The sequence below is a fragment of the Notolepis coatsorum genome, assembly GCF_963971535.1.
Source record: "Notolepis coatsorum genome assembly, chromosome: 1".
NCBI classification, from domain to species: Eukaryota; Metazoa; Chordata; class Actinopteri; order Aulopiformes; family Paralepididae; genus Notolepis; species Notolepis coatsorum.
In genome coordinates, this window is record NC_140165.1 from 142,267,593 (window position 1) to 142,518,188 (window position 250,596).

Consider the following 250,596-nt stretch of genomic DNA (forward strand, 5'->3'; position numbering starts at 1 on the left):
AAAGAGCTCTTGCCCGGCCCAACACTCGGCCCCTCTCTACTAGGCGTGTTACTACGTTTCCGCCAAGACAAGGTGGCCATCAGCGGCGACATCAAAGGGATGTTCCTGCAGGTGAGACTAGTGGAGGAGGACAAGCCCCTGCTGCGGTTCCTATGGAGAGAGAGGATCGGGGATGAGCAACCAGCCATCTATCAATGGGAAGTCCTCCCTTTCGGAACCACATGCAGCCCATGCTGTGCTACGTTTGCACTGCAAAAGCACGTCGCAGAGGACCCAGCAGCTGATGAAGAGGTCCGACAAAGTGTAGGAAATAGTTTCTACGTGGACAACTGTCTGCAAAGCGTCTCGACGCCAGAAGAAGCCGAGGCCCTTCTACTCAAGCTCCGCGCCTCCCTGATCAAAGGCGGCTTTGATCTCAGGCAGTGGGCCAGCAGCGACCCGCAAGTATTGCGCAGCCTCTCCCCCGAGGACAAGGCAGCAAGCAGCGAGACCTGGATGGCGACCATCCCAGGAGAAGCCCAAGAAATGACATTAGGACTAGTCTGGCGCTTCAAAACAGACTCGCTCCATTATAAACACACACCCCTGACCAAGGAGCAGGGAAGGTCGACTGCACTACCGACCACCAGACAGAGTGTATACAGAACACTCGCCAGACAATATGACCCGTTGGGATGTATTCTACCTTACACCACCAGGGCAAAGATGATTGTAAGAGCGTTATGGGACAAGGACCAGGGCTGGGACGACCCCATACCCGAACACCTTGCATCCACATGGAGAGAGTGGGAGACGGAACTCAGCTCACTCCCAGGTGTCAACATACGCCGCAGCTACTTCCCACCCACAGTGAGGCCGGAGACGTGCCAGATGGACCTGCACGTCTTCAGCGACGCCTCCGAAGTAGCCTACGGTTCGGTGGCCTACTTGCGTGCCCGAGAGGAGGGAGGAGAAATACATACTGCTTTCATCCTGGCTCGCTCAGGAATAGCCCCACGAAAGCAACAATCTATCCCGCGTCTAGAGCTCTGCGCAGCCCTAGCAGGAGCGCAACTCGCCACGTTAATCCAACGTGAACTCACCATTCCGGTGCAAAGAACAATCTTGTGGTCAGACTCCACGACAGTACTCACATGGATCCGGTCTGATTCGTGCAGATACAAGGTCTTCGTGGGAGTCAGAGTCACAGAGATTCAAGATTTAACAGAAGTAGCAAGCTGGAGGTACGTGGACACAAAACACAACCCAGCTGACGTCATCACCCGGGGAATGTCCCTGGATGACCTCACCCGTCACAACCTATACAGTGACGGGCCAGAGTTCCTCAAGCTCCCGGAAGAAGAGTGGCCTACACCCACCCCACGGGAAGCGAGTAAAGAGGAGGCCGAAAACAAGAAATCTATGTTCTGTGGATTGAACACACTCGTCTCCACAGACCCCGACATAGACGATTGCCTCACCCTAGAGAGTGCGCAGCTAAAGACATTCCTGTGGCACCACCCAGAGGTTCAGCTCACTACTGACATTACAGCAGCTGACTACGAAGAAGCAGAACTTCTTCTACTACAACGAGCCCAGAGAGACTCGTTCCCCGATGAGCTAGACTGTCTACAGGGAGCAAAGCTCGTCCCATCAGACAGCAGACTGCTCCACCTAGCCCCCGAGAGCGACGCCCATGGTCTCATCAGAGTGGGTGGTCGTCTGCGGAGAGCTCCAGACTTACCGGATGACGTCAAGTACCCGATAGTCTTAAACAGCCGACACAAGGTCACAGAGCTGATCATAAAGAAATACGATGAGGATGTGCATCACGCCGGGGCAGAGAGAGTCTTCGCGGAGATCAGACGTCGTTATTGGATACTGCAAGGGAGAGAAGCAGTGCGGCGCTTCCAGCGAACCTGTCTAGACTGTCGTAAGTGGCGAGCGCAGCCCAGTATACCCCGGATGGCTGACCTACCTCCCTGTCGCCTCCGACTCGGCGACAAGCCTTTTCACTCCACCGGTATGGACTGTTTCGGCCCGCTGTATATAAAGAAAGGAAGAGGAACCGAGAAGCGGTGGGGTATTGTATTCAAATGCATGACCACCCGAGCGATGCATATAGAACTCCTTCCAACCATGAGCACAGACTCATTCCTTATGGCCTTCCGAAGATTCACATCGCGGAAAGGCAAACCGTCTATATTATTGTCTGATCACGGGACAAACTTCAAAGGCGGAGAAAGAGAGCTGAGAGAGAGCTTCCAAGCTATGGGCCCAGAACTTAAGACCCACCTCGCTCCATCCCAGATTGACTTCCAGTTTAATCCCCCGAACGCACCTCACTTCGGTGGAACTTGGGAACGAGAAGTACGTTCAATAAAGACAGCCCTGTACGCCGTGCTTGGGGCCCAGACCGTGGCGGAAGAAGTCCTAATGACAGTCCTCACGAAGATCGAGGGAGTATTGAACTCAAAGCCCCTCGGTTACGTCTCAAGTGATGTAGCAGATGTCGACCCAGTCACCCCCAACACACTCTTGATGGGGCGGCTGGACCCCGCGCTACCACAGACAATGTACAGGCCTGAAGAAGCGAACAGCCGAAGAATGTGGAGGTACAGTCAAGTATTGGCTGACAAGTTTTGGAACAGCTTCCTACTCCACTATCTACCGTCTCTACAGACCCGCCAGAAATGGGTGAAAGAGAGAGACAATTTGACAGAAGGGACAGTCGTCATGATTATCGACCAGTCACTACCCCGAGCTATGTGGCCGGCTGGCCGCGTAAGCAAAGTGATCACCGGTGCCGACGGAAAGGTCCGAGCAGCCGAAGTGCTCGTCCAAGGACGGATCTACACCCGACCCGTGGCGAGGCTAATAGAACTGCCAAGGCTCCCCGATACTATCGATGACGACCAAGACCCCATGACTTTGTGAACTGCCCGACCCCTCACAACAGACATTGAGTAGTGGACAGTGCGGTTAATCTGTCTCTGCTTAGCTAATTAGGTGGGACTAATTAGGAGGCGGCTGTTACAAAGGATCAGATTAAACCGAATATATATATTTATTGATTGATATATATTGCATAGTATTTGTATATCGTTTGATATCCCTTGTATATTCCTTGTACATATACACGGAATATCCCTTTAGCCTAGTACAGACCATAATATTTCATTCTCCTATTGGACAGCGGTCCACAGGCGCCAGGGCCATGCCTCCAGAGTCAGGTTCAAGGCCACCGTCAAGACATGTCTGTACATGCCCGGCCTTGCCCAGGGATACGAGACAGAAATGAGGTTGGCACTAGATTGTTCGCCGTGCATATAAATATGGCGCAGGTGAATACAGAAGTAGAGTTACCCAATAAGTTGAAGCCTCACCCACGATACACGGTGAAGTATGGCCTGTTTGGCCCCAAATAGAGCATTGAGACCGCATGCGAATTAATAACTGAATTGTCAGAGTTTGGCGCTATACCGTCGAGTGCGACATATTTCTATTAAGTCAGTAATAGTCTATTTGTGTATAGTGTATCGTGCGGCTAAAGTTCTACAGTGACCAGCATCACCAACGCTTCCTCGTACCAGCTAGAGTGCTTATCCAGGCTGGGCTGCTTTCATGGCGCTTTCACCCGAGGAGACCTAGACGAGAACCGTGTGGACATGTACACTGGATTAATCTACCCGACGACTACATAGCCCTTTGCGGCTGGATTATATTTGTTTTGGTCCTGTGATTTATGGAGCGGAGAATCGCCGACGCCTACACGTGTGGGATTTACCCTGTGAGGAGCCACGTCGAGTCTGCGCCTCAGAGAGCCTGAGGCCGGCTAGCTTTCTTCACTGTGGAGCTACAGTCTACGGAGAACAGCTGTATTCGTCTGTGGATCAAGAGACTATTGCACCGTCTCCTGTACTTGGAGTCTCCTTAGTCATCGTTGACCAGACTCTCTACTACCGACAGATCCTCTACCCCTGCTGGCTTACAACCGGGGGGACCCTTCCAGTATCTCCCGCTATATATTACTAGTGTACCATAGATATAATTCCCTAAGATTCAGGTTGTATAATTACCTCCTGCGTAACCAGAGAAGTTTCAAGTTTCAAGTTCAAGTTTCTTTAATAGTTGTCATACAGAAGTACAGAATACTTTTGTACAAAATGCTTCTTACTGTTGCGCTCCAGAGACTGTGCATGACAAGATAAGTATGAAATAAAAACATAGTAAAAATAGTAAAAATTAGAAGTAAAAAAAGAGGTCACAGTGTTCAGTTTAGACATATGTACAATGTTCGTAGACGTAGTTACCATACAATATACAATACTGTGCAGTGTACTAATATACAATACTATATAGTGCAAGGCATAAATGGACGAGGTGCAGTTTAGGTACAATTCACAGTAGGTGTACGAGTTGTAGTGCAAATCCTTTATCAATAAATATAAAGTGTAAGTGTGTTTGTGTGATCTAAAGTGTGGAGAGTGGGTGCTGCAGTGTGTTGTTTGTTTGAGTGAGTGTGTGGGTGTGTGTGCTGTGTGCATTTGATGGTTGTTGCATAGTGATTATTGTTCGTTTAGCGATTATCGTTCGTTTAGCAGCCTGATGGCCTGGGGATAGAAGCTCCTTCTGAGTCTTTCTGTGCTCGCCATAAGACTCCGGTATCGCTTGCCTGACGGCAGCAGTTCAAAGAGGCAGTTGTTCGGGTGGCTCGAGTCCTTAATAATTCTCTTAGCCTTCCCCTTGCACCGCTTGTTGTAAATGTTCTGGAGGGTGGGAAGCCCCCCTCTAATTGTGCGTTCGGCTGAACGTGTCACTCTTTGTAGTCTGCTACGGTCTTGTGCAGTGCTATTCCCAAACCAGGAGGTGATGTTGCCGGTCAGGATGCTCTCTATTGTACATGAGTAGAAGTTCCTAAGGATCTTCTGACTGACTTGGAACTTCCTTAGGCGCCTGAGGAAGTAGAGGCGTTGTCGTGCCTTCTTCACAACACTGTCAATGTGTGTGGTCCATGTCAAGTCCTCGGATATGTGGGCTCCGAGGTACTTGAAACTGTTCACTCTCTCAACTGGTGCCCCGTCGATGCTGAGGGGGCTGTAGTCCTTGACCCCCGACCTCCTGAAGTCCACAATCATCTCTTTTGTTTTGCTGACGTTCAGGGAGAGGCAGTTCTCCTGACACCACTGTGACAGGTTCTCTACCTCTTCCAGGTAGGCCCTTTCGTCGTTGGCAGAGATCAGGCCCACCACTACTGTGTCATCAGCAAATTTGATGATGGTGTTGTTGTTCCGCTGTGCTACGCAGTCATGTGTGTACAGGGAGTAGAGGAGGGGGCTCAGAACACAGCCCTGGGGGGCCCCTATGTTGAGCGTGATGGATGAGGAGGTGCAGTTGCCGGCTCTTACCACCTGGGGTCTGCCCGTCAGGAAGTCCAGGACCCACTGGCACAGGTCATAGTTCAAGCCCAGGTCCCTGAGCTTGGCTATGAGTTTGGAGGGGACTATGGTATTGAATGCTGAGCTGTAGTCGATGAACAGCATTCTCACATAGTTCCCCTTCCTCTTGTCCAGATGTGATGCTGCTGTGTGCAGCACATGGGCTATGGCGTCCTCCGTGGACCTGTTGGGGCGATATGCAAATTGCAGAGGGTCCAGGTTGATGGGGAGGGAGGAACAGATGTAGCCCTTCACTAGCTTCTCAAAGCACTTCATGGCTATGGAGGTGAGGGCTACAGGGCGGTAGTCGTTGAGGCAAGCGGGCGTAGATTTTTTGGGTACAGGGATGATGGTGGACTTCTTCAGACAGGTGGGGATGATGGCCTGTTCCAAGGACAGGTTGAAGATGTCAGTGAATACCGGGGCCAGTTGGTCGGCACAGGCTTTTAGGACGCGGCCGGGGATGCCGTCCGGACCTGCTGCCTTCCTGATATCCACTTTTTTAAAGATCCGTCTCACCTCATGCTCTGTTACCCTGAACACTGAGTCTCCATCAGCAGACCCCCCCCCCCCCATTGCCGTGGTTTGTAGGCTGGTGTTGTTATTCACAGCCTCAAACCTCGCATAGAAGGAGTTGAGATCATTTGCTAAGGAGATGTCACTGTTCAGTTTGAGGGGGGTTCCTTTGTAGTCTGTCATTGTTCTGAGGCCCTGCCACATGCCTCTAGAGTCAGCCTGTTCAAACTGAAGTTCAACTTTATCCCTGTAACGCCGTTTTGCCTCTATTACTGCTCTCCTGACGTTGTATCTTGCCATCTTGTGTTCTTCCATGTTGCCTGTCACCAGCCCGGTGTTGTATGCTGATGTGCGCACTTTCAGAGCCTCACGGACGGATTTGTCTACCCAGGGCTTTTGATTTGGGTAGATATTAATTTTGGTGGTGGGGATTATTACTTCTACCTGAGTACAGACATAGTCAATCACCGTTTCGGTGTATTCGTTAATATTGGCTGTGTTATCACGGAATACACTCCATTCTGTGCTTCCCAGCACTGCTTGGAGTGACTCCACTGACGTCACGGCCCAACGCTTAACCTCTCGCGAGACCACCGGCGTTCGCTTGAGACTCTGTTTGTACTTAGGCAAGAGAAAAATTGCGGCGTGATCGCTTTTACCGAATGGACTAAGAGCCTGTGACTTGTACCCATTCTTAAATTGCGAGTATACATGGTCTAATATGTTCTCGCCTCTGGTGGGACAGGTCACATGCTGATAGAAATTCGGCAGCACCTTTTTAAGACGCGCGCTGTTGAAATCCCCCAAGACCAAAATGGCCGCGTCAACGTTAGCTGCCTGGAGTTTGTTTACCTCGTCGTGAAGTTTTGAAAGTGCGACCTCAGTGTTCGCGTGTGGTGGAATGTACACTCCGATGAGGATGATGGACGTTAGCTCTCTTGGGAGGAAGAAGGGTCGACATTTTATCGTGATAAACTCCAGGTCTGGGGAGCAGTGGTTAGACATTTCCTTTGTGTTGCCTACATCGCACCACTCCCTGTTTATCATGAAGGCAATGCCGCCTCCTTTCTTCTTTAATGACTCTTCTGCCGTCCGGTCTTTGCGGAGAACGAAGAAATGGTCTGCCGGTTCTATTGCGTGGTTCGGGACATCTGGACTCAGCCAAGTTTCTGTGAAACAGAGGACGTTACAATCCCGAATGTCCCTCTGGAATTGGATCCTTGCTCTGATGTCGTCCAATTTGTTTCCTATCGATTGCACATTGGCCAACAATATGCTGGGCAATGTGGTTCTGTGTCGTTTGGACCTCAGTCTGTTCCGGACCCCGGCTCTCTTTCCTCGTCTTCGCGGCGGCTTCTTGGCGTCTTGGCCATGGCCGGCATAACAAAGGATCTCGGCGGGCCATTTCTGCTGTTCAGCGATCCGATCCAGAGAGCAATCCAAACGGTAAGTTTTTCTTAATCCAATGTCAATGATTGACTGACGGTCATACACATATAATGCACCAACAGTTGGTGCAAATAAAACTCCTAATACTATAAAAATTAACAAAATAAAGCACAGTCTCGTCGGAGCGATCAGAAAGGCAGCCATCAGAGCGGCGCCAGTGTTAGTGAAAAACATTCATGGATGTTTCCATGACATCCATTAATGAATGGACATTCATTATTGATTTGCCTACGCACATTCCTTTGCCTTATAAGCGCATCCAAAGTAAAATAGAGAAGTATATTATGTACCTTTTGCTGCAATAAATACTTAATTACCACTTTGTGTGGAACCGATTCATTGTGGGAAGTGTTCATCATATTTATATATCACGTACTGTATGGCCAGTAATTAAAGTACATAAAGCGGTAGTGGTTTAATGATACCATACTTATCAATACAGTCAGGGAATTGTACCCCTCAGTTACACTAGGGCTTAACTCATTCACGGCCAACCATGACTATAGTCGGGTTATCTCGCCAACCGCTGAGCGCCAGACCCGAGTATAGTCGGGTTTTCGATTGTTTTCATAGTTTTTTCTTTTATTCGATTTTTTTTATTCTATACAGTCTCACGGACCTCGTGTATCATTGGGACTCATTCTGAAACGCCGAGATTGCAATGCCGGCCGAATCCTGCTAGGTGGCAGTATCGCCCACCATTTGAAACCTTATTTCACACTGTGTGTTACATTATATATAGTCCGGGCGGAGAAATGGTAGCCGGGCTTCATTCGAGCCCTTTGGAACGCGTCCAGCACACTTCATGCATAGTTTGTCCCATTTCATGTCAGGGACCCGATGGACATCAATACTGGAAATCGCGATTAGACAATTGGAATATTCTTTTTGCAATACCTCCTATCAAAGGTAAGGACTATATGAAATCAATCCTAATTTCACATCGATCGCAACGATCAACGTATCTAGTATTCAAAACGTATGCCGTTGCTGACGATCAGAGCATCACAAAATGACCCCCCCCCCTTTGATGCCTTCATGATGAAACATAATACCTATTATATACCTTTGATTTGGAAATAATACCATGTCCAGCAGAGCAGCACAAACGACTTTCGCAAAATGCACATAGCGCTCCATAACTCAGCGTCCAGGAATTAGCCAGGATCACTCTGAAACTATACAATATTCACCACGGGATAACACGCGAACGTATACATGAAAAAATTTACTATTTTTTACATGTTGGACGAGAGATAGTGACTGTCAAATGAGCCATAGTATTGTCTCCATAGCTATAATATAGAATATAGATATAGCTCTGCAAACATTGTGACGCACAGTGAAAATGCCTATCTTTTAAAGTGTGGCCCATTGACTACAAGGATGGAGATAATGTCTGTGTAATAATAATAATGTGTCTTTAACAAAAACATTTGTTTTATTAACCTCTTAACACTTTCAGCGCGAAAGTGTTAAGAGGTTAATAAAACAAATGTTTTTGTTAAAGACACATTGTTGCTTTAAACTTTCCCACAATTCTGCCATTTTCTCTCCTCCTAAATATGGACCAAAGTTATCCATGCACCCCGCAGCCCTTTTATTTTACAAATATCACTGTGGTACATTTAACGGCATTTAATTGGGATCTAATCATTTTCAATTCAATCAATTCAAAAATCTAAATATTTTAAACAGAAATCACCATGTAATTGCTGAAGATGGAACATTCACTCTCATTTTATTGTCAAGACGCCAGATAATCCGTTTTCATGTCAAAGGTTTTGCAGTATTTGAATTTAAAAGAAAATCGACATATCTTACATATCCCAACCCTGACATTTAAACTCATGATGTTTGAGCGTTCATCGTGCACGTAGCGATTAAGGCTGTCAAAGTTAACGCGGTATTAGCGCGTTAACGCGGTATTAGCGCGTTAACGCCCAATTATATTAACGCCACTATTTTTTTTAACTCACAATTAACTTTTAAGATTTTTATTTATTTGTTTACTAGACTTCACTCAGGTGTATTATTGATGCTCTCATTGATACTATGTTTGTTTCTGAAGTGTGTGTGTGTGTGTGTGTGTGTGTGTGTGTGTGTGTGTGTGTGTGTGCGTGTGTGTGCGTGCGAGAGAGAGAGAGAGAGAGGGGGGGGTGAGAGAGATGAGGAAGGGGCAAGAGAGAAAGTCGAGTCAAGAGTCAAGAGTTTTATTTGTCACGGCATACAATTATACAATGAAATGCGGGGGGTCTTGCCCGCAACGAAAGAGAGCTGGGAGAGTGTGTGTGAGAGAGAGAGGGGGGGGGGGGGGGGTGATTACTCAGCCATTGTGTGGGTGAATGTAACAAGTTCCTAACGTTTTCTTTCCCCTATTATTTCATACACACTTTATTCATGTTTAAAATTATTATTTTCTTTTAAGTTATTTTGTGCATCACTCTGTTTTGAATTTGATGCAAATTTGCAATGCATGAGGGTCATCCTTTTGTGTTAAATGGCTGCATAAAGCAAGCATTTGTTGACTCTCATGTTGATAAGAGTATTAAAAGTTGGAAGTTGAAAAATATCCGTTTAAGGTAGATACAATTTACAATACAATACAAAAGAATGCGATTAATTGGCGATTAATCGTGAGTTAACTATGGACAATCATGCGATTAATCAGATTAAATATTTTAATCGATTGACAGCACTAGTAGCGATACATATGATGCAGAATTTCTACTCATGAACCTAAAAGTGTTTGATTGCGTCGTGTGTTTGTGCTTGTGCTCCTTTCCTCAGCCGTTCATGTCACCTCGTTACCCTGGAGGGCCCAGACCACCCCTCAGATTACCCAATCAGGTAAGAGAAATGCTGACACCTTGTGGCAGCACAGGGAACAGCACCTGTTGAATAATTCAGAACCACTGCAGTTAATTCATGACAGATGCTGGTAATGAAATGATGTAGTGTTGAGAAAATGATGCAAATCAATGGAAGGGGGTCTTGGCAATAGAGTAGGGGGTGTGTATAGCGGCGTGTGCGTATTTTAATAAGAAAGATGATGATGGTGATGATAATGATGATGATGATGATGATGATGATGATGATGATGATGATGATGATGATGGTGGTGGTGGTGGTGATGGTGATAGTGATGGTGATGATGATCTGGTGCATCTTTCACTATTAACAGGGACTTGGTGGTGTCCCTGGCAGTCAGCCAATGTTACCCAGTGGGATGGACCCCACAAGACAGCAAGGTAGACACACACACACACACACACACACACACACACACACACACACACACACACACACACACACACACACACACACACACACACACACACACACACACACACACACACACACACACACACAGTATACTGTCATGAAGGCAAATGGTGATTGATTGATTATAGTTTGATGGGTTTTAAATTTTTATAGGACATCCAAATATGGGCGGGCCCATGCAACGGATGACTCCACCCAGGGGGATGGTTCCTCTTGGCTCCCAGGTATCTGATTGGTTGTTTTTTCATCAGGCGTCTTATGCCGTTTCAGGGCCCTGTTCCTCGTACCTGGCTAACTGAGTTAGCCGGATAATTTTCAGCATAGTTTGACTTAAGCCAGAACTTTCCGTTCCCCGACGTCGGATTGTCTTCTCTAAATCACCATGGTAACAGATCAGAAAGTTTAAACCTGCTCCAGAGCAGGGTTTAGTTCAGTTAGCTGGATAAACCATGGCCACACCCTCGCAAAGAAATCCCAGCTCGCTTCCTGAAATAATTCTCACAGTCTAGATCCCATTTATACCATTCTGAATTATGTTTTTGTGTTTCGTTCTTCTAGAGGGGGCTTTTGAAATGTAAGATAATATACCTAAAATGCTGATAATAAATCATATTCAGCCTATAGATTTACTTTGTCCTAAATAATGCACGTCATATTTATACGGATACGGCGCTCAGAGTCACGATACACACTGCATGTGGTTATTTTAATAACGGCGCATTGCAAATGTGAATCCTGTGGGGATATTTTTAATGAATGAAACCTATCGGGCGTTTGGCTCTGATTAGTTTCATATTCTCGGCTGTGGATGTATTTGCTTAACGGAGCGCCCGGATTGTGTTTAATTTAAGCATAAATTGAAGCGTCTATGCGTGGACTGTGGATTATGAATTACGAGGAATCTGAATCTGTGGATTGTTGAATTGTATCACTGTCACTCACACTTTATTGTGATATTGTAACTGGGATTAAAATGTCTGATGAGATGCACTGTTTGACGGATTTGAGAAATGTAATGAGCCGTTGACATTAATGCATTTGAGAAAATGCTTTTATCTGTTCAAGCACTGTTATCTGATGAACATGTGTCACTGGTATAAACCAAAGGTCAATAAATTCAATGCATGTATGGATGATGTCCGAAACAGATTAAAACCTGATTAATAGTGAAACTGTATAGCCTCCAAGCCTCTCTGACACGTTATTTCGGGTCACGCCTTGAAACTTTGGGAACCATGTATTTATATATAAAGTACATGATACCTAAGCCGAGCGCATACAGTACAGATATCCTCATAAGTATCTATTAATTCGTATCAATTAGATACTCTTTGGGCTTGTTTGTATCTACTTATTCTGAAAGAGTTGAACTAATTATTTTCGCTAGCAATAGATCTCATTCGATTATTCATTCCATTAAGCCTACTGCCAGCAGGCACATTTAAAGAAATATAATCTGATTGATTGGGGTAATGAGGGACTTAACATTAGCCTATAGATTATGCATTTAACTTGTCGGCGAGGCTATTGAGCCGTACTGTATTGTACCCATTCTGCAATCTGTTAATAAAGTTTTAAATCAATCAATCAATCAATGCCGTTAGAAAATCAGGATTTCTGCGATCGACACCTGCTGTCTTTTCAGGTGAGTCGGCCGCGCGCAATTATCCTGAGTATCAAGTCTGGTTCGAATTAACGAGACTGAATCAGCGTTCGAGGAACAGGGAAAGCGCGGATTCAAACATCGGGTTAATTGAATCTGGATAATGGGACTTTTGATCGATTAGTTGAACCAGGTACGGGGAATAGGGCCCAGCTTTGATAATGCAAAAGGCTGTTATTATTCTTTTGTTTTGCATAATTTCTTGTCTGACTGAACGTTAAGTAAGTTCAAGGGAGTCTTTCCATTTAGTTGTTTTTTTGTCACAGGAGAGAGAGTCTTGATTGGAGAAGTTGTTGTTGTTGTTGTTGTTGTTGTTGTTATCATGGTGTTTTGTTTTCTTCTTCTGTTTGTTTTTGTCTTGTTTTTCTTTCGTCCTTCATGTTCATTATACTTCCTGATCCTTCCTTGTATGTGTCATGTCAGAATTATGGTGGTGGAATGAGACCCCCTCTCAGTGCTCTGGTCGGCCCTGGAATGCCTGGCATGAACATGTGAGTGACACACACACACACACACACACACACACACACACACACACACACACACACACACACACACACACACACACACACACACCACACACACAACCCCAAGTCCTAATTTGCATCACCCCAAAATATGATGAAAATATCTACATAAGAACAAGATGGATTGTTTTGTTCCAAAGTGAGACGTCTACTATATGAAAAAGCCAGTAGTTATTCATTGGATTGAATTAATTCTCATAAGACATCCTTCTCATAAGCCATCAAAGAAGGCAAGGACTGTCTGTATTTTGTAATGTTAAGTCATGACTTTTAGATAACAGTTCATTCATGAAATGATGTACAATAGCATTTTAGAATCAAACTCTTATGTCCTTGCTACAGTAGATGCAATCACTAGCCTATGGTCTTAATCCTGTGCGAACCTGCCATGTCCATCATTTGTAAAGTAGAAATTCCAGCACAAATGACCTACCATATTTTGGCAAACACAGAGGTCATCTGATAATATTGGTAATTTGGCATCAAAGTAATTTGTCGTCATAATTCGGTTTTGGTAGTAGACAAATCAATACAGGAAGCTTTCAAATGCATTCAGTGCAAACGTCAAATCAATCTGCTTGGAGATCGATAAGCCTACAGTTCCTTATTGAAAAATATCTTTCCATTTAAAGTAAGTGCACCTCTTCGTTTTTGCGACGTCCCACATATGGGACTTTTTTGGACTTTTTGCAACCGGCACTTTGGCGACCCCTAGGGGCTCAGGTGTGCATATTTTGTAATACAATACATATATCGAATTGAAGGCTTATTTGTTGCCTGTCGATAGCGTCAAAATCCGACAAAATCCGTTCAGCGGTTCTCGAGTTACATGCTGGTATTTGAGGCTTGTGCAAAGTACGCGGTATTGCGCAAAATACCAATCCCGACTCAGGCTGCAGTAGTTCCGTCAATCTAGATCCGATCTCGAAAATGATTGTGGATCATTGTAGACAATGAGTGTGGCTTCCAATGATACCCCATGTGGGGATGTGTAAATCAGGGATCTAGGTGAACAACTAAATTATTTAACAGGAAGCCAAATGAATTGAAGTCTATGAGAAAACTGAGTTTTTATTTGTACACAGTTTACCAAAATCACTCCTAATCACTCATTTCTGAATGGATCTTTATGAAATTTGGATATGTACTACATAAGGCTTCAGGCTCGAGGCTTCCGTCCTGATTTGTAAGCCATACCACCTTCTGGGGAAATACTACCTCTGGACTACTAACTACTACAGAAAAACTTGAGTAACAAGTTTTTCTACAACTCAAGTTCAGACCTATGTTACTCTATTACGTTAGCACTAAAAGTGAATTTTCTTTCTGGAATCAGAGACTTCAGAATGTCATCTTTCAAAAGAGACCAGGCTCATGCATGTGCTATAAGTATAATGTATGTTGTTTTGGTTTGCAAAAAAAGTATGCAGTCCTCAAAAACGAAAACTAAAATGGCCAATTTTGGGGGCGCTTGCTAAGAGTGCACTTACTGTAACTGTTATCCAGTTCATTATTTCCCCCCTGCTGAATTGTCATAGATTTGATTGAACAATATTGAAGTACTAACTGCATGATGAAATCTTTTGCATCAAGCAGTGAATTTGGCATTGTTATAAATTAGCTTGAGGTCTCATTTGAAACGATAGTATTCTATCACACACCCCAACGGTCAAAACTACAGTATGAGCATGTCAATCTTGGGACATCTCTGTAAAAAAGTGTATCCCATGCAAATGCGCATCTTGGAATCACAGATGTCGGGAAGTATTACCATGGGTCCAGGGGTGTAAAGTACTTGAGTAATTGTACTTTATTACTCAAGTATTATTAGGTTTGTATACTTGTACTTTTACTCAATTGAGGTCAGAGATCAATTGTACTATTTTAATGTTTTAAAATAGTACACTCATTTGAGTAGTGGAAAAGGGGTAGGATTAAATAAGTGTATACTTCTTCCTACTCCTTTTCGAACATGTAAATTGAGTTATGTTTTGCTTTTGTTTAGTTATTATTTTGTTTGAGTTATGTTTTGATTTTGTTTAGTTATTTATTTAGTTTGTATTCATTTACATGTTCGAAATAAAGATTTCAAATCAAATCAAAAAAGAGAAAAGAAACATACTTTTTACTCCTTATATTTAAAATGCAGACCTACAAAGTACAAATTTTGCAGGTCCAACCATTTTAATTAGTATTTGTTTCTCTGGCCGAACTAATGTTAACGTTATTAATCCTGCCGCCGCACTTTATTTAAAAACAGCCAATCAAATCCCCATCAATGGAAAATGTACCCGCCCATACCCATGCTGATTGGTCCTTGTGCAAGACTAGAAAGCAGGAATCTTTGATTAAACATCTGCTATCAGAAGAAGAATAGACAGTCAGAAAAAAAGTTTTTACTTTAACTTTTTAGTAAAAGTACATTTAAAAGTAGAAACTTTTTGACATTTACTCGAGTGTGTTTTTAGCCAGATACTCTGACTTTTACTTGAGTATGATTTTGAGACGGTACCCATCATTTCTGGGTACTTTTTCCACCCCTGCATGGGTCCCCCACGTAACACTAGTACCATGTGAATAGGGCTCCGGAGGCCCCTCCGTATGTTGTTGGCTCCCAGGGGAGAAGCTCTGGGAACTGATCTGGGAGCTGCTGTCCTTCCCCTGCTTTGTCTTCTCTTTGTCTTTTGCACGTCTTTTCTCTCGCCTCTCACTGGCAACCAAATGGCTTGTTGATGCCAAGTCTGATGAAATGCAGTGGCGAAAGAAAGAAGTCGGCCCAAAAGCAGAACACTAAAGTGTGTGTGTGTGTGTGTGTGTGTGTGTGTGTGTGTGTGTGTGTGTGTGTGTGTGTGTGTGTGTGTGTGTGCGCGCGTGCGTGCGTGTGTTTCAGGGGTCCTGGAGGGGGCAGACCCTGGCCAAATCCACCCAATGCCAACTCTGTGAGTATCCACACTGAAACACGCAGAAACTGCCAGTTTCACAGTTTTAGGTTAAAAAGCTAACGCTAGCTAATCATCCTTCCATCTCCCTCTCTGCCATTCTCTCTATCTCTTTTCTCTCTCTCTCTCTCTCTCTCTCTCTCTCTCTCTCTCTCTCTCTCTCTCTCTCTCTCTCTCTCTCTCTCTCCCTCCCTGTCCCTCTAGATCCCCTACTCCTCTGCGTCTCCAGGGAGCTATGTGGTATGTGGGCTCGAACGGAAATATTTGTTGCATGTTCTTGATTTATGTTGAACCTTTTGACCACTAGTTGCTGAAAGTGGCGCTATAGAGCAAAAGGGTCCACCGAAAATTTTGCATCACGTGTTCTTCATGCACACTGAAGGCGTGTACCTGCAAACCTGCTGTTTACTGCCCGTCAATCAAAGGAGGTCGGATTCATTGCAACTTCGCCAAAACTGACAGTGAAACGTAACACAGATGGGATATAAACGTTGCGAGAGCAAAGAGAATGGCGAAAATGGACTTTGCAAAGATTATATGTGGTAGGAAATGTAACTATAAATTATAGAATTATAGAACTCTGTCTATTCGGGTGGAAGTTTTAATATAAACAAAAGCAAACATACAAGAACCTTTAACCAGGTTAGTGCTACTGAGATCAAGCATCACTGTGTCTGTAATCACGCTCTGACATCACTCTTGTAATACCAGGGACCTCCAGGAGGTGGCGGTCCACCTGGCACCCCGATAATGCCCAGCCCAGCAGGTAGGCTGTGTATGTTAGGAGTGTACATCAGTTTAATCATGATACAATTTCGATTTGATTAAATTCAGGGGCCTGCTATCGATATGACAATATCATTATGCCCATTTAACACTGTATCATTCTGTAGATGATGAAAACAACAATAAACACACACACCACACACACACACGCACACGCACACAATAGCAAATGAAAAGCATTTGAGAAGAGAGTGTGAATGCATGTCTTGGAGCATTGTAAATTAAATGTAATAAAAAATCACTCGTATTTTATTTAATGTTAGACTCGACCAACTCTGGTGACAACATGTACACTATGATCAACACAGTCCCTCCTGGAGCCAACAGACCCAATGTAAGCACACTGTCTCTCTGTTATTCTGTGTGGGAATTAATAAATGTATGGGACTGAGCAGATATATCTACAGTATATATAGAGAGAGAAAGTGGGGTGGGTGGAGGGCGGTCCTGTATCTGCATCTGTATGTGTGCATCAATGTGATATATTTGTAATGCAGTGGAATTGTGAATAATATTGTATTTGAATTTGACTATTGTCACTGTGTGCGTGTGCGTGTGTGTGTGTGCGTGCGTGCGTGCGTGCATGGCTGTGTTTATGTGTCTGTGTGTGTTTATGTGTACTTAACTGTGTGTTTCTACACAGTACATTTTACTCACACTGAGTACATTTTACTCAAACTGAGTACAATCTTACTCAGTTTGAGTTAAATGTACTCAGTTTGAGTAAAATTTACTCTGCGAAATGTACTGTATATGTGGGTATATAACTGTGTTTATGTGTGTATAAATATGTATGTATAACAGTTTTTGTGTGTATAACTGTGTTTTTGTATGTATAACTGTTGTGTTTTTGTGTGTATAACTGTTTTTGTGTGTATAAATGTTGTGTTTTTGTGTGTATAACTGTTTGTGTGTATAACTTGTGTTTTTGTGTGTATAACTATGGGTTTTGTGTGTATAACTGTGTGTTTATGTGTGTATAACTGTGTGTTTATGTGTGTAACTGTTGTGTTTTTGTGTGTATAACTGTGTGTGTTTGTGTGTATAACTGTGTGTTTTTGTGTGTATAATTGTGTGTTTATGTCTGTATAATTGTGTGTTTATGTGTGTATAACTGTTGTGTTTTTGTGTGTATAACTGCGTGTTTGTGTGTATAACTGTGTGTTTATGTGTGTATAACTGTTGTGTTTTTGTGTGTATAACTGTGTGTTTTGTGTGTATAATTGTGTGTTTATGTCTGTATAATTGTGTGTATAATGTGTGTTTTTGTGTGTGTCTATGTGTGTATAATAGGCTGTATGGTGAAAGCTGAGAAGTGGCTAGAAAACTATTCTCGTTCCCACCTCGGCGAATTACACAATTTTCACTCTGGGTGAAAGTTCGATTAGTGTAGATTTAGGAACAAAAAGTTCTCCATTGACAAAATAGCACAGTTTGCGAAATAATTTTCGTAAAGTCGGGACTAGATCTTTCCTCGCGAACGGATATTTGGTCACCGCAGAGTTTTATCTGACGCAATTGGTGCGAGTTTGGTCACGTATCTTGCGCTAGACCAATAGCAGCTCTCCTTGTTGCCAAGTTACAGACAACAAGAGATTTGTGTAAACAGTAGTAATGGAAGCAACTGAAAGGCAGTACTCATCGACGAGTACAGAAGACGACGAAAATGGAGAAAAAACACCTAAAGTTCGCAAAAAGGTTTCGAAACAATGGTATATGCATCTCACGTCTGTTCAGAAAGAAAGTGTACAAGATTTTACACAGACACGGTGGGATAGATATAGAAACTCCGTCGAGCGGTGGCTTAAGTTGCCAGGAGAGAATCGTATCATTGCAGATGCATACAAACATTGTTTAGAGATCGAGTTTGCCAATGTTCCCGGGGATGCTGGTTTTCACGCTACTTGCTATAGGCGTTTTATCGACAAAAAACGCTTGGATGCATCTGCGAAACGGGCTATGTGTTCTGCAGCTCAAGATGTGGAAGCAGAGCCAGAACTTATGGCTCTACAAGTGAAAGTCCTCTGAAGATCCAGGACAGGCTTACCAGCTTTTGTCGGACCTGTACTTCCAGTCTTGTGCATCATTTGCAAGAAAAGGAACAAATATGTGACTGTGAAGGGCAAACGCAAGAGGGACCATCTATCTATGGCTGAAACATTGACTGCAGGTATGAAAAAAAAGCCTAGCTACACTAATGTGAAAAATACACAATTTGATGCTGTGCTGAGATACAGTTTAGCTGTGTTTTTATAGTTGACATAACTAGCATTCTAGTTTTCTTCAGATACTGTAGATCTGTGACATAGTGGCTCCGCTCGGCGTCACTCATGCACTATCCTCGCATATGTGCACGCGCACTGAATAAAATTCCACAATGTACCTTTATCCCAGTATTCGTCTGACCACACCCCTCGTTAGCTTACCTTCATAAGCAGGTGTGTGGTCACCTGCTCTCCTCCTTCTCGCTTTCACCACAAGGAAGTGCCTTCGGTAGATCCCACTTGACGTGATGTGATGGTAGGAGAAGAGTTGGAAAACAAGAGATACGTTGACATCATATCTTTATTTTCTCTCTCACTATTTTCGAGAAAATACGGCGATATTGTCTTCGTCACTGGAGTGTCTGGAAGATGGTGATCATTCTAAAAACCTCCACCGGTTTTCGTATTGGGAGCACGCCGCTGCATGCCTCCCAACTGCAGTTTCCTTGCTGTGGCTGGTTGCGGTAAAACCTTTCAGCGACACAGCTGGACTGTAGGACGCGCCGCTGTTGTGAGAAGCGGTGGGTTCCAGGTTGGTGAGCAATGTTTTGCTTGCGAGCTCCACTTGTCTGTTAGTGCTATGGGGGCTAGCTGAAAATGTTTACGAACACCGGCCCCAGATTAGGGTCCTTTGTTCAGCCTCTTAGGCGATGGCAGAGGACCTTGGTTTGAAGCCCATTATAGCAACTAGTGGGCCACGGCCAGTAGAACTGGTGATCCCAGGATCTCTGGACGCGTGGGTACTTCTCTGTCACCGTATAGGCCCCGTCTCTCATATGCAAATGAGAGTTTACCCTAAACGAGGAAATGTGAGCATGGTTGTTCGTTATCGGAAAATCCATGTTCAAGTCAGCTACAGCCCAGATGGGAATTGTACTGGCTCCGCCGGATGTTGGTAAAATCACCGTTGTAAAACTGTGTTAACATCTCGTTTCTCTTTTCTCTTAAAAGGTGAGGAGGGTTTCAGAACGGCGGCCTGTCTGAGTGTGACTTGTTGTATCGTTGTGTACGAGTTGAGGTGGTGGCTGCTTAGCTTGCGTGCTAGTTGTGGCCTACTGTGTTAGCCAGTCAGCTGTTAGCTGTGTTTACCAGGAGCCTGTTGTGTCACTAGGCTAGGTAAACGTTAGCTTGCTGCTATCGGCCGAGAGCGGCCGTTAGCTTAATGCTACACTGTTGAACGTGCTGTGACTATAACATGTTTTTAACACTCTTGACTACGACGTCATCTTTGACAGAGGATGTTCTTCGAACCTACCCTGGGGCCAGCCGGCGAGGATTGCGTCAACAAGGAGCACCGTAGCGGCGGGTTGGAGCAGCGAGCTGCCCGTGTCGTCAAACACAGGAGGCTGTGTTTACTTCGGTGCCATGTTAGAGACTGCAATTCGCTTGATCTGCGCTCCCGGTAGGCAAGGTCCTGACCAGACCTTGAACACTTCTTTTTGCTTTCCCTTCTAAATGTTTTGTAAATAACGATGTTTCCAAAACGAGTGTTGCTGCACAACATTTAGGATACGACGCGAGTTATGTGTGAATTGTCTTGTCACTGGTCTCCATGCAAATCGGGTTATTGTTACAGATGTGAAATTATCTGGTTTGTTGTGTTGAGACCAGGCCACGTGAGCGGATCGGCGCGGCCGAGAAATCCGCTCTTCGCTCTTTAAAGCTTGGTCCGCTCCGCTAATCGCTCATGTTGACCCCGCCCCCAAGTCGCTCTCCGCTCGCTCCCCGCTCACCTTGAATCGAGCGATCCCCGCTCCCCGCGCCAGATCGCTCAGCAGATTTTTTTTAATTTTTGGAGCATGGTGTAAATTAGCTCAAACTACAACAGTCTACACCCCCTGGGCCCCTTAACAATTGTTTGTATTGAGCCGCATTGTAATTGTACCCATTCTGCAATGTTAAATAACGTTGTTTATCCATTCACTAGCTCTATTAAGCGATGATAGGCTAGCCGAGCCACAATGCTATGGTCGCTGCCATTAACGTTAGCATGTTAGCTAACGACAACAACAATGGCGTCGATACTTTTTCAAAGAGGAGTGAGTGACAAAGCCTGAACAGGATATCACAGGTTCACCCTTCTCATTGGTTGAAAATGGCCTTCATGTTTGTACATCGCCATCTGTTGCTTTGGCATTGTACTGCATGTATATATTACATCAACAGTGTTAAACCACTGTGAGCGGCCTGGAGTGGATTGGAGCGGAGGAGAACTCTCGCTCCGGACGTCGCGCCGACTCATTTTAAAACCCACTCCTCGCTCACGTCAAAACCGCCCGCTCCGCGCCCCGCGCCGCTCACGCGCCGCGCCGCTCACATGGCCTGGTTGAGACACATTGTGTGTTCATGTATCGTGTACTCACAACTAAGGGGGTTAAACTAACCTATAAAGCTATGCTTAGTGACATATGAGTAAAGAATGATTCTTTTCTCAGCCTGTAATGACAATGAACAGTGTGTTCACATATTAACAGGTTTAACCTGTTTAACTGGCCGTATTAAGGGTAAAGTAGGAGGGTTGTGTTTCCCCCCGGTTCCCTGGGGACTTCTTCATCCTCCTCTCAGACATGTTGTTACACTATATTGTGTCACTGTGTGGTAGGGATACGATGTAACCCTTGGCTTAGTTGTTGGGGTTGTGCTAACCGCTTGAGAAACTTTATTTTCCTAAAGAAAAGATTGTTTGGTCACTTTTTCGTGTGTGCTTAGCAAGGCCTGTGGCCGATACTAATCGAGAATTGTGTATTCTCTCATTATGAAAAACGGCGTTCCTCTGTAGAGTGTTTTTGCCATTTTTTGTAGGTGATAATGGGTTGTGTGTGTCGTGTGACCTACAACTGGGTTGGGCTGGCCACAGAAGCACATGTGTAAGTCTGGTACCGGGGCTCTTGCGAGGGCCCTCTCTGTTCTGTGTTTTTTCCTTAGTAAAAATCAGATAGCAGGTTGGCACATGCGCTGTGTGAAGCTGTTAGACGCTTCATGGGGCTGACTATGACTGCGTCATACTCTTTTTTTGTCATTACATCGTATCATGGGTGTGGGGTCGTAAAGGGGTGAACTGGTAACCTTTTCTCCCCCTTTTTTCTGTTGGTCAGGGGTAAACCCACCTGTCCTTCAAGGTTCCTGTCACGTTGCGGTTCGGCACGTTACAGGGTGAGGGGGGGGGGGGGGGAGTTTCCTAGTCCCACGCCCTGGAATATTGGGCGTGTGCACCGCAGAAATTCCCCCGCCATAGAGTACGTCACTGTGCGCGTCTCTGTTGGTAGGACTTCCGTGTGCTGTTCAGGTCCATATGATGGATCTGTTTCGGGGGGTGGTCAGGGCTCCTCCTCACGAAGCTCCTATTCGGGCCTTCTGTGAGTTGGGACTCTCCTTCCATGTGAGGGAGCCTCCTCAGAGTACAGAGCCTCCTCATCAGATTGTCAAGGTGAGTGGAACCTCAAGGAGGAGTCCTACTCTATTGTGTGTGTATTCGATTCAATTCGATTATTGAGTGTGTATGGGTTCAGTGCCTCCTCCCCGGAGAGCCCTAAAACCAAACTTTTACATGGCTCAAGGTGCAATATATTCTTTTCAATCTGTACAGCTTGCGTGGGAAGTCTCTCTGGGGATTTCCGTCTCCTCCCTATGGGAGGGTGGTGGGATGTAAAAATGTGAAAAAAATTTACCCCCGGCTGTGTGGACTGGGATACATACTGTTGGTGCTTCCTTCTTTTCTATTAAAAAGAGTTGGAGTTAGGAAGCATCACACCCCTCTTGTCGTTCCCCTGGGCGCCTTGGGGATTCAATGACAGGTCTAAATAGCCTGTTCATTGATGTGGTTGTGTCCCGACACACGTATAGTGCTAGCTCGGGGTGTTCTGTAATCAGGCGACTGACTGGCACGCCTTGGTTGCTTGAGGTTAAAACGGCGTTTTAAAAGCAACTGGGATGGAGGTTTTTCCTCTTCCGACGACCTGTTTTGGTTGTCAACGGATTCTCGTTCATATCTGGGGGATGATGACGGAATGGATCTGAACATATGTAGAGGGGTCTCACGCCCTGGGGGTGGGCCACCGGGCGTGGTTCGCACCGAACGGCTGGGTGGCGCCTTCTTTTCATGTTTAAGATCAACACGCATATCTGCCCCTTCTCCTGGAGTAGGCATGTCGGCGTGGTTAGGGCACGGGACTGGTTCTGGTCACGCCGGTCCGGATCAGTTAAACCCGTTGTCCGCCGGGGATGCAGATCTGCTGTTCTGGTACCCTGAGGGACTTGGGCTTTTTCAGGGGGAAAATGCCAGGTCGGTCCGGGTGTCACAGCACTATGGAGACCCTGGTTGGGTACATTTTGTACTTTGCACTGTCGTAATGGCTTACGGCCATGCCAACCTGTACACGCTCGATCTCGTCAGATCTCGGCCGCTACGCAGGTTGGTCCTGGTTAGTACTTGGTTGGGAGACCGCCTGGGAATACCAAGTACGGTGTGCTTGGGGCTGGTTCCCCATTCTTTTCGCTCCTCTCTCACGCATGGCGAAGAGGGGCCTGTTGGGGTGGTCTTTGACCTCCTCTGGTGACCCTGTGCTTCCCGTATCGCCGGGCCCGGTCCGAAGTAATGTTTCATCGACCCGTAGGCCTGGGTTAACCCTTTTTTGAAAACTGAAACACTTGTACTGCGGTATAGCCGGTGTATACCCGCAGGTGTGTTTTGGAGTTTTTTCTTGAGGGGTTATAGGAACAACCACCGAATTGGAGCAGTGTCAACTCCCGGGTTACCCGGTTGAGGGTGCCCCTGCACGTTCATGACGTCTGCCAATCGTGTCAGCCTTCTCTGCCTCAACCCCTCTGGGTGGGTTTTTTTTTAAATGGAGGCTTGGTCATGCAACAACGCCAGCATACGCCCCTTCCGCCGGGGCGGCTGTTTTCAGCTGACTCCTTTGGCGCCTGTCTCGTCCGCAGTGCTCCAGGCTCAGGTTACAGCCTGTTGCCTGGTTTTTCCCCGGTGCGCTGCCTGCTTCCGTTGGTTAACCTTTTTTGTGTGCTTACGGCCATGCTGACTGCCTGTTCTGCAGGGTCAATGTGCCAGGCGGTGTACTATTGGGGGGACAGGGCCCGCTCGGCTGAGGGGCCTTTGTCCGAATACGCTGGCGATGTGGGGGGCGGGGTCACTAAGTGCCCACCTGGTGTGGTCTTGATGCTGGCATCATGGACTACTCCGGGCCCCCGTTCCAGGGGGTCCAGTCCCTTTGGTGGGTCTGGGCCTTTCTTCGCGCTCCGCTGCTACGGCCTTGCCACGGGGTTGGGTTTGCCCTTGACCCCGTGATTCTGGGGGCAGTAACGAGGTTGTTCCCTCCGTTCGTTCCCGGGTGGCATGCGGGTTGTGCATGTGTGTAGTCGTGGGGTCAGGCCACGGTCTGCTCACCCTGTGCGTTGAGTTGCTTGAGTGCCTCTTCGCACGGTCAGTCCGTCGCCCTCCCGGGAAACCTCCAATAGGGGGGGTGCCCTCCATTAGGGGGGGTTGGGGGGGCTCGGCCCTCCCTGTTCTGATGGTTGTGGGGGGCCTTCAGCGGGGTGTATTTGTCGGCCGGTGGCTCCCGCTCGGCCTCCCTTGTGCATGAGTGACGCCGAGCGGAGCCACTATGTCACAGAACGTTGGGTTATAACTATAACCAAGTTCTGTTAATAGTGGTGACGCTCGGCGTCCGACGCCGCTGCAGCCCTTGATCTCACCTTGTGGTGAAAGCTTGGGAAGGAGGAGAGCAGGTGACCACACACCTGCCTATGAAGGTAAGCTAACGAGGGGTGTGGTCAGACGAATACTGGGATAAAGGTACATTGTGGAATTTTATTCAGTGCGCGTGCACATATGCGAGGATAGTGCATGAGTGACGCCGAGCGTCACCACTATTAACAGAACTTGGTTATAGTTATAACCCAACGTTATCTATGTCAATCTGTGTTAAATCTCTGCAGACTTTGTGGAGACTGTGGCTTCACCCCCTCACAAAAGAGACACAGGCATGCACCCCCCCCCCCCCCCCCCCCCACACACACACACATACTGGGGGAGGGGTGTATGCCTGTGTCTCTTTTGTGAAGGGTTGAAGCCACAGTCTCCACAAAGTCTGCAGAGATTTAACTAGGGATGCAGTCGTAATATCAGAACTGCCTGGACGCCACGTGCACGCGCATGCGCATACATGTTCCCTCACGGTCGCACAGAACAGATGATTATTATGCATAAATAGTAGGAAACATGTTTGTATAGGAAATTACTCGTTTTAGTTTAGTTTTTGTAAATATTGCCTTGAAATAGAGAAGCTGAAAAAGGTAGCAGGATGTAGCCTTCAATATATAAAGAAATTATATTGTCAACAGATATGGTTGAAAAACAAACAATGTTTTAAATGTAATTGTAGATACAATATTGTAGTTACAATTTCTTTAATTGAATTAACTTAAACTAGAAAAGTAAATACAAACTAAATTAACAATGTAACTTACAGTTTATAGAAGGACAGTTTCCTTCTGAAGCACAACTTAAGAAATGTCTCATCCTTCCAGTCGGGACCATTTGTCACATAGTGAGAGCTCCACAGATCAACCCCCACAGGGCTTGTATTTTGGTTTGGCTCTTCTCGTTCTTTGTTATGTTAGTATGGTATCCTATTATTATGCCAAGTCTAGGTGATAGATAAGTGCCGGGTAGTGTAGTTGAAGACACCTGACGACCTGCGCTATTGTTATAAGACGGTGGGTACTTTTTGTGTGTGCGCACGTGCACATCCGTGCGCGACTGCGCCTACACATCCGTGCGCGATTGCGCGCACTTCTGCTCAGCGAACTGCTAGGACGGCGTGGTACTGAGTGGTACCACCACTGCATCACTGGATTTAACACAGATTGACATAGATAACATTTTCCTCACATTATCAAAATACAATCATAGAAATTCTCAGTCCCAACACACAGTTCCAATTTTATTTAAAGGCCTGTTAATAATAATAATGCAGGACCTGTTGCAGAGGTCTTTATTCGGCATGCAACGACACTCAATGTTTTTAGTGGTACACACAGCGGTTAGTTTAGCACACACACCGGAACACACACGCATGCATTGTCTTTTTAGGATCGCAGATGCGATTTGTCTCTGCGATTAACCCATCCCGTCGTCCTTCCCCCCCCCAAGGGCAGCCGGGAGCAGACAGGCGTCAACGTGAGCCGCGCCAGGGGACCAATCCAAGTGCTCCTGTCCGTCTTCGTCAAGGACGCCACAGCGTTAGCGATCTGTTGTTGTGCATGTTTTTCCATTGGGTTTATCTTATCGGGGGGGAAACCCTTGCGAGCACGGGGAGAACATGCAAACTCCACACAGAAAGGCCTGGGAGATCCCCCACCTGGGTACCTGGCATCATGGAAACCTGGTCCCCAAGCGGGAATCGAACCCTGGACCTTCTTGCTGTGAGGCGACAGTGTTAACCACTACACCACCGTGTCGCCGATGTTGCTGAGAGCTGCCCAGGTGAAGCAAGACACCAGCCTGCTTTTGCATATCCAAGACAAAGACTGTGTGGCAATTGAGGTGCGATATCACACAACCTGTTACAGGGAGTACACCAGATCAGAGTATAGATCCTTGAGACCTCAATCAACTGCAACAGCTACTGGGACTTTGGAAGAAACGGAAGCAGAGTGAGTTATTATACCATGAGCTATTCTTAATTCCTGCGTATTTTGCACATTTTAAAAGTAAAGCTTGACCACCTATTATGTTTGTCTGTAGCAATCATGACTGCCCAACCCTTGGCACATGCATTCATTAAGTGTGTGTGTTTGTGTGTATCAGTATCAGAAACGAGCCAAATTTTGATGTCAGCTACAAAATCTTATGTGAGAAGATCATCCGACAAAGGATAATTGTCAACCAAGAAGTGCTGAAAATGAACCACCTGAGAAAGCTGTTTTGTAATACAGTGAAGAAACATGAAGATATTGATGCTTCAAGCTACAGGTAATTGAAATGGCTTGTTTATTTAGCAACTTTGGGGGGGAAAAGTTTATGCTCAAAAACTTTGTTTTACATTATTTCTTTCACAAAGATGTGATGGTGGTATAACAAAATTGAGTGAATGTCTTTATTTATACCCATCTTTTATTTTATTTGTACATTGCAGACAGGACAAATTGAAGAGGAGGTTGAGCCATGATTTCCCCCAGCTGGTGTTTCACTCCCCCAGCAAGCGCAACATTTGTGAACTGGTTTTCGTTGAGACACTGTCAGCTGATAAGCTGATCGATAAGCTACCTCAGTCAGAAACATCTGAGTCAACTGAGGTAAGCCAGTCTGAAAGCCAAGTTGACAGTGACCACGCAAAGATCTGCTCCACAAACCACACATCACGGAAGGACACTTTACAATGCAGCATTGATTTTAAGGATGCTTATCAGAGACTCCCCTGGCATGAAATGCCCATGGCCACCCACTTCAGATGATCTAAATCTTACTGAAGCTACGTCTGTAGTACCTCTTGAACTGTATAATCTTATTGCCTGGATTATATGTGCAACAGATGAGCCAGCAATGGGCCATTATGTTGACATCCAACATGACTTAAACCTTAAGTGCTTTCAATTTGTCAGGACCTAGTGTATCTTGCATCTAGGGGGCGGAGACAAACTCCCAAGTCATTGTGTCTTGGTTTAACTGTACGCCATTTGACTGGGTCGTCACAAGTTGTGTCTCTTCTGAGTAGATTAGGACACTGTGCCTCATGGGATACAGTTGTCAGTCTAGACACAAGCCTTGCTGAGTTGCAACTCATTGAGGGCAGAGATAAAATACCCAAGGGTTTTGCAAAGAAGGTTCCTACAACGTTGGTGTGGGATAACATTGATGTTGGGGAGGAGACCTTGTCAGGTCGTGGAACCACACACCACACCAATGGCATAATGGTTCAAAGTTCTATTGCTGCATCCGTGTCCACAACAGCCAGACAGCCACTACAGAAAGGAGTTTCTTCCTTCAAAGCCCCCCCTAGCATCCCCGTAGAACAGTACCAACAGTCTAAAAGACAAGGGCCACAGCACTTAATTCATCATGACTACTGTACCTATTTTACTATTTACTATATTTTATTGTGATAAAAAAAAAACGTGTGTATGTGACGAATAAACCTCTTGAATCTATTTTTGTACCTGCATTCTATTTTGTCTTTAAATGGAAAATAAAAAGGTTAATGAGTAACTTATTGATTTGTAAATTGTTTGACATTATTCCATTATTCCAAATTAATTATTAATACATTTGTCATTACTATCCACTGAACTGTTTTGTGTACGACCTCAATCTTTAGAAAATTGTACCAGCATCTTTAATATTGCAGGTTGGGAATCACAAAGTAAAGTGTTTTTGATACAAATGTGCTGCATGCATCACGGATTGTGTGTTTATGGAGGTTTATTGAATAGTTCCCCCGACAGGACGTCATGCATCGGTGTGAAATGCTGTGTTGTTGGTGTAGATAGAAGGCGATATGATTTAAATGTACAGTATGGTTAATAACACGGACGTTATCGCCTGTTTCACAGCTGTATTCAATCGATTGCCTATATCAAGTAGCGTATATGCATATAACATTGTTTTGAAACCTATTTTGCGAGCGTTAGAATGTGTTTGTTGTCCATTTGCGTCGAGATGTACTCCGTGAATGACACGATAACATCACGCAGCTGTTTACACAATCTCTTGTTGTCTGTAACTTGGCAACAAGGAGAGCTGCTATTGGTCTAGCGCAAGATACGTGACCGAACTCGCACCAATTGCATCAGATAAAACTCTGCAGTGACCAAATATCCGTTCGCGAGGAAAGATCTAGTCCCGGCTTTACGAAAATGCTATTTTGTCAATGGAGAACTTTTTGTTCCTAAATCTACACCAATCGAACTTTCACCCAGAGTGAAAATTGTGTAATTTGCAGAGGTGGGAACGGGATGAAACGATACAGCCTTCACCTTACGGCCTATAACTGTGTTTATGTGTGTATAACGAAAGGTTATCCTATAACCTAGTTATATGAATACTGGCTGAGCGGCTCGCTCTTCGCCATTATGAGATATCTCTTATCTCCTAGCACATAATGTGCTCACGAAACAACAAATGCACTCACATGCACGTGACCAGGCCACGCCCCTGCGTCCCACTATATGACGCCGGACATGGTCACACTCTACCTTCCTCAGAAAGATTTCCAACACTGAAAACCCATCCAAGGGACCTCAGGGCGCTAAGAGCGAGACGCTCAGCCAGTATTCATATAACTAGGTTATAGGATAACCTTTCGCTATATTATCATACTGGCCAATCGCGTCTCGCTCTTCGCCATTATGAGATATGGGGCAGAGCAGACGCGTGGCCCGACAAGTGTACCCCCTGAGGGCCCGTAAGCCCCAACCAGGGAGGAGGGGAGTCCCGTCCACCCGCCCGTCCTAACGAAGGGGGGGAGGCAGTCAACTCCACCAAAGTGTGAAAAAAGACACCCCTGAAAACGCACAGCACAGGCGGGACCACGTGTGACACAGCACCCTGTGGCACACACCCACACACCCCTTCTAGCCCACCAAATGGTGGGACGCAGGAGAGGTCCCAGACCTCAGAACCGCCTGGGAGACAGAACCCCCAGTCACGTCCACGAGGTAAAACCTAACGAAGGGACCCGGGGAGGACCAGAAGGCCGCAGCACAGATGTCCTCCACCGAGGCCCCCCCTAACAGAGCAGCAGCCCGAGGGGCGACCTGTCCAGCCAACGTGCAGGAAAAGGCAACGCTCCCGCACAACCAATGTGACAGGTGCTGCTTGGACAGCGCCTCACCCGCGCAAGGGCGACCGTAACAAACAAACAGTTGAACGGAAGCCCTGAGAGCTGAGGTAAACCCCCAGTGCACGGACAGGACACGACAGGTGAAGGCCCGCCTCCAACTCACTAGCGTGAGGAGGCGGACGAACGCCTAAACCACAATATCCCTCGAGCGAAAAGAGCTCCGGATATTCTTTGGCACGAAGACTGGATTAGGCCTCAGAGTCGCACCGCTATCGGCCGAATAGACAGGCACTCAGGCCGCACCGAGAGAGCACACAGCTCACCCACGCGCTTAGCGGAGGTGATGGCCAAAAAGAACGCGGTCTTAAAGACAGCTGATCCAATGGCGCCTGCTCAAGAGGCTCAAACGGGGCCTCCGACAACCGGCCCAGGACCAGTTGGAGGTCCCACTCGGAGACAGAGAACATTCCACAGGCTTGAGACGCCGAGCGCCAAGCAGGAATGTTTCACGAGAGGGTGGCTGAACAATGTTCTGCCCCCACACTCGACCATACGCCACTCCCAAGCGTAAGCCACGGTAGAGGACGGAGCACGCCTACCGGATAGCGTTAACCACAGAATAGTCAAGACGCATCCCCACCAGATTCACACTGTCAGCAGACAAGCCTAGAGGCTGCCCCAGAACAGGAGGCAGAACAGAGTTCTGCATGCCTGAGAGAGGGCCCGCGGTGACCACGGAACAGGCCACGGCGGGGCCACCAAGAGCTGAATCAGGGCCGGGGACCACACAGCTGAGCCCCGGCCTGGCGCGACCAGGATCAAGTCCCGCACTCCCGACGTACCCGCCCCAACAGCTGAGCTATCAGGTGTAAGGGGGGGAATGCGTACAGAATCCCGGACGGCCACGGAATCTGTCCCAGACCTGTCCGGTCTGGGATACCCGGCCTCACGCTGCGACCTCCTGGGCCTCGAGTTCCCCCGCTGACAACCTTTGTCGTTGACAGACACAACACCAGGCTCACCAAACACAGACGCAGAACGTGTGGTGTGGGAGCCGCTTGACAGCACAGCATTATCACGGACAGACCCAGGCCTAGCCAGCAACTGGGTGTCAGCCCCTGTCCCCATGAGAAGCGAAACGTGGGGCCGCTTGTGCTTCACTGAAGGCACGTGGCCCGCAGCCTGTATCCCGCTGGTGTTGGGGGGGGGGGGGAGTGACCGGAGAGTGTGCTAGACACAGCTAGACGGCGACGGTTTTTTAGGGCTTGCTCATCTAATGTAGCCGATCCCTCGGCCGCCAAGGCTGTCGGCCTTGTGATCACCTGTTGTCTTTGTGCCCAGGGTACCTCAGGCGGGGGAAACATGGCCGCTGGTCGGGGGCCTCGCCACAGCCGCAGGCGAGGCCGCGCCCTCACCTCTGGCTGCGCGGTGTGAGGTGGTGTGGGGCCTAGGTCAAATACCGCCCGCGCCCCTGCAGAAAGACCAAAAGTCCCTCTGCGGAGAGGGGAGCCCTGAGGAGGGAAAACCTTCTCTCCTCCTCAATCAATCAATCAATCAATCAATCAAATTTATTTGTATAGCACGTTTAAACATGACGCTTGTCAACCAAAGTGCTTCACATAGCTAAGCTAAGTACAAAGAAAAATATAAAATAAACAGAAAAATAAAATAAAATCAACGGATAGACAAAGGAAAAACAGAACAACACGTCAACAAGTACGGCAAGAGTCAAAGTGAGTCAGGGAAGGCCAGGCGATATAAGTGGGCTTTGAGTTTTGATTTAAAAGACTCGATGGAGGGGGCAGATTTAATGGACATGGGGATGCTGTTCCAGAGGTCAGGAGCTGCGACCGCAAAAGCACGTCCCCCCCTAGACTTGAAGTTAGACCTACGGGTGGTTAGGAGACCCTTATTAGCCGATCTGAGGGCCCTGGCGTTGGTATAGGGGGTGAGGAGGTCTGCAGGGGCCTTACCATTTAGGGCTTTATAAACCAATAAAAGGACCTTGAAGTCTATTCTAAAGCTCACCGGGAGCCAGTGGAGGGAGGCAAGTACAGGGGTGATGTGAGCTCTCTTCCGGGTACCTGTGAGCAGTCTAGCGGCAGCGTTTTGGGGGAGTTGTAGATTGGCTATGGTGGATTTATTTAGCCCCAGGTACAGGGAGTTACAGTAGTCTAAGCGTGAGGATATGAAGGCGTGAATTACTCTTTCCAAGTCTGAGGGGGAGAGAATGGCCTTGATCTTGGCTATGGACCGGAGCTGGAAAAAGCACCCCTTCACCACCGAGTTTACCTGCCTATTGAAGGAAAACTCTGGGTCAAAGAGCACGCCCAGGTTTTTAACAAAGGGCTTGACTAGGGGAGACTGTTCCAACCAAAGATGTCTGTGAACAAGCGTTGACAGCATCCTAGCCTTCCCTGCGGTTATAGCTTGCGGCTAGGTCAAAAGCTGAATAACCTCAAAACCTTGCGTGATGTTTTGACGTCGGCTGGCCCTAAGGCCCCACCACCCGACACCATTTTTGACAGAAAAAACAGTCATTTGAACAATGTTGCCAGTCGCTGCTAATTCTATACCGCGGCGGTATAGGCTTTAACAGCCCACCAGCCACCTGCCGGGCCGACTCGCCTCATGGCGTCGGCCGGGCGGGACACCGTTCCACCATGTCAGAGGCAAAGGACTGATGCCACCTGCTTCACTAAGCATGGAACACCAGTGGTGGCTGCAGACCAAAGTCTACTACTAGTGAAGCACTGCCTCACTAGTAGGCATGCAGCAACCTCCACTGCGGTGTGCACCCATGAAGGGGTAAATGAATAAATGAATGAAAACTCTTTAACATATTGCAGAATGGGCTAGCCCATACACACAATTGTTAAGGGGATGCAGACCAGAGAACAACACCAGTCCTGTCCACACAATTCATAGATTCACAAAAAGCACACCAGCCCTGAGCCTCAGCCCATCCACCCATGTAAATGGTAAACAAGCCCCCGTTAAACCCCCAACATTAGACACCAATTGACCGTCAGCATGAATGGTTAAGAGGAGGGAAGACCTTTTAGTAAAGACAGCCCTCGGCGGGGAACAAAGGAACGGCGTCCCAGCATTGTAGCATTAGCCGCGCACTCTAGGATAGCCGAGAAAACACCCAAAACAGTCATGACGACCATGTTTTCCCAAATATCCTGCCCCTCCCGCCAATACATCACTTGGCTGTCTCACGGGACAACGAGCAGTATTACTCATGCTAGTATCAATGCCTGACAACGCAGGCCTTACCCGCGCACGACTTACCCGTGCACGACTTAGCTCGACTGCTAACCGTCGCGCGACGTCCCTCAGTCCGCTGTCACGAGACGAGGAAGACCCAGGACAGGCCCGTTGCGCTGTTTAGGATGTGCCGAGAAGATTCCAGGGGCCGGTGAACTTCTGGCGAATACCCAACATTATGTAAATTCTCCCTGCGTTTCATAACAGCTAGTTCACGGAGTGCACTGCTACTCCCGTGTCGGAAACAAAAAGAGGAAGGTAGAGTGTGACCATGTCCGCCGTCATATAGTGGGACGCAGGGGCGTGGCCTGGTCACGTGCATGTGAGTGCATTTGTTGTTTCGTGAGCACATTATGTGCTAGGAGATAAGAGATATCTCATAATGGCGAAGAGCGAGACGCGATTGGCCAGTATGATAATATAACTGTGTGTTTGTGTGTATAACTGTGTGTTTATGTGTGTATAACTGTTGTGTTTTTGTGTGTATAACTGTGTGTTTTTGTGGTCATTTTCAGTTTCCTATGGGTCCAGGTGGTGATGGTCCACTAGGAGGAATGGTTGGAATGGAGCCTCATCATATGAATGGATCATTAGGTACAGATGACCCCTCCTGGGGTGCATGGCTGTTATCATGTAGAACACCATGAGCAATGTGTCTGCCTTGCTTTACTAACACCGCTGAGTTTGACCGCTGGACTTAAACGAGCGATTGTAGAACAAGGGTAGCTGATGTGTATAAAGATGTGTGTTAATCAAACTTGGCGTAGGCATTACAGCTTTTCAAAGTTGTCCAGTTTGACCTTTAACTTGAGTGCCACCATCTGGCCAATGTGTTATGATGCATTTGCGCGGCAGTATCTATCATTGTGTCAAACTGCAATGGTCTCTATCATGTACCATCTCATGGTAAACGTTTAATCTTTTTTAAATAAAAATACATTTTGGGACAGACTGACCCCCAACAGAGAAACATGAATCGTGATTTCATAAATGTGTTCATCTTGGTTTTCCTTCTCTCTCTCTCTCTCTCTCTCTCTCTCTCTCTCTCTCTCTCTCTCTCTCTCTCTCTCTCTCTCTCTCTCTCTCTCTCTCTCTTCTCTTCCTCTCAGGATCGGGTGACATTGACAGTCTCCCCAAGGTAACCCTTGTCACCCGTCACCCCCGTCCCCACACACATACACACACACACACGCACACACAAACAAACATACACACACACAGTTTGTGTTAATAACATACACTGAATATAAATATTACAGTTTTTACAGTTTTTCTAATTGACATGTTTACACAGAATGTGTATATTATATACATGTGTATGACTGTGCCATCACCCTCTCAGAACTCCCCTGGTAACCTGAGTATGAGCAACCAACCAGGGACCCCCAGGGAGGATGGAGAGATGGGCGGAACCTTCCTCAATCCCTTTCAGAATGAGAGTGTGAGTAGTGGAGGGAGAAAAAAAACCTGGTTGACAAATAAAAATGGCTTCAGTGAGTTGAGGTCATTTTTGAAGAATACAAAAATTTCTTATGAAATCAACCTTTACTGAAAATATTCAATATCAACAATAATTTCTCAAAATAGCACAAAATAATAGAAGATAGCTAGCCTAGCTCTCCCGGAGTTTTAAGCTAGGCTAGTGGTCCGCATTTCCCATAATGTTGGCGTGTTCCTTTAAGAGGGTTTTAATTAACACACAATTCCGGGAAAAATAACGCACCCCAAACCCATAGAACTGGACATAGAAAATCGATTATTGAATTGTGTACATGGATGCAAAATCTGAAAAAGCTAGAATCACGATAAAACAAATCACAAATAAATGTATTTATCATCTGCACAGGTTAGCCAATGTTAATCTCCCATAGCAACCAATCACACTGGTCGCATTGATTTAATTACATTTGAAAGCTTCATGTATTATTTATTTATTTATGATACTAACTTGACATCTCCTGTCAATTAACAGAAGGACACGCCCCCTCATCATACTGAGTTGGTTGTGCTCGGAGAGGGTACCCTAAAACTAATCACGAATCAAATGATACGTCTGAAGCTGAAAAACTGACACTCCTTAATATTTTTTTTCTGACTTTAACTCATCCAGCGCCATCGCTTAATGAGCCAGGGGGCGCTAGAACGCCATCGCTTTAATCAATGGGGAGACTTTGAGATTTGCGAGTGCTTAAAATATATCTTATATTATAGCTATGGGTCTAATACACCCATCGATTGTCAGTGAGTTGCTTCCAGTCAACATGCACAAAACAGATTGTTTTTTCATCCGTAGACTTCCGTTTTATACCGTTTTGAATATGAGTATAGTTTGTGATTTTTAGTAATCCCAGGAAAAGACGCGATAATAGCGTTTTAGTGGAATACACTAAACACGTTGTAATTTTTCGCCTGATTATCGAATCTTCCTGAAATCAATGCTAGATTATCATTATTATCCTTCCTCATGCATACATGAAATGGCCCTCGTAGCGCGGTGCTCCCCCCCCCCCCACCTACCTGCACCCAACGGTAAACAGCCACACACACACACAGACAGCTTCGATCGCGGTAGAAAAAAATATCAGATCAACGCAAGATTTTATATATAGAATCCTTACCTGGTCTCTGATGTAATGCAAAAGAAATAATCCAATTATCTGAACCCCATTCCAAATACAGCTCATGGAGGTCCATCCCACATTGCCCGGCATTGCATATGAAGGGGGGGGGGGGGGCTGGATGGATGAAAATTAATGGATATAGCTAATAAAAGAAATAACGATTAAAACCCGACTTTTCTCGTGATTGGCGCTGAACGGTTGGCGAGTTAACCCAACTTTTTCCGTGATTGGTGCTGAATGAGTTAATGGTCGTCTTGATATCTAGGTTAATTTCAATCTATAAATTGGTCATTAATTCAATCTCCAGACAGCACCATGCCAATAAAGCCCTACTACTGCTTGTAAACTCCCATCCAATTCCGTCTCACACACACACACATGCACAACACACACACACACACACACACACACACACACACACACACACACACACACACACACACACACACACACACACACACACACACACATGCTTCTTCCCTTCTCTATCACGAGCGCTACGTTTCTTTCTCCCTGCAGTATTCTCCGAACATGACGATGAGTGTGTGAAAGATTTGGCGGCCGGGTGGTCTTTTTTTCCATCGGCGTGGATTGGTGGAAAAGAGACAGGATGTGATGTCATCTAGGCCAGTGACTTTTCCTCTACTCCAGCCCAATCAGGACAGTCGCCCCAAGACCCCTCCCATTCAGCTCGTCCTCCTCCTCCTCCTGCTGGTCTCCGTCTGTGTCTCTCCTCTCCTGTCTCCTCTCCTGCTACACGACTCTTCTACATGTGTCCACGACTCCCTCTGCGACTCTGAAACTGTACAAAATAACCAAATTCCAACAACCAGGAGGAAACCTCTCTGTATATTTATATATCTATGTAACTGTGCACATACACCCCACTGTGCTCCAGTCACAGTCAGATCACCCATCGATGTCCCCAAAGAACCCCCCGAGCAAAGACAAGGCCGGTACCCTATTTGCCCTAAATTGGAATTCTTGAGACTTGACAGATATAACAAGAGTTTTGAAAGTGGTTGGTGAATCTTATTATCAAAGGCAAACTCCACTCCACATTTCTCTCTTCTTTTTAAATTTGTTTTCTTCTTATCATAGACAGCAACTTACTCCGTCCCTGAATGGATGAAGATGGCGTCCAACAAAACCGTTGTTATGGTTGAAGAGAGATCACAGCTTCTCATAATGATCACATCTGTTCTGATCATCAGGGCTGGTATTTTGTCTAAATGCTGGTGTCTTAAACTATGGGTCAAGGACCCAAAATGGGCCGCGGGCCCTCTTCTGGTGGAAAGATATCACAAACATATTTGGTAATATGTTTGTGATATTTTTCAATGAGCCTGGATCCTACAATTAGAAAGAAATCAAATAAAACTTGGGTCCCTGACTTGAAAAGTCTATGAAACCATGATCTAGATATTTATTATATTTATCAGGTGAAATCAGTCTGGAATCAGCTCTGCAGCTGATTTTTTACAGCAACATGATTTTACCTTTGGCTCATAGCCAGCATCCGACCGCTCTAGTCTAAACTGTTGGTGACTTTTGCGTACATACCTGCTTTCTCTCTTCTTGTTGCGTTTTTGGAAGTCAGTATCTCCAGTAGATTCCAAACTCCCATCATAAACAACTTGCACAGACATACTCGTTGCTTCACAGACGTAACCCATCATTACAAAAACAAGGAATAGGATGAAAATAACCGCTGTTAACAGTAAGTTATAACACTGACATTTGTCTTTTTAAGTGGGTACCATGTATAGTGGTGATTGCAATGAGCCAAATGTGAAATGAATACTGGTGTTAGTGGTGTTACTGGTGTTACCCTTTAAATTGAGCAGACTGTCCATTCTCCTTGAGCTCCTTATACTAGTGGTTTATCAGAGGTGGAAAGTAACTAATTACATGTACTTTCGTATTAAGTTTTATTTGTGGTCATGAGAGTACTAAAGTACAATGAGATCTGTCATTTACACTAAAACACACCATCATTCTGGACATAACTGAGTTGTGTTGATATGGTATTAAAAATACTACCACTATAAGTCCCAGGTTTGATTATCGCCAAACCTGGGACTTATAGTGACTGGTTCAAATATATAAGACCATGTCAGAAGGAGTACTCGTTTAATTTTGTAGGGGACAATGTAAAATGTTACTGAAATAACAGTGCTTCTACTAGAGTAACTGAAGTTGATACTCTCCACCTTTGATGGTTTTGAGAATCTGCTGTCCGGCCATAATGTTTTTTTTTTTTTATAACGGCCCCTGTGTCATGCACTGAGATTCTTAAATATATAGATTCCATATTGAACTTATTCTTTCTAAATTGTGCATTATATTGACTTGTAAGTTCACCTAAAGGCTTGGTGGTGTTTGGGGTGGGGGCAGGGGGGGCGGGGGGTTGCACGGAGAGCGATAAAGAATTAATTGAAATGTTAATATATGAGAAAATCCATGTAAATCCAGACACATTTTTTTTTATTTTCTGCAGCAGGTGATGTTGACTTTGTTTTCATTGGATTTGTTGGTTTTGTTTACTCTCTAAATGGTTCCTTATTATCTCACCAGCTAAAAACCAGAAAAGCTAAACACAAGTTGGTTGCCTTTAATATTCACGCCACCAGGCAGTGCACCTGCAGAGATTGGTCGGGTGAATGTGTGTGTGTGTGCACGCTATATCTCATACACTAATGGGCCGATCAACCCAATATTGGTTGACAACAGGCCAAGAACCTGCATACTCGAATATTTTTCACATCGGTGAACGACAACGTCAAAGTTTCCATTGTTATACACTCAAACATATGCTCTCTCTCTCTCTCTCTCTCTCTCTCTCTCTCTCTCTCCCCCTCTGATTGATTGCTTGATTGATTGATTGATTGATTGATTGATTGATTGATTGATTGATTGATTGATTGATTGAACATTTTATTAACAGATTGCAGAATGGGTACAATACAGTACAGCTCAATACACACAATTGTTATGGGGATGCAGACCAGAGAAAGGCTTTCGTCTTGTTTACATCAGGGTCCCCCATTTTCAATTCATCATAACATATATGACATACATGACATACAGATAGACAGTACTGTTGCATCTAGACATTTATGACATACCAGATCTATAACTATACAGTACTGTTTATGTGTACAAAAGGAGTCTGAAAAGAGAGTATATACATTTGAGGAGGTTGGGTAGGTGGGGTTGGAAACTGTACATTGGAGGTGGCTGGGTGGAGTGGTGGGGGGGGGGGGGGGGGGTAGGCGGGGTGGGGGGGGGGAAACTGTACATTGGAGGGGGTTGGGTTTAGACATTTACAGGGGCCAGTTTCGAACTCTCACCATCTCTCTGCCTGAATGCGCTTGTGTGTGTGTGTGTGTGTGTGTGTGTGTGTGTGTGTGTGTGTGTGTGTGTGTGTGTGTGTGTGTGTGTGTGTGTGTGTGTGTGTGTGTGTGTGTGTGTTGGTGCCCGAGATAGCTGTCCACCTTCTGCAAGGCTGAAATTTGCGTACCACAGGCTCTCTCGTTCACTGTCACAAATCTCACGGTAACTCTGTAGCTACTAGTAGTTTTGTTGTTAGCAACATGCTAACTGCTACTATTCTTAAACATATGAGAGGCGCCATTAGGGGAAAAAACGTCCGCTGTTTAACTTACATCGCAAGATTCAGCGAAGGTACACTGTCGTTTGTAGATCTTACAAAAGAGCAAGTGGACTGTAGCGGCAGCTGTAGCCTAAGCAGGCCACAGATAAAGCCTTGGACTTTTCTGAGCCCTGCTATTATTATTAGGGCATGTCGCCTGGTGGAGATTTGTGCTCCACTGAGCTCAGCTTTCTAGTTGTGTTTTTGATTATTTGATTATTTGATGGTAGATGGGTTTTGTCCTGGCAAGATGAACGTGAGAGTCAAAGTGAACATCTAAATGAAATAGAAATAAAAAGATGTCTTACATCCCAGACACCCCACCTCAGACTTTGATTGATATTATTTTATTTATTCTAATATATTATTTATTCCAATTTATTGCAAATGATGAATGTCTGATAAGGTAATAAATCGTCAAAATGTAATAACACCTGCTACTAATTGATATTGCAATAACCTTTTCCCTGATAATTGACCTATCCCAAGTTTTGCCCTATTTTCTTGTCCCTCCAATCACAACTGTTGCTTCCTTCGGACAAACGGAGGCGAGCAACCGCTGTGATTGGAGGATGAAGAAAAGAGGGCGGGTTTGAGATGGGTCAATTGACACAGCCCTGAGACATGATCAGGTGGTACATTTAGAGAGATGTTTTTATTACATTTTGATGAATTATTATTACATTACCTGGCAATTATTACATTATCCTTGTGTAAAAAGAAAAAGCCCGGTGAGTCTCTCTCTTCCTCCATTTAACAAGTTGACAGTTTGACTGATGGATCTGCAAACCATTCAATCACAACGCTTCAGATTCCAGGAGCATTATCCATTAGGTCAAATATTAGCTAAAATCCATCATGCTTAATAGACCGACACGCTACATAGCTTATTTGTATGGAAAGGACGTCTAGCTTCCCAGGCAAATCTTGTCTTGGCATAAAAAGTCAAACTTGAGCCAACATTTTTTATAAAAACTGAAAGGGGCGGTAACCAATAAAGCGGTTTATCTAATAATGAATTTACTATACATCCATGCTGGCCGTTTGCTCTTAATTTAATATTGTCATCCGGATAAACTGTGATCTCGGTGGAGAGGTAGTTGATGTAGGAAAGGTCAAAACTGACTTGTTTTTAATCCACGTTTTAAGCATTTTCCACTGCCCAAGATGTGTCCTTACCAATGTATAGACGGACAAAACACTCACAAACCTTTTCCTCTCCTTTGCAGAAAAGTGTACAGTTCACAAATGTAGCTCCTCTGTCTCGTATGTGTATTTGTTATTATTATTTAAAAGAAGAACGGAGAGAGGAACAGCGAGATGTTGGTGGTGGGAGGGGAAGGGTGTGTGTGGGAGGGGGGGGGGGAGACTGGTGACAAACCATCCAAACTGAAACAGGTTTTCTCTCACTTTGTTTTCATGCTAGTTTGAAGCCATAATGTGGGAACACAAGAGGATGCATTTGTAAATGTTACGTGTTTTTGTTGCAGCCTGTTGAATTCCATTTGTGACGTGTTCATTTTCTCCCTTTTCTTGTTGCTTTCTTCTTTTTTTTTTATCTGGTTTTATGTTTTTGTAAATACACAGAGAAGTACGACATGTTTTTTTTTAATATGCTGGTATAAAGCTTCTCTTCCCTCAGTTTGAAAGTGTCAGCTCCATTCATTGGTGAGGTCTGTGTGCATGTCCGAGTGTGTGTGTGTGTGTGTGTGCGTGTGCGTGTGCGTGTGTGCGTGCGTGTGTGTGTGTGTAGAGATAGAGAGAGGAATCAAGAGCCAGTGAATTAGATGAGAGGTATCATATGAAACCAAGCCACTGAATCAGCCGTCAGTTACTTTATGCAACTGCGTCGCTGCTGGTGGAGTCGTGACAGAGCAGGGGTTACTATGACTCCACACAGAACGTCTTGAGGCAGAGCAGGGGTTACTATGACTCCACACAGAACGTCTTGAGGCAGAGCAGGGGTTACTATGACTCCACACAGGACGTCTTGAGGCAGAGCAGGGGTTACTATCATGGCCGCCTAGTTATAGTTGAAAGTGGGGGTGCAAGATTTTTTTGTATTTTTTCTTTTTCTTTTTTTTTACCTTTTTATTTTTATTTTTATTTTATTTTTGTGCAAGGGGTGGTTTGGAGGGGGTCCGGCACGACCCCCTCCACGGCAGATTTTTTAACATTTAATGAACACCTGTATGTGCAATTTCCTGCAATATAGAGCCTTCAATCTTGACCAAAATAAAGCTGCTCTTTTCACTATAAAACTCAGTTTATATTGCAGTATGATAGCTATAATAATAATAACTTCACTGCGAGGGCTCTTTTAGCTAACGCTAGCTAGGCACGTATGATAGCCAATTACTATTATAATAATAATAATAATAATAACTTTCCCATCCTCCCAAAGCCCCTCCGGCCCCGTTCACATCCGCAGCGCAGTACCAACAACAACAACAACAACAACTAATTGACGCTATCAATAGCCCCAGTGAGCGCGGCGGCTGAATGAATGAATGAAAACTTTATTTAACAGATTGCAGAATGGGTACAATACAGTACGGCTCAATACACACAATTGTTAAGGCGATGCAGACCAGAGAAAGACGTTTGTCTTGTTTACATCAGGGTCACCCCTTTCGTGACTGTGCTGCACCGAGTGAATCCACAGTCACTTGCTCCTCAATGGGAAACTAACCTAGATTTACCATGAAGGACTGGTTCTGGCCGAACCGTTCGTTATACAAGTATCACAGAGACATTACAAAGGTGCTCACAGTTGCACGAGGGGTTCGCACAGAGATACGGGATGGTTTGAAAGCTCGGCGTTGCTAATAAATATTTTTAATATTTTTTTATAAACTGCTCAAAGCGGCATTATTTCCGCCGTTGGGTGATCACAGCGCCTGCGCACCATCCCGTATCTCTGGATTCACTCGGTGCAGCGCAGCAGCGCCGAGGCTCACCATACGAGAAATATTCAGTTTCAATCTGTTTGCGCATTTAGTATCCAGTCACAGTGTTCGACTTACATGATGATTTGCTCCATTTTGATGTAAACGCCGAAGAATAATCCTCACAATGTTATCCAATATCCAGCCTGAATTTTTCAAGGGCTTTCAAAAAAGCCGCCTCCCCCAACATGTCGTATACGTCATGCCGACGAACCGTGGCCCGTGGGCACTGGATCAAACCATTAAAGTGGGGGGTCACACAATCTTTGGAAACTTAAAAACTTGCTATTAAGTGTCATTGCGTATTATTAATTTGATTGAAATTACTTAGTTATGGTTAGATTTATATATGGGGGGGGGGGGGGGGTATATCATATTTTTCATATGATCAAAAAGTGGGGGAGCAAAACCAGCGTTTGCCCCCCCATGTTCAATAGTCGTAGAGCAAATGCTCCTCGTGCTCTATTGCGCAGGCGTCTATGGTTACTATGACTCCACACAGGACGTCTTGAGGCAGAGCAGGGGTTACTATGACTCCACACAGGACGTCTTGAGGCAGAGCAGGGGTTACTATGACTCCACACAGGACGTCTTGAGGCAGAGCAGGGGTTACTCAGGGGTGGGGCTAGGGGGTGGCTACTTGGGCTCAAGCCCAGAATGTTTTCTGAAAAGCCCTGAATCTATTTAAAAAAAATATATATATACTTTTATTTTTTATTTTTATTTTTTTTGTCAATTAATCATTGTTACATGAAAATATGTTTGCACCAGATTTAGCAGAAGCTAATTTCCATCTGTAGTCTATCCAGCTGCTAACTGTATTTGAGTGAGTTAAGTCTTGGTGTTATGGTAGACTCAGACGTAAGCTTTAAAACACAATCAACAAGTTGACAAAAACATAATTCTTCCACCTTAGAAACATAGCTAAAGTACGGCCATTTATAAATCAAAAGGACGCTGAAAACCAGATCCATGCCTTTATCTCAAGCCGACTCGACTACTGTAATGCACTCCTTACCGGCCTCCCGAAAAAATACGATAACTATTTTATTGCAATGCACTATTTCATTATTTTATTCTATTTTACTAACTATTTTATTGCACTGCACTATTTTACTTTGTATCAGTGATAATCAAACCGTAAACAAAGACGCATATTAACACTTTCAGCGCCAGATGGCGCTGTTTACTGTTACTGTTGAAAGGCCAGCGCCTTTTAACATGGGGATACGTGGCTGTGTTTGCAGGCCTAAAGCTATATTATATATTATAGCTATGGATCTAATAATATAGTCGATTGTCATGGAGTTTCTTCCGGTCAAGATGCAAAAAACAGATCATTTTTCCATCCATACATTTCCGTTTTATACCGTCGTGAATATGAGTGTAGTTTCAGGGTGGTCTGGTGTCATTTCCAAAATGACAGACACCAAGCCACATCGTTTCAAATGGAGTGCAATAGCGGCCGCAAGGTGTTAGGCGGCGGTATTGGACTTTTGAGATCTCAGACCCATCCCCAGTGATAACACAGGCTGCCGGCATATCTTTATGAATGGAAATATCAAATAAAAGAAACAACAATGAAAACCCGACTATACTCTGGTTTTCGGGGGTCCTGACGCTCAACGTTCGGCGAGTTAACCCTAGATCTTAGATCCTAATAAAAAACGATGTGATTTAATGTTCTATGTCTTACCTTGACTTTGTCTATTTTACTGCTATCTATTTTATGCTTTATGTCTGCACTTTATGCATTGCTCTTGATCTTCCAATGTTGTGCTCATTTTATGCCTGTCTTTTTGTACTGCTGTGAAGCACTTTGAGCTGCAATTCTTGTATGAAAGGTGCTATACAAACAGTGTATTATTATTATTATTATTATTATTATTATTATTATTATTATTATTATTATTATTATTATTATTATAAATTATTATAGTTTGCTTCATTAATTAACACTTTGATCGCCATGGTTAAATTCATAATTTACCATCCCTAGCCAGCTCTATTTGTCTATGGAGAAGTTCCCCTTCTTTGCAGGGCTATAACTTTTTAAATTCTATTGCTAAATTGACATTATTATGGCCCATTCAATGTCCTATATCCATTGTTCAGGGTGTAGCAACGTTATCCTTTTTCATTCACATATTCATACTAAAATATGGTCTAAAGTATAAGTATGTTTTTATCGTTTTCTGCAGCTTTCTCCAGAACTTGATTTATAGCCCCAAATGCATTATATTGATGATCAAATACAGTTTGGTAGCGATTGGTGCCAGATGAAAAATTTCAACTGGAGGTACTTCTAGAAGTTACTACGTATCATCTGATATTGACCGGATGGGCGGGGGGTCGTTTATAATTCCGTGGGCAACGTTATATCATTCGTCTAGTGTGGGTCATATGGTCATCAGAGCAGTTTATATGGAACACGTTAGAAAATAACGTTGAAACTCACCGTATCTTCCTCGCGCCGTTGGACGATCAGCTTGGAGTAGACAGTTTTCGATTATGGGATGTTGATTTAGATTAACCATTTCCAGGTTGTATAATACTATATACGTCCAAATAACGTTGTTTATTGAGTTAGGGCGAGCGATTGATTATCCAGTGTGTTGAGATGGAGTCCGGCTAACGATCGCGAGTGCCCAGACGAAATATGGATGAGCACTTCCTGTTTGGCGCGTCACTTCCTGTTGGCCGATCTGCCGATCGGCCACCAGATGGCGCTCTTGAACCGTTAGACAGTTGAGTGGAGCTCACCAGTACATCTCATGTCTCCGGAGGAGAAATATGATTTCGATCACAGATTTTTGAAATATTGATATCAAAGACGAGTTACGGCGTCTTCGGCAGAATGAGCATGGCGAGCAAAGACGAGTTACGGCGTTCCCGGCGATTAAAGTGTTAAAGGGTGTGAATTTAAGTGTTCTCTAGTGCCATTTGTCCGCTTTAAGGTGGTGGTATAAGTTAAAGGTTGTGGTGTCGAAGTAAAAAAAATCCGTGCCCGCTCACGCGGGCACCTATCTGGGCTAAGCCCCGGATCTCCTACAATTCTAAATCCGCCCCTGGTTACTATGACTCCACACAGGACGTCTTGAGGCAGAGCAGGGGTTACTATGACTCCACACGTCTTGAGGCAGAGCATGTCACGGTTGGTGGTGAGGACAGGACTCAAATGCAGACAGGGAGGTGAGGCTTTCAGTCCAGGGGTATTTAATACACGAAACAAGGGATACACGTAACATAAACACAAACTCTAACTAACAAGGGGAACACTTACTGAATGAGGGAAGTGGAGACAAGGAACAGATAGCAAGCGTCACGATATCCAGAACGCGAGAACAAACGACATCCAGGAAACGAGCACTAACGACATCCAGGGAACAACGACAATGAACACACACAGAGACCAGGAAACACAGCACTTAAATACACATGGATAATTGATAAACGAGACACACTAGATCTGATGATTATAACAAGAGACACCTGGGAGGGGAAACAGACTGACAAGGAGTACAAGGAACTACAACTATGGAAGACAAGACACACATGGGACCGAACAGGCAGACTATAGACTAAGACTAAACAGATAATTTATGCAAATGACATGTCGTCAGCTTGTGACTGCAACTTGTTCTTGTTCGCGGACGACTCAGCCCTGCTGGTCTCTGACAAGAACAAGTTACAGGTTGAAAAAACCCTCAGCTCGGAACTCGGCAGAATCTGCACCTGGCTCGCTGATAACAAACTATCATTACACATGGGCAAAACAGAGTCCATTCTCTTCGGATCAAATAACAAATTCAGCAAGACGGACGCCTTCTCAGTTACAGTGGGTGACAATATTGTCACAGGGAAAGATGAAATTACATACCTAGGTTCCATCCTAGAGGCAAATCTTTCCTGTGACAAAATGGCATCCAAGGTTGTAACTGAGGGGTACAATTCCCTGACTGTATTGATAAGTATGGTATCATTAAACCACTACCGCTTTATGTACTTTAATTACTGGCCATACAGTACATGATATATAAATATGATGAACACTTCCCACAATGAATCGGTTCCACACAAAGTGGTAATTAAGTATTTATTGCAGCAAAAGGTACATAATATACTTCTCTATTATACTTTGGATGCGCTTATAAGGCAAAGGAATGTGCGTAGGCAAATCAATAATGAATGTCCATTCTCTGGTTACGCAGGAGGTAATTATACAACCTGAATCTTAGGGAATTATATCTATGGTACACTAGTAATATATAGCGGGAGATACTGGAAGGGTCCCCCCGGTTGTAAGCCAGCAGGGGTAGAGGATCTGTCGGTAGTAGAGAGTCTGGTCAACGATGACTAAGGAGACTCCAAGTACAGGAGACGGTGCAATAGTCTCTTGATCCACAGACGAATACAGCTGTTCTCCGTAGACACAGTGAAGAAAGCTAGCCGGCCTCAGGCTCTCTGAGGCGCAGACTCGACGTGGCTCCTCACAGGGTAAATCCCACACGTGTAGGCGTCGGCGATTCTCCGCTCCATAAATCACAGGACCAAAACAAATATAATCCAGCCGCAAAGGGCTATGTAGTCGCCGGGTAGATTAATCCAGTGTACATGTCCACACGGTTCTCGTCTAGGTCTCCTCGGGTGAAAGCGCCATGAAAGCAGCCCAGCCTGGATAAGCACTCTAGCTGGTACGAGGAAGCGTTGGTGATGCTGGTCACTGTAGAACTTTAGCCGCACGATACACTATACACAAATAGACTATTACTGACTTAATAGAAATATGTCGCACTCGACGGTATAGCGCCAAACTCTGACAATTCAGTTATTAATTCGCACGCGGTCTCAATGCTCTATTTGGGGCCAAACAGGCCATACTTCACCGCACGTTGTATCGTGGGTGAGGCTTCAACTTATTGGGTAACTCTACTTCTGTATTCACCTGCGCCATATTTATATGCACGGCGAACAATCTAGTGCCAACCTCATTTCTGTCTCGTATCCCTGGGCAAGGCCGGGCATGTACAGACATGTCTTGACGGTGGCCTTGAACCTGACTCTGGAGGCATGGCCCTGGCGCCTGTGGACCGCTGTCCAATAGGAGAATGAAATATTATGGTCTGTACTAGGCTAAAGGGATATTCCGTGTATATGTACAAGGAATATACAAGGGATATCAAACGATATACAAATACTATGCAATATATATCAATCAATAAATATATATATTCGGTTTAATCTGATCCTTTGTAACAGCCGCCTCCTAATTAGTCCCACCTAATTAGCTAAGCAGAGACAGATTAACCGCACTGTCCACTACTCAATGTCTGTTGTGAGGGGTCGGGCAGTTCACAAAGTCATGGGGTCATGGTCGTCATCGATAGTATCGGGGAGCCTTGGCAGTTCTATTAGCCTCGCCACGGGTCGGGTGTAGATCCGTCCTTGGACGAGCACTTCGGCTGCTCGGACCTTTCCGTCGGCACCGGTGATCACTTTGCTTACGCGGCCAGCCGGCCACATAGCTCGGGGTAGTGACTGGTCGATAATCATGACGACTGTTCCTTCTGTCAAATTGTCTCTCTCTTTCACCCATTTCTGGCGGGTCTGTAGAGACGGTAGATAGTGGAGTAGGAAGCTGTTCCAAAACTTGTCAGCCAATACTTGACTGTACCTCCACATTCTTCGGCCGTTCGCTTCTTCAGGCCTGTACATTGTCTGTGGTAGCGCGGGGTCCAGCCGCCCCATCAAGAGTGTGTTGGGGGTGACTGGGTCGACATCTGCTACATCACTTGAGACGTAACCGAGGGGCTTTGAGTTCAATACTCCCTCGATCTCCGTGAGGACTGTCATTAGGACTTTTTCCGCCACGGTCTGGGCCCCAAGCACGGCGTACAGGGCTGTCTTTATTGAACGTACTTCTCGTTCCCAAGTTCCACCGAAGTGAGGTGCGTTCGGGGGATTAAACTGGAAGTCAATCTGGGATGGAGCGAGGTGGGTCTTAAGTTCTGGGCCCATAGCTTGGAAGCTCTCTCTCAGCTCTCTTTCTCCGCCTTTGAAGTTTGTCCCGTGATCAGACAATAATATAGACGGTTTGCCTTTCCGCGATGTGAATCTTCGGAAGGCCATAAGGAATGAGTCTGTGCTCATGGTTGGAAGGAGTTCTATATGCATCGCTCTGGTGGTCATGCATTTGAATACAATACCCCACCGCTTCTCGGTTCCTCTTCCTTTCTTTATATACAGCGGGCCGAAACAGTCCATACCGGTGGAGTGAAAAGGCTTGTCGCCGAGTCGGAGGCGACAGGGAGGTAGGTCAGCCATCCGGGGTATACTGGGCTGCGCTCGCCACTTACGACAGTCTAGACAGGTTCGCTGGAAGCGCCGCACTGCTTTTCTCCCTTGCAGTATCCAATAACGACGTCTGATCTCCGCGAAGACTCTCTCTGCCCCGGCGTGATGCACATCCTCGTCGTATTTCTTTATGATCAGCTCTGTGACCTTGTGTCGGCTGTTTAAGACTATCGGGTACTTGACGTCATCCAGTAAGTCTGGAGCTCTCCGCAGACGACCACCCACTCTGGTGAGACCATGGGCGTCGCTCTCGGGGGCTAGGTGGAGCAGTCTGCTGTCTGATGGGACGGGCTTTGCTCCCTGTAGACAGTCTAGCTCATCGGGGAACGAGTCTCTCTGGGCTCGTTGTAGTAGAAGAAGTTCTGCTTCTTTGTAGTCAGCTGCTGTAACGTCAGTAGTGAGCTGAACCTCTGGGTGGTGCCACAGGAATGTCTTTAGCTGCGCACTCTCTAGGGTGAGGCAATCGTCTATGTCGGGGTCTGTGGAGACGAGTGTGTTCAATCCACAGAACATAGATTTCTTGTTTTCGGCCTCCTCTTTACTCGCTTCCCGTGGGGTGGGTGTAGGCCACTCTTCTTCCGGGAGCTTGAGGAACTCTGGCCCGTCACTGTATAGGTTGTGACGGGTGAGGTCATCCAGGGACATTCCCCGGGTGATGACGTCAGCTGGGTTGTGTTTTGTGTCCACGTACCTCCAGCTTGCTACTTCTGTTAAATCTTGAATCTCTGTGACTCTGACTCCCACGAAGACCTTGTATCTGCACGAATCAGACCGGATCCATGTGAGTACTGTCGTGGAGTCTGACCACAAGATTGTTCTTTGCACCGGAATGGTGAGTTCACGTTGGATTAACGTGGCGAGTTGCGCTCCTGCTAGGGCTGCGCAGAGCTCTAGACGCGGGATAGATTGTTGCTTTCGTGGGGCTATTCTTGAGCGAGCCAGGATGAAAGCAGTATGTATTTCTCCTCCCTCCTCTCGGGCACGCAAGTAGGCCACCGAACCGTAGGCTACTTCGGAGGCATCGCTGAAGACGTGCAGGTCCATCTGGCACGTCTCCGGCCTCACTGTGGGTGGGAAGTAGCTGCGGCGTATGTTGACACCTGGGAGTGAGCTGAGTTCCGTCTCCCACTCTCTCCATGTGGATGCAAGGTGTTCGGGTATGGGGTCGTCCCAGCCCTGGTCCTTGTCCCATAACGCTCTTACAATCATCTTTGCCCTGGTGGTGTAAGGTAGAATACATCCCAACGGGTCATATTGTCTGGCGAGTGTTCTGTATACACTCTGTCTGGTGGTCGGTAGTGCAGTCGACCTTCCCTGCTCCTTGGTCAGGGGTGTGTGTTTATAATGGAGCGAGTCTGTTTTGAAGCGCCAGACTAGTCCTAATGTCATTTCTTGGGCTTCTCCTGGGATGGTCGCCATCCAGGTCTCGCTGCTTGCTGCCTTGTCCTCGGGGGAGAGGCTGCGCAATACTTGCGGGTCGCTGCTGGCCCACTGCCTGAGATCAAAGCCGCCTTTGATCAGGGAGGCGCGGAGCTTGAGTAGAAGGGCCTCGGCTTCTTCTGGCGTCGAGACGCTTTGCAGACAGTTGTCCACGTAGAAACTATTTCCTACACTTTGTCGGACCTCTTCATCAGCTGCTGGGTCCTCTGCGACGTGTTTTTGCAGTGCAAACGTAGCACAGCATGGGCTGCATGTGGTTCCGAAAGGGAGGACTTCCCATTGATAGATGGCTGGTTGCTCATCCCCGATCCTCTCTCTCCATAGGAACCACAGCAGGGGCTTGTCCTCCTCCACTAGTCTCACCTGCAGGAACATCCCTTTGATGTCGCCGCTGATGGCCACCTTGTCTTGGCGGAAACGTAGTAACACGCCTAGTAGAGAGGGGCCGAGTGTTGGGCCGGGCAAGAGCTCTTTATTCAGATTTTGTGATCCGATCTGGTAGCTACAGTTGAACACAATACGATCCTTGCCGTTGTGGTGGACTTTGTGGTGCGGCACGTACCATGATTCGGTCGTCTGATCGGCCTCTTTAATGTAAATTTTCTTTATGTGTCCCGCTGTGATTAGCTTGTTAATCTCAGCGCGGTACACCGTCTCTTGAGCGGGGTCTCTGGCTAGGCGCCGCTCTGTGTTCAATAGATACCGCTCCGTCGCTTCTTTTGGGGCGTGGAAGGTAGGCATACCCTCTCGCCTCAGGAGTGGAGTTGCGTATCTCATCACTCCGTTGACTTTGACTCTCTTTGTCCCCTGCTCGAGGAGGGCTATAGCGTAAATGTCTTCCTTGGAACGAATGTCTTTCTTTTCGTTCTTAAAGGGCATTGTCTCTAGTGTCCATAGCCTCTCGACATGCTGTAGGAGGGTGGTGTCTTCTTCTGTCACTCTGGAGTGGAGGCAGTTAGTGGCTGCTGTTCGGTTAAGAGACTTAGCGAGGGGGCCTTGTAATGTCCATCCTAGGCGGGTCTCGACTGCTGCAGGACAGCCTCTGGGCCCTGTGTGGACCTGGTCAATCGGGACGATGAGGTCTGCATGGTCGGAGCCTATCAGCAGGGTCGGGGTGGCACCGTCTATGAGCGGTATAGGTAGTTGACGCAGGTGCACATATTTATCCATCAGCTTGGCGATGGGGTAGGTGTACTGCGACAGGCCTATTTCTTGGCTGGTGAAAGCGTTAGTAATCCTATACCGTCTCTCTGGCTGCCCGCTTGCTGCGATAGTGAAGGAGACATTCTCGCCCTTTATCGTCTTTAGATCTCTTCTTATTGTCCGAATCGTCATCTGGTTTTCGCTCCCCCGCAGCCCCAGCTGGGCCGCAGCGGACGCGAGGAGAAGGGTCTTCTCTGACCCGTCGTCAAGGACGGCGTAAGTGTCCATGACCTTATCTTGGTAACTCAGTGTTACGCGGACCACCTTTAAGAGCACCCGGGCGCCCCCGCTGCTGGCGGGGTCAATGTACATAACACTTGCCTTTGTGCTGCTTGAGGGTGCAGGCTTTCTTCTGTTACTGTCGTGTAGGACATCTAGGTGGGCTCCGTCACACCGACTACACCTCTTCTTTAAGCGGCAATCGGCTGCCATGTGACTGCGCGCACATCGGTAACAGCGTCGGTTGGACTTTATCCATTGACTCACCTCGTCGGCGGTCATCTTCTTGAATGTGTCACATTGTGACAACCAGTGTTCCTTTTCGCAGTACGGGCACACCATCTTCCACTTCTCTTTCATCGAGGGGGTACTGTGGTTCTTGCTGCTCGGTACTGATTCTGATTGGTGCATGACGGTCACCAATCTGCGGCCATCGTTTGCTCTCCTAGGTCCCTCTCTGGAGCTTGGGGTGCTCCGCATGAACGTATCCAACCGTAGGCTGTTGACTTCTCTCGCCAGGAAGTCGGCTAGGTCTAGGAGGGATGGCTCGGGACCGTTAGGATCACGGTGGTCTCTTTGCCGCCTGAAGCGCTCTTGTCGGGCGGGCGGAAGCTTCTCTAAAATCCTCTCGACATTAGAGTTTGCGTACAGTTCGTGCATACCCTTTTCTCTTTGCGCCCCCAGCATCCCTACCTGGGATTGTACCTTGATAGACAGGTCATCTAGTGAGCGATTGTCTGTGGCTGGGGGTAGGCGGTCAATATGCCTTATCTCTTGTATTACGTAGTCCCATATGCGTCCATATCTTTGGTCGAGTGCTGCTAGAGCCGCTGTGTATGGGGTAGTAGAGGTGGCATAGGCCAGCGCTATATTGTGCGCTCGGGGCACCTTGAGGTGCTTCAGTAGGATAGCATACTTGTACGGTTCATCAGCTACATCGGACATCATTGTCTCTAAGCACATTCGTAGCTCCGTGTACTGTGCTCTGTTCTCGTGGGTGAAGTCCGGAAACGTCGGTGTGCCAATGTATGATGCCATGGATGGCTGGCACATCGGTGAGCGTTGGAGGAGAGGCCTCCTAGGCGAGTCTCCTCTTACGCCTCTTGGTGGGCTGGTACCTGCTGGGTACCATGGCCCGCGTATCCAGGTGCTGTTCCTCGGGGCTGGTCATGCGTCAAGCTCACCCGTGAATTGAGTCGGGGGTCTGTAGCGCAGAGCCGCGGGGGTAGAGCCTGGGCTGTACTGGACCTCCTGGTCCTGTGGAGTACTGTGCTGCTGTCGGGCTTGACTCACCGTTTCTTCCTTGTAGCTGGGTCTCACTTGGACCGGTCGGGGAAGGGGTTCGGAGGGGGGTATAGGCTCTCTCTGGTGGTCGGGCTCAGGGTCGCTTGATCGGGTAGGGGAGGGTGCCCTTGACCCTTGTCTTGACGAGGCCCTGGAACCCCGTGCAGAGGGAGGGGGTGTTGCCCTGGTGATCAGCTGCTCCATTATCTGCGCTTGTAATCGGTTGCGCTCGGCTTCGCGCTTGGTGAGAGCGAGGTCGCGCTCTGCTTCTCTTTGGGCACCGGCAGCGGCGCGCTGGGCTTCGGCCCGGTCCCTTACCATATTCTCTTCCGTCTGAAGGCGTCTAATCTCTAGACGTATACGATCTTCGTCGCTCCGTTGCTGCGCCTGAAGGCGTTCTCTTTCCATGGAAGAATGTTCGCGCTCACTAAGCGTCTGTGCTTGGAGTCGATCGCGCTCTGTTGAGGCTGCTAGGCTAGCGAGGAATGCCTGTGCCAGCATCTTGTCCGCCTCGCTGGGGGAAGACGCTGGTTGAGGTGATCCGCTCCTGGCAGTACTCGTTGGAGATCTGTTCTCCTGTGGCGAGTCCTGGAGATCCATCTCCGGGGTGCTCTCCTCTTCTTGTAGCGGGTAGAGTTCCATCCCTGGAGAGCTGTCTTTATCCTGGAGCTCTCCGGGGACTACTTCTTCGGTCTTGGCGGGGGGTAAAGTCATGTCGGGTCCCTCCTGGTCCCTACCGTGAGCTTGGTCAGTTACGTTAGAACCCACTAGGGCCTCTATTGGCGGGGTAGCCTGGTCGATAGGGTCGGACATAATTTTACTATCTACTTTTTCCGCGTTTACCGTCTGTAGAAAGCTAGGTAGTATATTGGCAACGTAATCCTCTAAGTACTGAGGTGTCTGCCGTCTACGCTGCGGGCGATCTACTTTAGGAGAACCGTTTTGTGGAGTGTTCATCATAGGCCATGTCAATATTAATACCACTATATTAATATTACACTAGTTACCCTCCGGCTCGAAGGACCAATTGTAACTGAGGGGTACAATTCCCTGACTGTATTGATAAGTATGGTATCATTAAACCACTACCGCTTTATGTACTTTAATTACTGGCCATACAGTACATGATATATAAATATGATGAACACTTCCCACAATGAATCGGTTCCACACAAAGTGGTAATTAAGTATTTATTGCAGCAAAAGGTACATAATATACTTCTCTATTATACTTTGGATGCGCTTATAAGGCAAAGGAATGTGCGTAGGCAAATCAATAATGAATGTCCATTCTCTGGTTACGCAGGAGGTAATTATACAACCTGAATCTTAGGGAATTATATCTATGGTACACTAGTAATATATAGCGGGAGATACTGGAAGGGTCCCCCCGGTTGTAAGCCAGCAGGGGTAGAGGATCTGTCGGTAGTAGAGAGTCTGGTCAACGATGACTAAGGAGACTCCAAGTACAGGAGACGGTGCAATAGTCTCTTGATCCACAGACGAATACAGCTGTTCTCCGTAGACTGTAGCTCCACAGTGAAGAAAGCTAGCCGGCCTCAGGCTCTCTGAGGCGCAGACTCGACGTGGCTCCTCACAGGGTAAATCCCACACGTGTAGGCGTCGGCGATTCTCCGCTCCATAAATCACAGGACCAAAACAAATATAATCCAGCCGCAAAGGGCTATGTAGTCGTCGGGTAGATTAATCCAGTGTACATGTCCACACGGTTCTCGTCTAGGTCTCCTCGGGTGAAAGCGCCATGAAAGCAGCCCAGCCTGGATAAGCACTCTAGCTGGTACGAGGAAGCGTTGGTGATGCTGGTCACTGTAGAACTTTAGCCGCACGATACACTATACACAAATAGACTATTACTGACTTAATAGAAATATGTCGCACTCGACGGTATAGCGCCAAACTCTGACAATTCAGTTATTAATTCGCACGCGGTCTCAATGCTCTATTTGGGGCCAAACAGGCCATACTTCACCGCACGTTGTATCGTGGGTGAGGCTTCAACTTATTGGGTAACTCTACTTCTGTATTCACCTGCGCCATATTTATATGCACGGCGAACAATCTAGTGCCAACCTCATTTCTGTCTCGTATCCCTGGGCAAGGCCGGGCATGTACAGACATGTCTTGACGGTGGCCTTGAACCTGACTCTGGAGGCATGGCCCTGGCGCCTGTGGACCGCTGTCCAATAGGAGAATGAAATATTATGGTCTGTACTAGGCTAAAGGGATATTCCGTGTATATGTACAAGGAATATACAAGGGATATCAAACGATATACAAATACTATGCAATATATATCAATCAATAAATATATATATTCGGTTTAATCTGATCCTTTGTAACAAAGGTAATAAAAAAAGTCAGCCAACGAACTAGATTTGTGTACCGGATCTCCTCTCTGGTAAACAAGAATACCCTGAAGACTCTGGCAGGAGCACTCATTCAAGGGTACTACGACTATGCTTGCACCAAAGAAACTTGAACTTGAAACCTCATGGTACCAAAGCACCTCAAAGGCGCTAAAAACAAGATTACAAACATCACAAAACAAACTGGTCAGACTTCTACTTGACCTTACCCCTAGAACCCACCTCACCCCTGCCCACTTTGACAACCTAGGATGGCTTAGAGTAGACGACAGAGTACAGCAACTTGCAATGGGCCTGGTCTACAAGATACACTATACGACTAAGGTACCCATGTACATGTCAAAATACTTCCCAAAGGTCAGTGAATACCACAACCACAACACCAGAGAAAGCTCAACAAATCATATTAAACCCAGATTCTGCTCAAACAAGGGACTAAACACGTTTCGCAATTATGCCACATCAATGTGGAACGCCCTACCCAAAGCTGTAAAGGAATGTGAATCCCTACCCACATTCAAAACCGCTCTTAAAGAGCACCTACGGGAGGCTGCAATTCTAAACTGGCCACCGTAAATGTCCAAACCCCCGCACCCCCACCCCCTCCTAATAGACAGTCTCCTCCCCACGCATGTATATATTCTCTCCCCACCATATGTATATTTCTCTCCCACCATCAGTACAGTCCCCTCCCCATCATATGTATATACTCTGTCAGGATCTATGGGTAACAGTACTGTATATTTGCATATCGTATATGTCACAAATGTAACAGTACTAAATACCTGTATGTCATGTATGTCCCTATGCCATAAATGTCATGTATGTTGTGTATGTCATAAATGTCACAATGAATTGAAAATGGGGGACCCTGATGTAAACAAGACAAACGTCTTTCTCTGGTCTGCATCCCCTTAACAATTGTGTGTATTGAGCCGTACTGTATTGTACCCATTCTGCAATCTGTTAAATAAAGTTTTCATTGATTCATTCATTCATAACACAATACCAGACAAGAAGAGTACTAAACTAAACAGGGGAACATGAAGGGTAAGAGGGAGACAGAGAGAGAGCAAGAGAGGGAGAACACAAAGGAACAGAGATGTCTTGAGGCAGAGCAGGGGTTACTATGACTCTACAGGACGTCTTGAGGCAGAGGGTCAGTTAAATGTGCTCTTCAGATTCACCACATCCCACAGCATGGTGTTGTTTACCTCAAGGCCTAGAAGTCAAAGTGCTTGCCATGTAGTTTGTCTGAAATTAATACCCCCTCCACAAACTCTCTCTCTCTCTCTCTCTCTCTCTCTCTCTCTCTCTCTCTATCTCTCTCTCTCTCTCTCTCTCTCTCTCTCTCTCTCTCTCTCTGACCCTTAAAAGCCCTTTGAACCTGTCCCCCTGCATCTCCCCTGTCATTCTTCCTGCTCATGTAAATTGCCATCTTTGCCTGCCCCAGAATAAAAAAAGAATGTAACAGTTGTCATTTAACTTTTCTGAGCTAATCTTACAAACAGTACGACGAAATGATGCTATATGCAACACTCGCAGCCCCTTTGTACAATGATCTTCATGCAGTCCCAACCGCAAGATGAGGAGTATCTGCACACAATCCTTGTTCAGCACCGGAGCAGCCGTGCACAACACCATGCCCAGGCTCATCCTCTGATGTAACACCGAACACAAGAACACACTGGGGAATGTTAAAAAATACTCTGTGAAGGACACATTATCCATTTGAAGACGTGACATATGGATGGAAGGGGGAACAGTGGTTCTAGAGTGAATCGGCTACAGTTTGAGAAAGAACACTGAGTCTTCTGTTGCTGTAGACGTCTCTGTGCCGTCGGTTTCCCCTCTCGCGTCGCCTTGTGTCGGGGAGGTTGATGAATGAAGAGCGAATGCTGTGCACAGTAACCCAAAACCCCAGCAAGACAGCTCTTTCACAACTTGTTTACTTGGGAGGAAGATTTCATTGAAACGTGTGAGAATGTAGTAGTCGGGTCACTTTGTCATGTATAGGTGATCGTAGATTATATTGAGCAATGAATGCCATTTCACAAAAGTCTGAAAGTGTAAAATGTCCAATCCATTTATCCAAAAGTAAACAAAAGAGTTGTCCCACCAGCCAAAAAAAGGAGACATGTTTTTCTTTGCTAGTTGGTTGACTGAGGTCTAGATACAAGGACTAACACTAGGCAACTGGCAAATATAAAGTTTTATTTACTGTATTTGGGGAATGGGTTGTTTACATTGGTAATGTTTGTAAACACAGGAATAAAACAATCGGTTTAAAGAAGAATTCCACTAATCAAACAGTTATTTACAGTATGTGACTACACATACCCCACATCCCACATGTATGGTCAACAAAATAATGTATGGCTTTAAAATAATAAAGGTCTGGTTAAGCTATTCACTGTTTCCTTCACAAAAACAAAAGATTCAGCCCCTTATTGGGGCCCATCTAAACACACTACGGACCTCCTTCGTCAACCGTTGAAGTCTGGTTGGTCTAAAGATAGACAGGCAACCTTTTGAGGCTTGAGTCTAATGTATTACGTAAGTATGGCATCATTCAGACCCTTTCAGTGTCCACACTGTGTCACTCTCTCTACACACACACCCCTCCCCTTTATGTAAATTATGTATATAACCTCTTCTCTACTTATTTTGGCATCCTCTGCTATTGGAAGCAGTTAGAACTGTATCTTGTTCTTGCCTGGTAGGGTTTCCACTGTGTCTGCTCTCTCTCAGTCTCTCCATGGCTGCCCAGCGTGTGTTATCTCTGCTGGCTCTGGTCTCTCTGAGTGCAGCAGTTGAACCGGGCTGTAAGGACCTGATTGAACCTGTGGTACTGGACGACCGCCTGCCGGTGAGCTTATTCAATTCAGTAGAGAAATTCTTTGACGGGCCTGGTATAGGGCCGAGATTCATATCACGCCATAAATCTATCAATACAGAACGTATTAATTCATGTTGCGTTTTCTTTTTCAAATGTAGCCAAGATTAAGACCCTAACCACCTTAACAGCAGTCAAAGTGTATATTGTCAGCACTACATTTGTTTACCAATGATTTTTGTTAAAAAAAAAATCATGTCTGGTCAATTTTAGCATGGTGTTATTCACTGTCAAAGATGAAAAAGGAAAATAAAATAAAAAAAATAAAATGTATATTCTCCTTTGGTTCATTACAATTTACTCAAGCCTAGTAACAGACACAATATTTCTGACACTGGGAATACATTCCCTGAGATCCATAGATGTACCTAGATACCAAGAACATGCAAATGGTTGTCCTTATTGTACCTTTTAATTAGTATTTGTTTTGTTTTTGAATTATTGAATCTCTGAAACCCTTTTGAAAAAATGTATTAATTAATGTTTGGACAGTCCAACATTTGCAGTTGTAAAAGTCAACCCTAATCAGTCAGAATGTGAATGTGACAGTGAAAATTTACCTATCTCAAGCCCTACCCTCTGTTCCAATCACAACTGTTGCTTCCCACAGTTGATCGGAGGGCGGGGTTTGAGATAGGTCCATTGTTTGCCTAACTGTGCCACTAAATCCATTTAAGGTACCATTAAGAATGATCTTAAGGCGGCTGGTTGGCGCAGCAGACATTGCGCTCGTCACCAACGCAAGAGACACCGGGTTCGACTCCGGCTGTCGGCGTTGCCTCCGGCTTGGGCCGCCCATCATACTAACTCAATTGGCAGAGTTAGCGGGTGGAAGTCGATGGGTGGTAGTCTGGTCGTTGTGGACAGCGACTCCTACAGGTCGGTTGGGGGACGCCTGCACAGCAGAGACAGGAAAATGGCGGGGGTAGTGTGAGTCTCCCACACGTTACACCTCGCCAAAGGAGAGTCCGCGCTGGCAGGTGAAAAGATGTGACAGGCTGCCTCCACATGTATCGGAGGGGACATGTGATGCAAGGCTTCTATCCTCCCTACAACCGACCAGTGGGGGGCATATGCGAGCAACGTTCAAGACCGGGGAGGGGAGAATTGGCACGGCTAAATTGGGATGGGAGAAAAATAGAGAAAGTGGAGAAAAAGTGGATCAAAAGAAATAATGATCTTAAAAAGTGAGGCAAGTCAACAGTCCTCAGGAAAAGAATTTCCATTGTAATGTTGCTCCTCTTCACTTAGCTTTATGGGAAATGGATTTACCATGCTGGCACCTCGGATAATGAAGAGACCCTGACGATGCTGAAGACCATCATCAGCTCCTGGATCGACCTTTCACCCACATCTGACGGCGCTGTCGTCAAGCTGCGCTGGGGAGACAGAATGTAAGACCACAGCTGAGATCCAGAGAGATCTCCTGACAGAGTTTAGAATTGATACATTTACATTTACATTTAGTCATTTAGCTGACGCTTTTATCCAAAGCAACTTACAAGTTCTGTACGACTTGGTCATCAGGAAGGGCACAACTCTATCAGCTGAGTAACAATATTCATCAAAGTGTTGCGTGTTACAGTGTAGGTTAGTTTATTAGGACAAGTGCATGACAGTAAGGTTAGTTAGGGTTAGAATTTTTTGATACAATGGTGGTTTAAAGGTGCTATGTTTGCACATTCTTTTACTATTATTTGGAATTAAGACTAAGTAGACTCAACCAAATACAAATTATGCTCAATAAGAACCTTATTTAATTGGAACAAGGACTGTGTAGACTCAACCTTATACAAATGACATTCAGTATGAACTGATCTATATTTTTGTAGATGCATGCACTTTCAGAAAGCCAGAAATCTCGGCACCTGGCAAAGCTGGTTTGGCAATTGGTATAGATCAACAACCTTTTCCTATGATACAGAGAGCATGTAGTACTGATTTCACCTTTAAACACAACATGCACTACAATAGTGTATGTGTGTGTTTCAACCTGTCACCACCACAATACTGCATTATTCAAAATGTAGCAAAGCTGCTCTGCTCTGTAATGGAAATTATTGTATAGGCTATTATTCTTTCATCCTTGTTTTTCAGAAATGGAACATGTCATCTGGGGGAGGTTAATTGCACCTTCTCAAGAGACACTGTACAGGTGACCTGTAAGTAAAAACTCCAGAAGCTCTCAACTACAGCTACATTTGAATCAGGTAATACATAATAGTTTTCATGGCGTTTGATCATGTGTTTCTATCAGTCGTAATCAACGAAGTATCCTCAGACCATGTTGGGAAGTACTTGAAGACCTGCCCTGACTGCCTGCTGTATACAGACACTGCACACATGAACAGTGATGGGGCCGTGAAACAGACCAGATTCCTTTTGTTCTACAGTGAGTTCAGCAATTTTCTATAATCATCTGACTACAGTATGAATTCAAATCATGCATTTGTCCTGTCTCTATCCTACATTAGTATGGATAATCACACTGAATATGTAAAGAACACACCTCTTCAATCAATATCTGAAATAAAAATGAAAAGATTCAATTAAAAAGAGTGGAACACTCAAGTTTGACCAACAATTGCACATAGCACACACACCCACACGCACACACTCACTTAAACAAACAACACACTGCAGCACCCACTCTCCACACTTTAGATCACACAAACACACTTTATATTTATTGATAAAGGATTTGCACTACAACTCGTACACCTACTGTAAATTGTACCTAAATTGTACCTCATCCCATTTCTGCTTTGCACTATATAGTATTGTATATTAGTACACTGCATAGTATATTGTTATATGGTAACTCAGTTACGTCTATTATGCATCGAACATTGAACATATGTCTATACTGAACACTGTGACCTCATTTTTTACTTCTAATTTACATGCTATACTATGTTATTTTATTTCATACTTATCTTGTCTTGCACAGTCTCTGGAGCGTAACAGTAAGAAGCATTTTGTATAAAAGTATTCTGTACTTCTGTATGACAACTATTAAAGAAACTTGAACTTGAATGCCACTTACCGCTTGCTGCCAGATATTTGGATAAAAGCGTCAGCTAAATGATTGAATGTAAATGTAATGCTGTCAAACAGTGACCTTGATATTTTCTCCAGACTCCTATCCCTACTCAACCCACACATCAGGAGGTCATTGTCACCATCTAGAGGTCACTGTTTGACGACATTACAGAGTCTACATTTAAGCAACAACATACTGTACGAAGACAATTGCTACAGTACTTTGTGGTTATCACACCAGTGCCAATAACCATTATGTAGAACAATCTCCAGTAGCCTGTGTTATTGCGTTCATCTTCATACAATTAGTTAAAATGTTAAATAAAAACCGATAAAAAAAAACGTCATGTTTTGATAATTTTATTTTGGTCTAAATCAAATCAAATAAAATGTATTTGTAAGGCCCGACAACACACGTTAATGTCCCCATGGGCCGGACACGTCTTCTTTAAACAAGTGAAGAAGAAACATCACAATAAATCAAGAACAACACAAAAACACCATAAAGTCCAAAACAATTCAAATAAATAAAATAAATGCAACACTCCCAGACGAACACTCCCAACACTCCCACGCGAAGGTAAGGAAAAACTCACTAAAACCTAGCAATAGGAAGAAATGCACCACAGGCAATGTGGAGGAGAGAAACCTTAGAAGGGCCGTTCAAGGGGGGATCTCCCTTCTTAGATTTCGGTGATAGTAGTGTTGCAATAAAACAGGCTAAACAGTTGGTAAGCATGCACTCATATGCGTAATGAAACACAGATAAGTGCATGCAATAGCAACTGAACATTTTGAAAGATAAAGAATAAAGCTGATGGCGGATCTATTTGAGGCAAGGGGGCGGGGCAGAGAGGGTCACATCCTCCCGGTCATCATCACGGGACGTCCAACACTCCGGTCATCACTACGAGACAGCCGGCGACAGGGAGACAGGGAGACGGGACAGGCGTTGCGTGATTGTGATGGGCGGATATAGCAATAGATACAAGTGGTAAGCATATATGTGAATAGAATAGATATATGTAGTAAGCATATTATGTGAATAGAATAAAAGTACTTAACACAGCAATGAACTCCACGTCTAAACCACGTTGACAGACCACGGACAGAAGACGGTAAGAAACTGATCCATGGCCTCGGTGGTGCACGTAGAACAGTCACTGCAATCTTGGCCAAGACCCCGTGACGAGACATCCACCACCTTGGTCAACACTATGAGACAACCACTCAGAAATATGGGGGGGGGGTTGGGGACAGGGGTTAGAGAGTTCCCATGTTTGTAGTGGGCGGAGATGGAGCAATAAATACATGTAGCAAGCATATGCATACATGGTGACAGTATATAAGAAAATTGTGAAATTGAGTAATAGATAGAACTACTGCAAGCGTATGTATACAGGATGAGATACAAGACAATAGCTCAAGGCCGTATGCCCCGGGGGGCAGGAGAAACCACTCAGAATTGGTCAGGGCAGAGCAGGTAAGGTTCAGCACTGCAGGCCAGACAGAAGATGGTATGAAGCTGTTCCATGGGACCGGTTGAGACAGAGACAGAGGTTAAAAAGGTTCTCCCATGTCTGCAGAAAAGCAGACATGGGAGCAAATAGACATCCTAACTAAACTAGACAGATTAATCTAATCCGACCAGGTGAGATCAGGGTAGGTTGAAGGAGAGAGAGAAAAGATGGGTCTTAAAGGAAAACTCCAACATTTTGGGAAATTTGCTTTTTTAACGGGTTCTACTAATTACCCCAAAGTACCAGAAAATACCCTAAAGTACCCCAAAATACCCCAAAGTACCCCAAAATACCCCAAAGTACCAGACAATACCTCAAAGTACCCCAAAGTACCCCAAAATACCCCAAAGTACCAGAAAATACCCCAAATACCCTAAAATACCCCAAAATACCCTAAAATACCCCAAAATACCCCAAAGTACCCCAAAATACGCCAAAGTATACCCCAAAATACCCCAAAGTACCAGAAAATACCCCAAAGTACCCCAAAGTACCAGAGAATACCCCAAAGTAACCCTAACCCCCAAATACCCCAAAGTACCCTAAAATACCCCAAAATACCCTAAAATACCCCAAAATACCCCCAAAGTACCCCAAAATACGCCAAAGTATACCCCAAAATACCCCAAAGTACCAGAAAATACCCCAAAGTACCCCAAAATACCCCAGAATATCCCAAAGTACCCTAAAATACCCCAAAATACCCCAAATACCCTAAAATACCCCAAAATACCCCAAAATATACCCCAAAATACCCCAAAGTTCCAGAAAATACCCCAAAGTACCCCAAAGTACCAGAAAATACCCCAAAGTACCCCAAAATACCCCAAAGTACCCTAAAATACCCCAAAATACCCTAAAATACCCCAAAGTACGCCAAAATACCCCAAAATACCCCAAAGTACCAGAAAATACCCCAAAGTACCCCAAAGTACCCCAAAATACCCCAAAATACCCCAAATACCCTAAAATACCCCAAAATACCCTAAAATACCCCAGAATACCCCAAAGTACCCCAAAATACCCCAAAGTATACCCCAAAATACCCCAAAGTACCAGACAATACCTCAAAGTACCCCAAAGTACCCCAAAATACCCCAAAATACCCCAAAGTACCAGACAATACCTCAAAGTACCCCAAAGTACCCCAAAATATCCCAAAGTATACCCCAAAATACCCCAAAGTACCAGATAATACCTCAAAGTACCCCAAAGTACTCCAAAATACCCCAAAGTATACCCCGAAAGACCCCAAAGTACCAGAAAATACCCCAAAGTACCCCAAAATACCCCAAAATACCCCAAAGTATACCCCGAAATACCCCAAAGTACCAGAAAATACCCCAAAGTACCCCAAAATACCCCAAATACCCTAAAATACCCCAAAATACCCTAAAATACCCCAGAATACCCCAAAGTACCCCAAAATACCCCAAAGTATACCCCAAAATACCCCAAAGTACCAGACAATACCTCAAAGTACCCCAAAGTACCCCAAAGTACCCCAAAATACCCCAAAGTACCAGACAATACCTCAAAGTACCCCAAAGTACCCCAAAATACCCCAAAGTATACCCCAAAATACCCCAAAGTACCAGACAATACCTCAAAGTACCCCAAAATACCCCAAAGTATACCCCAAAATACCCCAAAGTACCAGAAAATACCCCAAAGTACCCCAGAATACCCCAAAGTACCCTAAAATACCCCAAAATACCCTAAAATACCCCAAAATACCCCAAAGTACCCTAAAATACCCCAAAATACCCTAAAATACCCCAAAATACCCCAAAGTACCCCAAAATACCCCAAAATACCCCAAAGTATACCCCAAAGTACCAGAAAATACCCCAAAGTACCCCAAAATACCCCAAAGTACCCTGAAATACCCCAAAATACCCCAAATACCCTAAAATACCCCAAAATACCCTAAAATACCCCCAAATACCCCAAAGTACCCCAAAATACCACAAAGTATAACCCAAAATACCCCAAAGTTCCAGAAAATACCCCAAAGTACCAGAAAATACCCCAAAGTACCCCAAAATACCCCCAAATACCCCAAAGTACACTAAAATACGGCAAACGACCCTCAACTTGGCTGGTCGTTCATACTAATACAATTGGCAGTATTAGGGGGTGGGAAGCTGATGGGTGGGGATCGGACGTTGTGGACAGCGACTCCTACAGGTCGGTTGGTGCGCCTGCGCAGCAGAATCAGGAAGCGACGGGGGCGGCGTGCCCTCCAAACGCAGACCCCCGACGCTGAGAGATCGCGCTGTGCAGGTGAAAAGATGCGACTGCTGCTTCCTCGAGTACCGGAGGGGACACGTGATGTAAGGCTTAGTCCACATTGCAGCCGGCTTGTGGGAGGCATGGCCTAACAGCATTCGAGACAGGGGAGGGTAGAATTGGACGATACAAAATTGGGATGGGAGAAAAATAGAAAATGGGAGAAAAAGTAGATAAAAAAAAATATATATATGAGGTCCCCAATGTCATATGGGACACTAAAACTAAAGATGAGCAGAATGAGCTATATTTAAAGTTCTTGAAAGTTAATATGGTACCTAAGGCTAAAACAATAGAATCAAATGATGGTCAGTTGAGCATTCCAGTGGTACCCCAGCTAGCCAAAAAGCCTGGCCAAAAAAGAACGGCAAAAAATGAGCGAACAACTTCAAAAAGAAGAAAAGTGAAGACATAAGTATGTTCACTTCATGCATGCTCATAAGAGATTTGATTTACTTCTTTAAATTTTTTTATATATGTTTTTTTTAATATGACAGAATTTTTTTTTATTTTGTATTTAACCAGGAAGTCCCATTGAGATACAAGATCTCTTTTGCAAGGGAGACCTGGCCAAGATGACAGCAATAACATTTGCAATATATCAGACAGCAATAATGTGCGGTACATCACACAAGAACATAATAAAAGTGCATATATACAATATACAATACATGTAAACACAAAAACACAAAACAGAATAGTCTACATAATAGTAAAAGTGTACTACTTTCAAAACCACTCTCAAGGAACACCTACGGGAGACTGCAATTCGAAACTGGCCCCTGTAAATGTCCTAACCCAACCCCCTCCAATGTACAGTAATTTACCTAGTATGGTTTTGTCAATATTCCAATGTACAGTTTTGCTTGTTTGTACAGTGTCCCCCCCCCCCCCCAACCCCCTCCAATGCAAATGACCTAGTATGGTTGTCAATATCCCAATGTACAGTTTCCCCCCCCAACCCCTCCCTACCCAACCCCCCCCCCCCCCCCCCCCCCCACACACAACCCCACCCAACCTCCTCCAATGTACAGTTTTTACGTCAAATGTATATACTCCCTTTTCTGGACTATTTTTGTATCACAAACAGTACTGTATTTGCAAATCTGGTATGTCATAAATGTATAGATGTAGCAGTACTGTCTATCTGTATGTCATGTATGTCATATATGTCCTGTTGAATTGAAAATGGGGGACCCTGATGTAAACAAGACGAAAGTCTTTCTCTGGTCTGCATCCCCTTAACAATTGTGTGTATTGAGCTGTACTGTATTGTACCCATTCTGCAATCTGTTAATAAAGTTTTCAATCAATCAATCAATCAATGACAGTAAAATACAGGGTAATACAGTAATTTAGCAGTTTTACAGAAAGCAGCGAAAAAAAATGTGTAGGAAGTTATGTAATACAGATGTAAATTTGTTGAGAGAGACCAGGGTATCTAAGTGGGTATGGTCCTGTAGCCCATTCCATGCCCAAGGTGTGAAGCTTGAAAAAGCTGTTCTTCCTAGTTCAGTGTGTATTCTCTCTCTTTTTTTTTTTTTTAAGTAGCCATCTTGTGGGCCTGAATGTAATGTAATGACACAGTTAGAATGTCCTGTTATGTTGTCATGTATAGCCTACTGTTGTCTCTTTTCTTCCGTCCTTACTGGAATTAGTTCAAAAATGTTATACTGTTGTGAGGGCTGTGTGTATGTGTGTGTGGGTCATGAGCAGATAACAGGGACACTTAAAGTTATCCGTAAAACGGACAACCACTAGACTGCTTATGCAGATATTTTAGGAGAGGGGAAAAATTAAACAACAGAAAACAACCTTTACATGTGGAAATCTCAAAGTGAGTAATTAAGAAAATAAATTAAGTCGCAAAAAACAGGACTACTCTCAATAAAGAGGTATAGTATAAAAGTAAATAAGCCAAAAGGACACCTCCTAATAAAAGGAGTTTATATTGGAAAAAGTTAAACAATAATTCTCATATTAGCAAAGTGACGAAAACATCGTTCTTCCATCTCAGAAATATAGCAAAAGTACGACCATTTATTAATCAGAACGATGCTGAGAAGCTAATTCATGCATTCATATCTAGCCGGTTAGACTACTGTAATGCACTTTTCACAGGTCTCCCTAAGAAAACCACAGAGAGGCTTCAGCTAATCCAAAACTCTGCAGCCCGACTGCTAACTAGAACCAAAAGGAGAGAGCACATTAGTCCAGTCCTAGCCGCTTTACACTGGCTTCCTGTAACATTTAGAATTGACTTTAAGGTCCTTCTCCTTACATACAAAGCTCTAAATGGACAGGGACCTAGCTACATCGCCAACACTCTAATAAATTACACACCAGCAAGAACACTGCGATCATCAGCTGCTGGACTACTAGAGGCTCCCAGAAGCAGTCAAAAGAGGATCGGTAATGCAGCCTTTATCAACTATGCCCCAAAACTATGGAACAAACTACCCCAAAACATCAGGGAAGCCAACTCGCTAGACATCTTTAAAAGACAGCTTAAAACCTATCTCTTTGCTCAGGCATTTCACTGATAGATATCTGCTACCACCTAGTGGCAAGAGGAAACATCAGGGATATCCTGACACAACTTGTATTTATTCTTACCCTGCCTACTCTTTTACACTGCCTATCAAATTCATGTGTCGGTTATTGCACTTTTTACTTCTTACTGATGACTATTTTTAAACTGAATCATTTTAAACTATTCTTATTATTTGCTAGATCCAAATGTGAAACACTGATTATTTATGACTATTTTTAAACTGAATCATTTTATTCTTATTATTTGCTAGATCCAAATGTGAAACACTGTGATTATTTGTTCATGAACTACAGGAGTATTACTGAATAGAGAGCCTATTAGGATGCTAGATCCTAATGTGAAACACTGTGATTTGCCATATCTTGCTATGCTCGCTCATGCCTGTATTTTTTATGTCCGTTCTATTTTATAATTTTTTGACTATTTTTAAACTGAATCATTTTAAACTATTTTTACTATTTGTGTTACTGAAAACTGTAAGCGGAGAGCCTATTGGGATGCTAGATCCTAATGTGAAACACTGTGATTCTACCCGTCTATCTTTTTATGCTTGCTTATGCCTGTATTTTTTACTGTTGTGAAGCACTTTGAACTGCAACCCCTGTATGAAAAGTGCTATACAAATAAAGTTATTATTATTATTATTAATAAACCTCCACTAAGGGAGTTTATGTGTAGAATCACGTGAGTAGCCTAAAATAAGAATGACTACCATAAAGCTCAATTCTGAATCAGAAATCAGACTACACTTCAATATAATGAACGTGATCAAAAGGACAGCCAACACTAGGAAATGAAAAAGCAGTTGACACTGCGATCTCCAAACTTAAATAGACTCCACATGGCCATAGGCACAGCTGCACTGCATCAGCTGTAATCAAGCCCACACACCTGCCGACCCATGAGGCAATTAACCACAGGGAACAGGGATTGACAGCTATTCCTCACAGAGAGGTGAAATAAAGCAAAAATAGACAGCTGTCCCTCACAGAAAGGTGAAATAAGGCAAAAACCATGACAACTGTTCTGTTATTATTGTTGTTGATGTTGTTTTGTTATTGTTGAACATTTAAAATAAAATTGATGAAAAAAATTATACTGTTTGTTCAGTGTTCAATACAGATGTTATTACATTTGGAGATTATAATATATTAAAATAAACATTTGTTTTGAAAATACTTTGGGGTATTTTAGGGTACTTTGGGGTATTTTGGGGTACTTTGGGGTATTTTTTGGTACTTTGGGGTATTTTGGGGTATACTTTGGGATATTTTGGGGTACTTTGGGGTATTTTAGGGTATTTTGGGGTATTTTGGGGTATTTTCTGGTACTTTGGGGGTATTTTAGGGTATTTTGGGGTATTTTCTGGTACTTTGGGGTATTTTGGGGTATTTTCTGGTACTTTGGGGTATTTTGGGGTACTTTGGGGTATTTCGGGGTACTTTGGGGTATTTTCTGGTACTTTGGGGTATACTTTGGGGTATACTTTGGGGTATTTTGGGGTATTTTAGGATACTTTGGGGTATTTTGGGGTACTTTGGGGTATTTTCTGGTACTTTGGGGTATTTTGGGGTATTTTGGGGTACTTTGGGGTATTTTGGGGTATTTTAGGGTATTTTGGGGTATTTACTGGTACTTTGGGGTATTTTAGGGTATTTTGGGGTATTTTCTGGTACTTTGGGGTATTTTGGGGTTTTCTGGGGGTATATCTTCTGGTACTTTGGGGTATTTTGGGGTACTTTGGGGTATTTTATGGTATTTTATGGTATTTTGGGGTATTTTGGGGTACTTTGGGGTATTTTAGGGGTATTTTAGGGTATTTTAGGGTACTTTGGGGTATACTTTGGGGTATTTTGGGGTACTTTGGGGTATTTCGGGGTACTTTTGGGTATTTTCTTGTACTTTGGGGTATTTTGGGGTATACTTTGGGGTATTTTGGGGTATTTTAGGGTACTTTGGGGTATTTTGGGGTACTTTGGGGTATTTCTTGGTACTTTGGGGTATTTTGGGGTATACTTTGGGATATTTTGGGGTACTTTGGGGTATTTTGGGATATTTTAGGGTATTTTGGGGTATTTTGGGGTATTATCTGGTACTTTGGGGTATTTTAGGGTATTTTGGGGTATTTTCTGGTACTTTGGGGTATTTTGGGGGTATTTTCTGGTACTTTGGGGTATTTCTTGGTATTTTGGGGTACTTTGGGGTATTTTCTGGTACTTTGGGGTATACTTTGGGGTATTTTGGGGTATTTTAGGGTACGTTGGGGTATTTTGGGGTACTTTGGGGTATTTTCTGGTACTTTGGGGTATTTTGGGGTACTTTGGGGTATTTTGGGGTATTTTAGGGTATTTTCTGGTACTTTGGGGTATTTTGGGGTATTCTGGGGTATATCTTCTGGTACTTTGGGGTATTTTGGGGTACTTTGGGGTATTTTATGGTATTTTGGGGTATTTTGGGGTATTTTGGGGTACTTTGGGGTATTTTGGGGTATTTTAGGGTATTTTAGGGTACTTTGGGGTATACTTTGGGGTATTTTGGGGTACTTTGGGGTACTTTAGGGTATTTTCTGGTACTTTGGGGTGATTAGTAGGACCCTATTTAACATCTTCCCTGGAGTTAGACAAGAAGATACATACGTTTTTTGTCTCTGTGCATGCATTAGGCTTAGGGAACAGTCGCTCCGTTAGCGTAGATTAGCTTCATCACTGGAAGTGGGTCGGAGTTAGAGCCTGATGTTCCCTACAGTGCCCTACAGTCACGAAATACACTCCAAATACAACTCCAAAACGTTCCTGTAAACATGTTGTGACCTGTGTATTTACCACGTGGAGAAATAAAAAATAATTGAATTCGACAATTTAGAAAACAGTATTCCAATGGCTGGTCTTGATATACTGCACGCTAACGGAGCTAACCGGACACTAAAGCTAACCGGACACTAAAGCAAATATAATGACTTCCTTTCTGGGGGGTTTCAAAATAAAAGAGCGACGTCTATAGCAGCGGAATACGTTTATTTTGTACATTATCTAACGTTAACACAAACCTAAACTAACGTTACAACTAACCTAAAGTTAGTTTAGGTTCGTGTTAACGTTAGATAATGTACAAAATAAACGTATTCCGCTGCTATAGACGTCGCTCTTTTATTTTGAAACCCCCCAGAAAGGAAGTCATTGCTCTCGTTATCTGCTTGAGTGTCCGGTTGCTGGTTAGCTCCGTTAGCGTGCAGTATATCAAGACCAGCCATTGGAATACTGTTTTCTAAATTGGGGAGGCTTTTAATCGTCAAGGTAAGAGGATTTTAAGTCATGGTATCCATAAACTTCAATCGGTTCGGATCCTTTGAATGAATGAGAATGTCAACAAACACGGCGACACGTTGAAATCACTGACTGCGCTCAGAGAGGAGTTGTTAGGCAAAAAAATGTTCAGAGTATATTTGCTTAGAAAACGTAATTGTCGAATTCAATTATTTTTTATTTCTCCACGTGGTAAATACACAGGTCACAACATGTTTACAGGAACGTTTTGGAGTGCATTTGGAGTGTATTTCATGACTGTAGGGCACTGTAGGGAACGTCAGGCTCTAACTCCGCCCCACTTCCAGTGATGAAGCTAAGCTACGCTAACGGAGCGACTGTTCCCTAAGCCTAATGCATGCACAGAGACAAAAAAGTATGTATCTTCTTGTCTAACTCCAGGGAAGATGTTAAATAAGCTAATTTCCCAAATTGTTGGAGTTTTCCTTTAAGCAGGGATTTAAAAGCTTCGACAGAGCAGGCGCCCCTGACGACGGCAGGTAGTTTGTTCCACAGGTAGGGAGCGTGGTAGACAAATGCTCTGTGGCCGGCGGATTTCTTTTTAACCCTAGGAATCGATAGAAGCCCCGCATTTTGTGAGCGCAGAGCACGAGCGGGTGAGTATTGAGAGATGAGATCGTATAGAGATAGATAGAGCGGTGCAAGCCCATTAAAAAATTTGTAGGTGAGGAGTAGCACTTTAAAGTCAGATCTGGCTTGAATAGGAAGCCAGTGTAAGGCGGACAAAACTGGTGTGATGTGATCAAATTTTCTACTTTTAGTTAGTATCCATGCAGCCGCATTTTGCACAAGTTGAAGATTTTTGATGCTTGAATTAGGTAGGCCTGAAAAAAGTGCATTACAGTAGTCTAGACGTGATGAGACAAAAGCATGAATTAGGGTTTCAGCATCAGCCAGAGTTAAAATGGGGCACATTTTTGCAATATTACGAAGATGGAAGAAGGCAATAGAAAGGTCTGCTGCTAATAGAAATAGTCCTTGTTACTTAATGTAGACAAAAAGGAGTGGTCAAGAGAATGCCTCTTGTCCAATCACTACGCACGCTCCTAAATACATGTTGTATAATGTCAGTGATGTCAGTTTTTATGAATGAACGTTGTATGGTCCGTTTTGTGTTTGTTTTATGTTAGGACTACGGGTGGAAATTAGCCCTGTGCTATTCCCGGCATATTTACGTCCTTATCATGCTGTGATGTTATGCATACACATGTAAATGATGTTCATTAATTTGCATTGTCCTTAATAAACAAATCTTAATCTTAATCTTACACAACCGTTGTCTTGTGCCTTCTGATGGCTGAAAAGAAAACAAAATGTGAATTTTCTGTCAGAGGTAATGTGGTAATAATTCTGCACTTGTAAGTCACTCTGAATAAGTGTGAATACCTTTTCTCTCTCTCTCTCTCTACCTCCCTCCCTCCCGCAGCGAGAACTGGGAACCTGGAGGCTTCCCAACTGGAGGACTTCAAAAAACAGGCTGCATGTCTCGACTTCCATCCAGAGATTGCATTTACAGAAAACACAAGTAGGCCTAATATACTGTTATCTCTCTTAACCCTTTCACTACTACACTACCAAATGGTTAACCCTTGCACTGCGACAATACAGAAGGTTATATTATCGTACTTGGCCATCGCGTCCCACTCTTAAAGCCTATCGAGATACCTCATCTCATGTACCTATTGTACTCCATCAACGAAAAAAACACGTACACCTACACCTGCCGGGTCCCGCCCCTATGGAGGCGTAGCCTATAAGACAGTGGGCCTGGTCACCAAACACTCTTCCTCTATTTTCGTTTCCATCATAACGGATGCAGTGCACCTTATGTTAACTAGTTGTTATGAAAAGATTCGAGAAATTACGTAATGTTGAAAGCTTACCGGAGATTTGCTTACCCCTGGCATCTTCGAGACATGTTTCAGCGACACGTCGGGCCTGTGTTGATGTTTCCTCGTCTGACGGCAGCAGACCAAGGGGCAGCGTACAAGGTTTGGCTATCGAGCCGGCTTGTACAAAGGTAGGCCCTGTGTCATCAGGCATCAATGTTGGTATTGGTAATGCTGTGGAGTATGTTTCGGCGCCAGGGCCGGGGTGGCTTTGTGAACGTTCCACTGCAGTGGACGTTTTCCTGGCGATCCTGGAGCACGCTGCTAACGCTAATGCTACTAATGCTACTACTGCTAATGCTAATGTTGACGCTGAAATGGGTCGTTGTTCTAATAATCCCCGCCACGGGACATTGCCGTTTTTCCCTCCTCTTGCCCGCTTCATTGATGAAGGTCAGTCGGTTGCTAATGTGGGGGGTTTCGCTGAGTCCTATTTACCTTTTTTACGGGTAAACGGGCTAACAACAGGGTGCAGGCCGAGTGTACCGTGGCTACGTAGCCAGGTAGCTTTGTTCCTGTGGCCCGGCGGGGATGAACGATGTCCCACCCGGCCGATGCTTGAGAGCGAATCAGCTCGGAGGGTGGCAGTATGGACGGATGAGTGGTATACTGCTGCAGGATGGTTTGTAGCGGCGGCCAGTGTTATGGCTCAGCTGGCTAGTTTCCTATCCACATTGGCGTCGGGTAGTAGGGCTATGGGTCCAGCCGACATTGTAAACATGTTGCATGTTTGTGGTGTTATAGAGATCTTGACTCAGTTGCAAGCTATAACTGCGGGGAGGATTAGGATGCTATCAACGTTTGTTGTTAGGCATGTTTGGTTGGAGCAGTCTCCTCTTGGGGAAGAGGATAGGTTTTCTCTCCTCACGACTCCTTTTTCCACGGAAAGTCTTTTTGGTCGTTCTGTGGAGGCGCAGGCGGTTGTTGATCTGGGTCCTACACGCCTCACGCTGTGCAGCCAGAGGTGGGAGCACGGTCTCGTCAACGACTGTGGCGAGATCCTCGACAGGCGGCCATGTTTCCCCCGCCAGTGGTGCCCTGGGCGGAGAGTCAACAGGGTTCCATAAGGCCGACAGCCTTGGCGCCCGAGGGATCGGCCATTTTGGGTGAATTCGGCTTGGATAAAACAAGCCGTCGTCACTTTGCCGCGAGCAGCCCGCTCCCCGTTCAATCCTCTCTCTGTTACCCACGGAAGCGGGGCTCTGATCGTTCTCCTTTGGCTGCGGGCCGCAAACCTTCTTTGAAGCGCATGCGGCCCCATTCTTCACTTCTCATGGGGACAGGGGCTGACACCCAGTTGATGGCTGAGCCTGGGTCTGTCCGTGAGAATGTTGTGCTGTCGCGTGGATCCTGCACCACACGTTGTGTGATGGATGAGCCTGGTGTTACAGCTGCCACTAGCTACGGTGGTCAGCAGGGGGACTCGAGACCTCTTCTGTTGAATGTACAGCAAGGGTTACCCCGGCCTCGCCTTCGCCAGGTGGGGTATCGCGCTGATGCCTCCCACTCCTGTGAGAGCGGCAGTGGTCCTCAAAGAAGAGGCGAGCGTGATTTGGGTGGTAGCAATATCACTGCAGGGCTTCGGCGTGTAGGAGCCCATGGGGTCCTCATGCCTTGCGTGTCTAGCTGCGGAACAACTCCTCAGCATGCGCTAGAGGGGTGTTCAGGGGGGGTGGGGTGTGTCAACCAGTTTGATGACAGCTTCTCCCGTATCAAACCGGCCCTTTCTGTCGGGGTCCCCCCTTGGGTGCGTCGCACAGCGGGAGGGACCGGGCCAACTATCTACTATTCCTTGCGGCCCAGCGTCAGTTGACAGCGGGTGCGCTGTGGGATTATTTTCACGTATGGCGACAAGAATGCCGTTTGGAGGGGTGGATAGAGAGAACGTTGAGGGAGGGGCTTGTTTTGCAGTTCGCACAACCCCACCCTCCGTTCTCAGGTTTGGTGCCGACCCTATTGTCAGGGTCAGAAGCAGTGACAGCCCTGGCCGACGAGATCCAATCTCTGTTGGCAAAGCAGGCCGTCGTCGTGGTTCCGAGAGAGGACGCGATGTCAGGCGTCTACTCCCGTTATTTTCTGGTACCCAAGAAAACAGGGGGGGTCAGACCTATACTGGATCTGTCCGCGTTCAATCGGTTGATTGTAGCGAGACCGTTCAGAATGTTGACCATCAAACTCCTTCTGCTTGCTGTCAGAAGGGGAGACTGGTTCACCTCCATAGACCTGAAGGATGCGTATTTTCACATCCCGATTTTCCCTCCTCACAGGAAGTTCCTACGGTTCCTGTTTCAGGGCGTAGCGTACGAGTACCAGAGGTTGCCGTTCAGCTATTCTCTGGCTCCCCGCACATTCACAAAGTGCGTGGCGACTGCGCTGGAGCCTTTACGTCGTCGGGGGATACGAGTTCTATTCTATCTCGACGACATTCTACTCCTCAGTCGTTCGGAGGAGGTTGCCAGGTCTCATACCACCACCAGCCTGGGTTTTGCTGTGAATTGGAAGAAGAGTACGCCTCTTCCCAGTCAACAGGTGGAGTACTTGGGCTTGACGTTGAAGTCGAGGCCCATGATTGTAACCCTCTCGGAGCAGCGCCGGGTGTCTATCCTTCGCGAGCTCGGTTTCCGTCTGGGAGGGTCGGTCACGGCGCTGCAAGTGATGCGTCTGCTCGGTATGATGGCATCTGCTCACACAGTGGTTCCTCTTGGCCTCCTCTTCATGAGGAGGATACAGAGGTGGTTTTTCTCTATGAGAATAGATCGGGTGAGGGACATTGGAAGAGGCTGGGTATCCTCACCATTGGGGTCCCCATGGGCAGCAGGCGCTCACACGTCACGGTCTTCACCGATGCCTCTCTCACGGGTTGGGGAGGGACGTGTCGGACCCACGCAGTGGGGGGCAGCTGGACGGAGGTTCATGCTGGCCCATCTACCCCACACATCAATGTGTTGGAATTGAAGGCGGTCCTCCTGGTCCTCAAACGGTTCGACCACCTGGTGGTAGGCGAGCACGTTTTGGTCAGGACAGACAGTATGACGGCTGCGTATATCAACAGGCAGGGTGGGACTCGTTCCATCCGCCTGCTCCGGGCGGCGGTCAAACTTTGGCTGTGGGCATCTCGCAGGCTGCGCAGTCTGAGGGCGCTCCACATTCCTGGTACAGAGAATATGGGCGCGGATATGATGTCTCGGGCGGTCCTCGTTACGACGAGTGGAAACTCCGCCCCGACATAGTCAGACAGATCTGGGATCGGTTCGGGGAGGCCTCGGTAGATCTGTTTGCGTGCCGACGCTCTCACAAGTGCCCCTTGTGGTTCTCGGTCAGTCGAGCAGATCATCCCCCCTTGGGGGTGGATGCCTTCTCGACCTTTCCATGGCCGCCCGGTCTTCTGTACGCCTTTCCTCCTGTACAGCTGTTGGGTCAGCTGTTGGAGCGAATACGGAGGGAGCGCAGGACGGTGATCCTGGTCGCGCCGGACCGGGGCACGGCAGTGTGGTTCCCGGTGCGTGCGTGCGTGCGTGCGTGCGTGCGTGCGTGCGTGCGTGCGTGCGTGCGTGCGTGCGTGTGTGTGTGTGTGTTCGCCTCTAGGTGAATTTTTGTGTGAACCTTCTTTCTATGTGTGGTTTCTATGCAGGGGTCCATTCATAATGTAGACAGATGCAGGGGTCTTGTTATTGTGGTTTGGCCAGCTGGCTGGCCTGGCTGTGTTATATAATAGGATGGAACAAGGGATCAACACACGCTGACTGCACATCAATACAGAACAGCTCATTCCGTGCGTGTATGCATACGTGCATGTGTATCTGTGTGTATTCATGTGTTTCTACTTTCTAGGCTGAGAAAGTGTGTGTGTGTGTGTGTGTGTGTGTGTGTGTGTGTGTGTGTGTGTGTGTGTGTGTGTGTGTGTGTGTGTGTGTGTGTGTGTGTGTGTGTGTGTGTGTGTGTGTGTGTGTGTGTGTGTGTGTGTGTGTGTGTGTGTGTGTGTGTGTGTGTGTGTGTGTGTGTGTGTGTGTGGCCACACCCACTGTTACATGACAGACTCTGGTTCCTTTGAGGAGGCTCTAGCTTTAGTGTGGCCCACTCTTCCCCACCATGGATGTACAGCGTGTGGTAACACTGCTGGCTCTCGCCTCCCTGACTGCCTCCTCTGAACCAGACTGTAAAGAGCTGGTCAAACCCCTACTACTGGACAGCCACAGCCCTGTAAGTATCTGGGATATATGAGAAATTCTTAGTTGGTCATACACGGTTGTAAAATACAGTGGTGACTGAAAGATTGAGGTGATTGTCATTTTATCTTTTGACTTGTTTAGTTTATTCTGTATGATTGCTACAATAAATTCTCTTTTGATGTCACTGCCCTGGTATGTCTTGCACTGCTGTGAAATGAGAGGAATCCAAGCTCTCTCAACAGCAGTTAGTTACTTGCACAGTGTGTTGCATGCAAAACATATGCTAATGCAGGAGGTGACTCAAAATAAATCCATAAGTAATTTACTTATTATAATAATGGGATAATAATTCCTTTTTGCTTGTTGATAATTTGCAGATCTATGCTCATCCAAAAAATGCATGCATTGAAAGTATGACTAGTGCAATCAAATAGCTCACTAGAACTGAGAGTAGACAGCTTGTGTGTGTGTGCGTGCGTGCGTGCGTGTGTGTAACAGATCTATGGGAAGTGGGTGCTCCATGTGGGGTCGTGGGATCAGCCTGGTCTGAAGAGTGACTTGGTGACGGTACAAAGCTCCTGGGTGGACCTGTCTGCCTCCTCAGAGACTGGAGTCATGACTATCTACTGGGCAGACCGCCTGTAAGAACACTGTTCATTTTTTATTTATTTTTTTATCCTCACAGAAATGAACCCTTTTAGTTTAAATTCTGTTTTGTAATTCTAGAATTCCATACACTTTCCATGTATGTTTCAACAACTAGTAGCCATTACTGTTACATGAGCATGAAAACCTTTTGATTCTACAAAATTCTATCTCACCAAATTTTGCACCTGAAAGGGTTAAGAAGTTGTAGGGGACCCTCAAAAATAACAATGTTTGTTTGCCTTTTTAAGGACTGAGGGGAAATGCCTGCAGGGTACTGCCAACGCCACCATCTCAGGAAAGACCAGTCATACGGCCTGTACGTATCCAGACTCAACACAGTCTGTGATGTTATCTGTTTCTCTCTTTCTAAATTAGAGATCCCCCATGGAAATCAAACTTATCCCATATTCTGGATATTGTCTGATTCAGACTTTCTCAACCTCAGGCTCTGTACCCCCTATTGGGATCCTTGGTGTACAAACGGGATCAATGGAAAAATTCTTAACCAAATTAAATTGACCATATTAACACGGCAGCCGTTTTGCTCTTTGTGCTCAGGTTGGGATTCCTTTCAACCCTGTTCCCACCCAACCTGAGCTTGACATAAGGGCAAAATGGCCACTGTGTGAATACGGTCAACGGTTGAGCAACTCAGATGAAGAATCGCATAACTCTGTTTTACGTTTTCAAAGGAGCAATGTTTTCAAACTTTATTATCTAAAGATGGCACGTGTTGTGTTCATTAAAGACAGTAGAGGTTGAGTACCTTCTTGTGATACATCACATTCAAGTGATTTGGATTGACTTTATAACTGCAAATAAATGGGCTGTCCAAAACATGCCAAAACATAGTTATATGGTTCTTCAGTGCAGGGGTTCAATTCAAATCACAATTGCTAGTTTGACAAAAATTTACATCTGCCAGCAGCTCATTACTATTAGCTCCTACACGGTTTTCACTGACCAGCTCATGAGAACAGCTGGATGTCTGTCTCTCTGAGGAGTTTAATCAATATTATGTATTTTCAGAGTCACAGGAATGTCATGTATATAAGAGGTTGGTAACCCCCTGGTCTACCTGCTGTCTTTGTGTCCGCTAGTTATTATCAATGGCCACACATCATACCATGATGGGAAATACTATGAGACCTGCTCTGACTGTCTCCTGTCTGAAGACACCACCCTCCTCCCAGACGGAGAAACGAAGGGCCGATACCTCTTCCTCTTCAGTGAGTCCAGTCATCACCTCCGTCAGTCAACTGTCTATTGGCCATATTCACATGTTGTTCCCACCCACCGGTTGCCACCTTGGAAACGAATCCCAACCTGAGTATGACATAAGAGCAAGATGGCCGTCATATGAATATGGTCAATTCTATTCTGTTCTAACATATTGCTGTATAATAACACTCATTAATAAACTTGAGATCATGCTATAGTGATATTTGTAGTGCTGTGCTGATCTATGACACACAGATGTGTGCCTGTGATTGCAGCACAGCAGTGCCAGAATCCCATGGTATTATTCTTTAAATCTATTATATTCCCTGCTATGAGCTATAGACCGTTTCAACTTGACAACCTAACTTGGTAACACGTTATAATAACACTCAGTTATAAGACCTTTATAAGGTATTTGTAGATAATGAACTAATCATGAACAAATCATTTATATACATTCATAAATTATTATTAAATCATTAATTATTAATTATACCATTTACAAATTAGTTCTACATTATTTCTAACTCATTATCAACATTGTTTGTACTTGATTTGTTCATCATTAAATAATGTTGTTTAATGTGTAGTAACACATTTGTAGATGCTTTGAAAAATGGATATGAAAACGATATACTGTACCTCCATTTATTTGTTCATGTTCAACAAATGATTTGTTAAGACATTCATAAAACACCTATAAATCATTTGCAGATGCTATTGCGTGCCCTAATCTGAAGTGAAGCCTATTCATCATTAACAAATGTCTAATACAGTTAATTATTTGTTTACTTTTTCATCGCCTGTTACAAATGTTGTAGACAGCTTTCGGATACACCCTTCTTTGTGACATCAAACAGTTACAGAATTAGGACTATAGATAAATGCAATTTTATTAACATATAAAATACATGTGCATAACATAGTGTAACGTGGGGGGCGGACTAGGAGGAAGTATCACGCGAGTGAGACTTGACTTCACGTGTGTTGCCGTCTGTTGAATGGAAGCATGATACATTAGCAGAGCCAAGTTATTCGTGTTTTAATTATTTGTATTTTCAGGCTGTATAGGCGCCGATACAGCCTGAAAATACAAATAATTATTACCCTCGTGTCATCATCACATACCGCAATATACTGAGCACACATTAGGAAGAAACACATCATTCAAATGTAACGTTAGCGCCCACCACATCAAGTACGTCTACACAACATATAAGAGTTGTAGGTCGGAAATTATGGAATAGATTTACCAACAAAAAAGGTGTTTAGCCTGCTCATACCTTAAAAGCGTGGGGCAGCACGAATAACTTGGCTCTGCTAATGTATCGTGCTTCCATTCAACAGACGGCAACACATGTGAAGTCAAGTCTCAGTCGCGTGATACTTAGTACCTAGTGCCCCCAAGTTACACTATATGTTATGCACATGTATTTTATATGTTAATAAAATTGCCTTTATCTATAGTCCTAATTCTGTCACTGTTTGATGTCTACAACATTTGTAACAGGTGATGAAAAAGTAAACAAATAATTAACTGTATTAGACATTTGTTAATAGGCTTCACTTTAGATTAGGGCACACAATAGCATCTGCAAATGATTTATAGATGTTTTATGAATATCTTAACAAATCATTTGTTGAACATGAACAAATAAATGGAGGTACAGTATAGTTGTCTTTTCATGTCCATTTTTCAAAGCATCTACAAATGTGTTACTACACATTAAACAACATTATTTAATTATGAACAAATCAAGTACAAACAATGTTGATAATGAGTTATAAATAATATAGAACTAATTTGTAAATGTTATACAAATATAGTTATAAATGATTTAATAATAATTTACGAATGTATATAAATGGTTTGTTAATGATTAGTTCATTATCTACAAATACCTTATAAAGGTCTTATAACTGAGTGTTATTATAAAGTGTTACCCATAACTTTGAGTGTAACATTACTAAATGGACCCTGAGTTTATTTCCGATGATAATATCACTAGCTGACTGTAAATTAACTTGGGTCCAAGCTGTTCCCTAGCAACACACTGGAACCATCTATATCTAAGCTTTTCTTTCAGAGAGTAAAATTAACATTCTCAGCTCCCACCCACGGTTTTACTATGGCCCTGGTCGTGGTCATGTTCCCGCCCATTTCTCATGCTCTCTCCTCATCCCCCCCACCCCCATCATCCTCTCCTCCTCCTCCTCCTCCTGCTCCTCCTCCTCCTCCTCCTCCTCCTCCTCCTCCTCCTCCTCCTCCTGCTCCTCCTCCTCCTCCTCCTCCTCCTCCTCCTCCTCCTCCTCCTCGCTCATCACAGCCAGGTCTGGACATCTGGAAGAGTCTGAGCTAGAGACCTTTAAGAAGCAGGCAGAGTGTCTCAACTTTCTCCCTGAATACCACTATGGAGGCACAGGTCAGACACAGTCGTAACACTGTATTTTGTCAAATCCCCAATTGATTAATTATGTTATTTGTGTCTTTACACGCTTTTTTTAATTATCTTTTTTTAGATGTGTGTGCAGATGACAGAGAGACCGAGGAAAAACCGACTGAGAATGTAGAGAATTCTGACACTACTGAAGCTACTGAAGCTACTGAGCCTCCTACACAGTAGACCAGAACCCAATGACATTCTGCTCCTTTGAATGACATCGACACATCAAAGCCAATCTTACTTAACATACATAGGCTATAGTTCTTAACTTTGCATTGTGATCTACTATGACCCATTGGTATAACAGTGTCCTGTGTGGTTCAGTTGGTGGCTGTTGTTGATGTCCTGTGGAGATGATGTTACGTTAGATTATGTGACTAGCTAATGAATGCAGTGTCGGTTGCTTTGGATAAAAATATGCAATGTTATTGTGAGTCGCTGAAAAAGACTGATCAACTGCACATAACTTTAGGGGTTGAATAATAACTCAATAGTATTCTAAATCAGTTTTACTTTTATTCTCTCACCCTGATTCGGAAAATGTGCCTCGATCTCCTTGTTTGTATTTCTCAATTTGAGCACCTCTTTGAGAGCATTCCTTTTACAAATAAAATCAAAATGGTCGCACTTCAGTCTCCATTTTCTCACTCACATCCCAAGATCGCATGTTACCAAAAGCCCTAGAATATACCATCTGGGGGCCCAGAAACGCAGACAAAGACGGTTGCTTGGTAGCGGGAAAAAGGGAGAAAGAAGACCTCAAAGTTAGAAAACTGTGCCCCCTCAACCGGTAGGGGGTCCAGTCACGCAGACTGACAGGCAGAACACCTCCAGTCCTCTGTAACAAAAGCTCCTACAGCTCCCTTCTAAAAGCCTCAAGACACACGATCCAGCTTGAGTTCATTTGGGGGCAGCAGCCTGGGACCCAAGAATCAAGAGCCAACCATTCACTGTGGAATAAAGGGAATCTGCACGGCTCTCTCCATGGTCATTAAAAGACCTCTGCAAGTGCATTTGAGCATGTAGACAAATCTCCTCCTCCTTATCAGCCCATTTACACAACAGCTTGTTTGTCTGGGAAAATGAATCAGCATTTGAGGTGTTCTGCTTTAGCAACGTCCTCTACTATGTAACTGCTCTCTCTCCTCCTGTCTCCGCATATTCTTTACCTCTCTCTACCTAAACATGGCTCTATATGCTGTTGCAGTCCTCCTCACGCTCTCCTCCCTTAGTGCTGCATTTGCACCAGACTGTAAGGATTTAGTCAAACCTTTTATACCGGAGGACCCGAATCTGGTGAGTAATGGTTATACTGTTTTAGCAGGGTAAAGACCGTAGTACCTAGGAGGAACTTGGTTAAGTACAGTATAGGAACAAATATTATTTAACTGATCATTTACTTTTCAAATGAGATGTAAGCGCAGGTAGAAAATGGGTGAGAGTGAAAAGGATAGTCCTTATAGAAGCCGTCCTATAAGGATTTCCCTGCGCTGAGACATCAGGTAAACTTGTGCCCCAAGCCCTTGTTATTTTTATACCTTGTAACACAGTATTAAAACAGATAAATAAGAGTAATTTATATCTAAATAGATTATGTGTATATGATGATGATGATGATGAATGATGAAGACTTTATTCCAGACTCAAGGTCCATATTACACTAGTCCCTTTCGTGACTGTGACGCACGCCAACAAGGTTTGGCCGAGTGAATCCACAGTGCCTTGCTCCCCAATAGGAAACCACCCTATTTTAACTCTGAAGAACTGGTCCGACGCGAAACGTACGTTATACAAGTATCGCAGAGAAATGTCAAAGGTACTCAGTTGCATGAGGGTCTTGGACAGAGAAACGCAATGGTTTGAAAGCTCGGCGTTGCCAATAAACATTTTAAATAATTTTTATAAACGTGCATCACAGTCACGAAAGGGGCTAATATTACACATACAAAACAATAAAAAAAAAAAGAAACAAGGACAACAACATAGATTAAAATAAAGGCATCGATTTCCAATGTTTCCACAAACCAGAGGAGTATACCTTGTATCGCTTTGTTTATAATAAATATAATTTAACCTATCATCTGTCATATCTTAAAAGACTAAAACAACACTATTTCCATTGATCCTCTAAAAGGGTACCAGATAGAAATGATTAACAGCTCTTGATGTTATTCTTCTGTTTGATGTGCAGGTGTTTGGCAGATGGGTGTATGTGATGGGGTGCGGTGACCCCAAGCGTCAGCACAAGGCACTGGAGTCACTGAAAAGCTCCTGGATTGACTTGTCTCCCACTCCCGACAGCCAGATAGTGACCATACGCTGGGGAGACCACTGCTTGTGAGTCATGTAGTCAAATATTAATGACCCGGTCAACTCTTTCAATTGGAACGTTTTCTCTGAATTCTATATTGAAATTATTAAACATCCATTGATATCGTAGATCATCATTAGAATGTCCAGTTCTCAGAAATTCTACCTCACGCACGAGATGATTCACCTGAAAAGGTTAATGATGTTGATTAAGCTGTACATTATGGAATATTCATGATGATTTATGAGGTTATTCTGTCTCTTAGTAATCGTTGCATCCTGGGGGAGGTAAACGCAACCGTCTCAGGTGTTGCCACCACATTTCACAGTAAGTCAACACTAACACACACACAGTACTGTATATTTGTATGTCTTGTACGTCATAAATGTCTTGATGAATTAAAAATGGAGGACCCTTATGTAAACAAGACAAATGTCTTTTTCTGGTCTGCATCCTCTTCTTAGCAGTTGTTTGTATTGAGCCGTACTGTATTGTACCCATTCTGCAATCTGTTAATAAAGTTTTCAATCAATCAATCAATCAATCAATCAATCAATCAATCATTTACAATTGTGTAAATTGTACCTAAATTGTACCTCATCCCATTTCTGCTTTGCACTATATAGTACTGTACATTAGTACACTGCATAGTATTGTATATTATATGGTAACTCAGAACATTGTACATATGTCTATACCGAACACTGTGACCTCATTTTCTTCTTCTAAATTACATGCTATACTATGTTATTTGATACTATCTTGTCTAGCACAGTCTCTGGAGCGTAACAGTAAGAAGCATTTTGTATGAAAGTATTCTGTACTTCTGTATGACAACTATTAAAGAAACTTGAAACAATCAAACTCTTGTTTTCTGCTTCCAAAGAAAACTTGTCCGACCACAAGGGGCATATTCTACAGACTTGCTCCGACTGCCTGCTCTGGACAGACACCTTTCGTAATGGAGATGTGACCGGCAGATACATCATGCAGTTCAGTAAGTCCTCCCACATCACGTCATAATTATTGTTGTGGGAAGTGTTTTAAAAGTACACACTCCTGTAAAATTACATTGTTTAAAAAAAAAGTTAATCTACCTATTTATCACCCGCAACTTTCTCCCTCCTCTCTCTCTCTCTCTCTCTAACTCTCTCTCTCAGCAAGGACAGGGAAAATGTATCCCAACGCTGTTGAAATATTCCAGCAACAGGCTGGGTGCCTGAACTTCCCAGAGACATATCACAGCTATGATGGCAAAACAGGTTAGTTAGGTAGTTTCTTGTTCTCTCAGACTGAAAATAATTTCTATTTAAATTGTATTTAAACAATACTCTCCTGATGAGTGTGATCTGTAGATGGACAATACGCGTTTTGAAACCTAAATATATAGGTCTGTTTTACTCAATACAGTAAATAAAATTAAACACTCATATTCACCTGCTGTCTAGTGTTAGTCCTTGTGTCAGGAGCCAAGTCAATGAACTATTCACCTGCTGTCTAGTGTTAGTCCTTGTGTCAGGAGCCAAGTCAATGAACTATTCACCTGCTGTCTAGTGTTAGTCCTTGTGTCAGGAGCCAAGTCAATGAACTATTCACCTGCTGTCTAGTGTTAGTCCTTGTGTCAGGAGCCAAGTCAATGAACTATTCACCTGCTGTCTAGTGTTAGTCCTTGTGTCAGGAGCCAAGTCAATGAACTATTCACCTGCTGTCTAGTGTTAGTCCTTGTGTCAGGAGCCAAGTCAATGAACTATTCACCTGCTGTCTAGTGTTAGTCCTTGTGTCAGGAGCCAAGTCAATGAATTAGAGCATAATACGTTTTGTCTTATTTATGGTATTGGGGCTATACATTTGATTATGTTTGGATCGCAGATTGTACCTTTCAAATTAAAGCTAAATTAATCCAAACCATCACATTCCTATGTATAAAATAAGATACAAACTAGGTATGTCTCAGAAACGCAAGTTGTAAAGTGAATTAACCACTAGGTGGCGATGTTGTATTCTAAAATGTAATATCCCAATTCCCATGACACATCTCAGGAGAACTGAGTAGCAGCTTGCAGACAGAGACCATACAGTACTATGCACATGGTCAGGAAATGGCAAAGGAAGAAACTATCCTCTGTGATATGAAGAGGACGTGACTGGCATGCAACACATACATATTGACATTTCCAGTTTTCTTCGCTGTCACTTTCTGCTCCTGTTTTTCCTCTGTGTTTCAGAGCTGTGCCCCGACGTCAAGGAAGACAGCGTGAACTGAGTGTGAGACAAGGACGGGATGAAGACAGATGAATGTTTAGTTTGAAGACAAATCGATTTTTGTAGGTTTACAATGTTTTAACTGTCTGTAGGTACCCTTGAGCACCGATATCTATTATATACTTGCATGGCAGGCTTTATGAGTCCCACTGAAGTATTTTTGGTACATTATTTACTTGAGTACTACTAATCGTACTTAACAGATGATGACATCTGTAAACTGCTGTCACAGCAATAAAAACATTTAAACCCATTTTGTCGCCTTGAAATAATATATTCCATGTAATTGTGTGTTACAATAAAAAACGTATATACTACACACAAGACTAACTGATAAACTGTTTAATTTTATTTTGTTTTACAAACACAGACCTATTAACTGTATATGCCACTCAGGCTAATTACAGAAGACGCTAAAATAACGGTAGATGTGTGCTGCCAAGCAGTAAAGTGAGCACAGTGTCATACTATTCAATTCAAAGTGTGAACATTGGTCACATGCATGACTACACAATAACAACAATAACACATATTTTACAAATGTTTACATAAGAAGCTGAAAAGAAAATTCAAGAAGAAAAGTGCAAATAATCCCAGCACAACCAGGCCCTGGATGCAGTAAACCTCCAGTTGTTGACTGTTCAAGATCCCCCACTGGGACTGGGTGGATACTGGATGAACTGGGTTACATTTGAAGTATAACTGATTTGTTTTGAATCCACACAACCCCTTTTGATCCAAATGATTAAACCCCAGTGTGGCTGAGATGCCTGAGCTGTGGCAATTGACCTGTCTCAAACCCTGCCCTCTTTTCTTGATCCTCCAATCACAACTGTCGCTTACCTCGGACAAACCAAGTTTGTCCGAGGTAAGCGACAGTTGTGATTGGAGGATCAAGAAAAGAGGGCAGGGTTTGAGACAGGTCCATTGGAAGAAAGGCCCTAGAGTACATCAGGTCCTCCCACCCTCACTCCCCAGCACATGTCCTTAACCATTCAGCTCCCACCCTCACTCCCCAGCACATGTCCTTAACCATTCAGCTCCCACCCTCACTCCCCAGCACATGTCCTTAACCATTCAGCTCCCACCCTCACTCCCCAGCACATGTCCTTAACCATTCAGCTCCCACCCTCACTCCCCAGCACATGTCCTTAACCAATCAGCTCCCACCCTCACTCCCCAGCACATGTCCTTTAACCAATCAGCTCCCACCCTCACTCCCCAGCACATGTCCTTAACCAATCAGCTCCCACCCTCACTCCCCAGCACATGTCCTTAACCAATCAGCTCCCACCCTCACTCCCCAGCACATGTCCTTTAACCAATCAGCTCCCACCCTCACTCCCCAGCACATGTCCTTAACCAATCAGCTCCCACCCTCACTCCCCAGCACATGTCCTTAACCAATCAGCTCCCACCCTCACTCCCCAGCACATGTCCTTAACCATTCAGCTCCCACCCTCACTCCCCAGCACATGTCCTTTAACCAATCAGCTCCCACCCTCACTCCCCAGCACATGTCCTTAACCAATCAGCTCCCACCCTCACTCCCCAGCACATGTCCTTTAACCAATCAGCTCCCACCCTCACTCCCCAGCACATGTCCTTAACCATTCAGCTCCCACCCTCACTCCCCAGCACATGTCCTTAACCATTCAGCTCCCACCCTCACTCCCCAGCACATGTCCTTAACCATTCAGCTCCCACCCTCACTCCCCAGCACATGTCCTTTAACCAATCAGCTTCCACCTTCACTCCCCAGCACATGTCCTTTAACCAATCAGCTTCCACCTTCACTCCCCAGCACATGTCCTTAACCAATCAGCTTCCACCTTCACTCCCCAGCACATGTCCTTAACCAATCAGTTCCCACCTTCACTCCCTGGTGCGTGTCCTTAACCAATCAGCTTCTTGTAATGGCTCCCCAGGGCAGTCTGAAAGCTCTCCAACTTGCTGGACCTGGTGCTATCCGTACGCCCGCTGATCCTGGTGCTGCCCGTCTGTGAACTGGTTTCGGACCCTGCTGGTGGAGACTTGCATCCCAACAGCACTGCCACCTGCCTCTGGCATTGGGACGAGCCGAAGTAGTAGATGACGGGGTCCAAGCAGCAGCTGAGGCTGCCCACGCACATGGAGAGCAGGTAGGCCTGGTAGGAGCTCTCGCCGGCCCCGTGGGCCAACTGCACATAATGCACCAACAGGATGACGTTAGTGGGCGTGAAGCAGGCCACGAACACCACCAGCACGGTGACTGCCATCACCACCGCCCGCGTCTTCCTGGAGCGATTATCCACGTTGGCCGCAGCCAGGGCCTGGACAATGCGCCCATAGCAGACGGCGGTGAAGACCAGGGGGATGAAGAAGAAGACGGAGGAGTAGATGGGGAAGAAGTAAAGGTAGTAAGAGGTGAGTTTGTTCCCGTCCTGCACATCGTGACAGGTGGTGATTCCCAGGTCCGGCAGGTGGATGGTCTGACCCGAGAGCAGCAGGGGTGTGACCCCTCCCAGCGACAGCAGCCACATGGTGACACACACCGCAGTGGCCGTCTGCGGGCTGCGCCACATCAGCGAGTCCATGGGGTAAACGACAGCCAGGAAACGGTCTACGCTGATGCACATCATGAGCAGGACAGAGCAGTACATGTTGCCGTAGAAGGCCGCGGTGACAATGCGGCACATGAACGCCCCGTAGATCCAGTTGTTGCCGTGGAAGTGGTAGGCGATCTTGAAGGGAAGCAGCAGGGTGAACAGCAGGTCAGCGCAGGCCAGGTTCAGCATGTAGATTATCGCCGGCCTCCTTGGACGGATCCGACGCACAAACATCACCACGGCCACCAGGTTGAGGGGCACACTGATGATGAAGACTACGGTGTAAACGGTAGGGACAAAGGCAGTCGCCAGGCCACCCTGGAGAAAGGTTTTGGCCTCGTCCGAGATGTAATAGCGCTTCTTGGGTGGGTGGTGTGGGTGTGGGCCGTGGTGTTTCTGTTTACTGCCTGGCTCCTGCTCCATCCCTGAACCACTCTCCCCGTCCTCCCCCGTGTTGTCCACCACAGACAGACCCAGGTAGTCTATTGGCTCATCAGTCACCATTACAAAATGACCATAGAACGTTCTCAGGAGATGCCCGGTGTCTGGAGAGACAAGAAGAGATAGTCAGGTCCATAAATATTTGGAGATCATCATCATTTGGGATTTTGAAGTGAAACAAGATGTGCTTTAAGAAGTGCAGACTTTCAGCTTTCATTTGAAATCAGGTGAACAGTGTAGTGTAGTGTTATAGCATGGGCATGTATTGCTGCCAATGGAACTGCCATTTATTGATGATGTGACTGCTGATAAAAGCAGCAGGATTAATTCTGATGTGTTTCGGGCAATATTATCTGCTCATATTTAGCCGAAAGCTTCATAACTCATTGGACGGCTCTTCACAGTGCAGATGGACAAAGATAAGATAAGATATTCCTTTATTGATCCCCTTGGGGAAATTCAGGCATCATAGCAGCATGGGAGAGGGGAGGTACAGGTAGTAAAAAGCAGTGTAAACAATATAACAAATCAATATGCTTAACATAATATAATTAACTCTGGACATGTCCATAATGGTCAACAAGGTGTGAGATGAGGGTATGTATGCCCTCTCAATTATAATTGCCCTACAATAATAGTTACAATATATAATCTAATCCAATAATCTAAATCGAATCTAATATATAGTCTGAAAAAAATTTAAACGAAATGCTAAATATATGCAATGTATAAACTAATAATCCATTATATTGACCCGAAGCATACTGCGAAAGCAACCAAAGATGTTATGCAATGGCCAAGTCAATCACTGAACCTGAATCCAATTGAGCATGCATTTTAATTGCTAAAGACAAAACTGAAGGGAAAATGTCCCAAGAACAAGCAGGAACTGAAGACAGTTGCAGTAGAGGCCTGGCAGGGAATCACCAGGAACAAAACCCATATGTGTCTGGTGATGTCTATGGGTTGCAGACTTCAGGCAACTGCAAAGGATTTGCAACCAAGTATTAAAAGTGACTATTATGGATTGTTAGTTTGCCCAATTACTTTAATTTTGGTCCCTGGCTTAACTAAAAGGGGGTGGGTGGGTGCACATGTAGAAACTGTTGTAATCCCTACACTGTTCACCTGATTTGGATGTAAATACACTCAGATTAAAGCTGAAAGTCTTGATTTGTTTCATTGTGTCAATGTCCAAATATTTATGAACCTGACTGTATACTAAGTTGTGCTCTTCACATTGGAAGAAGGTACATTGTTCGTCCAAAACACATAAAGTACAGTAACCATCAGCTGTAGGCTACTCTAAAGTTATACAAAATCACAAAATTACTATTTTACAGTCAATTTGAATGGATATCAAATTCGTATTTAAAAAACGTAATAGTTATGATGCATACCATTGCTCTTAATTGTTTGTAAAGCAAATGACTTTTTCGTCAACTCCAGTGCACGTGTAGCCCCTTCCGTGACTGCGATGTGCAAGCCAGGGGCTAGTGCACGTGCTCCCCATTCGCGCGTAGAAGCGCAGTAGTATAATATACGTCCTCCACATGTGCACTAAAACACAGTATGCAACAATCCTTCTATAGAGACCTTTCAAAATCGTTTGCTAAACAGTAAACTAAACATGTTGAATATGAGTACTCAACAAACTCCATAGCCTACTCAAACAAAAACGCGTGCGTAAAACTATATGCCGCCTAGGGTACAGTAAACCCAAATGAACAAACGGGAAACTATTGTACTGATTAATGCTGATCCCCAGGCCATACCAGCACATTCAAATGTATGCTAATCTAACATCAGCTTTATCATAGGTTAATCAGGGCACACAAATAATACAATTATGAAATAATCTTCTTACCATTTTCCGGGATCAATGCTGAACTTTGTAGGGAAAATAAGACCATCAACGCTAGATATTGGTAAACCATGTCTGAAATCTATCCCGAATTATTTGTCCGATAATAAATCATACACATTGAGGTTGGACTTGTGACAACAAGAGACACTGAACTGTCCCCAAGCAGCAATAGACATGCCACTGTATTAACTGTGTGAGGTAGACTGGTCTAGAATAGGACTCCCCGCCTCCTCCATAGAGCCTGCCTCCTTGCTAATTTAGCAAAAGTGATTGAATAAGGCTTTCCTATGACCGCTGTGAGAAAGTAAGTAAAAAAAACATTGCGGTCGAGATAGTTGTTTTTACTCCATTCAATTAAATAGTGGTAGACACGAGGACAGTTCTCTGAGACATATAATGATATATAGCATGTTATCCGACAAGGCCATTATAAATGAACAAATCTGTAAAGATAAACGCTTAGAATAGATATATTTAAATAAGAGCAGACAAGTTAGTTATGGACATTTGTGATTTATTAGGCTCCACATCAAAAGCACAATTAATTTATACTTTGATAGTCAATGTATTTTATTTAAAATTAAATTAAATACAGGTTCATGTATTATTTTTTAATTTTTAATTTTTGTTAACTTAATTGTCTGAATTAAAAGGCACAGGTAAACCACATTACTTCCAAGGTCCATGGAAGCGAGGTGGACTGGAATGTTGATCCAAATCTTAACAGACACCCGTCGAGACCAATATACTGTAGTAGTGCATTGTTCAATAGTCTATCAGCACTTCATACTTGTGTCTTTATACAAGGTGACAATAACAATGTTATGTTACTAGTATCTTATATATATATAAAAATGTAAATGTCATTATAATATAATTCTTAAAAATATATTCCATTTACAATCACCCAGTGGGAAAACAAACAAACAAACAAATAAACAAACACACAAACAAACAAAAAAAAAGAACAGACAAACAGTATTAAACTAGACGACACAAAGAAACTAGCTAAACATTTAATTTTGGTCCAAAGTAATCAACTGAAATCGGCATCAAATGAAACAAAGCAACACTGTATCTGTATTCACCAGTCTGATTGTCATGCTATAAAGCAACACTATCTCTGTGGGGTTCACCAGTCTGACTGTCGTGCTAACAGACCATTCTGTCAAGCAACATTCGTCACCATTCAACATTTCCTCCCACGAGAATTCCTTTGCATTGTCAGAAGGCACAATCCTTTCAAATAATAATTTCTTTCTTTTTCTTCCTCCGTCTTCTCTTTTTATCTCTCACTTTCCGTAGAACTTCTTGTTGAGGAGGAAGATGAGCAGGTTGACGTTGACTTTGGCCTTGTCGAACATCTTCATCACAGCCACTCCTTCATACTGCAGCTGCAAGAGGTCCTGGACAACAAAACCAAACCATGTGATGTGGACTGTGCTTCAGATGCAGAACCATACAAGTCCATTTTAAGTTTTCAGATGAGCAAGGGTTTCAAACCTAATTATCATTAACCCAATATGAGCTGCGTACATACATTCATAGTTAAAGATGGTAGAGGTTGACTATATACATCAATAGTTAAAGGTGGTAGAGGTTGACTATATATATTCATAGTTAAAGATGGTAGAGGTTGACTACTGTACATACATTCATAGTTATAGATGGTAGAGGTTGACTACATAATGGATTTGGGGCTGGCCAACTATTTGCTGCATGCAATTACATCATACAGGGTACATTTTCCATTTCAAAATTGCATGTTAATTTCTTGATTGTTCAGTAGTTGAAGAATGTGTTGGTTCAATACTATTCATGCTGACGCTGGCCGATATAACTGTAAACTAGGCCACTACATTCTATTGCTGAAGACTATTCTTTATGACAAATATCCCAATATGCAACATGACAGTACACAAGTATCATATGTATGTGTGTTTATATGTACCGTATATTGGAACCGAACAGCAATAACTTCATACTTTCCCAAACATTCTAGTGCAATTATACCACAACTGACTTTTCATGCAAATGTAAATGATTATTTTTTTATATTTTTTTATACTTATTTTCCAGACGTTCCAAACCTGGGAACCATGATCATTAATTTTCTTTCATTTATTCTCAATGGAAAGTCCATTATAAACACATTCATTGGCTGCATGGTAAAAACTCTGATTATGCTGCCTACAACTGGCTCGATGCGAATAGGAAAGTTGCCTTCCCGTCAAGGAGGTGGATACAGTGAGAAGAGAGATTGTCTCTCTGGGGACAAGTTTACCTGGAAATGAAGCTGAACCTTTTCCATTTCCACTCCCATAAACTTGGCCTTCACCTCGAAGTCGCCCACTTCCTCACCGGGCGAGATGTCAAACAAGATATTTTTTAACCTGAGGAGAGAGAAAAAAATACAATAACATACAGTACGAGATGAAGTGATGAACAGAGAGAGAGAGAGACAGGATGCAGGGAAAAGAAAATAACATACAGTACGAGATGAAGTGATGAACAGAGAGAGACAGGATGCAGGGAAAAGACAATAACATACAGTACGAGATGAAGTGATGAACAGAGAGAGAGACAGGATGCAGGGAAAAGACAATAACATACAGTACGAGATGAAGTGATGAACAGAGAGAGAGACAGGATGCAGGGAAAAGACAATAACATACAGTACGAGATGAAGTGATGAACAGAGAGAGAGACAGGATGCAGGGAAAAGACTAATCACAGAGGCTAGTTCTGTTATTCTAGGGGCAACAACAAGTTGATTTTGGCATAAAACGTTTTATTCAAAGCGTAAGAGAGGAATTGGCATTCTGTTCACATCTTAAATGTGCCCTCCTTTACTGGTGACTGACTAGGCAGATTTTCACAGCCTTCAATTTAAGACAGAATTAGTCTAAGGATAGTAGAATATATATTTTTTATTATGTATGCTTGTGTCTTGCATCAAAATACATGCAAGCTACCAGTAGGTACATACTCCTGCCATTGCCCTTGAGCAAGGCAGAGGCATTACCACTGGAGTTTGTCCCTGGATGCCTGTGTGTGGCTGCCCACCCACAAGCTAAGTGGTTAGGATGGGTCAAATGAAGAGGAATCATTTCCCCGTGGGGGATTCATAAAGTATAAATTAACCATTATTGGACTTAATTCACCATTTGGTGTGGCATTAAACTCCACGCGAGCACTGGAGCTTATATTAGACACTGGACAAAACAGGAAGGACAAGATCATACACATGTAGAGAGAAGGAGGAGAGGGGGGGAGGGAAGGAGAATGACAGAGGAGGTAGGAGTCAAGTACTTAAACTCAATGGACATTGTCCCGCTCCGGGTAACGCAGGTGTCCTAATGCGAGCTCAGGGAGGACAGAAACCTCCCGTAGAGAAGAAGGGCAAAAGCTCGCTTGATCCTTCCCCACACATGCAGACACACACACACACACACACACACACACCCACACACCCACACACCCACACACACACACACACACACACACACACACACACACACACACACACACACACACACACACACACACACACACACACCTCAGTCCCAATGCTTCCTCCCTTTCCATGGTCCTCTACAATCAATCACTGATCATTCTGATGCAAGTGAACATGTAAAAACTATGACTGCTTGTTGGAATTGATGCATTGTAGGTAATGCAATCCCCATCATCAGAAATGAAAGGGTTCTCAGTTCTACATGTCATTTGGGTGAAAACCTTTAGAAAAAGCGTTCAGTACTGTGCATTGATACGTGGGCACGTTTGACCCCAATGCGAATGGAATGTCCTACACACAGCAACACTGGCTCAACAGGTAATCCACATGTAATGCACTGGTGGTGTATCGACATGGGGTCTTGTTTGCGTTGTTGTATGTCAAGGTAACATGTGCCCTGCCTTGCGATGTGCCCTGTCATACTGTATGTCTATCTGTTCAAGCTGACCACTGGTCCTGTCCAGCTCACTAAAATAAGCAGAGTGTTCAATTAACATAGTCCCAAGTTAGGACCTCCAATTCCCACGCAAACATGTCCACACTCTCATGGTCCTGTGAGGATGTGACTCACTGGTTGGTCTGTAGTCCCTCAATCTCCAGAATGACCCCCTTCTCGTGCAGCCTGGCGGCGGTGTACTTCAGAGGCTGCTGCTTGACCTTCTTACTGGCCCTGTCCTCTCCCTTACTGTCCAGCTTGATGGACCTGCGAGAGTTCCTGTGGACACGCGGTGGAAAACGAACAATGTTTGTGTCGAAAATGAAATGCTACATGTGTAACAGTTGTGATATCGTCACCTTTAACTTCAAACCCGGGTCTCCCACGCCGCAGGCAACAGCACAGACCGCTATAACAAGAAGTGAACTCACTGCTTTGTAACGTGTCTATGTGTCTTTTTGAGGATGAGAGTGAGTTTAACCCATAGCACCGCTACCCGCCACAGTCACTTCACAACATCTGAAGTCCATCGTGACTGCGCTTCGCAGTACCATCCGTTACACATGCACACATAGAACATGGGTTTAACCTTTCACTACCACACTACAGACGGTTAATCGTTTGCAGTGTGGTAGTGAAAGGTTAACCGCCTGTAGTGTGGTAGTGAAAGGTTAAAGGAAAACTCCAACATTTTGGGAAATTAGCTTATTTAACATCTTCCCTGGAGTTAGACAAGAAGATACATACCTTTTTTGTCTCTTTGGGAACAGTCGCTCCGTTAGCGTAGCTTAGCTTCATCCCTGGAAGTGGGGGAGATCCGGAGCTTCATCACTGGAAGTGGGGGAGATCCGGAGCCTGACGTTCCCTTACACTGTATACAGTCACGAAATACACTCCAAATACAACTCCAAAACGTTCATGTAAACATGTTGTGACCTGTGTATTCACCACGTGGAGAAATAAAAAATAATTGAATTAGACAATTACGTTTTATAAGAAAATATACTCTGAACTATTTTTTGCCTAACCACTCCTCTCTGAGCGCAGTCAGTGATTTCAACATGTCGTCGTGATTGTTGACATTCTCATTCATTCAAAGGATCCGAACCGATTGAAGTTTATGGATACCATGACTTAAAATCGTCTTACCTTGACGATTAAAAGCCTCCCCAATTTAGAAAACAGTAATCCAATGGCTGGTATTGATAATATACTACTAACTACTGGACGCTCTGAGCTAACACAGAACAGGATGGTAAAGCATATATAATGACTTCCTTTCTGGGGTTTTCAAAATAAAAGTGCGACGTTTATAGCAGCGGAAAACGTTTATTTTGTACATTATCGAACGTTAACACAAACCTAAACTAACGTTACAACTAACCTAAAGTTAGTTTAGGTTCGTGTTAACGTTAGATAATGTACAAAATAAACGTTTTCCGCTGCTATAAACGTCGCACTTTTATTTTGAAAACCCCAGAAAGGAAGTCATTATATATGCTTTACCATCCTTGTTCTGTGTTAGCTCCGGTTAGCTCAGAGCGTCCAGTAGTTAGTAGTATATTATCAATACCAGCCATTGGATTACTGTTTTCTAAATTGGGGAGGCTTTTAATCGTCAAGGTAAGAGGATTTTAAGTCATGGTATCCATAAACTTCAATCGGTTCGGATCCTTTGAATGAATGAGAATGTCAACAATCACGTCGACACGTTGAAATCACTGACTGCGCTCAGAGAGGAGTGGTTAGGCAAAAAAAAATTCGAGTATATTTGCTTATAAAACGTAATTGTCTAATTCAATTATTTTTTATTTCTCCATGTGGTGAATACACAGGTCACAACCTGTTTACATGAACGTTTTGTAGTTGTATTTGGAGTGTATTTCCTGACTGTATACAGTGTAAGGGAACATCAGGCTCCGGATCTCCCCCACTTCCAGTGATGAAGCTCCGGATCTCCCCCACTTCCAGTGATGAAGCTAAGCTACGCTAACGGAGCGACTGTTCCCAAAGCTAAATGCACGCACAGAGACAAAAAAGGTATGTATCTTCTTGTCTAACTCCAGGGAAGATGTTAAATAAGCTAATTTCCCAAAATGTTGGAGTTTTCCTTTAACCGTCTGTAGTGTGGTAGTGAAAGGTTAACCGTCTGTAGTGTGGTAGTGAAAGGTTAACCGTCTGTAGTGTGGTAGTGAAAGGTTAACCGTCTGTAGTGTGGTAGTGAAAGGTTAACCGTCTGTAGTGTGGTAGTGAAAGGTTAACCGTCTGTAGTGTGGTAGTGAAAGGTTAACCGTCTGTAGTGTGGTAGTGACAGGTTAACCGTCTGTAGTGTGGTAGTGACAGGTTAACCGTCTGTAGTGTGGTAGTGAAAGGGTTAACCGTCTGTAGTGTGGTAGTGACAGGTTAACCGTTTGTAGTGTGGTAGTGACAGGTTAACCATCTGTAGTGTGTTAGTGACAGGTTAACCGTCTGTAGTGTGGTACAGTAGTGACAGGTTAACCATCTGTAGTGTGGTAGTGACAGGTTAACGTAAGGTTATGTATATAACCAAGTTCTGTGAGTTATGGTGCGCTCAGCACCAGTTGCACTGTACCTCACTTCGTGCATGAGCACTGAATAAAAAATTCCACCATGTACCTTTACATCCCAATATTCATCTAGCCACACCCCCATCCGCTTACCTTCATAAGCAGGAGTGTGGTCACCTACTCGCCTCCTTCCCAAACTTTCACCATAAGGCGAGATCAAGGGCAGCAGCGGCGTCCTGGTGCTTAGCGCACCATAACTCACAGAACTTGGTTATATATATAACCTTACGTTCTGTTTCGTTAAGGCTTCGCTCAGCACCAGTTGCACAACAGGGGCTGAGCGGGAGCCATAGCCCGACAAATACACCCCGCTGAGGCCCCCCACAACCATCAGACCGGGGAGGACCGAGCCCCCCCGACCCTCCCTAATGGAGGATACCCCCCTATTGGAGGCTTACGGGGGGAGACGGATCCGACCAGGCGAAGAGGAACTCAAGCAACTCAACGCACAGGGTGAGCAGACCGTGGCTTGACCCCACGACTACACACACGCACAACCCGCATGCCACCAGGGAACGAACGGAAGGAACAAACCTCGTTACTGCCCCCAAAATCACGGGGTCAAGAGCAACCCCAACCCCGTGGCAAGGCCGTAGCAGCGGAGCGTGAAGGAAGACCCAGTCCCACCGAAGGGACTGGATCCCCTGGAAAAAGGGGGCCTGGAGAGGTCAATGACGCCAGGCATCAAGACCCCACCAGGTGGTCACTTAGTGACACCGCCCCCCACATCGCCAGCGTATTCGGATAGGGCCCCTCCAAGAGCGGGCCCTTTCCCCCCAATAGCACACCGCCTGGCACACTGACCCTGCAGAACAGGCAGTCAGCATGGCCGTAAGCACTCAAAAGGTTAACCAACGGAAGCAGGCAGCGCACCGGGGAAACCAGGCAGCAGGCTGTAACCTGAGCCTGGAGCACTGCGGACGAGACAGGCGCCAAAGGAGTCAGCTGAAAACAGCCCCCCCGGCGGAAGGGGCGTATGCTGGCGTTGTTGATCACCATGACAAAGCCTCCATTAAAAAAAAACCACCCAGAGGGGTCGAGGCAGAGAAGGCTGACATGATTGGCAGACGTCATGAACATGCAGGGGCACACTCAACCGGGTAACCCGGGAGTTGACTCTGCTCCAACACACCAGGGAATCAACCACCCACGTGGGACAGACGGTGGTTGTTCCTATAACCCCTCAAGAAAAAAGGGTTATCCCAGGCCTACGGTATCAACAAAACTTTACTTCGGACCGGGCCCGGCGGCACGGGAAGCACAGGGTTACCAGAGGAGGTCCAAGACCACCCCAACAGCCCCCTCTTCGCCACGCGTGAGAGAGGAGCGAAAAGAATGGAGAACCAGCCCTAAGCACACCGCACTTGGTATTCCCAGGCGGTCTCCCAACCAAGTACTAACCAGGACCGAACCTGCTTAGCTACCGAGATCGGACGAGATCGGGCGTGTACAGGTTGGTATGGCCGTAAGCCATTACGATAGTGCAGAGTACAACATGTACCCAACAAAGGGTCTCCATAACGCCTAACCCTGTGACACCCGGACTGACCCGGCATTTTTCCCCCCGAAAAAAGCACAAGTCCCTTAGGGTACCAGAACAGCAGATCTGCATCCCCGGCGGACAACGGGTTAACTGACCTGGACCAGCGTGACCAGACCAGTCCTGTGTCCTAACCACGCCGACATGCCCACTCCAGAAGAGGGGGTAGGTTCTGATTTTATTACGGATCCGAGGTATGCTTGTCGATCTAAAACATGAAAAGAGGGCGCCACCCAGACGGTCCCCATTTGGACCGTGCTCAGTGGCCCACCCCAAGGGCGTGAGACCCCTTTACCTATGTTCTGATCTATTCCGTTAACATCCCCCAGATATGAATGAGAATTCATCGAGACAACCTAGTAAACTGGCGCTCGGAAGAGACAAAACTCCATCCCAGTTGCCCTATAAAAACGCTGTTTTAACAAGCAACCAAGGCGCACTTAGCCCCTGCGTGATTCTTTAACAGAAACACACCGAGCCAGCACTATGAATGCGTCGAGACCCAAACACATCAATGGATAGTCTAGCAAGACACCAAACATTGTTCTTCCAAGTCGCCTGGGAGAACGACACGGAGCCGTCGTGCTTCATGTACCTTCCTCTTTTTATCCAAAAAAGAAAGAAACACAGACTGACATGAATCCCACGTGACGCAGCTGAGGGTAAAAATCTTTTACATTTTTACATCCCACCACCCTCGCCATAGGGAGGAGACGGAAATCCCCAGAGAGACTTCCCACGCGAGCTGTATAGATTGAAAAGAATATATTGCAACATTGAGCTATGTAATATTTGGGTTAGGGCTCTCCGAGGAGGAGGCACTGAACCAATACACACTCAATAATCGAATTGAATCGAATGCACACACAATAGAGCAGAACTCCTTTTTTGAAGTTCTACTCACCTTGACAATCTGAGGAGGAGGCTCTGAACTCTGAGGAGGCTCCCTCACAGGGAAGGAGAGTCCGAACTCACAGAAGGCCCGAGGAGGAGCTTCGTGAGGAGGAGCTCTGACAACTCCCTGAAACAGATCCATAACATGGACCTGAACAACTCACGGAAGTCTTACCAACAGAGACGCGCACAGTGACGTACTCTATGGCGGGGGAATTTCTGTGGTGCACACGCCCAATCTTCCAAGGCGTGGGACCAGGAAACTCCCCCCCCCCCTCTTACCCTGTAACGTGCCGAACAGCAACGTGACAGGAACCTTGAAGGACAGGAGGTTTTAACCCCTGACCAATCAGAAAAGGGGAGGAAAGGATTACCAGTTCACCCCTTTACGACCCCACACCCATGATACGATGTAATGACAAAAAAGAGCATGACACAGTCATAGTCAGCTACATGAAGTGTCTAACAGCTTCACATAGCTCATGTGCTAACCTGCTATCTGATTTTTACTAAGGAAAAAACACAGAATAGAGAGGGCCCCCTTTAAGAGCCCCGGTACCAGACTTACACATGTGCTTCTGTGGCCAAACCTAACCCAGATGTAGATCACAAGACACACACAACCCTTCATCAAAAAAAAATGGCAAAAGTACACTCTTGCTATAGAGGCACGCCATTTTTCATAACGAGAGAATACAGAATCCTCGATTATGTATTGGCCACAGGCCTTGCTAAGCACACACGATAAGTGACCAAACAATTTTTTCTTTAGGAAAATATAGTTTCTCAAGCGGTTAGCACAACCCCAGCAATTAACCTGAGGGTTACATCGTATCCCCACAAACACAGTGACACAATATATTGTAAACAACATGTCTGAGAGGAGGGTGGGGAAGCCCCAGGGAACCGGGGGGATCACCCCTCCTTCCTTACCCTTGATACGACCAAGTTGAACAGGTAACCCTGTTAATATGTGAACACACTGTTCATTGTCATTACAGGCTGAGAAAAGAATTCATTCCTTAATCACATGTCACTAAGCATAGCTTTATAGGTTAAATAACCCCCTTAGTTGTGAGTTCACGTTTACATGAACACACATGTTCTCATCACAACTAACCAGATCATTTTTACACATGTAACAACAACCCGATTTCTATGGAGAGAGAAGCTATACCAGTGACAAGACAATTCACACACAACACGCGCCGTATCCTCAATGTATTGCAGCAACACACGTTTTGGAAAACATCGTTATTACAAAACATTTAGAAGGGAAGGAAAGAAGAAGTGTTTAAGGTCCGGCCGGGACCTTCCTACCCTGAACGCAGGCCAAGCGAACTGCAATCTGGCTAACGGGGCACCGAAGTTGAACATAGCATCCCTGTGTTGACGGCGAGGGTAACGTCGTCGAGCCGCTACGTTTCTCCATGTTTGACGCAGTCCTCGCTGGCAGGGCTCCGGTGTAGGTTCGACTAACATCCTCTGTCAAAGATGACGTCATAGTCAGAGTGTTTAAGGCATGTTATAGTCATAGAAAACGTTCAACAGTGTAGCATAAAGCTAACAGCCGATCGACTGATAGCAACAAGCTAACGTTTACTAGCCTGGTAAACACAGCGAGCTAACGCCGCAGCTAACAGCTGACTGGCTAACACAGTAGGCCACAACTAGCACGCAAGCTAAGCAGCTATCACCTGAACTGTACACACATAACAAGCCACACTTCAGACAGGCCGCTGTCCAAGTCCCTCCCCTAAGAGGGAAAAGAAAAAGAATGTCAGAACACAGTTGTCAACGGTGATCCAGACATACAGCGGGGCCAGCACAGTTCCCATTTCGGGCTGCAGCCGACTTTGAGCATGGAACTCCCGATAAAGAAGATCCTATGCCCACATTTCCTCGTTAGGGTATACTTTCATTTGTATGAATGAATATTTATATGAATATGTATAGGAATCCTGGGATCACCAGGTCCTGGTCGCGTGTAGCTTATTCCCAGCGGAAGAGTACGTCGCGTGCTTCCGCGTTTTCTCTGATTGGCCATGACGCCCATGTGACCACGGCAGCGCGAGAGAGCTGCAGCGCGGAAATAGGCTGTCTATTGCCTCGCGCTGCAGTGCGGAAATAGGCTGTCTATTGCCATTCTCTAAGACAAACTCTAACCTTAACCAGCTCCTTAACAGCGCCTAAACTTAACCCTTCTAACCATAACCAACTCCGAAACAATGCCTAACCTTAACCTTAACCATGCCTAACCTTAACCTTAAGTTACCATAACCAACTCCGAAAGAATATTGCCATTCTCTAAGACAAACTCTAACCTTAACCAGCTCCTTAACAGCACCTAAACTTAACCCTTCTAACCTTAACCAACTCTGAAACAATGCCTAACCTTAACCTTAACCTTAATGCCTAAACTTAACCGGCGAAAGAATGCACGGTAAAAAAAAATTGAAGGGATTCGAACTTATCACCAACGGACCGCAGGACCGCAGCGCTGCCAGTTGAGCTAAGCTTCGAATGAAAATCATCAGGGATTACGGCTACATAATGCCGCAAGCTCTGCCGCTCCGCTCTGCCGCTCCGCTCTGCCGCTTCTCACAACAGTCGGTGCTTCCCACAGTCCAGCTGTGTGGCCGGAGGGCAACCCCATCCAGCCGCAGCAAGGAGGACTGTAGCTGGGGAGCATGTCAGCGGCGTGAGCTCCTAATATGAAAAAGCCGCTGAAGGTCGGAATGACCATCATCTTCCAGACACTCCAGTAACGAAGACAATATCGCCGTATTTTCTCGAATAGTGAGAGAGAAAATAAAGACATGATGTCAACGTATCTTCCCGTTCTTTTGTTTTCCAACTTTCTTCTACTAACAACCTCGTCAAGTGGGGATCTACCGAAGGCACTTCCTTGTGGTGAAAGTGAAGAAGGAGGCGAGTAGGTGACCACACTCCTGCTTATGAAGGTAAGCGGATGGGGGTGTGGCCAGACGAATATTGGGATGTAAAGGTACATGGTGGAATTTTTTATTCAGTGCTCGTGCACGAAGTGAGGTACAGTGCAACTGGTGCTGAGCGAAGCCTTAAACAGAACCATCTGTAGTGTGTTAGTGAAAGGTTAACCTTTGAATTGTTCCCAGCCCTGGTTTAGGAGGACACAGGACCTTGGTGGTACTCACTTCCGGTTGAGGTTGTCCAGGCAGGTCCTGACGTAGGTGTCGTAGTAGTTCATCTGGTCTTGGTGAAAAGCCATCTTGGAGTTGAGCGCTGTCAGTGCTTGCTGGAGCTTCACGAGTTCCGCCTTCCTCCTCTGCCTGTAGCGTCTCTGGTACCGAATATCCTGTCAATCAGGACAGAGAATGAAAGTGATTGGTTGAAAGGATGCTGTAAACCCTTAAAACTGGACTGACCTACAGTAAGATGGTGTTGATTAGTTATAGGCAATGTGTTTGCACGTCTGTGAGATTATGATTGTACATTCGATCATTTCCAGTCTCAGGGTCACAATTTATGTGTGATGTTTTCCCTCAAAATGTTTCATTGTGGCTATTTCATTTTTTGCCATTATACAAAACAATGCTTTCATTATCCATTCACTTCACAATGGCCTTATGCCATTAACTTTGAAGCCAATTTTCTCAAAAACAGACATGGCAACACTTTATATTCATTTGGAACACAACTCCAAGCAGTCATTCTCCTATTTCCGACTATGTATAAAAAGCACACAGTAACACTATAGGTGGGTTGCCGGGCTGCATCTAGCATCTACTATCTACCTTAGATATGTCATTGACGAGGTCCTGGTACTTGTTGTTAGCGGTGACGAGGCCAGCCTGCTCCAGGGTGCGCAGGTTCCTGAGGATCTTCCTCTTCTTCTGCTCCAGGGGAAGCTGCCGGTCCTCCAGCACCGCCTGGCTGCTTTTCAGACCCTCAGGAGTCTGGGCGTCCTGCGCCGCGCACCGCTCCACGATCTTGGCATGCTCCGACTCCTGCAGAGACCGCCGCAGGGACATTTAGGGTCTAGTTTCAAAATGTTTGTTCATTTGAGGTGAAAAAAGTTAGCTGGAGTTTGAGCACCTCAGACAAAGAACCATATGAGTCTGTTTTAGGTTTTCCAACATATTATTTTTCCTTCTTTTTTTCTACTTATGTAAATCTTAAAAATCTTTTTCAAAAATATATGTTTTCGAACTTTATTATCTAAAGGTGGTAAGTTAACCAAAGACAGTAGAGTAATTTCTTGTGACACATCACAATGATCACATCACATTCACACTCAGTGATTTAGATTAACTTCTGAAACTGCACATTCTTCAGTGCATGGGTTAATTGAATATATATATATAAAAAAAAATATATATATATATATCTGGGTATATGGGGTTGTGAGAAGTGAATAGAGCCCAGGATATGATAACCTGTGGGGTGGTGGCCGCAGTCTCCAGGGTCTCAGGTAGACTATCTCCAGGCTGGATCCGAACCACATCCACTATAAGCTTCTTTGTCCTGAGACACAGACACACGCATACACACACACCACAGGCACACATCATTAATACTTGAAGATGAATGATAGATATAACTCTTTCATGATCCACTATGAACATGATATGGATGATACAAAATCATGTTATTCTCATAATAGGCCTAATTCCATTTGTCCAATTGCCTTAACTATGACTAATACCACACATTAACATGCAGCCCAGCAACCTGTTGATTCAGTATAAAATTAGCTGACCTTGCAAAAGCCCTCAATTGGAGTAATAGCAGCCAACACAACTGAAACTTCAAAGAGTTTGTCACTGTATAACCAATTATTCCAATGCAGCAGTCCCAACCACAGTTCAGTGGTTAACAGTTTGTAATGATAACAGTCACTCTTAAAGCCATCCTGAAAATGGCACTCTCAACTTGTCTTGAGTAACAATGTGTTATATAAACATTAAACCTAGCACTAGAAGCTCACGTCAGATTGATTCAGTTATGATACACGTACTGTAAGTGTTGGCTATAGTTGTTACAGCATTGGAAACACTTGAGAGCAGCGTTAGGATACGTATTGGCAATAATCTATAAATGCACCTACTGTATGGCCATTAAATTCATCATAATATGGTGATGTCAACTTTGGCTTTGACATATTATTGTATCATTAAGATATAAATACATGCCACCAGCAGAGGATGAGACCATGTGTCCTACAGTATACTGTAAGGAACTGGTACAAACGTGCAACATCTTTATAGCCCAGATAACCCTGACCACCAAACGTCTTCCTGCAGGGACAGGAAATAGATAGAGAGGCAGGAAACACAACAAAGATGTGCTACTGAGCGATAGCCACTATTCATAGGATTCTAATGATGTGCAGACGGCCGTGCAATTCCTACCAAGATGGCCCAATGCCATAAACATAGATCATTGCCTATGCAGTGCTTCCCACAGAATCTGCATGTACTGGTGGTGGTAGCGGAGTGGGGGTGAGGGTGGGGGGTTTACTCAAGCAAAGACAATTATTTTATTAAATAAATGATACATCTGCAGCGGGGTTGGGGTGTTGGTCCTGGGGTGGGAGTGGGGGAGGAAATGTCGAATGTCTTTTGTGGTGTTTGTTATAATATAATTTGTTTAAATCTTTAGTTTCTGTATTTATTATTTGTATTACTTTTGTTATTCTACTGTTATTCTATTGTCATTATTGTTATTGTTATTATTATTGTCTGGTGTTGTTCTGTTTATTATTATTATTATTATTATTATTATTATTATTATTATTATTATTATTATTATTATTATTATTATTATTATTATTATTATTATTATTATTATTATTATTATTATTATTATTATTATTATTATTCCTGTATTATGTGCGGTCATGTTTTGTTTTATATTCTATGTAAAAAAACATTTATAAAAAATGTTGATACAAAAAGTAATAAATTATACATCTGACAAAGTGCTCTGCTGCAAATACTTAAATGATCTTCAAATACTTAAATGAATAAATGAATGAATGAATGAATGAATGAATGAATGAATGAATGAATGAATGAATGAATGAATGAATGAATGAATGAATGAATGAATGAATGAATGAATGAATGATTCAGCAGTGTGTGTGTGACTCTGACTGCTCTTCACAGACATGTCCACTGTGTGAGAGAGAAGAGCAGGGGCTGTGAATAAATGTGTGAGAGAGAAGAGTAGGGGCTGTGAATAAATGTGTGAGAGAGAAGAGTAGGGGCTGTGAATAAATGTGTGAGAGAGAAGAGTAGGGGCTGTGAATAAATGTGTGAGAGAGAAGAGCAGGGGCTGTGAATAAATGTGTGAGAGAGAAGAGTAGGGGCTGTGAATAAATGTGTGAGAGAGAAGAGTAGGGGCTGTGAATAAATGTGTGAGAGAGAAGAGTAGGGGCTGTGAATAAATGTGTGAGAGAGAAGAGCAGGGGCTGTGAATAAATGTGTGAGAGAGAAGAGTAGGGGCTGTGAATAAATGTGTGAGAGAGAAGAGTAGGGGCTGTGAATAAATGTGTGAGAGAGAAGAGTAGGGGCTGTGAATAAATGTGTGAGAGAGAAGAGTAGGGGCTGTGAATAAATGTGTGAGAGAGAAGAGCAGGGGCTGTGAATAAATGTGTGAGAGAGAAGAGCAGGGGCTGTGAATAAATGTGTGAGAGAGAAGAGTAGGGGCTGTGAATAAATGTGTGAGAGAGAAGAGTAGGGGCTGTGAATAAATGTGTGAGAGAGAAGAGTAGGGGCTGTGAATAAATGTGTGAGAGAGAAGAGTAGGGGCTGTGAATAAATGTGTGAGAGAGAAGAGCAGGGGCTGTGAATAAATGTGTGAGAGAGAAGAGCAGGGGCTGTGAATAAATGTGTGAGAGAGAAGAGCAGGGGCTGTGAATAAATGTGAGAGAGAGAAGAGTAGGGGCTGTGAATAAATGCGCTGCGTGCAACCCATTTCAAATAGTAAAACAACAATCTATGGATGGAAAACACTGGCTATGGTTGTCATTTAATTGTAATCATCTGTTTTCTCTGCCTACCAGGATGTCTGAATCAGAATCAGAATCATCTATATTGTCACACCTATCTATTCTGTTACGGCATAATACTGTATGAAGGAGTGAAATGATTTGTTCTTGGCTCCTCAGTCTAGCAGCAGCGTCAACATGAATTAGTGCAAAACAATACAATAATAACAATGTAGTAGCAGTCACAGTGTGGGTGTGTGGTGGGTGCAAAGTGGCAGTAGCATGTCCAAACAAAACAGGTTGGAGTAGATGATGTCACGCCAGAGCGTTTGCACATAATTATCGCCGCCTTCTAAATGCACGCTCTGCCTCTTAAAAAAGGCAGTTGGTCAAAGTTTCCACTTCTGAGTAAGTACGATTCAACTTACAGAGATACCAAGCATTTATATGGAATCCTGTGTCACCCCGTCGTCATCGGGTTTTTCATATAGCATTACAGCATCCTAACTTTAAATAGAAGCGTTCAGTGTTTGTTACAGGGTTTGTGTCATGATGGCATCATCCATCTGGAATCGTACTTCGTCATGAGAGCCTTCATGTCCTTGTCGTCCCCTTCCAGCAGTTCAAACTTGCTGGTGAGCGTGAGGGAGATCTCCGTCTTGGCCAGCTGGCTCAGGGTGTTGTCTTTGTTGGGGTCGTTGGGGTCCAGGGCTCCCTCGCCTGGACATAAACACCAATAGAACAAGACGATGACAACGCAGCTAACAGTTGGTTGGTTTGTATGTTGAACAGCGGAATAAGGCTGATTGAAGATGAGCTGAACAAGAGGAAGAGAACAGTCTTTGTTATAACTTGGAAGGCGGCATTTATTGTGTCTAATTACAGAAAGAAAGACCATACTGTGGATGTGTGTATTGTACCTAACAGTGCCTCTGCATCAGGGGCGTCTCCCAGGTCCTGCAGTAGCTCATGTAGCAGGTCATTGTGGTCAGGAGAGATGGCTTCTAGGTGCTCCAACAGCAGCTACACAACAAGAGAATGACTGTTTTCAAACAGCAGCTACACAACAAGAGAATCACCGTCTTCAAACATCAGCTACACAACACTGACTGTTTTCAAACAGCAGCTACACAACAAGAGAATGACTGTTTTCAAACAGCAGCTACACAACAAGAAAATGACTGTTTTCAAACAGCAGCTACACAACACTGACTGTTTTCAAACAGCAGCTACACAACAAGAGAATGACTGTTTTCAAACAGCAGCTACACAACAAGAAAATGACTGTTTTCAAACATTAGCTACACAACAAGAAAATGACTGTTTTACAAAATTAGCTACACAACAATGTTTTCAAACATTAGCTACACAACAAGATAATGATTGTTTTCAAACATCAGCTACACAAGACATTGACTGTTTTCCAACAAGTTAAAAACAACCTCGTGTGGTCAGGCCTGTGCTGAAGTAAACTACTAGATACATTCTTATACCATACCATACCATTATGACTTTTGGATAAGCTTTTGGAAAATGCTGAGTGGTCAAGGGATCTCTATAGTGTTATCCATGGTGGAATAAAACAATAGAATCCAGACTTGTGGATCAATGGCACCAAATGTTCCCTGCTTAAAGATATAGTCTGTAGTGCCGTCAAACAGTGACCTCTAGGCCAAAGAGCCCTGCTTGGTATTGCACGTTGTGTACTTTATTTGTTTTTGTCTGGCATGTAGATTGGAGTTTAGTAACTTATTATACTGTGCATTTTTCCAGACCCCCCTTGGTAGAGCCTGAGGTGTGGCAAGCAGTAGTATATCCCTCCTTTTAACAAAACGCAATACCAAAAGGGGCTCTTTTACCTAGAGGTCACTGTTTGACGACATTAAGATTCTACCTTTAAAGTTATCTTGCTTTTTAAAAAAACATGCATCAAGGCTGTGAGTGTTAGTAGAAATGTTCATATACATTGATCTATCAGCTGGCTGAAAATAGAGAGACAGAACATAACCACAACAGCAGAGAGGAAACACTGCCTTAATGTCAGGATATCACAGAGAAGTGATCACTGCAGAAAAAGGACACCACATATCCTACTCCATATATACTTAATGTATATGAATACTGTACACTGTCCAGGCTGGGACATCCTTCTCTTTGATGTCAAACTACATATGCCTCTATCCCTCCATGCAGAGACAGACAGACAAACAAAGAGAGGACATCCACAAGTTTCTATTTGGATGTGTTACGACAAACGACACACAGCTGTGATTGGTGGCAATCTCACCTCATCCAGTCCAGGAGGAGTTAGATAACTCAATGATACAGTTTACAGACATAATGAAAGTTTTGCCTTTCTACGCGTCGTTGTTTTGGTTTCTCCACATATCGCATTGTGCAGAGAGGAAATGATAAAATGATCTATAGCAGAAGTGCCATGTGAAGGGTGAAAGAACATCCATCTACAGAAAAGGCTAACAATGTCACCTCCATTGTTTTTCTTAGTCCTATGGGTGTGTGGGGTGTAGAGTGAGACGGCTTCAAAGAACACACAGCTTCATAACCAATAGTTATATAATATATTACAGTACGTCCTCAGCTTTCCCTGAAAAGCCCATCATTCCCACTACTTCCATTCCCAGGTTGGGGTTAGAAATGGTAGAGAAACCGATCAGTAGATGGTAAAAAGGGAAAATCCCAATCACACACGTGAGTAAAAATCTTTTTGCGAGTTTTACCATGGTAACCAAACTTGGACAGATTGCCCAACAGCAACATTTGTTAGTGGGATAAGAAGATCATTACACAAGCCAACAGATGGAACACACCGTCCTCTTAGTGCCGTGTATGGAGCCAGTGACCTGGGCCACCATTAGGCCACACTGATACCCCCCCCATGCTGCTGAATGTCCCCAAGGGGATTCATAAAGGAACACTTGACTTAGGGGGCTTTCACACTCAGCCTTTTGTATCGAATCACCGTCCCGGAGCACGGGGGCAGTGTTCTCACTCACCCCTTTTGGGGTGCGAAACGGTGCTGAATCGTTTCACCCCCCGCTGAACGGGATCAGCTGGCAGAGGTGGTCTCGGGGTCGGTCCCAGGAGAACGGGGGGTGTGGCTTTGCGAGCTTGTACCTTTTCACGGGCGTGGCGCCCGGTGCTGACATAACGTCATACATTTTGTTTGCCATTGCTATGTCTATACATTGTTCGAATGCATTTATTTCTATTAGACCATAAAGGTCCCCTATTTTTCCAGTGGTTTGCATTGTTTTCTAGCAATGTGGGGTTGTACCAACACTGACTAGGTGTGAAATTCTCATTCAGGCGCATTCCTCCAGTTCAGGTGAGACAAGATCCTCCCCCACTAAACCAAGCCATTCTGAATTTACGTCAATCTGTGACGTGTAAGAATAGTGATCTGCGTAAACCTCAGCTGCTTCTGTGGTTGTAGCCACCGGCCACAATCAACAATTCGAGGAAGTTAGTGTAACATTGAAGTTATGACCAAAACGGAGGGAGTGGAAATAATGTCAGACACTTGCACTTCCCCAAAAGAGAGAAAAAGAGAGAGAGGGAGAGACAGAGAGAGAGAGAGAGAGGCTCATACGCTGCGAGTCTCGGGAGCGATCTCTCTTCAGCTATCTCCCCCTGCTTACACACTCGCGACTCGAGCACACATACACACACGTGCGTCGCACTCTGTGCTCTCGTCTCTGTCTGTCTCTCTCTCTCTCTCTCTATCTCACTCTCCCTCTCTCTATCTGTCTCTACCTCTCTCTCTCTCTAACCCTCTATCTCTCTCCCTCTCTATCTCTCTCGCTCTCTATCTCTCTCTCTCTCTCCCAAATGTATCTGCCAGTGCAGGTGGGTGACTGTCACTCAAAGCGCATTGCGAGTATGGGCGAAGCCCAGCCAAAAACAGCTTGGATTTTGTAAGGGGAGAAAGTGGTGCATCAAAGTACTTGATTCAAAATACAAAACAATGAATTTTATTGAAAAAAAAACGTACAGATGTGTTCCATAGACTCACAGCAATTGTGTAAAATTGCCCAAATAGTGAAAGAAATAGCTAAATAGTTCCCCTTTAATATTACCCACTATCACCTGTAAATCAAACGGATCTAATCTAATTCCTTCAACACTGAAGGAGGGTCTAGGGTTTGGGAATAGCACCGCACAAGACCGTAGCAGACTACAGAGAGTGGCCCGTTCATCCGAACACACAATTGGAGGGGGGCTTCCCACTCTCCAGAACATTTACAACAAGCGGTGCATGGGTAAGGCTAAGAGAATTATCAAAGACTCCAGCCACCAAAACAACTGCCTCTTTGAACTGCTGCGGTCAGGCAAGCGATACCGGAGTCTCATGGCAAGCACAGAAAGACTCAGAAGAAGCTTCTATCCCCAGGCCATCAGGATGCTCAACGAACAATAACACTATGTAACAACCATCAAATGCACTCACAGCACACACAGCCACACGCACACACTCACTTTAAACAAACAACTCACTGCAGCACCCACTTTACACACTTTAGAACACCTAAACACACTTTATATTTATTGGTAAAGAATTTGCACTACAACCCATACCTCATTACACCTTACTGTAAATTGTACCTAAATTGTACCTCATCCCATTTCGCCTTTGCACTATATAGTATATTGTATATTAGTATATTGTATAGTATATTGTATGGTAACTCAGTTACTTCTACTCTGCATTGAACATTGTACATATGTACATACTGAACACTTGTGTCTACGTACGTGACTTCTATTTTATACTGCTATACTTTTTTTTATTTTATACTTATCTATTTTGTCTAGCACAGCGTAACAGAAAGAAGCATTTTGTATAAAAGTATTCTGTACTTCTGTATGGCAACTAATAAAGAAACTTGAAACTTGAACTTGAAACTTGAACTTGAACTAGAGTGTGTGGGTTTACCGAGTGTGTGTGTGATGAAGGAGGGGCTAGGGTGTGTGGGTTTACAGAGTGTGTGTGTGATGAAGGAGGGGCTAGGGTGTGTGGGTTTACAGAGTGTGTGTGTGATGAAGGAGGGGCTAGGGTGTGTGGGTTTACAGAGTGTGTGTGATGAAGGAGGGGCTAGGGTGTGTGGGTTTACCGAGTGTGTGTGTGATGAAGGAGGGGCTAGGGTGTGTGGGTTTACAGAGTGTGTGTGTGATGAAGGAGGGGCTAGGGTGTGTGGGTTTACAGAGTGTGTGTGTGATGAAGGAGGGGCTAGGGTGTGTGGGTTTACAGAGTGTGTGTGTGATGAAGGAGGGGCTAGGGTGTGTGGGTTTACAGAGTGTGTGTGTGATGAAGGAGGGGCTAGGGTGTGTGGGTTTACCGAGTGTGTGTGTGATGAAGGAGGGGCTAGGGTGTGTGGGTTTACAGAGTGTGTGTGTGATGAAGGAGGGGCTAGGGTGTGTGGGTTTACAGAGTGTGTGTGTGATGAAGGAGGGGCTAGGGTGTGTGGGTTTACCGAGTGTGTGTTGATGAAGGAGGGGCTAGGGTGTGTGGGTTTACAGAGTGTGTGTTGATGAAGGAGGGGCTAGGGTGTGTGGGTTTACCGAGTGTGTGTTGATGATCTCCTCGATAGAGATGTAGATGATGGGTTTGCTCAGAGTCACCATGTCCGAGTATTCATCCACATTGAACTTCTCCTCAGGCTCAGGGACGTCACACGCCGCCTGGAAGAACAACCTGGAGAGAAAGCACCATGTCAGCTGTTGTAGGGCGACAGGACGCACACATCAGCTGTTGTAGGGCTACAGGACACACACATCAGCTGTTGTAGGGCTACAGGACACACACATCAGCTGTTGTAGGGCTACAGGATGCACACATCAGCTGTTGTAGGGCTACAGGACACACACATCAGCTGTTGTAGGGCTACAGGACACACACATCAGCTGTTGTAGGGCGACAGGACGCACACATCAGCTGTTGTAGGGCTACAGGACACACACATCAGCTGTTGTAGGGCTACAGGACACACACATCAGCTGTTGTAGGGCGACAGGACACACATATTAGCTGTTGTAGGGCTACAGGACACACATATTAGCTGTTGTAGGGCGACAGGACGCACATATTAGCTGTTGTAGGGCTACAGGACACACATATTAGCTGTTGTAGGGCGACAGGACACACACATCAGCTGTTGTACGGCGACAGGACACACATATTAGCTGTTGTAGGGCGACAGGACACACACATCAGCTGTTGTAGGGCTACAGGACACACACATCAGCTGTTGTAGGGCTACAGGACACACACATCAGCTGTTGTAGGGCTACAGGACACACACATCAGCTGTTGTAGGGCTACAGGACACACACATCAGCTGTTGTAGGGCTACAGGATGCACACATCAGCTGTTGTAGGGCTACAGGACACACACATCAGCTGTTGTAGGGCTACAGGACACACACATCAGCTGTTGTAGGGCTACAGGACGCACATATCGAGAAGGAGACCACAGGAGACAAAGAGAATAACAGGTCTTCAGATTCAACTCGAAGGCCGAATCCGTCATCCAAATGTGTAAACGAACGGGAAGCCGTGGTTGTAATTCCAAGAAATAAGGCTGGATTTGAAACTACAGGAGTCTGCCTCCTGTCTGGTTATGAAGATTTATTATCAACTCATAGGAGAGAGAAAAGACAAAACACTGTTCAGTGTGGGGGAGGCAGTCCGTCTCACTGGAGTAGAGGCAAAACACAGGATTCCAACCAGAGACAGAGTGACATTGAGACGTGGGGGTAAAGACACAGCATTGGAGAGAGTGAATAACAGCACACGTGTGCCAGGGGCTATCAGTAATACTAGCCAATATCAAAACGCTCACACCATGAGCTTGTTGAAATCAATCAAAGGAGGCTACAAGTAACATGAGCTTGTTGGAATCAATCAAAGAGGGCTACAAGTAACATGAGCTTGTTGGAATCAATCAAAGAGGGCTACAAGTAACATGAGCTTGTTGGAATCAATCAAAGGAGGCTACAAGTAACATGAGCTTGTTGGAATCAATAAAAGGAGGCTACAAGTAACATGAGATTGTTGGAATCAATCAAAGAGGGCTACAAGTAACATGAGCTTGTTGGAATCAATAAAAGAGGGCTACCAGAGGTTCATGGTCACAAGATGGTTGACTGAAGATGCATCACAGCCCTACCAACTAAAATAAAACATAGGAATGGAGACATCTTTTCATTCTCTAGTATGGATACAAGGACTAGCAGTAGATGATTACGTTTAGTATTTGCTGTATTTTGGGGGCTGTCATAGGTTTGTTTAGGCTGGTAGTGACTGTTAACATTGGGAGTAAAACAGATCTATATTTTGATTTATGATGGGGTGAGAACGTCTACAAGTCAACCTATTACAGTATCCGAATGAATGCAAATATAACCCTCATTTATACAGTAAATTGGATACATTCCTGTGAATGTATTAGTCTTTCACCTCCATCCAATGTCCCAACACTGTTGTCAGCAAAGTTTCAGTGGATTTCCAGTAATGATGAGTCAACTCTGACTACACACACACACCCCGACCTCTACGCCCACACACACACACCGACCTCTACGCCCACACACACACACCCCGAACTCTACGCCCACACACACACCCCGACCTCTACGCCCACACACACACACCCCGAACTCTACGCCCACACACACACCCCGACCTCTACACACACATGCGCACACGCACACACACACACACACACACACACACACACACACACACACACACACACACCCTCCACACTCTCTCATTGGTTGACTCTGCTAGGAGTTCACATCTGAGTGAAGACGCACACAACCTCATCCTAGTTGCTGACACTGTGCTTGACACACAAAAGCTCTTCCTCTCCCAGGCTTACCTCTACTTCCATGGAGCCAGACTAACCCTGTCCTGACCTCCCCTCAGGCTTATCAGCAGGGCTCGCTTCCTCATCTTATCCTCTTGCCTTTTCATTCATTTCATCCTCTTTGCCCAGCTCATTGTGTGCTCAGCGTGCACATGGTACAACATGCTTGTCTTGCCTTGAACACCTACTTTATGATGGAAGTTACTATTTAATAGTATCCTCATGCCTTTCCTACAAAGTATGGCACAATGCTATAACACTGCTCATTGGCTACAGAGTATCATATAATCACCTGAAATTGTATTACAATCGCGTGTTGTTTGCCTACCATGATGTCTATGATGATGATGATGATGATGATTATGATAATGATGTTGTAATGGAATACTGTGGACACGTCTATTATGATGATGATGATGATGATGTAATGGAATACTGTGGACACGTCTATTATGATGATGATGATGATGATGTAATGGAATACTGTGCACACGTCTATTATGATGATGATGATGATGATGATGATGATGTAATGGAATACTGTGCACACGTCTATGTGTGTTTCTTTTGCCTCTCTCACCTGAACTTCTCGTAGGTCTGTGAGATGTAGTTGTTCATGGGGGTCATGTGTGCGTTCTCTCCCTCAAACAGCTTGTTTGCGGCGGCGTGTTGGAGCATCTTGGCCACGGAGCCCAGGTTGCGGCGCTGGTCCGGGTGCAGCTGACCTCCGGCTGACACGTCGATGATGTCGAAGCCGTCAGGAGCCACGATGGCAGGGTTCATATAGCGATAGTACAGCAGGTTTCCTACAATCTGACACGAGAGCAGTGATACAAATCCTTTGTTAAAAACCCATGATCCCACATTAACTCGCCCGTCTTTGGATAACCATAAAACATGCAGAGGCAATGGACCTGTCTCAAACCCTGCCCTCTTTTCTTGATCCTCCAATCACAACTGTTGCTTCACCCTCAGACAAACAAAGTTTGAGGCAGGTCAATTTTGTGTGTGCAGGACATATACAAATGCGAGGAGCACGGTATTGTGTGCACTATAGTTCTATTTATCTGTTGGGGGTGGCCTGGGGGTTACTATTCTGCAAGTGACATTTGAACCCTCTGAAGAAACATATAAGTGCGTTTTTTGAAATTCTTTGGACAGCCCATGTCTTTGCAGCTGTAAAATCAATCCAAATCACTTGGAGTGTGAATGTGATACATCAGGGGTTCCCAAAGTCGGGGGGGGGGGGTCGCCAGATGATTTCCATTTTTATTTTTTATTTTTTTATGCAGTCAGGCCACTGAACTTAGAAGTAGGCCAGGACAGTGTTTCTAGTTGCAGCAGCGCAATAGTTAGATAACCTAGGTGGGGAACAACCAGGATCACTGCAACTCACACAAGTTGGAGAACTATCTCTCTCTCTCTCTCTTGCTCTCACACACACACACAAAAGGAGCCGCATGTGATTGGTGGAGGCGGGACCCTTACAAAAAACTGTTGTTGCTAATCATTGACACATGCTAGCCTGTAATAATCCCCCCCAGTAAAATCTACTTTGCATTTGATATATTGCAAATATATGCCATCACACACACTGGCATTTAAAGGGTTAGAATTATAAAATTAATATGTGGTGTTATGATCAGGGCTGAAGTTCAATAAAAGATTGTATTATTTTCAATCTGACATTACAAAAAAACTGAAAATCCATCAAAATCAGTGTTGTTGCTAATCATACATATGCTAGCCTGTTTTTTAACAATAATTTGTGATGCCATCACAAACACTGGCATTTAAAGGGTACAAATAAAAAAATGCCTGCACCAGAATGCAGGAAATGAAGTCTTTGTAACAAGAAATGTCCTGGTGGGGAACCCCCAGACCCCCTGCTTAAAAAGTGGCCTGACTGGCGCTATATTTTGCACTATATTTCCTGGCCTGAATGATTTCCCCAGTCCGGCCCTGGTTAAAAGCCTCCAATGCTTATTAGTGTGTGTGCGTTTGAACGTGTGCATGTTTCAACCATACATTTCCATTTATTAAAAAAAAAAAAAAAAAAAAAAAATATATATATATATATTAATTTCTTTTTTTGCCTCCTATAATAGTGGGGGTCGCGGCTCTCTGACACCGTTATTTTTGGGTCGCGGCCTGAAACGTTTGGGAACCCCTGTGATACATCACCAGAAAGTACTCAGCCTCTATTATCTTGAACTATGAGTGAACACAACACTCTAACTTACCATCTCTAGATAATAAAGTTTGAAAACATTGTTCCACTGAAAATGTCAAACGGACTCATATGGGTCCCCGTCCACAAGGTACTCAATTGACTATATCGTATTGTGATGAAACTATACAGAATGTGCTTAACGCGCGTCACAATCAATACATAATAGGTCCATCCGACCGTTCAATAGACCCACAGTGTATTAGGAAGAGGAGGTCACTGAGGTAAATGAGTGAGAGTCAAAGAAAAAGACACATGAAAGCCCTCTACCTTCAGCAGCTCATCCTCCGTGGCGTCGGGGAACTTGTCATGAAGGCTGTTCTTCAGGACTTTTGCAATGTATCTCATGCCATAACTACATGCAGAACAAAGCACCATGGTGGGACAAGAACACGCCACACACAACATGCACAACATTAAAAGGGTCACTTTATCAAAAAACAATGCTGATTTATTTTGCACGTAATCTCACACGCACATCCAAAAAATCGAAACAGTTTCACACGCATTCATTTAGTTTGACAGTTATCGAGAGTAAATGAGTTTGAATATGGCCACCGGTGATCAGGGGACACTCTAAATCCTCGTGTTGTGTTCATTACAGCTCCATGAAATGATGTAGATGAAATAAAATGGCAATATAATTTCACTGAGCTATAATTAACAAAACAAAATGATCCAATGTCCCCGATGACATCACTGGTGGCCATAATTAAACTCATTTACTCTCAATAACTGTCAAACTAAATGTAAATGTTTTTGGATGTGTGTGAGATTATGTGCAAAATAAATCAGCATTGTTTTTTGGTAAAGTGCCGCTTTAACATTGAACAAATATGATGCAACCATGACGGGAATGAACAAGAAAACATTCACAATGACAATGAAGATGTTCAGGGTTGTATGATGCAAGTCAACTGGGGGCATTTAAAAAGAAGGCAAATATTGAGGGAACCAAAGTCTCGTCAAGCAGAACACAGCGAGAGGAATACACTTAATATGCTTATTCCTTATGAGCACAAGCAAACAACATTGCCATCTAGTGGAATGTAGGCTATCCTGCAACACAAGAGCCATGGATACTGTAGAAACACTTCTTTCTTTTTTTAATCTATGGCTCTATTATTTCAGAGAGAGATCCATTAGTTAGATAACTTCTAGTCTCATGCTACTCAGCCTCTTGTATCAACACCAACAGTCTAACGGCAAGCTATCTAGTTGAGAGTTAAAGAATATGTATCTATCGATTCTTGGCATCTGGCTACATTTACAAATAAATGCCATGTAGATAACCTTGCAGGTAAAGTGCAACAGAAGGTTGGCCTTTTCTGCAGAAAGAAAACCAGTTTTCCTATGTTTAGCAGAAGGAGGGTCGTTGAAGCTGATTTTCTGTCTGTTTTGGATTATGGAGATGTAGTTTATAGACATGCTGCTGGTTCCACTCTTTGGACTCTTGTATATCTTGTATCTTGCATATCATTCTGCCCTTAGATCTATCATGGTGACAGCTATGGTACCCATCATTGTATCCTGTATGATAGGGTTGGGTGGTCCTGAGATGTGACTTGCACTGGCATCCATTTCTTATGATCTCCCAACCTACATCACTTCATTGCTGGACTGGAACTCTGGACCTTATCACCTGCGCTCGGCTTACACTTAAGGTTCCCAGAGTTTGCACTGAATTAGGAAAATCTGCTTTTAGCTTCTGTGCTCCCGACACATGGAACATCTTGCAATGCACTTTTAAATACATTCGTATCCATTGGTCAGTTTAAATCTTTAATAACCAACCATTTCACCACAGTCTGCAGTTTTTTTTAATTATTTTAAAATGTTTAATTGATTGACTTTTCTGTGTCTGTTGTTGTATTCATTATGTGCTGTATTTGTCATTGTAAATCAGAGCTTGCTCTCAATGATCTTTCAAGATTAAATAAAGATTGAATGAATGAATGAATCTAAAAGCAGTGTGGTGGAGGCCTGTCAATAACTGATAAACAAACTGTCCTCAGAGGAAAGAGGGTTCCCTGTTTGAAGCTAGAAAGCTAGCTGAAAAGTCATTGTTTCACTGTTGCCTTTAACAAAGTCCAGGCCCATTTAGTTTACAAAGATATTCTATGCTTACGTTTTTGTTCACAGTGCCTCAAGATATATATATTCTTTTATTTATGATGGCAAAGTAGAATAATCGTAAGAATTCCATTTATAGAAAATATAATTTGTAAACTAGTTTCAGGCTGTGCAAATGTAAACAATCCCCTCTCCGTTGAAACTGCATAGTGGACCTTTATCACTCTAAAGAATATGATAACAAACAGAGCTTCTACTGGTCTGGTGTGTGATAAGCTACAGTATATACGTCAGCAGGGGGGAAAGGAAGGAAGGACGTGTGTATTTTCACTTGACGTTAAACGGACCACCTGACTTACGGGATGTTATCCAGCGAGGACACAATGGAAGCCAGCACTTTATCTGTGGCCGACCGCAGGGCCTGACTGGACGCCTCCAGCCTGTTGCGTACTTCCTCATGCGACATGGCCTGTTCAGGAGTCACCTCATAGGGCAGTTTACTGAGGGGAGAGAAAGACCAGGTTCAGGAGTCACCTCATAGGGCAGTTTACTGAGGGGAGAGAAAGACCAGGTTCAGGAGTCACCTCATAGGGCAGTTTACTGAGGGGAGAGAAAGACCAGGTTCAGGAGTCACCTCATAGGGCAGTTTACTGAGGGGAGAGAAAGACCAGGTTCAGAAGTCACCTCATAGGGCAGTTTACTGAGGAGAGATAAAGACCAGGTTCAGGAGTCACCTCATAGGGCAGTTTACTGAGGGGAGAGAAAGACCAGGTTCAGGAGTCACCTCATAGGGCAGTTTACTGAGGAGAGAGAAAGACCAGGTTCAGGAGTCACCTCATAGGGCAGTTTACTGAGGGGAGAGAAAGACCAGGTTCAGGAGTCACCTCATAGGGCAGTTTACTGAGGGGAGAGAAAGACCAGGTTCAGGAGTCACCTCATAGGGCAGTTTACTGAGGGGAGAGAAAGACCAGGTTCAGGAGTCACCTCATAGGGCAGTTTACTGAGGGGAGAGAAAGACCAGGTTCAGGAGTCACCTCATAGGGCAGTTTACTGAGGGGAGAGAAAGACCAGGTTCAGGAGTCACCTCATAGGGCAGTTTACTGAGGGGAGAGAAAGACCAGGTTCAGAAGTCACCTCATAGGGCAGTTTACTGAGGGGAGAGAAAGACCAGGTTCAGGAGTCACCTCATAGGGCAGTTTACTGAGGGGAGAGAAAGACCAGGTTCAAGAGTCACCTCATAGGGCAGTTTACTGAGGGGAGAGAAAGACCAGGTTCAGAAGTCACCTCATAGGGCAGTTTACTGAGGGGAGAGAAAGACCAGGTTCAACAAGGGCACTGGCTTGTGTGATATAATTTTCACCCATCTCTTAGTCCGTACCTAGCCTCTCCGGTGGCCGTCTCCAGCTGGTTGACCCAGGCCTTGTACACATCCACAGGGTTGGTGTTGATGCCCAGACTCTTGTTCTCAATGATCTCCTTCACCACAGGGGCCAGCAGCTGCCTCAGAGTGTTGTGGCCCCGGGCCCCTCGGTTGAAACTCACTACCATCTTGATGACGGTGGGGTTTCCCGTCACGATGTCCTGGATCTGGTCCACCTTCGAACTGAGGGCCAGAGAGGTCAAGGCGTCAAAGAAGTAGTCTCCAAAAAGTATGTTTTCCAAAAGTATGATTAACATCAAGTTTATCATAGTCCCATAGTCACATTTTCAATCAAACTTAATAAAAATTCTATTTTTGAAATATATCTGAAAACAGATGGGGGATGGCTTTCTGTTAGCACTCATCCTTCCCTCCTGAAACATTTCAACCTTTCAAAAATATCACCATTCCAAGTGGGGGAAATGGGAAGTAGAGAGGGGATACATGCAAACAACAAAATGTTTTTTTTTTTTTTTACTTTTAATTAAACTTTTCTTTTGGGGGGGGGGGGGTTCAATACTTTTATTCCGCACCTCTCTAAAAGCTATCTATAGCCATCTATAGCTTTAATACCGTGAGGTCAACACACAACAGGCCTATCTCATCTCTCTCAACAGATATAGGTAGAAATCAGAGAGGTCGTCCTCACTTGATCTCCTCCTCAAGGGCCGTCTTGAAGAGCTTGAGCAGCAGGTATTCTTCTCTCTGGTTGGAGGCGTAGTTATACAGGGTGAAGATCACTGTGTCCATGAACTTAGTAGACTTGTTCTGAGGCATCTGGAAGATCAGCTTGGCCAGGTAGGAAGGATTGGTCTGAGGGAGGAGAGAGGACATGTTACGGTGTCCGTGCGTGCGTGCGTGTATGTGTGTGTGTTACAGAGTACAGAGGTAGTTGAAGGGGGATGGAGGGATAGAAACATTTACTTACTTAATTAGTATAAAAGATGTAGACGTATCTTGATGTTTTGTGTATGTGTGTGTGTTTCAAGTTTCAAGTTTCTTTAATAGTTGTCATACAGAAGTACAGAATACTTTCATACAAAATGCTTCTTACTGTTACGCTCCAGAGACTGTGCTAGACAAGATAGTATCAAATAACATAGTATAGCATGTAATTTAGAAGTAGAAAATGAGGTCACAGTGTTCAGTATAGACATATGTACAATGTTCGATGCAGAATAGACGTAACTGAGTTACCATATAATATACAATACTATGCAGTGTACTAATGTACAGTACTATATAGTGCAAAGCAGAAATGGGATGAGGTACAATTTAGGTACAATTTACAGTAAGGTGTACGAGTTGTAGTGCAATCCTTCATCAATAAATATAAAGTGTGGGGAGTGGGTGCTACAGTGTGTGTGTGTGTGTGTGCGTGCGTGCGTGCGTGCGTGTGTGTGTGTGTGTGTGTGTGTGTGCGTGTCACCTGTAGCAGGTAGAAGAGGTGCTGGTAGGCCTCTAGCTTCCTTCTCTTCCCTTTACTGAGGCCCTTGATGCCGTGCCGGCCTGCTGCCACCAGCTCCTCTTTGCTGCCCTTGCTCTTCTTGTTCTTCATCTTCTTACTGTGGGAGACCACATCCTGTAGAGAGAGACACAGGTCCAATCAGTCTAAGGCAGGCTGGGTCACAATTCGATTAGATTCTTTATTATACATTAAGAAAATGAGAGAAGAATCATCAAAGGTTTTACATTTCGCTAAACTGTATTGAACGTAAAACGTATACATTTGCAATTCTGTATTGAGATTGTTACACCCCTAACAACAGTGCATTGTTGAATCTGTGATATCAGCAAAGTACACAATAATCTATGCATCACTCTTGCACTGTAACAGTGAAGTCAAACTTGCATATTAGCAAGTAGCAAGTACGCAAAAGATAAATTTTGAGTGCCTTTCTTTTAGAAGAATGAGGATCACTTTGCTTTACTTACCCAGTCAATGCCAGTATTGGTTTAGAGTACTGACACATTATGGTATTCGACAAATAGAGCACCATGTACAGAGCAAAGGGAGTGTCCAAGACATAATAATAGACGAGACATTAACACTTTGATTACCGGCCATAACATGGTCAAAACATGGTTGAATGCCGCCACCCACTTCAATGATAGCGTTGTGAACGCATAATCTCTGTCTTAAATTATGGCTATGTGTCTAATCTGCCCGTCGTTTATCAATGACTTGTTTGCAGTCAACATTGTCGAGACGGATTGTTTTTTAATCGGTTCATTTCCGTTTTATAGCATTTTGAAAAGCCCTCGTTTTTCAGGAAAATATATAGATTCCGTGATAATCGCCCTTTACTGGAATATTCTGGCATACACAAAAACGTTGAAATTTTTTGGCCTATTTATGAATCGTTTTCAAATAAACGCTAGATTATCGATAGTATATGTGTACTTATGCACGCTATAGAAGCGATCTGAAAAGCATATTCTCTCATTTCCTGATCAGCAAGCACACACACACACACACACACACACACACACACACACACACACACACACACACACACACACAGGGCACACGTTGATATATCTGTGAAAAAAGCTCTGATTACCCTAAGACTGGTAAAATAGATTCCTTACCTCAGTTCAGATGTTATCCAAAAAGATTATTCCAATTCCTGATCGCCATTCCAAATATCGATCGTGTTTATTGATTCAGCGTTGGGTGCTGGAAATACATAATCCATGCTGTTCTGAGGGTCGGCGAAGACTTGGATCTCTTCAGATGCCTCGCCGGAGAGTAACATGAGGAGGCTGGACTGCCCCCCCCCCCCCCCCCCCCCATCAGTCTAAACAAATGGGGTGCAGTTACACAGGGAGAGACGATAGGGGGCGGTATTTTCCCAATTGAGCTCAGAGAGAGTCTGCAACACTAGCGTGAGGCTCGATTGATGAAATATGAATTAAAATCGCTAATAAAAAGAAATACGACAAACAAACGCTATATAGCGTTGCCGGCACTCAACTGGCGGCATGAACTAATGACAAAACGCGTCCCTGGCACTCAAAGTGTTAACAGTATACACTTTCATTCTGAATGCTACTACTGTGTGCAGCGGTAGAGAAAGTGTAGTGTCCAATGCGCATAGCCGCATTTCTCGGAGACGCTCTCTGATTGGCCGACGCCTGTTTCTACACTGGTTAAGCTTAGGCACTCTTTCGGAGTTGGTTAAGGTTAGAGTTTGTCTTAGAGCGTGACGGCAAGTTCTTTCGACGGTTAAGCTTAGGCACTTGTTCGAAGTTGGTTAAGGTTAGAGTTTGTCTTAGAGCAAACTACGCCAGGTAGTATGCAGGCTGTTTGACGCGGAAATGGGCAAAGACACAGCTCGTCACGCGATTGGGCAAACATGTCAGTGGCCAATCAGAGAGCGTCAGTCAGTGGCCAATCAGAGAGCGTCTCCGAAAAATGCGGCTAGGTTTAAAAATAACGCATCCAATGCACCAAGGCTTAGAGAGTAACTCCTGGAACACACGGAGTGGAGGCAGAATGGCCGCACGCAAGGCACATGTTGGTGCTAGAGCAAAAACACCAAACCAAGGGTTATTTATTACATTCTGGGGGCGGTGCAAGTTAATCTCCCAGTGTCGTCTCTCAGTGTATTTTGCACCACTTACACTATTTATTACAGTATTTTGCTCCACTATTCCACACCACTATTGTCTAGCCTTGACGTGGATTGTATCCCTACCCCTCAGAAGCACTGCAACGTGTCCAGTGTGTTTCAGCAGTAATATAGGGTAAGGGTTAGTAATATAAGGGTTCTAAACCTGCAGGGTGAGTGTGTTTCAGCAGTAATATCAGGGTTAGGGTTAGTAAATATAAGGGTTCTAAACCTGCGGGGTGATAGTGTGTTTCAGCAGTAATATCAGGGTTAGGGTTAGTAAATATAAGGGTTCTAAACCTGCGGGGTGATAGTGTGTTTCAGCAGTAATATAAGGGTAAGAGTTAGTAATATAAGGGTTCTAAACCTGCGGGGTGATAGTGTGTTTTAGCAGTAATATAAGGGTTAGGGTTAGTAATATAAGGGCTAAGGGTTAGTAATATAAGGGTTCTAAACCTGCAGGGTGAGAGTGTGTTTCAGCAGTAATATAAGGGCTAAATTAGGGTTAGTAATATAAGGGTTCTAAACCTGCAGTGTGATCCTGTTTTTCACCAACAGGCCGATCTTTATGTCCATCAGGTTCAGATCCTTCTCCATCTGCTGATTGGACCGGATCTTGGTGACCACTTCCTCCCTGAGCCGGGTCACTTCCTGCTCCTCCTGTAGGTCCAGGCTGCTCTGCTCCAGCAGGTGGACAAACTTACGCACCACTGATAGAGGAGGGTCCTGGGCCCCAGCTGTCAAGACATGCTCTGGTCAGTAGTCTAGGATTCATAGGGTGAGGTTGCCTCTGTATGATAATGTAGTGTCCGTTTTGCCAATTTTCCCACTGTGGTTAAAGCCCCAATGCAGAAACGAGGGATACATATATTTTATAAAAGACTGACATATAGACAAAAAGAATAAGATGCTTTAATACAGTGGTTCTCAACTGGTCTAGCCTCGGGACTAGGGCTGGGCGATATGACGATATTATATAAATATCGGGTACAGTTCATTAACGATACACTTTTTAAACGTATCGTGGATATCGTGATGTTTTGACCAAGAGGCTTGTGTCGCGTCAATCTGGTCCACACGTTGACACTTTTGAACAGCGCCGCCCCACACACACACTACTGCATCAAAAGTTACTACTTATGATAACAAAGGCATTCGTTTTGTGGCATTAACGCTATATAGTTACACTTTCAATAACATCAGCGTATTTACATAGCAACGACCGAGGTCGACCTAGATATAGCAAGCGTTAGTCGTTCATATCTCAGCCCGTGCTGACTCAGTTGTGCCCATTCTGCGGTCTGTTAATAAAGTTTTCAATCAGACAGATGTATGGAAAGGCTTTTATTATAACATCCGTTGCAGTAAAATCATTATGCCTCCAGTCGTTTAGTCCTTCTGTGGAGCTAAAAGCTAAACGTCGGCCGCGGCGAGCTACCGCTGCCATTGTTATTGTCATTGAGCTCTCCAATGGCGGAAGTAAAAAATGAATACGCGCTTGCCGATTGGTGCTAAGAACAGCAGGGCGGGTGCAAGCGATGTGACGTAATTGGCAGACGCGACTGTCAATCAAAATGATTCTGTTTGCCGACTGAATTAATGAGAACGTTATTAACAGATTGCAGCATGGGTACAATACAGTACAGCTCAATACAACAACAGTCAACAGTGGACTGGAGGATGCAGACCAGGGCCCCGTTCCCCGTACCTGGTTCAACTAAGTCGATCAAGATGTCATTATCCAGATTCAGTTAACCCGATGTTTGAAGCCGGGATTTTCCTGTTCCTCGAAGGTGGATTCAGTCTCGTTAACTCAAGCCAGACTTGAGACCCAGGATAAGTGCGCGTGCCCGCCTCAGCCGAGAAGGCAGCAAGTGTCGAGAGCAGAGATCCTGATTCTCTAGCGGCATTGATTGATTAATTGATTTAAAACTTTAGTAACATATTGCAGTACGGCTCAATCGCCTCGCCGACAAGTTAAATGCGTTATCTATAGGCTAATTTTAAGTCCCTCATTACCTCAATCAATCAGATTATATTTCTTTAAACTTGCCTGCTGGATTGAATAATCAAATGAGATCTTGCTAGCGAAAATAATTAGTTAAACTGTTATACAAAATAACGATACGGCTCTCTTCCCATTGATTGATGTATAGTCGATCTTTTACTTATCTCCACTGTGGTGTAACGGGTTCTTCTTTTGACTTTCACGCAGACGACCGGGGTTCGAAACCTAGTCTCCCCCTTCCTTTTGCGATGTAGGAATAATTCAATTTGGTGCACGTTGAGAGCTATATAAAGAATGACATCCTCAATGCATGTAGATTTATAATATTTTAACTTGAAACTAGGCTACTTTGGCGTATAATCATTAATATTATATTCAAAAAAATTATATTGGAAACACGGGGTTTCGAACACCGGTCGCTGGGTTGCCAGGATTGAGCACTACCGCTGAGCCACTGTGCCAGATGGGATAAATTCATTGTTTATACATTAATGAACGAGACAAGATCCACAATCCACGCATAGACACTTCAATTTTATGCTTGAATGAAACACAATCCAGGCGCTCCATTAAACATCCACAGCGGAGAATATGAAAGGAATCAGAGCCAAACGAGCGATAGGTTTCAATCATTAAAAATATCCCCGCAGGATTCACATTTGCAATGCTGCGCGTTGTTAGAATAACCACATAATGTGTACATCGCACCGAGCGAGCGCCACGGTATATATAACGTGCATTATTTAGGACAAAGTGAATTTAGTATCAGCATTTTGGGTCTATTTTACATTTCAAAAGCCCCCTCTGGAAGAATGGAGCACAAAAACGTAATTCAGAATGGTATAAAGCAGATCCTAGACTGTGGGAATAATTTCAGGAAACGCGCTGTCACTTTCTTTGCGGGGGCGTGGCTGTGCTTCATCCGGCTAACTTGAACTTAAACCCTGCTTTCGACCAGGCTCAAACTTTTGGATCTGTTGTCATGGTGATTTGGACAATCCAGGTACGGGGAGCCGGAAAGTCCGGCTTAAGTCAGACTTAACCGAAAGTTATCCGGCTAACTCAGTTATCCAGGTACGGGGAACGGGGCCCAGAGAAAGACTTTCGTCTTGTTTACATCAGGGTCCCCCATTTTCAATTCATCATATTTCATATCTAAATCATATAATATCTCATTGCTAAATATATGCAATATATAATCTAATAATCCAATAATCTAAATCTAATATATAATATAAAAATGCTAAATGCATGGGTATTTTATTTTGTCTTACAAACTCAAACTCAAATACTGTCTTGGTAAGCCTCATAATGAATTGTTTGGGGAAAAAAAGAAAAACATCGTGATGCGTATCGTGTATCGCCGAAAGGTCAGAAAATATCGTGATATCATATTTAGGCCATATCGCCCAGCCCTACTCGGGACCCAACATTTTCCTTAGTCATTAAAGTCGCGACCCAAATTTTTTAACCCCTATGATTTATATATAAAAAAATTGTTTGCAGTAATACACAATATTTCATGCACTGTTAAAAACATGAAATAAACACAAAAAAGTGCAACAAAAGTGCAACTAGGGCTAAAAACACAATGAAATAAAATAATAATAAATAATATATCCTTCTTAGCAGACTTCTTAGCTTAACATCCCAGGGAACGAATGGGATAACTGGGGATATTGTTTGCTCCTGACAAGAGTCTCAAAGTCTGGGGTAATAAATAATAAATAATATATGCTTCTTAGCAGATTTCTTAGCTTAACATAACAAACCTAAGTTTGGGGGAACTAATGGGATAACTGGGGTTGCAACAAAAGTGCAACTACGGCTAAAAACCCAATGAAATAAAATAATAATAATAATAATAATAATAATAATAATAATAATAATAATAATAATAATAATAATAATAATAATAATAATAATAATAATAATAATAATAATAATAATAATAATAAATAATTATGCTTCTTAGCAGACTTCTTAGCTTAACATAACAGACCTAAGTTTGGGGGAACTAATGGAATAACTGGGGTTGCAACAAAAGTGCAACTAGGTCTAAAAACCCAATGAAATAAAATAATAATAATAATAATAATAAATAATTATGCTTCTTAGCAGACTTCTTAGCTTAACATAACAGACCTACAGTAAGTTTGCGGGCACTAATGGGATAACTGGGGTTGCAACAAAAGTGCAACTAGGGATAAAAACACAATGAAATAAAATAATAATAATAATAATAAATAATATATCCTTCTTAGCAGATTTCTTAGCTTAACATCCCAGGGAACGAATGGGATAACTGGGGATATTGTTTGCTCCTGACAAGAGTCTCAAAGTCTGGGGTGATGGTAGACAAAGCAACTCTGAGGTCATGCTCAATGTCCAATATTTTCCTCTGCTTTGTCTTCAGCTGGACCAGAGCTGAGAAGCCACTTTTTTTTTTTTATCTACCTTTTTCTCCCATTTTCTATTTTTCTCCCATCCCAATTTCGTATCATCCAATTCTACCCTCCCCTGTCTCGAACGCTGTTAGGCCATGCCTCCCACAAGCCGGCTGCAATGTGGACGAAGCCTTACATCACGTGTCCCCTCCAGTACTCGAGGAAGCAGCCGTCGCATCTTTTCACCTGCACAGCGCGATCTCTCAGCATCGGGGGTCTGCGTTTGGAGGGCACGCCGCCCCCGTCGCTTCCTGATTCTGCTGCGCAGGCGCACCAACCGACCTGTAGGAGTCGCTGTCCACAACGTCTGATCCCCACCCATCAGTTTCCCACCCCCTAATACTGCCAATTGTATTAGTATGAACGACCAGCCAAGCTGATAGCAATGCGGAGAGCTGGGCTCGAACCCAGCGTCTTCTGCATTGGTGGTGAGCGCCTTGCCCACTGCACCACCTAGCCGCCCTGTCTGAGAAGCCACTTTCACAAAGATAGGTAGTGCAAAAAAAAAAATTATAATTTTTTTTTTAATTTTAAACTTTTTTTCTTTTTCTTTTAAACACACATCCGTGACCCACTCAAAATGGCCCCACGACCCACTTTTGGGTCACGACCCACCAGTTGAGAAACACTGCTTTAATATATTGTTTTTTTAATCATAAAATACTGGATCATACACTTTAATACATACTGTACATCTATTTTATGCCAGATGTAAACAACATTTTATTTACTGAACACCCAGAAAAAAACTGTTCTGTTCTTGTTTTTTGGTGGTGGGGCTACCTTTTTGTTTACATTTGGATCACAGATTGTACAGATAGCTTCCAGACCTGTGTCCAGTTAATTGTGAACAAATATACGTCCACCTACACAACCGTTGGATTTCCATGGCTTACCCTGAGTGTTAGGTTCAATATTATATATTTCCTTACATGTCTATCTTTTATAAGGAGAGTGTGTGTGTGTGTGTGTGTGTGTGTGTGTGTGTGTGTGTGTGTGTGTGTGTGTGTGTGTGTGTGTGTGTGTGTGTGTGTGTGTGTGTGTGTGTGTGTGTGTGTGTGTGTGTGTGTGTGTGTGTGTGTGTGTGTGTGTGTGTGTGTGTGTGTGTGTGTGTGTGTGTGTGTGTGTGTGTGTGTGTGTGTGTGTGTTAACTCACTCAGTGTCCTGTAGTCATCTCTGGCTTTATTGGCCTTCAGAAAAGCCTGAATCTTCACTATTTCTTTCTCCTGCACAGACAGAGAAGATTTCCATACAACATGAATAAACCCGACGGTATGCCACCTGTAGATAAAGGGAAAGATCACGGGTCTCTACTTAGTAATGTAGCGTAAACCGCATTACTCACATGTTCTTTGAAGTACTGCAACCTCTGATTGTATTTCCGCTTGGCTCTCCACATTTTCACCACGGATTGGATCTGAACAGAGAATGTAGTGTCAGTGTTGAATTTAAAACCCATTTTACACATTTGGATAGGTTATTCCTGTGCTGCACCAGGCACATTTGAATTGAATTTGTGGGCCCATACAATGGGTTGCATGAACTCTTTACAGTGCACCTAAATGCGCTTTAAATTCTGGTTGATACCCATTAGCAACAGTAGAATATACACCTCATTTGGGGTGCGAGAACTCCACATCCATATTGTCCACATGCTCGTCATACATTTCCCATCTAGAGAGACTACTGAAGATATGACTGCTCACCTTGATGACAGAAGTAACACTGTTCTGCAGCACATTCATCCTGTCTTTATACAGCTTCCTCTGTTTACACCCCTTCCAGCAAGCCTGTCAAGAAAATGACAACAGAAACACCTGAAATCTTCCTTTTTGTCTTAAATATGCAAAAACACTTGTACTTTGCAGAGGCATTTACATTAGTGGTTGGTTAGCTTGGATGTGGGCCTACGAGTTGTTCCTTCACATGTTTGTTGTTTACAAGATAGCTGACAAGATCTTCTCTGTAAAGAAAAAAATATAAACAAAGAATAAAGAAGCGAGCGTGCACATATTTTTGGCAGAACGCTGCTCTTGACGTTCCATTTGCTATACTGTATACTGTACTACCGCTGTAGTTAGTTTTTTCCACAGCGACCTTGCATGTACAATGTGCCAGAGTAGTCCCTGGTCAGATATTACAAAGTAGGGCTGGGTCGATTACGATGGTTATGATTTTGGCTTCCCACAATCATGAAAACAAGATAATCGAGATAAAACTATTATTGTGCCACATGCCCTGTTGCTCTTATTTTGTCTTGTGTTATAAATGCAGCACACCCATCCTCTACAGAGGTGCGCTCTGCCCCTCCCCCCCTCAAGCCCAAACAGTAGTATCAGCTTGTGTTGAGAGGGAGGAGGGAGCCACGGCGCATTTCTCCAGTTATTTTTAAACGACTTTGGTAACTTCTAGAAGATGACAGAAAGACAGCTTTTGGTCGAGAAGAAAGGTCAAACTAATTCAGTCGTTGTCATATGATGTTCTCAAATCAATGAGTAATCATGTTTAATAATTGTGATTTCAATATCAATAAAGAAAAATTGCAGTTATGATTTTGACCATAATCGAGCAGCCTTATTACAAAAGGTACTAAACGTGCCTGTCATCGCTCTGTAGTTGTACTGTACCATACCGTACCTGCAGCTTGACCACATTTGGTTCTTGTTGCCGTAGATACTCCAGTCTCTGGGCGTGGGCTTTCCGGACCAGGTAACCTCTGACTCTGGCCTGCAGCAGGGTCACCAGGGCCTCGTTGGCCAACCATAACTGGGCCCTGTTGTACTCCCAAGTCACGCTGCTGACCACATTCTGAAAGGATATAGCATTTATGTTTTAGTTTTATGTTAATTTTGTTGGTCTATCTTGTAGAACATTTGATGGCGTTGTTCCTCACATTAATGGTGTCCTTTTTTAAATCTAAGAAATATCCATTAGTCATTAAATCCTGTGATAAATCTAGTCACTCCATGTAGTGATAAATCACTACATCTATCCGTCACATTATGGGGCAGCCTTACTACTTAGACATCTTGCTTTGGAGGTACTGTATGGTGACATGAGACCACATGAATGTTAAAGGAACACGCCAACATTTTGGGAAATTTGCTTACCGTCTTCTCCAGAGAGAGACAAGAAGATAAGAGTTGGACAATGTGTAGGCTACCCGTACATGCCCGCTTCCATTCATTGTGGTAAGCTAGGCTAACATGCAGCCAGATAGCCTTCTACTGAATGCACAGAGAGGAAACTGGTATCTGTCTTCTTGTCTCTCTCTGGAGAAGACGGTAAGCCAATTTCCCAAAATGTTGCCGTGTTCCTTTAAGGCTAGTGCGGTTACCTGGATTTCCTCTTTACTGAGGTGTCTGCTGTTGGGCTCAAATCCCTCTGGTAGCGCCCAGGTTCCCTCTCCAGTCTCTACATTGTAGTAGTAGTCATATGTGTCCTTGAGGCGATGCGTCACCCACACACTCTCACTGTTGCCTGGGAGACAGAACAACAACGTTACCGCAATGTCCACTCATCATGGGGTGGCAGGGGATCATGGCTTGGAGGTAACCATAAGGTCACTGGTTCGAGCCCCAGCACCTACAGGAGGGTGCATGCCAGTTGTAAGCCACTGTAGCAACTGGAGGGTGGCTGGTATGGTATCTATGGTGCCCCGCCATCTCTGCCAAAGCGCCCTTGAGCAAAGCACTGAACCACCAAACTGCTCTGACTCATTTCAATTGCCTTGAGCAAATTGCCAATAAAGTTGACTTCTTCTAGATGGGAGGCTAATGCTATTATGTTAAGGATAGGGATACACTAGGGATGGCAATGTTATGTCGAGAGGAGGCTGTTATGTTAAGGATAAGGATATAATAGGGATTGTAATAAGATAAGATAGATAGACCTTTATTCTGGGGAAATGCAGGTGTCATAGCAGCAACAGGAGGAGAGGAGAGATACAGGCAGGATAATAGGAATAACGTGTACATTAAAAAAAAAAAAAAAATATATATATATATATATATATATATATATATATATATATATATATATATATATATATATATATATATATATATATATATATAATATGAGAATAAAGAACAAGATATAGAGGAAATAGAAAAATATCTGATCTGCAACTGGATCTTTGTGTGAGTGAACAGGTGAGACTGTATACTGTATGTATTGTAGCAGAGTGGCCTATTGGCACTGCCCCTTTAAGACAGGCAGTCTAATTGCCATATGGGACTCAGCTGAGTTGATAGCAGGGTGTGAAGCGCATGATTTTTTTCCATAGCCTTTGTTTGCGAAGACGCTCTCTGATTGGCTAGCCTGCGTACAGCGAAGACCCTCTCTGATTGGTTTAGCTCCGAAGGGCTCTGATATAGAAATGTCCGAATTGTACATATATTCTCTGCTTCGAAGTGGTTATGCTTTGGCCCTCTTTCGAAGTGGGTTATGCTTAGAGTTAGGGTTAGGGTAAAAGAGGGCCTTCGAAAGAGGGCCGAAGCATAACCACTTCGAAGCAGAGAATATTATGTACAAGGCGGAAGAGACCCTTCGGAGCTAAACCAATCAGAGAGGGTCTTCGCTGTACACGGGCTAGCCAATCAGAGAGCGTCTTCGCAAACAAAGGCTACAGGAAAAAAATCACACGTGTGAAGCAGAGCAAGTGGAGCAGAGCGAGTAAGCAGAGTGGAGTGAGAGCAAGAAAAAGACAGAGAACAAACTTGAATTAAGAAAACAAAGAAAGCAACATTAACGAGTCGATTTGGAACAATCAGTAACAGAGTTCTCAGACTGCAAAGATTGCAAAAAGTCCGAAAAACGTCCCATATGAGGGACGTTGTAGCTTAATAGAACATAAAATATAAATAAAAGAGGTGATGGATAATACAGAACAAGGTAAAATATTAAATAAAAATAAATATATGCTAGACAGGTGAGACATAATGTATACTCAATCTGTAATAATAACACAACACATGCATATGTACAGCCCCCCGGGTATAATAGACCATATTCTAAGCCAACCCCATGTACAAATATATATAGCTAACCTAAGTCTTACAATCTACTAGGGCTGACCCCTATTAGTCGAAATGTCGACTAATCGATCGAAAAGAGCCGTAGTCGACTGCCAACCTCTTAGTCGAATACAAAAAAAAAAAGAATATATATATATATATATATATATATATATATATATATATATATATATATATATATTATTTTTTTATCACTCTTTCCAAAATAAAAGAGGCCTAGAAGCGTGGCTAACGCTAATGGCACGCATACCAGAGGCTAACTGCCTAAGAAAACAGGCACAGAGGCACTGAAAGAGGATTTCACCCATCTAATGAACACACTAGACTAGACAAATATCAAGATGTATCCATCAGTGGACCAATTGCATGCTTTTGCAGAGGACAAGAAGCCTTCCATCAGACATTAAGCACCCCCACAGCCCAAATGGAATGATAAAAAAAAATTTATAATAATTGTATTTTTAAATTATACTTTTATTTTTTTCAAAATAATTTCTTTTTTTCATAGTTGGCTATCGGCAAATTTCTGCCAATCACAGTCGACTATCCAAATCCTTAGTTGGGGACAGCCCTACAATCTACAATGTGCAATACTCCATACGGAGTCTTATCCTGGTATAAATAGACAAGAGTAAGCGGATTATCAGTAGACATAAAATGTGCATAATACAAATAAGATTTAAAATGCTAATAAATTAATGGGTGATGTGTGAGTCCTTGTGCAAGGTGCACCAGAGTACCTGCAGGTTTCAGTAGTTAAGAGTCAAACAGTTATAGATTGTATAGCTTTACGCTCTGCTCTATTGGAACTATCCCTTTATCCATTCTAATAATGAAAAAACGTTCACATGTACACACCCCTATTCACCTCCGCCTGGCCACACCCACATCCGCTCCTACATAAGCGGGGTCGTGGCCACACAATCAGCTCCTTGCCTACTTTCACCACGAGAAGTTTTGCGTATACACCACTTTAGTTTAGTGCTAAAAGTAGTTACAGTAGTTAGTAAAGGAGCTGCGTTGACATTGTATCTTTGTTTTTTCTCTCTCACTATTTTTCGAGAAAATAAAGCGATAATGTCTTCACCAACGGAGAGTCTAGAAGATGATGATCGTTCTGACCTCCACCGGCGCTTCGCATTGGGGCGCGCGTCGCTGAGCAATCCCCGCCGACATTGTCTCCGGCTCTGCAGGTGGATACTGTGCCTGGGGAGGCGGTCGGCCTCTCTGGGCAGGTGATGTTTTTGCGACGTGAGCCTCAGGTGTTTCAGTTGTGAGGGGACAACTGTGCAGCTTGCGTAAGGTCGGCTCCAGGCTAGAATCCCTTCGTTGCCTCTCATAGCGGCGTGGAGGGGGTTCTAGTTTGATGCCCCACGATAACACAGTGCTCCTCCTCAGTGAAGTCGTAGCTTTGTTTTCCTGGGGCCGTGATTCCGAGTCTGCGGTTCAATTCCCCGGGTCTCTGAAAAACGGATACCCTCTGCCACCGCGCTGGCCCCGCTTTTCAAGACGAAAACACCCGGCACGAAGGATGCAAGCTTGGTGTTTCATTATGAGAATATCTCCGAGCTCAAGTCGGCTGCAGCCCGCGTACAACGGGGCTTACTGCCGATGTCGCTGTGTCTGGTAAACACTGTTCGGTGAGAGGGACGTGTTGCCTTTTTCCCTTTTTTCTTTTGGATAAAAAGAGGAAGAGACAGCGACTGGCTGTAGTGTTGGCCTGTATCGCTATTTCTCAGGTTATACAGCTTCAGTAGTAGCTGCTTAGCTTGCTACTGCGTTAGCTGGTGGCTATCGATAGCCGGTAAAAGCTAACTGTTAGCCAGTTAGCTGTTAGGCTAAGTCGTTAGCTGGCGGCTTCGCTCGGCTAGAAACGTTAGCTTGATGCTATCAATCATCCTGGAGTTAGCTGTTAGCTTGTGCTACAACCATTGGCGCTAGCCGTGAGGAGGTAGCGGGCCCTGGCACTCTGACTACGGCGTCATCTCTGGCAGAAGATGTCGCCGCTTCTGGCCCAGCCAGCGAGAGGCCTCATCAACGTGGTAGACCAACCTGTGTTTGCGGCCATTTCGTCCTGCGTACGAGGTGCAGGTAGGTGCAGGGGCGTAGCTGGGGGGGGGGGGTAGCTTAGGATGATTCCAAGGGCCCAGCACTGGGGGGGGGGGGCCCAAATTTTTTATTTTTTATTTTTTTTACTGGACATCACTCAGGTGTATTATTGATGCTCTCATTGGGTCTCATTCCCGAAGATTTTTCAAAGATATATTCTGGAAGACTTATCTTGGAACCACTGAGACATAATCTATGACAAGTACACTCTGAGTCCTGAACGTGCTGGAGATATGTCTTAATGGCTGAAACGGTCGCAGAAATTATATGATCTGATATCTGCTTGGAGAATGGCATTCTGTCGTAAACTCCAAAGCGCGTTCCCGTTCAGCTCATTTGCATACAAACCACGCCCCCGACAGTCCTTATAAAGCAACTGGTGACGCAGCTGTGTGAAATGGAATGGCGGAAGTGCTTTGAGAGCCGCGTGATTACGAAACCTAGCGTCAGTCAGTGCCAATCAGAGAGCGTCTCCGAGAAATGCGGCTAGGTTTTATAATCACGCTTGCGCCCATCAAAACTAGATTCGATTAATGTATTGGCATCATATACAGCTCGCGGTACACACCTGCCGCAGCGTGCGCGCACACACACACGTGCGCGCAGTACTGTATATGAATGAATGAATGACATATAATATAGCCTACGGGCCGGCGGGCGTAATGAATGAACGCAGTATGGCTTATTATTCCATAATTAAGCCTATAGGCTACTGTTCATTCGTAGGCGCACACAAGACTTGTTATGGAATATTAATGCAGTCTATTTCCACCGATTAGCTTTAGTTCTTATTTATTTATCCACTGTCATTTCAGTGTTGGTGTATAGGCTATATAGTGTATTTCAATATAAGTTTAATTGATAATGATATATTCGAAGGAATGCAGGTTTATAGCTATATCAACCCCCTCCAATGTACAGTAAATGCCCAAGTATGGTTTTGTCAATATTCCAATGTACAGTTTTGCTTGTACAGTGTAAGTCTACCACCCCTCCTACCCAACCTCCTCCAACAGTTTCTACGTCAAATGTACTCTCTTTTCTGGACTCTTTTTGTATCACAAACAGTACTGTATTTGCAAATCTGGTATGTCATAAATGTATAGATGTAGCAGTACTGTCTATCTGTGTCGTGTGTGTCATATATGTTATGATGAATTGAAAATGGGGGACCCTGATGTAAACAAGACGAAATTCTTTCTCTGGTCTGCATCCCCTTATGTAATTGAGCTGTACTGTACTGTACCCATTCTGCAATCTGTTAATAAAGTTTTCAATCAATCAAACAAAGCTCTGTCCCATTGTATACCAATCAATGGGATACATTGCATGTTGACCTGCATTCTTTCAAATGTATATAATTAATCATTAAAACAGATGTGTAACAAATAAGAAATGCAAATTCCACAGAAGGCATTAAATTATTATTATTTTCAATCATTTCACAATAATTGCATAATTGTGTTTGAATATCTGAGTAATTAAAGTAATTATACATTTGTCCAAAATAGCTGGTTCAGATATGGTTAATCCAGCTGCCCTGTGATCAGATGAATCCATATTATTTATTTTTCCGACATCAAATGCGTAATTTCTTATCGTACAAATATTGTCATATTTATTTTAATTATGATCAAGTAATTAATTCCAAGGAGGCCTGTAGCGTTAACATGAAGGAATCACTATGAGAACACAGTCTGTCAAGTTATAATACAATTTTAAATTAGTCAATCAATCATGAGATTTGATCGTGGGCTGAGAGCCTATTTAAGTGTGCTCCTCAGCACTCTTAGATCTGCTCTCAAATAAGATCTCAGGAAAATTCCCACTCCCAGCCCTAATATGTCTTAAATAGGCCGAAATCTGGCTAAGACGAAATATTTTGTCGTAACTTCGTTCGAGAATGAGACCCATTGATACTATGTTTGTTTCTGAAGTGTGTGTGTGTGTGTGTGTGTGTGTGTGTGTGTGTGTGTGTGTGTGTGTGTGTGTGTGTGTGTGTGTGTGTGTGTGTGTGTGTGTGTGTGTGTGTGTGTGTGTGTGTGTGTGTGTCTGTGTGTGTGTGTGTGTGAGATATATAGAGAGAGAGGGGGGGCTTTGGTAGACTATTGCATTTGTCCATTCATTGAAGATGAACGCAATGCGACATCCTTTACTAGGCTCACCCACCAACAGTGCAGGTGCTGAACTGCTGATCTGAATGTATAGGTAAAAACCATATTATGCGTTTTCATCAATAAAAAAATGGCCAAAAAGATTTTCGCTTGCGTGCTTACGCACGCTCGCATTCACTGGGGGCCTACAAATACATTCTTTCATGGGGCCCAGAATCTGGAGCTACACCCCTGGGTAGGTGTCCGTAGGACATTGCCCCACTCTTCCTTCCTCCCCCTCCCGAATGTTTTTTGGTTAATAACGATGTCTTTGTTTAACAAAGCATTATGTTACTTCACTGCATTTGGAGATACGACGTGTGCTGTGTGAAAATTGTCTTGGTCGCTATTTTGTATAGCTTGGGTTCTAGCATTTGGCCAAGGCTTATGTCTTTCTCTCTACCTAAAAACAGCGTTATTTTTACGTGAGTAAAAATTTACTGTTTTTTTTTGTTGTATGATGAGAAGTTGTGTGTGTGTTCATGTAACGTTTAGACAACGTGGCTTGAGTCCACAACTGGCTGGGTGTTAACCTACGGCGCTGTACATAGTGGCATATGATCAAGGGCTTGAGTCCCTCTCTTAGCTTGTTATTTTTTCTTTGCTTAAGGGTAATGGAAAAAATGACGAGTGGCAAGTTTTCACACATAAGCAGAGCCGTGGATAAAACCTGTTTTCAAACGAGGTTATCGGCTGTGGCTGGCGTGCATGATGTACAGCTTTACTCTACGGGTTATGTGCTTCATCTGGCGCGCCATGCACCTGGTGTCACGGCTCTGTTTTTCTTTTGCCGTTGTATCAGGTGGTTTGCCCCCCCCCCCCCCCCCCCAAATATGATTTTGTTTCCAAAACGTGTGTTGATTCACTATATTTTTGGGGATACGGTGTAAACCCTCAGCTACTGCTGGGGTTGTGCTCTTGCTTAGGGAGTAGTGCAGTTTTCTCTGAAAATTGTTTGGTCGCTATTATGTATGACTTAGCAAGGCCTGTAGCTAGCACTTGGTCGAGGACTTATGTATTCTCTCGTCATAAAGACGGCGTACCTCTTGCAGTAGTGAGAGTGAACTTTTGCAGTTTTTATTGTGTAAAGAGGGTTGTGCGTATCGTGTTTTTACGTTTAAGTAAACGTGGCATTGAGTCCACAACTGGGTTGGGTGTTTGCCTACAGAAGTTTACATGTATAGCTCTTGTACCAAGGCCTTTGGCCCCTCTCTTTGGTCTGTGTTTTTTCTTTACTTTAGGGTAAAGGTGTAAAAATTCAGGTGGCAAGTTTCGCACATGAGCCTGAAGCCGTGTATAAAGCCCATTTTTCGTCTGTGGCTGGCGTGCAGAATGTGAAGCTATTACCCTAACAGGTATATGCGCTTTCATGTAGCGTGCTACGACTGGTGTCATGGCTCTGCTTTGTTGTTGCATCGTATCAGGGGTGAGGGGTCATAAGGGGTGGACTAATAAACCCCTCCCCCCTTTACTGATTGGCCAGGAGGTTGGACCTCCTGCCTGTCAGTCTCCCTGTCGGCTGAGGGGTCAGCACGTCACATGGAGGGGGAAGGGGGGGTTCCCTGGTTCCACTCCATATTAGGATGGGTGGGTCACAGGATTTCCCCCGGCCATGGAATACGTCACTGGGCGCGTTTTTCCTATTGGCCATGAGACATCCATGAGTTTTTCAGGCTCTGTGCTGCAGACCGCTGTCATTGTCAAAGTTGGATGATGCGATGCATTCGAAAACTGTTTCTTTTCTGCTCTCTATTAAAGTGTGTATTGGGTCGTTGGTCACTTGGCCCTATTATTACATATATCTTTTTCAATTGCTACTCATGTAGAGGTCTCTCTGGGGGAACTTCTGTCTTCCCCTCTTATGTAAAGAGCAGAATTGACAGGGTTTACCCTCAGACACGTCATATGAGACCCGTGTCTGTGTCTTATAGGCCGGCTTCCTGCTGCTCGTCCCACACAGTATGGAGGAAACGTTGTCTGGTGTTTCTTATTAGAATTCGCCATCGATGTGTTTCGGGTTCTCGACGTGCGTATAGCGCTGGCCCTGGGTGATTTCCATGTGGAACCACTTTATGGCTGGCGCGCCTTGGTTGCCCAATTCATAGAAACGGCGTTGACCTGCATTCTTTCAAATGTATATAATTAATCATTAAAACAGATGTGTAACAAATAAGAAATGCAAATTCCACAGAAGGCATTAAATTATTATTATTTTCAATCATTTCACAATAATTGCATAATTGTGTTTGAATATCTGAGTAATTAAAGTAATTATACATTTGTCCAAAATAGCTGGTTCAGATATGGTTAATCCAGCTGCCCTGTGATCAGATGAATCCATATTATTTATTTTTCCGACATCAAATGCGTAATTTCTTATCGTACAAATATTGTCATATTTATTTTAATTATGATCAAGTAATTAATTCCAAGGAGGCCTGTAGCGTTAACATGAAGGAATCACTATGAGAACACAGTCTGTCAAGTTATAATACAATTTTAAATTAGTCAATCAATCATGAGATTTGATCGTGGGCTGAGAGCCTATTTAAGTGTGCTCCTCAGCACTCTTAGATCTGCTCTCAAATAAGATCTCAGGAAAATTCCCACTCCCAGCCCTAATATGTCTTAAATAGGCCGAAATCTGGCTAAGACGAAATATTTTGTCGTAACTTCGTTCGAGAATGAGACCCATTGATACTATGTTTGTTTCTGAAGTGTGTGTGTGTGTGTGTGTGTGTGTGTGTGTGTGTGTGTGTGTGTGTGTGTGTGTGTGTGTGTGTGTGTGTGTGTGTGTGTGTGTGTGTGTGTGTGTGTGTCTGTGTGTGTGTGTGTGTGAGATATATAGAGAGAGAGGGGGGGCTTTGGTAGACTATTGCATTTGTCCATTCATTGAAGATGAACGCAATGCGACATCCTTTACTAGGCTCACCCACCAACAGTGCAGGTGCTGAACTGCTGATCTGAATGTATAGGTAAAAACCATATTATGCGTTTTCATCAATAAAAAAATGGCCAAAAAGATTTTCGCTTGCGTGCTTACGCACGCTCGCATTCACTGGGGGCCTACAAATACATTCTTTCATGGGGCCCAGAATCTGGAGCTACACCCCTGGGTAGGTGTCCGTAGGACATTGCCCCACTCTTCCTTCCTCCCCCTCCCGAATGTTTTTTGGTTAATAACGATGTCTTTGTTTAACAAAGCATTATGTTACTTCACTGCATTTGGAGATACGACGTGTGCTGTGTGAAAATTGTCTTGGTCGCTATTTTGTATAGCTTGGGTTCTAGCATTTGGCCAAGGCTTATGTCTTTCTCTCTACCTAAAAACAGCGTTATTTTTACGTGAGTAAAAATTTACTGGGGTTTTTTGTTGTATGATGAGAAGTTGTGTGTGTGTTCATGTAACGTTTAGACAACGTGGCTTGAGTCCACAACTGGCTAGGTGTTAACCTACGGCGCTGTACATAGTGGCATATGATCAAGGGCTTGAGTCCCTCTCTTAGCTTGTTATTTTTTCTTTGCTTAAGGGTAATGGAAAAAATGACGAGTGGCAAGTTTTCACACATAAGCAGAGCCGTGGATAAAACCTGTTTTCAAACGAGGTTATCGGCTGTGGCTGGCGTGCATGATGTACAGCTTTACTCTACGGGTTATGTGCTTCATCTGGCGCGCCATGCACCTGGTGTCACGGCTCTGTTTTTCTTTTGCCGTTGTATCAGGTGGTTTGCCCCCCCCCCCCCCCCCCCCCCTCAAATATGATTTTGTTTCCAAAACGTGTGTTGATTCACTATATTTTTGGGGATACGGTGTAAACCCTCAGCTACTGCTGGGGTTGTGCTCTTGCTTAGGGAGTAGTGCAGTTTTCTCTGAAAATTGTTTGGTCGCTATTATGTATGACTTAGCAAGGCCTTTCTTATTAGAATTCGCCATCGATGTGTTTCGGGTTCTCGACGTGCGTATAGCGCTGGCCCTGGGTGATTTCCATGTGGAACCACTTTATGGCTGGCGCGCCTTGGTTGCCCAATTCATAGAAACGGCGTTTTCTATGCGGGCGGCTGGGAAGGAGATTTTTATCTCTACCGAGCGCCAGTGCACTAGGTTAGACTCCGGGGGGAGATGACGGAGTAGATCAAAACATTGGCGGAGGCATCTCACGCCCATGAGGTGGGCCACCAGGAGCAGTGCACTCTGTGATGTTTTGGATCGAGACACATACCTACCCCCCTCTTAGGACTGGGGATGTCGGCGTGACTAGGACACGGGACTGGTTCTGGTCGCGCCGGACCAGATCAGTTTAACCCGTTTGCCCGCAGGGGCGCAAATCTGCTGGTACCCCGAAGGACTTTGTGCTTTTCCGGGGGGAAAATGCCGGGTCGGGCCCGGCGTCGCGGGGATTGATGTCGTGGATGTGTGTGTCATATGTATGCCACCACGAGTTTCCCTTAACAGTGACATGCTTGGTCCATACTGTGTTGTACCTTGCGCTGTGTTAGGGGGCTTGGTCCTTCTCCATTTGTTTCACCCCTCCCTCCCTGCTAGGACAGGGATGAGAGGGGGCTGTCAACTCCTCTAGGCATCCCTGTGTAGGTCCCGGTCCGCCGGGCCCAGGTCCGAACTCGTTCTCGTTGACCTGTTGGCCTGGGTTAACCCTTTGAAAACTGAAACACTTGTACTGCTTGTATAGCCTGTGTTTCTGAGTTTTCTTTGTGGGTTAAGGGAACAACCGCCTCCTGTTAAACTAAACATAGGGGGGTGGTTGGTTCCCCGGTGTGTCGGTAGCAGAGTCGACTCTCGGGTTGAATTGTGTCAATTGTGTCAGCCTCTTCTTTGAACCTCGAACCCGCTGGAATTGGCGGGGTCGGGTTTGTGGAGGTTGTGACATGGTGCACAGCATACCGAACACCCCTTCTGCCGGGATACTGTTCTTGCAGTAGACCCTTTAGGTGCCTGTCTAGTCCGCAGTGCTCCGGGCACAGGTCGAGTTCTGCTCTTGGGGCCTGTTGCCTGGATTGAGGGATCAACCTCCTTGGAGGGTTGTCTCCTCGGCACGCCGACTGGCCACGCAGTGTTGTGGGGGTGTAGCCTCTTGAGGAGAGTGCTTCAGAGCGGCGTGCCAAGGGGGGAAGGGCCTTCACTTGATTTGGGCCCTATCCAATACGCTGGCGATGTGGGGGGTGGTGTCACCAGTGACCGGCTGGTGGGGTCTCGATGCCACGGCCTTGTTGGCCTCACCAGGCCCCTTTTTTTAGGGGGTCCTAGTCCTTGGGTTGTCCTAGGGCTGGGACCTCTGCACTCCGCTGCTGCGGCCTTGCCACGGGGTTGGGTTCTTGACCTTCGACCCCGTGATGTTGGGGGCTGTGACAGGGGTTTTTGCTTCACGTCCGTTCCCTGGTGGCATGTGGGATGCGCGCTCGAGTGGTCGCGGGCCCTTGAGGTGCTAAACCCTCTTCGCACAGTCGGATCTGATCTCCCTCCCGTCCTCCACTAGGGGGGGCCGGGGGGCTCGGATCCTCCCCGGTTCTGATGGTTGTAGGGGGCCTCAGCGGGTACATCTGTCGAGCTTTTCACTCTGCTCAGCTCCTGTGTTCCAATAGAGCAGAGCGTAAAGCTATACAATCTATAACGTAAGGTTATTCTATAACCCTAGTTATATGAGTATAGCGAGCGCTCTGCTCTGACTCACTGAGGACCCCACGGTCTTCTCCTTTGGTGGTGAAAGACTTGGGAAGGAGCTGATTGTGTGGCCACGACCCCACTTATGTAGGAGCGGATGTGGGTGTGGCCAGGCGGAGGTGAATAGGGGTGTGTACATGTGAAAGTTTTTTCATTATTAGAATGGATAAAGGGATAGTTCCAATAGAGCAGAGCGCTCGCTATACTCATATAACTAGGGTTATAGAATAACCTTACGTTCTAACAGTTCTCGAGCCGTTAGTTCTTCGGCCGTTAACCAAGTCAGGCTATGAAGGATTTGGTTCTCCCATTATATCACACCATATACAATTCTACCTAAACATTCATGTAGAACATTTATTATATATATATATTGTTACGTGCCAGGCTGTCTGCCACTGTGTCCTGTGTTGCAGCAATCAGCTGCTAATTGGGAAGCTGCCTGTCTGGGCTCAAAAGGCCCTCCCACGCTCCACACCCTGCCACACGGCTGCTGGAAGACACTGTAGGAGCAGTGTCACCCTCCCTTCCACCACATTGACCTTTTGTTTGTGCTAGACATAGTAATAAATATAAGCTTTTGGTTTAAACTTGACCGTTGGTGTCTGTGTCCCCCTTATGTTGCTTCCCTCTGAGCCAGGGTCGTAATATATTGGGGGCTCGTCCGGGATTGAATTTGGAAAACATATACCCCTAGACTTGTTTGGTTAGGCGATTGCCTTTGGTAGAAAGAAAAGAAAAAAAAACTTTTTTTTATCTTGAATGGTGTGCCTTAGTGCTATAGTTTGGTTAGTGGTCAGGTGTTGTGTAACGTGGGGGCTTGAGCCGGTCTTCAAACAGGTGAGTATGCCCTTACTTTATAATTAGATTTGACTACTTGTATGCTGTTAAAATATTTAGTTTAGTGGACACCACATGTAGGTAGTTTCATTAATTTCCTCCTGTTTCTAGCTTCCTGTGTACCACTTAACCCTGGGGCAGTCATGGAAGGGATTAGTACCATCTACTTGTCTTGTACCATAACATATACTTGACGGGTTTGTGGTCGATATGATCTTTGGCTGGTAGCAGGTGTGGTTGAAGAGGGTTAGGTCTACAGTGCTTTAGCTTTCAGTATAGGTAGGTTAGGGTGCCAGAAAATATAGTTAGTGTGTTAGGACCTGATGTAAGTTTAATTTTTTAGTTTAGACATGTGGTGGGCCTGGCAGTCCTTCATTGACTGCAGTGTAGATGTTAGAAGCTATGTGTAGTCATATCAGATTATAAGGGGCGCCTGTTTGACTTTGTTTGTTGTTTTTTGGTGTGACACAGGGGGTTTTGCCTCACTTGGTTTGTGTTACTGAAGGGCGTTGATTCTCTTGTATGGTGTGCCATTTGCTGTGCTTCAGCGGTGCTTCAGGGGTGCTTCAGCGGTGCTTCAGGGGTGCTTCAGGGGTGCTTCAGTGGTGCTTCAGCGGTGCTTCAGGGGTGCTACAGCGGTGCTTCAGGGGTGCTTCCGCGGTGCTTCAGGGGTGCTTCAGTGGTGCTTCAGCGGTGCTTCGGGGGTGCTTCGGGGGTGCTTCAGCGGTGCTTCGGGGGGTGCTTCGGCGGTGCTTCAGCGGTGCTTCGGGGGGTGCTTCAGTGGTTGTTCGTGGTTCTTCAGTGGTTCTTCTTCTTTAGTGGTTCTTCGTGGTTCTTCATGGTTCGTTAGCGGTTCTTCATGGTTCTTCAGTGGTTCTTCAGTGGTTCTTTAGTGATTCTTCAGTGGTTCTTTAGTGGTTGTTCGTGGTTCTTCAGTGGTTCTTCAGCGGTTCTTCGTGGTTCTTCAGTGGTTCTTTAGTGGTTCTTCGTGGTTCGTCAGTGGTTCTTCGTGGTTCTTTGTGGTTATTCAGTGGTTCTTGGTGGTTCTTAGTAGTTCTTTAGTGGTTCTTCAAATAATTGTGTGTATACTAGGGTGTGTAGTTTGTGGTGACTGGTACAGTAAGGATGGCTACCGTAGAGGATTTTATTGGTGACCCTTCTGATGAGCTGTTGGAGAGGTTTACCAAAGAGCAGCTTCTGAAGCTTGCTGTGCACTATGATATTGAGCTTACTGCCAGTGAGAAACGTTTAAAAACACTGTCCCGACTCTCGGGCAAGCGAGACCTCACAAAAAGCTCCTCCACTGCGGTAATTGGCTGGAGTGGAGCAGGCTCATCCTCCACTGAGGCGTAAGGCCTAGGACCCCATCCACAAACCAAGACCTCATATTTCTTTTTTTCAAGTTTAAAGTTTAAAAACAACTGCCTTAGATACTTTGAGGGCTGTACTCATTGAGGAGCATGTGCTTGTGGCGAAGGTGGACAAGCCTCTTTTGTCTGAGGTGTCTCCACAACTCTCTGGTGTGGCGGAGGGTGTTGCCATTGATTGGAGGCTTAGAGAGTTAGCATTTAAGGAAAACCAGCTACAACAAGAGCGTGAGCTTAAGGAACAACAGCTACAACAAGAGCGTGAGCTTATGGAGAGACAAATATTGCTGGAGCAACAAGAGCGTGAGCTTAAGGAGAGACAAATGTTGCTGGAGCATGAACGTGCACTGAAAAAGCTTGCATTTAAGCATGCTGCCTTGCAGGCAGGTTATGTGCATTCGGAGTCGCGTTCCGCTTTTGATGTCAGCTAAAATATTAGAATGGTGCCTCCTTTTTTGGAGAAGGATGTGGATAGGTACTTTCCCCATTTTGAACGGGTGGCAACCACGTTGAAGTGGCCTAGTACGGCCTGGGCGCTGCTGCTGCAGTGTGTCCTCGTTTGTAAGGCGCAAGAGACATATACTTCTCTGTCCCTTGAACAAAGTGCTGACTATGAGCTTGTTAACGCTTCCATATTGAGGGCTTATGAGTTAGTCCCAGAGGCCTATCGTCAGCGTTTTAGAGGCTATCGCAGGTCGGAGGGACAAACGTATGTTGAATTTGGAAAAGAGAAGGAGAACCTGTTTGATAGATGGTGCACCTCTCAGAAAGCAGAGTCAAAAGAGTCAAGTCAAGTCAAGTCAAGAGTTTTATTTGTCACGGCATACAAGTATACAATGAAATGCGGGTGGTCTTGCCCGCAACGATGTGCAATACAGTGGTACAACATATAATAGAATCCAATAAAAAACAACATTGTGCAATAACAGGTAACAGGTAACATGGTGTGACATCTCGGTATCTGTACATAGTTATTTACAGAGCATATAGGACATGCTAGGTAGCTTTGGTAGTGCAATACACTGTTACTGTTGCTATACTAATTTAAAGTGGCCTTTCCTTTTGGCAATAAGTGTGTGTGAGTGCGGCATGAGTGTGTGCCCGCTCATGTTAAAGTGGCTGCTAGTGCACAGCGTGCGTGTCGTGTGTGTGCTCGTGTGTGCTTGTGTGTGGATAGTTCAGTGTTCTGTGGCACTTAATGTTCATTGTTCAAGGCTCTGATGGCCTGGGGGAAGAAGCTGAGCCTAAGCCTCTCTGTCCTAGTAGCTGGGGTTCGCAGGCGTCTGCCTGACCTCAGCAGCTGGAACAGGCTGTTATTGGGGTGGTGGGGGTCTTTCATTATTCTGCAGGCTCTGGATTTGCACCTCTTGTTGTATAGAACCTGCAGGGGAGGTAGTGCAATACCCGTGGTACGCTCGGCTAAGCGCACCACTCTCTGTAGGGCCTTCTTGTCCTGTGCCGTGCTGTTTCCATACCAGGCAGTGATGTTTCCGGTCAAGATGCTCTCTACAGCTCCTGAGTAGAAGGACTGGAGTATCTTCCCCGATACTCTGAACTTCCTTAACTGTCTCAGGTGGTAGAGGCGCTGCTTTGCCTTCTTTACTACTGTGTCTATGTGTGTTGACCATGTCAGATCCTCTGAGATGTGGACCCCCAGGTACTTGAAGCTGCTCACCCTGTCCACGGTAGCCCCGTTAATCCTCAGTGGTGTGTGTGTCTCCTGCTGTCCTCTCCTATAATCCACGATCAGCTCCTTGGTTTTACCAATGTTCAGGAGCAGGCTGTTGTCCTGGCACCAGCGTTCCAGTACCTCAACCTCCTCCCGGTAGGCCTTCTCGTCGTTGTCCGAGATCAGCCCCACCACCACCGTGTCGTCTGCGAACTTCACTATGGAGTTGAAGCCAGGGTTTCCGTTAGAAAAAATTGTTGCCGGCCTCAGTGTCCGGTAGATTTCAATCTACCGGTCAAATGAGAGAAATTCCGGTCAGTTTATTGAGCTTAAAAACAATTGATAGGCAAAAGAATGACAACAAAACAAAAGAATGACATCATCAAGGCATGTAGATTTATAATATTTTTACTTAAAACTATGCTACTTTTGCGTATAAAGTCATTATATTCCAAATAAAATAAGTCCAGAGACTCCGTGCTGCTGCCGACTTTAAATCAAATAGGTGTCTGTGGGCAGTCGCCCGACATTAATAAACGGCAGTCTGTTATAATCACATTTTTATGAGCTAACGAATTCCGTTATAAGATAAGATAAGATAAGATAAGATAAGATATTACTTTATTAATCCCCTTGGGGAAATTCCAATGACACACACATACAGCTCAACGTCTCATTAATAATAACACATCACAATCATTACATTTTTACAGTAACAACGGCACAGCATAAATTCAACAGACATGTACATTTGTTGACACATGTCATCTACAGAAGGCCTGAGACGCTGTATGCGATAGTCGGCAGCAACAACACTAAGTAGTAACACAAGGCATCGCGGGAGGGAGGGAGGGAGGGATGGAGGGAGTGAGGGGAGGGATGGGGGAGGCTGGGGGACAGGAATTGGGTTATGAAACAGTCTTAGGGCCCCCCCTTCAACGCGCGTAGTAGGCAGCCATCCTAGATAAGGCATCAGCACGCCAGGCATACTCGCAGGAGGGAGGTGGGTGGGGGGGGGGAGGGGGGCCTCATCAATCTTATCGCTTCCAGACAGTACAGCTTGTCTCCTTCTTTCCCAGAATCACCTCACCGGAGTCGCTCCACCGCGTTGACCCTGGCCTTGGTCTGGTTCCACAGCAGAAAGGGATAAGGGGGGGGGGGGTGATACATGCAGCTCGAGGCAGATATGCCGCATATGGTCAGAATTTGGTCAATTTAGTTTAATCATCGTCACCATCATCGTAACCCCTATTAGCACGGTACGGTGGCATCTTAATTTTCACGTCCCTAATTTCCGACGTGATGTCCAGAATGGCCTGAGACCGCGACAGTTCCTCCGCATGGTTAGAAGCAAGTCTCTCAAGAATAGTCTTCAAGCACGATTGTTCGTCTACATGGTAGATTTCGCTCCGTTCCAACATGGTCTTGGAGCTCAGTTGTTCATCACCGCGCAGGGTACTGAGGTCAGCGATCTTTTTAAACAGTTCCATTTGGTTGTCCTTGATCCCGGCCATATCCCTGGCCAGGGGAATCAACTTCTTCCGAATTAGATTCAGACAGTACCAGATCCAACAGCTGACGGAGCCCAAGCCGAGCAGCATGACAATTAGAAGATATACGTCCTCAGCGTCGTTTATCTCCAGCGGGAAAAAGCATATCGCGAGCCAGGTCCCGTATGAATTTATGGTGTATCCCGCCTGATAGCTCCCAAGAGGGCATAATGGGTCATCCGCATTCTGCCTCCTTGTCGAGAATATGCGATCAATCGCTGTAAAAGCCCAGCTTATTAGATCCATATTACGGTCAAAAGTCGAGTCGAGTTGAGGATTCTGTTGTAAAAAGAAAAAGAATAAAAAGGTCAAAAACGTCCGAGCGTCTCTAGCGAGGGCAGATCCAGGCTCTGGGGAAAGGAGCTGTAAGGGCTGGTACGGACGTCTCCAAGCGGATAAGAGAGAGGCCTTGAGGTGTTTCTCTGGGGGTGGGAGAGGAGATAAAAATGCGACTGCTTCTGGGAAGGGTGTGAAGGGACTATATTGGACATTTGTATTAATTATATCAAGCGAAGAACTGAGAAATTTGGCAGAGAGAGACGGCAACATTATCGTGGGTTTGCGTGATAACTCTCTCTCTCTCCACCTCCCAATGACTTATTTGCGAGAGTATGTCGATGCAGAGCAGCAGATTCAGCTGTTATTGGCTCTTTTCTGGGGACCGCACAGCAACGATGAAACAAATGTAATGATTGTTTCGTTCATCGCATAGGCTATTTAATTTTAGCCTATTTTAATACAATTCAAATAATCAAATTGTGCTTAGACTCAGGGAATTATTTTCACCGGACATTAAGACCGGAGAGATTAAATATGTCGGACTTCAACAGATTTTGCCGGTCAAATACCGGTAATTACCGGCTAACGGAAACGCTGGTTGGAGCTGAACTTGGCCACACAATCGTGTGTGTAGAGTGAGTACAGCAGGGGGCTCAGAACACAGCCCTGGGGGGACCCGATGCTCAGGGTGATGGTGTTGGAGGTCTGACCCCCCACCCTGACCGCCTGGGGTCTTTCGCTCAGAAAGTCCAGTACCCAGGCGCTCAGGGCGGAGCTCAGACCCAGCTCGATCAGCTTGTCCACCAGTCTGGTGGGGACTATGGTGTTGAACGCTGAGCTGTAGTCAATGAACAACAGTCTCACATAGCCCCCCTTCTGACGGTCAAGGTGAGAGAGGGTGCTGTGCAGTACCTGGGAGACCGCGTCGTCAGTGGACCTGTTTGTCCTGTATGCAAATTGCATAGGGTCCATATCACTGGGTAGGGAGGCACAAATGTGGTCCTTGACCAGCCTCTCGAAACATTTCATGACCACAGAGGTGAGTGCCACCGGTCTGTAGTCATTTGGACATGTTGGGGAGGGTTTCTTCGGTACAGGGATGATGGTAGACATCTTGAAGCAGGCAGGGACCACTGACTCCGCCAGGGATTGATTAAATATGGCGGTGAACACCGGGGCTAGCTGGTTGGCACAGGACTTAAGTATGCGTCCTGTTATACCATCTGGGCCAGCAGCCTTCCTGGTGTTCACCTGCATAAATGCTCTTCTCACACTGTGTTCCGACAACGAGAGAGCATCCCCGCCCCCCCGCGGTTGCCCCCCCCCCTCCACAACAGCCGGCGCGCCAGTGACGTCACTAGCCGGAGAGCGCCACTGTCTACACCAAACCGAGCGTAGAAAGAGTTGAGCTTGTCCGCGAGGGAGGCGTCGTCGCTCCCCATTGAGGGGGCGCTGACTTTGTAGTCAGTTATTGTCTTCAGTCCCCGCCATAAGCCTCTTGTGTCGTTTTGTGCCATTTGTGTCTCCAGTTTGTCAGCATATGTCCTCTTAGCAAGTTTAACAGCCTTGCGTAGAGTATAGACTGAAGCCTTATACTCATCCATGTTTCCTGACTCTCTGCCCAGGTTGTAAGCGGTGGTGCGAGAGTTCAGAGCTGCTCTAATAGTACTGTCCACCCACGGTTTCTGGTTTGGGAAAACCGCACCTTTTTCGTGGGGACAATACCATCAGCTATTGTTGTTATATAGCTCACCACTGTGTCTGCGAGCTCGCTGACGTCACTGGCGCTGCCTTGGAACATATCCCAATCCGTGTCTGCTAACACGTCCTGGAGCGTGGCCTCTGATTCGTCAGTCAGTAAGAGCAGCTTAGACAGTTGATTCTCCTAGAGGAATTTAAAAGCTGTGTTCCTGATACCGTTTCCACTCATCTAAACGAGCGTAAGGTATTGAAGAAGCGACGCTGCTGTCTTGGCTGATGAGTTTGTGTTGACACACAAATCCGTCTTTGTAGAGGAATACCGTGTTGAGTCCAGGGGTAGGTGTCCTTTTCAGGGGGGCCGTTTCCCGAAACCTGTGTCTGCTGGTCAGTTTATGTCAACTCCTAGGCATGGTGGTTCTGCTAGTGCATTCCCAGAGGGGGTTATATGTTTCTACTGTAAGGAGCCTGGTCATATCATTGCTGGGTGCCCTGTGCTTGAACAGAAACATTTCAAAGCTGTGGCTCTGGTAGGAGCCATATGCAGAACACCTATGCCGACGTTAGAGGGTGATGGGGGGAGTATCAAAGGTGCGGACAAAGAGCTCGAGGGCTCCTCAACATTTTTTTTTTTTTTTTATAAACAAAGTTTTTTATTCAAAGATTCCATTTACATTCATATCTTGCATACAGATGTCATGTCCTTTGTTTTTTCCTTACTGAATATCCCTCCCTCCCGCCCCACCCAGAAAAATAAAAAAGACAGTACAAAAGTAAATAAATACATACAAAATAAAATAAGACAAATACAAAATGTGACATTAGGATCCACTTTAACAGCAATATGGTACTCTTAAAGGATAAGTATATTTGCTATGGATAAAAGGATAAGTATATTTGCTATGGATATAATGAAACATAAGTGCAACTCCAGGTCCGATACACAAGCCAGGTCGTATGACCCTAAATACATGAGGTGGGAGATTAAATAAATACACGCCTACTGTCCCCAACAACCCCAATCAACAGGTAAGCCCACTCAGTGAAAACTGTCCCCCCCCTACATGGCACTCGACATAACTTCAGTCAGGAGGAAACGGATCTATTCTATCTACATACGAGATTAGCGGTTGCCAATGTGTGTAGAATTTATCAGCTGATCCTCGAATTGTAAATTTTATTTTTTCCAGTTTTAGGAATGACATCACATCATTCAGCCATAATCTGGATGATGGGGGAGGTTCTTCCTCAACATTTTTGATGGATGGATTTGTTTCCCTGACTGATGCACTAGAGTCAAAGCAGGCTATAACAATATGGAGAGATACAGGAGCTTTTCAATCCCTCATTCTGGATGGGATTTTGCCGTTTTCAGAAAAGTCTTCATTGCATTCCGGTGCCATTGTTCAAGGCTTTGGAGGAGGCTTTGTGGATGCACCTTTGCATGAGGTCACACTCAACTCTCCCTTAGTATCAGGCAATGTTGTTGTGGGGGTATGTTCTCACATCCCCATAAAAGGTGTGTCCTAAATTCTAGGGAATGATTTGGCTGGTGGCAAAGTGCTGGCATACTTAAGTCCTGTGCTAACCAGCTAGCCCCTGTGTTCACCACCATATTTAATCGATCCCTGAAGGAGTCAGTGGTCCCTGCCTGCTTCAAGATGTCCACCATTATCCCGGTACCAAAGAAACCCTCCCCAGCAGGTCTCAATGACTACAGACCGGTGGCACTCACCTCTGTGGCCATGAAATGTTTCGAGAGGCTGGTCAAGGATCACATTTGTGCCTCCCTCCCCAGTGATATGGACCCTATGCAATTTGCATACAGGCCAAACAGGTCCACTGACCCTCTCTCACCTGGACCGTCAGAAGGGGGGCTATGTGAGACTGTTGTTCATTGACTACAGCTGAGCGTTCAACACCATAGTCCCCACCAGACTGGTGGACAAGCTGATCGAGCTGGGTCTGAGCTCCGCTCTGAGCGCCTGGATACTGGACTTTCTGAGTGAAAGGCCCCAGGCGGTCAGGGTGGGGGGTCAGACCTCCAACACCATCACCCTGAGCATCGGGTCCCCCCAGGGCTGTGTTCTGAGCCCCCTGCTGTACTCACTATACACACATGACTGTGTGGCCAAGTTCAGCTCCAACTCCATAGTGAAGTTTGCGGACGACACAGTGGTGGTGGGGCTGATCTCGAACAACGACGAGAAGGCCTACCGGGAGGAGGTTGAGGTACTGGAACGCTGGTGCCAGGACAACAGCCTGCTCCTGAACATTGGTAAAACCAAGGAGCTGATCGTGGATTATAGGAGAGGACAGCAGGAGACACACACACCACTGAGGATAAACAGGGCTACCGTGGACAGGGTGAGCAGCTTTAAGTACCTGGGGGTCCACATCGCAGAGGATCTGACATGGACAACACACATAGACTCAGTTGTAAAAAAGGCGAAGCAACGCCTCTACCACCTGAGACAGTTAAGGAAGTTCAGAGTATCTGGGAAGATACTCCAGTCCTTCTACTCCGGAGCTGTAGAGAGCATCTTGACTGGAAACATCACTGCCTGGTATGGAAACAGCACGGCACAGGACAAGAAGGCCCTACAGAGAGTGGTGCGCTCAGCCGAGCATACCACGGGTATTGCACTACCACCCCTGCAGGTTCTATACAACAAGAGGTGCAAATCCAGAGCCTGCAAAATAATGAAAGACCCACACCACCCCAACAACAGCCTGTTCATGCTGCTGAGGTCAGGCAGACGCCTGCGAACACCAGCTACTAGGACAGAGAGACTTCGGCTCAGCTTCTTCCCCCAGGCCATCAGAGCCTTGAACACTGAACTCTCCACACACAAGCACACATGAGCACACACACGACACACACACTGTACACGCTCACACACTAGCAGCCACTTTAACATGAGCAAGCACACACTCATGCTGCACACGCCCACACTTATGGCCACTAAGGAAAGGTCACTTTAAAAATAGTATAGTATAACCGGAGATTGTATAAATTAGCATGTACAGAAAAGACCCAGTGCCTCATCCGTAGCTAACAGTGTATTGCACTACCAAAGGACCTAGCATGTCCTCCATGCTCTGTAAATACTTATGTACATATACCAATATGCCCTACTATGTTACTTGTTACTTGTTTATTGCACAATGTTACTTGTTTATTGCACAATGTTGTTCTATTGGATTCTATCATATGTTATTGCACATCGTTGCGGGCAAGACCACCCGCATTTCATTGTATACTTGTATGCCGTGACAAATAAAACTCTTGACTTGACTTGACTTGACTTTACTCCAGTTGTAATTCCCATCCCTGTGGTTTCTGAGGTCCCTGATGAGCTGGCACAGAAACATCCAGGAGTGTTCCCTGTGTGTGCTGTGACACGGGCAATGTCAAAGGACAAAAGTGATGTTGTTGATAACTCAAATTGTGACATTACACTTGGTGACATGTTCTTTGTTGAATTGGAAAGTGACCCTGTTGAGGGATTTGGGAAGGTGATACCGTCTCATGAGCAGCTAGTGCTGGAGCAAAATAGAGATGTCTCCTTGTCGTCCCTCTTTGAAGTGGCTGCATTTAACCGTGAGATGGCGCGGCGTAGTTTAAGTAATGCAGGTGCAGGCGTTGTTGTTGAAGATTTTGGAATGCACACTATGAATGTACCTCTGCATAATGCTTTTCTTCTTTGTGCCCTAGTGTCGGGCCCGGTGGGGAAACCGGGGATGACATGCGTGCCAGATACTCAGGTGGCGGGAGATGATCTGGCGGAGCAGTATCTCAAGGTCTTCCCAGCCTGTACGGTGGCTGAGGCCGCGGACGAATTGGAGGAGGAGAATGAGGAGGAGAATTATGAGGAGGATGAGAGTGGGAAGGATGCTATGAGAAATGTTGCTTCCTACAGTAGCTCTGACGTTCATGATGTCTCGCTTGTCAGCAGTGATGATCCCAGTATGTCAGTTGATGATTCTGATATTGATTCACGTGTCCACACTGACTCTCTGCCAGGCACTGGGTATGCTAGGTATGCTAGTCAACCTAGTTACCTGTGTCCTGTACAGCAGGAGCGGCCTTCACAACCTAGTCTAATGAGTGGCAACCATTTTGATCGTGACAATGTTACTGTTTGTGCCACCATTCTGGATCCTGACGCTGTTGCCGTGTGTGACACCATTGTTGCTCATGTCAGTGCTGATTTGAGTGACACCATTTTGGGTCCTGACCATGCTATTGTTTGTGACACCTTTTTGGATGGTATTCCAAATGTTTTTGTGACTGATGTGTTGCCATGTTCCAGGGACGGTGAGGACGTACCAGAGACGTATGATGATTTTTGTTTTCCTGTTTTATGTCCTGCTGAGCGCAGTGAGCTTAGCTCTCATATTGATTTTGGTTTGCTGTCTCTTTTTGACAGGTCGGTATCGGTGGAGAGGCCTGTTGAATTGGAGCTTATGTGTGATGAGGTCTTGGTTTGTGGATGGGGTCCTAGGCCTTACGCCTCAGTGGAGGATGAGCCTGCTCCACTCCAGCCAATTACAGCAGTGGAGGAGCCTTTTGTGAGGTCTCGCTTGCCCGAGAGTCGGGACAGTGTTTTTTGTTCCACAGTGGCGAGCATTCAACAACGTTGAAGGTCGTGTTCGACAGGGGCCGACCCATTATCACTGTTGTGGTGGTGGCCCATGACGGTTGATGGGTCACAATATTTTGTGTAGTTGAATGTTGTATTAATGATTGTTTTGTGTTTCAGGTGCTATGTTTTGTGGTGGTTGCCTCCTGGGCAACCATTTTAAGGGTGGGGATGTTACGTGCCAGGCTGTCTGCCACTGTGTCCTGTGTTGCAGCAATCAGCTGCTAATTGGGAAGCTGCCTGTCTGGGCTCAAAAGGCCCTCCCCCGCTCCACACCCTGCCACACGGCTGCTGGAAGACACTGTAGGAGCAGTGTCATCCTCCCTTCCACCACATTGACCTTTTGTTTGTGCTAGACATAGTAATAAATATAACCTTTTGGTTTAAACTTGACCGTTTGTGTCTGTGTCCCCCTTATGTTGCTTCCCTCTGAGCCAGGGTCGTAACATATATATATATATTAGGGCTGTCAGTTTATTGCGTTAATTAGATTAATTAATTACACAGCAAATTATCGCATTATGAAAATTCACTCAAAATTAATAAAATTTCTTTTAATTCTTTTAATTTTTTTATCATTCATTCCATAATAATGTAGAATACACATGTACAGACTTTTTTTTTTAATATGGTCCATTTGCATGTTCTTGGTATCTGATTCCAGGGACATCTATGAATCTCAGGGAATGTATTCCCAGTGTCAGAAATACTGTGGGCTAGATCCACAAAGAATGGATTGCACGGTGCAAATTGCACCCTTACTTACAATTCATTATGAATTGAAAATGGGGGATCCTGATGTAAACAAGACGAAAGTCTTTCTCTGGTCTGCATCCCCTTAACAATTGTGTGTATTGAGCCGTACTGTATTGTACCCATTCTGCAATCTGTTAATAACATTTTCATTCAATCAATTAATCTGCGCGGTGATTGATTGAATGCAGATTTTATTTTGAGTAAATTGTAATGAACCAAATGAGAATATCAATACATCTTTTTTTTTTTTTTTATCTTTGACTGTGAATAACACCATGCTCAAATTGACCAGACCTGAAAAATCTAAGCAAATTAATAGATGGAAGATGATTAAACAGAAGGTTTTGTAGATACAGTACTGAATTCTGCCATCCGGACACATGCAATTTGAAATATAATTATAGAATATAGAATATCAGGCATAAAATGGTTATGCGATTAAAATGCGATTAATTAGATTAATTAATTACAAATCCTGTAATTAATTAGATACATTTTTTTAATCGCCTGACAGCACTAATATATATATATAAAAAAGCTTCATCTAAGTCAACACGGCTGGCAGGATAACCAGTCTCCCCAAACCCAACCTGACAGACCTAAACAATATGGCCATTGGACGCATTGCAACCTCAATAGAACAGGACATCACATCACCCACTCAATCACTGCCTCAGCTTACTGCCCTCTGGGTGCAGGTACAGAACACTGGGGTACAGAAGAAGGGCCCGCTTTGGGACAAGCCTGATCCCCTTAGCTGCCTTAAACAAAAGGCCTTGCTGAACAGTGCACAACATTGTATGTTGTTACTGTGTGCTGTTGTATGAACTGTTTTGATATGATATTGTATGTGCTGTTGTCTGATAAGTACAGTGCTGTGAGAAGGAATAAACAATAGAAACAAAACAAGAGAAACAATAAAATCTAAGTCCAAGTCTAATATGTGCCAGTATCATGTTGGTCAGTATGTATAGTGCCAGTATCATGTTGGTCAGTATGTATAGTGCCAGTATCACGTTGGTCAGTATGTACTCTGTGCCATTATCATGTTTGTCAGTATGTACTGTGCCAGTATCATATTGGTGTGTGGGTTGGTGCCTAGGGTTGGGTACTAAACTCTGTACTTTTAAGGGTACCGACCGAATTACGTCGGTACTACCAAGTCCCGATTCACGTTAGATCAATATGTGCCACATTTCGGTACCTAAGACCCTCCCAGTTAGAAAATAATCTGAATTCCAATGATGTGCAATTGTCATTTCATAATGGACACAGACCAGCTCGGACCTTCAATGACGCACAATTGTCATTTCATAATAGACACAGACCAGCGCGGAGCTTACATTTTAGAAGCTATGACATCTACATTTACATTTACATTTAGTCATTTAGCTGACGCTTTTATCCAAAGCGACTTACAAGTTCTGTACGACAAGACAGCAAGAAGGGTACAACTCTATCAGCTGAGTAACAATGTTCATCAAGTGTTGCGTGTTACAGTGTAGGTTAGTTTATTAGGACAAGTGCATGACAGTAAGGTTAGTCAGGGTTAGATTTTTTTTTTTTTTTTTTTTTTTATCATTTCAGATAATGGTTGAAGAAGTGAGTCTTTAGTCGACGGCGAAAGATTGGACGGGATTCGGCGGTCCTAACTGGGATGGGTAGTTCATTCCACCATTGTGGGGCAAGGACTGAGAATAGGCGGCTTCTCTTTGATGACCCTCCGGGAGCTTGGATAATGGATAGGAGTAGGTCTGAGGCGGCCAGAAGATGCAGAGCGTAGGGGTCTTGAGGGTGTGTAGTTAGAGACCATTGACCGGAGGTAGGCGGGAGCGGTTCCCTTTGCTGCACGGTATGCTAGGTCGAGGGCCTTGAAGCGGATACGTGCTTCTAGCTGCGTTCGACAGCCCTGTGACAACTCCTCTCGCGAGTTGTGCTGTTTCTATGTGCAGTGAAAACTCAGCGAGCAACAGGTCCAATGCGTCTAACATACTTTGCATCCTCGCCATTCCTGTATGCCCATGTTGCGGTAAAAACCTTAACTAACCTTAGCTGCTAACGCTAAGTAAGCTAAGCTAAGCTAAGCTAAACTGGAGAAATCCGTTTTGTTTTCGCAGATATCCAACAGTAAGGAAAGGGAGGGGTTATAAGCCATTCTCCCTTTCTGTATATGTGTGCGTGCGTGCGCGTGTGTGTGCGAGTCCCATCTTTGGTCTTTGGAAAGACCAGATGAGGTCAGAGAAGTTTGATGTCTCAGTATCATCTTGGTCAGTACTATGTACTGTGTCAGTATCATGTTGGTGATATTAATTCATATTTAGGTGCCGTGCTCCCTGTGCTCTCTCACTGCATGCCTACTTCTCTATGTTTCTCTTCTCTGCCCCACTGCTTGATTGACTGCAGACCACAGCAGAGGCTGGAACTGCGGACTGGGGCTGTGCAAGTTCATCCAAACTTGCTACAGGAGCTATGTCCACCATTAGGAATAAAAGGATGTATGTCATCTTATCAATTGTGATGTTCTATTGCCAGAAATTAGTGCGTTCCATAGAAATAATGTGCATTTGTAATTGTGATACAGCGCTCACTCACTCTCTAACTCTCTCTCTCACGCACTCCCTCTCTGCCTCTCTCTATCTTTTCTCCCTCTCAGGTACCTGCCCAGAGGCAATCAGAGGATAATGCATCGTACAGTGTTTCTGATTCTGACTCCACAACTGAGCTGGCCTGACTCTCATTCACAACCAGGCTTACTGCTGTGTGGGCGACCCGTGCAGGTTACCTGCAGTAGTGTTGTCAGTCTGTCTCTGGGCCAGCTGAGCCTGGTAGGTGTCGGCACATTCAGACAGCACCCCTCTGAGCCCTGCGGCAGGAGCCTGGAGAGCCTGCAGTGAGCTCTGGGAGTCCCCCTCCACCACGGCACTGTTCACGGCTGCCACTGCTCCAGCCACTGGCGCAAGACACAGTGTTCAACATTAAAAACAATCCCATTTTGCTGAAATAAGATGATTGGAGTGAGGTGAACAGACTGAAAATGTTATCTCATTAGATAAAACAGATGATATATATATATCTTGTATATATATTTGTACAGTTTTCCACTGGGGACATCATTTGCAGTTGAAAAAAGGTAATACATCGCAATATCGCAATATTACAATATCGTGACTCTAGTATTGGGATAATATCGTATCATGAGGCATAGTGATTCCCTCCGCTAATAGTAAGGTCTGTGCACCAGGAGGAAGTATACGATGAGAAGACAATGTTAGCTGACCTCAGTGCAGCTTACGTACATATGCGAGCCTCCTCTTCATCCTGGTTAGCAGTGAGTATGGCCTCCTGGATCTGGTCCAGCCACAGCACTGCAGACTCATCCCCTGAGCTCTGCAGACAAAACACACAGTCACGTTTCCCTTCTTCACAAGTCATAGAACAAACTGCTGAATATGACAACGCATTACTCATTAGAGGTGGGAATTCAGTCATCCATTTTCTTGGTCCAGTTTTCTGGATTTTTTATGTTTCTTATATCTTTCTTGCATTATGTGTTCATTTCAACCCTCTTAACATTCAGTAGCCTACTGTAAATGAGCAAGTCAAATTCTATTGACTTTGTTTTTAAACCATAAAGTGTAACAATACAGTAAGAGGTATTATGCAGTGAACTACTGGAAAAATTATTATCACAATGTATTGAATATGATTGTATCAAAAACCTGTGATGCATTGAGAGTCGTTTGATAATCAAAATCGTAGCCCTAATAATCGTAATGGAATTGTGAGATCCCTGTGGATTCCCACCTCTATTACTCACTTGGGCACAGTCATACAATGCTAACTTGTTATCAGATTGTGTAACTTTTGACTGTTTCGACATGGGTTTTTTTATAACCCATGTCAAAAGGTTATACAACTCTTTAAAACATGTTGATCCCAAGTTAGGATTGTATTTACAAATAAAGCAAGCATACAGTGTTCCACAACATACAGGACAGTAGCATTTCACAGTAACATGGATATAACACGGCAACACAGATATAACACGGCAACAGCAAAACACAGCAAACAGGCAGTACCCTCTCCTCTGCCTCCATAGGCAAGACCTGGGGAAGCATATCAAACGCTGGTTGTTAAGAGACGACACACACCAACACACACCAGTACCATTCCACACACACGTCATTTTCAGTGGCTTCTACAGTATCACCAAAAATAACTCGACAAGCAGAAAGGATGTATATACAGGCTAAGGGGCTAAGGACCTATCTCTGACCACAATGCCCAACAGGAAGTCACAATGAAAACAGACCCTCGTATCAGCTTCGGATGAATGTGTTGTTCACCAGTGAATTCTCAACCAACCTTTATGTAAATTCACAACGCAGTGTCCTTGGGACATGCATACATTTTGACAAAAGAAAAGAAGCACCACATTACAGTAGCAGAAAGATTTGTTACAATAATGATTACAAAACCAGTATTATAACCACTTGTTACAATGTTTTATTGTCTAGAGCAGGGGTGCCCAACCTTTTTTGAACCAAGATCTACTTTTTAATTTACCACCTAGCCGAGAGCTACCAGCCAAAATTTGACCTACTCTCGGCTAGTATTAGTATTAATAGTATTAGTAATACCCATTCAATATTCACTTGTACAGCACTTTGTTCAACTTTGTCAGTGCTGTAAAGTTTAAACCTTTTTAAATCTTAGACAAACAAAACACTTTGCTTTCATGAAATATTGTAAGCCGTCATTTGAGGCTTTATAAAAGCAGCATAATGAACACAAATCTGTCAGTGCCGAGTCCGACCTCATCTTAAATAACAAACAGCAGTGCTTGTTGTAGTTAACAAAGAGAGGCAGAGTTGATTTTTTAATATATATATTTTTTATTTTTTTTAAAGTTTTTATAATCAAATTTTATTAACCGAGATCTACTTGAAATCAGCCCGCGATCTACCTGTCGATCGCGATCAACTGGTTGGGCACCACTGGTCTAGAGGAATGACACACTCAAACTACCCTGAACTCAGAGAAGGTGAGATGAATGATTGTGTCTAATAATCAGAAATTATATAAATAAAATATATATTTCGCTACATTTACTGCATATGATCAAACATGTTACTTTTAATACAACCTGTACACTTGTATATTTATGTACATATACTACAAATATTTGTATTACATATAATCTTGTGCTTTTAATTCTTATCACTCATTTCTTTTTGTGTTCTTATTTACCTTTTTCTATATTCATTGATCTATTCATTGCCGTTTGGTCTGACGACAATGACACAATGTCCCCTTTGGGACAATACAATTTTTTTCTTACATCATCAAGTCAATTAAACTATGACATCATATCCTATAGATGGTCATCCACACAGATGCCAAGTGTCAGTAACTCATTAGAGAAGCCGCCTCCCACACCACTGACTCAACAGGAGGAATTCTGTGTCAAGCCTGAACAGGAAATGTGCTCAGTGCTCTGTACATACACACAGGCGCTCTGGCACATACCGACGGGTCACACAGCTTCAGAGTACATCGGTGAGCTCTGACCAGGGGAGCGGATCAACTGTGACAGAGCAGAAATGTAAACCAGCGCTCTTCACCGATGGAGAACTCCAGAATTATTGCAATTATTTAAAAATAAAATAAAGAAGAAGAAAAGTCTGAAATAAAGAGGATTTTGAATAACACTGAGGCAGGGTCGGGAGGTCGACATGGCCAACCTGCTGCCTGGAATACTGTTCTGTCTGACGGTACTGCAGACCCTTCAGGATGATGGTAAGTCGCTTCAAATTTTTAGGCATTGTCCTGCAACACTAGATTTCATCGACACATCAGTAAAATAGTGTTTCCTACTACAGTAGCAATCATGTAGAAGGACCTCTCACCAGTGTGCTTACCAGAGATGTGCTTATAATTTTCTTTAGGAAATAACTCTTTCAGCAAGAAAAACAACTAATCGACTAACAAGTATTGGTCACTTAAACACAAATCAACTGATTCATGGGCTAAGAGGGGGCAGTCCTCCGAGATATACCAGCAGATAATCAGTATCAGTCTGATTCTATCTTTACAGACGACATTTGGCCAACATTGGAATTGTTACTACTTAACACAAGTCCCACGTGAACAACAGAATAACAAAAATGACGACTCTTGTTTAAAGAACAAATACATTTCAGTTCATTTCTCCTTTAACATTAATTGGCATGGTTATGTCCTTTATTTGTTATGTTTTGAATGTTGTATCCCTCTACACTCATGAGAACACTTGATTACCTGAAGACAGGCACATTATGTAACCAGTATGAGGCTGGGTCTCAGGATGAGGCTAAATAAAATTTGACTTCACGGCTGAAAGTGTTTTAGAAGAACCTCCTGCAAGTGAAAATCCTCCGATTTCAGATCTCAAGAAATTATGTGAAACTAACACTAGACTTTGCTGAATGTCAGAATGGGAACTCCCATTTCCGCTTCAAAAGCAAAAGAAAAGAAATATGATTGTTCTATTTTAAATGTTTATCAAAGTGCTTGGCTGAACAATAGACTTGGGGCATAGGTGATGGAACTGGTGCTTCCTGTGTATTTGAATGTTTGTTTTTTTTGTCTTTTTGTCTGGTGACAGAACTACAAAAGATGCATAAAGAATATAAAAATAGAAGAAGTAAAAGAAAAATGCCTTACCTCCTCCCAAACAGGAAAGAATAACAAAAACAACAGAGATTCTCCTGGACTGGTACCAAAGACCTTCAGAGGCAAGAGCTACCAACGCAACGAGACCAACAAGCCTCACACCCTCCGTCCCGACACCAACCCCCCGTGGCTGAATGTGAGCCCTGGGGACCCTGTGTCCGTCTTCACCACCGGGATCTTCAGCACCCGTGTCATCCCCTCAGCCTACGCCCTGGCCATGGTGGTCGGCATCCCTTCCAACGTCTACATCCTGGTCTTCCTGAGAGCGAAGGCCTTCTCCGTAGCGGTCCTCTACCTGAGCCTGGCCCTCTCCGACCTGTTGCTCCTGCTCTCCCTGGGGCTGCGTATCCACTACCACCTCAACGGAAACCACTGGGTGTTTGGAGAGGCCGCGTGTCGTGCAGTCACCGCCCTTTTCTACGGCAACGTCTACTGCTCTGCCCACACCATCGCCTGCATCAGCGTGAAACGCTACCTGGCCGTGGTGAGGCCGTTTCTGTACAGGAGGCTGCCCAAGACCGCCCTGTCGATAGGGGCCTGCCTGGGGGTGTGGATCGTGTTTGGGGTCGCTGTAGTACCCGAGCTCCTGGTCAGGCAGAGCTACCGGTTATCTGGACTGAAGGTCACGACATGCCACGACGTACAGCCTCTACAGGAGGATTCCCATTCCCTGCTGGTGCCCTACAGACTGGCGCTCGTCTGTCTGGCCTTCGTCGTGCCCTTCCTGACCTGCGTCTGCACTCACGCGGCCGTGGTGCGCAACCTGGGGCGTTCGGGCTGCGACTGGGCACCTTTCGTCAGGGTCAGCTCCCTGGTCTTCTTCATCTTCGTGGTGTGCTTCGCCCCCAGCGGCTTCCTGCACACCGCTCACTACGTCAGGCAGCTCTCCAGTGGCGACGACGGGCTGTACGGATATTACAGGGTGTCCGTGTGTCTCTGCTGCTTCCACAGCTGCCTGGACCCCTTCCTGTGTGTTCTCATGTCCAGGACGGCAGCCTCAAAGCTGCAGTTCATTTCCCTGCGGAGGAAGCCGCAGAGATCTGTTTTGATCTGATACTGTTCTCATAGGAACCATTGTTGAAGACACAGCAGGGGGATTCCAGGCCCAAGGAACACACTTAAAACACAAGTTTTATGGCCCAGTTTCCCCCTAAGCAACTCTATTTCTGTGTGAAGAGAAATATCCAGAATCGGCTATTGAAGCCTTTTCTGGGAGATTCTTAGTGGAACACCACAATATTGAAGTACACGGACAAGGAAGACTGCTATAAAAAGTGTACATCGTTCGTATTGTTAAGACACTGCTATTTGTAAATATACCCACAACTTGACATAAAAAGTACATTATTTACAGCCACGTGCATTCCTTTCTACCAAGTCTTCAGTGTACAGTACATTACGGTAAGAGGGTGTAAGTAATGTGTCAAATCAAGGTGAAGACACTAGAGGCTACTGATGTTCCAGACAGACATGTTTCAACATCAACACATTAATTATGCAGTATTCATTCCTTTCAACTTCTGAATCAAAGACTTGATGAATCCACAATGACAAGGGGATATAGACCAAGAAATGCTATAGGAGATATACGCTTGAAGATTTGATGACACTGATCAGCCACAGCGATCATCAACACACACAAACAACAATGCAAAAACGAGATACAGTAGGGGATGGCAGACTACAGATAATTACAGACATTACATTAGTCCAAACATGCCAGTGCACCATTCAGCCAGGAAGTCCAATTTGCAATTTCCAAGCCTTGAACCGTGAAGGGGTGAGTCACACATCAAACATCATCTACAGGTCATACTGTATAATGATTTACTGAAAGAAATGACAGATTTCCTGTTTAGTTTTTATTGTTTAAAAGAGTTTGGTCATTGTTTCGTTTTCATCAGTTTCCGCTTTTTTCCCGTAATATGGGTTAATATTGGTCAGAGGCAAGATTTAAGAAGTTCAGAATGGATAGTGCAATACAAACAACACCTTGTGAAGGCAGTTGACACAGTCATGTAGACATCCCAGTCTCAATGAACATAATGCACCAATGCCTCCTCATGTTTGCCGCATTGACAAAGACTAAGGCGAAAGACATAGTTCCAATATAGTTCCAGGTTTGTTTTTGTCTAGTTTTTATTTTATTTCACTGATGGTTAACCTCATCAGTACCTGGCAGATGAGCAGCTTGGTGTGCTGCAGGACATCGTGGTAGTGTTTGGCCGTGGCTGGGTTCACACCGCTCAGCTTGGCTGTAGGTAGAAGCAGGGCAGCCAGCGTCTGTTCATGGTCACCTGAGTTCAGAGCCTCGTTTATCTCAGCTAGAGCTATGATGCCTGCAGAGAGAGAGAGAGAGAGAGAGAGAGAGAGTCAAATATGAAGTGGTTTTGGGGTTTGACATATACTTTTCAGCTTCTTCACAATTTACGACCGTGGAAATCTTTGTTCCCAACATCTTGTATCATGTATCTCATCTCTTGCTCTAGACTAAGCATTATGAACTAAACCCCACAGCCAACAGACACATTCTTACGTTCATGCTCTTCGTGGACTTGAATGTTGACAGTGTCGATGCACTTCTGAACATCGTTCCAGGTGAGGAACTCCTGGCCCTGGGCAAGACCCTCGGCCCGCAGCTTGATCAGAGTGTCGGAGTACCTGAGGGGGAAGGTCACAGAGAGGTTCAAATACACAAACACACTCATGACTTAAAACACAGTCCCGGCGTGCAATTCAAACTCCTGTTGAGGGGTTTCTTTCCATTTTCAAATTTCAATCTTTAAAATGTTCAATAGAAAACAGACAAACAGAAACAACAATCATGAACCGGAGAAAAAAAAAATAACTAAAGAAAATATAAACTAAATAAATGAAAATAAGACAAAACAAAGAGGGGCGTTCACCATTATTTTCTCTCTGTATTTCACACAAAGTCTGGCCTCATGGGCCTCACCAAATCCTGCCATTTTTGTTTAGATTAGATTCAAATGTATTGTCATCATACAGCACAAGTGCAGTACAACAAAAAGAAGTTTGGCCTCCAACCAGACTGCAAATGTAACAGTAAAGTGCAATAACAATATACAATGTACAGGTGATTAAACTGGGTATAAGATATACAAATGTGTACTACTGAGTGTAGTGCTAATCAGATGTATGTACGGAGTTGTAATATAATATGTACAGTGATACAGGTATAAAGACAGCATGGTAGTAGTCATACTGGCCTGCAGCATAACTAGTAAGTAAGTAAGTAGGTAAGGGATATGTACAGGTATAGATATAGTGTAAAAGGGTTATGTGCAGGTATGTACAGACAGATGTTGATAGATATATATATATACAGTGAGAATAAATAGATGGTATATACAGCATTATTATACATGCTATCATACAGAGTTATGGGTTATATGCAGGTGTATAAGTAAGTATATAGAAGGATTACATGCAGGTATATTCAGACAAATCTCTTCCACCTTTCCTCAAACCTTTCCTTCTGTTGTCTTGGTGCATACGTCAACCTTTCCATCTCATGGATCACTTAGATCCGTTACCTGTTGAGGTTGTCCTGGTCCATGTTGCTGAAGCCCAGAGGAGAGTCAGACAGCTGCTCAGTGACAGCCTGGGGGTCTTTGGTGTCCAGCACCTCGTTCAGAACAGCCACAGCAGACAGCATCTCCACAGCCACGCTCAGCTCCTCGTGGCTCAGGCCAGACTGATGATGACCACAAAGAGTCTGGGGTTACAAAAAACTGGGCTCGTGTGTGTGTGTGTGTGTGTGTGTGTGTGTGTGTGTGTGTGTGTGTGTGTGTGTGTGTGTGTGTGTGTGTGTGTGTGTGTGTGTGTGTGTGTGTGTGTGTGTGTGTGTGTGTGTGTGTGTGTGTGTGTGTGTGTGTGTGTGTGTGTGTGTGTGTGTGTGTGTGTGTGTGTGTGTGTGTGTGTGTGTGTGTGTGTGTGTGTGTGTGTGTGTGTGTGTGGTATACATTGTCCTGGTAGAGACGGACAGCGCGACATGCATGGTCCAACAGGTGGCCACAGATGCGACAGATCAATCCAGACACTTGCTCACCTTGGGCCCCTGTAACTGCAGGCTGAAGAGCTCCGTTTGGTAGAGGTTGGCAGCTGTCTGGTAGACGAGGGGCAGCTGGGCCTCGGGGTTCATCAGCTGCTCCACCGTCTCTACCGCGTCGCCGTGGCGAACGGCCGTGTTGATCGCTGCGACCGCCTCGAGCCCTGAAGAGGAAAACAGCAGTCAGCACGGCTGGGAATCAAGGAAACATTTTCAATACAGATTCTGATGCTTTCAATTCTTTCCCATTGCCTTTCTTTCTTGAATGAAAGTACATTTCACTATCGTGTGCGCACTATTGCACTATTTTACATACATACATACATACTATTTTACTTGTCTATTCTATGCTAATTTATGTTTATTTTATTGTACTGCTCAGGGCCTCAGACCCTGGAGGTGGGTGGGACCTGTGCAGGAACCACTCTTGGGGTTGGACATTTTAACACAGAAATCTGTCACAATCCTTTTAATATATTTTAATGACAGAAATAAATCTATTACAATATTTTCTTAATAATAATTAAAAAAAAATTCATAGATTTGCATGACATAAATCTATAAAATATTTTCAGGGAGGTTTTAATGTAAAATGTAAAAATTAATGTAAAAAAAGTAGATTAAATTATTTTCCTAAATCAGTCCATTCACTCCATTGATTTCCTCAATAAAAATGTCAATGCTCAATGTAAATTATCTTGAAATAAGAGTTCTTACTGACGTTCAGTTTATGGCTACCGTTATATGAATGAATGAATGAATCTTTATTTTTGAATGTTATGGTTCATGTGACATAGCCACTGGTCCAAGATCAGAAAACCTATTCTTCAAATCTTTACAGCATACTGAACATATAATAAATGGGCATAAACGTCACAGAGCAGTGCGTCAGCTCAGCAAGGCACACAGTATCCTGAAAGACCCCAGACACCCAAACCACAAACTGTTTGAGCTCATGCGGACCACATCCAAAAGAACACTGAACAGCTACTTCCACCTGTCAAACAGACTACTGACGGATAGACTCTGAATGATCAGCAGACTGCCCACCACCCACAAACACCAACAACACACAACCTACGGAGACATCAGCCCCAACCCTGACCATCATTAACAGCCAGGTCAGTAGGCAGCTCTCCAAGATTAGTGTGAATAAGGCCAGAGGACCGGACAACACCAATCCCAGGGTGCTCAAAGCATGTGCGGAGCAGCTGGCAGCACCGCTCCAACATCTCTTCAACCTCTCCCTGAGGCTGGAGAGGGTGCCCCAGCTCTGGAAGACCTCCTGCATCATCCCAGTGCCCAAGAAGGGACGACCCAGCACCCTCAACGACTACAGGCCAGTTGCTCTGACGTCACACGTCATGAAGACGTTTGAGAGACTGGTCCTGCAACACCTCAAGCCCCTGGTGTGTGACTCCCTCAACCCCCTGCAGTTTGCATACCAGGCAAACATCGGGGTGGAGGACGCCATCATCTACATGCTCCACAGAGCGTACACGCACCTGGAGAAGCCGCGCAGCTCAGTGAGGATTATGTTCTTTGATTTCTCCAGCGCCTTCAACACCATCCAGCCGTCACTGCTAGCGGAGAAGCTTTCTGCGATGCAGCTGGAGCACGGCTTGGTGGCCTGGATCAAGGACTACCTCACTGAGAGACCGCAGTACGTCAGACTAAAGGACAGTCAGTCTGACGTACTGGTGAGCAACACCGGCACCCCCAAGGAACTGTGCTGTTACCCTTCCTCTTCACCCTCTATACCTCAGACTTCTGCCGCAACTCAAGCGGGTGCCACCTGCAGAAGTTCTCAGACGACTCCTCCATCGTAAGCTACATCACCGACGATGATGAGGAGGAGTACAGAGCCCTGGTGGAGAGCTTTGTGGGGTGGAGCGACAGCAACCACCTCCAACTCAACACCAGTAAGACCAAGGAGGTGGTGGTGGACTTCCGGAGGGGCAAGAAGAGGCCCCCCCCGATTCCCATCACCATCCGAGGGGAGGAGGTGGAGGTGGTGGACTCATATAAGTTCCTGGGGGTACACCTGAACAATAAACTGGACTGGTCAGATAACACAGAGGCCCTCTACAGGAAGGGACAGAGCAGGCTGTTCTTCCTGAGGAGACTCAGGTCCTTCAACGTGTGCAATAGACTGCTGCAGTCATTTTACCAGTCTGTAGTGGCCAGTGTCCTCTTCTATGCTGTGGCATGCTGGGGAGGCTACATCAACTCAAGGGACACCAACAAGCTCAACAAGCTGGTGAGGAAGGCTAGCTCCATGGTGGGAGTCGAGCTACCTAGACTAGAGGTGATGGCAGAGAGGGGGATGAGAAGGAAGCTGGCTGCCATCCTGGAGAACCCCTACCACCCCCTCTACGACGAGCTAGTCAAGATGAGAAGCACGTTCAGCCACAGACTCATACTCCCCCGACACTCAACTAACCGCCTCGGACAGTCCTTCATACCAGCGGCCATCAGGCTCCACAACAGTGGGCAGCAACTAGCGGCCTTCAGGCTCCACAACAGTGGGCAGCGACTGCTGCCAGACATTGACCTAGAACTAATAGGAACCCAAGGAGGACAATAACACTACCTTAGGCATACTGCACCTTATGTGGATACTGTGATACTGTGAATAATGTATATTCAGTTAGTTAGATAGTAAATTATAACACTACCTTAGTCATACTGCACCTTATGTGACACTGTGAATATATATTTCAGTTAGTTAGATAGTAAATTATATTGACCTATTTGTCTACACTGCTTGTGTTGTTTTTACTACCTGTACCCCCCCCCCCCTTCCCCCATGCTGCTATGATGCCTGAATTTCCCCAAGGGGATAAATAAAGGAATATCTTATCTTATATCTTATCACTGATGAGCATACACACAAAAGCACCGTAAGTGACACACCACACAAGCACACTTACTACACGCACGCACTGCTGCTAACATATACAGCACCTTGTATTATATATTTTGTATCGATAGAATATATGTTGTGTATTATGTTTAGTTTATAGTTTATTTATAGCTTGTTTGGTTTATAGTTATAGTTTATATGTATAGTTTATATAGATAGAATATACGTTGTGTATTATGTTTATTGTTTACAAATCTAGGAGGACCCGGGAAAAACAAGCAACTCACGTTTTTCTGAATGCATGTACAAAGATGTGACAATAAAATAATCTGAATCTGAATAATAGGGTAAAATAAGTGAACTCTATTTTCAACTGACCGAGTGTCACCGCTTAACCACAGTAACTGCCAGAAGGAAGAGTACTTACTTCGTTTCTCTGCCTCAGCAAAGTCATTACAGGAGCTCACCACCCTCTGGATCTCCTCTTTCTCCAACAACATGGCCGTCCCTCCTTCCTACAGCACAGATACAGGGCCATGCAAGGAGTACTTCAATCACTTGACAGTGAGATCTAGTATTATGTAGTCGTTAATAAAAACAAGTGTTCAGATTCCCAGTAATTTCTCTGTAAGAATTTAAAAAGTCCCTTGGGCCCAGTACTGGTGTGTCAGCCAGAACAGACTCTGGGACAAAATATGGAATAGTATGAAATCAACACATTGTTTTTTGAAGGTTGTATTACATTCTTAGGGAAAGAAGTGTTGACAGACGTTTTGGCACCAGGCCATCATCAGTGGTGTGATCAATCCTGTCAGTTCTTGTTCTTAAATGTAATAAATCCTCAAAGTAATATGAATTTATTTTCCCACAGTCTCTTCTGAGTGACAGATCAGATCATGTCCATCAGTGTCCACTGACCTTAGCTTTTATTTAACCAATAAAACACACTGTGTGGTCTATAATGATCTATAATGAACATATGAGACCTTCAGAGTGAAATGCGGTGTCCCACAAGGCTCTGTCCTGGGCCCTTTGCTATTTTCCATTTATATGCTACCCCTCTTTGGTATTAACTTTCATTGTTATGCAGATGACACCCAATTATACCTACCTATTAAGCTGAATGATTCCTCCCAATTACAAAATATCGAGGCTTGCCTGCAATTACAAAATATCGAGGCTTGCCTGCTTGCCATAAAAAACTGGATGTCACAAAATGTTGCTCTTTAACGCAGATACAACTGTGTGAGTGGATGTCTCGAGTGACTGATAGTGTGTCGATATACAGATTGCAGTGACTGTTCTACCTAGGTCTAACTGGATCTGAGCACCACTGGCGCCATGGTTCTGCTTCAAGTCAAGTCAAGTCAAGTCAGTTTTATTTATATAGCACATTTCCAGGCAGCGGCAGCTGGCACCAAAGTGCTTCACAAGCAAGTTGATAAAAACAAAATAATGTGATGCAAGGTATAAGATTAAAAACATAATAAAGCAATGAAAGCAACAAAAACAAAACAATATGGTGCAGGATATAAGATTTAAAACATAATAAAGCAATGAAAGCAATAAAAACTGGTAGGACACAGTAAAACAAAGAGGATAGAAGGGCCAGGGGTCTAGTGGTGATTAAGTAGGGGGGAAGGCCAAGGAGAACAGGTAGGTTTTCAAGAGTGATTTAAAAGCCTGCCCGGTCTGGGCGGTCCGTACGCTGAGGGGGAGGCTGTTCCACAATCTAGGCGCTGCGGTGGAGAAAGCTCTGTCTCCCCTAGTCTTGAGCCTGGTTCTGGGCACCACCAATAGCAGCTGGTCAGCTGATCAGAGGGATCGGTGGGGGGTGTGGCGGTGCAAGAGCTCGGACAGATAGGGAGGAGCCGTGCCATTTAGTGATTTAAAAACATTTAAATGCCCGCTCTACTTCAACTGGATCCAAGCGGTTCTCCTGCCCCCTGGGAAATATAACTCTGAGACTTTGAGCTCCGAGCCTTGACTTCTTGACTTCGCACTCATGCTTTTTTTTTTGTTCTTAGCTCTTTTTATTTTACATTTAAAATGTAATCTATTATGTACTTTAGATACTATTGCTACCATGTATGTATGTATAATAATACATATTATTCCAATTATTCGCCCGTTCTATTCTCCATCCATCTATCATCCATATTGCTAGGTTTTAGTGAGTCGTTCCTCATCTTCATTGAGGAATGTCTGGGAGTGTTGCATATATGGATTTTATGGTGGTTTTTGTTCTGGATCTATTGTGATGTTTCTTCTTCACTTGTAAAGTCCATGGGGGCAATTCCATGTGATCTCGGGCTCTACAAATACATTTGATTTGATTTGACTTTGTGCCGACAGTAACTAAAAAGAAATATCCTGTTCATCAGTGTCCACTGACCTTAGCTTTGTGCTGACAGGAATTGATAAAGTGTTCCAGGTACCAGTGGGAGTTGGCCTCCTGGACCCCCAGCAGGGCCAGGGCCTCTAGCCTGAGCGCAGCCAGCAGAGAGGCTTCATCCTGGGCAGACGCAGCCTGGTTCACCTGCCTCACTGCTGCTTGGACTGGAGATGGGGCAAACCGAGACAGAGTTAATTTTGCAACAAAACAAAACACATTTCCTTTTTATCAACTTTTGGTTCAGCTGTTGAAGCAAATACTATATAACCATAACACAGTGAATTTTTTTAATTCTTCTAGATTCAAAATGTTAATGACAAAGTTTAGAATGGAGTCTATGGGAAGTACGGTATATCACATGTGACGTTGACCTCTATACTCACCATTGACAAGGTTAATGCAGCTCTGGATCTCCTGCTGAGTCAGCAGTTCTTCATAAACATCTCTTTCCTCTAAAGCAATGGAGGAGCGCTGAGGAGGGGAGGCAGAGGATACATAAATGTGGGCCTGGTTGTGTGGTGGGGCATGAAGATGACATAAACGTGGGCCTGGTTGTGTGGTGGGGCATTAGAGGGTATTGTACCCTCACATTGATATGGTGCTCCCCGTCTCCCTCGTTTACCCTTTACAGATGTACACCAGTGCTACAGTGGAGACAGACACCAATGTCACTTATCACCTTAAAATATTTGTTTTATAACCAGCAGTGTATAGAATCACTGCCACTAAAGGCAGACTTGCTCCAAATAGAAACAGGATACGTTGCTGCCAATATACTTGGTGTGGCCGCGCAACTTAAGATTACCACACGTTGCCACGGTAGCCGGCATGCGGAGCATCCGACTACGGTAGTTGGACTAGCGAGCGGTTGCACACTAAGGTGCCCAAAGCCACCGCGGAGCTTCGTATTGTCCATCTATGTTTGTTCTTATGAAGCTGCCGAAGTTTGTTTCCGCAAAACAAGTATACTGTCGCCTTGAGACTTTGTCAGTTAGTGGTTTCGTGGTTTTTTGTTGTTGATCAGATGACAAAACGTATGACCTGAACCGTGAACTAAACAATTTTCTTTTTAATTGATATGATTAAAGTATTATACAAAGACCCATCGGCCATGATTACAACAGGTATAATCACCTCCGAAATCTTTCCGGTATCGCGCTCCTCCAGACAGGGTTGCCCTCTTAGTCCCGGACTATTCGCTTTATCATTAGAGCCTTTAGCACAATATATAAGACAATCCCAATCTATAGAACCAATCGCAATTAAGGGCACACAACATCATATTAGTTTATATGCGGATGACGTAATATTGTTCATACAAAACCCTAACACCTCAATGCCTCATCTTCTCAAGTTGATTGATGACTTTGGCAATCTATCGGGATTTAGGATAAATTGGCCAAAGTCAGCTTTCCTTCCACTTAATACCCTTGCAAAGAATACATTCCTTCCAGAAAAAATACCAATGGTTAAACACTTCAGATGTTTAGGAGTTGAAGTATTCCCTACTATAAGCCAAACGGTGAAGTACAATTACATAAAATTCCAAGATAAGATCAAATACGACTTTGACAGGTGGTCCAAACTCAAAAACTCAGTACAGGCACGGGTATCAATAGTTAAGATGGATGTTTTACCTAGAATCAACTTCATTAGCTCAATGTTACCGTTACCCCCTCCTGATGGTTACTGGAAAAAATTACACTCCACCGCATACACATTTATTTGGAATAACAAACCTCCACGTATAAAAAGATCCACCGCACAGAGAAACAAAGCCGACGGAGGTATGGCATTTCCAGATTTTTACCACTATTTTAAAGCGTACTCTTTAAGACCACTGACAACCTGGTTTGATTCCCAAGCATCTGTATCCTGGAGAAACTTAGAAGTAAATATAGTAGGGCAGTTAGGTGGCGTAGCGGAGATTGCGTTCGTCACCAACCCCGGAGCTGTGAGCTGGATTCGCCTGTTCGAATCCAGCTCACAGCTCCGGGGTTGTCACCAGCTTGGCTGGCCGTTCACACTAATACAATTGGCAGTATTAGAGGGTGGGAGAAGCTGGCGGGGTGGGTCCAGGTCGTTGTAAAAACAGCGACTCCTACAGTTCGGTCGGGGCGCCTGCTAAGCGCGGATGGGACCTGAGTGGGATAGTGTGATCCTTCCACACGCTACGCCCTCTCGGAGAATATCCGCGCTGCCAGGTGAAAAGAAGCGGTTGATTGGCTGGACGTGTGTCGGAGGAAGCACGTGATAGCCTCCACTCTCACAGATGATCTGACTGTGGGGGGTAAGTGCGCAGCGACCAGGAAGGGGATTGGGAATTGGCATAACGACTAACATTGGGATGGGAGAAAATCGGAGGAAAATGGAGGGGGAAAAAGATAAAAAAAAAAAAAAAAAAAAGTAAATATAGTAGCACCACATAGGCTGCAGGACATAGTATACACCATATTATCAATTAAGCAATGCGAATTGAAATTTGGCCCCTTTATTACTCATGTGATCCGAATATGGCGTGAAACACAAAAAAAATATTCTAACCAACATAAATGGCATAGTCATACTCCCCTATTCAATAACAATGTACTCCTGATTGGAAAACTACCTATAAGATACCCTAAATGGGAAAAGCAGGGCATACACACATTAGGAGATGTTTTCAACAAACAGGGTTTTTGTAGCTATAAAGACATACATAAAAAATGTTATCTCACCAGTTCCACATATTATTTTTACGCACAGTTATTGGTTTGTTTGAAGGCTCATGGAGTCCCATTAAGGATACCAATTGAGCACCACAGATACCACAAATTATTCTATGAAAGAGAGACATCGAGAGGTTTCGTATCAGATTTTTATCATCACTTACTAACGTCCTCGTATGGAATCCTCCCCCTAGACTCAGTCTGGAGGAGGGATATACCAGACTTGGAAATAAATTTTGATTGGCAAAAGTCTGGGCAAACGTTCGAATTGCGTCACGTAACCCGGACCATCAACAAATTAATCTTAATTATATTCATAGGACATACTTGACTCCTATAAGATTGAACAGAATGGGACTTAAACAAGACTCCAGATGTTCCTTATGTACAAATGGGGATGAGGGTACATTTATGCACATGTATTGGGATTGCCCACCAGTTAAGATATTCTGGAAAGAAGTGGCCCAGCAATTATCAAATTTCTTATCTCTGAACATACCTGTACACCCCTCTGTATTGCTGTTGAATGATGTTTTTCAGTATGGAGCCCCTATACAGCTAAAGAGATTAGTTTTATCTGGTCTCCCAGCGGCTAAAAAGCTGATAGCATCACGATGGTTTCAACCGGAAAAAATGTGTCGGAAGGTATGGGTTCTTACATATCTCGATGTGATCTATCTAGAAATATCTACAGCAAGAATTGTAGGTGTCAGTGAAGCCTAAATTGCAATCTGGTTAGAAATGGTGGAGAGAATAAAAGCTAGCATATGAATTGTAGTGCCTGGTTAGGAACGAATGATAACAGATGGATTATCCAAGTGGGGGTCCGGGGGGGGTGGGCGAGCGAGAGCATATTATTTAAATGGTGATTTCATTGGATGTTTACTGTTAATGCTTGTATGTCTAATTTTATGTTATGTTTAAAAAATAATAAAAAAATAAAACACAAAGAACTAAAAAAAAAAATTCACAGATGAGGACAGCCCTTTTCAAAAATACTTTATTCTTATCCATTTGTATGCATTAAAGGAAAACTCCAACATTTTGGGAAATTAGCTTATTTAACATCTTCCCTGGAGTTAGACAAGAAGATACATACCTTTTTTGTCTCTGTGCGTGCATTTAGCTTAGAGTCGCTCCGTTAGCATAGCTTAGCTTCATCACTGGAAGTGAGGCAGGACAGTAGCGTGACGTTCCCTACAGGTTTGTTGATATTCTCATTCCTTCAAAGGATCCGAACCGATTGAAGTTTATGGATACCATGACTTAAAATCCTCTTACCTTGACGATTAAAAGCCTCCCCAATTTAGAAAACAGTAATCCAATGGCTGGTATTGATAATATACTACTAACTACTGGACGCTCGGAGCTAACCGGAGCTAACGCAGAACAGGAGGATGGTAAAGCAAATATAATGACTTCCTTTCTGGGGTTTTCAAAATAAAAGTGCGATGTTTATAGCAGCGGAAAATGTTTATTTTGTACATTATCTAACGTTAACACGAACCTAAACTAACTTTAGGTTAGTTGTGACGTTAGTTTAGGTTCGTGTTAACGTTAGATAATGTACAAAATAAACGTTTTCCGCTGCTATAAACGTCGCACTTTTATTTTGAAAACCCCAGAAAGGAAGTCATTATATTTGCTTTACCATCCTCCTGTTCTGCGTTAGCTCCGGTTAGCTCCGAGCGTCCAGTAGTTAGTAGTATATTATCAATACCAGCCATTGGATTACCGTTTTCTAAATTGGGGAGGCTTTTAATCGTCAAGGTAAGAGGATTTTAAGTCATGGTATCCATAAACTTCAATCGGTTCGGATCCTTTGAAGGAATGAGAATATCAACAAACCTGTAGGGAACGTCACGCTACTGTCCTGCCTCACTTCCAGTGATGAAGCTAAGCTATGCTAACGGAGCGACTGTTCCCTAAGCTAAATGCACGCACAGAGACAAAAAAGGTATGTATCTTCTTGTCTAACTCCAGGGAAGATGTTAAATAAGCTAATTTCCCAAAATGTTGGAGTTTTCCTTTAAGCTAATTTATACTGATGAAGTTATATACTGTACTGTATATTACATAATAATATGCTGCTGTATCACAAATCACAAGACGTCACTAGACGCCAGTGTTTGTACAGTATGCATGAGGAGGGGTATGGCAGGAGACTCTGGTGAGATGCTGAGCGGTGTTGAGGCTGGGCCAGTGTTTGGAGAGGTTAAGCTAACACTGCAGCCACTGGAATGTGCTAGCAAGGCCTGCGGACAGTGAATCAGCAGTGGTCACCCAGCTAGAACCTCAGGCAGTACCAGTTCTCGTCAGTGAGTTGTCTTGTTACCAAACACCAAACAGGAAAAACACAGCTTACTGAAATGGTCAGGGTGAAATTTAGCTTGAATGGTTATTCTCTATAGACCTTTTACAATGGAACTGCGTTGCTAGGGGAACAGCTTGGGCCCAAGTTTATTTCCTGTCAGGTACTGTATTAGCAAACATTACTAGCACTAGTATACATACTGTACTCTGCTCAATCATTTCAACCCTCCAGTCCCAAGATATCACGAGATCTCCTTTGCTTTATTTTTTATTTTTTTTTGTTTGGTGAATCCAAAACAGTAAATAAAAAGATTATATTAGATGAGCTTGAAACCCTAACAACCAATGATCACTATGTTCATTATGAGAACCAGAGGCAGACTGGAGCTCTACAGGTTCTTGTGTAACGGGCCTCTCACCCTGCCCGAGGACTGGTCCTCCTTGCGGACCTTGGCCCGGCTCATTGCGTCATGGTAGTCCTGGGCCAGGTGCTCCTGGATGTGCTTCAGCATGGCATTAGGATTCATCAGGGTCGTCATTGTCACAGATGCTTGGCCCTTTTCAACCGCCTCGTTGATGGCGATCACAGCGGCATGCACTGAAAAGAGGGTGGCTGAGTGTTGGGAGGGCTGGAGGTTTACCGTCATCAAGATACAAGAAAACCAACAGTTGACAAACAGAAAAGTCAACAGGGTCCAGATATCGAAAGGTGACACTAAAACATCTCCATCTTTTGTAGTGGTTAAGGGTGAAACAACAATTCTACAAATCCACATTTTGATTTCACTTTAGATTTTTAAGGTCACAATTCAATGACATTTTCAATTCTAAAAATGAAAACCATGCCACAAACCACAATTACATGGCCAGTCATATTAGGGTTTACTCACAGGCTGCCTCGTCCACTGACAGCTCATTGGCCAGGATCCCTCCTATCTTACTGAAGGTGGGCATCTGGATGCCATACTTGTCCAGCTCACTCCTCATGTTGCTGATCTCCTCCTCTGGGAGACAGAGACAACAGACAGTAGAGAAGCATATTAGCTGGGAGCTTAAAAAAGGACCCATCCACCTTCGATCGTTCATAAGCTCAGTCTTCTGAGCGGCTGCTTCAGGACCTAGTCACCCCTCAGTGAATTTAAAGCCATTGTTGCACTTTGGTTGTATTGTACCTTTAGCTCAACTGCCATCTTGACGAGAGTTCTATGTTGTATCTGAAACTATGTACTGCTGCCCTTCTTGGTCAGGTCTCTCATGAGAAATTAGTCTCAATGGGACAAAACTTGTTAAATGAAGCTTCAACAAAATGTTTTTGTATTCTTTTAAAGCATTATTTACAAAGTGTAGGCTCGCTGAGCATGGATGCTCTTTTTCAGCAGCACCCTGGGTTAAGTGCCTTGCCCAAGAGAAGCCCACTTCTCTAGCCTTTAGACCAGTGTTTCTCAACTGGTGGGTCGCGACCCAAAAGTGGGCCGCGGGGCCATTTTGAGTGGGTCGCGGATGTGTGTGTAAAAAAATATATATAAATGTGAAAGTGGCTTCTCAGCTCTGGTCCAGCTGAAGACAAAGCAGAGGAACAGATTTATACATTGAGCATGACCTCAGAGTTGCTTTGTCTACCATCACCCCAGACTTTGAGTTCCCTGGGATGTTAAGCTAAGAAGTCTGCTAAGAAGGATATATTATTTATTATTATTATTATTATTATTATTATTATTATTATTATTATTATTATTATTATTATTATTGTTATTGTTATTATTATTATTATTATTATTATTATTATTTTATTTCATTGTGTTTTTAGCCCTAGTTGTACTTTTGTTGCAACCCCAGTTATCCCATTAGTTCCCCCAAACTTACTGTAGGTCTGTTATGTTAAGCTAAGAAGTCTGCTAAGAAGCATAATTATTTATTATTATTATTATTATTATTATTATTATTATTATTATTATTATTATTATTATTATTATTATTATTATTATTATTTTATTTCATTGGGTTTTTAGCCCTAGTTGCACTTTTGTTGCAACCCCAGTTATCCCATTAGTTCCCCAAAACTTACTGTAGGTCTGTTATGTTAAGCTAAGAAGTCTGCTAAGAAGCATAATTATTTATTATTATTATTTAATTTCATTGGGTTTTTAGTAGGGATGCTCAATATTGGCTTTTTTACCGATACCGATATACCAATATTGTCCAACTTTTAATTTCCGATACCGATATCAACCGATATCAACCGATACCGATATATGCAGGGTTTCCCCCCCCCCCCCCCCCCCCCCCCCCCAAATGGAATAATTTCAGGTAATTAACATTACATATCTCTTGTTGTGGAATTAACACAACAGTATGCATACTTTTGACAATAAATAAAATCAGAATTTGTTCTTACTTGCTTGCCTGGGTAAATAAAGGTTATAGAAATGTAAAAAAAATTAAATAAAATTGAAAACCGATACCGATATTTTCACATTTTAATGCCGATATCGGCCGATAATATCGGACATCCCTAGTTTTTAGCCCTAGTTGCACTTTTGTTGCAACCCCAGTTATCCCATTAGTTCCCCCAAACTTAGGTATGTTATGTTAAGCTAAGAAATCTGCTAAGAAGCATATATTATTTATTATTATTTTATTTCATTGGGTTTTTAGCCCTAGTTGCACTTTTGTTGCACTTTTTTGTGTTTATTTCATGTTTTTAACAGTGCATGAAAGATTGTGTATTACTGCAAACAAATTATTGAAATAAATCATAGTTGTTAAAAAACTTGGGTCGCAACTTAATGACTAAGGAAAATGTTGGGTCCAGAGGCTAGACTTGTTGAGAACCACTGCTTTAGACCACTGCCGCTCCAACACTGATGCTGTATAAAATGGGTCAAGTCTTTTTTGGAAGCAACAGTTGTGATTGGAGGATCAAGAAAAGAGGCCTTGCTTGAGATAGGTAAATTGGTATGGTAATATTTGTGTATTCAATGTCAGTGAATGACTGGAGGGGATGATAGCAGATCTAAACAAACATGTATACTCTTGATCTCATCCTCTTTCTAAAACCACAGAGGTTATTCAACCCTGCAACTTTGTTTGTCAGAGGAAAGAAACAGTTGTGATTGGAGGATCAAGAATTGGAACACGCTTTAGTGTGTGATGATAATGAGGCCATTATACTTAACATCAGTAATTACCCATCATAACGACACACCCAAGGAAGGCTTTCATTATGTAAACACACACACACACACGCAAGCGGGTACAAACGCACACACAGAAAAGTCTTGAGTTAGCAGGTATCCTTACATTTCAAAATGGAGAAGTAATTACCACACCACTTCCTTTTATTTATGGATACATTTTTGTGACGCCTCAAACCAGCAGTGGCTTCAATGTAATAATGTGGTCTGATGTCTTTTTAAACTCCCTTATGAATTTAATCATTTAGAATATTATCTGGTAAAGCTACCCAATGTTTTCCTGGGTCCTGAACCAGTCTGTCTGCCACCTTTTACATTATTGATATTGAAATGGTATGCAAATTCAGTCTGATTATCAGCTAAGTCCAATGTGCAATGGATTTACCTGTGAAGGCCACTTTCCCCAGCAGGTCCTGGATCTGTGGTGCGATGCCCAGTTTGTATAGATATAAGCTAGAATAAAAGACATTATTAGTAGACTATCATAGAATATAAGGCTATCATGAATGTCTTAATATAATAGTAGACAAATACATTATAACATTGGGCTATCATGAACATCCTAATACAATAATATATAAATACATAATAAGAGTAGGCTACCATGAATATCCTAATACAATAATAAATACATTATAAGAGTAGCCTACCATCAATGTTTTAATATGATACTAGATAAATACCTTATAAGAGTAGGCTTATAAACTAGAAGAAAAAAAACATTTCACCAGACAGTCAAATTCATGAAGAGAAGAAAAAGAAAAACCGCTGCATACAGAGATACATTTATCAAAAGTATTGAGTAGTATATTGATTGATTGATCATGGCTGCCCCATCTAAATCAGTGCTATGTTACACCTTTCCCCACAAGGTGGCAGTGTCGCCTCAAAACAAAGCACACTACATTGTCACATTTTGCACACCAGACATGCAACAAGCAGGTGGCTGGAAACTTCATTAAACTTTCATCTCCCCACAGGTCTCTGATAATGTAAATTAATTATAGATGTGGTGTGTCTGAGCCCCAGTAGAACTCTGAAGGAAGAGACTACACAGATAATGTATTGAGCAAAGACTCAAGAACACCAAGGTAACATTAAAAAAGTATTTATAGAGAGGGATAAGGGATATAATTAGAGATGTAAATGCAACTTTGATACGCGTTATGCTCGCACCAATCTCAGGAGCAGGTGCATATCATCCTATCGAGTAACTGTGTGGAATTGTCTAGAGATCAAATGTAGGAAAGCAGAAATATTTCTTTATTTAAAAAAAGTTATAATGTAATGATATTAGCAAATGACCAAAAGGAGGAAAGGTGAGGTGAGTGACTATTGTCAATCTTCTAGATTCTAAGCTGTTGTTTTCTTTTTCTTTTTCTTTTGTACTACATTATGGATACTTATTTTATGTTGTTTTCAATGTTAAGAATGAAGAATTATTGGCAATATGGATATTCTCCATTATATAATTTAAGTATTAATTAATGTTCCCACTTGGAAGTGGCGGATAGGGGTAGGGCATGATAAGCTTAGGCTTCTTCCTACTCCTTTTCGAACAGTGATATGTATAATTTTCGTTGTTTGTCTTTTTTATTCTTTGTTTTTTAATCATGTTCGAAATAAAGATTCATTAATTAATTAATTAATTCACTACACTAGACGACACATTTGCCCTGCACGGTAGATGTTGCTGACAATGTACTGGTAGGTTCTTCTTTCAGCACCTGCTTCACACTCACCCAGTTGCACACATTCACACCTGGTAGCTGCCCTGCTCAGCCACAACCCCAGTTTGACAACTTACACTCTACTGGAGTTGTTGGGAGCTTAAGTGCCTTGCTCGAGGGCACTTCAACAGCGACTGAGGAGGGAGGGGAAAGCCTTATTCATTCACTTTCCCCTGCCCAGATTTGTCCTGCCCGGTCCAGAGTTCAAACCAACGACCTCTAACCTCAGGGCCGCTGCTGCCCCCGTGGACAACAGTATGTTCATGGGACACAGCTGGTTTTCAGGCCGTGGTTTTCAGACTTCTCCTGTGTCACTCAGGACCCCTAAGTTGATACACATCAGGCAACAAACAACCCCATTTGATAAGATTTTGTCTCTGGGACCCCCATCTGAAAATACTTTTGTTGTTAGATATGATTTAGTCCAGAATTCCATACCTGTCTAGTGTCTACACACCATAGGTGGGGAGAGAACAGCGGAGAGTGACACCTATGATCAGAGTCATTCTCACACATTCCCTCAATGGGTAAACGTCTAGCCAATGAAATACTAGTAAACTATTCCTCATTGTACTAGGAACCCCTCCAGAGGCCCCTCAAGGACCCCACATTGAGAACCGATGTTCTCAAGGAGTGCATCACTACCTCCATTCTACTTGCTGAACGACGTGACAATAAAATAATCTGAATCTGAATCTAAGGACAAGGGGAAGGTTTAACATGATGACCACTGACTCATATTAGTGATATTATTAACACACAAAAAACCGACTGTGGCTTCATTACATTCCACTGGTGTTGACAGAGTTTCTTTATAGCCAATCAGATGACTGGTCTGGCCTGGAGCAACAGCAGGCTGTAATGAACAGTGAATGGACTGTGTTGTTGCAGCCAGGGAAACCAGAATAGGATATGACACCGTAAAACAATTTAAATTAGCTTGGCAGAATTGTTTTCTTTTTAACACAAGTAGGTAAAACACATGTTTTTTGGGTTTGAGTGATAACATTGTGTAATCCATTAGCCTTTGAGTACTTGCTCTCTCCACACAAACAGACTTCTAAAGGGGAATTCATACTTTGGAGTTTTTTTTTTGGAGGGAAAGAACATCCGTTCCTTTTTTTTAGTGGCATTTCGACACAGTGTTTTCATGCCGCACTGTGCACAGACTTCCCTCATCCCCAGGCAAAACACAGCGTGCCCATTGTCGACGGGCCACTTCACACCTATGGGCCCATTGACGTCTAACGCAAACCTTTCCCCATTTACCTCTGGAGGATGTAGGGGATGAAGGGTTCCTACACTTCCAACTAAGCCTGTTTCCCCAACGACTGGCCAATGCATACATTATATCACACACACTTCTCATGAATTCACTCTGAGGAGAAATAAAGAGCAATAAAGAGCACGAACAGCTGACAGATTCACTATAAGGAGAAACAAAGAGGATAAACCAGCTGACAAGAGGGCCAACCACCGTCCTTCACAACACCCACTTCTTTCTCAAGTCTATAATTCCCCTGAAAGATTCACTTGTAACCCCTCTTCTGTTCGTCCCTGCTCCATTGTACTCCCTTCCCATTTTTCCATGTTACTGAATGTGAGGCAGCGTCCTTTCCTGTGCCTCCATGTGTGTGTGTGTGTGTGTGTGTGTGTACTGTGTATGTGTTTATGCCAGAGTATTCCCCGCTCCCCCTATGGCGGCCAGGCCAGCCCGCCAGGAAGGAAGAGCACGTGTGCGCGGTGCACAGTGGGGGAAGGAAGCCGTCTCTCTCAGGACTCTCTCAGGACAAAACGCTACAACAGAGATAGAAAACAAGCAGAGCGGCGAACACAATCGCTCCCCAGGAGTGTGCGTTTGGCCCGCAGCCCAAGTCCAGATGGACAGAACCATGCCGTGTAGCGCAGAGGCTCCGCGCGCCATGAACCCAGCATGTGATGTCATGAGATTCCGAGACAAACAAACGCAATTGGCCACTCCACGCAGGGTGGGAATAGGACGGAAAAGGAATCCCAACCTGAGCATGACACGGGCAAAATGGCCACACCGTGGTCAATAGTGACACCCAACGCTTCCTTTGATACCGTTACAGAGAGCCGACCGTCACAATGGTGCAGGCTTTGAGGGGAGACTGGGGGCAAAGTGTTGGCAAGAGTGACTGGAATTTCTGTGCTAGAAAGGTTCAGCAGACATGCTGAATGGAGGTGATGAGAAGCGCTGTGTGTGTGTGTGTGTGTGTGTGTGTGTGTGTGTGTGTGTGTGTGTGTGTGTGTGTGTGTGTGTGTGTGTGTGTGTGTGTGTGTGTGTGTGTGTGTGTGTGTGTGTGTGTGTGTGTGTGTGTGTGTGTGTGTGTGTGTGTGAGTGTGGAATGATGACATATATCAGTTTAAGTTTTCATAAACCTCCCGAGAGAATGTGACCAGTAGAGCATGTCACTGTTGCAGATGAAAACCTTGTATCTCCCATCGTTTCATGTTTTTACTTGAAGTGAAAGTAGACATGGCTGACATAGGTTTTAAGACCCTAAGGACAGTAAAAAAAAATCTAAACCCTAAAGTATAGGTTCAACAAGACATGGGTGTCAATCTGAAAAATGTGGTTATTTTTTTCTACATTCCTGTTACATTTACAGTACCCTTTTAAAAGATACAGGAGTTTCACCAGACAGCAGCGATATATTGTAGTTTACAACAATGTCCACTGAACCTTGTCCCAATGTCATAAAATGATTAAGTGGGTTATCTCAGCCTTGACCCAGTAAACACATGCCTTTCAAAACAGTGAAAAATACGAGTAAACCTCATGCATATTAAAGCCTATGAATTATTTATTATTTTAGAAACACATTATCATAAGCAAGTCAGTGTGAACCTGCGATAAGAGCAAGATACAGTTTCATATAAAGCATGCAGCTGCAGTGCATAACGTAACCTTGGCTTATCTAAACACAACGTCTGAACTGACTGCTTGGAACGACACGCCCTCAAGAGCCTGACCACAGAGGAAAAAAACATTCTCACTTCCCATTTCATATCACATTATTTCCCCTCCTTTCTCAGATCTTAACTCACGTTTGTCAGTCACGTGGGGTAGAATCAGAAAGGAACGCATCCTGATTTCATACTTACTGTAGTAACAAGCTAAGGAGCACTTCACCAATAAACAGTTTTGCACACATTCATTTAGTTTGACAGTTATTGAGAGTAAGTGGGTTTGAATATGGCCACCAGTGATTAATTACTAATTAATTAATTACAGCACCGCCGGTTGCACAGACTATATGGGCAAAATAAGCCAGCGTTTTTTTTTTTGGCGAAGTCCCCCATTTAAAAAGACATATGTATGTATAAGTATGTTACCTTACTGTCGAGGGCAGGGGAAGGGCTGGAGGAGGTCCTTACCTCAGTGCATGTATGCAGTAAACCACCTTGGGCATGTTTTTGCGATCGTACACATCTGTCGTTTCGGGATAGAATATCTGAAAGCAGAAACCAGAGCGGGTATTAAGTCACCCATTCCTTTATTAAAAGTCTCCTGCCAGCTCTCCAGCCTGCTGCAGCGAGAGAGCACTTCATCACAATGTCAGTGGAACGTGTCGACAGCCGCGCTGGAGAAGGCGTGCCATCAAATAAGGCAACCATTTGTTCTGCTGGTCACTTGTGACTTGTAAACGTTTTGTTTAAATCATTTTTTTTTTTTTTAAAGCAGGCAACAAATATTTACTTCAAATGTCCGACCTGGCAATGTGGTAACAGTTCATCTGTACAGGGTTCCCACAGACATTGCTAAATGAAATTCAAGGACTTTCAAGTACTTTCCCAAGCACTATTTTTCTTTTAAATGCTGTTTTTTTTTAATAGGAAAAACCAATTTAAAACCAATTTCCGACAATTAGTTACACTTTAAATAAAAAAAAATCTATTTCTTGATTCAGAACAATTTTATCATGTATGAACAAAACTTTCAATGCAAATGATTGATTTGAATTTCAAGGACTTTTTAAGCACCTTGTTAAAAAATGGGTTGTTTTCAAGGAATTCCAGGCCTTGACTTTTTTTGGTAAAAAATCAAGCATTTTAACTCACTTCAGCGCCAGTCGATGATAGTCGATTAGCTATATCCATTAATTTTCATCCATCCAGCCTGATGTTATCATTGGGAATGGGTCTGAGCTCGCAAAAGGGCAAATACCGCCGCCTACACCTTCCAGCTGGTATTGCACTCCATTAGGAATGGTGTAGTTTCTTTTCTGGGACGATCTGAGCCGTGCGGGCAGGGTTTAAATACGCAGGCGAGGTAGGCCTCAACAACGATGGCATGGAACAGTAACCCCGCCCGCCCATCAGTGTGTAATCAGGCGAAAAATGACAACGTGTTTAGTGTATTCCACTAAAGGGCTATTATCGCATCTTTTCATGGAATTACTCTGAAGCACCAAAACTATACTCATATTCAAAACGGTATAAAACGGAAATGTACAGATGTACAGATCAGTTTTGTACATGTTGACTGGAAGCAACTCACTGATAATCGATGGGTGTATTAGACCCATAGCTATAATTTAAGATATATTTTAAGCACTCGCAAATCTCGCAGTCCCCCCATTGATTAAAGCGGTGGCGTTCTAGACCTATATCGGGCATATCGCTCTGGCGCTGAATGAGTTAAGCACTTCAAGGACCTTGTGCGAACCCTGTCTGTAAGTCGCTTTGGATAAGAGCGTCAGCTAAATGACTAAATTGAAATGTAAATAGTTAATGTAAGGGACAGCGTTGCCCCTATCCTGAGGTGCACTTGTGGGAGGTGCATCATCAATAGCCCTGCAGGCTAAACACTACACTGTATAAACAAAGCATTAGACACCTGCAGATCATACGTGCTCATAACCGGTTTATAAACTCTAATGTGCAAGGCGTCATGGAGCCAGGAGAGTCATCCAAGACCCGACAAGAACGAGGGCCTAATTTATCACAAGGAGGATCCCATGATGTAATTCCTGCCGGTGGCTATCTATCTAACATGTGCTTCCTTTCTCACATTGCATCGGACTTCTGTCAAAGACATGGAGCAAACGGGGAGAGAAATCTAGCTAGGAACAATGGTGTTAGTTATTCGCGTGACCATTCCTGAAAAGCCGTTGGTAATTTTTTTTTTTATACAAAAAAAAAAGGCCTTGTTAATTCCAGCATCAAAAGATAATCCCAATTTAACCCCAAATGGCACAGAGAAGAGATAATTGGAGAGTATCAGTTTTACCTAATCATGATTTTCCATTTCTGGAACACCACTCGGGGGAACATCTTTTGTGCCCTCTCATAAAAGATGCATTGGTGCCAATACCTCCACACCCTCATCAGTACTCAAGCATAAAGGGCTGACACCATTTACAATCTCTCTTGGAAACCGTGTGTGTGTGTGCGTGCGTTCATGCGTGCGTGCGTGCGTGCGTGTGTGTGTGTGTGTACACTCTCCTGAATGATACTGCAAAGTGTGAGTATTGGTGTTGAGTATATAATAAGCCTGTCTGATTATCACAAACTGGGAATTCTTTCAGTCCAGCCAGAAAGCACTTACTCCAGTGTGGATTATCCCCTTAAACTGGGCTTTTGTTGCTGAGAACTCATCTAATTTATAAACAACAGGAAGGATAATTATATGGTAAAAGTACAAAATGTGGGCTTTTGATTACAGGCTTCTTGTTGTTTTGCCTCTATAGTAAATAATATTAAAACACACACACACACACACACACACACACACACACACACACACACACACACACACACACACACACACACACACACACCACACACACACACACACACACACACACACACACACACACACACACACACACACTTTCAGTGAGCTTAAGTACAGGGACACATTTTCGTACAGGGACACATTATCTTTTAAGTGAATAAAAGTCACATACACGTAGGTGGTCATAAAAACAATTTATGCGGTAAGTACCGTACTTGAGATTTGCGAGCCCTCAGTATCGCATCTTCCCTTGAGATCCTTGAGAACGAAAAGGCTGCTCCTCTCATCACAATGCATCTCAGAGGGAGTTCATGTGTAGGAATGGATTATACATGTCGAGGCCCTGAGCCAGAGCAACTGCTCCAAGATGAAATCGCACCCCGTGTCTAAAAGACTAGGTCACTTCAGTATTGGGGTCTGGCAAATTTCCCTATTAAAAAAGGAGAATTTCCTGGAAAATGTATATTGTTTAAGGGGGATCCTGCAGGTTTCAACAAGTTACATTTAAGACCTTTTTAAGACTACTTTGAATAGAATTTCACAGCCATACTTGCCAACAACGTATGAAGAAAAATTACTATGAAAGAAGTAATTCCATACAACTTGTCGTATGGGGGGGGGGGGGGGGGGGGGGGGGGGGGGGGGGGGGGGTGGGGCTGATCAGACGTTTTTAAGGCCTAAAATTCTGATTATTACATTTAATACTTGTTGACAGACTGAAAAATGCCCACACTATAGTCATTCCTGCGCATTCATCGAGGAACACGATTCAAGCCCCTTTGGGGAGAGCGCCATCCAGGCAGCTCAGCGAGGAAATGGTAGAGGACCGCAGAATTACAGTGAATTCTTTTTTTATATTTGATATTTTTATTACAGTTTTTTTTAGACATTACAGTAGACACTACTAGGGGATGCCCCGATCACGTTTTTTGCCACCGATACCGATCACCGATCGTCTTGAGCCATATCGGCCAATACCGATCCGATATTGATCGTTTTTGATAAAACATTTATTTTATTTTATATAAATATATATATATATTTTTTATAAAATATATATATTATATAATTATGCTTGTAGTTGTATCTGCGAGACATCGCCACCACGCAACAAGTCAAAAATGCTCGCTATCTCCACTGTCTGTGTGTATACTCTGCTTTGATCAAATCACATTCAGCATGCCCTCAGCAGGGTATATCTGCGGCTCTGCAGATATACCCTAGGCTCTGCAGATATTACCCTACTCCCTCAGCTAGCCCCGTTTGTGACTGCGATGCAAGCCGGGGCTCGAATACGCATCGAATCACTGTTATAAGACATTGATATCAGGAGCTATCTGTAGCTACTGCTAGCCGGCTATATAACGTTAAGACAACGCCTCAGTGAACTATTTAGTTTAATGGGACGTTTCGTTTTGAACAGTGAGCTAACGTGCGCTAACGTGAGCTATCATGCACGTCTACTAACTAGACTATTGCTGGAGCATTTGTTGATATCAGGAGCTATCAGTAGCTAGCCGGCTAGATACCGTTAACAATGCCTCATGTATTAAACTAAAAGTGAATAGTTGACTGGGTCATTCTGTTTAAACAGTAACGGTAGCTAACGTTAGCTCACGGAGCTCGCATGCACTAGGTTAGAGCAGACTATTGCCCGAGCTTGTTTACACAGGGAAGGGAGGAGGAGGAGGAGGAGACGGAGCGTCTGAGACAGAACTCAGCAAGTGAGATCTCGTTTTTCGATCGGTTTTGACGATCGGCGAAAATAAAGCATTATCACCGATCACCGATCGCATATTTATACTGATTATCGGCCGATAACGATCGGTGGCCGATCGATCGGGGCATCCCTAGACACTACGGACGTGACATACATACACATATAAACAAAACAGAAGAGAAACGGAACAAAACACCAAAAACTATATAAAAAAAAAAAAAAAAAAAAAAAATAATAATAATAATAATAATAATAATAATAATAATAATAATAATAATAATAATAATAATAATAATAATAATAATAATAATAATAATAATAATAATAATAGAAAACAAATTTAAGAAAATAAAGATAAAAGAAAAAGTTCTCAGAGCACTTCATGTTACAGAGTCGTTCCTATACAGTGTCCTTGTTTCAGGAGGTGAGAGACGTAGTCAACCGTTCCACATAAGAGATAAAGGGTTGCCACACCACATCAAATTTTCTACTTGATCCCCGCAAAGTATATGATCTTTTCAACTTTAAGATGATACATTACATCACAAATCCACCTGCCAAATGAGGGAGGATGTTAGTTTTTCCAGTTCATAAGAATGAGACGTCTTGCTAGAAGGGAGGAATAAGCGATACAGTTCAGTTGTGCTTTTGGTATATGTAAATCCTCGGAAAGAACAAAAAAGAAACAGGAAATGACATGGTTCCAGTACCCGACCTGCCAGGTCTGAGTATAGCTTAACCGTTTCGGGGCCAACCACGGCTAAATCCGTGTTTCGAATCCAACGGTTGAGGACCAACCACGGACATGTCCATGGCAAGGTTGCTTTGGCTTTTATTCCATTGTAATAACCTACTCGATGTCACCGAGCTGCACTGCAGATCTACCCTCCTCTTCGAATTCTGAAAAGTGCATTACCGGCCAGATCCTCTTAGGGGCACTGTCTCGATAATGCAGTGTGCCCTGTGGCAGAACGGTGCACTATTCTTTTTGACTTTCAATGTAGTTTCCAGTTAGCTGGATTCTGGATGTGCAGCCTAGTAGCTTGGAATACGTTTTGGGACGCGGATTTCAGTGTGCAGTAAAGGAATATATCATCAGCCAATGGACATATGAATCTACCAGATGGTGATCGATAACTGGGAAATGCTTTGGGGGATCCAACCGGCCCATGGTAAGATCTTTTTCACGTAAATTACATGCTGATCAGGGCTTGTTATGCTTATCCACCCGATCAGCGAATGAGGCTAATGAGGCTAACACGGTTATTGGTAATCAATAATCAGAAACGACGCCCCCCCCCCCCCCCCCCCCTTTCATGCATTCATGGTGGACCATCATACCAATCATATGCAGTTTGAGTTTTAACTGTAGATTCTGTATATCCGAAATGCCATTGGATTTAACCTTATTAGCCCTGTATCTCGCCTTCCAGGAAATATACTAGCCGAAATCCCTTATAACGCTTATATTCAAGACGCTATAAAATGAGAACGTATTGATGAAAAAATTATTTCTTTAAGCCATTTTGAAGGGACGGTTTATGGTGTCAATTGACAATGAGAATGGACAGATAGCAATACTATAAAGTATATATTTTGCTCTACAAACAGCCCCACGGACTATGCAAGTCTGTTTAGAAATGCTGGCCGTCTACAGTGATTTTAGACGGATCCAAATGGCCATGAATGTGTTAAAAAATAGACTCTTTGAATAATAATAATTAGAGCTTCCATTTTTCGTGGACGAAAACTACACCAGACTAACTACACTCGACAAAATCTGTGCATTGGTTATCCAGATACATGAATTATCATCTCAGAATAAGTGGCTTTGTACACGTTTTAGCTTATCTTTTACAGCTTACATTTTGGGCAATTATTAGAGGCTTCATTTTTCGTGGCAGAAAAATACATCAGTCTATAGAAATAAATGCATTCGAACAAGAAACCAATGTATAGACATAGCAATGGCAAAGAAATTGCCAGGCCTAATGCGAGCCAGGGAAGTCTTAGACGCGGCTTCATCTCGAAGTTTCCATCATCCACTGAGCCGTGAGGCTCAACATGCTTGTTTGGTTGAGGTCTGAACTCGCCAAATTGCCCATAAATATAGTTTTTGTGGGTATTGTCCAGTTGTTGCTGTATGTTTTTATCTGCCCAAAATTCAAGCAAGCATGAAAGCATTACAGCTTTGCTTGCACACCACGCCCCGCTCCGTCGTCGGGGACACTGGCGCTCACCCGAGACCACCTATTCCAGCGGTCCCGTCTTGGACTGAATCAGCGTCCCCGGTGACGGGGGGGGAGCGTTCTCATCACACTCTATTTTGGTGCGATCGTGCTCTGATACGACCCCGAATGGCTAGTGTGAAAGCCCCCTTAGTAGCATTTTCTATGAAAAAAAATCATTGTAGTTTACAAAAGGCATCTGAAATAATTACGTAAATTCGAGGTGATACTACATGATACTACAACTCCCATGAGCACTGGGTGCGCACAGTGTGCTGCTCATTCCATTGGCCCATCCACTTCGCCCTCTCGCGTGTGTGTGAAAGCTGAACGAAATCCCTGGTCTCTGTGAAATCGGCTCAGTTGGACAAGATGAAGCTGCTGTTCCGTAACGTCCCACGTGGATGTGCGACTAAGTATTAAAGGTCCCATGCATTATAAATGGCCTTTTCCAGTGTTTAGCATTGTTTCCTAGCAATTGGGGATTATATCAATGTGGTCTGTGTTGTTAATTATCATATTGACTCATCAGTCTAGTCTCGAGTTCACGAGATCTTCCCTCACTCAACTAAGCTGTTCTGATTTGACAGTTTTGCTGACGTGAATATAGCACTGATTTGCAGTAACGCCCCCTCTATGGTTGTAGCGCATAGTGTAACCCGACACTTCCTCAAACGGGTTTTGACAGAGAGGCAGAGAACGAGCGAGCGAGAGGGAGAGAGAGATAGAGAGAGAGAGAGCGAGAGAGAGCAAGAGAGAGAGAGAGAGAGAGAGAGAGAGAGAGAGAGAGAGAGAGAGAGAGAGAGAGAGAGAGAGAGGGAGAGAGAGAGAGAGGGACCGGCGGGACCGCGTGCAGAAGTGTGTGTGAAAATGTGTGTGCGCCATCTCTCTCCCTCGTCGGAGCATTTACACACAAACTTGACTGCATGTGTGTCGGGGACGCATCTCTCCTCTCTCTCTCTCCCTCGTCGGAGCATTTACACACAAACTTGACTGCGTGTGTGTCGGGACGCATCTCTCCTCTCTCTCTCTCTCTCTCTCTCTCTCTCTCTCTCTCGCTTGCTCGTTCTCTCTCTCTCTCTTTCTCTTTCTCTCTCTCTCTCTCTCTCTCTCTCTCTCTCTCTCTCTCTCTCTCTCTCTCTCTCTCTCTCTCTCTCTCATGTATCACGCTGTGTGGGTGACTGTCACTCAAAGCGCTTATGGGCGGAGCCCATCCAATAACAGCCTGAAATCCTGAGGCTGAAAAATGATGCTTTTGAGTACTTGATTAGAAATATAAAACAATGATTCTTTTTTGAAAAAAAAACTTACAGATGTCTTCCATAGACTCACAGGAATTGTGTAAAGTTGTCCAAATAGTGCAAGGAATAGCAATGCATGTCCCCAAAAAAACAAACTAACATGTATTATGTAACATGTATTATTAATTTATTATTAAACTAATATTACGGATTTTTGGTTGGTGAAAATGCTGAGTGGCTAGTGACTTTGGAAAACCACTAGCCACAGTGGCTGGTGAGCCAAAAAGTTACTGTCAAGCCCTGCTCATGTGTAATTGGAGGGACTAACCATAACAACCAAAATTACACCATTATGGTTCAACTTAACACTTTAACTGCCAGAAGACGAGTTTAGGCGTCCTTCCCCGCCATGCTCAAGTTGCCGAAGACGCCGTAACTCGTCTTTGATATCAATATTTCAAAAATCTGTGATCGGATTCATATTTCCCATCCGCTGGCCTGAGACCCACCAAAAAGCCCCACTGAACCCTCTAGCGGTTCAAGAGCGCCATCTGGTGGCCGATCGGCGCAATCGCCAAACAGGAAGTTACTTGGACGATGTGCTGTTCACCCATATTACTTCCGGGCACTCGGTATAGGTTCCGGCACTCTAGCTCGTCACAATACATAGCGATCCGTTGCCAATAACTCGATAAACAACATGATTTGGACGTATATACTATTATACAAGCTGGAAATGGACCGGATATTTTTACATCCCATAAGGGAAAACTGTCTACCCCACGCTGATCGCCCAACGGCCCGCGGAGACTGGGGTGAGTTTTAGCGTGTAATATTTCCGTGTTCGACACTAACTGCTATGATGAACATTTGACCCACATTAGATGAATGGTATAACGCTGCCCACGGAATTATAAACGCCCCCTCGCCCATCCGGTCAACATCAGATGACGTGTAGTAACTTCCAGAAGTCCGTCCAGTTGGACTTTTTTATATCGCGCCGATTGCTATCAAACTGTATTTGATCATCAATATAATGCATTTGGGGCTATAAATCACGTTCTGGAGAAAGCTGCAGAAAGAGATGAAAACATACTTATACTTTAGATCATATTTTAGTATGAATATGTGAATGAAAAAGTTTAACGTTCATACACCCTGAACAATACATATAGGACATTGAATGGGCCCTTATAATGGCAATTTAGCAATAGAATTAAAAAAGTTATAGCCCTGCAAAGAAGGGGAACTTCTCCATAGACAAATAGAGCTGGCAACCTATGGTATATCATGAATTTAGCCTTAGGCAATCAAAGTGTTAAGAGACAAAAACACTCTAAATCAGTTTGTACTTTTACATTCATCTTCTGAAACAAAAATTTGATTGAGTCTGGAGTAGGGATGTCCCGATCCGATCATGATCGGGGGCCGATCACATGATTTTCAGAAGATCGGGATCGGGAAACAAAATCGGGAGTCAAAATTATATATATATTTTTTTTATTTTATTCAACAAACATGACCATGTTCACGTCTTAAACTCATACTGAGGCCTTAGTTTTGGTTTTAAATTACATATAATTTATTTATTGTCGCACAGAGCAGAAGAATTTGCCAAAACAAAGGCTGCTTTCACTTTCTTTTTAGCACCGTAACGTAGTGCTGTCATCAGATCAGAGAGTGAGAGCCTCGTGTCTGAGTCAAGATGGATAAGCTAACAGACAGATAAAATAGTAAAGGGAGAGCTTTTGAAAAGTTCCCAATGCGTCTGGGAAAGCTGCATTTTGGAAGCATTTTGACCGCAGGGAGAACCCTCGAGGAGAGGGGAACAGTGCTGAAGCTATCAACGGTGGATGATGCAATTAATGTGAAAGATCGGTATCAGCAGATACTCAAAATCACATGATCGGGATCGGATCGGGAGCAAAAAAATGCGATCGGGACATCCCTAGTCTGGAGTGCATGTGTTTATGAACAAGGGTGTGTGTGTGTGTGTGTGTGTGTGTGTGTGTGTGTGTGTGTGTGTGTGTGTGTGTGTGTGTGTGTGTGTGTGTGTGTGTGTGTGTGTGTGTGTGTGTGTGTGTGTGTGTGTGTGTGTGTGTGTGTGTGTGTGTGTGTGTGTGTGTGTGTGTGCATGTGTGCGTGCGTGCGTGCGTGTGTGCATGCCTGTTCTCAGGTTGCCTTACCTTGGGTAGCCCCACTGACTCCATGGCTCTGAGCCACTGGACTGTGTTGTCAGTGTGTCTGAAGTGCAGTCCTGTGCTCTGAGAATAAAAAAAAGAGAGAGGGAGACAGATAGTCAAACCTTAGCTTCAAGCTCAGTATTTCCCAGACACAAGTACATTTATTTATGTCGGCCCACCACAATATCAGACAGGCCCACTACAAATAGATTATACTTTTTTGTTATTACATGTTAAAAGTGGAATTACATGCCATGGAAGGTACAAGGACAAGGTCATTGAAATGAAGGAGGCTATTCTCTGTCCTGGGTTCATGGTGGTGGAACGAACCTCCCACCACAGTCATGACAGCTGAAACCCACCCAATTTTCACCCCAACACACTTTTTCAACCAATAATATCTGAAAGAAAACGAAAAAACAAACCTTCTTACGGTCTTACTATGCTAATAAGTCTATATCTATACTACTATGTACTCAGAGTGAAGAACTCAAGTTCGGCACTGCTAGACAAACAATACAACTTAGCCTTAGCCGCCAGAGGTGTAGGTGACTTCTTGTACACAATTAAGTCACTTTGGATAAAAGAGTCAGCTAAATGACTAAATGTAAATGTAAAAGTGTTTGTTGCTCATGTTGCATGATGCTACACTATGCATTGCTACTCCTCGATTCTCCTGAGTAAATTAGTTTCAATATAAGTCTGACAACAAAACGAGCAGTTAGAAAAGTATGAATTAGTATAGTTAATATCTGATGAGTAAAAATGGGTGGGATTAAAAGAGGATTTTAAGTCATGGTATCCATAAACTTCAATCGGTTCGGATCCTTTGAATGAAATGAGAATGTAAACAAACTGGCGTCACGTTAGAAATTATCACTGCGTTGCGTGAAATCACTGACTGCGCCCCGAGAGGAGTGGTTCGGCAAAAAATAGTTCAGAGTATATTTGCTTAGAAAACATAATTGTCGAATTCAATTATTTTTTATTTCTCCACGTGGTAAATACACAGATCACAACATGTTTACAGGAACGTTTTGGAGTTGTATTTGGAGTGTATTTCGTGACTGTAGGGGACTGTAGGGAACATCAGGGTAAAGGTCTGCCCCACTTCCAGTGATGAAGCTAAGCTACCAGGGTACAAAATAGTCACACGCCCACCGCCACAGGCTTGTAGATATAATGTTTGGCCGTCATAAATTAAGGCCTGGGCGCCATCTGGCGGCCAACTAAATCCACTGCATGATGCAGGGAGTAGTCCAGCTGAGCGGGAGAAATGTCGTGGGAGCGGGTGGAAGTTGCCCAATCTGGAACAATCTCCGGAGCTGCAGCTGGACCCTATTGGATGCGGGCGTGGTGAGTTGAAACGAAAGTGAAACTGTGTGTGTGTGTGTGAGATGCGCTCTGCTCACGAGATCAAGTTTGTAACATGAGACGCACATGAGATCTGTCTTCATCCGTTCTTTAGCCTACTACAAAAAAAACCTGCAATCGCGTTTTTGATTGTGCTCTGATATTTAATTTTGCATTTGATTTGACCAAATATGTGGAGGCATATTCCCGGAGTAGCTCCCCCGGGTCCCCCCTCAAAATTAAGAAAAACAGGCGACAACATTAACGTTGACGAGTCAGTTGCTACCACCAGCACCACCGATAACACTGCACCTGCTACTAGCGTCGGTGTAGTTAGGAAATTTAACCAGAAATGGTACACATCTGATTCCGGGAAACCACGAGAATGGCTTAAATTTGAGGGGGGGGGGGGGGGGTAAAGTTTTGTATACCATGTCGTGCCAAAGCAACGGATAAAAGAAAACGAAATTCATTTGTCATCGGGACGTCGGTGATGAAACTGGAAGCCATCAAAAGCCACGAGACGTCACGCTGTCACAGGGACTGCTCTGTTGTATACAAAGCACAGTCTACTCCGCTCCTGGCTGCTCCGACTGTTGACCAAGCTGTCAGAGTCGACTCTGGCTAAAATGCGGATACTATTCCGTAACGCCCACGCTATAGCGAAAAAATCAAGACCATACAGGGACTTGGATGTGCGAGTAAGTTTATTGTGTTTTTTTTATAACGTTAGTCCAGCATGTTCATATAGGTGTGTCGGCTTTCACTTTCAGCTAATTATGGTTGTAAAGCCTACCCAGTGGAATTGTTTACATAACAATGCATGATATTATATATTATTATATTATTATTCCATACAAGGCTGGATGCATTACAGACTCCGCTAACATCCCTTGTTGCCTTGTAGGTGGCAAGTATGGATTTGTTTATCTTGTTTGAAGTTGTTTTAATATGTTCTTTAATTCTTTTGCTTCCATATTGTAAATAAATTCGCAATAAATTATTTGCATTTAAAACTATTAACGCTGACTCATTCCTTCAGTCCACTCAAAATTAGGCTAATATTCCTTATGTTGTTTATGATATTAATTGAAAATAGCATACGAGAGTATTATATAGTAATAATAACACATGGCGATATACTAAAAAGCTATTTATAATTTTTGGCTTGTAAAAAATCTGGATGGCTGGTAGTTTTTAAAATCTACCAGCCAAATGGCTGGTAAGTCAAAAAGTTAAGTTTGTTCCCTGTAAGCTACGCTAACAGAGCGGCTGTTCCCTAAGCCTAATGCACGCACAGAGAAGAAAAGGGTATGTATCTTCTTGTCTAACTCCAGGGAAGATGGCAAATAAGCTAATTTCCCAAAATGTTGGCGTTTTCCTTTAACAATTGTGTGTATTGAGCCATACTGTATTGTACCCATTCTGCAATCTGTTAAATAAAGTGTTCATTCATTCATTCATTCATTCATTCATTCATTCATTCATTCATAATGGTACTAATAAAAGTATTGATAATAGTATTGGATATCAGGCCTACCAGGGAGCAGCGTGAACCTCTGTACGTGTTATGCTCTCCCAGTGAAACTCCTCTCGCTGTTAGGTGAAAAGAAGCGACTGGCGACTCCACGTGTACTGGAAGGAGACATGGGTAGTCTACACCCTCCCCAGACTGACGGAGGAGACGTATGGTAGTATACACCCTCTTCAGACTGACAGAGGAGACATGTGGTAGTCTACACCCTCCCCGGACTGACAGATGAGATGTGTGGTAGTCTACACGCTCCCCAGACTGACAGAGGAGATGTGTGGTAGTCTACACCCTCCCCAGACTGACAGAGAAGATGTGTGGTGGTAGTCTACACCCTCCCCAGACTGACAGAGGGATAGTGCAACAACCAGGGCAGTGACACACACAGGGAATTGGCATAGGGACTAAATTGGGGAGAAAATGGACTGCAAAAGTAATGGATCATATTGATCTGATAAATACTGTATGTAAAAGTTTAGGACACAGAATCGATATTGGCATTGGAAAAAAATGGTATTGGACCATCCCTATAAAAAACACCTGACCTCAAGTCAACCTAGTTACTGTATTTCACAAATCAAGGCTTAATAAATGTTGCTCATCATTTTCCAAAGGGCTCTGTTTATTTCAAACACAGACAAAAAAGAGAACAAATTTTATTTTTATTTTTTTAAAGGAGGGATAGTGGAGAATGTTTGCTGGATCAGCAGCTCTGAAGGTCTGACCCTCACTCTGTCATATCTTCTGTTGACGGGAAGTGAGAATGCCTATGAAGGATCTGGAATTGGAGACTTCTTGGCCCGACACCATGGAAGTGTCTAGGGGGTGGTAGTAGCTGGACTACAACTAAGACATGATCAACAGTGCCTCTCAGATCTATTACTGATTCAAGTTTAATACAAAGGAACTACTAAGGAACTGTCCACAATAGCTTTAGAATCCAAATGCACCTTATAACGAGCCTGGTCTCTGTCGTAGATCCTCTTCTCGGACACCATTTTCGGGGCAAAGAACTTGGCCAGTTTGCCGAGGTAGACGCCATTCCTCAGCCCTTCCTCCAGTTCTGTGGTGGGGGGAAGGTCTTCTTCTAGACACGCTTCCATCCACCTGGAAACACACAGAGACACACTTCAGAATGGGGCTTAACCCTTTCACTGCCACACTACCAAACGGTTAACCCTTTCACAGCGACAATACAGAAGGTTAACCCTTTCACGGCCATGAGACAAAGGGTTAACCCTTTCACAACCACACTACAGACGGTTCTGTAGTGTGGTAGTGAAAGGGTTAATTTCCCCAAATAATAAAATTAATCTAACTTTACTCGACTTCAAGCCCATGCATACAGTTGCCTGATGTAGGTACAAAATCTACTTTGGGAACGCTAGTCCCGACCTGGCACTGGCAGCAAGAAGGTCAGAATAGTTCAACTGATAAACCATTTCTTGATTTAGGCTACTATGACTCAAATATGAACAAAGACAAGATTAAACCAATAGCTTAACAGTCTAAGAAAAGAGAGAAAAATGTAGTTCTTGGTTATATAATAAATCACACGCAACCTAATCTAGGAACGTCATGCGGGTTAATACCTTGGTTGAAGTTGACTTTCCTCTCAATACTAAACCCGTTGCCATGGATACACATACAACAAAATAGAGCTGTGTGCTTCACCTTGTCGCCTGAGATCAGAGAGATAAGATAAGATGATCCTTTATTAATCCCCTTGGGGAAATTCAGGTGTCCGAGAAGCATGGGGTGGGGGTACAGGGAGGGGGGATACAGAGCTTCACAGTCATTATGCAGTCCAGTATCTATACACTATAGATACAATATGAAATAAAAATACAGTATAAAAGTACAAAATACAAAAAAGTACAATGAGTTCTCACATCCCAAGTTCTGACAGCGATAGTTCTGGCAGGAGGGCCGGTCGTCCGAGGCCTTGGTTGTAATAATACCTGACTGGACTCCTAGACATGTACCCTGCAAGGCAATATTGGTCTTTCCTGCACCTGCTGCTCCAAGTGAAAATCCAAAAGTAGACCAAAGATATTTAGGCAGATACATGGTAGATGTACCATATAGATGAGCTAGTATCACACTAGAGTATATTTCTGCCTAATAGGGTCATCAAAAGATATGGCCACAAAGTTTGGCCATGTTACGTGAATCCATTTGGAAGTTATGCGCCTTTTTGCTATAGGCCACTCCCACTACCACGCCCCCTTTTAGTCAATTGGCATTATGGACTGCATTTATACTAGAGGTGGGCATAGATAAAAAAAAATTAATCTAGATTAATCTATCTGCAATCCTGGATTTAATCTAGATTAATCTAGATTAAAATGGCCAAAAAAAAAAAAAAAAAACCTGCCGAAGGCATTCAAAATATGTGTGTTCTACCCAAATAATGACCAGAAGTAAGTCCTTACTTTTTCTTTCCTCCTTATGTTTCTCAGGCCAGGTGGCCCATTACACCATGAGCCCATCTCCCGTTTCCAAAATGCATTACAGACTGTTTGAAAAAGCTGTTTTGCTATGATAATTGGTAATGACATATCAAAATAATGTTCAATAAGATGTACTTGTGTTTAATAAGTTGTTTTATTCAGAAGTTAACACAAATAAATAATATTACCAGTACAGTACAGTATCTAGCACACTCTCAGGAGCAAAACAGAAATAATCATTTCAAACTTGAACTATGTGACATGGCTTGAATCAACTGCTCCAGTGGAGTTGCTCAGTGGCCAATGGTGTCAACTGTGGTTGTACTGGGCAGCTCCCAGGTGTGAATGGAACTGTATGAATGTGAAGCAGGGCGTTCCTGAAAAAGAGCATCTGTGCTCAGCGAACCTACCCTGGGTAAATAAAGGTAAAAAAAAAGAAAATCTAATTTTTTTTTTTTTTTTTGATTAATGCGTTAATTATATTATCGCGCGATACTAGTATAGCGTTAACGCAGCACGTTAACGCCGTTAACGGCCCAGCTCTAATTTATACTGTATAGAGCTTTTATCCAAATCGATTTACAATTTTGTTCCTCAGATTCACCCATTCACTCACACATTCACACCGACAACGGAGGCAACCATGCAAAGTGCCAACCTGCTCATCGGGAGCAGTTAGGGCCGGGGTTAAGGGTCTTGCTCAAGAACACTTCGACACGCTGCCGGGGAGGAGCGATAATCGAACCGGGAACCTTCAGATTACCAGACAATGTGGGTGATACGTCACACATACGCAATTACGCATTAATACAAACATACATACACTTGACCTCCATACAAAATTGCAACCTCATAGGGCTAAAGACTGTGCCCGCTAGAGGGTGGGGAATTTTGTGGACCAACCGACCGACCAACCGACAGAGTGCCATGGTTGCAGCTAAAAAAGAAGACGAAAAACTGTTTAGTGCATCTCTCACTGTGTGTGAGTCACCTATTTAACCTGTCCTTACTATTGAATGGGCTGTACTGTATAGGCTACTGAATGTTGAAAGATACAGTATGGTATAGCCTATTTTCAGCCCATGACTGCATCTGCATCATTCCTTCCTTCCTGCCATTCCACGGTATTGAAGGACTAGGCCCCTTATGGGGAACTACTGGCCGTGGCCTTGTCTTCAGTTTCCCATCAGACAGTAAACACCTGGCACACGTCTACTAGTATGACTCGATAACAATCATATGATCACAACACAAAATCAACAAGATCAATTGACCTCTTAAAAAGTCTAAACACACACTATTATACACATCCCGGCTACAATATATCAAACTAATATTTTGAGATGATAAAAGACCAAAAAACTATCAAATTATCACAAATCATATGATACAATTTTTTTTTTAAAGTAGTCTCAAATAAATGGGCACACGTAAAATCAGAGTGCATACTGGTGTTTTTGCTGTAAATAAAACTGAACGGCTTGGTGTTAAACAAGGGCAATAAGTAGCCGAGAGAGAACCGGGCATTGTTCCAAACTGTTACAGCCACAACCTTGGCTTTTCTCTACCCTGTCCGTCAGCAGGTCCCCATGCCCATACATGGTCCCCTTCCTGTTCCCGTCTCACCATCATCCTACTCACCTGTGCCAGACTACACACCTGCCAGCTAACACCCACCGAACCTGGATAAGAGGCCTGCACCCCTGTCACTCCTCGTCCCAGTGTTGTTTACGCCTCCGGTGGTATAGGACTCTCTTCTAGACCTTAGTGTTCCTAATTATGTTTTGTGTGTGCTCAGTGACCTTGTATAGTGACCTTGTATATATAATACTAATCCTTGTTCTCCGATGTCCAGGACCTCATCCCTCCGGCCAACACCTTGACCATGGATCCCCACCCGCCTACACCCCCCTGGACCTCACCTACTCACATCATCGGCCTGTCACTCTTCCACTCTTTGTTCCCCGTCTCTAGCTCCTCTCACAACCCTTGTACCCTTCTCCCCCCTCTTGCTTCAATTACACATTCTAAACTGCTCTATTCTCCTGTGCCTGTGTTCTGCTCCTGGGTTCTATAAACACCTCACCTAACACAAACAGCACTCTGTACCCAGCATGCCTTTGTAAGGGGGCAGGAGAGACCAGGCCTACAGTCTGGGCTTTGAGAACACCTGAAGGTCCTTAGGCTATCTGACCTGTAGCCTAATGCTATCTACTGTAATGTCTAAGGTTAAGAATGTCTTATGTTAAGAAGTATTATCTTTCCTCGCCTTTTTATGTCTGTTGATTTAAACAACAAAACAACAATGATGTGTGACACATTATTGTATTTCTGAAAATGAATGCAGAAGTGCAAGACCCTCTTTAAATCCAGTGAATATTTGTGATCCCAAAGATTTGCTTATCCTTTTCCAGCAATGACCAATAACTAATAGCACTGAAAATAAAAGAAACACAACCAATTGACAAACAAAATCTTGGCCAAGACCCCTGTGACAAAGGTGAAAATCATTGAATATCTAGTTACTCAGTCAGTGAATAGTGAGGTTAATTAAGAGGTAGACCGGGTCCGGAGTTTATACCTAACCATGCCGGAAAGCCATCCAGGGACCTGGGAACCAGTCTCATTAAAACATGCAGGGGACCCACCAGAAACCCACCAACAACACAATACAGGCACTGATGTATCCTGACCCGTCACTCCCCACTGAAAGAAGAGCGCAATTCTGTCCATGAATGAGGTCATGGGCTCAGGGGACAGTCCTATGCGAATGAAAGGAAGTGAGTTATCATCAGCGGGGGATAAACAGTCCAGAGGGGAGACAGACAGGGAAGGAGGGAGAGAGAGAGACAGATAACTGAATACAGAGTGAAGAAAATAAAGAGAAAGAGGGAAAAAAACAACACTGACTGTTGGTAAGTAAGTATTGAGTAACCCATATAATTTTACAACTGTAATTGTCTGCTGTCTGCTGAGTCACCATGACAAGACCAACCACATGGAAGGTTAACGGATTTGGAAGTTTCAGTGGCCTGCTGCCAATTTCATCGTGTTATAATAATAGTGGGTTTCTCTCAACCGACTGTCACTTCCAGAAACATTGGGGAATGCCCATAGTTACAGTCGTTAATGAGTTGTGAATGAAGTGAGAGTGAACCATCATAAGTCTTGGACATTAGGTCCCATGCATTATAAATGGCCTTTTCCAGTGTTTAGCATTGTATCTTAGCGATTGGGGATTATATCAATGTGGTCTGTGTCGTTAATTATCATATTGACTCATCAGTCTAGTCTCGAGTTCATGAGATCTTCCCTCACTCAACTAAGCTGTTCTGATTTGACGGTATTGCTGACGTGAATAAGGTACTGATTTGCAGTAACGCTCTATGGTTGTAGCGCATAGTGTAACCCGACACTTCCTCAAACGGTTTTTGACACAGGCAGAGAACGAGCGAGCGAGAGAGGGAGAGAGCGATCGAAAGGGAGAGAGAGAGAGGGACCGGCGGGACCGTGCAGAAGTGTGTGTAAATGTGTGTGCGCCATCTCTCTCCCTCGTCAGAGCATTTACACACAAACTTTTTTTTGTATCCACTTTTTCTCCCCATTAAAATTTTTTTCACATCCCAATTTCGTATTATCCAATTCTTCCCTCCCCTGTCTTGAAAGTTGCTAGACTATGCCTCCCACTGGTTGGCCATAGTGAGGATAGAAGCCTTACATCACGTGTCCCCTCCAGTACACGAGGAGGCAGCCTGTCGCATCTTTTCACCGCAGCAACTCAAACTCTCAGTGGCGAGGAGTAACGCGTGGGAGGCTCACGCTGCCCCCGCTACTTCCTGTTTCCGTCGCACCGGTGTCACCCAACCGACCTGTAGGAGTCGCTGTCCACAACGTCCAATCCCCACCAAACAGCTTTCCCACCCTCTAACACTTGCCAATTGTGTTAGTATGAACGACCGGCCAGCCGGTAGCAACGCCGAGAGCTGGGCGAGCGCCTTGCCCACTGCGCCAATCAGCCGCCGTATTTACACACAAACTTGACTGCGTGTGTGTCGGGACGCATCTCTCCTCTCTCTCTCCCTCGTCGGAGCATTTACACACAAACTTGACTGCGTGTGTGTCGGGGACGCATCTCTCCTCTCTCTCTCTCCCTCTCTCTCTCTCTTGCTTGCTCGTTCTCTCTCTCGCTCTCTCTCGTATGTATCACGCTGTGTGGGTGACTGTCACTGAAAGCGCTTATGGGCGGAGCCTAGGGATGGGTATCGTTAGGATTTGATTGATACTACTACTCTTATCGATACTGCTTAACGGTTCGGTACTTTATCGATACTCTTATCGGTTCTTTTAGATTATTATAATTTTTTTTATAAATGTTATACATTTATTATTTGAACGGCTTAAGGCTATATCTGTACTTGATGTTTGTTTGTTGTGTTGCATATTTAAAATAAACTTCAATCAAATCAAATCAAACCCCCCCTCTTAAAAACAAAAACCTGTGTTTAACCTAGCCATCTATAAAACATCATGCTAAAACTGTGAAACAAATGTAGTACTCCCCTAAAGAAAGAAATACATAGCAAACATGACTCAGTTATCCAATAGTGCTGCTGCTTTTTATTTTGTTAAAATCTTTTAGTTAATAAGACTAAAAGACTACAATATGACTACAATGATTTCATGAAGGCTTCCTGTCCTCGCGTTTCCGGTTTCCGGTGCTACTGTATGCACAGAGATTTTTAACGCTACATTTTCAACAACAGATTGCTGCTAATTAAACACTTCATGGAAACGGAGTAACGTTAACGTTATGTTGAGTTCATACATGTAGTGTAGTTTCCAGCGTTGCTGCCACCGTTGCGTCGCAGATGGATGGTACACTCTGTTAGCTCCATAGCTAATCCGCTCCTAGACTACCGATAGCAGAACCGATAACATCGGAGCTTATCAATACTCAGTTTTTTTCTAATTTAGTACCGGTTCCCGCTTAGAACCGGGTTTCGGGGGGCATCCCTAGTGGAGCCCATCCAATAACAGCCTGAAATCCTGAGGCTGAAAAATTATGCTTTTGAGTACTTCATTAGAAATATAAAACAATGAATACATTTTCTTTTTTTAAACTTACAGATGACTCATAGACTCATAGGAATTGTGTAAAGTTGAGGGGCGGCTACGTGGCGTAGTGGGCAAGGCGCTCGCCACAAATGACGGAGACGCTGGGCTTGCCTGTTCGAGCCCAGCGCTCCACATTGCTTTCAGTTTAGCTGGTCGTTCATACTAATACACATTGGCCGTATTAGGGGGTGGGAAACTGAGGGGTGGGGATCGGGTGTTGTGGACAGCAACTCCTACAGGTCGGTTGGTGCGCCTGCGCAGTAGAATCAGGAAGTGTCGGGGGCAGCGTGAGCCTCCCACGCGTTACTCCTCGCCACTGAGAGATCGAGCTGCGCAGGTGAAAAGATGCGACTGCTGTTACCTCAAGTACCGGAGGGGACTTGTGCTATGTATGACTTAGTCCACATTGCAGCCGGCTTGTGGGAGGCAAGAAACAGCTTGTGACAGGGGAGGGTTGAATTGGATGATACGAAATTGGGATGGGAGAAAAAAATAGAGAAAATGGGAGAAAAAGTGGATCACAAAAAAAAGGAATTGTGTAAAGTTGCCCAAATAGTGCAAGGAATAGCAATGCATGTCCCCTTTAAACAAACAAACGGGAAGTGACATCATTGTTCAAACAGGCCAAGGCTACACCTCTTCTGACAATGATTCTTCTTGGAGCTACGGTCCACCGTTGTCTTCATATACCACCCCCTACCACTCAGTATGACCTCAGCCAAAGTAGAAGGCATGTCTCACTCATTAGGTCTGTTTATTTATTCACTCATGGGCTCCTCGTTCCTGTAATCAGTCACTCCAACCCTCCTCCAAACCACCAGTAATAAGCCGGTTCCCTCCCGCTGTGTGCACACACAATTGTACAAAAAGACACACACACACACACACACACAAACACAAACCTGCTTCTTGTTTATGCTAATTAAGGATGTGAGAAGGCTCTGCCCAAACATGTGTCAGCACATTGTGCACAGCCACTAGCACAGCCTGCCCTGTGTCAACACAAGCCCATCATCACACCGCCTGTCTCCTAATCAACTAACCACAACCACCGCAACAACAAACACAGTCGGCTGACGCTGTGGTGTGCTCTATGCTCTGTTTGTGTTCTCATGCCTGACCACGCAGATAGGAGGTGCATCGTTTGCATTTATTTTAATGCAAAGAAATAGATTAAAGAATAGATTAAACTGGGAAAGTGTAGAGAAGATCAGGGAAGGGTAGAGACGCAATAGCTGGAGGGACCTGTGGAGTAAAATTCCTAATAGAGGCTACTTATGATGTGCTGCTGCCATCACCACAGAACCTAAAACAGTGGGTAGATGGGGACCCGTCGTGTCCACCGCGTTCAGAGACGGCAACTTTGAGGAATATTCGATTAGGCTGTAAGACTAGTCTTTCTCAATGTCTGTATACATGTGGCGACATAAAAAGATATAGGAGGTTCTAGGAGGTGTGTGGGTATCATGGACAATACATGGGGGTGGTTCTGGGACGCTGGAACTAACCGCTGAGCCTTCCCGAGGTGTCGTGGGCCCAACTTGATGAAACACCAGTGAAGGGAGGTGCCCACTTGATAACCCTGGCGATATGCTGGCTCTCGCTGCCTCTCTATCTACAGGTTATGGTGGCCATTAGCCAAGTGATAGGGTATGTAGCATCTGCGTTGTCAATACCTGGAGCTCGCACAATGGGACACGGGTCTGTTGAGGTTGGCAATGCGGTTTGGGGGCCATTATGGGCCATGTGATACATGTGTAGTGTGTAGTTCCATAGTATAGTAAAGGTACAGTAGTAAACTTCAAAATGGACAGGCTAGCTAATGAAAGCTCTGCATTTAAGTCACCAAACTAAACTCTCCACTTCGTCCAATATGTGCAATGCTAAAGTAGCCAAACATCAGATTCATTGAGTCGGCTGATATCTCTGCCGAATCGCCATTTTTGAATCATTGAACCGTACAAGTCTGCCCCCATTTCGATCCCCTGATGCAACCTGGTGTTTATACGATGGCGTAAAAGTGAACTAGGTCAGTTGGCCCCTGATATGAAAACGGGGTGCGACTGTGAAACATTTCTAACTACATTAGCACAGACTTTGGTAATACAAGAAACCGCTGCAACCTGCTTTATGCATAGATAGAAGCCACGGAAAAAAGCTTGCCTATAAACAGATTCTGTAAACATTCAGTAGCCTATAATGTAAAAGACACAAACATTTCAATGTAATTAAAACGTTGGGGTCAGTCAGGAATGTTCCAACCTAAACATGGGGCCACCTTGAGGGGAAGCCCTGACGGCCGGGAGAACAGAATGTAGCCGCCAGTCCAGAGAACAGAGACAGTGATCCTCTCCGTCCTACCGGCACACTTCTGCACTAACATGACGTGACGTTAATCCACCGCCTTGGACTGGAGCCACTTTAACACACTGTGCTCCCATACTGTTTTCCCCATTACCCTTCTTGTTACAATTACACTGGTTACCAACAGGATGCCAGTGAATGCTAAATGACATCACAGAGGGGTGTGTCTGAATGCAGAGAGGTGTAAGACCATAGGGCTGCATACTGTACACACTTGGACAGGACCTTTGCCAAAAGAACAACAAACCACAGCCTATACAGAAGGTGTGACTGGTCAAATAATGTGGGTGTGTGATAAGAGTAGGGCTGACCCCTATTAGTCGATTAGTCGACTAATCGGTCGAAAGGAGCCGTAGTCGACTAGCCAACCTCTTAGTCGAATACAAACAAATATATATATATTTATAATATATTTTTTTTGTATTTTTTTTTATCATTCTTTCCAAAAGAAAAGAGGCCTAGAAGCGTGGCTAACGCTAATGGCACGCATACCAGAGGCTAACTGCCTACGAAAACAGGCACAGAGGCACTGAAAGAGGATTTCACCCATGACCCATCTAATGAACACACTAGACTAGACAATATCAAGATGTATCCATCAGTGGACCAATTGCATGCTTTTGCAGAGGACAAGAAGCCTTCAGTCGACTCCTTCAGACATTAAGCACCCCCCACAGCCCAAATGGAATGATAAAAATAAAAATAAAATTTTAATTAAAAAATATATATAAAAAAATATTATATATATATTTTTTGGTCGACCAATAGTCGACTAACGGCAAATTTTGGCCAATCATAGTCGACCATCCAAATCCTTAGTTGGGGACAGCCCTAGATAAGAGAGATGGCAACGAAGCAAGCAGTGAGCAGTATTAGATGGTCAGCATAGAAGAAAGCAGAGAGAGTATTAGAGGAGAGGATGTATGCGTTAATGTATGGCAGGAAAGGAGATAGGTATAGAGACTGGTGAGGACAGAGAATAACGGCTGTCAATCAAAATTGTGGGTAAAAAAAACATTTGCTTGGCCACGATTGGCTAAGAGCGTGAGAGGGGGGGAAAAGGAAAGAAAAGGAGAGACAACATCCTGGTTCAGGCTCTCCTCTGAAGCTCAACTTCCTGCTCTTAATAAAACAATGTAGTAAGACTCTGTCTCCTCCACCGGACCAAACCAGTGATGTCCGTTTACAGATCCCGTAAACAGGCCTTCCTGCCATTGTCCAGCCTACTGCCTTGACAGGCTAAACACAACACTAGCCTAAAATGCATTCTGGACACCCAGACACATCAACACATTAGTAAACTAAACTGCTTAGCCATGAGGTGGAACCCCCTGCAGAGAGCCCGTTTTAGAAGTTTGAATCATGGTAAACTAGTCATGCTAGTCGTGTGTGTGTGTGTGTGTGTGTGTGTGTGTGTGTGTGTGTGTGTGTGTGTGTGTGTGTGTGTGCAGGGAGCGAAATTAACTTTTTGACTCACCGGCCAGTGGCTGGTAGATGAGAAAAATCTATCCGCCAAGCATATTTCTTACCAGCCAATTTTTTTAAATTTTCTTTTTTTTATAAAATATATATATTATATAATCATACTTGTAGTTGTATTATCTGCGAGACATCGCCACCATGCAACAAGTCAAAATTCTCGCTATCTGCAAACAGCTCCACTGTCTGTGTGTATACTCAAGTAGCCTCCAGCTCCAGCAAGGATTCTCCGGCGCTGCAGCTGGGCCCTATACTGTAGCCTCCAGCTCCTGCAAGGATTCTCCAGCGCTGCAGCTGGACCCTACTGGAGCTAACGTGTACTAGGTAGCTACCTATCCAACGGAGGTATTATGCACTACTAGACTTGCTGGAGAATTTGTTGATATCGGGAGCTATCAGTAGCTAGCCGGCTAGATAACGGACAATGCCTCAGTATTAAACTAAAAGTGAATAGTTGACTGGGTCATTTTGTAACGGTAGCTAACGTTAGACTCTAGCCTCTCTGTTTACATGGGGTTGGGAGGGGCTGGAGGAGGGAGGAGCAGCGCGTTGCATGTCTGTGTGCTTGACAGCGAGTGAGAACTCCGCTAAGAATTGGATCATGTTATTCGATCGGTTTTCACATGACTGTTTCGTTGCCCGCCACATGGCGGACAGACCTCTCAGTCCCACCCGCCAAATGTAAACTCTGCCCGCCAATGGCGCTTGGCGGGCTTTAATTTCGCTCCCTGTGTGTGTGTGTGTGTGTGTGTGTGTGTGTGTGTGTGTGTGTGTGTGTGTGTGTGTGTGTGTGTGTGTGTGTGTGTGTGTGTGTGTGTGTGTGTGTGTGTGTGTGTGTGTGTGTTAGGGCTGGACGGTATGGTCTAAAACTTATATCACGGTATAATTTGAAGCATAGACGGTAACGGTATATATCACAGTATATTAACTTATCTTAAAATGTCTATATAAATGCTTCTGAAGGGGTAAAACACTGGTATGGCAGCTAATGCTATTACTGTACTCTTGTATTACTAGGACATATTTCACATAGTACAGAGGTATTTTATTAAGAACATTTATTGTGCAAAACTGCAATAGAAAAATGCAAAACCTTTTCTCAAGTGTCTGCGGGCAGGTAACGCGTATCTTGGATCCAGTGCTTTGACCATGTCTTTAAAGCCCTTTCGATCGACAGTTTGAAAAGGAACCATGTCCTTACACAAGTAAACAGTGACCGTGTTTGTTATGTCGGTCCACCGCTGGCTTTTTTTATCGTTAACTTAAAATGTAAATAATCAAAAATAATAAAATGATTCTGTTACAGCTGCTGAGCTATACTATAGCTAATGTCCATCAATATCTTCCTTTTTAATGAAATAGGTTCAAGAATCAAATCAGGATTGTTAGCAGAGAGAGAGAGAGAGAGAGAGAGAGAGAGAGAGAGAGAGAGAGAGAGAGAGAGAGAGAGAGAGAGAGAGAGAGAGAGAGAGAGAGAGAGAGAGAGAGAGAGAGAGAGGGGGCTGCTAGAGTGGAGCTAACGTTAACTTGCTGAGGCTAGTACATCGACAAGCTGCTAGGAGTGGAGCCAGCTAACGTTAGCTTTCTGAGGCTACATCAACAGTTAACATTACATAAGGTTTTAGCGCGACGTGGGCATTCCAGAATGGCGAGGATGCAAAGCATGTTAGACGATTGGACTCGTCGCAGAGTTTACATTACACATAGAAACTGCACGACTCGCGAGAGATGTTGTCACACAGCCTTCAAACGCAGGGCGGAAGAGCTAGTTTGCTTCTAGAATTGAAGGTCCGCTCTGCTCTGTGTCTATTATGAAATGACAATTGCGCGTTGACACGCCCACTGCGCGAAGCCTCTGTGCTCCTAAATAACTTTTTCCAGTTCGCACATATCTATTATCTATATCTAATTCTATCTATGTTTAGGGGCAAATGCGAGTGAAATAGTCGCACTGTCGAGCCCTGGCTGTGGTTACATGACGTCATTGCTATTTTAGAGCTGCTCTACCGGTTACAAGGTATAGTCAAAATCCATACCGTAGCGCAAATTCATACCGCTTATACCGTATACCGTTTATACCGTCCACCACTAGTGTGTGTGTGTGTGTGTGTGTGTGTGTGTGTGTGTGTGTGTGTGTGTGTGTGTGTGTGTGTGTGTGTGTGTGTGTGGGTGTGTGTCAGTGTGTGTGGGGGGGGGGTCTAAATGATTAAGAACATCAGCATTTAAGTAAAAGTATAGCCAAGTCTACAATATGTTGTAAAACAGCCCTAGGCTACTCACGATTGAGAAGTGGACCTACAGTATGTCATAGCAAGGGGAGGGGGGGGGGGAGAAACAGCCATGCTATCCAAAAACCCACATATGTAAACTCCAAACTATTGACTCTGTGTTGCAGGTACAAAGTCTCCTTCTAAAAACCACAGAGTGTGCATATGTGCCTGACTGTGCGTATGTGCGTGCATGGCATGCATGTGTGCGTGTGGTTGGGAGGGTGTGTCGTTCAGCTGACACCATACATTCTGGATATCACCAGCAACAACCACAAGCACCAGCATTCATTTGTTCAACACTGGCAAAATAAAACATCAAAGGAGGTTTCAACAGCCCAGGTGCCACGTAGCCTGAGGTCACACTCCAGGGAGGGGAGAGAGAATGACCACGTAGCCTGAGGTCACACTCCAGGGAGGGGAGAGAGAATGACCACGTAGCCTGAGGTCACACTCCAGGGAGGGGAGAGAGAATGACCACGGCCAACAGGTCACATGTTCCAATCACAGAGCCGAGCAAACATTTGCCTGTATATAGTATACACATTTAGTAGCTCCGGTCAAAAAGGTGCACTATGTAGTTTTGGGAGAGATTTAAGTGAAACAACTATTTTCACAAGCAAACTGTCCTCAGGAGAAAAAATTTATCACTGTTGTTTACAATATCAGGGCATGCAATTTTATTTACAATAAATAATAATAATAATAATAATAATAATAATAATAATAATAATAATAATAATAATAATAATAATAATAATAATAATAATAATAATAATAATAATAATAATAATAATAATAATAATAATAATAATAATAATAATAATAATAATAATAATAGATTTTATTTGTAGTGCGCTTTATGTTTGGCCTCAAAATTATTGTTTTGATTCATGATGACATAGGAGGATAGAATGAATTGTAAGAATTGTTTAGTAAATATGTTTCTGTTTCTTAAAACTAATTACAGGCTCTGCAAAGGCAAAACAAATGTCTCTCCCCAAACTGCATAGTGAGCCTATGTCCCCAGGTGCACAAAATGAAGGGGAATTCATAAAAGTGGAATTCAGAAGTGGTTCCTTGGGGGGAGGGGTGGGGGGCACCACCTCTGGCAGGTGTTTTTATGATGTGGTCTGCGTTAATATTTTATTTTTTATTTTACTTTCCTTCCTCCCAGCAAACACACAAAGCACCCATTATTTTTGGCTGAATAGCGACTTGATTCAGCCGTGTGGAGGAAGGGCCATTCTATTCTTGAATTGCACCCATGTTCCTGGTGGTAATTGAATAAATAAGTGACTGATTCTTGTATCTTGTACACTGATTGCAATATATAAAGTATGAGTAGCTGAGTGAATTGTTCATTTTCCTTCAGACACCTAGTCTACCTTGTATACATTCCCACAGAGGAGCAGGCTAATGAATGAGTTGCATCTGTCTGCCTAACTGCTGACTCCACCTGAGCCCAGAGAGCAGAACCTAATCCCACTCTCCCTCCCCGTCTCTTTCTCTGTTTAACAACCTGATAAGCAGTCTGCTCTAATCCTCTAATCCTAATCTCAGGTGACATCTTTCCCAGAATAGAGGCTCATTCTGAAACAGAGGAGAGGAGTCAGTAGCACTGGGTTTAAATAACAGGAAGTAAGGAAGAGTCAGCAGTACTGGGTTTAAATAACAGGAAGTAAGGAAGAGTCAGCAGTACTGGGTTTAAATAACAGGAAGTAAGGAAGAGTCAGTATGACTGGGACCAATTTCCTACATCTCACGCGCCAGTTTACACAATTGTCCCCACGCTGTTCAACTTCTGTCATGTCGTCGTCATCCGATGTCAAAATAAAGAGTATGTTATGGTTTCCAATATTTCGATAATAAAACGGGCAGTTTTACGCACTTAAATAACAGGTATATAGGCAGCGAGATGCAATGTACCGTATAGGCTTGAGGTGGACAGCGCGTGGTGCTGAAATGACAAACACGCATTGCATGAAATAAAAACACCTGTTTTATTTCAAAATATTGGAAACGGAGATAACATTCTATGTTATCTCCGTTTCCAATATTTCGAAATAAAACTGGCAATTTTACACACTTCATTTAGAAAAGCCATTCAAACATCTCTCTTGGCACGGAGCGAGTGGTCAGAGTAAAATGCAGATCGGCGTCACATTAAATGCAGTTCGATGTCAACCAAAACGCCGAGCAGCGTTTTGTGTGACACCAAGTCAGCGGCGCGGACGTCCGCGCGTCAGAAAATAGGAGCTTCGCACTTGGACTCTGCTGTGGGTCTGCTGTCCGCTGAGATCAAAGCTCAAAGAGTCGCGCGGACCTCCGCGGAGTCTGCTCTGTGTACAGTCTGCTCGACTATGGGAGGGCCTTCAGACATCATGTTAAGTAGAGAGCAGTGAGACATGTCACAGTCAGACATCATGTTAAGTAGAGAGCAGTGAGACACGTCTCAGACATCATGTTAAGTAGAGAGCAGTGAGACACGTCTCAGACATCATGTTAAGTAGAGAGCAGTGAGACATGTCTCAGACATCATGTTAAGTAGAGAGCATTGAGATACGTCACAGTCAGACATCATGTTAAGTAGAGAGCAGTGAGACACGTCTCAGACATCATGTTAAGTAGAGAGCAGTGAGACATATCACAGACATCATGTTAAGTAGAGAGCAGTGAGACACGTCTCAGACATCATATTAAGTAGAGAGCAGTGAGACACGTCACAGACATCATGTTAAGTAGAGAGCAGTGAGACACGTCTCAGACATCATGTTAAGTAGAGAGCAGTGAGACACGTCACAGACATCATGTTAAGTAGAGAGCAGTGAGACACATCACAGACATCATGTTAAGTAGAGAGCAGTGAGACACGTCTCAGACATCATGTTAAGTAGAGAGCAGTGAGACACGTCACAGACATCATGTTAAGTAGAGAGCAGTGAGACACGTCTCAGACATCATGTTAAGTAGAGAGCAGTGAGACACGTCTCAGACATCATGTTAACCCTTTCCCCGCCAATAACGGGTTTCAAGTTCATGCGAATTCTGCCAATAACGGCGTACGACGTGATTCTGATCATAATTTCATATTTTCGCCATGGTATTCATATTTCACTCACGGAGCCTTGTCGGATGCTGTGTGAGCCAGCACAACTCTGCAACGCTTCAATACTGTCACCTGGTGGCTGATCGGCGAGTTGCAACCGGATGTGGATCTCTTGTGATCCCGGTGCGTCTCCCTATTCCGTCCGGCCACTCGTTTATCGTCGCGGGACTCAATACACACACCGTGGATATGGATCTTTCCCATAACTCAATAATCTACATGATTTGGGCGTGTATTAGTAATATACAAACCGGAAATGGATCGCATCGATCCCCACCACATAACTGGGATCTGTTTGCTCCACTCTCATCGCCCAACGGTACGAGGAGACTGACGTGAGTTTCAGCGTTTTTGTTTATAATTTTCTATACAAACTGCTCTGATCAATATATCACCCATACTACATGAAGCATCTAACGACTATCACGGAATTATAAACGACCCTCCCCCCCCCTCCGTTCACCCGCGCATGATCAGTCATACCGTTTAGGACTATGTACAGTTGAAAGTTTAATATAGCGTCGATCAGTATCAAACTGCATTTGAGGATCTAATAATATATGCATTTGTGCCTATATCTCACGTTCTGGGAAATACTGCAGAAAACGATAAAAACATATTTATACTCTAGATTGTATTTTCGTATGAATGTGTGTAGTAAAAAGTAAAACGTTCCTACATCCTGAACGATAGATAATCGATGTTGAATGGGCCATAGTAATGTCAATTTAGCAATACAATTTAAAAAGTTATAGCCCTGCAAAGAAGGTGAACATCTCCATAGAATTACAGTGCTGGCAGAGATCAAACAGCGATGGATATAAGCGTGGCAGAGAATGGGTTAAGTAGAGAGCAGTGAGACACATCACAGTCAGACATCATGTTAAGTAGAGAGCAGTGAGACACGTCTCAGACATCATGTTAAGTAGAGAGCAGTGAGACACATCTGAGTCACAGATATAATTTACTAGCATTTGGCTGGTGAGAAACATGCACGCTAGAGTACACACACACAAAGAGATATGGCTACCTGAAAGTGCACAGAACACACATAGACTTAATCAATTTTTTTTTCACAGCCAACCAAGCAAACACTCCTATAAATGTGTGTGTGTGTGTGTGTGTATGTGTGTGTGTGTGTGTGTGTGTGTGTGTGTGTGTGTGTGTGTGTGTGTGTGTGTGTGTGTGTGTGTGTGTGTGAGTGAGTGTGTGTGTGTGTGTGTGAGTGAGTATGTGTGTATGTTTGTGTTAGTGATGGCCGATTAATGGAGTTTCAATTTCAATTACGATTTTGGCTTACCACAATCATGAAAACAAGATAATCAAGGTACTGTAAAACGATTATTGTGCTCCATATAATTTTGTCTTGTGTTGTAAATGCAGTGCACCCTTCCTTCATAGCGGTGTGCTCCGCCCCTCCAAACAGTAGTTTCAGCTCATGTTGAGAGTAGGGCTGGGCGATAAAACGATAACGATAACTATCGCGATAAATTATTTCCTCGAAATAAACATGAAACGTGGTCGCAAAGTTTCGATATATCGATTTTCCAAGCTTGGATATGAGCAGCACACGCACTAACAACCAATCAGTGAAGGAGATGGCGGCAGCGAAGGAGACCCGCGGTGCACCTCTGGGTAGAGAGGTAGGACTCTAGTAGTAAACAAGGCTGGCTAGGATCATTAGCTTGCACACCGCTATTTTATAGTTTACGTGCGGAGTGGGTGTGTGGCGTGAATTCTGAGGCCACGGTTAGAGTAGTGTGGGGTATGCGGTGGATGTCGTTGCAATGTATTGGGGCGGAACGGAGTATTTTAGGGTGATAGTTAGTACATTGTCATGGGATACACCGCTTGCTTTGGCTAACTGTTAGTTCCATTCTTATAATGCATATGATGCAGTGGCGGTAGGTTGCCCCCTGGTGGAATATAATAATCTATGCACTGGTGCGTAGAAGAACGTGCGCGGACTGATGACGACAATAATTTTTTATAATAATAAAGAAAAACAACAACCAGTCGTCATCATCTAAATAATCGTAATTATGATTTTTGCCATAATCGACCAGCCTGACTGCATCAGAACACAAGTCTCGTTCCAAATCTTCGTTCCAGTATGTAAAGTCTGTGTCTATGAGGTGGGCCATTAACATCATCTTTACAGAGTCAAAGTCCAAGCCCAGCAGTCAAACAGTAATCTAGTGAGAGGAGCGGAGCGATCCTATGGCATTCCCCGGAGCAGAGTCATGGGGAAACTATCCCTGACCTCAACCAGAGCTGTTGAGACTGAGGTTCCAGCCGCGCGCCTGACTGTGACGTCACAGGGACACAAATAGGCCTGGCCTACAGCATGTCAGGCTTGGGTAAGAGTTCACCACTCTGGGTGGGGCTCACTGGGCGGGGCTGTGCCAGCGTCAGCACTTCCTGTTCCGTTGGGATGCCCGCGTGTAGAGAGCAGGAAGTGGTTCAGATTAGAATGGGGCGCGCTCAGGCACTCAACAACAACATGAGTGTTTTCATGTTCCATCTCATCTTTACAATGAGGCCCACTGGTGTGGTCTTAACACTTCCAGTGCCACTGGTTAACATGGTAAAACGTGGTTGAATGCCGGCACCCACTTCAATGATAGCGTTGTGAACGCATAATCTCTGTTTTAAATTATGGCTATGTGTCTAATCTGCCCGTCGCTTATCAATGACTTGTTTGCAGTCAACATTGTCGAAACGGATTGTTTTTTAATCGCTTCATTTCCGTTTTATAGCATTTTAAGAAGCCCTCGTTTTCAAGGAAAATATAAAGATTCCGTGATAATCAGCATTTACTGGAATATTCTGGCTGCATACACAAAAACGTTGTCATTTTTCGGCCTATTTATGAATCGTTTTCAAATAAACGCTAGATTATCGATAGTATATGTGTACTTATGCATGCTATAGAAGCGGGCTGAAATATCGATTCTCTCATTTCCTGATCGCACACACACACACACACACACACACACACACACACACACACACACACACACACATAGGGCAAACGCTGATATCTCTGTGAAAATAGCTCTGATTATCCTAAGACTGGTAAAATAAATTCCTTACCTCAGATCAGATGTTATCCAAAAAGATTATTCCAATTCCTGATCGCCATTTCAAATATCGATTGCGTTTATTGATTCAGCGTTGGATACTGTAAATACATAATCCACGCGTTTTCCGGGCCGGCGATCACAATGGATTCTTCAGTTGGCTTGAAGGAAAAGTAAAATGAGGAAACTGGCCCCCCCCCCATCATCAGTCCTTAGGCGCCGGTTACACCTTAGTTTCGTTTTCGTTTCATTGTCAGATGAGTTTTCGCCGCAACGTAGCAGCGAGTCACACTTTCGTTTTTGTCACCTGAGCACAGTGATGTAGTACACTGCCAAAGCAGTAGGTGGCAGTAGGTGGCGAACATGAAGGCAATTTCAACCAATCAGAACTTAAATGTGCCAATACACTTCCTGCAAAGAAAGTTAACAAGGCGGCGCCGGGCGCCACCATCTTTGCCTGTTTACCCATTGCAGCACTTCTTTTTCAGCAAAGTCTAATAAAAGTGCAATAAACAAAACGGATACATTCACTGTGTGTTCTGCCTGTCATTTGTTGATGAAACAAAACTAACATCAACACAAGTGACCACCAAGAGCGGATAGTTTAGTCTAAAAAAAGATCAGTAGCTACATTGTTAGCTGCATGCTAACGTCAATGGAATATGCCATTATAACAATATAGCATTGTGGCTAGAAGCAAACGTTAGCTCACGCTAGTTAGCCAGCACCAAACTGATGATATCGGGAGCTATCAGTAGCTAGATAACATTAGAGACAACGCTGTGTGTATTAAACAAAGGTGAATAGATGACTGGGCCATTTTGTTTAATGCTTGTTAAGTTGAAAGAAGAGCTTTGAGCTAACAGGGTCTGATAGCTAACGCTAGCTCATGTTAGCCAGTGGTAATGCTAGCAGAATGAATGGATGTAAACTTTATTTAACATATTGCATAATGGGTACAATACAATACGGCTCAATACAAACAATTGTTAAGGGAATGCAGACTGTTGTAGCTTGGACTGGGGTCCTTATAACAATAACTTGACAACACATGGTAGCTGCAGCTATTTATTTGGGACACGGAGCTCTGTCCCAAACACACACACACACCCACACACACAAACTCTGTTGTCACCGGAAGGGCACGCAGATGGTATCTACTGCGCATGGGCGTTTTCGCAACAACGGCTCCGTGAAGGCTACACGACTGTTGTCGGCGAGTTTTGGCGCTGCTCAAAAACGGAAAACACAATTTAGCGTTTCAGTAGGGGCCACAACGTATCCGCCAAAAAACGCATTTCTGTGTAAAAGGGACATGAAACGTATTCAAAAACGTATAAAAACGAGCACAAAAACAGTCCGTGTAACAAGCGCCTTTAAAGTAATGGGGTGCAGTTAAACAGGGAGAGACGATAGGGGGCGGTATCTTCCCAATTGAGCTCAGAGAGTCTGCAACACTAACCTGAGGCTTGATTGATGAAATATGAATTCAAATCGCCAATAAAAAAAAATACGACAAACAAACGCTATATAGTGTTGGCGGCACTCAACGGTCGGCATGAACTAACGACAAAACGCGTTGCTGGCACTCAAAGTGTTAAGAGTAAAAATAGGTAGCCTAGTTCTTGTGAAACAAAGTAAGCTTTGGTCAAATTTCTTTTTTAAAAAGGCACGATTATTTTTATAGCCCAATTACCTCAGTGACCAACTAGCCTAGTTCTTGTTGTTGTTTGATTACACATCTTGTGCCACACTACCATGTACCACAAACCAGTTAGCCCCTCCACGCACAAGTTAGTTAGCAGTTACCAGTTAGCTCCTCTTTCCACAAAGTAAGCAACTCCCTCCCTCCCTCACACATATGGAGCACAATAATCGTTTTACAGTACCTTGATTATCTTGTTTTCATGATTGTGGTAAGCCAAAATCGTAATTGAAATTGAAACTCCATTAATCGGCCATCACTAACACAAACATACACACATACTCACTCACACACACACACACACACACACACACACACACACACACACACACACACACACACACACACACACACACACACACAGACACACACACACACACACACACACGTGTAATGTTAAACTGCTGCCATCATTTCATTCACATAAAGCACACACACCCAGTGGCAGCCAGGCTTTGTTCTGTCATAGTCTCTTTTCTTCCTCCAAACATCTCTGGATCACCCTTCGTTTACCCCCACCCCCCGTCCATTCTCTTCCCCAAGACTCCATCTCATCAGATCTCCACCACCTCCTCCTCCTCCTCTACTCCCTTTCTCACGCTCTGGCCTCTAACAGCAGGCTAATCTCTTATCTTTTTCTTTGGCAAAGTGCCTTTCGTCTGCTTCCCACCTTTCTGCTCCTCTCAGATTCTTCTGACCTCCCTCCCTTGCATTTATTAAGGTACTATGGTTTTCCTGCCAGTGGCCATCAGGCTCCACAACCGAGGAGATGGACCGCTGCCACTTAATCACTTAAACATCGTCTTTACAAACATAGCCACAACACTGGTTAATAAACTACCCTCCCACTCTGGGCATTTTGGTGTAGAACACATCCTAGCCTTCTACAAGAACCTAGGGCAGGGGTGGCCAACCCGCGGCTCGCGAGCCGCATGCGGCTCTTTGCCCGTCAATGTGCGGCTCTTCCACCCATAAAAAAAAATTAAAAAAAATTTAAAAAAAAAATTAAAAAAAAATTTTACTTTTTTTTTTTTTTACTTTTCTTTTTTATGTCACTCATTCCATAAGGACGTAGAATAAACATTTACAATTTTTTTTAAATGGTCCATTTGCATGTTCTTGGTATCTGAATCTAGGGACATATATGGATCAGTGTCAGAAATAGTGTGTCTGTTACTAGGCTTGAGTAAATTGTAATGAACCAAAGGAGAATATCAATTCTATTTAAAAAAAAAAAAATCTTTGACTGTAAATAACACCATGCTAAAATTGACCAGACCTGAAAAATCTAAGCAAATGAATAAAGGGAAGATGATTAAACAGAAGGTTTTGTAGATACAGTACTGAATTCTGCCATCTTTTTTATAATGTAAATTTCTCCACCATTTTTCATCATATTGCAACACCGTTTTTTGCAAGACGTTCACAGAAAGGTAGAGAAACTAACTGCGTTCTGTTTTATGGCAATAACGTTCAGGTTTGTGGGAGATAATCCCAAAAAATAAGAGAAATTAAAAAGTTAATCCAGAAGTCAGATGATTGACAGGGGCTGGTGTGAGCTGGGTAGGGTAGTTTTTCGAAATTTGAAAGCCCTGAGTCTCTTCCTTCAAAAGACTACACTCACTTTTGGCTGTGCCACTTCCTCCTGTCAATATGCGCCGGTTTCCGACTCAATGCCCTGAGATTTCTATAATTTTATATTTCACTAATAACCATTAAAATAATTGGTAAACAAACATAATGCTGAAAATATACACTTTTACTGTATATCTCGGGCTTAAGAGGTTAACCCTGTGAGGCCCAAATTAAAAAGAAATTAGCAACTTCAGAGGCCAGAGGGTGGGACATATAAACACATTTACTATCAAATAGCATTGTGAGGCTGAACAACAGGACCAATTGACTATACATGTGCTTAAAGGGGAACTATCTTATAAATGGCTTTTTTCAGTGTTTACCATTGTTTCTTAGCTATGTGGACTTATATTAATAGGATATATGTCTCTAATTCTCATATTGGCGAATTCTTCCAATTCTCCTCTCACAATATTCACCCTCACTGAACTGAGTCATCTGAAAATGTGCATATCTGTGATGTCAGAGATTTCTCAGCTGCATAATAATGTGGCAGTTGATGTGGCAGTTGGCACCAGGCCACACAGTGGTTGGAGCCCAGCCTCAAAACGGCTTAAGATCTTGAGGTACAGTACTTGATTAGAAATACAAAACAATGCATTTAAAAAAAAAAAAACCTAGGTGTTCCATAGACTCACAGGAATTGTGTAAAAGTGCCCAAATAGTGAAAGAAATAGTAAAATAGTTCCCCTTTAACATTTTTTAAATAAACATTATTTTTTTAAATGGCTAAAAGTGATTTTGTAATTTTGCAACCGTGGGTCTCACAGGGTACTTTTAACCCTGTGAGGCCCAAATAAAAAAGACATTAGCAACTTCAGAGACCAGAGGGTGAGACCTATAAACACATGAAGGGTGCCGTGACTGAAAAAAAAGGTTGAGAAACGCTGGTATATGGTGTGGCTCTTTGTGGTACCACAGTCATTTTTTTGTGGCTCTTAGTCTCTGACTGGTTGGCCACCCCTGACCTAGGGGTTCGCAAAGACGACTTCAAACTCAAAATTGGTAATAATTACAACAGATGATGTGTTAAAAAAACTGAGCGCCCTCCAACCTAACAAGGTCACTGGCCCTGACAATATCCCCTCCAAATTCCGCAGAGACTCAGCAGCCACCATCACTCCAATCATCACCCACATAATAAACCTCTCCATAAAACAGGGACACGTCCCCAAAGATTTCAAAATTGCAAGAGTGACCCCCCTGCACAAAAAAGGCAGCAAATTAGACCCAGGCAACTACCGCCCTGTTTCTATTCTTACCTCCATCTCGAAAGTTATGGAAAAAATTGTCTACGAACAGGTCAAGTTCAAGTTCAAGTTCAAGTTCTTTAATAGTTGTCATACAGAAGTACAGAATACTTTCATACAAAATGCTTCTTACTGTTACGCTCCAGAGACTGTGCTAGACAAGATAGTATCAAATAACATAATAACATAATATAGCATGAATTTAGAAGAAGAAAAATGAGGTCACAGTGTTCGGTATAGACATATGTACAATGTTCTGAGTTACCATATAATATACAATACACAATACTATGCAGTGTACTAATGTACAGTACTATCTAGTGCAAAGCAGAAATGGGATGAGGTACAATTTTAGGTACAATTTACAGTAAGGTGTACGAGTTGTAGTGCAATCCTTCATCCATAAATATAAAGTGTGGGGAGTGGGTGCTACAGTGTGTTTGTTTAAAGTGGGTGTGTGCTATAAAGTGTGTGGAGTGGGTGCTACAGTGTGTTTGTTTAAAGTGAGTGTGTGCGTGTGGATGTGTGTGCTATGTGCGTTTGGTGGTTGTTGTTGTGTAGTGTTCATTCATTGTTCGTTTAGCAGCCTGATGGCCTGGGGATAGAAGCTTCTTCTGAGTCTTTCTGTGCTCGCCTTGAGACTCCGGTATCGCTTGCCTGACCGCAGCAGTTCAAAGAGGCAGTTGTTCGGGTGACTGGAGTCTTTAATGATTCTCTTAGCCTTGCCCTTGCAACGCTTGTAGTAAATGTTCTGGAGGGTGGGGAGCCCCCCTCCAATTGTGCGTTCGGCTGAACGTGTCACTCTTTGTAGTCTGCTTCGGTCTTGTGCAGTGCTATTCCCAAACCAGGAGGTGATGTTGCCGGTCAAGATGCTCTCTATTGTACATGAGTAGAAGTTCTTAAGGATCTTCTGGCTGACTTAGAACTTCCTTAGGCGCCTGAGGAAGTAGAGGCGTTGTCGTGCCTTCTTCACAACACTGTCAATGTGTGTGGTCCATGTCAAGTCCTCGGATATGTAGGCTCCGAGGTACTTAAAGCTGTTGACTCTCTCAACCGGTGCCCCGTCGATGCTGAGGGGGCTGTAGTCCTTGACCCCCGACCTCCTGAAGTCCACAATCATCTCCTTTGTTTTGCTGACGTTCAGGGAGAGGCTGTTTTCCTGGCACCATCCCGCCAGGACCTTGACCTCTTCCAGGTAGGCCCTCTCGTCGTTGGCAGAGATCAGGCCCACCACCACTGTGTCGTCAGCAAATTTGATGATTGTATTGCTACTCCGCTGAGCCACACAGTCGTGTGTGTACAGGGAGTAGAGGAGGGGACTCAGAACACAGCCCTGGGGGGCCCCTATGTTGAGGGTGATGGATGAGGAGGTGCAGTTGCCTGCTCTCACCACCTGGGGTCTGCCAGTCAGGAAGTCCAAGACCCACTGGCAGAGGTCATAGCCCAAGCCCAGGTCCCTGAGCTTGGCTATGAGTATGGAGGGGACTATGGTATTGAATGCCGAGCTGTAGTCGATGAATAGCATTCTCACATAGTTCCCCTGCCTCTTGTCCAGGTGTGATGCTGCTGTGTGCAGCACATGGGCTATGGCGTCCTCCGTGGACCTGTTGGGGCGGTATGCAAATTGCAGGGGGTCCATGTTGATGGGGAGGGAGGAGCAGATGTAGCCCTTTACTAGCTTCTCAAAGCACTTCATGGCTATGGAGGTGAGAGCTACAGGGCGGTAGTCGTTGAGGCAAGCAGGCTTGGATTTTTTGGGTACAGGGATAATAGTGGACTTCTTCAGGCAGGTGGGGATGACAGCCTGTTCTAAGGACAGGTTAAATATGTCAGTGAATACTGGGGCCAGTTGGTCGGCACAGACTTTTAGGACGCGGCCGGGGATGCCGTCCGGACCTGCTGCCTTCCTGATATTCACTTTTTTAAAGGTCCGCCTCACCTCATGCTCTGTTACCCTGAACACTGCGCCTCCATCAGCAGCCGACCCCCCCCCCCCCCCCATTGCCGAGGCTTGTGAGCTGGTGTTGTTATTACCAGCATCAAACCTCGCATAGAAGGTATTGAGGTCATTTGCTAAGGAGATGTCACTGTTCAGTTTGAGGGAGGCGCCTTTGTAGTCTGTCATCGTTTTGAGCCCCTGCCACATAGCTCTAGAGTCAGCTTGTTCAAACTGGAGTTCAATTTTATCCCTGTAGCGCCGTTTGGCCTCTGACACTGTCCTCCTTACGTTGTATCGCGCCACCTTGTGGTCATTCATGTTGCCTGCCACTAGGCCGTCGTTGTATGCTTTGGTGCGCTCTCTCAGAGCTTCACGGACGGATTTGTCTACCCAGGGTTTTTGATTTGGGTAAACTTTCATTTTGGTAGTGGGGATTGTTTCTTTCACCCTAGTACAAACATAGTCCAGCACTGTTTCCGTGTAGACATTAATGTTATCTGTGTCGCGGAACACATTCCAGTCTGTGTAGTGAAACACTGACCGGAGCGTCTCCTCTGACGTCAAATCCCATTTCTGCACCTCTCGCGAGACTACAGGAGTACTTTTAATTCTCTGTTTGTACTTTGGTGAAAGAAAGATGGACGCGTGATCTGATTTACCAAAGCCACTATCAGAATGAGCCTTGTAGCCACCTTTAAATTGCGTGTAACAGTGATCTAGGATGTTACCGCCTCTGGTGTTGCAAGTCACATGCTGATAGAAGTCAGGCAATACCTTTCTCAGATTGGCGCTATTGAAATCTCCCAGCACTAAAATGGCGGCGTTAACATTCGCCACTTGTATTCTATTTACCTCGTCGTGGAGTCTGGAGAGCGCAACCTTGTTGCTGGCTTGCGGTGGAATATACACTCCGATCAGGACGATCGCCGTTAACTCCCTCGGGAGGAAGAAAGGACGACACTTGATGGTTATATATTCCAGTTCTGGGGAGCAGTGGTTGGATAATTCCTTCACGTTAGTTGGATCGCTCCAATTTTTGTTAAACATGAAGGCAATACCTCCTCCACGTTGTTTACCGGACTCTGCTGATGTCCGATCCTTGCGATGGATAAAGAAGTGATCTGCCGGTTGAATCGCGTGGTCTGGAACCTCCGGTGTGAGCCATGTTTCGGTGAAGCAGAGGACGTTGCAGTCCCTAACGTCTCTTTGATATTGAATCCTTGCTCGGATGTCATCCAGTTTATTGTCAATTGATTGTACATTGGCTAGCAATATACTGGGCAGTGGTGTACGGTGGCGTCTGGATCTCAGCCTGTTACGGATCCCAGCCCTCTTTCCTCGTCGAAAAGTACCTTGCAGAAAAAAAGCTAATCTACAAATTCCAATCTGAACATCCCATTCCACGGACACACGCCTTCTCTATTTGAACAACCACATCAAACACGAGGTGGATGCGGGCAAATACTGCGGCATGGTCATGCTGGACCTCCAAAAGGCTTTCGACACTGTCAATCACTCCATTCTGATTGATAAGCTAAAAGCAATTGGTTTTGATTAGGGATGCTCGATATTGGCTTTTTTACCGATACCGATATTCCGATATTGTCCAACTCCAATTTCCGATACCGATACCGATACCGATATCAACCGATACCGATATATGCAGGGTTTCCCCCCCAAAAAACGGAATAATTTCAGGTAACTAATAATTTCACTGGATGCATTCAAAAGGCTTTCTAAATGTAAGCATTATCTGTGCAAAATATGATCATTAAAAAAGTAAAAATGAACATTTTAAACCAACATGCATACTTTTGACAATAAATAAAATAAGAATTGGTTCTTACTTGCTTGCCTGGGTAAATAAAGGTTAAATAAATGTTAAAAAAAAAAAAAAAAAAAAAAAAAAATTGTTATTGTTTTTTTTTTTTTTTTTACCGATACCGATATTTTCCGATATCACATTTTACTGCCGATATCGGCCGATAATATCGGTCGGCCGATAATATCGGACATCCCTAGTTTTGATAGTTCATCAGTGAGCTGGATGCAATCCTACCTGGAGGGGAGAGAACAGATGGTGGAGGTGAACGGTACACTGTCCCCCCCTCCCAGTGAGCTGTGGTGTTCCACAAGGAAGCATACTAGGACCTTTACTGTTCCTAATTTATGCAAATTATATGTCATCAGCTTGTGACTGCAACTTGTTCCTGTTCGCGGACGACTCTGCCCTGCTGGTCGGGACAAGTTGCAGGTTGAAAAAGCCCTCAGCTCTAAACTCGGCAGAATCTGCACCTGGCTCGCTGATAACAAACTATCATTCCACCTGGGTAAAACGGAATCCATTCTCTTTGGATAAAATAGCAAACTCAGCAAGGCCAACGACTTCTCAGTTACAGTGGGTGACAATATTGTCACAAGGAAAGATCAAATTACCTACCTGGGTTCCATCCTAGAGGCAAATCTTTCCTGTGACAAAATGGCAACCAATGTAATCAAAAAAGTCAACCAACAAACAAGATTTTTGTACAGGATCTCCTCTCTGGTAAATAAGAATACCTTGAAGACTCTAACAGGAGCACTCGTTCAAGGGTTCTACGTCTATGCTTGCACCTCATAGTACCAAAACACCTCAAAGGCCCTAAACACAAGGCTACAAACATCACAAAACAAACTGGTCAGACTACTGCTTGGCCTTACTCCCAAAACCCACCTTACCCCTGCCCATTTTGACAATCTAGGATGGCTTAGAGTAGACGACAGAGTACAGCAACTTGCAATGGGCCTGGTCTAAAAGATACACTACACCACTAAGTTACCCATGTACCTGTCGAAATACTTCCCAAAGGTCAGTGAATTCCACGACCACAACACCAGAGGGAGTTCCACAAATCACGTTCAACCCAGATTCGGCTCAAACAAGGGACTAAACACGTTTCGCAATTATGCCACAATAATGTGGAACACCCTACCCACAGCCGTAAAGGAATGTGAATCCCTACCCTCCTTCAAAACCGCTCTCAAAGAGCACCTACGGGTGGCTGCAATTAGAAACTGGCCCCGGTAAATGTCAAAATCCCCCTCCAATGTACAGTTTCTTTCCCTTCGGATGTATGTTTACATCTGTGCTGTTTACATACCCCCGGACGCCAATGCTAAGCTAGCGTTAGCTGGGCTACAGGACACTGTAAACAAATGCCTGGGGGCACATCCCGACAGTATCTTTATTGCGGCAGGGGATTTCAATCATGCCGACCTAAAGACTGTACTCTGTCAGGATTTGGCCTGAGGACGCCATCCCTAAGCTCCAGGACTGCTTCAGCACCACAGACTGGGACATTTTCGGTGACCTGGGAGTGTTGACACGTAGGTCTCTGAATATTTTTCTCTCTCTCAGTTAGGGATGGGTACCTTTCACATTTGAACCGATACCGGTACCGGTACCTGTGAATCGATACCGGTACCCAACGGTACCTTTTTTCGGTACTTTAGTCTCAAGAAATTTAATTTACCTACCTCAGTCGTAAAAAAAAGAAATCCAAACTTCAAATAACTACAATTTCGACAGTTTTCGGCTTGTCATTGCTCCGACTGCTTTGTTGTTGAATCAAGTCAAATCCTAGGTAAGCATATATTGTGCGTGTGAACGTTGACATGAAAAGAAAAAAGTTAAAAAAAATAAAAAAAAATAAAAAAAATAATAATAATAAAAAAACAATTTTTTTTTTTTTTTTTTTTTCGTTTCTCACTTGATTCGATACTCGGTAGTACCGACGTGTTTCGGTTCGGTGCCTCAAAAGTACCGAATTCGGTACCCATCCCTACTCTCAGTGCTCGATTATATCACTTTTTGTGTAGACATTGTTACATCTTGGAAGCAGATCCGTGTCTTTCCAAATGTCAAACCCTGGATGACACAGAATATAAAATCATTATTACGAGCCAGGAATGCAGCGTATAGATCAGGTGACACCAATGCATACAATGCAGCGAGGTCAGACCTGAAAAAAGGAGTCAGATCTGCCAAGCTGTTATACAAGAACCGCATTGAAGCTAGGCTTGGGCGGTATCACTTTTTTCATACCGTTATACACTGATTACATAATACCCCGGTGTACGGTATTGAACTGTATGACTTTCATTTTCATCAGCGGGGGGGGGGGGGGCAACCCGTGTTTACTTGGTAACGCTATCATTAGCTCTCAGAATGGTAGCCACTAGACAGAAGCCCGCAGCATCCTAGTAATACTAACGTTAACTCTCAGAATGGTAGCCAGGGGCCCCGCAGCACCCTAGTAGTTTCAAGTTCAAGTTTCTTTAATAGTTGTCATACAGAAGTACAGAATACTTTCATACAAAATGCTTCTTACTGTTACGCTCCAGAGACTGTGCTAGACAAGATAGTATCAAATAACATAGTATAGCATGTAATTTAGAAGAAGAAAATGAGGTCACAGTGTTCGGTATAGACATATGTACAATGTTCTGAGTTACCATATAATATACAATACTATGCAGTGTACTAATGTACAGTACTATATAGTGCAAAGCAGAAATGGGATGAGGTACAATTTAGGTACAATTTACAGTAAGGTGTACGAGTTGTAGTGCAATCCTTCATCAATAAATATAAAGTGTGGGGAGTGGGTGCTACAGTGTGTTTGTTTAAAGTGGGTGTGTGCTATAAAGTGTGTGGAGTGGGTGCTACAGTGTGTTTGTTTAAAGTGAGTGTGTGCGTGTGGATGTGTGTGCTATGTGCGTTTGGTGGTTGTTGTTGTGTAGTGTTCATTCATTGTTCGTTTAGCAGCCTGATGGCCTGGGGATAGAAGCTTCTTCTGAGTCTTTCTGTGCTCGCCTTGAGACTCCGGTATCGCTTGCCTGACCGCAGCAGTTCAAAGAGGCAGTTGTTCGGGTGACTGGAGTCTTTAATGATTCTCTTAGCCTTGCCCTTGCAACGCTTGTTGTAAATGTTCTGGAGGGTGGGGAGCCCCCCTCCAATTGTGCGTTCGGCTGAACGTGTCACTCTTTGTAGTCTGCTTCGGTCTTGTGCAGTGCTATTCCCAAACCAGGAGGTGATGTTGCCGGTCAAGATGCTCTCTATTGTACATGAGTAGAAGTTCTTAAGGATCTTCTGACTGACTTGGAACTTCCTTAGGCGCCTGAGGAAGTAGAGGCGTTGTCATGCCTTCTTCACAACACTGTCAATGTGTGTGGTCCATGTCAAGTCCTCGGATATGTAGGCTCCGAGGTACTTAAAGCTGTTGACTCTCTCAACCGGTGCCCCGTCGATGCTGAGGGGGCTGTAGTCCTTGACCCCCGACCTCCTGAAGTCCACAATCATCTCCTTTGTTTTGCTGACGTTCAGGGAGAGGCTGTTTTCCTGGCACCATCCCGCCAGGACCTTGACCTCTTCCAGGTAGGCCCTCTCGTCGTTGGCAGAGATCAGGCCCACCACCACTGTGTCGTCAGCAAATTTGATGATTGTATTGCTACTCCGCTGAGCCACACAGTCGTGTGTGTACAGGGAGTAGAGGAGGGGACTCAGAACACAGCCCTGGGGGGCCCCTATGTTGAGGGTGATGGATGAGGAGGTGCAGTTGCCTGCTCTCACCACCTGGGGTCTGCCAGTCAGGAAGTCCAAGACCCACTGGCAGAGGTCATAGTTCAAGCCCAGGTCCCTGAGCTTGGCTATGAGTATGGAGGGGACTATGGTATTGAATGCCGAGCTGTAGTCGATGAATAGCATTATCACATAGTTCCCCTGCCTCTTGTCCAGGTGTGATGCTGCTGTGTGCAGCACATGGGCTATGGCGTCCTCCGTGGACCTGTTGGGGCGGTATGCAAATTGCAGGGGGTCCATGTTGATGGGGAGGGAGGAGAAGATGTAGCCCTTTACTAGCTTCTCAAAGCACTTCATGGCTATGGAGGTGAGAGCTACAGGGCGGTAGTCGTTGAGGCAAGCAGGCTTGGATTTTTTGGGTACAGGGATAATAGTGGACTTCTTCAGGCAGGTGGGGATGACAGCCTGTTCTAAGGACAGGTTAAATATGTCAGTGAATACTGGGGCCAGTTGGTCGGCACAGACTTTTAGGACGCGGCCGGGGATGCCGTCCGGACCTGCTGCCTTCCTGATATTCACTTTTTTAAAGGTCCGCCTCACCTCATGTTACCCTGAACACTGCGCCTCCATCAGCAGCCGACCCCCCCTCCCCCATTGCCGTGGCTTGTGAGCTGGTGTTGTTATTACCAGCATCAAACCTCGCATAGAAGGTATTGAGGTCATTTGCTAAGGAGATGTCACTGTTCAGTTTGAGGGAGGCGCCTTTGTAGTCTGTCATCGTTTTGAGCCCCTGCCACATAGCTCTAGAGTCAGCTTGTTCAAACTGGAGTTCAATTTTATCCCTGTAGCGCCGTTTGGCCTCTGACACTGTCCTCCTTACGTTGTATCGCGCCACCTTGTGGTCATTCATGTTGCCTGCCACTAGGCCGTCGTTGTATGCTTTGGTGCGCTCTCTCAGAGCTTCACGGACGGATTTGTCTACCCAGGGTTTTTGATTTGGGTAAACTCTCATTTTGGTAGTGGGGATTGTTTCTTCCACCATAGTACAAACATAGTCCAGCACTGTTTCCGTGTAGACATTAATGTTATCTGTGTCGCGGAACACATTCCAGTCTGTGCAGTCAAACGCAGACCGGAGCGTCTCCTCTGACGTCAAATCCCATTTCTGCACCTCTCGCGAGACTACAGGAGTACTTTTGATTCTCTGTTTGTACATTGGTGAAAGAAAGATTGACGCGTGATCTGATTTACCAAAGCCACTATCAGAATGAGCCTTGTAGCCACCTTTAAATTGCGTGTAACAGTGATCTAGGATGTTACCGCCTCTGGTGTTGCAAGTCACATGCTGATAGAAGTCAGGTAATACCTTTCTCAGATTGGCGCTATTGAAATCACCCAGCACCAAAATGGCTACTACTAGTAACGTTAGTATTGTGTATTCAAAAACGCACCGGACTGTGACGTAACGTTTTACCGTTTATTTGCTTGCTCCACCAGTCCACAACAACACACACTCGTTACCACAACGCTTTACGGTATTTTCACAGCACTGTCGCAACATTACCGTAAAGCGTGACCACCGTTGTGATACACATACACAACAGTTAGCTCTCAGAACAGCCAGTTAGCCGCAGCACCAGGCAGCAACGGTAAGCGTGTCTCGACTCTCATTTAATTTCCAGTGAAGCGGGGTTTCCCCTCCTCCTCCTGTGTATAGACAACCAGCTTTGCGGCTCGCTGCCTCGCTCCACTAGTGACTCGAGGACTGGTCTCGCCCTCTGCTGGCGCGTGTGTGCAGTGCACTACAACCAACCACTGTTAAAACTCCGTTTCACTGTAATATAAACTGAAATGGATCTGTGATTTTGACGGTATTGGTTTTCAATACCGTCGGTATTTCTAAATACCCCGGTATACCTTAATACCGTCATACCGCCCAAGCCTAATTGAAGCCCACTTCAACAGCGCCTCAAACCCCCGGCAGGTATGGGAGGGTGTCGGGGCCATATCGGACTACAAGGGAAGAACATCCCCCCCTGTCAACGGCAGCGCCCCCCTAGCGGAGGAGTTAAACAACTTTTATGCACGTTTTGACAGGGACAACAAGGACCCGGTGTTGCCCCCTCTCCCCCCTGATGGCTCCACCATAGTCCTGAGCACTCATGAGGTCAGACTCAGTCTACGAAATATCAACACGAGGAAGGCGGCGGGGCCTGATGGAGCCCTGGGACGGGTGCTCAAGGACTGTGCGGCTGAACTAGCTCCAGTTCTCACCACCATCTTCAACCTGTCTCTGGGCTCATCCTGGGTCCCTGCATGTCTCAAGGCAGCAACAATAGTCCCGGTTCCCAAGAAACCTAAAGTCACAGGCTTGAACGACTACAGACCTGTGGCACTCACCCCCATCGTCGCAAAATGCTTTGAGAGACTGGTCATGAAACACATAAAAGCCTCCATACTGCCATGATTAGACCACAACCAGTTTGCCTACCGAAAGAACAGGTCAACAGAGGATGCTATTGCCATTGTGTTACACACTCTGCTGAAACATCTAGAGCACAGGCACACATATGGAAGACTCCTTTTTGTTGACTTTAGTTCAGCTTTCAATACTATTCTACCCAACAAGCTTCACAGTAAACTACACAAACTCGGACTGAACACCACATTATGCAATTGGATCTTGAACTTTCTTACAAATCGCACACAACATGTCAGGATTGGCAAGCACATATCCCCCACCCTGCCCATTAGCACCGGGGCCCCTCAGGGGTGTGTGCTCAGCCCACTTCTCTACATTATTTTCACTCACGACTGTTGCTCCTCCTCTCCATCTAACCTCATAGTTAAATTAGCAGACGACACAACAGTACTTGGTCTCATCAAAGGGAATGATGAGACCTCATACAGGAGGGAGGTCGAACGACTAGTGGAGTGGTGCGATGGTCATAACCTTGCTCTCAACCCCACGAAGACCAAGGAAATTATCATCGATTTCCGCAGGACTGGTGACCTCAGCCACTCTCCACTCCTCATTGGAAGTGAGGAGGTGGAGAGGGTTTAAAAAAATTTGTTTCTGGGCGTGACTATGTCTGATGACCTGTCCTGGGGGATCAACATTACCTCTGCTGTGGGGAAAGCACAGCAGCGCCTTTTCTATCTGCGGAAACTTAAATGGGCAAAACTCCCACAGGGACTGATGGCTAACTTCTACCACTGCGCAGTAGAGAGTGTGCTCACCTACGGACTACTGGTGTGGTTCTCCAGCTGCCCAAGGGCAGAGAAGGAGGCCCTCCACAGAGTTGTCAAGGCTGCGAGGAGGATCACTGGAGCTAGCCTCCCAGATATCTCCACAGTCTTCACCTCCCGCTGCCTATGTCGGGTGAATAACATCCTACAGGACCAGTACCACCCAGAGCACACCATCTTTTTCAACTGCTGCCCTCTGGTCGAAGGTACAGATCCATTCAGTCCGGTACTACCAGACTGACCAACAGCCTCTATCCATGGGCTGTCAGGCTGCTCAACGATCATCAAATTGCCGCCCCGCACCCCCCTCGCACCCCCCATCCCCAACCCCCGGTGACATTAGGGATGCACCGATCCGATATTGGTATCGGCCGCCGATATCAGTAAAATAGCTGGATCGGGTATCGATAAAAATATATGTATATATCAGATTTTTTTTTTTTTTTTTTTTTATAATAAATAAAATAAGAAATAACCATTCAGTACATTTATATCTATGTGTTAATTTGTTACATTTAGTTTCACTAAGTTAGGAAAGTAATGTTTTAAGTCAAGCCTGATGTTGCCTTGCACAAAAGAATGATCCCAGTCTCTTCCACACAGTGACAGTGAGGCATACAGTTTATTAATTGAATGAATGAAGTTTATTTTCTGTCTTTGTTTACAACAAATCAAAAACACACTTGTAGTTGTGATCCTTTACAATTCTTAAAAACTAAATATATTTTAATATAAAAAAATTAAAAAAACGTGGATAAATCAATTTTTATTTTTTTTAACTTTTTTGGAAAAAATATTTGGACAATGGGTATCGGATCGGTATTACCCGATACCCAAACCCAAGTGTCGGTATCGGTATCGGGACTGAAAAAGTCGGATCGGTGCATCCCTAGGTAACATAACTCCCACTTCTACATTACAACAATAACTGTGAACCGGACTTGCATTGCTGCACTATACACTATTCCATCCATTGCAAGCCAACGCCCCCCCCCTCCCCCCTCCATCCATTAACTCAACTGGACTGTCACTGTACTATTTACTATTTATTTGCACTAGCACTATTGCACTTGGGAGATTGATGTTATATTATTATTATTGAGGACATTGGGACATTGATATTATATTATTATTATTATTATTATTATTGATATTATTATTTTGCACATGCTATATATTCAGTATGTTTGTATGCCAGTAGTGATGCTCTAACCCCAATTTCGTTGTACCAACAATGACAATAAAGATTCTATTCTATTCTATTCTATTCTATGTCATAAATGTCTGATGAATTGAAAATGGAGGACCCTTATGTAAACAAGACGAAAGTCTTTTTCTGGTCTTCATCCTCTTAGCAGTTGTTAGTATTGAGCTGTACTGTATTGTACCCATTCTGCAATCTGTTAATAAAGTTTTCAATCAATCAATCAATTAATGGTGGCAGAACTTGAGAACTTACACCTGAATTTCCCCAAGGGGGTCGATGAAGGAATATCTTATCTTATCTTACCAGGCCAAACCAGAGGATCTGTATCAAGAGAGTTAGCTCAGTACTAAATTCTGATACCAAGAGATATGCAAAAATCATGCAACTTGACTGTCCGTGTTTTCCATGAGTGTAGGAACGCTGCCTGTCTTACTGTTTGGCCTCCTCCAGGTGACACAGGTACTCGTAGGCAATGTTCTGTCTTCTCCTCTCATCCATCTCCTCCGCCGACTGCCTCTCGTCATCCTGGATGGCTGTGTGAACAAACACACATACAAGCAAACAACAAAGCAGTTATTGCATGTACAGTAGGAAGCAGAGGATTCTGGGATTGTGATTATTTTATTTTCCCAGTGTGACTACTACTTTATCAAATCGACATCAATTTCGAATGACTTATTCCACATTTCTTATGAATGAGGGGACTATTAAAACGTAATTTTATGATCAAAGAGACAAAATCAGTGTGGTATGCGTGCATGTGGATTTTTTTTTAATTTAATTGATTTGGTATTTGATATTGTATTTGGTACGATCCTGGAGTTTTGAGAAGTGCACCCTCTGCTTTGGGGCAGTCACACTCCACTTCCGCTTTTTACAATCATGTCACTTTTGTGTTACAATTTTGTATTACATTGCACATGTAAAACTTTATATAAAATAGCTTACTTTTTCCAAGTAACTTTAGTTAACCAACCTATATTTCTGGTAGCTTTGCTGTACTTATTCCAGTGTGAAGTCATTTGTACAGTAGCTTCAAAAATGATGCTCTCAGAGCAGATTCCCCAGTCAGTAGCGTCAGCAGCACTAAGACGTTCCCGCAAATCACATGCTTAAAAAGGAGCCTATTTGCAAAGCGAGACAAAGTCGCCATGTGAAAAGTGGCCTTAGTGAGGCGTCTGAGCCGATGACTAACTTCTGCTGAGTATTGACCTTTACCTGCAGGAGTAATGACATCTCCTCCCCCTGGCACTCTTCAACTACCCCTAATCTAATCAAATCCCTTTATTTCTGGCTGAGTGGGGGACCAGGCCTGGCCCAGAAAGGATGTTGAGAGTTCTCTCCAGGACGAGTACCTGTGGTTTACATCTATTTGAATATGATCAAGTAGTGAGTGAACTTTCAGCATCATCCATCATCAGGACCCAAAACCCCCATATTGGTCAGGGCTAATACTGTAGATCAGCGGTTCTCAACAGGGGTGCCAAAACTCCCACAGGGACTGATGGCTAACTTCTACCACTGCGCAGTAGAGAGTGTGCTCACCTACGGACTACTGGTGTGGTTCTCCAGCTGCCCAAGGGCAGAGAAGGAGGCCCTCCACAGAGTGGTCAAGGCTGCGAGGAGGATCACTGGAGCTAGCCTCCCAGATATCTCCACAGTCTTCACCTCCCGCTGCCTATGTCGGGTGAATAACATCCTACAGGACCAGTACCACCCAGAGCACACCATCTTTTTCAACTGCTGCCCTCTGGTCGAAGGTACAGATCCATTCAGTCCGGTACTACCAGACTGACCAACAGCCTCTATCCATGGGCTGTCAGGCTGCTCAACGATCATCAAATTGCGGACTGATGACGACATCAACATTCGCAGCAGCAAAACAAGTCTATTATATATCTATGCTATTAATAGCCCGTCCATCGGCGCCGGGCATAAGAAGTTAATTAAACTTGACAGACATTATATCGACGATAATTATCGATATCGAGTTATATGAAAATAATTGTATAATTTTATCGCGATAACGTTTTTGGCCATATCGCCCAGCCCTAGGGCCAAGTTGAGCCTTGAGGATGACATGCGTGTTGCCTTGTCAAAGATCTCCCCACGTATTGACCGTATTATTAGCCAGCAGCAGCAGACCTCGCATTGAACTAGAAATGTCCACTGAGTGAACGAGTGCTTATTTTCGGTATTTATTTATATTTTTTGAGAAATGGTAACTTGGTGATCATTTTCTGTATTTAAAAAAAATACATGATTTTCTGTTTTTGAGAAATGGTCAAACTTATCCAAATATGCTATTTTTATGGAGAACAGTGCAGCTGCAACAGATAGCACTTTAGTGATCCTTTTCTGTATTTAAAAAAAATGCATGATTTTCAGTTTTTGAGAAATGGTCACACTTATCCAAATATGCTATTTTTATGGAAAAGTGTGCAGCTGCAACAGATAGCACTTTAGTGATAATTTTCTGTAGTTTTATTTAAAAAAATATGCTATTTGATTTACTACTACAAGCAGTGTAATGTCAACAGTACTAAGCCATTTAGACCTGAAACACCTGTTAATAATGCATTATATAGGCATATACACACAAATGTGTTTCCCGGTTTCTTAAATAAACATTATTTTGAAAGCAAGCACTTTTGTCATCATTGTAGCAAAAAAGACAGGACTGGAAAAGTCTTTATCGTATGTAGGGTTGCCCTGGAATATTGTATTGAACACAGGGGTGCCTTGGCAGCAGAAAGGTTGAGAACCCCTGCTGTAGATAATAGCCTTGTCTTTGTTTCAGTAGTTTGAACTGAAATGGTTGCTGAAAGTGGTAGTGTTATTGCTTGCTAGTGGGAAAGACAACACAAATTCATTCATGGGATGTGATCTCTGTTCAATCAATCCATGGGGCTCATATCTGGCAGTACTGAACGTAACTGGATCAACCTGTTCATCAGTGAGTGGGACAGGGGCTAATACAACATCCCTCCAGGTTGAGTGGGACAGGGGCTAATACAACATCCCTCCAGGTTGAGTGGGACAGGGGCTAATACAACATCCCTCCAGGTTGAGTGGGACAGGGGCTAATACAACAGCCCTCCAGGTTGAGTGGGACAGGGGCTAATACAACATCCCTCCAGGTTGAGTGGGACAGGGGCTAATACAACATCCCTCCAGGTTGAGTGGGACAGGGGCTAATACAACAGCCCTCCAGGTTGAGTGGGACAGGGGCTAATACAACAGCCCTCCAGGTTGAGTGGGACAGGGGCTAATACAACATCCCTCCAGGTTGAGTGGGACAGGGGCTAATACAACATCCCTCCAGGTTGAGTGGGACAGGGGCTAATACAACATCCCTCCAGGTTGAGTGGGACAGGGGCTAATACAACAGCCCTCCAGGTCGGCCATGGCCTGCTGTACAAGATTCACACAACTATTTTTCTACCAAAGCCATTTCATTCACTAGAAATGTCATAGACTTCCATAAACTCGTTTGTCGTTTTCACCCATTTCCAAATGGGCAGCTCAGGTGTATATTTAGAGGCAGCCTAATTTATCTAAAAGATGCACATTCTACTGTTTCTGTTTGTTTATTAAAACCGGTCGATAGAAGTGCCTATTTATGTACAATACCCTTTGATTTTAATTATCCATTCTATTAAAAAGAATAACTGAATTTAACTGAAACTGAACATTTGAACTGAATTCAAACTGAAACAAAAATAACAATATATTTTTAATAAAAATAATAAAAAAAAATAAAATAAAGATCTTTATTTAAAAAAAGATTGGTTGGGGGGGGGGGGGTCGAATATTCGATATTAAGAACCAGCTATTTTCGAATATCACTTTTGCTAGAAAGTCCCATCCCTATCGTCGCCTCCCTCCTGATACCCTTAACAAACACCCTGCAAGTTGTTTATGGCAGATTTCACTCCCTCTCTCAACCTAGATTGATGCATTTGAAACAGTTGTGGAGTTAGTGGCTCAGTCCTGTTGTAAGCATAGTCTGTAGGCTATAGCTGATTAAGGACTGTGGGCGCTTGGCGGAGTTTCTGTCCTTGACGCATTTGCTATTGAAAAGTAATAACGGCACGGTGGTGTAGTGGTTAACACTGTCGCCTCACAGCAAGAAGGTCCAGGGTTCGAATCCCGCTTGGGGACCAGGTTTCCATGATGCCAGTTACCCAGGTGGGGTATCTCCCAGGCCTTTCTGTGTGGAGTTTGCATGTTCTCCCCGTGCTCGCAAGGGTTTCCCCCCCCGATAAGATAAACCCAATGGAAAAACATGCACAACAACAAGATCGCTAACGCTGTGGCGTCCTTGACGAAGACGGACAGGAGCACTTGGATTGGTCCCCTGGCGCGGCTCACGTGGCGCCTGTCTGCTCCCGGCTGCCCTTGGGGGGGAAGGACGACGGGATGGGTTAATCGCAGATACGCATTGTATGCATGGTTCGCATGTGTGCCAAATGGTGACCTCGGAGCAGGTCCTAAATTATTTTTTTTATTTAAGTAGCCTATGTTGGAACATGGCAGAGGGAGATAGTATCAAGCTAATTGATCATTGGATGTCTGCAATCCTTATGGCTTGCTGATATTGGAGTGACTGCAAGAAAATGTTTAAACACTGATGGTAAGATATAGCCTATGCTACAGAATTAATTCAAGAATATAACTTTAAGTAGGCAAACTTCAAGTGTGCCTGAATGTGTTTCTAAGTGATATGGAAGTGATATACGTCTTCCAGGTACATGTACTATGGCATGCATGATGTGATGGTTACAGGAACCCTTCCTATGCACCTACTCCCCCAGACCATTGCTGTAAAGAGGAAAGTTCAATAAAAGAAGGAAATCAGATGTTCCATGTATTGTTTATTAGGTCCTCTAGCAGCCTCCACACAGGTTTCTCAGAGCTCTACTCTAGCCCCCACACAGGTTACTCTGAGCTCTACTCTAGCCCCCACAGAGGTTACTCTGAGCTCTACTCTAGCCTCCACACAGGTTTCTCTTAGCTCTACTCTAGCCTCCACACAGGTTTCTCTCAGAGCTCTACTCCAGCCCCCACACAGGTTTCTCTCAGTGCTCTACTCTAGCCCCCACACAGGTTTCTCTCAGTGCTCTACTCTAGCCTCCACACAGGTTTCTCTCAGAGCTCTACTCTAGCCCCCACACAAGTTTCTCTCAGAGCTCTACTCTATCCTCCACACAGGTTTCTCTCAGAGCTCTACTCTATCCTCCACACAGGTTTCTCTCAGAGCTCTACTCTAGCCTCCACACAGGTTTCTCTCAGAGCTCTACTCTAGCCCCCACACAGGTTTCTCTCAGAGCTCTACTCTAGCCCCCACACAGGTTTCTCTGAGCTCTACTCTAGCCTCCACACAGGTTTCTCTGAGCTCTACTCTAGCCCCCACACAGGTTTCTCTCAGTGCTCTACTCCAGCCCCCACACAGGTTTCTCTCAGTGCTCTACTCCAGCCCCCACACAGGTTTCTCTCAGTGCTCTACTCTAGCCCCCACACAGGTTTCTCTCAGAGCTCTACTCTAGCCTCCACACAGGTTTCTCAGAGCTCTACTCTATCCTCCACACAGGTTTCTCTTAGAGCTCTACTCTAGCCTCCACACAGGTTTATCTGAGCTCTACTCTAGCCTCCACACAGGTTTCTCAGAGCTCTACTCTAGCCTCCACACAGGTTTCTCTTAGAGCTCTACTCTAGCCCCCACACAGGTTTCTCTCAGAGCTCTACTCTAGCCTCCACACAGGTTTCTCTTAGAGCTCTACTCTATCCTCTTTACAGGTTTCTCTCAGAGCTCTACTCTAGCCTCCACACAGGTTTCTCTTAGAGCTCTACTCTAGCCTCCACACAGGTTTCTCTCAGAGCTCTACTCTAGCCTCCACACAGGTTTCTCTTAGAGCTCTACTCTAGCCCCCACACAGGTTTCTCTCAGAGCTCTACTCTAGCCTCCACACAGGTTTCTCTTAGAGCTCTACTCTATCCTCTTTACAGGTTTCTCTCAGAGCTCTACTCTAGCCTCCACACAGGTTTCTCTTAGAGCTCTACTCTAGCCTCCACACAGGTTTCTCTTAGAGCTCTCCTCTATCCTCCACACAGGTTTCTCTTAGAGCTCTCCTCTATCCTCCACATAGGGCTAACCTGAATCATTTCAACCCATTCGGCTTGCTTGTCTCACGGACGCTACCCAGTACCCACTCATCAGCCATCTGAACCAACATTAGATTAAGAGGACAGGCTTCCATCAAGAGGTTAGGGGGGGTGAAGGCTGCTAGCAGCACTACAGTCACTGTCACACACAGCCCACTGAGGAAATCTATGGCCATATGAGTGCAGTATCAGTGCGTTAGGCTGAAGGACACTGGAGCAGCTGTGTTGTTGGGGAGAAGGAGTGTGTTCAGTCACCGCAGAGGCCCAGCACAGCCATTACACTGACTCACACACACTTCCTGGATGAGCTCCTAGGGGCCAGGCTATATATAATCTGCAGGATGGCTGTCTTGCCTTCATCTGTCACAGGATTGCGGGACATGACTTATGGTGGACTCTGTGATTATGACTCATTCCTTTGTTTGGCTGAAGAGAGAGGGGACGGGGTACTCTATAGCTTTTCTTTTCTAGTAGAGGTGTCCAGATACCACTTTTTTCAGACCAAGTACAAGTACTTTTATATTTGGGTACTTGCCAATACAGAGTACACATATGAATACTTAATAATACCATTACAAGCCTAACAATGACTTTAAAGTAAATATACAACAGGACACTGTTGTTGACATTTTAAGTTAAAATAACATGAATAGTACAATTATTAACATTTGACTTTGTGTTTTCCTGAACAAACATGGCACCGAGTAGTAGTATCATAGTAGTTTCACAAGTAAGTCCCACCCCTTCCGCTAACCACCACAGGAACCTATTTTGAAAAAAGATATGTATGGTAGTCAATGGTGAGAGACAAATCATTTGTATCCTGTTGTTGTGCCATGAATTACACATGACGTTTGTCAATTAAAAAAGAAAAATTTGCAAGGCAAGAAAGTTGATTTACTCGCAAGTTAGCTATGTTAGCCAACATTATCGATAGCTTTTGATGCTATAACGTAACATTAGATTAAAATTGTCTCTCGCCGTTGACTACCGTTCATATTTTTTCAGAAATAGGGTCCCATGGTGGTCCAGCGGAAGGTGAGAGACTTCCCCTCTTGAGCACTACATCAAGGTCAGAATACTAGGGTACTAGGTAGGCTAATAAGGCTATCAATACACTAAGGCATAATGTAATTTATTTTCAGGTGGAAAGATTAGTTTGCTAACCGTATTTAAAAACTGAAAAAGCATGAAGCCCGGGCCTATTGTAAAAAGGAACCTTATTCCCACAATTGAAATTACTTGCTCATCAAGAAATCCACTTGTCAGCCCCTGTGGCTAAGCCCTTGCCTATCTCACCATATTGTAACAAACTCCTCATTTGTGCTCTTTTGAAAGGGTAGGACTAGGCATATACCTACATGAAGTCACGCACATGCATGCTCAAACACTAACCACACACACAGCTCAGCAGCACACACACACCTGGCTTCAACCATTCATGTTTGCACCGATGATCAATCATTAGTCTCCTGTCAGACTGGTAAACATCCTTCTCTGAAAACAAAAGGCACATTACATCCATAGCTCGTGTTGAGAAATTATATTTGTCAAGACTCGTTTGAGACAAAAGACAGCACTGTATTGACGATCAAATTTATTGATCTTATCTCACTTAAGTTGCACTTTGCTCTCAAGATATTTACGTGACACAAGGTCTGACTTAACTGCAATTGACAAAGATCTGTTGAGGTCTATCGACTTCAATTATCCCAGTTCAATTCTTGAAATACCCATGAAGTCAGGTGTAGATTTCTCAACACCAGTAATTGAAATAGTTAATGGTTAACCTATGAATAATAAAAACCTTCAGTACATATGTACACATAATTATGTCTTAGTAGTTTTGTTTTAAACTGTTTAAATTAAACAGAGGACTAAACAGAGTGTACTACCATGTACTACCATGTTATACTATGTATTATGTTATTGTTCTGTCACTCATTATCTTATCTGCCTGTCCCTGCCCAGTGCCCATGCTGTTATGACATCTGAATTTCCCCAAGGGGAAACATAAAGGAACACTTGACTTGATAAAAAAAAAAAAAATGGCATCTAAGGTCAGACAGAATGTATGTAAAATCAGGAGCAGCCCTATTCCTTCAACAGTCCTTTCTTTCCCTCCTCACTTGTGAATAACAAGCCATATAGAGTAGGACACATTTCACCGATCCACCTGCTGACAGCCTGGCTCCTGGCAGCAGCGTGGCCCTACAGTCGGTACTCCGCCAGGTGAGGCGGTGCTACTGTGCTGAACCACCTGCTGACAGCCTGGCTCCTGGCAGCACCGTGGCCCTACAGTCGGTACTCCGCCAGGTGAGGCGGTGCTACTGCTGATCCACCTGCTGACAGCCTGGCTCCTGGCAGCACCGTGGCCCTACAGTCGGTACTCCGCCAGGTGAGGCGGTGCTACTGCTGAACCACCTGCTGCTCATCACAAATTCCTCTACTCGAGCGGTGCGCCAAAGCTCAGATGTGTCTTCAAGAGTTCAGCCAGCGTTTACAAAACCATATTACGTTATTACAAAACACTTGACAGTTGACATGGCTACTGTAGCTAGGCAGGAAATGTATGAATAAATGTGAAACTTACTTCCATAGCGAGGCTTTTGTAAATGTGCGGTTTCTTCATGGTACATCCTGCCTTGCTTCCTCTACTTCTGAGCTCGCTTGAACTCAAAACCCTGATATGCCGCGCCTCGGTTTATTTATATGAATAAAATAAGCAGTGCTTCTGAAAAGCGAGAAGGGTAAAGCGATCTTCAAAAGTACGTTTTCGTTAAGGTGCTGCACATTCCTACTGTCACTTGCAGCAAATGATCCCCATAGCGTCCACTTTTACTTGTCCTGCCACAGTGCTCGCGTTCTGCAGTGCACACACTCCGCTTGACCCCCCTGCGCTCTGAAATGAAACCGTGGAGACTGCATGTAAAATCAAACCCTCGCACCACCTGGTGGTCACTTGAGTAATAAAGTAATAACTGTATAATAAATAGGATGATTTCAAACCCAGATTATGATATTATTACCTGTCATCCAGTATCTAACAGTCAACTATTGGTATTGGTTTTTTAGCTGCGACCACACAATTCTCCACCCTCTAGGGTTTTCGCCTTAGGAGGCTGAAATCTTGCATGGAAGTCGTGTGTGTGTGTTTGTGTGTGTGCGTGTGTGTGTGCGTGTGCGCGCGCGTGCGTGCGCGTGCGTGTGTGTGTGTGTGTGCATGCACGCATAGATGCATGCACGTATGTGGTCATGCTTGTCTCTTGTATGTCTCTACAGATTCTTAGCATTCCCAGAGGATGAGATTTTCTTCTGTGTTGTATTACCAGCCCCCATGCAGTGGTTTCAGCCAGCACGTTGATCCTCCCTGCAGGCCAAACCCTGTAGAATGTACATTAAACCCCTCTGGCCCAGAAAGGCATTTTCCCATAGACAGCTCATAGAAAAGACACAGCTTTTAAAAAGAAAGAAGATACCTTCAACAGGGAATATGTCCTCTAATTTATGTACCTTTGTTTTTATCATGAAGACCGTTTATTTTTTAAAGTCACCCAGAGCCGTAACTTGGTGAAGTTGACCAGTATGAGCAGACAGCATCTATCTATCAGCTGGTGAAGTTGAGTACTGAGAAGACAGCATCTATCTATCAGCTGGTGAAGTTGAGTACTGAGAAGACAGCATCTATCTATCAGCTGGTGAAGTTGAGTACTGAGAAGACAGCATCTATCTATCAGCTGGTGAAGTTGAGTACTGAGCAGACAGCATCTATCTATCAGCTGGTGAAGTTGAGTACTGAGCAGACAGCATCTATCTATCAGCTGGTGAAGTTGAGTACTGAGAAGACAGCATCTATCTATCGTGAAGTTGAGTACTGAGAAGACAGCATCTATCTATCAGCTGGTGAAGTTGAGTACTGAGCAGACAGCATCTATCTATCAGCTGGTGAAGTTGACTAGTACTGAGCAGACAGCATCTATCTATCAGCTGGTGAAGTTGACTAGTACTGAGCAGACAGCATCTATCTAGTATCAGTATTTTTTTGTTTTCTGTTTCTTTGCTTGCATGTAATTTTAGCCATCTTAATTGTTAGTTTCATTATGCATTGTGTGTTGAGTACTGACTTTTAATAATTTTGTTTTGCAATAATAATTGTTTTTGTATGTTTTTTCTGTGTGGACCCCAGGAAGACTGGTTGCTATGGCACCATGCTAATGGGGATCCGTAATCAAATCAAATCAACGAAAAAGTAGGATGAATTCAACATATCTGACAGCTGAAATGCAACACAACATATTGGCAATGCAATGATGCATCTGTAACGGATTATCTTATTCTAAATGAATGAAGAGCAACGCATTCATGCAATCACTGTGACCACGGCTAAATGTTGAAATGAATGGGCGGACATTTTGTCATCCTTCCTCCAGTTCCCTGTGAGACCCTCGGTTGCACAATTAGGCCTACAACATCCCTTTTAGCTTTCTTTTTTTAAGTCTGTAAATGTCTTTTTTTATTATCACATTTACATAGTCAAAGGGTCCTGTTGTTCAGCCTCACAATGCTATTGGAGAGAATGTGTTTATACTGTAGGTCCCACCCTCTGGCCTCTGAAGTTGCTAATGCCTTTTTAATTTGGGCCTCACAGGATAATACCTCCATGGTTATTACCCCTCAAAAGTCATGTTTGCTATACTTTTTTCTTTTGTATAATTGCAGACTCTTTACAGAAGCATCCACATGTTCCAGTAAGGGAATGCACCCAAATTAAAGTCATACACTTGACGTCACTAGAGGAGAGCACCACCAAAACAATGTGTAGAAACGCTGTACCATCAAATGTAGTTCAGATCAAACTCATGAATTCTTAAATTGGGTGTAGTTCCCATTTAAATTGGCTGGCGTGCCTGCCTGAAGGAATACTGGAAGACCATAGATATGGCAGGATTCTATTTAAAGGTGCTATAGATAAGATTTGTATGTAGATTGATGTGGAATCATTTATCCAGATTATTCACGGAGGTGGACAGCAGAGTCTTTGGTTGACCTCTTAGCATGCACCGACCCGCATATGGGACGTTTTTAGGACGATTTGCCCACCGGCACTTTGGCGACCCCTAGTGGCTCAGGTGTGCATATTTTGTAATACAATATATATATCGAATTGAAGGCTTATTTATTGCCTGTCGATAGCGACAAAATCCGACAAAATCCGCTCAGCTGTTCCGAGTTACATGCCGGTATTTGAGGCTTGTGCAAAGTACACGGTATTGCGCAAAATACCACTCCCGACTTTTGGCGCAGTAGTTCCGTCAATCTAGATCCAATCTCAAAAATGATTGTGGATAGTTGTAGCCAATGAGTGTGGCTTACCAATGAAACACCATGTGGGGATGTATGAATCTAAAAAACAAAAGAAACTAACAAGCAAAAACAGGAAGAGAAAAACAGCCAAATTAATTGAAGTCTATGAGAAAACTCAGTTTTTCTTTTGTACACAGTTTACCAAAAATCACTCCTAATCACTAATTTCTGAATGGATCTTTATGAAATTTACTACATATTAAGGACATGTACTACATAAGGCTTCAGGCTATGGGTCCGTCTGGATTTGTAAGCCATACCACCTTCTGGGGAAATACTATACCTCTGGACTACTAACTACTACAGAAAAACTTGAGTAACAAGTTTTTCTACAACTCAAGTTCAGACCTATGTTACTCTATTACATTAGCACTAAAAGTGAAATTCTTCTGGAATCAGAAACTGCAGAATGTCATCGTGCAAAAGAGACCAGGCTCATGCATGTGCTATAAGTATAAAGTATAGTATTTTGGTTTGCAAAAAAAGTATGCAGTCCTCAAGTTCAAGTAAAAAAATTGCCACTTTTCTGCCCGCTTGATAAGAGGTTAATATGAAAGCACAGGTTGCACTGCATGGAGAGATAGAGTATAACAAAACAATTCTACTGAGGATCTCTGTAAAATGACGAGCTAACAAAGTAGAGATCATTGACGTACATACAGTAATATGACTATGAGAATGTGTTGGTAAATTTCCCTGCCATAGACTAACCTTTTAAATTATTATTATTATTATTATTATTATTATTATTATTATTATTATTATTATTATTATTATTATTATTATTATTATATTATTATTATTATTATTATTATTATTATTATTATTATTATTATTATTATTATTATTATTATTATTATTATTATTATTATTATTATTATACATCCACAGAGCTTTTAGAAAGGTGCAGAATACAAGCTTTCCCCCCAATTTTTTTAATTATTTGGAGGGTCTAAAATTAATATTATTATTATGTTATTTACATTTGCATGCATGTATCTCCTTCCTACTTCCCATTCCCCACATGGAATGCACATGATTGGATAAAATGGTGCTAGTTGGGACACGCAGTTGGCGTATGCTAACATGCTGGTGTTCTAGTTGGACATCTAGTGGCGCAATGTTATTTATAGCACCTTTAACTGGACAGAGCTAATGTTTATCAGAATGAGATTAGCAAAAAAAAACAGGCATCTCATGTACCATGGCATGTACCTCATCCAATGGGCAGTTACGTTGGGGCATCAGGTCAAATAGGTTAAGGTTAGGGTTAAGGTAAGGGGTTGGTTCATACATGAGATGCCGGAACCTATACCTACCTGTAGAGGTTTCCTTGTCAGCCAGTAGGTAGCAGCACTGGCTCATGGTGAAGTAGAGAGAAGAGAATTAGCTCACTGGAATCTCTTTGTTTGATCAGGCAGGTTTTAGAGTTGAATTTGAATTAGTTCCTATATGCTTTGTCTTTCAGTTTGCTTTGCTGCGCCTAAATAGCTGTTACCAAAAAGTAAACAACCAACGAGGTAAAAGTAATTACTATACATGCCTGTAGTTTCATATTATGTAAAAAAAGAAAAATCAGAAAATTCCCAGAAGGGGAGGAGTGAAAACAGCCCGGACTCCAGAGGGATTTATTAACACCAACTAGAAATGACAAGTGCAATAATTTTTTTTTATAAATTGTATTGGGTGTATTAGTATTTTGATTTCTTCACTACTGTTATTTGTGTTGTTCAAAAGAATGTTGGTAACAAGATGACTAGAAATTCATAATTCTGACCATAAGATAATTCAAACTTAGATGTTCTCTGTCTTTGCTGTGAATTTAGCAGGCCTGTTGTCATATATTATTAATGTGTCAATTTCATCATGTGAGGCTAGATGTGAAAAAATAAATCTGCATAACTACATTATTCTACATATCTTTTTTTTTTTTTTTTTTTTATTATATATACGTTCAAAAGCAGCTCAGTCTGCAATCCCTGCCTTTTCAATTCATGATTATTCATAGGGCATGATTTGGCAAATATCTCATATCACATATCTTGACATTTCTTTGCGTACCTTTGTACATATAGGCCTGGTTTGACTGGCATGCCCTTCACAATAACAAGTTCAATAATAATAATATTACACACAGCTTTACTCTGCACACGCACATCGTTGTTTACTTCAATAAAATGGTTGAACAAAAACGTACAAGAATGATACATTCACATTTCTTCTTCAACAAAAATATTTGTCGTCATTGTCTGGCAGAAGGATTTACAGTAACAACACAAAGTTGAGCATAAAATAATATACATTTTCTTACACACATGCAAGTTTATACGCACACACACACACACACACACATTAGCAGAGGACATGGAGCTGGAAGCCAAGGACACACAGAGATGTACAACAGAGACACAAGTCAATGGATTCATCACTTGGACAAAAGCCGGAGACACAAGCCGATCAAAGAACTTACATTTTACCCCAGATGTCCAACAATATCAGCTTTGATATATACAATATATACAAACACCTTAACACATTATGCACACACGCAGTCGCACACACACACACACACACACACACACACACACACACACGTACACAATCACACACACACACACACACACACACACACACACACACACACACACACACACACACACACTGTCACTCACACATTTACCCCACACCCATCAAAATAAATATGTGACACATATATTTTCTCCCCAGTAAAATAGAATATGCAGTCCTGCCACTTATTAAGACGCAAGGGTTTAACACCCCTTGAACCATACAGATGCAATCCTTTGCTGTTCTTGTATCCTACTGAAAGCATAGCACCGTAGCTTTGGTCAGACACTGGCCAAATGGCATGGGCTTTTTCCACGTCACCACTACTACTACTTAAAATCTTTTCATTCCAAAAAAAGAAAAATCATAAAATTTTCTAAATATGTTCTGTTGTGCATCAGAATCCTATATAAATCATCGAATAATCCCAAGGGATTTGACAGAATACGAGAAAAGGTAGGGATTATAAGGTTATTGGTCAATGTAAATGATTAAGGAGGAAACACTTGTGTCCCCGTTGTTGGAAGCCTGTGTTTATATGTGTGACTACTACCACTAAGCTATGTACACTCACAGCCACCACAGACACAGAGAGAAGGGCATTACAAGCCATTAGTCACAGACAATACAGACTACGGTAACAGACCTAATGGGAGTGGCGAGCCAAAGCATTTAACCCTTTCACTACCACACTACCAAAGGGTTAACCCTTTCACTGCGACAATACAGGTTAACCCTTTCACCCCCACATGACAAAGGGTTAACCCTTTCACTATCACACTACAGAAGGTTAACCCTTTCACTACCACACTACAGACGGTTAGCCGTCTGTAGGGTGGTAGTGAAAGGTTAACCTTCTGTAGTGTGGTAGTGAAAGGGTTAATGTCTCGTTCTACTTCCTAGGCAGTGTATAGATGAGGCGCTGTATAAAAACACCAAACTAAAAGAAAACCTGGGTGACATTTTGGAGATGGCAACATTATATTATAGTACTTTGTGAGATACTGTCGTACAATAAGCGGAAGGCTACTGTTACAGTTTTTTCAGTCTTTCTTTTCAGTTGAAAAGAAAAAGAGTTATGGTTACTGATTGAATATGACATTATTGCATATTTTAAGATGCAAAGCCTGATCTACACCCTGGCAATAAAAGGAACTTGAACTTGAATAACATTGCTGACTCCAAAACATCACCCAAATTTTACATCTACGTTATATTATTTAAAATGCAAGACTTTTGATACAAAAACTATGCAATGCTCATTTGTAGCTGATACAGAAAGGTAGCAAGGAGTCTGTTGGCCAGCTGGCTTTAGATTAGGTTCCTTTGTTATCTAAGCTGTTGTGTTTCCTATACAGGTCGCTGTTGTCGTCTCCCTTATTGCTTCGCAGTACTGCATTGTATAATCACACGATTTGACCACAGTCTGTTCGGATTCTTTCCTATTGGAGAAATCAAATCGACACTCCCATCTCCAAACAGACTATTCTATTTGGCTGCTCAGAGACAGAGCTGTCTACTGCGGGAGTCTCACAGTGATTTGGATATGTTTTTTATTTTATTTTTATTTCTTCCAACATCACAAAAACATGACAGACAGAGTCGTGATCCTACAGAACAGGGTTCATCGTTTGAAACTCCTGTGACTGACATCAATGTAATGAAGGCGCTTGCTTGCATGTGATTGCTAGTATATGAGCATGCATCTCAGGTTTGGATCATCAGCCTCATCTCAGAGAAGAGAAAGGAAGGGAAAGTAGTTCACGACCTAATATAACATACAGTATGTTCTTGTTAACATATAACCAAGCATACACACACACACACACACACACACACACACACACATACAAGGTACACTTCCTGTTCAATTCCTGTCCATTGCCTTTATCCCAGCTGCCGGTTGACTATGGGGAGAATGCTCCAGTTAAGGAGAGGCACATTAAAAAAAAGAAAGGAAAAAAAGGCCATTCAGTATCTTGAAAAGGAAGCAGGGTGACTATGTCTATATCAAAGCCACTGCCACAAGCAACAGCAAACACAAAGCCCCAACCAAATCAGAGCCCCCATCAGAGAGCCTTTATACAATAATAAAACACACACAGGACGAGAGGAAGAACAGCTACAGGTCAAAAGAACAAGTCTTAATTACATCTTTTCGTAATAAA

At 44.0% G+C, this 250,596-nt stretch overlaps 7 protein-coding genes across 11 annotated transcripts in view; 4 read left to right on the plus strand and 3 right to left on the minus strand.

The window, feature by feature from the left end:
- The window catches only part of ssbp2a (single stranded DNA binding protein 2a), a 298,038-nt gene extending 260,138 nt beyond the window's left edge, over positions 1 to 37,900 (plus strand). For 2 of the 3 annotated variants that reach the window (XM_084334112.1, XM_084334114.1), the window contains 12 exons: positions 10,173 to 10,232; positions 10,567 to 10,633; positions 10,821 to 10,891; positions 12,754 to 12,821; positions 15,748 to 15,796; positions 16,001 to 16,036; positions 16,508 to 16,562; positions 16,846 to 16,916; positions 33,431 to 33,509; positions 34,025 to 34,053; positions 34,258 to 34,356; positions 36,056 to 37,900. In XM_084334112.1, the coding sequence (XP_084190238.1) occupies positions 10,173 to 10,232; positions 10,567 to 10,633; positions 10,821 to 10,891; positions 12,754 to 12,821; positions 15,748 to 15,796; positions 16,001 to 16,036; positions 16,508 to 16,562; positions 16,846 to 16,916; positions 33,431 to 33,509; positions 34,025 to 34,053; positions 34,258 to 34,356; positions 36,056 to 36,085 (714 nt within the window). In that variant the 3' untranslated portion in view covers positions 36,086 to 37,900. The remainder of the gene's footprint in view (positions 1 to 10,172; positions 10,233 to 10,566; positions 10,634 to 10,820; positions 10,892 to 12,753; positions 12,822 to 15,747; positions 15,797 to 16,000; positions 16,037 to 16,507; positions 16,563 to 16,845; positions 16,917 to 33,430; positions 33,510 to 34,024; positions 34,054 to 34,257; positions 34,357 to 36,055) is intronic. The other variant, XM_084334113.1, reaches the window with a different exon arrangement.
- A 38,725-nt stretch (positions 37,901 to 76,625) lies between these two features.
- LOC311232690 (saxitoxin and tetrodotoxin-binding protein 2-like) lies at positions 76,626 to 81,644 on the plus strand. Its single transcript, XM_084319562.1, has 6 exons — positions 76,626 to 76,742; positions 77,210 to 77,352; positions 77,608 to 77,675; positions 78,460 to 78,588; positions 80,908 to 81,003; positions 81,101 to 81,644. Exons 1-6 carry the CDS (start codon positions 76,632 to 76,634, stop codon positions 81,202 to 81,204), a joined length of 651 nt encoding a protein of 216 aa, XP_084175688.1. The 5' UTR covers positions 76,626 to 76,631; the 3' UTR covers positions 81,205 to 81,644.
- Positions 81,645 to 82,209: 565 nt separating this feature from the next.
- LOC311222929 (uncharacterized protein) lies at positions 82,210 to 85,614 on the plus strand (the record flags this gene model as incomplete). Its single annotated transcript, XM_084307596.1, has 6 exons — positions 82,210 to 82,320; positions 83,216 to 83,361; positions 83,601 to 83,662; positions 84,222 to 84,332; positions 84,496 to 84,597; positions 85,561 to 85,614. The coding sequence occupies 6 exons, from the start codon at positions 82,210 to 82,212 to the stop codon at positions 85,596 to 85,598; spliced, it is 570 nt and encodes a 189-aa protein (XP_084163722.1). The 3' UTR covers positions 85,599 to 85,614.
- Positions 85,419 to 90,639, minus strand: f2r (coagulation factor II (thrombin) receptor). 2 transcript variants are annotated; one of them, XM_084329044.1, is made up of 3 exons: positions 90,494 to 90,639; positions 87,471 to 88,730; positions 85,419 to 85,594 (listed from the first exon to the last, which is right to left on the minus strand). In XM_084329044.1, the coding sequence occupies exons 1-2, from the start codon at positions 90,561 to 90,563 to the stop codon at positions 87,493 to 87,495; spliced, it is 1,308 nt and encodes a 435-aa protein (XP_084185170.1). In that variant the 5' UTR covers positions 90,564 to 90,639; the 3' UTR covers positions 85,419 to 85,594; positions 87,471 to 87,492. The 2 variants fall into 2 exon arrangements, with proteins under 2 accessions (XP_084185170.1, XP_084185169.1); XM_084329043.1 differs by lacking the exon at positions 85,419 to 85,594 and having other exon boundaries at positions 87,349 to 88,730.
- A 371-nt stretch (positions 90,640 to 91,010) lies between these two features.
- iqgap2 (IQ motif containing GTPase activating protein 2) lies at positions 91,011 to 243,353 on the minus strand. Its single transcript, XM_084315885.1, has 38 exons — positions 243,090 to 243,353; positions 234,765 to 234,864; positions 198,867 to 199,023; positions 195,036 to 195,113; positions 185,299 to 185,375; positions 180,552 to 180,619; positions 177,863 to 177,976; positions 177,392 to 177,570; positions 172,335 to 172,422; positions 171,952 to 172,115; positions 169,984 to 170,071; positions 166,691 to 166,854; positions 166,176 to 166,336; positions 165,155 to 165,279; positions 164,794 to 164,957; positions 159,201 to 159,291; positions 158,687 to 158,854; positions 131,460 to 131,602; positions 130,760 to 130,930; positions 129,829 to 129,912; positions 129,468 to 129,539; positions 129,279 to 129,348; positions 124,196 to 124,404; positions 121,483 to 121,635; positions 120,703 to 120,866; positions 120,012 to 120,236; positions 118,993 to 119,133; positions 116,831 to 116,915; positions 114,911 to 115,143; positions 112,022 to 112,154; positions 107,362 to 107,464; positions 107,020 to 107,161; positions 103,887 to 103,974; positions 103,245 to 103,457; positions 102,645 to 102,805; positions 94,582 to 94,725; positions 92,778 to 92,886; positions 91,011 to 91,899 (listed from the first exon to the last, which is right to left on the minus strand). Exons 1-38 carry the CDS (start codon positions 243,133 to 243,135, stop codon positions 91,786 to 91,788), a joined length of 4,989 nt encoding a protein of 1,662 aa, XP_084172011.1. The 5' UTR covers positions 243,136 to 243,353; the 3' UTR covers positions 91,011 to 91,785.
- f2rl2 (coagulation factor II (thrombin) receptor-like 2) lies at positions 161,417 to 163,971 on the plus strand. The gene is made up of 2 exons (XM_084315896.1): positions 161,417 to 161,703; positions 162,624 to 163,971. Exons 1-2 carry the CDS (start codon positions 161,640 to 161,642, stop codon positions 163,670 to 163,672), a joined length of 1,113 nt encoding a protein of 370 aa, XP_084172022.1. The 5' UTR covers positions 161,417 to 161,639; the 3' UTR covers positions 163,673 to 163,971.
- A 5,932-nt stretch (positions 243,354 to 249,285) lies between the features above and the next one.
- The window catches only part of sv2ca (synaptic vesicle glycoprotein 2Ca), a 156,401-nt gene continuing 155,090 nt past the window's right edge, over positions 249,286 to 250,596 (minus strand). The window contains exon 13 of one of the 2 annotated variants that reach the window (XM_084334155.1): positions 249,286 to 250,335. In XM_084334155.1, the coding sequence (XP_084190281.1) occupies positions 250,296 to 250,335 (40 nt within the window). In that variant the 3' untranslated portion in view covers positions 249,286 to 250,295. The other variant, XM_084334154.1, reaches the window with a different exon arrangement.

Coding starts and splice junctions, on each gene's coding strand:
- LOC311232690 (XM_084319562.1), top strand. CDS start 76,632: ATGGATGTACAGCGTGTGGTAACACTGCTGGCTCTCGCCTCCCTGACT. Junction 77,353..77,607: donor ATCTACTGGGCAGACCGCCT/GTAAGAACACTG, acceptor TGCCTTTTTAAG/GACTGAGGGGAAATGCCTGC. Junction 81,004..81,100: donor ATACCACTATGGAGGCACAG/GTCAGACACAGT, acceptor ATCTTTTTTTAG/ATGTGTGTGCAGATGACAGA.
- f2r (XM_084329044.1), bottom strand. CDS start 90,563: ATGGTTTACCAATATCTAGCGTTGATGGTCTTATTTTCCCTACAAAGT. Junction 88,731..90,493: donor AGCATTGATCCCGGAAAATG/GTAAGAAGATTA, acceptor TTGTCTCTCCAG/ACACCGGGCATCTCCTGAGA.
- f2rl2 (XM_084315896.1), top strand. CDS start 161,640: ATGGCCAACCTGCTGCCTGGAATACTGTTCTGTCTGACGGTACTGCAG. Junction 161,704..162,623: donor GCAGACCCTTCAGGATGATG/GTAAGTCGCTTC, acceptor CCTCCCAAACAG/GAAAGAATAACAAAAACAAC.
- iqgap2 (XM_084315885.1), bottom strand. CDS start 243,135: ATGTACCATGAAGAAACCGCACATTTACAAAAGCCTCGCTATGGAA. Junction 170,072..171,951: donor CCTGTCAGCACAAAGCTAAG/GTCAGTGGACAC, acceptor TCTGTGCTGTAG/GAAGGAGGGACGGCCATGTT. Junction 119,134..120,011: donor ACGGCCACCGGAGAGGCTAG/GTACGGACTAAG, acceptor CTCTCCCCTCAG/TAAACTGCCCTATGAGGTGA.